A 207892-nucleotide genomic window follows, 5' to 3' on the forward strand; every position below is an offset into this window, starting at 1 on the left:
ACCTCTCATTTGCTTTTTGCACTTTCAGGTCTACTATTTATTGCATCCAGTGCAAATTGTAACTCAGCTCCAGTATTTTTTGTTTACCAGGGTCTCTTCCCATGAATTGCCCTTATTAAATAGAAGCTGTATTCTCTTGTACATTATATAGAGCCCAAGTCCAAATATTCTAATTTTGCCAGTAAAATCCATGGCTGAGGAAGGTTATACTCTTGAGTCACATATTCACTTAACATATTATTGAGCAGAATCTGTGTGGATCTTATGAGGTGCTAGAGCTACAGTTATCATAAGATGTAAGCCCTGCCTTCTCGTCCTCCTTTCTTTTTGGCTGTATATTTTTTCATAGGCCCACATTTTTCTCCTGGTGACTTCTCCTCTAATGAAGAGTTCTTTCTATGGTCCTTTTGTTGAATGCATGGATTGTCCCAGTTCCCACTTAGGACCCCCAGACCCAGGCAGAATCTTCCTCACAGATCTAAGGTGGAAGATGTGGGGTTATGTGGTAACCAGCCAAGCTCTGGCCAATATTCTCCATGGGCTGTTTCCCCTTCTGGGTGTGAGACCCAGTTCTAGTTCTCCAGGCAGCATGGTGCAGGAGCCTGTGGGTGGCTCTTCTTCATGGAGCTGGTTTCTGAGACCCACCCTGGTTGCCAGCAGTGTCCAAATCATTTTGAAGGAATCTCCACTGCTAAAGGCTCCCCAGCATTGCCCATCAGCATCAGAAGGACAGCTAAGGCTAAATCATAAAAACCCCACCCAGGAGGCCCAGCCCCACCAGCTCTTGGCTAATGGTGTCTCAGTCTGGGTCCTTGCTAGAGGCTGCTACAAGATCTGCCTCAAGCCCAGGCTTAGTTTCTTAAATTTATGCAGACATATTTCTATTTGCATGGAGGTCTTCACTGGATATTGGAAGGGAGAAGGGAAGCCATAGCATGTCCACTTTGATAGATAGAGGAAAGGATACAGGAGAAGGAAGAGGGAGGAGGTAGCAAGCCATGACCAGTGACAGGTGACATGAAAGGTCATGCTTACCTCTGGCATAGCCATCCCCTGAGCCACCACACCTGAAAACCTTTAGATGCTCCTCCAGAGAGGAGAGAGAAGCCCCGAGAGGGACAAAGATGTGACCAGCCCGACAACCTGTACAACAGTGCAATGCGCCAAGCCTGGCCCTCTGGGGTTCACATGTGGCGGGGGGGTGGGGGGGTGTCCGCTGACTTCTAGAAGCCCCGCCGAGCACAGGTGCCCCATGCTCCAGGTCACTTATGATCCCTCGACCAACACCCACTCTCTGAGAAGCCACCGTGCATCAGGCACCTGATCTGAGCACTGGGCAGACAGCAGTGCACGATGCAGGCAAGACCCTGCCTGTCGGTGGGAGAGACTGCTGACAGCAAAAAAATCAGGGAAACAGATGGAACATGCGGTGGCCACAGTTAAGCCTGCTGCTTGTCAGTATGCCTGCTCAGGGCCAGGGGCAAGGGCTTGGGGCGGGGCTAGCTGCGGAGCCCTTGCAGAGCAGCAACTTGGCATGCGAGGCCTCCCCTTCACCTGGGCAGGAGCAATTATCATCCTTGCACAGGCAGAAACTGCCCTCCAGAGTCCTGCTGCCTCACGGCCCCTCTCTGGAGTATACGTGCCCGCCAGCCTCCCAAGGCCTCACCTGAGGCCCTTCTGCAGCCGCCTGAAGGCCGAGGCCTCCCTCTGGTGGTCACACGATGCTGGGGGCCGAGGCTGTGCAGGTGGAGCAGGGTCGCAGGACTTCACCTGGGGTCCCGGTTAAGCTGGGCGAGGAGGCGGCACTGGACCAACAGGTGATCCCAAGAGGATGCGGGCAGAGCGCTTCAAATCCTGCTTCTTCCCTCTATTACCACTAACTGACCTCAGCCCGTTTTCCTCACCTGCAAAATGAGAATAAAGAGCCTGCCTCCCTGCTGCAACGACTAAAGAGGATGAAGACTGGAGTGTACTCAGCACAGTGCACACCCCACCCATACGCACACACACATAGTGACCAAAGGACCGTCAATAATACAAACCTCTTGTTAGTATCCAGCCCCCGTTTCTCAGTTAACTATTATTTATTGAGAGTCCCTTGGACAGCAAGGAGATCAAACCAGTCAGTCGTAAAGCAAATCAACTCTGAATATTCATTGGAAGACTGATGCTGATGCTGAAGCTGCAATACTTTGGCCACCTGATGCACAGAGCCAACTCTGGAAAAGACCCTGATGCTGGGAAAGATTGAGGGCTGGAGGAGAAGGGGGCGACAGAGGATGAGATGGTTGCATGGCATCACCGACTCCATGGACATGAGTTTGAGCAAGCTCCAGGAGACAGTGAGGGACTGGGAAGCCTGCAGTGATGCAGTCCATGGGATCGCAGAGTCGGACACGACTGAGCAACTGAACAACAACAACTATACGCAGATACCAGTATTTTAGACTCGCTCACCTTTAGGCCGCTTCTGGAGGTAGGGACTGAAAGGCACACTCCAGCAACGCCACAGCGCCGGCGCAGCTGTCCGGGGTGTGGAGCCAGAGCAGGGGTTTGCGTGCTGGGCTCCCAGGGGCGGGCCTGCAGCGCCACCTAGTGGCAATATGCGGCCTGCCAGGAGACGTGCTTTCTGCCTTCCTGGGCGCTCAGGATTGCAAATTAGTCTCTCTCCGAGGGCTCAGACTGTGGGAAACCAGGACCTGGGCACCAGAGCCATCAACCCCTTATTACTGCGCAGGTCCCAGGCTCCAGCGGGTGGTAGGCAGGGCAGGGGGCATGGAAGGAGCCAGGTTCTGGGGGTGCTGGTGAAGGCACTTTGTATACAATTTACTAGCCTGGCCTCAGTTTTCTCCGTCTGCAGAATAGGTAACCATAAAAATAAGTCTTTCCAGACACATGGCATCTGGTCCCATCACTTCATGGCAAATAGATGGGGAAACAATGGAAACAGTGACAGACTTTATTTTCTTGGGCTCCAAAATCACTGCAGATGGTAACAGCAGCCATGAAATTAAAAAGACACTTTGCTCCGTGGAAGAAAAGCTATGACCAACATAGACGGCATGTTAAAAAGCAGAGACACTACTTTGGCAACAAAGGTCCATCTAGTCAAAGCTATGATTTTTCCAGTAGTCATGTATGGATGTGAGAGTTGGGACTATAAAGAAAGCTGAGCGCCAAAAAACTGATGCTTTGAATTGTGGTGTTGGAGAAGACTCTTGAGAGTACCTTGGACTGCAAGGAGACCCAACCAGTCCATCCTAAATGAAATTAGTCCTGAATATTCATTGGAAGGACTGATGCTGAAGCTGAAACTCCAATACTTTGGCCGCCTGATGTGAAGAACTGACTCATTGGAAAAGCCCCTGATGCTGGGAAAGATTGAAGGCAAGAGGAGAGGGGTATGACAGAGGATGAGATGCTTGGATGGCATCACTGACTCTACGGACTTTAGTTTGAGTAAGCTTTGGGAGTTGGTGATGGACAGGGAAGCCTGGCGTGCTGCAGTCATGGGGTCGCAAAGAGTCAGACACGACTGAGTGATTGAACTGAACTGACCACACAGAATTGAAGTGAGACACTAAGAAAATGGGGAGAGGGAATATGGAAGGGTTGAGAGCTGGATCTTTCCGGTGAGTCCAGGGACCTGCTGATGGCAGCAAGGGTCAGGGATGAGGCCAGAATGGTAGGTAGGGTTTCCGATGCCAGGCTCACACGTGTTTTCAAATCCTGGCAGTGCCACTCACTAGATGGGGAACCCTAGACATGTTCCTCAACCCTTCTGACCCCAATCCCCCTTTCCATAGCATGGTTATTATACACCTTTATTACAGGTGAAGAGATGAGCACAGACTGGTGAATAACAAACATGAAAAAGAGGCAGTTGTTACTTAACTGACACTGCGTAGAGGGAAGTCACCCAAAGAAGGAGTCATTTTCTCAAAGATGGGGGGTGGGGGAAGGAAGGATAAATTAGGAGGTTGGGATTAACATACACACACTATTATATATAAAACATTTAATCAACAAGGACCTATTGTATAGCACAGGAAACTCTACCCAATAATTTTTGTAATAAACTGTAAGGGGAAAGGATCTGAAAAACAATATATTTATATTGTACTATATTATCAGATATATATGTGTAACTGTGCTGTATGCCTGAAACTAACACAATATTGTAAACCAACTGTGCTTCAGTTTATACACATACAGACAGAAAAGGAAATGCAAAATAAGCCCACGATGATTTACCATCTCACATCCATGAGAATGACCAAAATTTAAAAGACTGGCCATACCAAATACTGGCAAGGAGGTAGAGGAACTGTGACTCTACACTGTGGTGGGGATATAAAATCAAGCAATCACTTTGGACAATATTTTGGCAGTTTCCTATAAACCTACACATACACTTACCATATGATCTAGCTATTCCCCTTTGAGATATTTACCCAAGGGAAATGAAAATATATATGTATATGAAGACAGGTACATGAATGGTTATAGCAGCTTTTATTTGTATTAACAACAGACAAAAACTGGAAACAATACCAATGTCCATCAGTAGATGAATGGATAAGCTATGGCATATCCACACAAAGAAATACTACTCAGCAATATAAAGGAATGGACTACCGATTTATGCCACAAAATGGATAAAACTCAAAATAATTATGCTGAGCAAAAATAAAAGCAGACAAAAAGAAGAGTCTGTGCTGTATGAATCCATTATATAAAGTTTTTGAAAATATAAAATAGTTTATAAAGACAGAAAGTTGATGCAAAGTCGCCTGGAGATGGGACAGGAGGTGGTAAGGAGGGCTATAAGGAAAGTATCACCAAGGGCAAGAGGAGATTTTTCAGCATGACAGGTTTGTTCATTATCTTGATTGTGGTGATGGTTTCATTAGTGATATATTTGTCACTTGAAACATGTGTGGTTTATTTTAGGTTGAATATACCTCAATACACTGTTAAAAATAAGTTTGGAGAATATTGTATTTGCAATTTTTATACAAACCAAATCTTCCTTAATGCATTTTATTGTTTTTTCTTATAAATATATTACAACAACAAAGTCAAAAATCAAAGCCTACAAATCTCCCCCAGCTTCACGGATATTGCAGGCTGCATTAAGATCGTCATTTTGTCTGTGTGCCATGGTGAAGGAAAAGGACTCATTTTGAAGGTCATTCTTCAATTCTTGTGTGATGAGAGGTCAGGATGATGTTACTGCTTTGGAAGCATGAAGGATGCAAATCAGGGGCACCCCAACCACAGGACTGAAAAAGTCCTCTCTGCGGCTTCTGTCTGCTTTCTGGAGACGTGAGTGGCTGAGGTTTGGAAGAAAAAGAAGAGCTAAGTGTCCACAGCAGCTCAGCCACCTGTGGGCACCAATCTGTGATCCCTGATCCACAGAAGCAACAGTGGGAGCTGGGGGTGTTGGTGAGCAGTGGTGAAAAGAGGGAGAATGAGGTAACCAGAAGTTTACAAGTACCAGGGTAACGTGACTTTGGATAAGCAGACTCTGTGCTGTCCCAACCTCCCCAGTGCCTCTGCCATCTTGCTGTCCCCGAGGCAGCTGCCACCCCCTCTGAGCACAAAGAGAATCCTCGGAGAACAGCCACGAGGCCTCCAACCACAGAGTTTGGCCTGGTCTTGTGTGCACTGGTCAAAATGGGGACCAGGCAGAGACTGCAGCAGTGTCTGCGATCACCACCCCCTGGAGACAGCTGTAGTAGCAACTGTCACTGGTTTCTCATGCCTGGTACCACGTGTCCACACGAGGCAATGCAGGCAGTGGAACAGGGCGGCTGAGTGCAAGGGAGATTCCACCCAGGCTTACGTCACAGCTTTGACACTTACCAGCGTGTGCCTTGGGCAAGTTACTTAACCACAACATGCCTCAGTTTCTCCATCAATAAAATGGAGATAACAAGAATTACCACATATAGCTGTAAGGGTGAAAGGAGTTGGTATCTGTGTTTAGACAAGTTTCTGAGACAGAGTGTGCTCACTGATGTGCTTGTTATTATTCTATCCTTTTAAAAAAACAGCCCTCTTCTGCCCTTTCCCACATGTCAGACAATGCAGGCTTGTACATATGGCCACTATGTAAGTGCTGGGTGTGATGGGCAGTTCCCTTAACACTCTTAAACTGATTTCTTCAGGTTTGGGGCTCATGCTGTTTATTTCTATTGCTCTGGCTACTAAGAACCTCAGAGGAAATCTAGAACCCAGGTCTTGGGGCAGGAAGGCTTGGGCGGACGGATCCATGAAGGTCCTGCCGTCTCCAGCAGGGGGCGACCAGCACCCACCACCCTTTGCTAATGATGTGCAATGTCCAGCCCCACCCCAGGCCCTGGGAACAATGGGCTGTTTACAGCAGGAGAATCATTTTAGTTCCATAGCCCAGTGGCCACAGGCGGATTTGTGGGCACTGCTCCCTCCTGGACTCCTGACTTTCCTAGTTCCAATCTGTTCCACTTCCTGGAAGTGGAGACTCATGCCACGGTGGCCTGGCCTCAGTTTCCCAGTCTGTAAAACAGGTTGTCATCACTGCCTCTTTCCCTGAGGTCCCACAGTGAATTCTTAGCAGGAATGACAGGCAGGAGAGGCTCCATGCCCTGCCCACAAGCACAGCTGGGAAAAGCCATTTTCTGAAGCAGCAACACCAAAGGATGGGGGAAGTGTTTCCAAGCAGGGAGCAGGGGGCCTGGGTGATCCTCCCTCCTCCCAGCCTCAGTGTCTCCTACTGTCCCAAATCTTGGCCCCAGGATGGCCCCCCTTCAATCTTTGCACCAATGAGGGACTTCCAAGCCCAACCTGAGGTTTTCTTCACCCACCCTTGACCCAAACAGCACAAATGAAAAACCAGAAGAAAAAAAAAAAATCACATCTTTATTGTCTGATTAATGAACTGGCTTGGAGAGGGGAGACTGTAAGGGGGTGGGGAACATCCAGCTTTGATTAGTCGGAAAGTCCTATTAACTGTGTACAAAATGAATGTTACAAAAATCATGTAAAAAAACAGGTCAGCAAAGCAGCAGCCCTGGGGAGGGCTCAAGGCACCTGGGAGGCTGAGAAACAGGCCCACCTAGGCCTCAGGGGTGAGGCTGAAGGACAGGGGCCCGGGGACTGCACCCCTCCCCTCCTTCACCACGGGCACGTGTTTCTCCTCGCTCCCCGGTTACAAGTCAGTACAAAACTGCCTTCAAGGGCCCAAACCCCAAGGCCAAGGCACTACCAGAAATGAAGTGGGCCTGAAGCCCAGCACTGAGCTCCCCCTTCCCAGAGGCCAGAGCCTGGAGAAGGGGCGCCCGGTTCCCCACGCCCAGCAGGGTGGGCAGGCAGAGTCCCGCAGCTGGGGAGTGGCTCTGCCCCGCGACACGCAGCAGTCTGGGAGCCCTGAGCAGACACAGCCGGGGCTTTGGTCAGTGCTGAGAATGGAGAAGGAGCCACAGGCCTGTCCGGCCCCCCGCCCGCCCCCCGACGCGGCCTCAGCAGAGCCATCCTGTCGCAGTCCTTCTGGAGCTGATGCCCAGGCCGCGGCCCTAAATGGGGTAACACATGCAGCACCCCGTGCCTGCCGCCTCCGCACCGGGCTTGACGCCGGGCCCCAGGAGCCCATCGGTGACAGAGTGCTCCGTGATGATGTCCTCCACCCGGGTGATGTACAGGAATGTCAGCAGTACTCCCAGGAACTGAGGAGAAGGCGCGGGGTGGGTGTCACTCACTGTCTGGCCATTCGCCCTCTTTCCAGCCCCCCGGCCCTCACCATCTGAGCCCAGCGTACCCAAGCCCTCTTCACCCTAGCTTTGTCCCTGCTCTGCACTCTGTAATCGCCAAGCCACGCACCATCCCGGCCCGCAGCCTGCTCAGCCCACCCCTGCTCCCCTCCCCGGTGGAGGGGGGACCAGCCCACCTGGGGGAGCAGGATGCCCAGCAGGAGGCCCGCCATGATGGTGTAGTTGTCCGTGAACCAGATGAGCACAGCGTTGGTGCAGCCCCGCACGTAGATGATGTTATGCACGCTCAGGCGCTGCGGGGAGGAGCCTGGCTGAGCAGCGGCCTGGCAGCCCCAGTCCCAACTCTTGCCGCTCATCACAGGCCCAGGCAAATCCCTCAGCCTCTCCGGGCCTCAGTTTCTCATATGCAACCTGAGAAGTTGACTCTAAACCACAGGGTCTCAACAGAAAGTGAAAGTCGCTCAGTCGTGTCCGACTCTTTGCGACCCACCCTGTCCATGGGGTTCTCCAGGCCACAATACTGGAGTGAGTAGCTGTCCCCTTTTCCAAGGGATCTTCCCAACCCAGGGATCGAACCCAGGTCTCCCGCATTGTGGGCTAATTCTTTACCAGCTGAGCTACCAGGGAAGCCTTTCAATAGGCAGTACTGTTCCCTAGAGAGCCTGCTGACATTGTGGTGGCCCTTACGCTTCTCACAGAGATGGGGCGGGGGCTGAAGGACTCCAGAGCTCAGGGCACTCCTTCTCGAGGGACAGCCACCCAGACTACCTGCCTCTTAGATGTCCCCCAGGCATCTGGATGGGTGATAGCTCATCCATAATTATCTGAGCCCAAAGCCTAACTCCAGGGACATAAAAACCAGTGTTCTCTGCTTGGCTTTACTATACATTGAATTCTACAGAAATAGGTAAACTAAGGAATAATTATATTCGATTTTGTTCAGAACTTTATCAAGAATTGTTCACCATTTTAGAACCATGTCCATGGCAAAAAAATATGCCCATGCTATGCAAGTTGCCCACACAACACCCCTTCTAGGTAACAGAAGCCCCTGGCAGTGCAAACACCTGATCAACTTTGTTGTCTTCTGCTGTTTCTATCTAGGACCTAAGCGTGCACATGTTGAAATACAGTATATGGTTATAAATCATTTTATCTTATTTCTCCCTTTATCTCAAATCAGGGGCTTCCCTCATAGCTCAGTTGGTAAAGAATCCACCTGCAGTGCAGGAGACCCCAGTTCCATTCCTGGGTTGGGAAGATACACTAGAGAAGGGATAGGCTGCCCACTCCAGTATTCGTGGGCTTCCCTTGTGGCTCAGCCAGTAAAGAATCTGCCTGCAATGCGGGAGACCTGGGTTCGATCCCTGGGTTGGGAAGATCCCCTGGAGAAGGGAAAGGCTACCCACTTCCGTATTCTGGCCCAGAGAATTTCATGGACTGTATAGTGCATGGGGTCACAAAGAGTCGGAAAAGACTGAGCGACTTTCACTTTCACTTATCTCAAATCATTATGCCACTTGTTTTGGAATTAGGTGTATAGGTAGTAGGTAGGTTATATTACCTGTGAGTGTCATTTTGGAACAACAAATAACAATAGGGCATTGTGTATGCTAAGTCACCTCAGTGGTGCCTGACTCTGTGATCCCATGGACTGTAGCTCGCCAGGCTCCTCTGTCCATGGGATTCTCCAGGCAGGAATACTGGAGTGGGTTGCCATGCCCTCCTCCAGAGGATCTTCCTGACTCAGGGATCGAACTCGCATCTCTTACATCTCCTGAATTGGCAGGTGAGTTATTTATCACTAGTGCCACCTGGGAAGCCCAAATAGGGCATTACCAAGTGTTTATTATAAAAACTAGCCCTTGGGTCCCATGTTTGGAGAACCACTGCTGGTCTGTGGTTCAGCATCTCAGATATTTGTCAGAGTCACCCACTGGCCCCACCCCAAGAGTGCAGGTTTTTAACAAGCTCCTTGGGGCTGCTGTTGCTGCTGGTCTGGGAACCTCACTTTGAGAACCAATGGTCAGAGGCCATCTCAAGTCCTCATTATTTTTAGCTCCCTTCTCAGCACAACCCCATCTTCTCTCCAAGTCCAGGAGAAATGCCCAGGAAGCTGACCCAGGAGGTACCAGCCAAAGACTGTCTTCCGCCAGGGACTTCTGTGTCCCAGGCTGAGGGAGCCAGTGTGTATCTGCAAACTGGCAGCTCCAAGGGCAGAGGCAGGCTGGTGAACGCAGCTGGGCATGGGGACACACGGGGGCACTGACAAGGGCATGGTGGCCTCACACATTAGCTGCTCAATCAACTCTGGCAGCCCGCTTCTCCCAACCTGGAGGATTCCTGGCTCCCCAACTCCTTCTATGTCTGCTGCTGCTGCTGCTAAGTCGCTTCAGTCGTGTCCAACTCTGTGCGACCCCATAGACGGCAGCCCACCAGGCTCCCCCATCCCTGGGATTCTCCAGGCAAGAATACTGGATTGGGTTGCCATTTCCTTCTCCAATGCATGAAAGTGAAAAGTGAAAGTGAAGTCGCTCAGTCATGCCCGACTCTTAGCGACCCCATGGACTGCAGCCCACCAGGCTCCTCCGACCATGGGATTTCCCAGGCAAGAGTACAGGAGTGGGCTGCCTTCTGTGTCTAGATAGGGGCAAAAAACGTGGGCAGTCCCTGGCTCCTGTTCACAGCCAGGAATGTTGGGAGATCTCAACAGCCAGGAGCCTCATCCCTGGAAGCCCCTCTGATCACCCTGGGGATGGAACAGGAAGAGCAGCCTTTCTGGGGAAAAGAGATTTCAAAGATATTACCTCCTTGTCGATAGTTTTGTAGCCACACATGGTGTTGACAACTTCTGTCTGAAACAGAAATGTGTATTAGCTAACACTTAAATGGTGATTACTGCAGAAGACACTTATTTAGCAACCCCCCCACGCCCCCATTTTACAGATGAAAAAACTGAGGCATAGAGAGTTGCACCATCCAGTATGAATGGAGCTGAGATTCCCATCCCAGCTGCCTGGTTCAAGTCTGCATCTTCTTCTGGATCCAAGAAATGCCCAGAGAAAAAAGGTGGGAAGACCAGTTCTGTGGCTCTTGGGTGGGAGACCCACTGCTCCACCAGTGGCAGCCTAGGAGCCCAGAGGAAAGGGCACAGCCCCAGACTCTTCTGTTGCATTGCCAGAGCCTCACTTTGCTGAGATGGTCATGTGCTGAGGTCAGGACTGGGCTGCTCCCAGTCTGTTGGCTCTTGTGAAAGAAAATCCCAGACCACAGCCAGGCCCCTGGCTAGCTGGGGTTTACCTGAGGGCAAGGCCAGGCCTCTGACCACACTTCCTGGCCCCTGCAGACTGCCACCCGCCAGTAGGGCTGCTCAACCTCCTGCCCGGGAAGAGAGCTGCCTTCAGGAGCTTCCAGCTGCTGACTAATCTGGGCACAGTGGAAGTTGTGGTTGGCCCTGGGCTCATCAAATCTCTTCCCAGCTAACCTAGGTCACAGGGCTGGCAGGGGCCCTTCTCATCACAGCCTGAGCCCTTGTGGAGTCTCCTCTGCTTTCCAGAAGGTGAGAGAGAGCTCAGTGTCCCACCCGTCCACATCTAAATGACAGCTACTGTGGGATCAGAGTGCCACAGGAGCCAGCAGGGATGGAGGAGCGCTGGGTGGCCGGTGTGGGCTCTGGCATCACGTCGCCCAGTCCAGGCCCTGCTCTGCCACCTCGGAGCTCTGTGACCAACCTGAGGTGTGGCGCTGAGGGGCAGGCACATGGAGGCACTCAATAAGGATTTGTTGAATGAATGAATGAATGGGTTCCCTGGACTCTTCAATAAAGCAGTCATAATCTCTGAATGTACCCCATGGGGATGTTTTGAATATAAAGTGAGATATATACATAAAATGATTGTCCAAGGGCAGGGCACGCTGGCTGGACTGACCTTGAACCCAGACCCTGGAAGGCAAGGAGGGCTGTTACTCTTTCTAAAAGCATGGGTTGAACCTCAGACATCATCTAGATCAGTCTAAATGTTAAGGTTTGATGTGTGGGCAAAATAACCTCCTTCAGTCTAGGCTGTCCCCCAGGAACCCTCAGACTCCAAAACACCCAGGATCCACCTCACGTCAGTCAGCATCAGTGGCCCCTCCAGGCCATGAACATGACCCCAGGGGAGAAGGTCCAGCCTGGGTAGTAGATGTATGAGGGCACGATGGGATCAGGTGCTTCCTGCCTTATTTGTTCACTCATTCAATCATTACTGAACAGATATTGAGCATCAGTTATGTACCATTCTCTGTTCTAGGTGTTGGGAATACAAAAGAACAAAATAAGATCCTTGCCTTCATGGAACTTTTATTCTAGGAAGGGAGATAGGCAATGAACGTAATAAATAAGTAAACTGTATAATACATAAAAGGTGACAAGAATAACTTTACCCTTCATTGTGCTGCTTCCAGACCTGGAGGCAGAACCACAGCTCCTGCCCTTGGGGAACAGACATGCTATGGCAGAGGCCTCCCTTACACCTGGAGCCAAAAAACTCTTCTCTATGCCCCAGAGGTGGAGGGAAACTGACGTAGATATGTAGGCAAACATTATTCTGGGCATTTTTAAAAATGAAATTAACATTAAAATCAGTAGGCCGAGTAAAGCAGATCGCCCTCCCTAATGTGGGTGGGCCTCATCCAATCAGTTGAAGGCCTTAATAGAACAAAAAGGCTACCCTTCCCCCAAGTAAGGAAAAATTCTTCCTGTCTGATTTCAAACATGAACTGAAACATGAGCTCTTCCTGGGCCCTGAGGCTGCCAGCCTCAAACAGGAACTACATCATCAGCTCTCCTGGTTCTTAGGCCTGTGGACTCAGGCTGGAAGTAAACCATTGGCTTTCCTGGGGCTCTTGCTTGTTGACTAACTCTGCAGATCTTGGGACTTGCCTGTCTCCATAATTCTGTGAATCAATTTCTTATAATAAATCTCTTTACACACACACACACACACATCCTATTGATTCTGTTTTTCTGCTAAACAACTCAGCAAGTCCCTTCCTGGGTGAAACACTAAACTCATGTAATGCCTGCTGAATGTGGAGGTATGAAGGTCTGCCCATCTCACCCCAATATGGGACAACTCTGCAGGATCATCCCAGGACATGCCCGTGAATTCGGCTGAGGACCCCACTGAGACTGCATCATTGCTCAACCTCTCCCTCTGCCCAGCCCAGCTTCTATCCCCTCCCTTACAGGTGTCAATTCTGAGCACACCTCCTACTGAGCTTCCTGCTCACTAACCAGCATCTCAGAGCCCACTTTCCAGACAGCCTTGGCTGAGACACTGGGATCACTGCACTAGCCCCTAACCAGACTGCCCATGTCACCTCTGCCACCACAGCAGACAGGGTGGTGCTGGTGAAGCCTAAGGAAGATCTGCTACTCGTCCACTAAAGCCCTGTCACTTGACTTCTTGTCACTCAAGGGAACCAAAGGGTACCCATGACCTCTGACTTCATCTACAACTATCCTCCCCCAAGCTCACTCTGCTCCAGCCACACTGGAGCTGGTCTCTGTGCTGTTGCTTAAATTCACAAGGGCAGGTCCCACCTCAGGGCCTTTGCACTTGCTCTTCTCTCTGCCAGGAATTCCCATCCCCAGAGAGCATGGCTTACTCCCTCACTTCTTTCAGGGTTTTACTGAGAACCAACCTTCTCAGTATCTAAAATGCAACCAACCCTCCATGCCCCTACTTTATTTTTCTCCTTAGAATTTATCATCTCTTAGAATATTATCTCTTTTACTTATTTATTTTGCTTATTAGTTTTCTCCACTAGAAAGAATGTCAGCTCCATGTGGGCAGAGAGTTCTCTGTGTGTTTCCTGTATCCTTAGAACATAGAACTGCATCTGGCTGGTCCTCAGTAAATACCTGTTGAATGAATGAATGAATGAACGAATGCACGTTGGGCTTTCACATCGCAACTTGGACATTTCAGGTGCCACTGCCTTGGATGACGAAGTTCAGGGTCACCCCTGTCCCCCTCCTCAGGCCTCTCTGAAAACCCTGGGCTCCTCCTCAGCACTCCCCCTGCACAAAGAGCTACCCTAAAATGGCAGCTCCAACTTCCAAACAAACCTGCCCTCCTGGCCCAGCCTTTTTAGGGCTCATGCACTTGGCCCTGGCTCCCTGAGTCATGGGTGAGGCCCCCACCCCCACCAGCAGCTGCTCAGTTTACAGAATCCAACAGTGGGCACAGAGTGGTGGAGACGTCAGAAGAGAAATTTTCCATGACTCTTCAAGGCATGAGTAATTGCAAAACTCCCCGCCTCATTCCAAGCCAGAAACCAGGCAGCTTTTGGACACATTAGTCAAACACAGGATTGACCAAGCCTCTCATTTATTAGCAGTGACGGCTCGGGGCAGCCTCCCAAGTGGCCAAGCGGGTAACAGAGCTCAGAGGACCCCTCCGGGGAGAGGCAGAGGCTGGCATTTACATCACCAAGCCGCTTCCAAGCGCCTCATTGCTGATGGTCACCAGGACATCAAGCCCAAAGTCCACCAGCAACGTTCAAAGTGCAGGACCTGCCCTGGCCCCCAGCTATGGCTGCCAAGCCGGCCACCCTGCTCAGCCCCCCGGCCTGGACTCTCTCCCACTCTTCGCCTGGAGTGCACAGTAGTCCAGGGCTCGGCTCTGACAACAACTGCCTGAATTTCATCCTAGCTCTATCAACCTTGAGTCAAGAACCTCACCTTTTGGTGCCTCAGTTTTCTCATCTGTATAGTGGGTAAAACAACCATACCTACCTCACAGGGTTGTTGAAAGGACTTAATGAGTTAAAACAACTAAAGAACCTACAACAGGCCACCACGTGGTAAGTGCTCAATAGATATCAACAACCGTTACTAATAAGACAAGTCTTCCCCATCCCCTACCCCAGATTCACCCCATTCAGTAGCCCTTGAGGCTCAGGAAGCCTCGGCAAGGACCACCACCTCCTGCCTACCCCTCTACCCAGCCCCACCACCCCTGTCCTGAAAGGTGACAGAAGCGTTTGACCAGCCAGGAGGCCCCAGGAGCAGTGGGTACCGTGTTTCTGAAGCAGCAGGTGTAGGGCACCCCACAGGCCAGGGGTCCAGGGGCACTGCAGTCGTGGTACTGGTTTTTGCTCCAATCTCGGTAGTCTTCCCCGCCACAACACTTAAACTGAGGGAGGAAGCAAGTGGGGAAGAGAGCTGCCGTCACCACCAATGCCCCCGGGGCAGACAGCAGAGAGGGGCCCAGCCAGGGGATGACGTGATTTATGATGCGGATCACCCAGGTAGGGAGCATGATGGGGAGCCTGTGATGCATCGGTACAGGTCAGAGCTCAACAAAAGCAGAAGAGTGGCCCAGGAGGCAGTGAGCACCCCGTCACTGGGGAGGCATGCAAGCCAAGGCTGGGTAGCCTTTTGGTGGGATAGTGGGTGGTCCTTGCCAACCGGACTCCATCTTCACATCCCCAGTGCAGGTGCTCCCATCCCAGGACCTGGCCTTTAAAGCCCCAGAGACTAGGATTCTAGGGGAGCCCCTCAATCCAGGGGCCCCTGAACCACGCTGACCTCCTCACCACCCAGCTCTGCCTGTCCCACCCTTAGCAAAGGGGCACACACACACACACACCCTGGCCGGGGCTCAGGACTGAAATGATGGCACAGCTGGAGTCATCTTCCCCTTGGCCGAGCTCCGCCCTGCATGGCCCCCCGTACAGATGCCAGTGCCCGGGGGAAGCAGTTACTCCCCTGGGCTCTGCTGTGTGCTGGGCATTGGTCTGTGTGCCCGAAAACCAAAGGGGAGGGAGAGCGCCCCAGCCCTGAGGGAGATGGAGAGGAAGCATCACGTGAAAAGGGCATGAGGTAGAGCTGGGTACCAGGGATACGGCAAGCGGGGAAAGGAGGCAGGAGGTCGGGAAAGGCCTGAGGAGATCTCATTTAATCGGAAATACGAACAACAGCGAAAAAACAGTCAAGACACGCCAAGACCCCACACGGAGATGAGTTCATTGTATCGATATTTCAGCAGCAGGCGTACCTGGAGCAGAGTGAGCAAGAGCAGATGGGTTGAGGTCAGACCATGAAAGCTTTGTCAGCCAGAATAAGCAGGGAACAGGGATAGTATCCTTAGTGACAGGAAGTTACTGAAGGGTTTAACCAAGGGAGTGATATGGTCAGAGGTTCTAGTAGAAACAAAGTAGATGCCCTTCCAGAGTCTCAATAGAGCCTTTCAGGCTATCAGTCTAGGGGACCAGGAAGTGCCTCTGTGGGGTGCAATGCAAAGAGCATTTACTTTGCCATCCAACAGGCCAGCGTTCAAATCCTCATACCACCACTCCATGCTGTGTGACTCTGGGCAAGTCAATCAGCCTCTCTGGGCGTCAGAGGCTCAACTATAAAGCAGGAAGAGCAATGCCAGCCTTGCACAGCTGAGCTGAGAAGGACAAAGATAAGCCAAGCGGGAAGCACTCCGCACAGGACCTGGCCCCAAGCAGGTGCCCAGTGTGCATGAGTCATCCCGCCATTCCACCCTGGGAGAAATGAAATTCACAAGCCAGCCGAAGGTTGGTTCCAATAAAAACATCTCGCCCCACCCGATGGCCAGAGCTGGCAGGCGCATCCCTGGCAGAGAACGGCCTCCCAGAGGCTGCACCTGTTATGACTACAGAGAAGGCCTGAGCCAAGGGAGTGGCCACTACGGATGGCCCCGGGTGCAGGGAGATGTTGGTCCCCCAATGAGGGCTATCACGGGGATCAGGTCAGCTGACGCCCCCAAGGTCATGTCCCAAGAGGCGCTGCCAGGGCTGAGGAGGCCCTCAGCTCTAAAACTCCACTCATCCTCACCTAGGACAGACAGACAATGATCACCCCAGCTGACGCTGACTGAGTCTCACCACATGCCTGGCCCTGCTCTAACCACCTCTGAAATAAATCCAGGCAAATCTCACAGCGACACTAAGCAGAAGGGACCATCAGTATCCCGCTGGGGCAGGAGTGGAACCTGAGGCTCAGGACTAAGTGAGATGGGTGTGTAGAAGCCCCCGAGGGCAGCAGCAGGCACTGCTATTTCTGTTACACCCGCAGACTTGGGTGGACCGTGGGAAGGAGGGATGACAATCATCACATTCAAAGAAGTGCCGTCGGAGAAAAGGAGAAGACTTGCTCTGTTCCCCAGTGCAGGGGGAAATGGAACCCGGGAAGAGCTCTCTCCCCATCAGGGCTGTCCTTGATTTGGCAAGGGGGTGAGCTCCCTGTCCCTGAAGGGGCTCAGCAGAGGGAACTTTGAACTGGGTGGCTTGGAGGTCGCTCCCACCTCAAACAAGATTCTTTGCCCACTGAAGAGGGGCACGCTGAGACTCTGCCACGTGGTTTGTAGCTCCCTCTGACCTTGTTCTTTTTTTTTTTCCAGAAGGGGAGGGTTTGTGTAACTGGAAAGGAATAGGCAGGGCAAGTATATTCTGGGCCAGGCATGCCCTGGCATCCCCACCCTTGGTGGCTGTCCATGGCCCACCCTCAGCTCCCAGCTTGGCCAGCCACGTGGGGATGGATAAGCCACCTGACCCCTCACCCCCACCCTGTTGAGCAGGGTCCCAAGTTGGGGGGGCGGGCGGCAAGAGCAGAGCAAAGGACGTGGGAGGCCCAAGCACCTGACTCACCTCCTTCTGAACAAAATCCATGATGTTTTTGAAGTCCAGATCATCATAGTAGTTCTCAATTCCTCTTCGAATATTGTCATTCAGAAAGTCGATGGTCTATGTAGACAGAGAAATTATAAAGGAGGAAGAGCACACAACTCTAGGGTCCAACCCAAGATCTCCCAGAAGTCAGGATTGAACCAGAGAGTCCACCTGCCCAGGTAGCCTCCCCGCCACGACCTGCAGAACACCTCCATTCCCCCCACGACCTCCCTGCACAAGCACCCTCTCCATGTCCCCAGTGCCCATCAGAGGCAGGAATGACGCACTCCCTTCCTTTACAGATCAGACAACCCAGGCCCCAAGAGGGTGAGGCCCTGCCTGGGGGACACCGTTCCGAAGGAACCAGGCCAGGGCTGGGGCTTGGCTGCCCAGGTGCTCCTTCTACTGCTAAAGACAGGCCTGCACTGGAACCTCCCCTTTGCCCTCCAGCCCCCTCTCCACTCTTCTATCCTATATAAGCTTGTCTTTTACAGATGAGGCCCAGAGCGGGAGACTGACTCTTCCCGGGTCACCGAGCAGGGGTCAGCTCTGGTTGGGGCCCAGCCAGGACTGGAAACCCGGTGTCCTGACTTCCCTCCGGGTGTCTCTCTGTCACTGCAGTGCTCTGGCCCAGACGACAGGGCCCATCTCCCTCTCGGACTGGGACAATCCCCACTGGGAAGGGTGCTGGCAGGCCACCCTCTCCCAGTCACGCTGGGCCTTCGGGATCAACAGCCCGGCTGTTGTGCCGAGATCCAGGAGCACAAAAGGCCCCACAGCGGGAAGGGACGGGGCGGGAGTGTGGGCAGCCCGGCTCCACACTCACAGTGACAATCAGGGCTTTCAGAGCAGATCATCAGAGATTGTGCTGGCACAAAGGGTGCATTCTCAGCTCTGGAGCCAGACGATTCCCGGGGGAGGCGCCCTCAGGGTTCGTGGGGACAAGAGGGTCCTGAGTTCCAGGCCCCACCCTAGGACTGCAGGCCCCACCCTACCCCTCCACTCTCAGCTCCCCACTTGTGAATCAGTCATGCAGGATTCTGTCTTTAAGACACCTTCCAGCTCCAAAGATCAAAGACTAAGCTGCAAGGGGCTGTCAAGCCTCATGGTCAAGAATAGTCTTTGCACCCACAACTGCCTCAGGAACATCATTTAACTTCTGGGCCTCCAGTGGCTCAGACGGTAAAGGATATGCCTGCAATCCAGGAAACCTGGGTTTGAACCCTGGATCAGGAAGATCCCCTGGAGAAGGGAATGGAAACTCACTCCAGTATTCTTGCCTGGAGAATTCCATGGACAGAGGAGCCTGGCAGGCTACAGTTCATAGGGTTCCAAACAGTTGGACCTGACTGAGTGACTGACACTCTTCCTCCCCTACAGGGTGGGAGTGGGGATCCTCTGCCTTGGAGGAATTTGAGACTCAAACAAACTAGAGCAACGAAAGTGCTTAGCACGATGCCAGGCACATAGCAGGTGCTGGTACTGTATGATAGATTTTTCTCTTTTTCCAGGAGGTAGTATCACTTCATACCCATCATGTCATCAGTGGAAAATGGCTAATCCCAAAAGAAATCAAGACCCTAAGTCTTGTCCAAGAGCCACTCCTGATCTGGGACCCCTCCCAAACTCCCTGCAGCCCAAAGAGGTAATGTGACTTGTCTAAGGTCACCCCAATGATCACTGGCAGAGAGATGCTGGAATCAAGAGTCAAAATCGCAGCCTGATACACTTTAAGAAGCCAAGAACCCAAGGCTGAGTTCAGGGCCATCTCCCCAAACTATCTCCAGGATCAGGAAGAGAGGAACAAGGATGTGATAGCCACCTCCGTCCTGACATTCACACACTGCTCAAAGCCAAGGTGACAAAGCAGACTGGCTCAAGGAAACCAGTCTCCGTGGTCAGAAGGAAAACCCTCTGTTGATGATAACCAGCGCTTAGGAGCAGACCTGGGAGATGAGGAGGATCACACCAGCCTCGGGAGGCACCAGGTCAGCCCTCTTCCCCTGTAACAGGCTCTGCCATCACCAGCCGTCCGCCCTGCCCAGGTCTGGCTCTGGATCCTGGGGCAGGGGCTCAGTGGAAGAGCAGTGTGCTGGCCACCCGACCTGGGCAGAGCAGGGACCCGCCTGTTCTCAGGTCCACGCTTCCCAGAGGTCCCCAGGTCCTGCAGCCTCTCCAGTCTTGGGTGCCTGTTCCCTGGGGTGATGATGAAGGGAAAGGCCAGCCAGCTGGGGCATAGTTGGGGTGCCTAAGAAACAGGACACCAGGTGGATCAGTCTGTCCCCCAGGGAGTGAGCTCACAGGATGACATGGCATGCTGTAAGGGGCTCTTGGCAGGGGATGATGTCCAAGGTCAGGGATATGCCAAGGGCCACAGTCATGGCGGGCGAGGTGGCTTCCCTTCAGTCTCAAGGCACTGCAGGCCATCCTGGCCCTCCTATCCCAGCCCACTGGCCACCTCACAGTCCCTTTGCTGGCTCACCCCTCAGCCCTCCCACGGGGTCACACGCAGTTAGGAGCCCGGGTGGGGTGAGGGCAGGAGGCCCAGGGCAGGGAGGAAGACGAGCAGCAGAGCAGATACCCGGCAGCCCCACGGGGAAAAGCTCTCCCCCACTCTACAGCGAGCAGCCCTGACCTCTCTCCCTAGACCGTCTCAGTCTCTGGGTATTTTCCAAAGGCGCGGACTCTGAAAGAGGCCTTCTTTGTGCAAATCAGACCTTCCATCTGGTTAGCTGAGCTGGACCCTGCGGGGGAGGGAGGCCCTACTGGAGGCGTCTCTGGACGGACAGGAAGAACAGATGGGCCCAGACTTCACGGGCAGCAGCTGCCCCCGTTCCCACCAGGGAGCTCTCTGGCTTGTGCTGGCTCTTACACGTGTGTGCTGCCCTTGGCACCATGTCTGTGTGTGTGTGGTTGCATGCGTCCACACCAGGGAGACGTGTAGAATGTCTGGGTGGTTCCTGCAGGGGTGGGGTTGTATGGTTCATTAATTAACGATAATCAACTGTAAAGTGCATTGCTATGTTCCACAGTGTCCTAAGGGACTGGGGGAGCCACTCAGAGGACATGTCCTGTGGGCGCGCGGTAGGGAAAAGTGAGTTCTGGCTTCCTCTGCTGCCTCAGGGGCCAACGCACCCAGGGCCACCCCCACCCGGCTCTAAACCAGGTCACGCAGTGGGGCAGCTCCAGCGAGGACCTGAAAACCACCTTTCATGAATGGCTGGCGTGGCCTCAGAGGCATGTGGCCCCAGCCAAATCAAACAAAGAGTAAGCAATCATCAAAACCATGGGATTTTCACAGCACATTGTTAAAGCTACCAGACTCGAGCCACTGAGCACTGCCCTTTCTAGGTCTGTCTTTCAATCTAGTTTTAAAGATACCCGAAGCCTCTGCATCACTCCCCTCAGTGGAGGCACTCGGGACAGTTTGTTGATGAATGAGGAAGATAGCTCGGGGATGGCAGATTTCTTCTCAAAGCCTCGAAAATGTTCTCAAATCAACAGTGGTCATGGCTGCACATGTATGAATGAACACTTCAAATGAGTGACCTGTATGGTGTTCATGCTCGGTCGCTCGGTCGTGTCTGACTCTTGGCAACACCATGGACTGTAGCTCACCAGGCTCCTCTGTCCATGGGATTCTCCCAGGAAGAATACTGGAGTGGGTTGCCATTTCCTCCTCCAGGGGATCTTTCCAACCCAGGGATCGAAACCTCATCTCTTGCATCTCCCGCATTGGCAGGTGCATTCTTTACCACTAGTGCCACCTGGGAAAACGGAATTGTATGGTATGTGAATTATGCATCAATAAAGCCTTTTATAAGCCTGAAAAACAAATAAATAAGGCATTGGAGGGGGTGGGGGGCATGGGTGGAAGCTCCCCAGGATGGGAGGCTGAGGAATAGAAAAGGAGGAGTGGAAGAGCCAGCAGCTGGAGCCTCCCACCAGACCTCTGGGGATGGAGCTGCCCTAGTTTCCTGCAGGCTTCCAGCCGGCCTCCATCAATTCATGTCAGCTTCTGGGGCCCACTCTGGGGAGGTCCAGTAGCCGGCAGCTCAGCCAGAACCATCGCCAGCTCAGCTTTCACAATGCAAAGGTGGGTGATCAGCCTCGGACTTCCTTCCTCCTTGAGCACCTAGGCTGAGCCAGCATCCCTGGGCTCCCTTCAGTGTCCCCCAGAAGGTAAAGACATCCTCATTGCCTCCCCTGGGGCCTCTGCTCCAGCCCTGAGATGGGCCCCATCAGACAACCGAGGGTGGAGAGGAACCCAAACAGTGAGAAAGAAAGAGGTGTGAACACTGCAAGGTTCTCAGAAATATCTGCCAGTCCCTTCCTCAGACCTGGCTGGACTGTGTGTTAGCCCCGAGGTTGGGTCCGACTCTTTGAAACCCCGTGAACTCCTCTGTCCATGGGGTTTTCCAGGCAAGAATATTGGAGTGGGTTGCCATTTCCTTTTCCATGAGATCATCTCGACTCAGGGATCGAACCCAGGTCTTCTGCATGGCAAGCAGATGCTTCACCATGAGCCACCACGAGCAGATGACCACTAGGGAAGCCTATCACATCTGGCTGGTAGTCTCAGGGTTAATCCTTATGGTGGGGGAGGGTTATGCTTTGGTTTTCCAGGTGTTTGGAGCCCAGCTTTCACTTCCAAACGGCTGTCCACAGTGGGATGCACCAGCTGCGGGAGTCCGTCTACATCACTAGAACTTTCTCTACTTGTTCCAGGTGGGAAGGATATATATGCTCAGGTACTCAGACAAGCAGCCCACGCCGTCTCCTTTCTCCCGGCCCTGACCTCACGGTCACACGGAGAGCCAGCTGGTGACAGTGCCAAGATAAACAGGCTGGGTGCTGCCCATTGTTCCTTGGCTGATGTTGGGTGTGACCACGGCACCATCCAATCAAGGCCAGGAAAGAGGTCATTCCCCTACTTGTCCAGGAGGTAGAGGGAAGGAGGCCAGGGATGGATACAGACATACCAGCCACAGCCCAGTGTCTTCTGGGTGTCCCTGCTCAGCCCTGCCTCGCTGGGAACACATGGGCAGGAGCTGCCCACTTCCAACACCCCCAATATTCCTTCAGGGAGGCTCAGAACAAGCTGGGGTGATGTCAGGTCAAGAACAGTGAGACCCGGGGATTTCCCTGGCTGTCCAGTGCTTAAGACTCCATGCTTTCCTGATGCAGGTTTGATCCCTAGTCAGGGAAGTAAGATCCAGGCAAGAATACTGGAGTGGGTTGCCATCTCCTCCTCTAAGGGATCTTCCCAACCCAGGGATCGAACCCAGGTCTCCTGCACTGCAGACAGATTCTTTACCGTCTGAGCCACAGAGAAGCCCAAAGTGAAAGTGTTAGTCACTCAGTTGTGTCCGACTGTGACCCCAAGGCCTGTAGCCTGCCAGGCTCTGCCATCCACGGAATTATCCTGCCAAGAATACTGGAGTGGGTAGCCATTCCTTTCTCCAGGGGATCTTCCCGACCCAGGGATTGAACCTGGGTCTCCTGTATTGCAGGCAGATTCTTTACCAACTGAGCCATCAAGGAAGCCCTGCATGGCCAAAACATAAATTAATTAAAAAAAAATAAAGAGCAGTGAGACCCAGACACCTATGGAAGTCATCCAGGTTCTCCACCCACTGCTGGGTTCAGGGTGCTGCACTTCTCCTGCTTTTAATGCCCGGATCCTTGGGGCCACCAGCTCTGCACCAAGTTACCCATCACACGGCCACTCCACCCTGCATAAGCAGAGAAGCTGCTTCAATCCAACTCCTGGGTCATGCCTAGCAGCAGAAACTGTGCCCAGGGTCAGCAACTGATAGAGAATTTCTGCCTCACACCCGGCAGTTGTTTATCTTTCGCTGCCTGGAGGTGACCATGGTTGTACCTTCCTGAGAGCCCTGTGTGAAGTCATCAGCCTGATGATTTATCTTCGTCTGTCACCACAAGTGGATTCTTAGAGTTAAGAGGTAGCCTGCGGGGCTGGAGACTGAACTTGTTACACTGTGACTCAAAGAAATCTGACTTCCCCTCTTGGGGAAGGAAAACTGGGAACTCACCTGGAACCCGACCTTGACTGTGCCTCACCTCTTTCCCCACCATCAATGGCCAGGCTTCTCCTTTCCTATCCTCACCATTGGCCCATTTCTTGTTTTACGAAATCACATGGCATTACAGTTGGCAGGGACATTATTTTTCTTTATATGGTATTTTTCTTCTTGATTATAAAAAATGAAAAAGAAAATTTTGGAGCTAGGGAAAAAAAATATAAAGGAGGAAATAAAAATCACCCTAGTCCCATCCCTCAGGGAAAATATGAATTAATATGTTAATATTTCTATTTCCTTTCAGATTTTTCCAGGCCTTTTTTTTTTTTTTAAATTGTGGAGATCTTACTGCACTTACAGGGCTTTTCTTTTTCTTTCTCTCTTTTTCTTTTTTTTAGGCCACACCGTGCAGTATGTGGGATCTTAGTTCTCCGGATTGAACCCATGTCCCCTGCATTGGGAGCACAGAGTCTTAACCATTGGACTGCCAGAGAAGTCCCTACACTCACAGTTTTGTATCTCATTTTTAAGTTTTTGAATTATATATCACTGTCATATGAGAGCACAGCCCATCATAAGCCTCCAAAGAGCTGAGAGCCCTGACGATGAGGGTCCTTCCTGGACTGACATGGTCCCATGAGGGGACACGGTACCCAAGGGGAGGGAACACACTTCACGCTGTGGTGCCCCCGTGTTTGGGGATAATGTAAGCTCTCAGCCCTGACCTCAAGCCTATGGCATCCTCAGCTGTGAGGACTAAAGGTCCCTGGAGGTTTTGCCTTTACTTAGCTCCTCCCTGGAAAGGAGTGGTGTCACGGCCCCTGTTGAGCTACAGGCAAGTAAAATAAATCATCAATCTTTGTGAAAGCACCCTGTAAATGAGAACTGCTATTCACTTAGGAGATTGTTTATTAAACCACTGATGCTGCTGACCGTGGCCTGGACTTGGGCTCTAGTTAATAAAGTACTAACTCATAATTCTGGAAAGCTGTGGGCAGCCAGGAGCCCTGCTGGCTGCACAGAAAGGCATCCCCATGGGCAAATGGAATAAACATCTCTCCCTCCTCAAGGCTGCTGAAAAATGAACCAGTACCCTGGATCTGCCAGCCCAGAGCAGATGGTCTGAAAAGCAGAAAACAGGAAAAGGGAGGAACAAGTAGCAAAACTGAATTGGGAAGACAACCAATGGATCAAAGCAATCTATGGATTCAGTGCAATCCCCCTGTCAAAATTCAGATGGCATCTTTCAGAGATATAGGAAAAAATGCTCAAATTCATATGGAATCACACCAAACCCCAGTAGCCAAAGCAATCTTGAACAAGAGCAAAGCTGAAGGTATCACACTTCATGATTTCAATGTTACAAAGTTATGGTTTCCAAAACAGTATGGTTTTGACATAAAAATAGAAACATAGATCAATGGAACAGAAAAGGGAGTCTGGAAATAAACCCAACATAAATTCCCAACAAAGATGCCAACTCTCTTTAATAAATAGTGTTGAGAAAACTGGAAATCCACATGCTAAAGAATGAAATTGGATCCTTATCTTATACCATAGACAAAAATCAACTCAAAACGAGTCAAAGACTTAAATGAAAGACCTCAAGTAGTAGAACTAACTCCTAAAGGAAATATAGGAAAAAACTCCTTGACATTGGTCTTGGCAATGATTTCTTGGATCTGACATCAAATATATAGGCAATGTTCCTCACAGCAAAAAAAATAAGTGTGACTATGCCAAACTAAAGCATTTCTGCTAAAAAGTAAACTATGTAAAAAGTAAAAAGGTAAACTATAAAATGGGAGAAAATAATTGTAAACAATATATCTTATTCCAAAATATATATGGAACCCCTACAGTTGCAAAATAGCAAAAAAAAAAAAAAAATACAGTTGACCTTTGAACAATGCAGGGATTAGGGATGCCAACCCCCAGCACAGTTGAGAATCTGCATGCTGCTATCTCTGCCTCCAAACAAAGGAACTGATAAATAACTCACTGAAGGGCAGGAAGTGAAAACAGCTTAAATCGAATCAGGACTCAAACCCTAGTCCTTTTGACTCCACATATTGTGATCTCTAACTGAACATAAACTTTTCTCACACTTAGTTGATTCAAAGATGAAATATAGGTACTATATTTATTGAAAACTATCTGTGTATAAGTGGATATACACTGTTCAAACCCATGTTGTTCAAGCATCAGCTGTAATCTGATTAAAAAATGGGCAGAGGACCTGAATAGATAGTTTTTCAAAGAAGACATGCAAATGACCAACAGGTATATGAAAAAATGCTCAACATCTCTAAACATCAGGGAAATGCAAACTAAAACCACAATGAGATATAATCTCACTCCTGTTAGAATGTCTATTATCAAAAAATAGGAGATAAATGTGGATGAGGCAAAAAGGGAACCTTTGCACACTGTTGCTGGGAGTGTAAAATTGGTACAATCACTATGGAAAACTGTATGATGCTTTCTCAAAAAATTAAAAATAGAACTACCATATGTGGTACAATCCCACTCATGGGTATATAACCAAAGGAAATGAAATTACGATCTCAGAGAGTCATGTGCCATGAAAAGAACTCTCATGTTCATCGCAACATTACTCACAATTGCCAAGATATGGGAACAACCTAAGTGTCTGTTGCCAGATGAATGGATCAAGATGTGAGATAGATACAGATATTCCATTGTTTGTGTATATAGAATGTATATATATAAAGTGGAATATTATTCAGCCATAAAAAAATAAGGAAAACCTGCCACTTACAGCAACATGGGTGAATCTTGAGGGTATTGTGCTAAGAGAACTAAGTCAGAGAGAGAAAGACAAACACTTCCTATATGGTACCACTTATATTTGAAATCTAAAAAAAAGTCAAACTCATAGAACCAGAGAGTAGAAAAGTCATTGTCAGGGATTAGGAGGTAGGGGAAACAGGAAGATGTTGGTCAATGGTATAAATTTTCAGTTACAAGATGAATAAGTTCTGAGGATCTAATGAACAGTATGGTGACTATAGTTAATAATACAGTATTATATATTTGAAATTTGCTTAGAGAATAGATCTTAAATATTAAGATCTTACCCCCTCCCCCAAAGTTAACTATTCAAGGTGATAGATGTATTATTAACTTGATTATGATAATCCTTTCACAATGTATGCATATATCAAATCATCACATTATAGAGTTTAAACATAATTTTATTTGTCAATTATTTCTCAGTAAAGCTGGGGCAGAGGAGGAAAAAAGAAATGAAAAGAAATTGGAAAGCATCCCTGAGCTGCCTCCCTCTTGCTATGTACACTTAGGAGGGCTTCGTAACCTCTCTGTGCCTCAATGAGTCCACCAATATGATGGGACTCTCACCTCCCCTCTCCTGGTACTCACAAAACAGGAAGAAGACCCTTGGATTCCAAGGGTAAGACACGCCTGTGGTTAAGGCTCACCCCAGCTAGTTTCCCTACTGTCCACTCTCCATTCAGCAGCAAGTAAAATGTGAATCAGATCACATCACTTCCCAGCATAAAACTCTCCACAGGCTCCCACTGCCTTTAAAAAGCTTTCAAGGCCTTATGTGATCTGCCCTGGCCAGTCCTTCCAGCCTCACCTTCTACCCACTTCCCATCACTCACCTTCAGCCAAGCAGCTTCCACACTGTGCACAAACCCACCAAGCTCCCTTCTGCCTCAGCGGTCCCCTCTGCCTGGACCTCTGTTCCCCCTGCGCCTCAGCAGGATGGCTCTTTCCGTCAGCATCCTCCCCACCTCCACCCCAAGCACTCTGCCATCGGCCTGTTTTGTTCTCTTGATTTCTGGTCTACCTGTCCAGTGCCTGTCTACCCAGCCCAATAGACACATGAGAGATTATCTGTTTTGTTCTCTTGATTTCTGGTCTACCTGTCCAGTGCCTGTCTCCCCAGCCCAAGAGACACATGAGGGATTATCCGCCCCACTCTCCACTGCACTCCCAGTTTGCAAGCCAGGGCGCACACACAGCGGGTGCCCAGCATACACATGACTGGTAAATGTGCCAGAGGCCCACCTGGTTCCGGAAGATCAAGGCCACCACGCCACCAATGAGCTCAATTATGAGGCAAATCCCAAGGATGTACATGAACTGAAAAACAAAGTTCCGTGAGTCACCAAGAGTGGAGGGGAAGCGCTGTCTGCTCCAAGGTCAAGCACAGTAAGAAAAATCCTCTTTGTCAGAGCTCTTAAGGGCTCCTGGGCCTTTCACCCCTTCCTCCTGTGAGGACACAGGATGTGGACAGACATTCCCGGGAAAGCCTGTCGCTGGAGCCTGGATCAGGAAGAGTGACTCAGTTGTCCCAGCCAGACTGTTATCGAGGTTTGTCCCAGGAGTCCTCAGTGGGGTCTGGGTGAACAAACACAACCCCCTCCCCCAACCCCACACCTTGAGCAGCCTCTGGTCCTCCCCTGGCTGACCCAGAGGGGACAGGCCTGTCTTGACAGGCAGGTTAGAGCAGCCTGCAAAGTGACTTCCCAGACCCCAAGGGCAGTTGAGGGGATGTCTCAGGCTGAGTGGATATACCACCCTTTAGCACAGAAACAAGCATTGTCGAAACTAATGTCAACAACTTCCAGCCTCAGGGAGCATCACTGAGACCATGCTCATAGGGGCTTTTAGGGGCTTCCCGGGTGAGGGGAACAATGAGGTCAAACACACATGCGGGTACAGAGTAAATAGATCTCTTATCCAGCACCCCCTGTGTTGGGAAGCCATCCCTCACCCCACAGTAAGGGGGGCAGGGAGGCTGACCCTACCCCTGACCCCAGAGCAGGCACTTGGCCAAGCAGTCCCATCAAAGTCCTAGGATCTTGGCCAGAGTTACCAGGAAAGACTCCCCAGGACCCTGAGCTATAAGGACTGTTGGCCAAAGGCTGCTGGTGGCCATCGCAAAGAGAACCTGAGGACAACACCTGGCATCCAGCTGGGAGGTGGAAAGAGAGAGAGCCCAAGGGCGTCAGCTAAACCCCTGGACCTAGGGTGGGCTTGCTGGTTACATGAGCTAATGACCACCGACAACTTTTCTTGGTTTTACTTGCTCCCATCTGAGCATACCTTCTCCCACTCCCCACAGACAGTCCAGACCAACATGGGGTTTAAGAAGAACAGTCTTTGAATCAGCCTTTCTAAGCAGAAGTGGAGGATGAGCCCTCTTGGGCCAATATGACAGGCTGACCCACGAAACCCTCCAGGAGAGCTGCTTTGAGGCAAGGACTGATTAACTGGACTGCCCGAGGGCCTAGGGGTGGTCTCCCAGCTCTCCCAGGGACTCCAAGGATCACAGCCCCCTCCACCAGCTGACGGGTGCCTGGGGCTGACTCACCGCTTGAAGGAGACACAGGTTGTCGCGGAGGGAAGCCAGGACGCCGATGAAGGACACGATGAACATGACGACCCCCAGGAGGATGAGGATGATGGCCGGGGCCAGAAAGGCACTTTCCAGGGTTTTGTATTTCTGCCTCTCGACCTCTGCATAGATCCCCACAGACAGGACCAGGCCCCCGATCAGCTGCAGCAAGAAAAAAAGGAGTGAGAGAGGAGAAGGACTGCAGTCGCTTGATTCTCCTACGAAGGATTCAAGGGAGGGTTCTGGTACCTGCCGTTGGAGGGGTCATCCCAGGTCACCGGATGTGAGGCAACCTGTTATGGGCTGAACTGTGTTCCCCAAATTCACAAGCTGAAGTCCTAACTTCCAGAACCTCAGAATGGGACTGTACTTGGAAACTGAGGCTTAAAAGAGATAATGAAGTTAAAATGAGGTCTTATGACTAGGGCTGAATCTGCTATGAATGTTGTCCTTCTAAGAGAAGATTAGGACACAGAGAGAAGGCCATGTGAAGACACACAGAGAAGACAGCCACTGGCAAAGCCAAAGAGAGGGGCCTCAGAGAAAACCAAATCTGCCCACACCGTCACCTTGGACATCCAGCCTCCAGAACTGAGAGACAGTAAATCCCTGTTGCTTAAGCCGCCCAGTCTGTGGTACTCTGTTATGGCAGTCCTAGTAAATTAATACAGACCCTATTTGGAAATGCTGCTTTGGTGGGAAGTACTGGTGAGTCAAGGGAAATGCCACTGGCTAGAGGATCAGAGAACGTGGACCGCAGTCCCAGCTCTGCCACTTGCTAACCCTGGGCTTTGGACAAGCATTGGACCACATGAGTCTATGTGCTCATCTGAAAAATGGGTATGAAGACTATCATTTCTGCCCTGTTCACCCAAGGGTTTTTGCAAGGCTTTAGTGAGATAAGGACAGTGGAAACACTACGAACCTGAAAGCATGGGGCCTTGGGGTGTGTATTACACAGGCAGAACACCAAAGGAAATTTCAGGCCTGCCCAGGGGGATGGGCATTGTACTCAGCACCATACACGTGGGATTTATCTTCAGAATGATCATCAGGAAGACTGAAAGTTGGAGCAGGAGGGATTTTGAAGAGATTTTTAAGTCAAATTCCTCATCATCAATTTTCCTAACAGTGGGAAGGTGACCACTGTAACTCCCCATCAGGAAAAATGAGGCAAAAAAGTTCTTGGAGGACCCCTTCCTGCTCTCAGCCGGAAAAGTCTCATACTAAATCTTCAGGGACCCCCATCAGCGGACGTCACCCCGAACCCTCAGACATGTCTGAGACTGCATTGCCCCATCACCCTGGGATTCACAATAGTGTTCTAACTGGCCGCCTTCAGCCTGTTCTTCCTACCAGAGTGACCAAGCAAAATTTAATCAGGATAAGCTGGTTCTCTGTGCCCTGAGAGTAAAAGCCACAACCCTAATCGCAGTCCACACAGCCTGGCTGAGCTCACTTCTCACTCCCCCCACTTCCTCACTCTGCTTTAATTGCACTGGGCCCCTCACTGCCGGTCAAACACACGGAGTGTGCCAGCTCAGGGCCTTTGCACAGGCTGTTCCCACTGCCTGGAATGCTCTTTCTCCTGATCTCCAAGTGGCACTATGGCTCCCTTCCTCACCTCCTTCTCATCTTTGCTCACTTCTCACCTGCTCAGTGAGGCCTTTGGGGTCATCTTGTTTAAACACAGAAAATTCTCTCCCTGAAACTCTCAATCCCAATTTCCTGATTTATTTTTCCTTTGTACTGACAAGTATTAAACATACTACATTTTTTGTTTTCTTTTTTAACTGTTTGTCTTCCCCACAAGAACATGAGCTCCATTTCCTGGAGGAATTTTTCAACTGTTTAGGGCAGCCCCAGCACCAGAACAGCCTTGACATTTAGGAAGCATAACAGGCATTTACAATCAATGTCTGTTGAACAGATGCAAGCCAGGCTTCCCAATAGATCCCCGATTGGGTTTGAGTCCAACGCTGTCTACCCAGCATGCTGCCTGTCCAATGATTCTGGCATTCCAGGGCACATATTCCCAAGAGCAGATACACTGGACTTCACCACAGAGCGGGAGGCAGTGTGGGAGAGGAGTCAGAAGCCATGGTGCTGTCAGTGAAGGTCTGAGTAAAGGAAATGAGGGATAATACAGACAAGATATGGGCAAGATATGCCGTGGTGACTCCTCCAGTTACTCCTGGTCTACCTCCACCCTAAAATGGCTATTATACAATGTGGCCTCAAAGTAGATCTCAGTGGCCTTCTAAAGAGCGCCAAGACTGTTCTGGGTAAAGGGAAGTGTCTGCTTCCCCTAAGCTCTGCAAGTGGCAGGGATGCCAAAAGTCAAACAGACCAAGCTTCCTTGGAAACATCGGGTAACAGAGAGTTACCGGAAAGCCATCTCCTCCGGTCCAGGGCTCTGCTGTACGTCACTGCTAAGTGCCATTCCCCTTAGTTTGAAAGGGTAATCTGAGATTACTGATACCTACTCCCCAGGTCTAAAAGGAATGTCTTCCCAGCACACACAGGCCAAGAGGTGCTAAAGGCATTGACGCATTTGGCTGTGAACTGCTTATTAACAAGTTGGCCATGTTGGGAAAACCATGATTAAAATGATGTCATCCAAATCACTCAGTTGGGGAAATTTTTAAATTTAAAAAGTTAGGACACACACATACAAGGCCCTCTATAGGGAAATGAGGACCACAAGAAATAAAATCTACTTTTGATAGAAAAATATTAACCAAAGTTATTGGTTTGGTCAGTTCATGCTCCAAAACCCAGGACATGGTGAAATCATTGTTCAAGGCCAGCCTAAGCCCTGCGGGTCCTCTAAGAACAAGGGCAAGCAGTTTTAGAGAGCCAAGTCCTCCCCTTCCTTATTAGTGCACTTACAAGGAATTACTCAATTCTAGCCCTGAACCAGACACAGAACCCAGAGATCCTTCAGCCCTAGAGCCAGGGTTGACGATTAAAGAAGAACCCCACATCATCAGAGCCCAGGCAGGGTGAGGAATCAATATGCAAGGATGCGGTGTGCTTCAGGCAACAGAAGTGGCATTTTACCCTCTATCTTGGTGAAAACTGTAATTAGCATGTTGTTGCTGAACCAACAAGATAATACCTTAATATTTTCAAGATTGATTCCACATACTTTCAAGACTTCTGTGTTTCAGTTTTTTTGTTTGTTTGTTTAGATAAAAAAGCTCTTCTTGGGCAGGATGGACACAGAACCCGACATCTAACCACCATCCTAGGCTCTCCATGCCCCCCTCCTTCCCATCTGATGCTATGCTTCTGGGTTAAGGTACACTGCTTTGGAAACCATCCCCCAAACACCAAGCTGTTGTAGGCCTGCATTCTGAGCAGAATTGACCCCAGCCTTCTTCGTAAAGGCAGTCAGTGGCTTCTTCTATTTTTATAAGCTCCCCAGAGCCCCGGGACCCACTCCAGAACAGCCTTCCTGGCAGGAAATAAAACTTTCTTTGGTCTGATCTCCCTCCTGTTACAAAAGATCACATTTTCCTTGCTAGTCAGCCTTGCAACATTTCCAGACCACTAAAGCCATAGAAAGCTACTGCAGCAAATGCAGACCCCAACCTCTGGACTCCTGCACCACTGTGTACTGAGTCATCACAGGCTCATCTCTCCTGGTCCAGCCGGGGCTGCTGCCACCTCAGTTCTTCCAGAAGCCACTGGGTAACCCCTGAAGTCGCGCCACACACAGCACAAGCAGATCTAGGCTTCTTATTCAAGGGTTCCAGGAGCACCAGGCATGGGGAGAGGCTGACATACCCTTCCCAGGAACTTTGATTTCCAAATGATATTTACATCTCCGAGAACAGAAGTTTATGTTTCCCTGTGAGTATAAAATTAACTGTCAATGCTAGTGTGCAACCCCATCCCCTTTCTCTGCTAATTATAGTCTCTCTTTGGGCAGCCAGCCACTTAGCTCCAGCACAGGAAGCAAATGGCCCATTTGTCAAGCAGGACGGCTTCAGCTAAACTTGGCTGGGGGTGAGGGGCACAGGGCCATGCCCATTTGGGGCCAGAGAAGGAAAGAACATGCTGCTGGCAGCCCATGGGCCAGGCCCAGAGCCCCAGATTTTGCCACAAGCCACGCGGCATCTTCAATAGGCTGCCTGGGAGCCTGTCGCCCACTGTGAACCAGGCCTGAAGTCCCCTCTGAGCCCTGCAGCCTGGGGACCATCTTCCTCCTCTGCAAGCTGAGGCCCAGCTTCATGCTGCTGCTGGCAAGCATGTGAGGCATTCCAACACCTGCACTGCCTTCTCCTTCAGGAAGCATCTGGTTCCGGCTGGCTCACCCCCAGCTGGGGTAGGTCTGCACTCAGAGGGGACCCACAAGGCCTATTTTTACCCCCAAAGGCACATGCCAGGCACCTATTGTGTCCCAGACCCCGAGGGTCACAAGGGGTCACAAGACTATACATGGGCTAAGTCTGGGGGAAGACAGGTTGAAAGTCTTGAAAAGATCTCTATGGCCTGATGGATGGGATTCAGGGATCTCTGAACTGGGGATGGAGAAAAAAGTCAACCTTTACTATCATTATCCTTCAACTGAAATGTTCCTGGCACACAAAAAAAGAGGAAGAACCTCAGGTCTAGGGGAGGCATGCTGAATCTCTCCCACGGGGAAGACTCTGGGAATTTGAACAAAACTGAGGGGGTGAAAGGAAATGTCAGAAAATCAGGATGGGCTTCCTGGAGGAGCCAGTGTTTTCCTGAAATCTCCAATAACTGCTCCACATTGGAACCACCTAAGGGGCGCTCAAAGCCTGCAGGGCTCTATATGGCCCAAACAAAGCACTTTTCTGAGGTCTGAGCTTAAAAGGATAAACTCCAAGGCCTGAGAGAGATTTTAAATAAGGTGGGGCTAGCAGGGCCCTTGCATCCAGCCAGGAAGCCCTGGACCTCACCCCCACCAGCCCTTTAGTCCCAGACTGATCCTGCCTGGCCCAGAGCTGAGCTCCCCCTGCAGGAGTGTGCTCCTGCTCAGCACACTCTACCAGCTTCTCTCCTGCACAGATTGGGGCTGGATGGAGCAGCAGAGGTAAGAGAAGAGATGGGAGTTGGCATTCTGGGCCTTCATTTATTAGTTCGGCGCCTTTGGCCATGTCGCTTTGCCTCTCTGAGCCTCACTTTTCACTTGTAAAATAGTAATGCCCGCTGCCATGTACAGAGTGATTTCGCGGCACCAGCATCCTGCAAAGTGCCACACCAGCATCTCCCTGACCGCCACACACCCTGGCACGTCTAAGAAACAGCCAATTGCATTAAAGACCAGACTCAGTGAGGTTAAGTGACACAGAGCTTATAAGAGGCGGAGTCAGGATGCACAGCCAAAACCTGTCTGCCTGCCAGTAAATCTACCAGACGGGCCTTTCACTTTGATCTGGGAGAGAATGGGTCAGAAATGTCTCTGCAAAATACAAAGGTGCTGGTAGCAGAGCAGTGCTCCCAACAGAATCTTCTATGATGATGGTAACATCCAGCGTGGTTAGCCACTAGCCCTATGGAACTAGCAAGCTCTTGAAATGTGGCTTGTGTGCCTGGAAAGCTGAATTTTTCATTTTGTTGTTATTGTTTAGTTGCTAAGTCATGTCCAACTCTTTTGTGACCCTACAGACTGTAGCCTGCCAGGCTCCTCTGTCCATGAGATTTTTCAGGCAAGAATATTGCAGTGGGTTGCCATTTCCTTCTCCAGGAGATCTTCCCAACCCAGGGACTGAACCTGTGTCTCCTGCATTGGCAAGCAAATTCTTTACCACTGAGTCACCAGGGAAGCCTGAATTTTTCATTTTGCTTCATGTAAACTAGTTTAGATGTGACAGGGGTAGCTGGTGGTCACCGTACTGGACAGATCCAGAGCAGTTCTCCTTGGATGTTGCCCCTTACCATTCCCACCTTGCTCCTTTCTGATGGTAGAGACCATCCTTATCAAAGAGTCATGTGCCCTAATCATCCTACCACTAGCTAGAGGAAGCTTATATTCAAGACTTTCATCCAAGTGAAAGCAATCTCTTCTCTCACTTTCCCCAGGAAAGCTCAGCTCCTGCCATCCCACTTCTCTTGGCACTATGAAAAGCAGGACAGACCAGATCCAGAGCTCCCAACCCAAACTGATCTAAGGCTCATTCTGTCTCCCAAGAGGGTGCCAGACTCCAGAATGACAGGGACCCTGTCATTCTAAGCTCTGGGACCCTGGACTTGGTGCCATTGACCTGGCCCCAGCGCTAAGTTCAGGCAGCCTGTGCTGGAGGAATAGGGTTCCTCTCAAGCCCAAGACAAAGCCAGCCCTGGAGGAAGCAGCAGCAGACTGCATCCTACCGGCAGCAAAAGAGCCAGTCTCTGGTCTTTGTCACCGATACTCTGCAGTCAACTCTGCCTTGACCCTGAACTTCTTAAAAAACAAAACAAAAAAAACTTGACATCAATGCAGAGAACTTGGTTAACTGTAACCCTCGGTCCATGACATTCTCTGACAACCTGCTTTTGTTTAGAATGTAACAGGCACCACTTATTAACTAGTCCTTTTGTCCCCATGGATCTGCCAAAACCCTGATGTCACACACTGAGGTTCTACACATGCCTAGGTCTCTGGCTCCCAGTCTCTCCCATCAGTCAGTCTGTCTCTAAACAAACCTTCCTTGGGTAGTGACTACAGTTTTATAACACCATTGTGGCATCTGCAAGGCCACACCCCTCCTTCCTGCCTTCTTTGGAAGCGTCCTGGATATTCTTAGACCTTGACTCTTGTGTATGTATATTAGAATCATCTTATCAAGTTTCTTGAAAAAACCTGCTGAGGTTTGACTGGAATCACACTGAATCTACAGATCCCTTGGGAGAAAATCGACACGTTTACCAGGTTTTCCTGCCCATAGGCATGGTTTCTTCCTTTATTTACACCATGTTTATTATGACTTCTCTAATAACAGTGCTTTCCACCTCCCTCAAGCTTTCCCATGGCTGTCTATACAGATTTGGGGAGAAACTTCTGGAAGTATTTCCCAGGCTTGGCTCTCCAGCTCGGCCCGGGGTCGGAAACATGGCCTTCTCTCTAAGAAGCAAAGTGGACATAACACTCTGTTTTGCTACCCTTCTGTCACCAACAGTTACAAACGCTCATTCCTGCATGATAAATTAGGATCTGGGATTAACATATACACATTTGTGCATGTGTGCCCATGCCAAGTTACTTCAGTCATGTGCAACTCTGCAACTGTATGGATCGCAGCCCACCAGGCTCCTCTGTCCACGGGATTCTCCAGGCACTGGAGAATCTGGACACTGGAGTGGGCTGCCATGCCCTCCTTCAGGGGAGCTTCCTGACCCAGGAATCAAACCTGTGTCTCTCACGTCTCCTACACTGGCAGGAGGGTTCTTTACCAGAAGCGTCTGTGGGAAGCCTGCATATACATATTACTATACATAAAACAGATAATCACCATGGACCCACTATAGCACAGGGAACTCTATTCAATATTCTTAAATAACCTATAATGGAAAAGAATCTGAAAAAGAAATATCACTGAATCACTTTGTTGTACACCTGAAACTAACACAACACTGTAAATCAACTATACTCCGATATAAAATAAAAGTTAAATTAAAAAGATGAAAGACCCACACACATATCTGTTCTCTATATTGCGAAGTTTTTTTGGAGGTCTGCCTTGCCACTTTCTCTCTCTAAATGATCTTCCACATTCCTATAATAATAATAAGACTCCCACAAGCACGCAGCACATTCCAGGCTGTGAAAGAGCTATGCTGGGAGGTTTGCAAGCCCCAGCTACTCAACCCAGCAGGAGCAGAGTGGAATGTCTAATCACAAACAAATACAAACAAATGAAGCACTGGAGGCTAAGAACTGATGGAGCTCGGACTCTCTCTAAGAAGTGTTCAGGGGCAGGCAGATGGAGAATGGTATAACAAACAGCTGGGGAAAATATTCTGAAACAAGAGGCCTGGCAGTCTGTTCCCCCTGGGAAATCAGAGCAGGTCGATTGGATCTGAGCCTGCACAGGAGTTTGACTTCACACTACTGGACGCTCCACCAACACAGGGACCAGCCGACAAACCTATCGGGGGGATGAATCTGAGAAACGCTATTGCTTTAGATGCCTATAAACCCAAAGAAGAAACTAATGATCCCACTCCAGAGTACTCTGAGGCTTCAGGATAAAATGACTTACAGTCTTGAAAACTCGCATTAAAAATAGAACTGAGGTGCTCAGAAAGATAGGTGTCTTATGTTATCAAGCCCTGAGGCAGGTAAACCTAATTCATTACAGTGAATAAGAGGAGATTTCCCAGAGGAACCTCTATTTAAAAATAATACTAACAAGATGACTTATCTGGTTAATCTGAAAGCAGTAACAGCCAAGGGGCAAAGGAGAGCCAAGAACACATCACCTCTACCCAAGATAAACTTCTCCCTGGTTTTCTTTTTCCTTCCCTCTCTGGATCCCCCTCCTCTCCACCGTCCACAGGTCTGCACCAGGAAAGTCAGACCCCACCTCCCGGCACTGTATTACCATGGCACCTGGGTGATTATCTCCCCAGGTCTCAGCCCAGGTGCAGCGCCTCCTGCTGGGGTACACTCAGGAGTACCCTCTGCCAAACCACTGCTGGTCCCCATTCCTTTGTCCTCTGTCCCAGATGGCACAGGCTCCTCGCTTATAGCTGCAGGCCGCTGGCAGGAGTGTGTAAGATGGCCCAAGTTTCCCTTTCACTCAGACATTTTAAAAGCAGCCACAGGCTCACAGAGGTGACAAGTGGACTTTGTCCTCAACAATGGCCTCCAGTTCAGATCCCAGAGTCCACACCTGCCCACCAGGAACTGGGCCAGGCATTCCCCATTCTTCCCTGAGACAGCACAGGATTTACCCTTGGGGACCCAAAGGTCACCCACTCCAAAGGCTTATGACTTCAAAAAGGTCAAAGGGCAAAAGGGAAAAAGAGGCAGCATCATACATTACAAGGAGCGCTGAGGGTTGGGGGAGGGAGATGAGAGGGGAGCCCTGAAGTTTAATCCCAATTCTGTCACTAATTCCCACGTAACCTTGGGCAATTCCCTTCCCCTCTCTGGGCCTCAATTTCCCTGCTCAAAAAGGGAGATGTTTGGTCACAAGCCCTAGGATCCCTTCACTGCTCCGGGAGCCCATGAAAACCCATGCCCAGACAGCCCTCGCAAGAACCCCAGCCGTCAGCAGACCATGGTGGTCCAAAGTCTTTTCCACTACTGAGTCCTTCTCCATGGGTCTGCCCTTGCTTTCCCACCTGGCCAGGAGATGCCACACTTCGGCATGAGTAGGTCCTACAGGGAACAGAGATATCCTTCCCACTCCAGCCTGATCAAGGCACACGCCTCTGGCACTGCCTCCCACAGCAGCCTCGGAGAGGAGACCAGCTGTTTTTGGAAATAACAAAAATGAAAGGGGCTAACACCCATCCTCCAAAGTTCAGCTCAAAGACTCCTCCCCTGGGAAGACTTCCTGGATCACTCCAGCTATAGAGATCTCTCTCCACTTATGATCACCTATGAAACCACCAATGGGAAGCCCTCACTGTACTGATATTTCCAGTACTAACTATGCCCATTGAACAGATTATTCCAGCTATTTACTACCTACTGCATACAGGGCGTGGTAGCAGGACCCAGCAACACACCTACCACATCATCTTTGACTTCAACAACCTCACAGTCTGCATATATAATGCAAATGCATTAGTTCCGGAAGTCCACAGGAAGTTCAGTTTAGCTCCCAGACCATGTTATCCCCACAGAAGCCATATGAAAAGTGATCAGAGCCCAAGCCAGTTTACAGTGGCCTAATGAACCACAGTGCCCCTGAAACAAGATACCATGCAAAAGTTCCCAGCACCCAGTAGGTGCTCAGTAAATGTTACTTCTGAGTAAAGATGAAGTACTGTTGTCACCCTGACATTTCAAGACTCGAATCAGATGCCAGAAACCATGCCCCCTTTAGAGGCAATTTGGTCCAAGGATAAATCAGAAGAAAGGGAGTCCCTATTCTCAATTCCAAGACACCACTCACTGATTCAACACATATTTTAGAAAGTGCCTAGTATGTACCAGGTACTGGCCATAAAAAGGTAAGATCTAGTTTCTGCCCTCAAGAAACTCAGTATGGTTAAGATATATATGTACACCAACAAATGCAGCAGAAATAGGGAACAGTGAGGGAGAGGTCACTGAGAGTGCAGAAGAGCTAGAAAGGAGGAGACACTAAATCATGGGCAATACCAGTGAGATCAGGAAGGTGTCCTGGGAGATGTGAGTTTGAGTTGAGTTCCATCTGATGCATGTAATGGACAAGCAAGAATTTCTGAAATGGACAAGGAATTTTAGAACCCGTGAAGGTGCCACAAGGAAAGCAGGTCAGCATAGTTAGAACCGAGAACAGGCAGACAGGGGATGGGAGGAGGCCAGGGAAGAGCTCAGAAGTCAGACCACCATGGCAAAGTCTCTCAGCCTAAACCAAAAAGTTCATTCATTTCTTTGATCTCTCTTTACTGAGAGGTTGTGTAAGCCAGTGGTTCTACAAGTTTTTGGTCTCAGGATTCATTTTCAATCTTAAAAACTTCTGAGGACCCTAGAGTTTTTGTTTTGGGGGATTATATCTACTGATTATTTACTATATAAGACATTAAAAGAGATATTTTAAATATTTATTAACTAATGTAGAAATAACAATAATAGATTTACATGTTAACATAAATAGCATATTTTTTGTTAAAAACTTTTCCAAAAAATTGTGAGAGGAAGGGTGGCATGGGCTTTACAGTTTTGCAGATGTAAATATCTGGCTGATGAGAAGAGCTGGTAGATTCTTGAAGCTGCTCCTCACTCAATTTGCTGCCACATCACCATCACATGTCCCTGAAATTCCCCTGGGCAATCCTGAGAGGATGATAGCAGGAAAGCAAATAGCATCCTAGTATTACCAAGAAGATGATTTTGACTTCACAGAGCCCCTCAAAAGGCTCCACCCACCAAGGATCCCTGAAGCACCCTTTGGGAGCGGCTGCTAAGAGCAGGGTGCAGGGGGTTTCCCTGGTGGTCCAGTGGTTCAGACTTCACTTTCCAATGCAGGGGGTGTGGGCTCAAGCCCTGGATGAGGAGCTAAGGTCTCATATGCCTCTTGGCCAAAAAAACCAAAACACAAGACAGAAGCAATACTGTAACAAATTCAATAAGGACTTAAAAAATGCTCCACATTAGAAAAAAAAAAAAAGGAATGGGGTGCTGGATGGGGAGTTGGGCCCAGCTAGCAGTTAACCAACCAAATACAAAAGTCTCAGCTATGGGGGAGCTCACGTTCCAGTTGGGGAGAAACAAATAAATAAAAAAAGTATATGGTATGTCTTGGATATGAGGGCTATGAAGACAGAAACAGGAAAGGAGGCCAAGAAGGCTGATGGAGGGGGCTGGCAATTTCAATAGCACAGCCAGGGAGAGTGATTTTGGAGTGAAGACTTGAAGGGGTAGGGGGCTTTCTACCATCCACACGGATACACAAGACCTTGGAATGTGCCCATGCGTTCAGAGAATAGCTGCTACAGCCCCGATGGCAGGGAGAGCGGAGGGGAGGAGGTGAGAGGGCAGGGGCGTGGGCTGCAGAGCAGGCGGAACCTTTGAAGCTATTGAGAGGACTCTGACTTTTGCTCTGAGTGGGTGAGAGGCACTCCAAGTTTGCAGAGGAGTGATCTGATCTGACTTCGATTTTTAAATGAGTTACTCTGAAACTGCTGTGCTGAGAACTGGGGGATGGAGATATGGAATCGGAATGGTCAGGAATCTACTGCAGCAACCTAGATGCTAGGGGTGACGGTGGCCTGGACCAGGGTGGGCATGTGCAGGTAGCAAGAAGCAGGCAGACTGGATATATTCTGAAGTTGAAATTAGGAAAATCACTGACATAATTTAAGCAGGGAGTTCCATGCTCAGATTTGCTTTCAAAAGGTATTTGGTAGACAGAATATTCACACAGCCTCAGGTGTCACCCACAGCTTAGGCATTCATTATCATGGGGAAATGCACGCTTGCAATGGAGAGGGTCAAGCCTGGCATGGACAGCCGCCGAGTGGCCGAGCATCCCACCTCCTATTCCTCCCACAAACCCTGTGCAGCACTCAAACGGGAAATTTATGTTGTTGTTGTTCAGTCACTAAGTCATGTTCGACTCTTTGTGACCCCAGGGATTGCGGCACACCAGGCCTCCCTGTCCATCACCAACTCCTGGAGTTTACTCAAACTCATGTCCATTGAGTCAGTGATGCCATCCAACCATCTCATCTTCTGTTGCTCCTTTCCCCTCCTGCCCTCAGTCTTTCCCAGCATCAGGGTCTTTTCCACTGAGTCAGCTCTTCACATCAGGTGGCCAAAGTATTGGAGCTTCAGCTTCAGCATCAGTCCTTCCAAAGAATATTCAGGGTTGCTTTTCTTTAGGATTGACTGGTTTGATCTCCTTGCTACCCAGGGGACTCTCAAGAGTCTTCTCCAGCACCACAGTTCAAAATGTATGGCCTGAACCTAATCACCAGGAAATCATAAAGTAAATCCAGAAGGCTGATGTTCTACAGATCAAGGGCCTGGAGGCATCAAAGGAATCGAAAGCAATGAAGAGAGTCTAGGTTACGGGAGATGAAAGAGACACATCACAGCCGAAACATGTGGACCTAGATTGGGTAAAATATTCACTGCAAAAGACATTCGCAGAACAAGGAGGGAAATCTGGATACGGACGGCATAGATGTTCTATCTAATGGTAATTTGTTTTCAGATGGACAATGGCAGTATGTGAAAAAAATGCCCCTTTTGGAAAGCTGCTTGCTGGGGTATATAGGGGTGTGGTCACAAAAGCTGCAATCAAAAAAAAGTATTGAGAGAGAAGTGTTTGGAGGAAGAAAGATAGGGAGAGATATTAAAACAAGACGCAAATAATAACATACAGGTATTCTTTTAATTCCTCTTTCAAATTTTCTGTGGGTTTAAAATTTTTTTTTCAATTTCATTTCCCTGTCATGGCTAATTAGGCACTATTGATTTAGTGCTTTCCATCTTACACAAGGAGCTTCTCCCACTCCACCCCAACCAGACCCCAAGCAGCCAAGCCAAGGAACAAAGAAGCTCCACCCCACACATCCATACATGCTGGTTATCTGCAAACAGAGCATCTATGGGGTGTCCCTGCAGACTGTGGGCAGCCGGACCCAGGTCTCATAGCTCTTCAGAACATCGTCCCACAGCACCAGGCACAGGGCCCAGCATGTTCCACCAGTGATTGGGGCAGGGGTGAGCGGGTGGGACTCGGAGTCTGGTGTCTTGGCTCCAGCCACTGAGCAGTTCTCCTTCCGACAGGAAGAGGCAAGAAGAGGGCTCATGCAGCCAGGGCCGGCAGACCCACATGGATATCCAGCCCCAGCATGCCTCTCCCTCTCCACTTTCTTTCTTTAAAAAAAAAATATTTATTTATTTTATTTGGCTGCACCGGGTCTTAGTTGCGGCACTCAGGATCATTGATCTTCATTGCGTCGGGCAGGATCTTTAGGTGTGGCATTCAAACTCAGTTGCAGCATGTGGGATCGAGTTTCTTGACCAGGGATTGAACCCAGGCTCCCTGCTTTGGGAACTCGGAGTCTTAGCCACCAGATCACCAGGGAGGCCCCTCGTTCTCCACTTTCTGAATTTCCCTAAGCAAGGCCCTAGTAGTTCTTGGTGGATTAGGCAAATATGGGGAAGTAACACATGATTATCTTCCCTGGGACTCCAGAATCTGTATCATCCACGGCCTCAGAGATCACCCCTTGTGTTTCAGATGCACTGGGACCTTTTTTGTCAAAATGAGATCCAATGTAATGCTGGATCCTGATTATTTTTTCTAATGCACTGTGAGAAACATCTTGAGGACAACTGGCGAAGTTTTCACACGGACTTATTTTTTTATTAGGCATGATGATGGTGTTGTGGCTATATCCAAGGACACTTTTTTTTAAAGGAGATGCATCCTGGATATCTGGGGTGAACTGTCTGCAACTTATTTTGACATGGCCACATGTTAAAATGATTGATTCTGGCTAGTGGGCATATACAGCTTCCCTATACCTCAGCTGGTAAAAAATCTGCCTGCAATGCAGAAGACCTGGGTTCAATCCCTGGGTCAGGAAGATCCCCTGGAGAGGGAAATGGAAATGGCAACCCACTCCAGTATTCTTGCCCAGAGAATCCCATGGACAGAGGAGCCTGGCGGGCTGGTCCACAGGGCCCCAAAGAATCGGACACGACTGCGTGACTAAGCACAGCACAGCAAAGTGAGCAGATGGGTATTCACTATCATTCTTTCACCTTTTTTATGTTTGAATTTTTTTTTTTTACAATAAAAATATTGAAGCAGCAAGCAAGGTCCAAGTTCCATTTCTTCTAAGAGAAGATCTGTTCACAGTCTGAGTCTCCCTTTGGCCTGGGAGGTCTCAGTGGTCACAGCCAGGGGCCGGCAGCCTCCTCTGGCCTGGAATTAATGCCCTCACCAGATGTTCCACTAACTGCCAACCAGGACTGAATACTGGCTGTGGCGGGAACCTGCTTATTACCCATCCAGCAAGAACCAGGAAAACAGCACCCGGGGCTGTGGGACACGCTCTGACCTAGGCTTGGGGGGAAGCCTGGAGGAAGGGACAGAGGGGGTCCCTCGTCACCTTCAACTGCATCCTTCTCTGCTTTAAGGAAGTTAGGAGCAGAGAAGATGCACCTGGGAAACCAACAATATGAAGTCAGCCGGTGCCAGCCATGGGAGGAGGTAAAGGCCATGTGAACTGTGCTCCCTGAGGCTGGGCTGGTGGGAATGGCAAAGAGCATGTGCCAGCTGAGCCCACTTAGGAGCTGTGTGACCTCGGATAGACCACTTTCCTCTTGGAGGGTCGGCTGACTCTGCTGCTAAATAGGAATGATGGGTGTGTGTGCACACGCTGTCGTGTCTGACTCTTTGTGACCCCATGGACTGCAGCCCCCAGGCTCCTCTGTCCATGGGGGTTCTTCAGGCAAGAATACTGGAGTGCATTGTCATGCCCTCCTCCAGGAGATCTTCCCAACCCAGGGGTCAAACCCAGGTCTCCCACATTACAGATGGATTCTTTACCATCTGAGCCGCCAGGGAAGCCCAGGAATACTGGAATGGGTAGCTTATCCCTTCTCCAGGGGACCTTCCCCACCCAGGAATTGAACCAGGGCCTCCTGCATTGCAGGCAGATTCTTTACCAGCTGAGCTACCAGGGAAGCCCTCTTTACCACTAGTGCCACCCAAAAAGGAATGATAACACCTGCCTGATGGTCACTCAAAGGACCCAGTGAGAAGGCGAAGTTCCTTTGTAAAGTGCTGTAACACATAATCAGAATCTCCATTCTTTAAGGCTCAGCAGATACAAAGAATAGTAAGTGCCTACACCTGACCAGGAAATGTCACAATTTTTCTTTAAATTGACTGACTTTTTTTACTAAGATAAATACAGTCCTGACCTAACCTAATCAACATCTATGAAATCATAAATCTGAGGTATTAATTATTTTCTTTAATACACATTACACCTAATACACATGTATTAAATTTTTAAATGCCCCCCTCCCCGCCCCCGGAAGCACCTAAAATCACCTTGGCCCACCAGCACTTAGGAGATGGTGCTGTTCCGGTCCCCTTCTCTTATCTGGCAGATGGGCATCTGAGGCCCAGAGAGAAGCAGTCACTCCCACAAGGTCACACAGCCCATTAGCCTTCGGTCAGCAGCTGTGACCCAGGCCTCCAGACTCCTAAGGCCAGTGCTTTCTCCACGGCAAGTTGCCTTCTCTCATTGGGAACAAAGAGTTCTCACGCCCTGGCACATCCTCTCCTAAAAGAAAAATAAAAAAACCTGCTTCTGAAGGACAGGGAGGCAGGCCCCATTTCTCCCTTCCTGTAGCTCCAGAGAGCCTACAGCCTCAAGGGCACTGGCCCAGGTGCCCTGCGCCACGTCAGGGCTGCCCCTACGCTTTCTGCAGAGTGGGGCAGTCAGCTCATCTCCCTGAGGAGCCCAGGGTCCCTGCCCCAGAAAGTTGGTCCCCACTCCAGTGCCCTTGCTCCTCTAGCAGCACCTGAGGGAGAATCTGACGGCCCCTGTATGCCTGCATGCCTGTGTGCATGCTAAGTTGTCTCAGTCATGTCCGACTCTTTGCGACCCCATGGACTGTAGCCCACCAGGCTCCTCTGTCCATGGGATTCTCCAGGCAAGAATACTGGAATGGATTGCCATGCCTCCTCCAGGGGATCTTCCCGACCCAGGGGTCGAACCCACATCTCTTACACTGGCAGGCGGGTTTTTTACTACTAGCGGCACTTGAGAAGCCCCCAAGTATTTCCTGTATGCCTAGGAAATGTTAAATGAGTGACTAAAGCATAGAACCAAAGAACAAACAACTCATCCCCAAACAGCCCACCTCCCTTAAAAATGTTCTCCTCCCAAGGACAAATACCTGGGACAGGAAGGCATCGAGAAGTTTGCCAGAAGAGAGAGTAAGGCTTTGCATTTACTTGCAAGTTCCCTAACCTCTCTGAGCCTCTCTTTACCTCATTGTAGAATGGGGCAATAACCCTAAAACTGCTCTTAGGGTTGCTGGAGGATTAAAGGAGAGAATGTTTAGGAAACAACACAGTCTAGCTCACAGGAAGGGCTCATTCATTGTTAGCTTTAAAAAGACAAGAGTCTTCCCTGGCAATCCAGGGGTTAAGACTCCTCACTTCCACTGCAGGGGGCACGGGTTCAATCCCTGGTCACGGAACTTAAGATTCCACATGCCCAGTTAAAAGGTAAATTAATATTAGAAATGTAATTTACTATATGATAAATATAATTAACACTACTGTATGTCATACATGAAAGTTTTTAAAAAGTAAATCCTAAGCATTCTCATCACGGGGAAAAATTTTTCTTTTCTATTTCTTTAATTTTATACCTATTGATACATAAGATGATGGATGTTCACTAAAGTTACTGTGATAATCATTTCATGATTTAATTCAAACCATTATCAAATCATTATGTACACCTTAAACGTATACAGTCCTGTATGTCAATCATATCTCAATAAAGCTGGGAGAAAAATTAAAAAGAAAAAGAAGAGGATGCACAAGACACAACCAGGTCAGACAGAGGGCAGACAAGGGGTTTTCTAACTGCAAAGGGAAAGCTTAATTCTAAGTAAGGTGAGTATCAAAGGAGACTGCAGTGGAAAAGGAGGACAAAAACAGGGCCGCTCCTGTCTCAGGCCTGTGGGCCCCCGAAAAACTCCTGTCCTCCTCTTCTTTCTGCTCTGATGCTAAGCCCACCTCCTCTCCAGGATGGAAAGAGTCAAGTGGCTGCTTCCGCCCAGAACCCAAGCCTCCACTGCTGACTAAGCCTCCCCATCAGCCGGAGCCTCCTGGGAGCTGCTGACCGCCTCCACCCCAATCACAGAACGTCTGCCGCTGTCCTGAGCACACTGGTAGGACGCAGTGAGTGCCAGCCTCTCAAGGGACAGGGACACGACTGGATCATCTGTCCCCTGGCCCAGCACAGGGTCAGGCAAATACAGCTCCCTCGTCAAAGGCTGAAGAGAACCAGGTCAGAGGCATGTACCAGAGTTCCCGTTGCCTGAGTTCTTTCTGGCTCTGCAGAGAAGGCCAGTCTGTGACAGGTCACACATCAGGCCTCTGCAGCAGGTTCAGCAGCAGGCCCGTTTACAGGGGAGGACACCAATAATGCCAGCGAGAGAGGATGCCACTGGGGTGAAATCACTAAGCAGTTCCCATTGTCCCCCTGAATGGAGGTATTAGAACCAGAGGCACTTTCTGTGTGGTCTGGTCTCAGTTCCCTCTGCTCCGGAAGGAAGGTGTTGCTACACCAGATGCGCTCCATGGCCCTTCGAAGTTCGCCCAAACTGGAACTCCACCACATCCTAAATGCCCGAAAGGATGGGTGACACTCCTGTTCTGAGAGGTTGTAGGGGAATAGCAGATGTTTCACAGTCCCGCTCGGCAAGCAGCTTAGATTTAACTATTTTCACAATCGGGAAGTCCTTCCTGAGACCTAACTTGTACTCCCTTCCCAAGCTTTAACCTCTTTCTATCAGGCTTTCCTCATAGAGGAAAAACCCTTGAGAAATCAGTTGCAGAGCACAGCCTTCGGTCTGCGTGGGCAGACGCTGGAACGGGGCGGGGCCTGCGTGGCGCCCGGCCGCTTGAGGGGCGGAGCTTCGTGAGGGGCGGGGCCCCAGTGAGGGTGGGACTATAAGGCTTCCACCAAGCCAGCCAGGCTCCTCCCCCCGCCCCACCCCTTCTCCTCCGCATTCAGCACCTGCTGAAGGGAAAGGAATTTTAAAGGCCTTGCTCTACTGGGCCCCTCCCTAGCCAGGCAACCAGGTGAAGCAGAAAGGGCTTGCATTGGTTCTCTGGTCTACCATAGCAAATTACCACAAAGGGCTTAGAACAACAGAAATAGTTCTCTCAAAATTCTGGAGGCCAGAAGCCTTAAACCAAGGTGTGGCAGGGCCATGCCTCCTCCAGGGGCCGCTGGGGAATGTCCTCCCTCACCTCTTCCAGCTTCTGTGGGTGACCCCAGGCATTCCTTGGCCTCTGCATTCACACGGCTTTCCCCGCAGCGTGTCCGTCTTTTCTGCCTCAAAGCTCCCTCTGCCTTTCTCTTACAAGGATGCTTGTCATTTCAGTTTAAGCCATGTTCAGTCAATCCAGGGCGACTTCATCACAAGATTCTGAACCCAATTATATCTGCAAAGACCCTTTTCCCAAACAAGGCCCCATTCACAAGTTCTGCGACATGAACATATCTTTTACGTTGTTGTTGGGGGTTGGTGGGGGGGAACCATTCAACCCACTACACAACTCATGGTCAGAGTCAGAAGTCAAGTCCTCATCCTTCCACTAACTGGGCCATTACAGTGACCCTGAGCAGGTTCATCACACCCATCTGAAACTCTGCTTCCCCTCCTTGCCGCACCTCCCCTGTAGGGTCATTACTTTAGGTCACTGCTACTCGGTAGATCATAGTCAGCCTTCCAACACAATGCCGACAGATCAGCTGTTCTCAAACTGGAGACGTAATTGAAGGGGAGAAATGATCACAGCTCACCCTCTAAGTTCGTGAATCCCTGGCTCAAGAAACTTCAAGTCTGGTTCTATAGAAACATCTTCAAGTTACAAATTTAACTACAGAGAAGCATTGCCTTTAAAGCAGATAAAGGTATGTTGTAAAGATAACAAAAGGAAAACAGAATTCTAGAACAATGGATACCCACCCACAACCAGATACATCTAGATCCCCAGAGAAGCCCAGCCTCCACACAGTCACCCACATGCCAAGGCTGGTGGTCTCTACACACCTCCACCAGCCCCAACTGGGTGCTGCCAACACCCGCACACACACCCCCCACTTGTCCACGCCCACCTAGCATGCTTCCTCCACTTCCAGGATAGCTCCCTCCCAGCGAGCTTCCCCCAAACAGGCACACTGACTTCCCAGCCTACAGACACTGTCCAGATGGTCAGCAAGGTTGGGAAAACATTCAGCAAGTCAGTCAGGATTCAGCTAGTGAGAAAGTCGGCTTGGAAACCAGGCCACTCCATCAGAATTCCCTCACAGACACCACCATGAGCTGCAGTTTCTACTCCAGCAGCTCCTTAGAATCACCTGGGGAAGTTTAAACATTATAGCTGCCTGGGCCCCAACCCAGACCCATGGAATCAGCTGTGAAGATGGATCTTAGACAAATGTACTTGTGAAATCCACGAGACGGGCAGCCTCACAGATCCAATGGCCTAGAAGGTCCTGTCTTTTGACCTCAGGAAGTGACCCAGTCTCTAAATTCGTGCCAGCCTCAGAAGCCAGCACCCCACTCCACTCCAGCCGGGCACTTGGCCTGGGTCTGTGATGGGGCAGGCTGGAGACTGCCCTCCGCCCACCACCAAGCACAATGTGCCCTTCTCTGGGCCCAGTGCCCAGCTCTCAGTGGATGCAGAGGAACTGACCGCAGCCCCCTGCACCGAACCCAATTCAGCCCGTCTTCTGGTAGGGATGGCAAACAGCACAGGGAGCCCTGAGACTTGTCCAAGGGCCACGTGCCATCTGGGAGGGGCTCTCCCACAGGACGGGGAGGGCTCTGAGAACGGCCAGGCCAAGGCTGTTCTCCTTCTACCCTCTGGGCAAATATTTACTTCCCAGCAGACTAAGATGCAAAGATCTCCATTAGTGAGAAAGTCTCCTTTGCAAAGAATTAAACAAAACACAACAGGTACAGTTTCCACAGTGAAACAGCTCTGGTCTCAGGGATGGAGGCAAACAGTGGGGTGTGTCAGTCATGTCTCCCTCCCTAGGCCTCAGTCCCCTCAGCTGTAAAAGGGGACGAGTGTCCAGCTTACAGGGTTGTTCTGAGAACCCAGAGAAGTGAAGTGCAAGTTCAGCGATGTAAGTGCAAAGTGGAGGCTCCTCCCACCCTCCAGCCTCTCTGCCAACACCCAGCAAGCTGCCACCTGGCTCCCACCCAGTGATGCCACTTCTCCTGGCATCCATGCTGATGCTTATTACACAAGACACCCTGCTAAGAGCTCTGGAGGCATTGCCCCACCCAAGCCTGGTTCTGTTCAAAGTACAAGGGTTACCTCATTCCCACAGATAAGAAACTGAGGCACAGAGGTGCTCGTGATTTGTCCACGGTCACTCAATCAGACCTGATCCCCACCCATCAAACACGAAGCGCTCATTCTCCTAACTAGTTGCCTAGTAGAGCTGGGCCTCCAGGCCTAGTTCCCCCAGTGGGTGTTTCTGACCTCAACAACCAGGCCCAAGAAACATCCCATTCTGCAGTGACCACCCTCCCCTCCCGAAGCTCATCTCCACTCCTTTCAGCCTGGCCTCTGCGCCCCTCCAGCCCAGCTCCCGCTTCCTGGAAGTCTCCCCAGGGCTCCTCTGCAGTCACAGCCAGTCAGGCAGAAAACCACACACCATCTCCAGCTGGCCACTGCTGCCTGATTTCAGTTTCCATCTCCCTCGTGGACTGACCTCTTCATCTCCTCTTCTCCCAATCTGCTCCTTGGTCTCTCCTCCTCCTGGCCTAGGCAAGAAGGCCCAGCCTGGAGCTGAATAGTGCCCCTATTGACATCATCTGTCTGACATTCTCTGGCAAGGGCAGACCCTGCTACTGGGCTCCCAGAAGTGCTTCTTCCATCCGCCTTCTCCCATCGGGTTGCTCTCAAAGCCTTCTAGTTAGGCTAGACTCGCACACCCAGCATGTGGTGCAGAGCCTCTACTGGTGCACCATTAAAGCCAGGAACTAAAGAGTGGGAAGGACCCAGCTCTGAGAAGAAGCCACATGTTCTCCCAAGGGGTCAGACTTTTCCACCCAAGGGCAAAGCCACAGCCATCTGCTCTAAGCAGGCAGAGCATCCCCAGGAGAAAGTAACCTGCTCTGATAAGACAAGTTCCAGAAGTTATCACATCTAATGTCCCAGTTCCCTTGAGCTCTGTGAGGCTCCCCAGGTAAGTCTCCATCCCTCCGTGGACCAGGCCTACAGTGAGCTGGGAGCTTCTGCATCTCTCATCTTGCAGGATCCTCCCCACAGTATCCATAGATGAGTCATCTAGCAGACTCAGGGAGTCCGCTCTTTACCCAGAGTCACAGCAAAACCAGCATTTGATCCATGTCTCCAGATGGCACTGCCATAGAGTCCTGACAACGAAACCTCCCCCCAGGTCACTCAGGCCCCAGACTCCTCATATGACCAGACTCCCACCAGTCTCTCCTCCCATAATTTGGTCCTCTTAGGCATCCTCATGTGCTGCAACCATACTTGCCCACCTCAGGGCCTGTGCACTTACTGTTCCCTCCATCTGAGATGTTCTCTACAGGCCTTTTGTGTGGCTGGCTCCTTCTCAGTCTTTGCATGCATGGTCAGTTGCTCAGTCATGTCTGATTCTTTGCGACCCCATGGACTGTAGCCCGCCAGGCTCCTCTGTTCATGGGATTTTCCAGGCAAGAGTACTGGAGTGGGTTGCCATTTTCTCCTGCAGGGGATCTTCCCAGCTCATGGATCAAACCCATGTCTCCTGCATCTCCTGGGGATCTTCCCAGCTCATGGATCAAACCCATGTCTCCTGCATCTCCTGCACTGGCAGGCTGATTCTTTACCACTGAACCACCTGGGAAGCCTCTCAGTTTTTGAGCTCCTCATAAAGTCTTTCCGTGACCACCCCATTTAAAGTAGGAACTTCCACCTTTCCCCACTTCCTCCCTAATTTGCTTCTTAACACCTATCACAACTATGTGTATTTAGAGGTTTGTCTGTCTTCCAGACAAGTCTGTCTTGTTCACAGTTGTTTCCTGGTTAACTATCACTGTGCCTGTATACACAGTACGCATTAAATAACTATTGAACTGTTGACTGAATAAGCAAACAAATGGTCCCCACCTTGGAGGGAATGTTGTGTCAAGACCGGACTCTCCTGCCTTCTGTGAAGATGTCGATTCCAATCCACTCACAGCCAGAGATGCTCTCTGGGAAAGGTCTGTCTTTTCAGTCCCCCACGCCCGGGCTTACCCAGAAGACATCTTTCCCCTGTATTTGGAGCCAGCTGGTCCAGAAATTTCATTCTCAGTGCCTAGTCTGGCTGACTCTGAGTTCTACCCCAGGTTGGCATTGTGAGCCACCCAGAGAGAAGAGGCACTGGGCAGGGGGAAGAAGGGCAGGTTGTTACTCCTGCTTCTCAAGAACAACCAACCAAAGGTAGCAATGAGGTCCCACCCAGCCCTACAGCACAAAACAACCCTTCACTTACAGGAAAAGGCGGGTTTACCCACAGAAGCCTCGACTAAGCACAAAGAAACTTTCTTGGGGCCTTATTTGCTCATCTGGAAAATGAGGGCATTAGAAAATTCTCCAAACCCCTTCAGGAGGTGCCTTCTGGATTCTCTGGATTGTAAAGGTCCTGTGGCCTGGCTTGGGGAGGGGAGGGACCTCCCTGGGCCTGAGGCCTGAGCCCAGCCCCAGGCCATCTCTGGGCCCAGGAGGCACGGTGACCACCTCCACTATGAAGGCTGCCTCCCTCACTTTCTGCTTGAGTTTCACTATTTTCTCTATGAAATGCTTGCCTAGAACAAGAAGCAATTAGAACTTCCCAATCAAACACAGTAAAAAAAAAAAAATTAAATATCTACATATATGTATAAGGAACGGGCTTCCCAAGTGGTGCTAGTGGTAAAGATCCTGACTGCCAATGCAGGAGACATAAGAGATGTGGGTTCAATCCCTGGGTTGGGAAGATCCCCTGGAGGAGGGCATGGCAACCCACTCCAGTATTCTTGCCTGGAGAATCCCACGGACAGAGAAGTCTGGCAGGCTACAGTCCATGGGGTTGCAAAGAGTCAGACACAAGTGAAGTCACTTAGCATGCATGCACAAATGTGTAATGAGATGTTCAAATGAGTATTTACCCCAATAATGGGTCTTTTGGTGATAGAATCGAAAGTGACTTTTATTTTCATCTCTGTGCTTACCTGAATTGCTTGGAATTCTTTTTCAACTATGTGCCACATATTATTTTCACACAAACAAAGCTCTTTTCAAAACTTAAAAATTCCTGCTGTGCTCAAGAGGGAAGCTAGGTACCTCCTTCCAAAAATGCTGTTGTCCACTTACACCTGGAGCCCTGCCAAGTGGGGGGACCAACGGGGGAGGGGGGAGGGGGGTACCATTGCTGGTAAAGGTCACAGTGACCCCTTGAAGAAACTGAAGTCAGGCAGCTAAGTCCTGGTCTGGGTCTGTCACTAACTTGCTGTGGGTTCTCTGATCTTTGCCTCTCCTCTCCAGGCCTGTTTCCTTCTCAGTAAAATGAAAAGTTCACACCAGAGGTGCCTTCAAGGGGCCCTTCTAATTCTCAGTCTATGGCTCTTGAGCACCAAGAAGAATAGAAAGAAAGGCAGGGAAAGAATGGCTAACTCTTAAGTAGCTGGTATAGTGTTTATCATGTGGCAGGCATTGCTCTAAGCCCTTCCGATAACTGGTCTCAGCGACTCTCAGATAGGTTCTGGTATCACCCGTTTTTCAGATAAGACAACTGAGGCAGATGGAAGTTAACGCCTATGTCACTCTACCTGTAAGTGTCAGAGTCCGGATTTGAATCCAGATAGCTTGGTACAGAGTCCACACTCTTAACCATTAAACTTTGGGGAACTATAAAGCATCACAGGTCGAACTATGGTAATGAGGCCCATCCTTAAAGGGACAAGACTTAATATTGCCTCCAGAATTTATAACCTCCACCACCTATCCACACCCACTTCCTTCCCAATTATTCTTACCCAACCTAAAACCCTACCTCATTGTAAGGGGATAGGCTTGGTGCTTTCTAGACAGCCAGTGTCTCCATGATCAGTCCAGCCCACTTTGCAAATTCAAAGCATCAGCAAACTTGACCACTGCTGGCTACACACCCAGTTTGGCCTCTGATCCAGGCACCCATATCTCCAATCCCTGCTTCCGAGGTACAGGTCGGGACTCAGCCACCTTTCCAGAGCACCTACTGTGTGCCCAGCCCTGAGACCAGTATCTGGAAGAGGATATGAAAGAGCTACTCCCCTGACCTCCAGGAGCCCACAGTCCAGCAAGGAAAAAGTCATGTAAACAGATCTCTAGGATACCCTGTGGTCGGTGCTATAATTAGAGGTGTGTCCCCAGTGGGCTGAGGGCACATGTGTCAGAATGATTCACCCATGCAGTGGGAAGAGGAGGCTCCAAGAGCCTGTGGATGAGCTCATTTCTCACTGAACTGGAAATGAGGACACCTGGAGGCTAGTGCCAGCCGTGCTGAGTGACCTTGAGACATGCCCTGTCTGAGCCCCAAGGTCACCCTCTTCCTCTAAAAAAAATGAGAGGGCCCCCAAGAGCGGCACAAGAGATCTCGTAAGTGGTTCAAGGTTATGTTCATATTGACTCACAGACTAAGTGAAGTTTTCGTTGCTCACTTCCCTTCTGATCCTTCCAATCTCATCAAGGAGTAAATCTTGGCTTTGGTGTCAGTTTGTCTTTACACCTCTCAGAACATCTGCCAACTTGCCTTTGGAACAACCCAGCCAAGCCTCAGGTTCGCAGCCTATAGCACCCACTGTGTCTAGCTGGGATTTAATAATGGTATTTTGTTTTCCCTGCACTGTATTTACTGTCACTGTTACCAGCAGTTTTTGATGAGGAATTTTGGTTCCCCGTTGTGTGTATGTGTGTGTGCTCAGTCATATCTGACTCTTGTAACCCCATGGATTGTAGCCCATCAGGTTCCTCTGTCCATTGAATTTTCCGGGCAAGAATACTGGAGTGGGTTGCCATGTAGTCCTCCAAGGGATATTCCTGACTCAGGGCTCAAACCCGCGTCTCTTGTTTCTCCCGAATTGGCAGGCAGATTTTTCACCACTGCACCATTTAGGAAGCCTTCCCCATTGGAAGTAGTAACATAAAGCCTCCTTTTAAAAATAAATTAAAAAAAATTTTTTTTTTTTAATTTAAGTTTAGGGAATTCCCTGGCAACCCAGTGGTTAGAACTCCATGCTTTCACTGCCAAGGGCACAAGATCACTCCAGATGTTGGGGTACGAAGATCCTGCAAGTCACATGGGAAATAAATAAATTTAAGTTTAAAAAGTGAATCAGTTTAAAGTAATGTAATATTATACATAAATAATTTATAATACTTATAGCTTCTAGTATGGCTATTTTAACAACATTAATCAAAAACTTTAACGCACATAAAAAAGCAGGCAAAGCTGTTCTGTGCTATTAGACATCCCAATAGTGATTACTACTGGTGAGGAGTGGTAGCTACTGGCCAGTGGACACAAGGTGGGTTTCTGGCTCTGCTGACAGTTCTGTTGGTTGACCTGGGGGCTGATTATACAGTGATGTTCACTTTGTAAAAATTCATTAAGTTGTATACACTTAAGATGAGTGCATTCCCGTATGTATATCATGTATTCATATAGCCTTTAACCCAGCAATTCCACTTCTAGAAATCACCCTGCAGACATACACACACATGTGCAAAATGACACATTCAAAGATGCAGTATTTGCAGTAACTAAAGATTGGAAACAACCTGAGTCCCCCAGCTGGAGACTGATGAAATATATTTTGGCATAGCCTACAGTGCATTCTGGGCTTCCCAGACAGCGTTAGTGGTAAAGAACCTGTCTGCCAAAGCAGGAGACAAAAGAGATGCAGGTTCAATCCCTGGGTCAGGAAGATCCCCTGGAGAAGGGTATGGCAACCCGCTCCAGTATTCATGCCTGGAGAATCCCACGGACAGAGGAGCCTGGTGGTCTACAGTCCATGGGGTCACAAAGAGTCAGACACAAACTGAAGTGACTTAGCACTCACGCACAGTGAATTCTACATAGTCATCAAATAGAATGAGGCAGCCCCTATCAGAGCTCCAAAATTTACATGAAATTTACATTTCATTTAAATTTAAATGAAAAGGTAAGGGCAGAACTGTGTATAGCATGCTACTTTGTGTGTTCAGTCGTGTCTGACTCTTTGCAACCCCAAGGACTGTAGCCTGCCTAGCTCCTCTGTCCATGGGATTTTCCGGGCAAGAATACTGGAGTGGGTTGCCATTTCCTTCTCCTCAGGATCTTCCTGACCCAGGTATTGAACCCATGTCTATCAAGTCTCCTGCATTGGCAGTCAGATTCTTTACCACTAGTGTCACCTGGGAAGCCCCGAATGCCATTTTATGCAGGGGGAAAAAAAGAATATATAACACATCCACATGTTTGTGCCTAGGATAGTATTTCAGAAAAGAATCACAAGAAACTCCTAACAAAGACTTCCCTGGCAGTCCAGTGGTTAAGATTCCATGCTTCCAATCCAGGGGACATGATTTGATCTCTGGCTGGGGAAGAATAAAGAAACTCACAAAAGTTATGGACAGAGCATACCAGGAGAGAGGGATTGGAGGAATGCTTATAACTGATGATTACTCTTTCATACGTTTAAATTTTGTACAATGTCCTTGCATTTCCTATTTGATAATAAGTTTTAAAGCATAAAGTCCTACAGAAGATGCATAGCTATGGTAAAACTTTTAGCTCCTTAGACACTGAGATGAAAATGTTAGCACCTTTGGCTTACAAAGCAAGTAACCCTCGGCCCCACTCCTCCTCCCAAGGGATGGCACTGAGCTAATAAGCTTTCCTGTAATGGTTTCCAAATAACAACAAACCCAGTCTAGGACAAATTACTTAAACTGGGCCTCCACCCTGAAGTCAAATTCTGGCACCTGAAGTTGCCCTGGCAGGTGGCTGGGTTCTTGGCATGCGTAAGGAGATTATTAAGCACTAATACCTCCAGGGATGGGAAGTTAAAGATTTTTTAAGTCAGTCTCAGGTGGCTGAAAAGGGAGGATTCTGAGTTCTGAGTCCCACCCTGCTCCAGAAGAGACAGCGCAAGGGCCACAGAGTGGGATTTTCTTAAGGCTGCAGGGACAGTGGCAGGCAGGGCCTTGAAAATTCGAGTTTCGTTTTAACTGTGTGACTTTGTTTTTTATAGCACTTGGTTTGTCCACATGTCACTGTCTCCCCATATGGCTAACCCTAAAAACAATCCAGTGAGGTATAGGGCAGGATATCAATTATCCATTTTGTAGATGGAAAAATGGAGATGCAAAGAAATTAGGAGACAAAGCTATGGTCTTTTCAGTAGTCACGTATGGATGTGAGAGTTGGACCATAAAGAAGGCTGAGTGACAAAGGATTGATGCTTTCGAATTGTGGTGCTGGAAAAGACTCTTGAGAGTCTCTTGGACATCAAGGAGATCAAACCAGTCAATCTTAAGGGAAATCAACCTTGAATATTCTTTGGAAGGACTGATGCTGAAGCTGAAGCTCCAGTACTTTGGTCACCTGATGCAAACAGCCAACTCATTGGAAGACCCTGATGCTGGGAAAGATTAACGACAAAAGGAGAAGAGGGCGGCAGAGGATGAGACAGTTGGATGGCATCACTGATTCAATGGACATGAACTTGAGTGAATTCCAGGAGATGGTGAGGGGCAGGGAGGCCTGGCGTGCTGCAGTCCATGGGATCAAAAAGAGTCGGATACAACTTAGTGACTGAACAATGACAACGTTGAGAGAAGCGGTGAAGCCAAAAAAGTAACCCCCACCTTCTGACTCCTGGTCTTCTCCTATTTCCCCATCTCCCCACCCATCAGCTTTAGCCTTCTCCCTGCCAGCTCTGAACTACAGGGAAGGAGCTTCTGAGGCCAAAGAAGGAGCAGGCAAAAAAAAATCCCGAATCAAAATCAAGGGGCCCGTGAGACCATCTAGCTCAGCAGTTTTTAACATTTATTATACACTTACCTGGAGAGATTAAATAAGTTTAAATAAATATGTATGCCAGGGCCCAGGCATCTAGAGTGTTTTTAAAATTCTGAGTTGATTCCAGTGTAACTTTGAGAGAGAACTGCTGAGTGACAGCTCAGATCATCCCCATCCCAGTTTCACATGAAACTTTCTGCCCCTGGGACTTCCCTGGTGGTCTAGTGGCTAAGACTTCACACTCCCAATGGTTTGATCCCTGATTGAGGAACTAGATCCCACATGCTGCAACTAAGAGTTTGTATGCCGCAACTAAAGTTCCTGAGTGCCACAACTAAGACCCAGCACAGCCAAAATAAAAAATAATAAATATTAAAAAACAAAACAAAACACTTCTGCCTCCCTGGACCATCCATCAGTGAATCTGTGCTACCTCCTCCAGCCCCCATACATACTGCTCATCACTCTTGCTCATTACATAGAGTCAGAGAAATGAACTGGGAGCTGGGTGAGTCAATTCACAGCTCTGAGGCCCCAAACAGGGAAGTGACTTGCCTAAAATCTCCCATTGAGTCAGTAACAGAGCAAATCGAGAATCTGGATCTGGACACCAGGTAAGGTCACATCCACAGAGGGGTCACAAGGAAAGCCTGATGGCAGATCTAGCGGTTCCCACCAGAAGAAAAGATTCAATGAAGGTTGAGAAAGAGACCAGAGTGTGCATGTGTTTGCAGGGGATGGGTGTCGGGTACCTGGGCAAGTCTGCCCTGTGGCATACTGGGGACAGGGGAACTATTCTAGAGTGGCAGGGCTGGCACTGGCCTGTAGAAAGAAGTCCTCATTTCTAGGAGGGGGCCCAGCCCAGTCTGAAATCTCCATAGCGAAACCCAGTCTATTGGGTCAGCTTACCAGGAGGGCCAGTTCCCCTGTCCATAATAATAACAATGGCTGAGACTTTTTGAGCTCTTTGCTGGTCCCTGTTCTAAGCAATGGACTTGACCTGTTTCAGTTAATCCCCACAGCCATTCTGAAAGTTGAGTATCATCACTGTTTCTATTGTGATGTTTCTGTTGGCAGAGGAGGAAACCATGGCCTCAGGAGATGAAGTAACTTCCCCAGGATCACTCAGCTGGAAAGTGGTAGTGGCAGGATTCGAAGCTGGTTCATGTCCAACCACAACCATCCTGTCCCCCAACAGGAGAGAAGAGAAGGTGAAGTGTAGGGGCTTTTTTAAGTTCCGAGCACCTAAAAGCAGCTGCAGACCTCCCCAGACACATCTGGTGGAATCCTCCTGACCACACCTCCCGCAAGACATCCTCTTTCCACCCAAGAGGAAACCGCGGCACAGTGGGCAGGTATCCTCGGGGGCGTCGGCTGGGACAGGATAAGGAGTCCAGGTCTCCCGACCCCAGAACGCAAAGCCTGACCACTACTCCACAGACTGATGGGGAGGCGAACTCAGTAACACCCGGCAGGCGGGGCGGGAGCGGCCAAACGCGGTAACCACAGCCTACCGCACCAGCGCAGGCTGGTGGACCCGGAGAACCAAACTGCTGGTCAGGTGCACACAGGTGAGCCACGCGGAGTCCCTTCGTCGTAGCCCTTGCCAACGAGCTCTAAGGCTCCCCACCCGGAGGCTGAAATTCAGGCTGAGCTCGAGCAGCCAGAATTCCCTGGTTCCCAAGCAAAGTGGGACAAGAACCCAGTTGTGCGCTTCTGTCCGCTCCCTGGAGCAGACAAGTCGGCACCCAACCCAACCCCCATCCTCCCACCCCCGGCTCGTCGTGCGGGCGGACAAGGGAGTGCGTTCTCCCCCTCCCATCCCGGGGCCCGACTGGGGTCACTCACCCAGAACACTGTGGAGTAGATGACGAGCGAGAACTTGAGCCAGAGGTAGGAGAAGCGCGCGCAGTAGCGCACCTGCTCCGAGTCCCCGCGGGGCATCCTGGGGGGCTCCCGGGCTGGGTCCCTCGCTGCCAGTAGCCCCACCTGCGGCTGCCGGACCGGCTCCCGGCCCCGCCACCGGCGCTCGCTCGGGGACTGACACCGGCGAGCCGCAATCACAGCTCCGGCCCGGGACCAGCCAGCCCCAGCGGCCAATGGGCGCTCGGGGAGGGGGCGGGCCTGGGGCGGGGCGGAGGCCCTGGACCCAGAGGAGGCCAAGGCAGGGGCGGGGGCGAGGGTTGTGCAAACCAGGTCGCGGGCAAATCTGAAAGCGCCCGTGCTAAGGCGCGTTGGGGGGCGTGGAAGAGTGTGTGCAGAGGGTCGCTACAGATAGAGCTGGTGTGCTTCATTCGGGGCACATTAGAATGCCCGCTTTCTATTGCGGTCAAGAGGGAAGACCATAGGGAAAGAGCAGGAATTTATGGCTAAGGCGTTAAAAAGTGTGCAATTAAGTGTGCAAGGCATGAATGGAATAAGGAAATTCAGTCTAAGCGGGGCGGGAGGGTCGCATCTGGGAAGGCGCCGCAGACCAGGGTGGGGGCAGAGGGCCCTCATGGAAAGCCCCACAGTTCCTTTTGTAACAGTGGGAGGCTTTCCTCCAAGTCTCCGATCCTCTGCTTCACTGGGACTAGGCGAGACAGCAACCCTGCCCCGATGGCCTCCTCCTCCGAAAAGTCCTCACCCACTAGCCCCAACTCAGGGGCCTCAGCCCTTGCACACACACAGCTCAGGTCTGACCCAGCCTCTTTCCGCCCAGCCTTTCCTCTGGCTGGGGTCAAAGTCTGTCTTCCTGGCTGTGAGTCTGTCTCCCACGGCCCCTGCTTGACTCACTGCTGTTTTCCTTTTCCCGCAGGCCTAGCTCAGCTGGGGACTTGGGAACCAGGCAATCCATGTTTGTGGCATTCAGGAATTAAATATGTGAGTTCAAGGCAGGGCTGGGTAGGGTCCCTGGTGGCGACTTCGGGAATGGCACTCTTGTCCCATTCCTGAAGTCTGAATTCCCAAGCCTGCCAGACAGATAGAGACCGGGGGCCCAACCCCCATGGTTCTGCCGGTTTTACTGTAGAAGGAAGCAAGTAAGGTCTGGGTGGGGAGGGAAGCAATGCCATGCCCAGGGGTTGAAAGGAAGCCAGTTTCCTGGTACAAGGGAGCAAACCCTGCAAGGTTGGGTTGAGACATGGAACCAGGGACTGCTGAGGGTCACCTTCAAATGAATAACCTGGGGCTTCAAAGGCATCCTACCTCAAGGTTAGAAGTTGTCATTTCTGTCTTTTGAATGGTTTCATTCAGTCGTGTCTGACTCTTTGCAACCCCATGGACTATACAGTCCATGAAATTCTCCAGGCCAGAATACAGGAGTGGGTAGCCTTTCCCTTCTCAGCGGATCTTCCTGACCCAGGAATGGAACCGGGATCTCCTGCATTGCAGGCAGATTCTTTATCAACTGAGCTATCAGAGAAGCCCGTATTCTGTCCTTTAAGGAGGAAGAAACTAACTCTTTACCCCTCTTTACAGGACTAACTTTCCTCACCAGCTCTCACCTTACACCCACTCTTTGGGGTGCTCCATCCCCGGGAAGGCTGACTCAGCACCATGCCCTGGGAGGAGTTGTCTGTCTCCTTTTCCCTGGGGTTAGCCTCCTAGCCTCCTTCCCCACTGGGATTTTCTTTCAGTTGTCCCCGTCTTAGTCCTGGCCTTCTAGCTAGCTGCACTCTTTCCTCTACAAATCTTCCCCTAATGACATGCACACATCTGAGTGGCTCCTCCCAGCTCTCCCCAAGCCTCTCTACAATGATGCCTGAAGTGATGAGGCTGAGATACCCCTGCAGAGGAAGCCTGGAGCTCTTTGGGGCTAGCACAGCCTTTCCCCAGTTCCTGAGCAAGTTTATTATCCCTCCTGTCCCCGACCTGATCACAAGTGCTATGGGCAGCTCCTCAGTCACACTGGCAAACACTGAAATCTCAGAAGAGGTGACAATGTATTTTCAGTGTCTCCTTTTAAAAAAGAAAAATTATTTTTATTTATTTGGCTGCACTGGATCAAACTTAGTTGCAGCACGTGAATCTTTACTCTTCATTGTGGCAGGCAGGATGTTTAGTTGTGACACGTGAACTCTTGGTTGCAGCATGTGGGATCTAGTTCCCGACCAGGGATTGAACCTGGGGCCTGTGCATTGAGAGCTTGAAGTCTTAGCCACTGGACCACCAGGGAAGCACCAGTTTTTCTCTCCTTTTGCCAGAAACTCTTGGCTGCAGGTCAGCAGGTCTGATGCCAAGCCGGGTTTAGTCATGAACTTTGTTAGAATATGTGGCATAAATCGTATTCCCTAATATCTTACAGAAAAAAAAGTTTAATGAAATTTTTGGCCAACCCAATATGACATACAGGTGTGAGTGTGACCCTGGTTGCAGTTTATAATCACGTGGTGAGCTTTCAATGTTTCCTGATTTCCAAGTCCCACCCCAGTCCAGTCACGTCAGAACCTCCAGCAACAGGGACCTGCGTATCAGGTATCAGTATTGTTGTAAAAGTCCCAGGTAATTTCTAAAGAGCAGGCATGACTGAGCATTGCCGGTCTAGAGGTAGTCATGAGGGTGAGGTGGTCAGAGTTTTATCAGAAAGGTCACATTCCTGAGGACACTCAGCTATCCAGTGGTATGTAGGTCAATGTTAAATAACTAGCTCTCTGGTGGGGGGTGGGGAGGGGGACTCTGTTGCCACTTTCCATAGTGTAAATACTCCCACCATGTCTGAGATGTACACAGTCACACCCAATCAGCTCAACACAGCCCCACAGCTTTCCTTATCTCAATACTTATTAGCATAGAGAGCACCATAATGAATGCATCAGTGAAATTCATGGCTTATTAATTAGCACAAGTATTAGAAATGAGCTATCCTTTGATGAAGTTACTGCCATCGTACCTCAGAGAGATTTTAGGTTGGGGGTTCCAATATTGCAATAAAGTGAGTGACATGAATTTCTGTTTCTTAGTGCATATAAAAGATAGGTTTATACTATACCATTGTCTATTGAGTGTGCAATAGCATTATGTCTAAAAATGCAATGTCTATGCCTAATTTAAAAATACTTTATTGCTAAAGAATGCTAATCATCACCTGAACCTTCATCAAGTTGTAATCTTTTTGCAATAGTAACATCAAAGATCACTGATCACCATAACAAATAATGAAAAAATGTGAACTACTGTGACAATCACCACAGTCTGACACGGAGACACGTATGGAGCAAACGCTGTTGGACTTGACACAGGGCTCCCACCAGCCAGTCTGTAAAACATGCGTTATCTTCCAAGTGCAATAAAGGGAAGTGCAACAAAACAAGGTGTGCCTGTGGCATCTGACTTAAGGGTGATGCACTGGGCTAAATCCTTGAGGCATCCCAAATCCTGAGGGATTCTGGTCGCCTGATGTGACCCTCTACCTAACTGAATCCTGCCTCTAGAATATTGTATTTTTTTTAAGAGATTGAATCTTCTTTTACATTTTAAATTTTATTTATTTAGGCTGTACTGGGTCTTCATTGCGGCATGCCGGCTGTTTGTCGCAGGCTTCTCTTACTTGTGGTACGAGTGCTTAGTTGCAGCATGTGGGATCTAGTTCCCTGACCAGGGATCGAACCCAGGCCCCCTGCATTGGGAGCATGGAGTCTTAGCCACTGGACCACCAGAGAAGTCCCTGTTGTATCTGTCTTGAGTGGACCCTTGAGGCAAGAACACCTAAAAATACAGGGAGCTGGGGCTTGACTGACTTCACATAATGGATGAACTGGTTTTGCGGCTCCTTGCTAGTAAATGCTTGCTGTATAGGTGCTTACCTGGGTAGCAGGATTTGTTCTGATATCTAATTCATGATAACCTGGCAGGGAGATTGTAGGAGGAAATAACTAACCTCACCTTTAGTGGCTACTGCTGCCTATGAAAAAGAAACCTACCGATCATGCACAACCAACCTGGCTTGCATAAGTTGGCATCCATTCCTCTGTTTCCCCCTCTGTGAAACCATCAGTCTGGACTGTTTCTCTTCTAGTTCTAACAATCTTAGCTATAGTCCTCACAGACAAATCAGTCAGCAAATCAACACTGAGCTTCTCCTGTGACTCAGGCCCTGCCCAGGGCTCTGGGGATACAGCTGTAAAGAAGATAGACAAGACCGGCTATTCTCTTCTACTGGGGCATTGGAGGGGTGGGGGGGTGGGGATATGCAACATGTATGACCACTAATACAAGATAAAGATAATTTCAGGTACTGACAGTGCTAAAGATGCAGGAGAAGAGCTTCTGAGTGGAAGAAGCAACAGGTACAAAGGCCATGAGAGAAGCTGCAGCTTTGAGAGGGTCCATATGGCTTGTGCAAGGACCTCAGGAGAATATAATAGAATGGGGAGAGATCAGAGGCGTGGGAAGAAGCCTCACAACTTTTATAAACAGTTTAGATTTATTTCCAGGTTTAGTGAGGGCCACCGGTACTGTGTTAAGCAGGGACGTGATACTGAATCTGATTTAAGCTTTAGAAGGTTGCAGCTGGGACTTTCCTGGCAGTCCAGTGGTTGAACCTCCAAGTTTCCATTGCAGGGGGCACAGGTTTGATCCTTGGTCAGGGAACTAAGATCCCACATGCCACACAACCAAAAAAAATGAAGACAGTTTCAGCATAGAGGACAGACAGGAGGGGGCCAGGCCTGGGGGTGAGGAAGGCTGGTTAGGAAGCCTTTGCACAGGGTCAGTGTGAAAGGCTGTGGACTAGTGGTACACACTGGGAATGGTGACAGGTAGCTGCACTGGGGATGTATCTTGGAGACAGAGCCAGCAGGGTTTACGGACAGATTGGGTGTGGAATGTGAGGAAGAGAGAAATCAAGATACTCCCAAGTGTTTTTGCTTTGAGCAACCAGGTAAAGTTTGCTCCTATTTACAAATGTGAGGGATGTTATGAAGAATGCTGCTGGGGGGAAAGTGGGTCAAAAATCAATTACTTTGGCCATTTAATTTTTTTAGATACCTTTTCAAAACCCAGGTAGAGTTGTCCAGAGAACTCAAAAATGAGGTTTAAGTTAGATGATATAAGCTTGAGAGTCATCAGATCAATTTAAATCATTCCTCCAGTTCTTCCCCTAAAGTACTGCACATTTGAGTCTATTTATTTCTTCTGGAGGAGGGACTTTTGTTGTCCTTCAGGTTTTCCTTGACTCTTTTGGGGGCCATCTCATGGCTCAGAATTTAGGTCATTTCTCCTTCCCATCCCATCTTAACTCTCAAGGATCTCCATTTATTCCTGACCAGTTATTTATTAAGCATCAGGCCCTGAGCTGTGGGCTTTCACATAACTACCTCTTAATTTCTCACCACCTGTTATAGATATTGTTTCTCTCCAGGAAGAAAGAGGGGGATGCAGCTTTTCTCAGCTATACGTGACTGCACAACTCTATCTTCCCCCACACACCAGCAGTTAACATTTCAAACACTAGTATCTGTCAGTGGCTTATGGGACTTTTAAAACTGGGACAGTCCCAAGAAACCATAATAGTCCACCTGGGACTGGAGGGGTTTGGGTGCTAAAACTAGGAAGGACCAGTACAAAAGCAGGACAAGTGGTCATCCTATTTCTTTCCATCCTTTCCATCATCTCACAGATGTTCAGAGGGGTGTAGCCAGTGCGAGAGCTTCAGACTGTGCCCCCCAAAGTCAGAGAAGGAGGAAGGGAACGCTCAGGGGACAGGACCAGTGTCTTCAGGTTCTGAAGGCTGTCAAGAGAGGAAAGGGAAAAGTTCGTTCTAAGGGATCCCTTGGGATAGGGACCAAGGAGACATGCTGAGGGTGAGTCAAGCTCCCTGAAGCAGCACAGCTTTGAGAAAAACACTGTGATTCAGGATTAGGGGGTTGGGGGTGGGGGCAGCCCTACCACATGCCAATCAACTCTGAATGAGGCACTGGGAACCTGAGTTATCCTCTTAGGACACCAATGCCATCTGTGAAATGGGACCCTTCAAGGTAACCAAATGAAATTATCAAGCACTGTACTTAGAACAAAGCTGGTCCTAAAGAACTGAGTCAGATCTGCCCACAGCTGGCCCAGTCCACTGGGGACAAGTAGACATGGTGGGGGGATGGGACCGACTTCACAGACCAGAACCCCTTCCCTTCCCTCACTGCCCGGGTGCTGACCCTGTGCCTGGTGTTCATCCTCCCAGGGCATTTATCCTCTGGCTGGTTTTCTCCTTCAAATTTTTTGGCGCCACCTGCCAGCACCGGGAGGCAAGCTGATTCCGTGTTTGTGTGCCTGATTACAAATGAGAAAAGAGGGCAGTTAGGACATCAATCCCATCCCCACCCACCACAGAGGAAATTAGCAGCAAATCAAGTCTGACAGTCATGATTCAAGGAGTGGCCAAGCTGGGAGGATCTTCAGATATCATCCGGTCCACCCCCCTCATAAATGAACAGAGGAACTCAAGCTAAAACAAGCTAGCATCCTGCTCACAGTTGTCTATTTACATCTAATGCCCTTTTCTATGTGTGTTATATTGCACAATAAAAGAAAAATGTTTTTTGAAAAGAAAACAGTTTTTAAATTTGAATATCCCCTATGACTAGTGAAGTCAAGTGTATTTTTACATGTTGATCAGTCATTTGTTGTTTTACAAATTTTCTGATTTTATCCTCTGTACACTTTTTCTTTGGCTGCGCTGTGAAGCATGTGGGACCTCACTTCTCATACCAGGGATCCAACCCACGCCTCCTGCAATGGGAGCAGAGTCTTAATCACTGGACCACCAGGTAAGTCCCCTTTCCCCCTTTGTACATTTTAAAATTAAGTAATAGGTTCCTTTAAGTGGGCAACGCCAAGGGCTGACAGACTGGGGAAATGGCATTCCCACCTCTTCTTCCATAGGGGAGGGGCCCTTCTGGAGAAGACTCCAGGTTGGCCTCTCAGACAGAGGAAGGGTCTTGGAGCCGGCCACCTTCAGGGGCTGGCCTCACCGGGGCCCGGCTGGGCATTCTGGGAAAGCAGCCTGGGCACACTGGTGCTGGGCCAGGCCTGTGTGACTCACTGGGAGTGGCGGGCACCCGGGCATCAGGGCTGCAGCAGCGGTTCCACCTGTCATGCGGAAGAGCGGGGCAGCTGCTTCTGGAAGGCTGGGTGCTGCTGGGGGAGGGGAGCCTCAGAGGAGGTGGCTGGGCCTCCGGTGCAGTCAGAAGGTACCAAGACTGGGCCTTGGGGAACACAGAACTGGGGTCCGGACCTGATCCTGTAGCTACTGAGGAAGGGATGCAAGGCTTTTACACTCAGAAAACATTCATGGACCTGCTGATCTGTGTCAGGAAGGTTTACAAGCCACAGCATCCTGCCCTGTGCTGGTTGCTAGGGGACCCCCAGCAAGGGTAGACCACCCAGTTTACAGCTGACAAAGTGCTTTCACCCACATATTAGAGCCCTCACCACTCCTAGATTTACTTGGCTATTGCCTTCCTTCTGCACGGTTGTTGGCACCATGAAGCAAGGACCATCTCACCAACTGGTCTCTGAGGGCCTGGTGGGGTGTTGGGCACATAGCTGCTCATTAAACATGGCAGCCGCAGATTGACTGTCCCTGGTCACCCGAGCCGGCTCTGCCTGCAGCTTCATTCAGATTGCAGGTTCCATCCTCCCTTGGGGCTTCCACCAGAAACCTAGTCCCACAGACATTTGATGTAAAACTTGTCCGGGGAGGAGCCAGTTCCCTTCTCCCAGACTTGCCGACTCCTAAGGGCTACATTTCCCTGTAGGCCATTTCAACTTCCTCTTTCCTGTTTGCTAAGCAATTTGCATCAGCCACAGCTCCTACTCTCCGTCTTACATTCCCAAGTCCCTCTCTGTCTGGCTCAGAGAAAATAGAAGGCTTTCCATTAGCAAAATGCCATTTTCTGTTACAAACATGTGTTGACTGAGGGATTTTTTTTTTCTTTTCCATGGGTCATCAGAATAGCCTTGTGTGCGAAACTAGACAGGGAGGATAATTCTTGCTTTATTCATGAGCAGTGTGCACCCAAAGGCACCAGCCCTACAGGGTCCACGCAGGCTAGGGCTGGTTTCTGCCTCCTGCTCAGCCTCCTCAATCGTCCCCCCAAACACTGGAGCAAAGTGGGCTCCCTCTCTGCCCCCAGCAAATGACCCCAAACCTTCACAAGAACTGCAGAGGAAGCAGGCTAGTCTGACTTCTGGAGAGTCAAGTGGGGGCTGGGGAAAAAGAACACCGAGAATTTAGGCTGCTAAATACTAGTTAGTTCGTATGTCGTAGGAGCCTGTGTTTAAAATCAGCTGGGGTGGAGGGAGTCATGGAATTCTTCTAGTAAAGGATCTCATCCTCTTCTATTTTTATTTTCATGTGAAGCCAAAACAACTGCCCCTAGAACATCCTCCAATTCAACACCGCTTATAATTTTTTTGGGCCACACCCAGTGGCTTGTGGGATCTTAGTTCCCCAACCAGGGATTGAACTCCAACTGTGGCAGTGAAAGCACCGAGTCCTAATCACTGGACGGCCAGGGAATTCCCCTGCTTAAACAACTTTTTATAACATGATGCAGAGCCGTATTTTACGTTACAGTCCAGTGTACAAAACACACAACCCAGCAAAAGCTGTGTGAGACAAAGGAACATTTGCCACAGGATGCATTCCTATATTTTCTATGGTCTCCCTTTAAACAGTAGTCATCACCCACTGTTTGAAATCACTAATTCAAACTGCCGACCAAATGCCTACAGAGAAGCCCTACCAGGCCTGTTTCAGCAAACAGGTAAGTTACACCTGGATTTATTATAACATTTGTTTATACAGAGACTACCCTGGTATTAAGCAAAAGCAAAACCCTTACAAACTTGGCTCAAGTGAATCCTGAGATTGCCTTGATTGAGCACTGAGTGCATATCCTCTCCCCCTACCTGCCACTCACTCTCTGGGTGACATAACAGGAAGCCAGGGAAGAGCATCTAAGGCCACAGGGAGCCCCTACATCTCCAAGGACAAGAGAAGGTCTGGGGCCCTACCCTCCGGAGCCACAGTTCAAGGACCAGTGGTGGGAAAAAAGGCAGAGCTCCTTTTGGCACCATGTAGAAAGGAACTCCTGGTTCCCAGAGGTGAACCCCCCCACGGTGGAACCCTAACTCTTCTCAGGGAGGGGGCTGCTTCTGCCCTCCAGCTGTGTGTGGTCCTGGGGGCCTGCTCCACCCAGCTGACCACCATGGACCAAAGGGAACTGCACTGGAGGACTGATGGATCCCAGGTGGCCAGTGAACATCTGAGGATGCCTCGGGTGGAGAACGGTGAAGGAATGACTGTTTGCCAGACCCTTGCTTTGCCAAAGGCCCAGGAAAGCAGAAAGGGCTGTGTCTTCCACCACTTACTGGCTTGGCACCACTCTGGACATGTCGACAGCCCGACCCCTAGGGGGACCAAGGGGAAAAAAATATGAGCAAGTAAAGAAAAATCACACTTGCTTAAAAGGACTCAGTAACAAAGGCAGGAAGCCCTAGGTGAACATGTAAATTAGAACTAGCAGGACAGACAGAAGAGAACTTCAAAGAAAGAAAAAAGGGTCATGGAAAGATATAGTTGGAGCACACACAAAAAGATTCCTGCAAACTAAAAAGTGTGACTTTCAAATATAACAATCCAATAGAGACAGTCCATGCTGCAAATTGAGTCAGTGGTCTAAAAGACAAACAGAGAGAAATATCTCAGAATTCAGAGGAAAAACACAAAGAGGTGGATCAGAAGAAAAAGATAAGAGATGTGGAGGCCAGGTCCAGGATGAAATGTGGTAGATGCTGCTGCTGACTAATTCAACGCTGTTCCCAACCTCCTCCTTCCTACTCTGACTTCACTGTGGAGGCTAGATATGTGAAATATACTTATTACCAGCTTCCCTTGTTGGAGACTGTTCTGGTTCATGGGCCATAGACATCCAGAAAGATTGTTTGTCTTTTCTGATATAATTAGTGTCGCAGTTTTTTCTCCTTTCTTCCTACGTAGAATGCAAACACAATGCCTGGAGCTGCAGCAGCCATCTTGTAACCACAAAAAAGAGGCCAAGAGAACCGAGGAGATACCAGTCGAAACCCTGATGCTGTCCAACAACAGAACCCAAGTCAGCAGCTGCCTACGCAGAGCCCTGTGAAGTGAGGAAAATAAGTACCTATTTATTCAAGTCATTCTTTACTCAACTGTTCTGCTACATTCTTACATAATATGAGAAGAAATTAAGAAATTATAGAAGAAAATTTCCCTGTGAAGAAAAATTTCTTTTCAAACTGAAAGGGCTAAGTATCATATTTAAAACCAATACCCTTATACACCTGATATAAATTTGTCAATTTATACCTGGATTACACAGAAAAAAGAGAAAAAGCTACAGAGAGCAGCTTTCTTAAAAGAGAAACAAACATCAAACAAACATTAGAGTTTTCATTTTTAGCTCTTGAATCTGGACACCAGAGAAGCAATGTCAACAGATAATCGACAGGAAATAACAAATCAGTTTTAAATACAGGGTATTTTCCCCAGTCTCAAGTTCTCTGGGTAATTATTAGCCACAGCTGGGAATTTCAAATAGAAAACAGATAAAAACTGGCTTGAAGCCACCTAGGAAGCCCCCTTTATATCTATATTCAATTTAAAGAAGAAAATGGTTTTCTTCACGCTTCAAACACTGTAAACAGATAAACAGCAAAAATAAAAATCTGGGGCAATGTTCAAAATCATAAGGTGAATAAAACTTGCCTCTTGTTGTGACGATTAGTTGCATGCATGTTTCCACTCAGTGGGGAAGGAGGTGGTGGTAAGGGGGGTAAGGCAGACATTTGAAAAAGAAATAACAACACAGTGTGCTAAGTATCAACATTGGGAAGGAGCAGTTGCTTAGATCTGTGTGTGCAGGAAGGGTTCCAGGAGGCAGCAATGTTAAAGAGAGGCCTGCCAGATTAAGTGGATATTGCCCCAGTGAAAGGATGTGTAAGAGGGTCTCAGAACAAGGGGAGAGTGGTTCCCAAACTTGACTGCAAACTGGAACCACCTGGGGATCTCTAAAAACTACTGATGCCTGGCTCCCACCCCCATGCCCTCCCACCCCCCATGCTGTGCTTAGTCTCTCAGTCGTGTCAGACTCTTTGAGACTCCATGGACTATATAGCCCACCAGGCTCCTCTGTCCATGGGGATTCTCCAGGCAAGAATACTGGAGTATTCTGGGTTGCCATGCCCTCCTCCAGGGGATCTTCCCAACCCAGGAATCGAACCCAGGTCTCCTGCATTGTGGGCAGATTCTTTACTGTCTGAACCACCAGGGAAACCCAAGAATACTGGAGTGGGTAGCCCAGCCCTTCTCCAGGGGATCTCCCCAACCCAGAAGTTGAACTGGGATCTCCTGCATTGTAGGCAGATTCTTTACCAGCTGAGCTATCAGGGAGGCACCCATGCCCCCTATCTTCTGCCTTAACTTATCTGAGGTGTGATGTGGCAGCAAGCATTTTCAAAGCTCCCCAGGTGATTCTAATGAGCAGCAAAGTTTGGGAACCACAGGCCTACACCATGCTTGAGGCCAGAGCCTGTGGCTCTCTGTAGATGCAACAAGGAATTGGAGGCAGAGGACCAACAGTGGGAATGGAGAGAAGTGGATGGGTTAAGATTTAGGATGTAGAATGGACAGGAGTAAGTGATCCTGGGGAGGGAGCAAGTGAAGAAGCTGCTGACTGTGATGCCCAGGTTTCAGGCTTGGGTAACTGGGTGCATGTGGTCCATTTTCTCAGATGCAGAACAGCAGGAGAAAGGGGGTGCGTGCAGCAAGACCTTCTGATTAGAGGTGATGCATGCTTATTTCAAAGAGGTTTGGCTTAAAATATCTTAACCCTGGCCGTGTTTATCATCATCACCATCTTCCTCTTCATCTGAGTCTGAGAGGCTGCTTGAAGCCCTTGTGCTCACACGGATTAAAGTAATGATGTCGCCCTCTGGTGTCACTATCTGTGTATCAGTTGACACATGCAGGAGATGAACCCAGGACCTGGACCCAGGTAGGAACAGGGGCTGGAGGTGAGCAATCAGAGATGATCTCTTTTAGTGCTCAGGCCACAATCTCCCAGGGAGCCCCATGCTTGGCCCGACTTGAATAAGGTCTCCTTTGGATAAGCCGCTGTCCCTGCAAAGTGCTCACCTCATGGAAGGAGCCCTGAGCAGAGGAAAGACCACTGAATGGGGCGTTTGCTGGTGGGAGCTACAGGCACAGCTCGGCCAGTACTGGCTCTCCACCCTGCAGTGAGCGCCTTACCTGGGCATCAGTGTCCTTAACAGGACGAGGTGCTCCTGGAGGACTAACACTGTATCTGTGTCAATGATCACAACAGTGGGCAAGACTGACCTTCTCTGCCTCCAAGGAAGAGACAAGGGGCAGTTCTCACGTTCTCCAGAAAGGCTGCCACATGCCAGTGAGGAATAGAGAGCAAGTCTCCAGGCAGGCTTCTGGAAGAAGGTGGCATTCCATCTGGGCCCTGAAGTGTCTGTGGCCAGACACCCCACCCTTGGGACATTCAGGAGAAACTTGTCATCTCAGAGAAGGCCTGGGGTCGGAGAAGAAAGGGTATGGGCTCTGGAGTCAGACAGATCAGGCTTGACTGATGGTTCTCCCAGCTGCATGACCTTGGGCAAGTTCTTTAACCTTTCTGAGCATATAATCTCATGTATGAAATTGGGATATAATGAAATTGTTGTAGGAAGGGGGAGAGAAAGAGAAAAAAAGGGGTGGCCTTACAGACGTCTCCTGCCACCTGCAGACACCCAGGCGTTACGAGACTTTTCCCTGGGCTTCCAGAGAAGGGAGGACTGGAACTCGGCCCTACCAGAACCAGAATTCGAGTTCTCTGCCAAGAGGAGGTGATCAGTCTCCAATCCTCAGCTTAAGCTGAGGCCCTTCGACCAGATTCCTGCGTCCAGGACCGGGGGACTAGAAAAATAGGATAGGTTGAAAAGAGGGGTGAGAAAAGAGGGGTCAACAAAATCTCTTGTTCCTTACCCGGTTGGGGCACCCTGGCCAGTTGTCTGCGTCAGGAGGAGACCAGGGACAAACGAGTCCCAGTTGCGGCCGCTGGGTCAGATCCGTCGGCAGGCGAGCTGGTCCTGGAGTACCCCGAGCGGTCTGGATGTCAGCCCCAGTAGAAATGGGGGTGTCCCTTCGTGGTCGCCAGTTGTTGTAGGAAGGGGGACCCCCTTCCAGGGCCCGAAGTTGGGCTCTTGTCTAACACTCGGAAATGAATTGTCTGAGGAGACACATGCTGACAAAGCAAGAGATTTTATTGGAAAGGGCACCCGGGTGGAGAGCAGTAGGTAAGGGAACCCAGGAGAACTGCTCTGCCGCGTGGCTCGCAGTCTTGGGTTTTATGGTGATGGGATTAGTTTCCGGGTGGTCTTTGGCCAATCATTCTAATTCAGAGTCTTTCCTGGTGGCGCACGCATCGCTCAGCCAAGATGGATGCTAGCGAGAGGGATTCTGGGAAGTGGACGGACAGGTAGTGTCTCCTCTCGATCTTTCCCAAACTCTTCCGGCTGGTGGTGGCTTATTAGATCTGTATTCCTTATCAGGATCTCCTGCCATAAAACAACTCATGCAAATGGTTACTATGGTGCCTGGCCAGGGTGGGCGGTTTCAATCAGTGTGCTTCCCCTAACAAAATGACAACAGGAAACTCTTATTTAGCCCTGTGCGCCGGGTACTGTTCTAAGCACTTTGCAGGTATTAACTAATTTAATCCTCACAACAATCCTATGAGATAACTAGCCCCATCTGACAAACAAGGAGGAGGAGGCACAAGGAGCTTACTTATTTCACTGGTTCAGGCCCCAGGCACACAGGCACGTGGTTGGTGGACAGTTACTGCTGTGACCACAGCGATGATAATCAATGGATTTTACTGGAACAGGTAAGCTTGTTGGCAGAGTTCAGTCTCCTGGGTAGGTCAGTGTCTAGGAAAGAATTTCAAGAGACAGAAAGTGACATTCTCCAGCAAGCATTAAGCACAATGCATGATCCTTTTATTTGTGACCACATCCCTGGGACTTCCTGAATGGGGACCATTGGGTAAGGAAAGGCATGGGCTCTTAGATCTGGCTTCTTCCTACCAGCCTCAGTGAGCCCCACAGTACCAAAACCCAGCTGGGTCTTAAAAAAGGAAAACATTTCCTCTCCCAACTGCCCATGTAGTTAACAGTGGTCATGTGACCTTGTTCTGGTCACATTATATAAGGGACATCTGCTGGGAGGGTCCTGAATAAAGATTTCCCTCCCTAACAAAGGAGAAATACCTGGAAGGGGAATTCTTTTCCTTCCTGCTCCCTTCCTGGAATGGGAATGCTGTCATGTAAGAAACTGCTACTTGGAGATGCTGCAGCCATCTAACAGCCAAGAGGCAAAGGTCAAGAAAAAAAAAAAAATCCTAAAGAACTTTGAAACCGTTGCACTGTTTAGCATGGAATCACTGACCTCCAGACTTCCGGTTATGTGAGAAAATAAGCCCCCATTTGTTTAAGTCACTATTGCTTACAGCAAAAAGTTTTCTACTATTACACCCAAGCTGTTTCAATATATTCATTTGTTTGCCCAATAATTCAGTTATTTAACCAACAAATACCATCTAGCACACACTGTGTGTCAATCATAATGGAGGGAAAGGAAGATATGACCATAATCAAGACAGATGGGATTCCTGGCCTCATGATTTCTTAGCATGGGTCAGGGTATTAACAAGAAGGAAAGCACAGAAATGCTACTGGAGTGTAGAACAAAGATAGTCAACCTGTGTAACTATCAAGGAAATTCTTAAAGGATAGTGTATCATGAAGGGTTAAGTGCTGTAATAGAGCCTAACATGCAATGCCTTAAATAAGAGAGAAGTTTGTTTTGCTTTGTTTTTCTTTTTCATGCAACAACCCTGGGTTTTGCCAGCCATAACACAGGGCTGCCCTCTCTGGATTCAAAATGTCAGCTCCCGTTGTTACCATTTCCCATCCAGCAGGAAGAGGGGCGTGGAAGTGGAAAGCAGCCAACTGCTTCTCTAAAGATGAGAACTTCAGAATGGCCATCATCAAAAAGTCTACAAATAACAAATACTGGAGAGAGTATGGAGAAAAGGGAACCCTCCTAAACTGCTGGTGGGAATGTAAATTGGTGCAGTCACTATGGAAAATAGTATAGAGATTCTATTTAGAAAACTAAAAATTGAACTACCATATTATCCAGCAATCCTACTCCTGGGCATATATCCAGACAAAACTATAATTCAAAAAGATACATGCACTCCTATGTTCATAGCAGCACTATTCACAATAGCCAAGACATGAAAACAGCCTAAATGTCCATCAACAAATGAATGGATAAAGATGTTGTACAACATATAATGAAATACTACTCAGTCATAAAAAAGAATGAAATAATGCCATTTGCAGCAATATGGATGGACCTAGAGATGATCATACTAAGTGAAGTAAGGAAGACAGACAAATACCATATGACATCACTTCTAAGTAGAACCTAAAATATGACACAAATGAACCTATATATGAAAGAGAAATAGAATCAGGGACATAGAGAACAGACCAGTGGTTGGCAAGGCAGAGACAGGTGGGAGAGGGTTGGATTGGGAGTTTGGGATTAGCAGATGCAAACTAGTGTATATAGAATGAATAAATGACAGAAGTCTTATTGTACAGCACAGGGAATTAAATTAAATATCCTATGATAAACTGTAATATAAATATATGAAAAAGAATGTTCATATATGTATAATGAGTCACTTTGCAGTAGAGCAGTAATGAGCACAACATTGCAATTCAACTATACCTCAATAAAAAATAAATTAAAAAAAAAGATGAGGACTTACCTGGTGGTGCTATGGACAGAAATCTGCCTGCTAGTGCAGGGGGCACAGGTTTAATCACTGGTCCGGGAAGATTCCACATGCCCTGGAGTAACTAAGTCCATGGGCCCCAACCACTGAGCCTGTGGGCCACAGCTGTTGAAGCCCACCCACCTAGAGCCTGTGCTCTGCAACAAGAGAAGCCACGGCAGTGAGAAGCCCACATACCACAACTAGAGGAGCCTCCACTCGCCATAACTAGAGAAAGCCTGTACGCAGCACTGAAGGCCCAGGACAACCAAAAATTAATCAATTAATTAATTAAATTTTTTAAAAAGCGAGCTGTTTGTTTTAAAAAAAACAGGTGAGACTTTGAAGTTGTCTGTAGACACATATAAATTGCTCCTGCCACATCCTATTGGCCAGATCTTAATCATGTGACCACATCTGGCTTGGAAGGGAGGCTTGGAAATACAGTCATAAGCTGGGAAGCCAGGTTACAATAGGTAACAACAGGGGAGGCTTTATTGCTAAAAGAAGCAAGGGGAAAGTGGTCCTTCAAAAGAATTAGCAGTAAAGGAATGAGGCTATTTTCTTCAACCCAGAGAGCAATGGGAATTCATTGAGGGTTTCAAGCAGGAAGTGCATGGTTAGTGTTTTTAAGAGATCACTGTGGCAGAGGATGGAGTGGAGAGGGACAGATAATACAGGGGGTGGTAAGTTCTCTCTGCTCTTCCAGGATTTGGCTCTCCATCTTGGCTGAAAGCTTCATGAAGGTAGAGACATGACGCTTTCTCCTAACTCCGGGATGACTGCAGGGAGTTTCTCAACTCCCAGTCCAGTTGAGAGACCCCCTGCAGGGCCCAGGACTCAGGCTTTTCAGCAGAAACCCTGACCCTCTGTCCCCCCCTTTTCCTCACTCATTCCCCCCTTCCTCACCACAGCACAATTGCCAGCACCAGGGTAGACACCAAGTCCCCTCTGTCTACAACAGCCAGGCTGCCTCTGGGATGACCCCAATCATTGAACTAGCAACCGGGTGTTGGGGGGCCCCCTCCTAGGCAAGCCTCGCCCACTTCCTCCTCGGCCTGCCATAAATGGGCAGATTTTGCAGAAGCCTGATGTTGGGAAATGAACCCATTTGGTGTTAAGAGCTTCTGAGCTCTGTGTACACCAGCACCACGGCAGATGTAAACACTCACGGCCTCTCTTCTCTGGCTAGATAAACTTCAGGCTTTTAGGGGGAGGCACCACCCCATCACACTCACAGTGTTTAAAAAAGGTGTCAGCTGCAGCGCGTGCTCTTGGCAGACTGCAACTCTCCCTCTCCCAGCTGAAGTCCCAGATTCTGGGCCACTGATGCACAGGCCAGAGGGGTGGGGGGGCCAGAGTTCATCTTCTAAAGGGGCCAGTCTGGGACCCTCTGGTTTGTGGACAAGGCAGGGCGAACTGTGAGGAATAAATCCTGAGATGCTGTGGAAACCCTCAGCATCCTCCAAAAGCTCTGCCTGACCTACACAGGCATGTTTTTTTTAGTTTAAGCTTTAGATTCTGTGAAAATAAGAATGCTACTCCCATTATCCCTGACTGGGTTAAGTTCTAAACTTTATTCGTAATTTGTTATTCATGTATTCATCTGAGATTTATTGAGCACCTACTGTGTGCCAATGTGCCAGGTTTTACACTGCCCTGCCCACTCAAAGTTCCCTAAAATCCCATCACGGCCAATCCCATTAGTTAAAGGTTTTCACATCTACCTATATCTGTCAAGCATCTATCTCTCTATTAGATATGTATCTACTTATTATAGATAGATGCTTCCATGATGGCTCAGATGGTAAAGAATCTGCCTGCAATGTGGGACACTCGGGTTTGACATCTGAGTTGGGAAAATCCTCTGGAGAAGGGAGGGGAACTCACTCCAGTACTCTTGCCTGGAAAACTCTATGGACAGAGGAGCCTGGTAGGCTATAGTCCACAGGGTCACAAAGAGTCAGACACAACTCAGCCACCAAGCCACAGCATTATAGACAGATAGATAAACAGATGATATATGCAATATATACAATCTACCGTCCCTCACCTCTGAGTCATTTTAAATTTGATTCATCATTTTCATTCAGTCCACCTTTAGAGGGTACCTGTGATACGCTCGCTACTCTCCTGGACAAAAGACATAAACAAGACAAAGACACTACCCAGGCCCTGAGGAACGCCCCCGCCTGTGTGACAAGGAGGTGACCAAGAAGCGGCTTCGTGAGACCTGCGGCCGACAGGCCGGTGCAGACTGTGCGGGACGAGGGAAGCCATCAGGAAGTGGCCCCCTGCACAGGCCAGAGGACCCGGGGCCAGCCTCCTCCTCTCGGGGGCTCCCCCTCCTCTTCTCCAAAGGAGGAACTAGATCAGGGTTCCTGTGTCTTTGAATTTCATGGACCAATAAAGCATCAAAACACCTAATTGAAACAGCTCATCAGCATGGTATTCCACTGAGTAAGAAACATTAAAGGAAAAGAAAAATCACGGAGGCAACTACCATCTGCCATCACCATTATTTCATGAAACAAAGGATATTTTAACCCCCAAAGCAAGAAGCGCATAGTTTCAGAATGAAGGCTGATTTTTCAAATGGGATTCATTTACCCAAATAAACAACTCCCCGTGCTGTCCTCGACCTCGTTTTGCCCAGCCCAGGTGAACTTCGCGGTGACCAGATGACCTGCAGCCACATGTGACCTGCTGAAGCCATGACCAGGCGACATGGCATCTCTGGGATGCTGTTGAGGGGCACCTGGGCCACAGCGCTTCCTGGAACCCCTTTCTTTCTCCCGTCCCTTACCACTGCAGCAGCTCCCACCGTCGCCTCCAAACACCCTGATATACAACTCCTCTTCCATTCTAGTCTTCAGGACTCCAGCTTCAGAACCACAATAGCACAAACCGTGAGGGTGACTCTAATGGGTCCTTCTAGCTCACAGTGACCCAACCTGGGGCTGTCCAAGGCCACTGTCTCACCATCACTGCTCAGCCACCCTCTTTGCCCACACCCGCTCCTCTCCCCTCCCTTCCCCAGGGGTTGATCCCACGGGCTCCTTAATATGGAGCACTCTAAAGTCGGAACCAGAGTAGCCTCCCAGGAGTACCCAACCTGCGCCGCCACTCAGCCCATCCAAACAGAACCGGTGGGCAGCATTCTCCTCCACTTCCTGGTGGAGGGAACTTCCCATACAAATCCTCGAAGACCAAACTGGAGTCTGGACGTGTGCAGAGGAGCTAAAGGAATTCAGAATGTTTTCCTGTTTTGAGAAAGACCAGCCTTCATGTCCATTGTTTAGTGATGGACTTCACAGGCCAGCTCCGCACGCTCCTCTGTCCAGGGTGGCCCCACCCTCTCCTTCTACAAGGCACACCAGTACATAGTTGGAAAGCTACAAGAGCAGATGATTTAAGGGGGAAATAAAACTCTTAGATTTAACAGCTCCAAAACATAATCCTCGTGTAAATACTGGAGGTGGTGGGATGCTGGCGGGGAGGAGAAACGGGTACTATTTGGGGCTTCTCTGATGGGTGATACACTCTCTGGTGTCCTATCCTTGCACTCTGCCTGTACCTGAAACTCAAATTCTCACAGCCTGAAGGAGGAGGCAGAACCACCAACAGAGTAGGTTGCCCCAGCTTACATCCTTATTTCTACACATTCTGCCTCCAAAACCCTGGTCAGTGGAGCATGAGACAAATAAGCCCTGAAACTGGAGTGTCTGTTGCTCTCCCACCAAAAAACATCAGAGGCAGAGGTCATTCAGCAAAAGACAGTTGTCCAAACAGAGGCTGGTGGCCCAGTCCAGACAGGGAACAGGCCTCCCTCTGCCCCATGGCTTGGCCATGGGGTGGGAGCCATTGTGTCCTAAGCTGACTCTGGGAGGGCAGGAGGCCCAGGGTCCTACAGTATACACACCCACGGGAGGAGTAGGGGTCCCCGGAGGCTGGATGGAGTCCAAGGAGATGAAGCACACTTGAACCCTCCAGGCTTTAAGGAGGGACATGCCCTGCCCTTCTGAGGCTGCCGGGTCTTGATGGTCTACACCCCCACGGGTGTGCACAGGTACACAAATGTTCATGTGCTTACACATGCCTGTTACATACACGTATAGTCACTCAGACACAGCAGCTTCAGGCAGTGCCCGACACATCACACAGTCGGGGCGGAAGAGTGGAGTCTGCGGGCCGCCCCTCGGGGTTTTCTGGAGCTCACAGGAGAGGCAGTGAGCCCTGTCCTTGTCCTAAGACAGTGGTTCTCAAAGTGAGGCCCCTGGGCCAGCAGCATTAGCATCACCTGAGAACGCGTTGGACATGCTTTGCATTCCATCTTGGCCACAGAGCCCTGAGCAGGCCCCAAGGCTTCCCATGGGGCTGCGACTCCTTGTCACGCCTTTTATGCGTCAGCTCCCGTGCTAAACAGACTTAACATACACTATCTCATTTAAAACTCACCAATGCACTGTGAGATGCACACTGTATCGTTCCTATTTTTTTTTCAGGTGGGGAAACTGAAGTTCGAAAAGGCTTAGGAGTCCTTGCCTAGAGTCCCCGAGGCTCCCAAGCCTGTGCCCCTAGTCACATTCTAGATGTAGCTGCGGCCCTGCTGAATGTAAACACCCTACTGAGGACTGTGCCCTCCATGCCAGGCCCCACCTCTGCCACCCCCCACTTTCCCTGGGTCTCTCCCTGCCTCAGCAGCCAGTCCTAAATCTTTCCTAAGAGACGAAGCCGGGCCATCCACGCAGGAGGTGGGATGAAGGGTGGAGGCAAAGCCCCAGCTCGTGAGAAGACAGCACCTCTGCCAAGGCCCTTGCCGCCCCGCGCCGCACGGCCCCGCCCAGAGAGCAGCGGGAAGACCGCCCCGCCTGCACCCCAGCGCCTGGAGAGACCGCCTGCTGCACAACTGACCTGCCCGATCCAGACAGCTACTTTGAACACCTCTGAGCCCTAATGGTCCCTGAACCACATCAGGAGGGACCTGGGTTCGAGTTTATCACCAACTTACTACATGACCTGGGCTGGTCCCCACTTGGAAACTGTTTTTCCATTTCTGCAGTGAAGACACAGGCTGATGATTTATGAGGATGCTTCTTACTCTGAGACCACGTCTTGGATTCTAGATATCCACGTGACATTGGAGAAGGCTGGCCAGGACATGGGAATCTGAAGTGCCTAGGGCTCTGGACCCGGCTCTCTGCTCAGCCTAACTCATCTCTGTTTCAGACTTGGGAGTGACCCCCCGGCTCCCTGGACGCTCCTGGCTCGGCACCCACTCCTTCTGCTCCCTGCACTCAGAGAGGATTTGTGTGCTCCCACAGGGCACCAGGGCCTGGAGGGAGCCAAGGAGCCTTACCCCTTGTCCCCAGACCCAGAGGCAGCCATGGGGGCCTGTGTCGTGACGACCGATATCAATATCTCATCTGGCCTTGACAGCAACGCCACGGGCATCACAGCCTTCTCCATGCCCGGCTGGCAGCTGGCACTGTGGACCGCAGCCTACCTGGCCCTGGTGCTGGTGGCTGTGATGGGTAATGCCACAGTCATCTGGATCATTCTGGCCCATCAGAGGATGCGCACAGTCACCAACTACTTCATCGTCAACCTGGCCCTGGCCGACCTCTGCATGGCTGCCTTCAACGCTGCCTTCAACTTCGTCTATGCCAGCCACAACATCTGGTACTTTGGCCGTGCCTTCTGCTACTTCCAGAACCTCTTCCCCATCACAGCCATGTTCGTCAGTATCTACTCCATGACTGCCATTGCTGCTGACAGGCAAGAAGGGGCAGCGGGGCAGTGGGGCAGCTGGGGGGAGCCGGCTCACTGTGTTGGCTTCAGAGAGGGCTGATAACACACCCCAGTCACACAGCAAGTAAGGGTAGAACCCAGGGAATTAACTGCCTCCTAACCTGTTCATGATCCTAAGCTATGCACCTGGAATAGTCTCACAGAGGACTGCGCAACTGAGACGAGAAAGGGTAAGGTTAGACATGAGAAAGAACTTTGCCCTAGATGGCTGTTCAAGGCTATAGGGGAAAAGCAACAGTGTTTCAGGGACCTTCTGGAGTGATCTTCTCTGGAGTTGATTTTTGTTTTCGTTTCTTTCTTTTACAAGGAAATTGCTTATATTGTTTCCTATTCCTAGATAGCTTATATGAGGGGGGAAATTAAACACTGCATGCAGTTACCACATAATTACGATGGGGCCAATTACCTCCTGGGTGCTGATCTCTGGGGCTGCAGACTGAGCCTCTGCAGGGGATGGGGGCAGGAGGGTGGAGGAGTGATCAGTCGGCAGATCTTAAAGTCACCTAAGACTTTTTCATTCACCCGATAAGTATTTGAGGCACTGTTTCAGGCACTGGGGAACATACACCAGTGGGAAAAGCATAGTCTCATGGAACTTCCGCCTTAAAGGTCAGGTGGGGGGTGGGTAGTATGGACTGTAGAGGGCAGGATGGAAGCCAGAAGTCCAGACAGGCAGGAGGCGGTTGACTAGTAACTCAGGGGAAGGAAGAGGGCGGCTCAGGTCCGGATGGTAATAATGGAGACTCGTCCACTCATTTCTTCATTCATTCTTACTTTCAGTGCCCACTATATACAGATACTGTTCTGCACATTCAGGTAAAAACAGATAAAGATGCCTGCCCTGGTGAAAATTTAAATAGAAACACAAGACTAAATAAATTATATATTGTATTTTGAGGTCATGAGGGCTATGGGAAAATATTAGGAAGGGGATAGGGGATTTGAGGCGCTAGGGTTTGTGTTTCAGGATGGGGCAGATAGTATATCAGATATCGTATCAGGATCAGCTAAAGGGTGGGATTTGAGCATTGTCTTATTGTCCTGGCCATTTCTCAAGATTCAGCTTAATCCCAGGGAGGAAGACTCAGAGGCTCATCTAGGACCAAGGTCATTTCTGCATATGTAGAGCACTTCCTCCACTTCAGAGAGCTGGTGGGCAGCTGCTTTGGGCTTTGTGCAGAAGACCTTTGGGCTCTGTTAAAGTGTCTGAACAGAAGAGAGGCTGTGTTGCTGAGGAACTCAGCAGGGCAGAGCTGCAGGACAATGCCCCAGACGGACTTCTGGTGTGGGCACACTGCCCTCTTGTGGCCTTCCGAGAGCATGTCCACGCTCAGAAGGAGGTGACGTGGTGGACAGAGGTTTAGGGCACTAGTGTGCCACGTGTCTACAAGACAGTCACCAGCCCGGCAGCTCTCTGCAGGTCACCATCTGGGTGCGGGGAATAGGACTGGAGAGTGTGGGCCTGGAGTGGGAAGAGGAGATGCAGGCTGGTCTGATGGGAGTGCACCCCCCACTCACACCGCCCTCTGCTCACAGGTACATGGCCATCGTCCACCCCTTCCAGCCCCGGCTCTCAGCTCCTGGCACCAGAGCGGTCATTGCCGGCATCTGGCTGGTGGCCCTGGCGCTCGCCTTCCCCCAGTGCTTCTACTCCACCGTCACCACGGATGAGGGCGCCACCAAGTGCGTGGTGGCCTGGCCTGAAGACAGCGGTGGCAAGATGCTCCTTTTGTAAGGCCTGGGAGTGGGGGAACATGGTGTGTGTGCATGTGTCTGTGTGTGCATGCATGCACATTCATGGGGTACACATGTGCAGTGTGTGAGTGCACTGGTATCTGTGAGTGAACTGGGGGTAATGTGAGCACAGTATCAACTAAAAGTGACACTTAGCACTCAGTAAATGTCTGGTCTGGTCTAAGCACTTTACATACATGAACCCATTTAATTCTCATAACAGGATGGGGATGTGTTATTATTATTCCCATTTCTCAGATGAGGAAACCAAAGCACTAAAAAAACTAAGGGCCTGGACCACACAGCTGCTAAGTGGTAAATCAAGGATTTAAATCCAGGCAGCCCTGCTTCAGAGCCCAGTCTCAACACTCTTGCTTAAATAAGGGGCATATCAGGGTGGCAGAAACAAAGGGCAGATGGTGGAGTCTGGGATGTTTTCAGGAGGAGCCTGGAGACAGCCTTGAGTTGAGGCAGGCACCATGGGCTAGGGGATGGGGCAGAAAGCAGAAGTCAGACACGGTGCCACCGCTGTGTGACCCTGGGTAAGTCCTTTCCTTTTCTGGGCCTCAGTTCGCCTACTTTTCACGTGCCTCTGTCATCCCCACGCACCCTGGAAGTTCAAAATAGAGGATAAAGAATTGGTTGAGGTTCTGGGGACAGTATTTGGGTTGGAATCCTGCTCTGTCCCCTGCTGGCTCAAGGATCCTTTGAGTCACTTAACCTCTCTGAGCCTTTGGCTCTTTCTCTTTCCAAGGAGATTCGCAGGAGCATCGTACTCAGGGGTTGTTGTGAGGCACTTGGTACCAAGCCTGCAGCAGAACCTGCGCCCAGTATGTGGTCGTTTAAACGGGAACAAACGAAAACAAACCTGCCAGACTTAGTCCAAGAAAAGCCTGGCTGCCGCAAGCACAAGGCTGCGCAGGCTCTGAGCCCAGAGCCGCCGAATCACGGCGACAATTCAGGCCCCGCCCCGCCCCCCGTGACAGCCCTCTCCCCACGCCGGCCCCCACCGCTCCCCAGTCCCGAGCACCGGCCAGAAGGCGCCATTCCTCTGAGAAGCCTGTTCCTGGGGACTGTTGTGTTTCGAGGGCAGGCCCTGCCATGGGTCTTTGACTTCACCCTGTACCCCACGTTCTCGGGACTCAATGCTCCCTGGGCGGTGTCCATGTAGGGACGCGCCCCTCTTCCTGGTTCAGGGAAGGGATGGGAGCAGGACATTTCGAGACTGGCCACTGGGCGGCGATGTTTCTCCACCTCAACATGGAGCTTTTCTCCTGGACGCACGGAGTGGTGAGAATTCAGGGTACCACCCACCAGTTTTCTGGGGTTGGTGATTTCTGACCCTGATTCAGACAACGGCAGAAAGCAAGAGGGCAGAGGTGGGCTAGGAGGGTATACTTTGGTGATACTTCGAATTCTGAGAAGATTTGGACGAAAGTTTGGTTTCTTGTGTGTGAGAATTTCTTATTCATTCTTGGGTTAGGGAGCTTCTGAGATTTAGATTGGGGGCTCCATCCTTACAGGCTCACATTCTGTGTGTATGAATCTGATAAAATGACAGATGCCCTCTCCAGGAAAATGCGCATACACTTGCAAAATCAAAATGCAAAAAAAGGCAGTCTCAGCTGTGAGAGAAGCCATTCCTGATTCTGGCAGGCCCTAGAAGGTGGTCCCCAAAGCTCCTTGGCACTCCCTTCTGGTGGGAACTTAGCCCAGAGTGAATCCCTATCCTGCACCGACCCCAAAAAAAGAATGAGACAACAAAGGGGGATCACTCATACTTGGGAAGCATGGTGGAGATTATCTCCATGTTTTACAAACGGGGAAACTGAGACTGAAGGAGAGATCTGATTGCCCAAGGTCATGCTTTAAACTAGAGGTTGGACAAGAACCCAGGTCTTCTGACTCCACAGGGCTGATTCTCAGTGAAAGGGAAATCATTTAGGTGTTAAGTCTGTAGAGCTGTTTCACATGACACAGACTTCCTGTGCCTCTCTGAGCCTCGGTTCCTGGATCTGGACACTGAGGCAGATGGCTCAGCTGATCCTCAAGGTCTATCTGTGACCTCACAATCAAAGGTGACAGGGGCCTGGCATTCACTGCTCCTCCTCTCCTTACCTGCTCCACAGTAGGATAGATGGGGATCAGGGTGTCTAGGAGGCCCCAGACATTTTGTTATTAGAAAGTCAAATTCTAAACTCAGGTTTTAGGGGAGATATTTAGGGAAGAACCCACCTGCTCTCCTCCCTCCAGGCGGCAGCACCTCTTGAAAGGGGCCCAGAAAGGCTGGCACATGTGGAGGAGAGAGGTGGCTTGGGAACACCTCAGTTTTCCTAGAAGAAGGTCACATGACAGAGCCAGGGGTCTGGGGTCCATTCACCAAATGCTCCTGCCGGGGTCTTGTCAGAGCATGACTGCAGCATCACTCAGAAACCAGAAGGGGCAGCATGCATGTCCTTTACCCCAAAGGAAATAAAAGGACCTCAACACAGCCCCGGGTGTCCTCCATGGGGACTGGATGAGCACCATCAGTGGTGTTCCAGGCCACTTGCTCACAGCAGAAAGTGTGTCTGCTGATGTGAGCCACGTTCCCAACAATGCTCACGGACAGGAAGAAGTGATCCGATAGCTTGAACAGTGTGGCCCGTCTTCACTCCCCATTTCCTGGTAGGGATGCTGGTGCAGGATAGAAACATATCTACTCCAGGAAATCTATCTAGACAGACAGATGCAGATATAGACGATATACATAATCTATCTAATACATGTGTATATACACACATACAATGCATGATTCTGGAAGAAAATATTCCAAATCGTTAATAGCGGTGGGGGTGGGATATGTAATTTTACTTCCTCCTTTGTGCTTAATGGGGCTTCCCTGATAGCTCAGCTGGTGAAGAATCTGCCTGCAATGCAGGAGACTCCGGTTCGATTCCTGGGTTGGGAAGATCCCCTGGAGAAGGGAAATACTCCAGTATTCTAGGCTAGAGAATTCCATGGACTATACAGTCCATGGGGTCGCAAAGAGTCGGACACGACTGAGCCACTTTCACTTGTGCTTAATGTCATAAGTTTTTAACAAATGTATTGGTTAACTTTTTCATTCCTCTTTATTTCCTCATTTGATAACTTGTCTGCCACTTGGAAGGACTCAGAGCTTACACTGGTGTCCCCTTTGCGGAAGGGGAAGCCCTCACTGGGCACATATGCTAGTCGGTTTGCCTTAAATAAAAAAAAAAAAAAAAAAAAAATTAAACCAAGGTCTTGGGAGGTGGCCCCGGGGTAGCCTGCCAGGAAAACTCAGGGGCACCGCAAAGTCCTGGGAACTGAGCTCTGGCGGTCGCCAGGTGCCCAGGCCCTTGACTCTCCCTCCAGGTACCACCTCGTAGTGATCGCCCTCATTTACTTCCTGCCTCTCGTGGTGATGTTCGTCGCCTACAGCGTCATCGGGCTCACGCTTTGGAGACGCTCTGTCCCGGGGCACCAGGCTCATGGTGCCAACTTGCGCCACCTGCAGGCCAAGAAGAAGGTGAACTCCGGGGGCAGGGGACGGGGTCAGGGAGGGGTCGGAAGTCTGGCCCCGCTTCGGCATCGGCCGTTCCAGGCCCACCCCCGAAAGGGCGCCGCGGAGGATGGACTCCGCGTGTACCTTGCGTTTGTCCCAAGTCTCTGGCCAGAGCCTTCCTTCCTGCTTCCCCAGGCCGGTCGACTTGCCTTTGGTCTTTCTGTCGTGACAGGCACAGATTGCAGCGAGTGGGGGTCTTGCGGACCCATAGCTGGCAGGGTCTCTCCTAAGGATGGGGTTAGGAGCGAGAGCTCATCCACTCTCCAGGGAGGGGAGCTGCTTTGCTCAAAGAAGGATCCAGGACGCCTTTTTGAGAAGGTGGCCTTGAACTGGGCTTTGAGGAGTGAGGACTAAGAAGGAAAGACAGCAGTGTGAGCCTAGAGACCAGCCTGAGCAAAAGCCCTCAGGTAGAGGGCCCAGGAGTGCCTGGGTAGCAGGTGTTCTGGGGGTCTGAGGCTGTGGATGCAGAGGGGACCTGATTATTGAGGGCTTCTCAGGCTGGCATGAGGGGTGCCCCACCCCCATCCTCAGGAAGACTGGGGCTTGGGGCGTCCGGGCTGAGGAGTGACCCAAGTGTCTCCTGGACCAGTTCGTGAAGACCATGGTGCTGGTGGTGGTGACATTTGCTATCTGCTGGCTGCCCTACCACCTCTACTTCATCCTGGGCACCTTCCAGGAGGACATCTACTGCCACAAGTTCATCCAGCAGGTCTACCTGGCGCTCTTCTGGCTGGCCATGAGCTCCACCATGTACAATCCCATCATCTACTGCTGCCTCAACCACAGGTGAGCCCTCACCCCAGCCCCTCTCCTCAGCCTGGCTCCGTCTGGACCCCCCTGCACAGCTTCACCCACCCCCATGGGATTGCCATCCTCACAGGGATCCCCCAGCATAATCCTCCCTCTTGTCTGGGCCTCACTCGAGCCCCACCCCCTCCCCAAAGCTTTGCCCAATGCCCAGGCCACAGCTTTCACGTCTGCCTGCTCCTGCTCTTTCTTCTGGGGGCTGCACCTGGGACAAGGAGAAGAGAGAAGCGGGGAGAGAGAGATGGAGGGAGGGGCAGAGAGGCAAAAGGACAGTCAGAGAGGGAGGAAGGAAGGAGCCAGGTAAAGGAGGGAGGGACTTCGCTACTTCCCTAGTGGTCCAGTGGTTAAGACTTTGCCTACCAATGCAGGGGGTGTTGGTTTGATCCCTGGCTGGGGAGCTAAGATCACACGTGCCTATCAGCCAAAAAAACCAAAACGTAAAAAAACAATATTGTAAGAAATTCAATAAAGACAGAAAAAAAAACAAAAAACCAAGGAGGGAGGTACTGATGTTTTTAAGAGCTTTCTACATTGAGGACGCACTGAGGACTATCAGTGGGCGAGAACAGTGCCAGCCGCAGCAGAATGAAGCACTCAACCTGAGGCCTGGGGCCAAGGCTGGAGGGGAAACGGGTTGCTCCCTGGAAGATCACAGGAGGGGCTTTCAGGGGCGCTAGGAAATGACCTTGGCAGAGACTGCCAGGGAAGAAGGAGCCCAATTCTCACTCCCCGCCACTCTCGTACCTCTAGAGAAGTGGAGTCTCACTGAGGGACTGGCATTTGCTCTGGAGCACATGCACAGGTGGGAGATGCTGGGCCAAGCAGGAGCCTAGAACGGTGGGGCCAGGGAAGAGTCGGTGAGAGGTGAACACTGAGTCCTGGCCTTAACAGGGCAGTGATGTGAGTGACATTGACCCTGGGCCTTTTTTATTACCTCTCTGCACAGATATCCAGGTCATTCATAAGGCCAGTAGAGCCTTTGTTGCTCAGACATCCTACCCACCTGGGGCAGGCCAGAAGGAAGTGAGAGACTGACTTTTATCTTTTGAATGTTTAATAGGCATCAGAACCCTCCATTGTCTCCTGACAGGCAAGTATACCCCATGGACTGTAGCCCACCAGGCTCCTCTGTCCATGGAATTCTCCAGGCAAGAATACTGGAGTGGGTTGCCATTCCCTTCTCCAGGGAGAAACCTGCCTCTCCTGCATTGCAGGCAGATTCTTCACCATCTGAGCCACCAGGGCTACCCGTGTAATCAGATGGGGGTGTTATCCCCATTTTACAGGTAAAGAAACTGAGTCTCAGAAAGGAAGACTCTCCTAAACTCGTACACCAAGAATTCCATGTGTTTCCAAGGTCTGTAATCTCATCCCTACATCACACATTTTTCTCTAATGCAGTTGTAGAAGTGAGAACTTAGAGACAGGGACTGTCACATCAAGGAGGGCCCCCAGCCTTCTGTGTCTATGCACGGGTACCCAATGACACCGTCTGTGGGAGTCTGAACACGCCACGGCTCTATGAGTTGCTGAAACAACCTCTAATCGTTCAGTATTTGAAGACACCAGCCCTGCAGTAGGACTGTTCCTCCTGGTGCAATCTCCTCTTCTCCAGAAAATAATCTCCAGTGGCTGTGCGTGCCCAGGACTTTTCCAGGCCCTTTGGGATACCCTGGTGAACAAAAACAGTGATCCCTTTCCTCAGGGAGCTGACCTTCTAGGGGGAGCAGGTGGAAATAGACAATAAGAAAACCTAATGAGTCAATAAGTCACAGTGTGTATTAGGTGATAAATCCTATAGCAAAAAAAGAAAAACGAGAACTGGGTAAGGGAGGACAGGAAGTAATGGGGGAAGTAATGGGCATAAAGGTTGCAATTTTACAGGATGGTCAGGGTAGGCCTTACTGAGGGGCCTTTTGAGCAGACTTGAGGCCTGAGTGGGCCCTGGTAGCTATCTGGATAAGAGTTCCAGGCAGAGGGAACATGGCAAGGGGGAGAAGCAGGGAGAAGATTAGGCAGTTGCAGTAATCCCACCAGGCAAGAGATGGTGGGTTTAGATGCATGAGAAGTGGTCAGTCTGGAGATTGCTAAGGTAGAGTCAACAGAATTTGATGGAGAGGAAGTCAAGGATGACTCCAGGTTCTTGGTGGTCAGTTATCAGGAGCTGAGATGAGGATGACTGTCAGGGGCATGGGGGGAAGAGGATAGGGAGCTCAGGTTGGGACATGCTGAGTGCAGGTATAATGGACAATGGCCATGAAGCTCCCATAATAAAGGCATTTATTGGGCTGCACCATGGAATCTCTAGAGCTACAGGGGGGAGAACCAACGTCAGGTCCACGCTTCTGAAACACAGGACCTTGCATCTCCTGGGAACAGACCACTCAGTTGTTTGCCTCTGTCTGCACCACACAGGGCCTCATCTATTTCTGTTCCTGACAGGACAGTGTCTACCTTCTGCCAGCTCCATCTCACTTCTCCCACTCACTTTCTCCTTCCTCTGATCTCTCATTTACATGGGGACCCTCATGCTGCCATGGGGAAAGCTCACTTATTTTTTAAGCAAATGTCCCCAAACTTAGTAGTTCAATGTGCATATTTCCTTTCAAAGCAGTCCCCTTGGAGAGCATCCTCATTCCAGCCAACATTGCCAAAGCCCCAATTTCTTAAGATTCCTCTTTGCATACTCCTTTAGAAGCCAATTAACAAATCAAACAAGAAAATCTGTTGTGTTATAATTGTACTTGGTTTGTTTTTGTTTGTTTGTAATAACAAATGGTCTTGTCCAGCTTAATCACCCACTTCAAACTTGGACTTGGCTCCAGATTACTTCTGGCTGCTTCCAAAACCCCAGTCCTCTAAAGAACGTGTCTCTGAGCTTTTTTCTTTAATTTTTTATTTATTATTCTTTATTTATTTTGGCTGCCCTGGGTCTTTTTTGCTGCACACCAGCTTTTCTCTAGATGCGGTGAACAGGGACTGCTATCTAGTTGCGGTGCGCAGGTGTCTCATTTCAGTGGGTTCTCTTGTTGTGGAGCACAGGCTCTAGGGCGCTTGGGATTCAGTAGTTGTGGTCATGGGCTTAGCTGCACAGGCATGTGGGGTCTTAGTTCCCAGACCAGGGATCGAATCCTTGTCCCCTGCATCGGCAGGAGGCTTCTTAACCACTGGACCACCAGGGAAGTCCTCCAGAGACCCTGAACTCTTAGGAGTGAACTTCCGAAGCAACTTTCCTCCGAAGGGGAGATCGGCTCCTGGAGGTGGGGCAGCCACAGGGCAGTTTCCATACTGTTTCCCTCACTCCATTTCTCAAGATGACCCTCCACCCCTCAGGTTTCGCTCTGGATTCCGGCTTGCTTTCCGTTGCTGTCCATGGGTCACGCCAACCGAGGAGGACAAGATGGAGCTGACCCACACTCCATCCCTCTCCACGAGGGTCAACAGGTGTCACACTAAAGAGATTTTTTTCATGTCTGGGGATGTGGCCCCCTATGAGGCTGTCAACGGGCAGGCTGAAAGCCCCCAGGCTGGAGTGTCTACTGAACCGTAAAGCCTAGTGCCTGGCTGCAGGGGGAAGCTCGGCAACTTTGAGAAGTAGACAGTCGAAAGGACCACATCTGAAAGTTTGGCCCATGATTCATCCTTGAGTATATCAATGGAGAGACGAGATGGGGCCAGGAACTCTGCAGTGGGTACTACCTTTCCCAGCTAGCCCTTCAAACAGTGCTTCAGGGGATCCAATAATTCAAAGAAGACAGGGTGAGCTAACACTTGTCTAATCCAGGAGTTGCAAGGTCAAATGCCTTCCTGGGGCATACAACAAAATGAGTAAATTGAACCCAGTATAAAAGAAAAGTTGTAGATATATTGATAAAAGATAACTGACTTCCAATGGTGGGGCAATAGGGAATGGCGGGGACTGTGGCAAACTGGAGGGCATAGGAATCCAAAGGGGACAGTAGCTGATCAGTTCTGGGCAAATGCTGCCATGTGACTGATCCTCTACATCTTTCAAGAAAAGCCCGAAATCCAAATTTGTGAAACTTCCAGAATTGTTAAATTTGGCTCACATTTTTATAAATGTTGTGTGAACCAAACAAAACACACCCGTGGACAGTACTCAACCATGGCAGTGATTTATTATCAGGATAAAGACACAAGGAAAGAAGCTTCTGAATTTTGCAAAGCCCCTAACCTGTGAGCCAATTCAGGGCTTCTCTGCTTTAGCATCTAAGAACCCAGATCCACCCCAGGGGAGGTGGTGGTTAAGGGGTCAAAAGGAGGCTCAGCTGGGTGGTCTCAAGACAAAGACCTTCACATTGCCTTCTTCTTTCAGTTGCAAAACTACTTTGCAGGGAGGCTGTGAGGATGATGGGAGGGATGCCCATAAATCATCAAGTCCAATACATGTTAAGTGCTTCATAAACAGCGTGTGTGCTCAGTCACTATGTCACGTCCAACTCTTTGCGACCCCATGGACTGTAGCCCACCAGGCTCCTGTCTGTGGGATTCTCCAGGCAAGAATACTGGAGTGGGTTGCCGTGTCTTCCTCCAGGGGATCTTCCCGACCCAGGGACCAAACCTGTGTCTCCTGCATTGACAGGCAGATTCTTTACCACTGAGTCACCTGGGAAGCCCTCATAAACAGCAGCCGTGACTTTCATTACTACCATGGCAGCCGTCTGACATGAATGCCTCTGCAAGTCAGCAACACAGCCATCGCCCTTACTTCTGCTCGAGAAGCTGGCAGGCAGAGAACACCAACTGTCCTATCCCCTAGAAAGCTCCAGGCCCAGCCGGGTCCACACCTCACCCCGCCTGCTGACTCACCTTCCGTGCCTCGGGCCCTTCCAGAAGAACCACGTAATGCTGTAAACGCACACCTAGAGTTTGATGTTACCTGTGTTCGCCACAAAATCACTGTGCCGTAGGCGCTGGCAGTGCCAATAAAGGGACCCTGGTCTCACCAACCAAGTGAACATGCAGTCAGTCCTGGGGTGACCATGGTCATGCAGAGGGGTGACCATGGCCGGGGAGGCTCACACGGCAGTGCAGTCACAGGTACCAGAATGTGGACGGATGTGGGGTCCACTGACAGCTTGGGGGAGGAATCCAAAATGGCAGCCACAGAGTGGAACAGCACCCTCGAGGCTGAGGTGGGGCAGGGATGGAAGGGTTGGACAAGGGCCAGTTTCCCATAGAAGGAGTTAGTTTTCGATGGCTGGGGGGGCGGGGGGCGGCGGGGGGAGAGCACCACAACCCTGCTACCCAGGGCTGCTGCAAGGCTTCACCTACTCAGGGCAGGGGGTCTCTTCATCTGTTGGCCTGGAGTTGGCGGACAGGATGATGAAGGCAGGACTTGCTCGGGAACAGCGGGAGCAGTGGGGGCCAGTGTTGCCCCGTCCTCTCGGGAAACCCAAACAGCCCCTGCAAGCCAAGCTTCTACTTTGTTCCAGCTACGGGTGAGGAAGGCAGGCTGTTGGAAGACAGAGGCCTTTACCTTCTGAAAGGGGTCAAGGCGGGGGTGCAGGAATCCCTCCCCAAGGCAGGCCCCTGGGGCTGCAACAGGGAGCCTGGAGGGCAGGTGCTAGAAGACATGGGGAGAGCACACAAGTCCTTGAGCCAAGAGAAGGCTGTGGGCTAAAGAACACAGCCTTCCTTTCAAACTTCCGACCCAGAAGGCCACAAAACCCCCCAGGGTTTGGTTTTTGCCACATCCCCCAACATCCTCCCTGCTCCCCAGTCATTAAGCGTCACTTGGGTCTTTGAATTGGTACAAAGTTTACTAGGTCATACAACATGGCTCACAAAAGCGATGGGTAATTCCAATGAGCGTACTGTTTCTTGATTGGTTCCTTTTACCCGAATGGAGACAAGACACTTTCCCGCAGGACTGCCCACCTCCCCTCCCCAAGACAGACAGAAAGCAAGACTGTCACAACGTGGCTGTGACCAGTTCCACGGACACACAATTCGGTGGCACTGCCATGCCCAGATGGGACACCAGACAGCAGTGGGTGCGGGGCCGGGAGGAAGCGGCAGCCGCTGCACCCAGGGGAGGAGAAGTCCCGGCAGTGTCTGCTGGTGATAATACATTGCACATGGGGGATGGGTCCCCAGGGACGGGCAGCGGAGGCCCTTAAGGCCTGTCAGATGGTGTGACTTTTCATCTTGGGCCAATAAATAACTGTTGGACAAATGCATAAATTAGAAACGGACGCCACTAAACTTCACACGTGGGGAACATACGACGGGTTGAAATCAAATCATGCAGAGTGGCAGGGCAGGTGAGGAGAGACCTGGAGGGCAGGGAGATTATCAACAGCACACACTCTATTTTGTACCCTACGTTACGCGCCGTTAGTGGGCTTCTGGTTTCCTCCCTGCGGTGGTGCAGGCGGGCTCTGGCGCCGGCGTCTCCCAGCACAGCTCGCTGGGCAAAATAAGGGGTCGCTGCTTGAAGAGAGAAGTGCTGGAAGGGCAGCAGGCTGGGGGTCAGGACTCTTAGCTGCTCATTTCTTGCCGGAGCCGAACGCCCACCGCTGTGATGAGGGCAGCTCCCTTGCCGCTGCCGTCTTCAGATAAGAGGAAGGACACATTACACTTTGGTGACAGTTCCTTCACGGTTTGGTGCATGATTCTGGAGAAGCTGAAAAGGACAAAAAATAGAGATGGGTTGGTAGAGGAATAGGAGAGATGCCGGACCCACCTGAAGATGCTGAAGCAGCCAAAGGGAAGGAGGGAAGCGAGAAGGGAAGGAGGGAAGTGAGAGGGGTGGGGCTGCTCTGAAGCAGCGGAGACTTATTGAGAATGGCTAGGAGGAAAGCGGGTTTACGGCCAATCTGATTACAATTTGCAGCAGGGAGACAAGGAGAATCCAAAACGAGCTCCTCTGGACAGCTTCTGAGGGCAATGGCATGAGTAACACACCCAGACAGCTCCCATCCTCAGAGCCTGAGGATCCTAGAGGACCGAAATCCAAGAAGGGGGTGCAGAGACCTGGGCGTGGACCACTGAGGCGGGCCAGGCCGGGTCAGCTGTTCAGCTCAGCAGGCTTCATGGAAACAAACATCACCCATCCCTAGCTTGTAGCCCTCTGAGACCCCAGCCCATCAGCACCTGAAGCGGACGGGAGCCTTCCTTTCTGCCCCCAAGTGAAGCATAATCTCTAAATGAGAGGCGACTCTGGGTTCTTGCATTTTGTGCTGCAAATGAGATATGGCCAGGTGAGAAAGCTCAGGGCAGCGGGGCTCCTAGAGGTAATACTGCTTGCCCTCTGCTGAGTATCTGCTAGGTGTCCCACACTTTATATACCTAATGTCCAGTCTGCCAGTGGTTATTATCCCGCAAAGAAGAGGAGACTAGACAGAGATGAATCAGCTGAGCACAGCTTATAAAGGGTGCTGTCAGGATTAAACCCAAGCCTGTCCATGTTGGGCTCCAAAGACTAGCTCTAAATAAACACAGTGACAACAAGGACAGTGACGAAGGTGAAGAAACAGGTGGGGATGGAGCCGGACAGCCTGTTCCATCCCAAGCCACGGCCGTGAGGTAGGCAGGCAATGTCCATGCTGAGTTGGGTAGGCCTGCTTTCAAGTAGAGTAACATTATAGCTGGTTTACTTGGGAACAGTCCCAGTGTAATTGTTAGTAGCCCTCTTTCGACTGGCCAAAGTACCTCTGTTTCGACAATAATAAGGTCACTCCATTCATAAGAGCCCAGCTTTGAGACATGCGGCGGGTCAAAGAGCAGAAGGGCCCACCCCTTCTCCTCCAGCATGGGATGTGGGACTCCAGGCCAAAAGGAGGTTGATCCCACCCGCCTCCATGGTCCAAAAGCCCAGGGCCACGATTGCTTCTGCCTTCCAAGACTCTTGACAGAATCTGATGTAGCAGGTTAACAAGACAGTGGGTCCTTTCCCTTTCCTTCACTCCCTCTCCCCACTTCTAAAAAATTGCTTCTCCACCAGGCTGATGGGTAAGCCCGCGCCCACCCTTACCTGCTTTCCTGCTCCCCGCCCAGGATACAAGGGGCCGGAGAGGAGCAGCAAGCAGGAAATGTCAGGACCACAGGGTGAGCTGGCCAAGTTAAGCCACTTCTCTCTGCTGTCCCTTCCTCGTCCCAAACAAGCCCCGCCCTGACCACACAGCCTGCAGGCCGGCTGTGTTCCTGGTGAGGAATTTTACGGGGCGGTGGGAAGTCACATCCTGGTGTCCCAGAACCAAAAGGGGCCTCGCCCACGCGCCCACCCCAGTGGAAGCGCACTCACTGCGGATGAAGCTTGTAGAGCGTCCCGTCCACGCCCACAGTCACGTTGAGGCGGTCCAACCCCCTGTTTTCGCGGATCTTATCCACCACGGCGGCCATGCCTGCGCCACACAGCTGCGCCGCCCTCTTGGACACCACCCCGCACACGGTCTTCACGAGGATACTGTCATCGCACGTGCTATTCAGGCCCAGCTGCTGGAGGATGGCCCGGACCTGCAGCAGCGCTAATCGGTCGCTGTGGGGGACGAAAGCCAGGAGGCCAGATGAAAGGGAACCCGCCGGAGAGCAGCAGGGGCCAGCCCCAAATCACTGAGCTTATCCACGAAAAGGGTCAGGGGGTTTTCTCTTCCCTTCAAAATTATATTTTTTTAAATGACCCTCAAAGTATTACAAGTTGTTGAAAAACTGGCAACTCTAGAAAAGTTAAAATTGGAAAATTAAAACTATCTACAACCCCAACACTGGGGAGAACACTATTAAGGTTTAAATGTATTTCCTTCCAATCTATTTTTCTTGAATATCATTAAACTGCGTTTGTTCTGATATGTAAATAGGCTTGTCATTTATTTATGTTTAAATTTTTATTTTATACTAGAGTATAGTTGATTAATGGGCTTCCTTTGTGGCTCAGCTGGTAAAGAATCCACCCGCAATGCAGGAAACCTGGGTTCAATCCCTGGATTGGGAAGATCCTCTGGAGAAGGGAAAGGCTACCCACTCCAGCATTCTGGCCTGGAGAATTCCATGGACTGGATAGTCCATGGGGTCACAAAGGGTCAGACATGACTGAGCGGCTTTCACTTTCACATAGTTGATTAATAATGTTGTGGGCTTGCCCTTTATATATGGTTTTCTTTCTTGCTTTTTTCTTCGTGTATCTGAGGGAGTTCCTACCTCCTTATCCAAGACCAGGATTGAAAAAGGCTGCCATAATATTCCATTCTGGAAATGACCATAATTTATTTAGAGAAATTTAACGAAATTTTTTGCTACTATAAAGTAACACTCTGGTGACATTCCTCTTTATAAGTCTTTGTGTGCAACTCAGATTTTCCCTTTAGGATACATTTCTGGGTCAAAGGGCTTTTGACCCAGAAGGCAAGTGCCTTTCTGAAAGTTGACGCTTGGTCTCCTGGGATATTTGTCTCCTCATGAGATTGAAAGAGCTGACAGTGAAACAAGGATGATGACAACAACAGTGACAAGAGCAGTGAGCCTTTTTTGAGGACTCGCTATGTGACAGGTGTTTACATATATCACTTCATTCCTCTTCCTAACAGCCAACTGATCCACATTTGATTGTTCCCATTTTAAAGATGTGGCAATTGAGGCTGGAAGAGATTGAGTGACTCACCCAGAGTTCACAGCCAGTGACATAAAGCAGGTCTCAGGACCAAACTACCAAAGCTCTCACCCACCATGCCACGCTCTGTATCTTGTCATATAGAATGCAAATGTTTTCTTTGGTTTGCTGTTTTGTCTTTTAAGCTTGTTTGATATTGTTTTTAACTCACAGAAACCATGCAGCTAAAATTTGCAATTTTCTCTTTATTATTTCTCCCTTTGATATGACACTTGAAAAGACCTTCCCCAGCACTTCACACCCATCAGGATGGCTATTATTAAAAGAAAAATAAAAACAAATAGTGTTGGCGAGGATATAAAGTTGGAGCCCTTGTAAATACTGTTGGTGGGATGTAAAATGGTACAGCCACTGCGGAAGAGTATAGCAGTTCCTTCAAATAAATAAATAAAATAATTATGTGATCCAACAATTCCACTTCTGAGTATACACCCAAAAGAATCGCAAGCTGGGACATGATCGTGTATTTGCACACTCATGTTCATAGCAGCATTATGCACAACAGCCAAAAAGTGTAAGCAACCCAAGTGTCCATGAATGGATGAATGGATAAGCAAAATGTGGTGTATACAATACAAGGAATTATTCATATTCAGCCTTAAAAAAGGAAATTCTGACACATGCTACAACATGGATGAACCTTAAAGATACTGTGCTAAGTGCAGTAAGCCAGACGTGAAAGGACAGATGCTGTATGATTCCACTTACATGAAGTCACTAGAGAGGTCAAAGTCATACACAGAAGGTAGAACAGTGGTTGCCAGGGGCTGGGGGAGGGGGATATGGAGAGTTAGTATTTAATGGGTACGGAATTTCAGTTTGGGAAGATGAAAAAGTTCTGGAGATGGATGGTGCTGATGGTCGAACAACAAAGTGAATGTATTTAATGCCACTGAACTGTCCACCTCCAAAATGGTCACAATGATAAAGTTAACGTTATGTGTATCTACCACAATAAAAAGGGCTTCCCTTGTGTCTCAGCTGGTAGAGAATCTGCCTGCAATGCAGGAGACCTGGGTTTGATCCCTGGGTTGGGAAGATCCCCTGGAGAAGGGAACAGCTACCCACTCCAGTATTCTGGCCTGGAGAAGGCCATGGACGGATAGAAGTCGTAAAGAAGTCCATGGGGTCACTAAGAGTCAGACTCGACTGAGCGACTTTCACTTCACCATGATAGAAAAGTATTAACAAGAAATATTCACTGATATTTTCTTCTCCTTATCTGGCTGCTATTTTCCACGCTTGGCTCGTGGGTGAACTGCGAATGAAGAGAGAAGGAAGTGGGAAACTTGGTTCCCTATCAAGGCCCCTCCCTCCCCTGAGGCTGTGAAATGCCACCACTCTGGGTGCTCAAGACCTCCAAGGTCGGGGCCTCGGGGTGGCTGTCTACAGCAGTGAGCACTTTACTGCATGGGTTCTGGTGGGCAGTGGGTTTCACCTGCAGGTTACAGACCCAGGCTTGGGGGACAATGAGGAGCAAGCCCTGGCCCAGTGCCGCTATCATAACCATCCTAAAATGTAGGAGGCTTCTGCACAAGCGCTTTTGCTGAGCACTTTCCTACTTTCTCCCACAGTACACTGTGCAAGATGGAGATGGTAGAGATGAAACATTCACTCCATGTGAGAAAAACAGGAGGAAGACAGAAGCAGCTCGCTGGGACATTGTGGGTGGTGAGCCCTGCATCCCCAGCTGCCTTTCAGAGGAGAAGAGGGTGAGGTCAGACCAGTGGCGCTTGGCTCTTTTGGACTCGATGCTCCTTCAACTCAAATATCTGTGATGCACCTTTCCTATCCTGAAATGTAACCTACTTACACACAGGATGATTTCAAACAAATCAATATAATGCCCTAACATACAGAATTAATAAAAGGGAATGATTTACAGTAAAATTATGGAACTTCAACATGCAACTGCTCAGGTATACTACTCCAGAGAATAAGAAAACCCTCACAAACGGCCAAAATGTCCCCTAGATTGCCTACCAACCCCATCACAGCCCCAGGGCCAGGTCCACCTGTGACTTGAAGGCCCTGCCCACTCACCTCTCGATCTGAGAGAGATACTTGGTCTGAAAGAGGCCCCGGGTTTTCAGCGGCTCAGAGATCTGCCCCCGGAAGAGGAAGCCCCTCTTGGCGAAGTCGATCAAGATGTTGCGGACAATCTCACCCAAGTACATACCGCTGATCATCTTCTCATATCTGGAACGAGAGGAGGGAAGCTGGAGGATTTCTAGGAGGCCTCTGGACTCGCAGTAACCATGGGCACCTTCCTGTGCCTCACGGGCATCACCACCCCACGCACCCAGCCCTGTGCTCCCTGGCAGAGGCAAAGTGCAAGACCGGGAAGTGCTGAGGAATCCCCAACCCTCCCAGGATCAGACACGATACCTACCACCAGCCCTGTTTCATGCCTGGATCATCCTCTTCCTCACCCGACTCCCTGCCTTTGCCTGGTGAAATCCCACTCAAGCTCCTAGCTCTCAGTTCAACCATCACTGCTCCAAAGGGTCTGCCCTCCCCACGGTTCACCTGCCTGTCTCAGCTTCCAGGCACCCTCCCTTCTTTCCAACACACACGGGCCCTCCGCCTCTCGGCATCCCTGAAGTGAAAGCCTCGAGGGGACAGAGCGTGAGTATCTTGCTCAGGTTTGTGTCCCAGGGCCCAGCACAACACAGTGCTGCTCTCAGTCAAGCGCTCAACACCTAACTGGAGAACTAGCAAACAGCTTAAAGGGATAAGACAACACGGGGAATGTTTCCACTCGATTTTTGGAAGGTGTTGCCGCAACCCAGGGTGCTGGTCAAGCACCCACAGAGCGACAGAGCCACCCAGGCTGGGGGCCCCAGGCGGCCACCACACCCCTGGGGGCCACCTCTTCTTGGGGCTTTTAATTCCTGCCCTCTCCATGTCCAAGGGCCTCAAGAAATGACAAGGGGTTTAACTGCTTCCATGCACACACCCCATCTCAGGGTCCCTAAGCTGGGGAGGCTCCCCTGGAATCTGGGTACTCCAGAAGCTCTGGGGTACTCCACAGAAAAAACAACAACAAAAAAAACTAAGAAATAGCACACCTATCATCAATTCTCACCTAGTCTTTCTCAGTCCATCAAGGAGACATCTCCTTGGTGTGGAACATTTTGGTGCTGATATGGCTCTAACCCCTTCCAACCCCTACAGATCTCCCTTTTAACAAAGAGGGTCTTCCTGTAGAGCGTTTGGTGGGCACAGTAGGTAGGACTGAAATAACGCTCTTCTTCACTATATCCATTTGATGGTAATACTGGTTTTTTCCTCCCTCATTAAACTCAAGAATACAAGCTGATTTAAAGAAAAACATGCAGCATAGGTGGTATTTGGAGAAGACATAAATCTTGAGGTTAGCCGATCTGCCACTTAGGTTTGAGAGGTTCTACCCCAGCTCTTCGTTCTGCTCCTGGGGACGTGACTTAGACCACCCCATCTTGGCTGTGGCAGAGGATGGCCTGATCCCTGGGAGCCTGAGACAAGAGATCATTTGTCTCTTTGCTGGGAAGGGGGAACACTGCCATCTTGGGGAGGGTACCTGAAACCCAAGCTGCAAAGCTCCAAATAGCCACTAGGTGTTGCAAGAGGTCTGCTGTGGGAAGGCTAAACGGCAGCAGGCCTAAGCCTCACCCCTGACCTGGAGCCCCCCACTCCCATCCCCACCCCCACTGGCAACATCCTAACTTCCCTTGCCCATTAACAACTGCAAGTCAAGTGTGTTCTGCTTCCACTAAATAAGGGAACAGCCTGCTGACCAAGAGGTTTCTACTAGTCTCTGGGGAGGAAACAGAGCAACAGCAAGACCAGAATATTCCAGAATTAACATGGTCACTGAGAGGATGGTGTGACCACTGCCACCCTGTACCCAGAGGAGGCACCTGGACAGAACATCAACCCGGGCCGTCTCATACCACATGCTGCTGCCACCCCTAAGCTCTCTGTTCTCTTTGGGCCAAAAGAAAAGGTCAGGAGTTAACCTGAGGGACCACAGTCTCCAGGTTCTGTGCAAAGCCCCCTCCCACTAGAAACTTCTTCCACTGTAACAGGCAGGGGACTTCCCTGGCAGTCCAGTGGTCAGGACTCCACGCTTTTACTGCAGGGGGCCCAGGTTCAATCCCTAGTCAGAGAACTAAGATCCCACACGCTACATGACTCGGCCGAAAAAAAAACACAGGCAGAAACACAGCCACGTGCCCTGCCCACCGCCCCCCCACCCCCCACCACCGTCCTGTCTCCTCTGCCAGATGAAATTACCTTTGCTTCCCAGAGTTTAGAGAAAACTCATCCACCAGTTTGTCATAGATTGTTCTGATATCATCCAGACACCCGTTGTCCCCAAAGGCACCCCACTCCATGTTGATACACATTTGTCCCTGGTTTCCTTCTAGCGTCTCGACGTTTTTCATTTCCTCCATGTAGCAGGCATTGCTGCCAGTCCCTGAAATACATAAAGTGGGGAATGAATGGCCATGTCACCATGCTTAGTGGGGAGGGGGATTGCAACTAGGCCTGCGGCTCCACCAAGGCACACTTCTGAGATGAACATTTACTTTCCCTACGTCTTCCAGGAAAATCTCAAAATATAATGGGAAAGTTAGAATGAAAACTGCCCAGAGCATTTGATTAACTCACTTTATACCAAGGCACCAATACTAAGAGCCTCATATGTTCACCTGTCCAAGCAGGGCTGCTGCTGCTGCTAAGTCGCGTCAGTCGTGTCCGACTCTGTGCGACCAACCCCATAGACGGCACCCCACCAGGCTCCTCTGTCCCTGGGATTCTCCAGGCAAGAATACTGGAATAGGTTGCCATTTCCTTCCCCAATGCATGAAAGTGAAAAGTGAAAGTGAAGTCGTTCAGTCGTGCCCGACTCTTAGTGACCCCATGGACTACCCTACCAGGCTCCTCCGTCCATGGGATTTTCCAGGCAAGAGTACTGGAGTGGGTTGCCATTTCCTTCTCCACCAAGCAGGGCTATGCTTACTTTAATACAAGATGGTGTTAGAGCAAAGGGATGCATCTTAAAAGTGGTGGAGGTTTATGCAGCATTCAGATTGAAAGGGTATTTCTCCATTTCTCTTCCCCCACCCCCCCAACACACTGGCCACAGATACAAACACACACACACTATATATATAAATATAAAATTGGGCTTCCCAGGGGGTAAAGAACCTGCCTGCCAAAGCAGGAGTCAGTCAGGAAGATCCCCTGGAGGAAGGCATGGCAATCCACTCCAATATTCTTCCCCGGAGAATCCCTTGGGCAGAGAAGCCTGGCAGGCAACAGTCCACGGGGTCGCAAAGAGTAGGACACAACTGAAGCGACTTAGCACGCATGCATATATAAAATACTATTAATACATGGAGGGGTTGTCTACTATCTAGCCACATATATCCATATATCTTTTCTTATTAAACTTGGTCATGGACTCTGCCTGGATAAACTCTCCTGTGTGTTCTACAATGAGGCCTGTGGTTAGTTCACCGAAGGACAGCGTCCTGAGCATGTCCAGGGTGTATTTCTAAAGCAATGGTTCCTCACCATTTTGTTATCACAGATCTCTTTGAAATTCTGATGATTCTCCTGAGAAAGGAGCTTCCCTGGCGGTCCAGGGAGGCTAAGATTCTGTGCTCCCAGCGCAGGGGGCTGGGGTTCGATCCCTGGCCCGGGAACTGGTAGTACTAGTGGTAAAGAACCCTCCTGTCAACGCAGGAGACATAAAAGATACGGGTTTGATCTCTGGGTCAGGAAGATCTCCTGGAGGAGGAAATGGCAACCCATCCCAGTATTCTTGCCTGGAGAATCCCATGGACAGAGGAGCCTGGCAAAGAGTCGGACACAACTGAATCAACTTAGCACACACACACTCCTGAGAAAAGGGACATTTCCCCAGGTGTAACCACACACTGTATACACACAGTCTGACAAATGGATTCCAGGGAGTCAGGAGCCTCTGATTTCCATCCCTGATCACCCAGGGCAGGGCTACTCAGAGTGTGGCCCCTTAAAGACTAGGGTTGGAACCCAAACTGTTTGCTGTTCTCATCCAGGAGGATTTAGGTACAGATGCTGGGAGGAAGTGTTCTAAAACTTTCATAACAGTTTTAATCGCCAGATATCAAACTTGTGGTTGTTGGCTTTGTCTCAGTGAATGGATGGGAAATTTAAAAACCAACCAACCAACCAAGGAGTCCCTCACATAGATATTTTTCTATATACCGGAATCCCCTGAGGAGTTGTTAAGATGGATTTCCTGATTCAGGAGGTGAAGGGTGAGTCCCAAGACCCTGCATTTCTAATACGCTCTCAGGTGATGGTTATGTTGCTGGTCCATGGACCACAGGTAAGAGTCACAAGGCCCTAGAGCACCATGGACCCACCCTGGGTGGGATGCAGAGGTAGATGGATTTTCAACATCATTAAGGGACACAAAGACACCCCTACCAAGTAGACAAGTGGGCTCAGGTTGTTTTATGCCCTTTAAAGAAACTTAAGGAGAATTTGCAGATGCTTCTGTCTGTGTAACTATAAGCAGATAGGGTAGGCGTCCCCAGAAAAAGACAAACAGGCATGACTTTCTTGACATTAGTGAAGCCATTTTGACCTAATGAGTTTTGTGATTTAAGTTTGGCCACAATTCTTGCTCTTCAACAGGTCTCAGTAATAATGACCTTAAGGGACAAAAGAACAAACTATTATCAGGCAAGAGAAGTAACAATAGCAAAAATAATAAATGTTGTAAAGATTCCTAGTTCTGTTTCATGTTAAAGATTAGCCTGAAGCACTTTCCTGAGCTGTTTTGCAGACTTTAAACCCCCCTCAGGCACTTAACTGCCAGATCGTCATGTATGGATGAGAGAGTTGGATCATAAAGAAAGCTGAGCGCCAAAGAATTAATGCTTTTGAACTGTGCTGTTGGAGAAGACTTTTGAGAGTCCCTGGGACTGCAAGGAGATCAAACCAGTCAATCCTAAAGGAAATCAGTCCTAAGTATTCATTGGAGGGACTGATGCCGAAGCTGAAGCTCCAGTACTTTGGCCACCTGATGCAAAGAACTGACTCAGTAGAAAAGATCCTGATGCTGGGAAAGATTGAAGGCAGGAGGAGAAGGGGACAACAAAGGATGAGATGGCTGGATGGCATCCCCAACTTGATAGACATGAGTTTGAGCAATTTCCGAGAGAGAGATAGTGAAGGACAGGGAAGCCTGGTGTGCTGCAGTCCAAGGGGTCGCAAAGAGTTGGACACGACTGAGCAACTGAACTGACTGAAGGGATGATGATGTTGATCTTTCTGACCCTCAGGACTTAAATCAAATGAAGTCTGGACTCTGTCAACCTTTGCCCCAACTCTATACTGAATTCTCCTCTGCCCAAGCCCAAGGCATTTCATGAATATGCAAATACCCTTAGCTTAAAACTTCCCCAATTTTTCTGTCGTAGGAGACACTGCTTTGGGAAAGATCCCCAATGTTCTCCCACTGATCTTTGGTTTGGTTGTGTCTTTTGGCTTGATGCCCACCAAGAAGCCAACCCAGTTTTGGATTAACATCACTGGATTACTTTTGCTTTCTCAGTTCCCTTTTACTCAGAGGGTAAAATTGAGAGAAGAAGCCCTGAAATGGAAGGGGTACAAAGAAAACCAAAATATGCAAACCATACTTTTTGCTGGGGGAGTTCTGCTCAGAGATCAACTGATAGCAAAAGAGGGACTTTGAAGGCAGCAGAACCCCTTCTACACCTCCCCCACACCCCTGCCCCCACATCGGTGGGTCTGACTCAGGCCGGAAGCAGAGAAAGAGCTGAGTCACTCTAGCTTTGCATTTCACACCTAAGGCCATTCATAAGCAGACAGGGGAAGGGACCAGGAAGAGAAAGCAAGCTTTGCAAAAGAAAGAAAGAAACAAAGCACCCCAAAGTCAGGCCTCAACCAACCTTCCCCTGGAGCTGCTCCAGTCTTTTAAATCTCCACTGAAGCCAAAAGGGGATTAATAAAAGACAAGGTCTTCCTGGCACCAGGAAGGCAGCCTGCTTGGGCCTTCTCCCAATCGCCCAGGTCTATGCAGCAGGGTGCCAACCCTCTCTGCCCAGGGAGGGTCTGTAGGTGTTGACTAAGAAACTGGGCCTTTTCTCAGCATTCCTGAGACTAGGAGCAGGATCAGCTAGACAAATGGTTTTCTTGCAACCTAAACCAAGATGCTTCTGGAATTCTGTGCTCTCAAGGCCCAGACCCCTATTTGGATTATAAAGGAACAACCTGAAAAGCTAACCGATAATCCTTCTACCTATAACCAAGCAGGACCCCATGGGGCCTCCTGGACAGACCCTTACCCCACACTGTCTGCTTTAGCGCCTCTCTGAAGTGCCTAGATAATACGTCTGAAGGATGTTTCCTGAGTTGTTTTAACAGATGCTAAAACCCCTATCAAATGGAAGATACTAGCTACTTGCTGACCTTGGGCACACAGCCCACAGGCCTGCTGGAGCCTAAAGACTGATAATGTTAAGCCCTGTGACACCACCCTGCTGCCTCACCATCAACCAGTCAGAGAATTGTGCACGAGCTGATCACATTCTGGGACTCCCTACCTCACCTGGCCTTCTTTGGGACCCCATGAACTGTAGCCCACCAGGCTCATCTGTCCATGGGATTCTCCAGGCAAGAATCCTGGAGTGGGGTTGCCATGCCCTCCTTCAGAGGATCTTCCCAACCCAGGGATCAAACCCCCTTTAAAATGGCTTTGCTGAAACCAACTGGGAAGTTCAGACTTTTTGAGCACTGACTGTCCTGGATTCCTTGTATGGCGCCTTACAGTAAATACTGTACCTTTATCCTATGCTAATAAACTACCTCTTTTTCTATTAAAAAAAAAAAAAGTGGTTTTTCCTTCACCATATCCCAGTGTCAGTAGATTGGCTTTACTGGGTGGGTGGACCCGGGTTTTGGCTCAGTAACGTGCCTCCCTCTTCAGCAGCTGGCGGGCCACTGCTGCTAAAGACCAAATGGCATCCAGACTGCCCTCTGGCCCTTCTCTACAGTCAGGGAAAGAGCAGGCTCTGCTTCCTTCCCAGCCGTAGACCTGGCCCTGCAACACCTGCCCAGGTCCCTCCATACAAGCCCTCTGAGTTGCCCTGCTGACCAGGCCGGCTCCAGGCACTCCCACCCTGTCCACTGGGGCCATCAGAGCCACCAGGAGCCTCAGTCCCGGAAAGTTCAGTTTCTGACAATCTGCTCGTGGTCAGTTCACAGCCTCGTGGGTGGGTGTTAAGAGGGGAAACCTCTGGAGAGCCCTGCAGCCTCAGTCCACAAAGCAACTCCGGAGGTGTAAGGGGACAGTGCTAACAGACGTACGATGCCACCCACGGAGCACTGAGATGTTGACTCAGGCCCCACAAAACAGGAAAACCCAGCCTTCCCTGTCGCGGAAAAAGACCTTCCAGGACACCCACCTACGATGAGTCCAACCTCGCAGGTGGGCTCCTCGTAAGCACAGGTCATCATGGTGCCCACCGTGTCGTTGACCACAGCCACCACGTCCAGGTCAAATTCCTTTGAAAGAAAAAAACAGGTTTAGCTTTAGGGGAAGGACACGCACTGCCCAGCTTGAGGTCTGCAGGTTCACTCTGCTGCATGCCAGTCAGAAAGCCACTGGTGCGTCATCTGAAACTGTTTCCTTACCAGCCTGCAAAAGGTAATGAGATGCTCCTTCACTAAACATCTGCTATTAGAGGTGCATCTGAAGCTTGAACTCTGAAGAAAGGATGCATTCTACCCATTTCATAGATGGCATTGAGTACTAGGCAGCCCAGAGGGCAAGGTGGAACGGAGAAAAGCCAAGGGGTAATGGCCACGCAGCTCTTTGTCTTGGCAGGTAAAAATGATAGCTTTCAGAGGGCGTGATGGAAATACCAAATCCGTGTCTCAGAATCTGTCCAGACAAGCAAGTACACAAAGGCACATACAAGCGTATTTTCTCCGTGACTCAGGAGAGCCTGGAGAAACAACTGGAATGTAAATCAAAGGGGGCTATGGAAGACCCTATTCAGGAAAACCCTGGAATCCTGTGCAGCCAAGAAAGTGAGTGAGGTTGGGCTCGATGTAGTAACATGAAAGACTCCTGGTTTCATATTAAATGGAAAAAAAAAACCAGCTGTAATATAGTATATATGGAATGACTCCCATTTTTAAAATATGTGTATATTTGTATACACATGGAAAGTACATTGGAAGAACACTAAGATTTTGTGAAATGGGCAAAATGAGTCATCAGATTTCTTTTCAATGAAACATTAACTGTTGTCTAGCATATTCTTCTAGGAACAACCGGCTCCTCTTTGTGCCCATTCATTTCAGCCTTCCTAACTGCCTGTGTATTTTATCTGCTCTTCTGAACTGGAGAGACTTGAATGGATTTTTTTTTTTTAACTTCTTACTGATTCCCTCATTAACTAAGGAGCTAATTTTTCATTTTACATTTTGTCAATGTCCTCCAGCCAAAGACCACACCCACAGAAATGCACCCACAGTGGATAAAGCTGGGCTTCCTGGCTGGGTGGCTGCAACACAGGCAAACACATCCCATGGGGTGACTCAGAACGTGTTAGAAAGCACAAATATAGGATTTGAGCCTGTGCTGGTGGTTTTAGAGAGGATGCCAAGAAGTGGGGTTTGGCTCTGGACTGGGTGCTGTCAGGAGGCAGGGCCATCTCCGAGTGTCTGCCAAGTTCTGCTGTGATGATGGACTGCTTCCATCTCATCTGATTGCATCACTGTCGCAGGGGGGCTGTGATGGGGGCTGTGTCCCGTGACAGTGCCAGGCTGGGCCCCGCAGTCAGGAGCTGCTTTTCCCTTTTTCAAGCTAGAGGAGAGCCATTCCTTAAACTATCCCTTAATAACGTGAAACTGTTCTGATCTTTTATTGCCATCAGTTGGGAGGAACGTTAGTACCCTTGTCACATACTTCTGTATCGACTGAATTCTATACAACACACAAGTACAACCTTCCTTGTAAAGTGGCTGGTGGGATCTTAGTTCTGCAACCGGGTATCAAACCTGTGCCCCCTGCAGTGGAACTGTGGAGTCCTAACCACTGGGTCACCAGAGAATTCCTAAGAAAGTACAATTTTTATAATCTGAGGAAAGGAGCAGTTCAGTGGTTAAGACTGGCAGTTCAGTGGTTAAGACTCCGAGCTTCCAATGCAAGGGCCGAGGGTTCAATCCCTGCTTGGGGAAATAAGATCCCACATGCTATGTGGTGCAGCCAAAAAATCAAAACATAACCTGAAAAAAGTAGTCAAGATTTTTTAAAACATCGTTTTAACAGTTACCTCTCTCCTTTTTATCGCCTCCCTCAGTAAAGTTGCTACATCGTGCCCCACGCAGTCGGTTGCCTTAAAACCTTTGGTCCAGGTGATTAAGATACCCTGCAACAAGAAGGGCACCGCAGAGTCTTGTCATTAATCCTTCCAGGCAGAACACAAAATGCCACTCCCTCCTTCCAGAGTAAACACCTGCTAAGACAGCACAGTGAGATGATGCTGGAACATCTGAGGCACAGACAAGTAGAATATGAGGAGTCCTCCCAGGCCAGCCCCCTCTCACAGTTCTCACAGCGGTCTGGTTTATGAGCCCCACTTCACAAACGGAGAAACTGAGGCATAGAAAGTTAACAGTGCTGCCCGTGGTATAACCAACTAGTTGCCCTGAAGAACAGTTTGCAAAAACAGAAGTGGAGAAATGCAAACTTTTAGTAACTGTTACGACCTAAAGTCAGCTTTAGGCTTGACTGGACTGTAGTTTATATAACCTGCTAGCTGTGTACTCACTATGATGATGGTACAAGTGAACTGCTTTTAAATACCACCAGACCTTTAACAAATCACCCTTAAAAACTGCCAAAACAAAGTTTACATGGATCCACCTGTTGAGATCTCAAAGCCTTTAAGAGGGAAAAAGCCCCGAGTCAGCACTGTGACTGGATTAACTGGCTTCCAGAGGCAGGTGGCCCTACCCAGCTTCTCAACTGCCAATCATACGCTGCAAACCCTGGCCTAAGACCCATGTGATGTGATGCCAGCACCACGGCTTCCTCCCTGGCCATACCCCTACCTGGGAAAACGCAGGCACCCGCAACAACAGGACGGGTCCTGCCTGCATGACTCTGCACAGCAAGCTCCTTTCACATGGACTGTCCCCCTGCCCCACCAGGACCCCTAAGCGTGGCGCTGGAGCTGCTGGTCTAAGGGCCGGGATGCTCCACTAGACTGGGGCCTCCCTGGGGGCAGGAACTGCCTGCCCAGTTCTCAGTCCTCAGCAGGTGCTCAGGCCTTGACCTTGAACTCTGTGTCATTCCATTTACTGAATAAACATTTATTAAGCATCTTTTCTGCTAGCACACTGGGCTAGGGCCTGTGGGGAACACAGATCCTTGGCTCAAGGATCAAATGACATTGAAGAAAAGAAAGACACAGGAGAGCACTAAAAACTGTAAAAAGTGCTACAACCAGGCAACATTAGAAGAAACAGGGAATGCTGAGGAGGGTGAGATTCTTGTTGCCTGGAGGCCCAGAAGGCTTCCCAGAAGAGGTGAATGCTTTAAATGATAAAAGAAGAGTAGAGAAGAGTCTGAAGATGTTTTGGAGGGTATGGCGTAAGAGCTGGGTCAACCCTCTGTGACAGCTAAATTGTCCAGAATCGAGGGGTGACCCACTGTCTGGAGGAGGCTTCAAGAGCTGACTCACACTGGCCAGGAGTCGATCAGCACTGCCTGATGTCTGAGGCCTGGAAAAAAGACTCACCGCATCTAAGCTCGTCTGCTTGCAGGGAAACGAAAATGTGAAGCCCAGAGGCATTTTAGGGCCCTTGATGCCCATGTAGTCCAGGAAGTCAGAGATGCAGGAAACGATGTGGTCAAACAGCTTGAGAAGAAAAGAAGGGATTACTCATGCACCTCTGGTTTCACACCCTCAGTGCACACACACACACAATGACACAGGCAGAGCACTCCCTCGGATCTTCAGAGGGGCCTGAGCATCCTCAGCCCAGCATGGCTGAAGGTACCTGACACTTATGGGCTGCCCGGACCCAGCTGCACTGCGGCATGTATCACATGGAGGCTCTGGGGCTCAGCAATGCCACTGGCCAGGTGTGTGATGCACACATGCCTTGGCGAGGGAAAAGCAACACTATCTTACCTCCTCCCCAGTGCCCTGCATGATTTCAATGGGAATGGCATAGATCTTATTGTGCATTTCCACTGATCTCTTCTTCCCACTACGGATTTTCACCAGCAGGACACGGAAATTTGTTCCTCCAAGATCCAGGGCCAAGAAGTCACCGTTCTCTGTTGTAGTCAAGAACATCAAGCAGGTCAAGAAGAGTGAATTTCACCTCCTGGCAGCCAGAAACTTCAAACTTTCAAGGGAGGGAACCTCATATTAAACACAGGGGAGAAACTGTTAAGTCTTTTCTCAGCATACAGCTTAGGCTCAGAGAGGTGGGCACAAACTCATGACTACCACAGTCCCAAGTCACACTAGAAGACAAAAGGCCCCATGGATGAACCAATAGGACCAGCAAGGTCACAGTACAGGTTGGATGTGGAGCTCCAATGTGCCTGGATGTAAAACTCCCCAGGCCTCTGTGGACCTCTCACACGCTCCACCTAGGAAGCAGGCACTGTTTATTCTTCTTCTGCCTTACTGTGTTTCGCAAAGGACCTACAAGCAATCTCAGTGCTTCAGAATCCGCCCAGCTCTGTTCTTTAAGCAATACTTTCTAATTCGGAGTCAGGGCTGTGGTTTTAAAGACAGCGCCTGCCTGGGAGTCCGGACCAGGGGAGGTCAGCTGCCTTGAGAGTCTCACATGCAGTAAGCGAGTCAGTGGGAAAAATGGAAGAGAGGGACTTCACTGGTGGTCCAGTGGTTAAGACTTCACTTTCTAATGCAGGGGATGTGAGTTCGATCCCTGGTTGGGGAGCTAAGATTCCACATCCCTCATGGTCAAAAACACAAAACATAAAACAGAAGCAACATTGTAACAAATTCAATAAAGACTTTAAAAATGGCCCACATTTAAAAAAAAAAAAATCTTTGAGAGGTTTGAGTGAGTTTCTAACTCTTGCCAAAATCATGCCACCCATCCCAGTGTCAATGTGTCCCCTGGAGAAGCCAACCTCCCAGCAGCCCCACAGTGACTCGGCCGCTGGTATGAGAAGCAGGAGGCACGTGAGCCCCCAGCTCAGGTCCTCACCAGTCCCATCAGGAGTGCTCCGGACGAAGGAGGGCAACATCTTGACCACAGCCTTGTCATGCGTCTGCTTGCCCAGCCCCAGTTCCATCTCGGCCCGCATCCTCTTTTTCACCTCCAGCAGCATCTCCTTGGTGAGACTGAAGTGGGCCAGGGTCTCCTCTATCTGTCGGTGCTGCTCAGCCAGGCGGTAGGCCACGGCAGTCACCATGGCGGCCCCCTTGCCACTGCCGCTCTCGGAGAGGAGGAAACGCACGTCACAGTCGGGTACCAGGCGCCGCAGAGTCTTGTGGAAACGCCGAGAATACCTGGGGGGCGGGGTGCACAGTAGACAGACTGAGCCAAACTGGAGGGACCTCTAGGATCCCTTTCTTTTTCCACACTTTAATTCCATCTTCTACACTCACTTTCCTCGTCACTCAAGTCATACAACAAACACATCCACTGTAGACAAGTTAGCAAACACAGACAGGTAAATAAGGAAAACTGAAATCACCCATAGTCACACACACAAAGAGAGGGCTCTCCTTATTATACGAATATCGGGGGCCTTCTCTGGTGGTCTAATGGTTAGGACTCCATGATTCCAGTGCAGGGGGCACAGGTTTGATCCCTGATCAGGGAACTAGGATCCCACATACCGTGCAGCCAAAAAAAAAAAGAAAAGAGTAACGAGTACAGAAAATTCAGGGTTCAAAAATCTGTTGCCCACCATGACAAGGAGATAATAGAGGACACTGGTTAAGAAAGAGCCCAGTGTTTAAAAAGTCAGACCAGAAGGGACTTCCTTGAAGGTCCAGTGGTTAAGACTTTGCCTTCCAATGCAAGGGGTACAGGTTAGATCCCTTGTCAGGGAGCTAAGATTCCACATGCCTCAGGGCTAAAAACCAAAACATAAAACAGAAGCAGTGTTGGAGCAACTTCGATAAAGACTTTAAAAATGGTCCACATAAAAAAAATCGTAAAAAAAAAAAAAGTCCCCACTTTCACACCAGGAGACCTGGGCCTGTTACTTAATCCTGGAATCAGTGCAGATGACAGCATCCAGCTGACAATGATGAGGAAGGAACTCAAATGAGTTCATCAAATGCTTCAGTGAATAACTGGTGCTAAGCAGGGGCTCAATAAAGAATTGCTCTTGTTTTTCATTTTCACTTGGCCCTTTCTCTCAGTCCCCAAGAGCTGAGATATTTTTTAGTGGTTAGAAGACTTTTAGGACAAGACTCAATAAGACAGAATTTTCTCCAGGTTTGTGGTCTGTTGTAAGTATGGAAGGCTGCTTGCCAAAGGAAACTGGGAATCTAGAACCCCAAAATGATAACAGTGGTCAATTCCAGGGGATGGGATCAAAAATGACTTCTCTCTGACATTTTTTGAACTATTTGAAGTTTCTATACCAAAAATATGTTACTTTGTATTTTAATCTGTATTTAATCAGTTATTTTTTTAAAAATAATGTTGCAGATGAAGAGTTCAAGAGATTGCTGGTGGTGATGGCTACACAACAGTATGAATGAACTTAAATTTACTGACCTGTACGCTCAAAAAATGGTTGAGACGGTAAGTTTTGTATTATGTATATTTACCACAACTAGAAGATTATTTTAATGTGATGTAAATGCCTAAGCTTTCTCATCCAAAAACTAGCCAAGAAATTTTTTTTTTTAAATGGCTAATTGCATTATCAAGAATTGTACAAATACTCTGAGAATACAAAGCAATAAAATTGTGACCCTGGCAGATAACAACAGCTAACTAGCTCAAACCCTATCCCCTCAGTAACACTGAATTATCTCAGTTTAAGTCAATCTTCATTTAACTGTTTCGAGACCTAGTATGAAGGCACAGTATCTGCAAGGCCACTTCACAGGCACATTATATATACAATAGGAGAAATATCTGAGGTCATGTATTGAAAAAAAAAAAAAAACATCTTATAGACAGTCATTTTTTAAAACTCAATACCGGGACTTCCCTGGCAGTCCAGGGGTTAAGACTTCACCTTCCAGTGCAGGGGTGTGGGTTCAATCCCTGAATGGGGGTCTAAGATCCTACATGCTTCCTGGCCAAAAAAACAGAAGCAACATTGTAATAAATTCAATGAAGATGTTTAAAATGACCCACATCAAAAAAAACTTTAAAAAATTAATTAAAATAAATAAATAAAATTCAGTATATAAAGACTTAGAATTCACCTTTAGCCTTTTAAAAAAATACAAACCATGTTCTTAGTGGCCAGAGAAGGCTTCTGACACTAATGAGTACAACAGACAAGAAGGCAGCATCCAGGTGAGGACTACTGACAACCTAATCTCTCACTGGCTTGCAGATGCAAAGCGTCGACAAGCTGCCCATTTTTAAAAAGTACTATCCGAGTGTTTGGGGAGCTTTAGAAACTCACAGGAGCTTCTAACATAGGAATGTGGGCAGCACATGTATGTTCCAAACTACAGAGGATGACAGTCCCTGATTAAATGCAGACAAGTAAGAGAATTGAAGATACAGACACATTCCACCCAGTGCTCCTGGCAGTTAAAGAAGTCTCTAACAAGACTTATGAAATGAGGAGATGACAGAGCAGTGCAGAAGCAACACCAGTGGGAATCAGCTGAGAGCCAGATACTTCTCCAAGTGGGCAACTCTGATCCTTCCGTCCAACACTAGATATTGACTTGTCTGCCAAAAACTTTCACTGGGTGCAAAAGTCTGACCTCTGGAGACGGTCCTTCGCCAGGGCAGGTACTGAGCGCCAATGAGAGCAAAGGGGACTCACTGTGGGTGCGTCTTGTAAAGGGACCCGTCGACACCAACCGTGGTCCGCAGCCTGGCCGTGCCCTTGTTATCTCGGAGGCGGCTCAGGATGGCGCCCAGGGTCGCGGCCACCAGGTTGGCAGAGCGAAATGAGACGATGGTGCACACATGCTGAACCGAAACACAGTCATCATCGGATGGCTCCACTCCCAGGCGGGTCAGGATTTCTTTGGCATTGTGGAGGCCTTCCTTATTCCTGTGGGGTCAGAGGCCAGTACCCGTTAGTTAAGGACTACAGCAGGCGGTGCAGTGCTGTGAGCAGAGGGCGTGAAGGTCCTGGGGAGGTGAACTGATCATTCATCGTGTGTGTGTGGCAAGGGAAAAATCCCTGAGAAGAGGTCTCCTCCATAAGAGGTCGGAAAGCAGCAGGAGGAAGAACTGTTATGGTTAAGTTGTGTCAGGCACATGGAGAAGAGAGGCCAGGGCACATGGGCTCTCAGCAGGTGGAGGAATAGCTGCTTCCACCCCAAGGCTCAGTGCTTCAGAGAGGGGAGGGAGTCTGCTGGTCTTTGGGTGTGTCATATGCCCCTGGATTCTTACACATTCTTCCATGATTTTTTCAGTCAGAGTTTAATTTCCTGCATTTTTGTTGTTTAGTCGCTAAGTCATGTCCAACTCTTTTGCTACCCCATGGACTGTAACCCATCAGGCTTCTCTGCCCATGGGGTTTTCCCAGGCAAGAATGCTGGAGTGGGTTGCCATTTCCTTCTCCAGGGGATCTTCCTCACCCAGGGATCGAACCCACATCTCCTGCTTGGCAGGTGGATTCTTCACCACTGAGCCACCTGGGAAGTCCATAATTTGCTGCATACATGCTTTGTATAGCTTTTGTTGGATTTAAAGTATATCATGGAGGGTACAGCTTTATTACTATTGTAGATGCTGTCTTAAAAAAAAACAACACATATACACACGTATTTTAAATGTACCATATTAAAATGTTAACAATGGGAAACACTGGTTAAGAGATATATACTATCTTTGTAGTTTTTCTGTAATTCTAAAAATAGTCTAAAAGATTTTAAAATATGTACATATTTTAATTACTGTCAATACATAGAAATATAATTAACTTTTGTGTCTTATCTCCAGATATCATTCCTAACCTCTTCTGTTATTCTAATCACGTGTCTAGAATATTTTGGTATTCTATACAAATACATCTGCAATTAATGACAGTTTTACTTTCTCTTTTTTTGATTCTTATGCCTTTAATTTCTTTTCCTTTTTTCTTTCCTAAAAAACTATTGGCTAAGGCTCCAGGACAATGCTGAATAGAAACAGGTGATACTAACACAGGGCGCTTAACTCGGTGCTCTATGACAACCCAGAGGGGTGGGATGGGGTGGGAGAGAGGTTCAAGAGGGAGGGGACATATGCATACTCATGGGTGATTCATGTTGTTGTCTAGCAGAAACCAATACAACATTGTAAAGCAATTATCCTCCAATCAAAAAAAAAAAGAAAGAAAGAAACAGGTGATACTATCTTGATCCTGATTTTAAAGAGAATGCTTCCAACATATCTTCACCGGTAAGACGTTCTTAATAGGTTTTTTTTTTTTTTTTTGAGATAGGCTTTATTACAACACATATGCCTTCTTGAGCTAGTTGAAGTGGGTTTTGTTTCTTGGTAACCAAAGAGCCAACACCATAAACAGCCCCAGAGGAAGGCAGGCATTTCCTGACTTTGTCAATGATTCTGAGATAAGCCACAGGTCTCAGGCTCCCTCCCCTCCCAACAGCTGAGCAGGAGACCTGAGAAGGGGGATTGTTGGAAACTCAGTAGTGTGGCTCCCTACTGACTATAACGCTGCAGACCCTGAAGAAGAGGTTCTAGGACAAAGGCTGGGACTCAGAAAGAGTAGGTTCAGATAAACCCCTTTCCACTTATATCAGCATCTTCTCCCATAGCTAGAGCTATGATGCCACCGGCTCTGAATTTCCAGGACCACAGCATGGGCAGTGGGATGACCGCCTCATGCAGAAATGAAAGGGCATTTCTAGCATCAAGCTAACCCTATCTTTAAACAGGTGGCCTCATGTGGCTATGTGGAGTCTCCTGAACCAGGAATAGAACCTGGTGGCACACAGGACCAGCTACAGGACAGGTGCCCTTTAGACGTTGAGCTGCCTGGCTATATCAAGCTGCCTGGCATCAAGTCCACCCAAGGCCTGCAAATAACAGGCCTTGAGTGGACTTGAGACAGAGAAGTCTGGGTTTCTTACGTTGAGGTCAAAAGATAGAAGCCAGGTTGCTGGCTGGACTCTGTCCTTCTATGTCTATCTGTCCTATTTCATCTTTTAACCAATGTTTCTCAAACTTGTGCCAAGGACCATGTGTGGCTGTGAACAAGTGAAAGAATGGGGGGGTGGGAGACAGAGAGGGGAGTGGGGAGGGTGCTTCAGGCACAAGAGGATTTTGGGAAATGACCAGTTAACCAAAGTGAACTAGACTTTCTTTTATATGCTAATGAATACTTACACTTCTCTAAATATTTCCCAGTCCTAGAGGCCGCAAAACCCTTTCTTCGGGGAACACCTAATGATCCTGAGGTCAGTAGGGTTCCCTGGAACACTATCTGGAGAAGACCCTGATATCCCAAGGGGGAATTAACCTAGGCCTGAGCTCAATCAGTTCCTGTTCACTTCCAGAATCAGATGTAAGTGGGGTTGTGGGAGGGTGAAGGAGAAGGGGATGTTTTGGTAACCACACCATTCAAGAAGCATTTGCCTGACTGGTGCCACCAGGTGCCCATAGCGAGAGCAGCTCAGGGTGGGTCAGCTAAGTGAGAGGGGAGGCCAGCCCAGAAAGCCCTGACACTCCCAGCAAACCAGGACTCAAGCAGGTAACGAGAGACCCGTCCTTCTTCTCTGCCCCATGCCCCCCGGAAAGCCTCGAGGGGAGGCACCTACTTTTCGATGGCCGACACGTCACTGGTGTTAAACTTCCCTCTGGTGAGCAGCTCTGGGGTGATCCGCCCTTCAAATAAGAGGCCCTCCTTGGCCATCTTGACCAGGATCAGTCGGACCAGCTCGCCCATGTACATGCCACTGACCATCTTCTCAAACCTGCAGCAGAAAAGCACCAGGCACTTGTCAGTCCCTCCTACGTACTCACCACTATGGCAGCTCATGAGTGGTGGGAGAGATGTGAAAGGAGAGGAAGGCATGGCCTCAATTCTCACAAGCGCACAGTCTCACTGGCAGGCAAGACCATGCATCTGTGTGAGTAAACAATGAACAGACAGTGGGGAACAGGGGTTATCTAGACCCCATACCCATTCCCAGGGTAGGAAACAGGAGGAGAGCACCAAGGGGCAGGGGCAGTCAGGGAAGGCTGCCTGGAGGTGGAGGGAACATCAGGATTTAGATGGAGGGTAATAAGGAGGGACCTAGACAGGAATGAGTAGGATACGATCATCTCGTGCAAAAGTTTATGCCTTACTTTTTATTTTTATTATTTTGGGGCCATGTCACTTGGCTTAAAGAATCTTAGCTTGCATGGATCTTAGCTCTTCGACCAGGGATTGAACCTATGCCCTAGCAGTGTAAGCACTGAGTCCTAACCACTGGTCTGCCAGGGAATTCCAATTACTGTACTTTTTAAAGGGTTTTCATCTTCACCCCTCTATCAGGAATCTCTCCAATTCCTGTGGCAAGGTGGTCAGGAAGTATTCTCCCCATTTCCCAGCTCAGAAAGTGTAGACGTCTTCTCTGAAGGAAGATGACAGGGCTGAAATGCAGCCATTCCCCATGGGACCTCTGTCACTGGTCGCCTTCCTGGCACCCATGTTCTCCTTCTCCAACCAAGACAGACCAAGAAAAATGGTCTCCAAGAAAGTGCTTTGTGCAACTCACTCCTTCCCCACTGACCTGCCCTTACACTCCAGGAGAGGGCTCCCCGAGTAGCTGAAAACCAGCCAGCTCCTCCTACCACTCTGGCCACATTCAGCCACAGGCCAATCACAGTGGATCGGCCCTCCTGCCTCCCCTGGGAGGTGTGGTGGGCGGTGTGAGTGCTGTGACTGCAGCAGCCATATCGAGCCCAACACTGCAGGAGAGAGGCAGCCAGGAACTCGGGCTCGGAGCCGTATCTGAGCCGCAGCCGGGTCCTGAGTCCTGGCTGACGAGGGGCCAGGAGGAAGCCCAGAGCAAGGCAGATCAGAGGCAGGTCCACATCCAGGCGGCTGGCCTCTCCTCTGAGGGAGCCCAGCTGGCACACCCAGGGCTGGCTGTGACACAGCAAAACAGTCTGTTCCACTCAGAGCCGGGTGCAGGAGCCAGGGATGCTGCTGGGACCTGAGCGCGCGGCCCTCCCCGCTGCAAATCAAGGAGTGGGGAAACACTAGCTCTCATTGTTCAGACGGGACCAGACAGGCCTGCCCTGGCCACGGCTGTGATGAGGATCCCTGGCAGGAGAGCGCCCCGCTGAGTCCTAGCTGCCCCGCCCAGCCCCTGCCCCAAGCACCTGTGGGAACAGCTTCAGTGCCACCCAAACTGGAATCTCAGAGCAGACAGGAGCCAGACTGCCTGAACTGAACTCCAGCCCTGCCACTTTATTATGCTACTTACCTTTTGGGGCCTCAGTTTCTTTACCTGCCTAATGGGGATCACACAGGGCCCACCTATAAGGTTGCTGCACAAAAGACAGAGGTGGATATAGGTAAAACGCTCCAGGGCTTGACTAACACTGAGCCACGGCCCTTGCTATGTCTCCTACCTAATGAAGCACTTTATGTGTATTAACTTATTTCATCCTTATTATAAACCTTATGAGATAGACATTATCATTATCCCCATTCCACAGATGAGAAAACTGAGGCATAGAGAGGTTGTATAACTTGCCCACAGTCATAGGGCTGATGAGTAGCAAATCCATTATTTTCAATCCAGTTAAACCCAGCCTCAGATTCCATGCTCTAAGCACTGTGCTGTTCTGTCTCTCCCAAGGACAGTGTCATTAAAAGTCACCTGTATTACTGTCATGCTGGCAGCCACCAGCCCCAGCCCAACCCAGCCTCTGCTTGTCTACCTCCAGCTCACTCCTCTAGGCAGCCTGCACCTCCTACTGGGCAAGTATGACAACAGGAAGGTTCTTCCCCCTTAAGGTGAGCTACAGTCAGCTTGGGCACCTCCCTACCATTGCTGCTGCTGCTTCTTTTTAAAATTATTTTTGGCTGCGCCAGGTCTTCGTTGCTGTGCCCAGGCTTTCTCTAGTTGCGGGGAACAGGGGCTACTCTCTAGTTGTGGAGCAAGGGCTCTAGTGCTATTGGGGTTCAGCAGTGGGGCACAGGCTTCGTTGCCCCACAGCATGTGGGATCTTCCCAGACCAGGGATCAAACCACCCCCCCTGCATTGGCAGGTGGATTCCTAAACCACTAGACCACCAGGGAAGTCCTACCCATTGCTTCTTGCTCTGCCTTCTGGAGACACTCAGAATGACCTGCTCCCCTTTCTACACGATGGTCTCTTAGACACATAGACACTGCCATCCCCCTTTTCAGATAAAGGAAGCCTGAGGCCAAGAATCTGTCCTTTCCCAGTCCCTAGAGTCCCCACTGGAGCAGCAGAACAAGGAAACAGCACTTCTCACAAGCCTCCAGCGAAACCCAGCAAGTCGTGATCTGCTGCTCAGCAGTCAGATACCTACGACCACAGGCCAGTGGGTGGCACCATGGTGTTGCAGCCTCGCTGCATGCTGGTGGGCACAGGCAGTGCTGTGGCCCACAGGGCCTGGGGGAGGCTGGGAAAGGTGGGCAGGGGATTGGGTGACAAGGAGTGCCTTTGGCAGCCAGGGTCTGCTCCGACGGGCAGCCCAGGGACGGAGGAGGGTGAGGTCTGTGGGCACCTAAAGAGGATTAGAACTGCTGAGAGAGTCTATGGAGCAGGCAGAGCAACAGTAAGGAAGGTGTTTGGGGGATGACTTGAAAAGAGGTGCAATTACTCCACCACCATCCAGGCCAGACCTCCCTGCTGTCACGATCACTGGTGCTGCTGCTCTGCGGGGCTGTGTCTCCTTCACGCTGAAAGATGTGAGAGGGAATCACAGGGGAATGGGATTCAAAACTCCTAACAAAGCAGAAAATAAAAGAAAACCGAAGAGCAAAAGGCCTAAGAAGAAGAGGAGAAGGAAAATGAAAAATGAAAGAGGGTGGGGCTACATCTACAGTAGGAGACAGGTGTGGAACCAGGACAGAGGGCAACAGGGAGGAAGGAAGGCCATGTCTGATCTCTTTTATGGGAGAAACCTTCTAACCTGGGGGCTAGGGGAGGGGTCCTGAAGCAGCTGTCAGCAACGAAGGCAGGAGCCACAGAACCACTGTGCTGATACCCTTCCTGTCATCTGTATATGGTCAGTACTCAGTAAATGTAAACTTCAATCAAAACAAATGAGTGGATGCATAGTGGTCTAGAGCCCACCTGGGCACAGAGCCTTTAGACAGAGCTAACACACCTCTGTTTTTCAGCCCTGGTTAAAAACTGGAATCACTTGCAGGCTCTTGAAGACAGGCCTCAGCCCAGGCCAAGTAGAATTGGGAGGAAAGGCAGGTAGGGTGGGGAAATACCTAGGCAACAATATGTTTTTTAAAGGTCTCTAAGGAATTATTCTTTATTTTTTCTGGCCATGCCATGCAGCTTGTGGGATCTTAGGTCCCTGAGCAGGGATTGAACCTAGACTCTTGGCAGTGAAAGTGCAGAGTCCTAACCACTGGACCATCAGGGAATTCCCCTTTTTTAAAAAAAAAAAAAATGTTTTAACGTAATTCTAGTGAAAAACATTCCTCTAGGGGACTTCCTAGGGAATTCTTCTAGGGAATTAAGATCCCACATGCTGTGCGGCACAGCCAAAAAAAAGAAAAACATTCCTTTAGACCATTCATGATAATTTTTGCTCATAAATGATGAAATGCCTCTTAAGACATTCTGGAAGTTCACTATGAAAAACATGTACTTTCCAGCAGGACAGAAAACCACAAACCTAAGCCAAATTAAACCTCAAATTAGGCCAGCTTTGCTCTGTCCCAGTGTCCTAGGGCCTTAATTTCCCCATCAGTCAAATGGAGCAAACACCTTTCCCTGTTACAAGGAAAACAAAATGGCTTTGAAGAACTTGACATTGTATAGAAGACACAGGGAAGACCCCCAAAATCAGGCAGATGCCTAGGAGGCCAGCTACAGTAACTTTGGCAAAAAACCTTCTGACCAACAGCCTATTTCTAGCAACATATGATACAACTCAAGATCTGTCATTTTTTCAGAACTGTTCTTACCAAGACCTGACCTATGGTTCAGTCAGCAGGGAAGATGAAGATGGACCTTACCCCACCTGTCTCACTCTTTTATCCACATTCTTATTTCCCACCCATTTCCCAGCCACACTTCTTATCCAATACTCATCCTCCAACCCCCACCCATCCATCCATCCATCCATCCACTTATCCTTGCGTGTCCATCTTCTATCTGTCCACAATTTCAAATATGTTTATTGAAAGTCAACTGTGAGGCCAGTTCACATTTCAGCCTGAGGATACGGTTCAACTCTTTAGAGAAATTCAGAACTACATCAAAATGGATGACAGAAAATCCAGGTTTCCACCCAAGCCACGCAGGATCCCTACATTGAGGCCAAGGAAATAGCCAAGGCCCTGGGCCTTATCTGCTCAGTTATCGCAGGTAACTGCCCAACCTGCTCTGCTGAGAAGGGTGACTTCAGATTCAGTGATTGACAGTAACTACAGGTACATCATTTCTCATCTGAAACCCCTGGGTCACATTTGCTTGGGAAATGTGGACATTTGAGGATTTTAGAGATGTAATATGGTACACATGCCACATAGTACAGAATAGCCCCAGAGGTGCCTAAGGCAGGATTATAATCAAGCACAGATCTCCAGTGACACATATAAACATGCAAGTAAATAGCTTCAAGGCAGCTGGGGTCAGGTTTTAGAATTCAGGGTTAGGTCAATGGATTGAGGGGGAAAAACCTTTGGTTATCAGAGCTGGGGCTCTTTATTACCTAGCTGGTGTTTTGGCATGCAGAGCAGATGTTCAATGCTGGGTCTAAGAATTCAGGATTCTCCCAGTGAGAGACCTCATTTATTCACCACCACCACTCCCAGTGGAGGGAGGTTGGCCATTTATGCAATTCCATTAACTCAGGTGGAAAGCCCAATCAGCCAGCCTGGGGGATTGAGATCTTTTGGGTGACAGATTTCAAAATGACAAACTCCCTGACAGTGTCTCCCTGGCAAAGGATAAGGGCAATTAAGCTCACAGGGTCAATGAACATCTCCCAGCATGCTGACAGCACCCAACTCCAGAATAAGGCTACTGGGAGGTCAATCAAAGAGGGCAGCATGCTAGCATCACAGAGAAATGTGAATATGCACTTCAGGAAACAAGGAGCTCATAGGAAGCAATGCCCACACCAGCCTGAATGATATCACTCATACTTCTGTGGCCAGAGCTCTCCAAGGCCAAGACCAACTTGCCAGAGAAGACTGATGCTATGTTCTTTATCAGCTGTGACCCATCTGGCTTATACATGACATGGAAGAAGGTCTCCCCACAGTCTGCATGACTCACATGGCTCCCAACCACGCCCCTGCATGACAGGTATTTGCATATGTGACTTCCCTCCCCAGCTGAACCTTAAGTTCTGGAAGGGAAGGTGTTACTCTGTATCCCTGGAGCCTAGCACTGAGCTGGCACATCTCAGGTGCTCAAGAAGTGTGTGCAGAATGAATGGACACTCACTCACTCTGCCTGCTCACCAGACACCCCACATGCTGAGTGGCTTCTTCCACCCTCAGCAGCAAACCCTACTGAGGACATCATATGGAAATGTTTTTAAACCTTAGCTTCGGGCTAATACTTCTGTGCTTTTAATTTTTAAAACATTTACAAGGACACAATCACAGTGTAATTAAACAGAAATTGGGGTGGAGTGGGGGGGGTAAATTGGGAGATTGGGATTGATGCATACACGTTATTACTAAATATAAAACAGATAACTAATAAGAACCTACTGTATAGCACAGGGAACTCTACTCAATACACTGAATGACCTATATGGAAACAGAATCTGAAAAAGAGTGGATAAACGTATCAATATAAGCGATTTGCTTTGTTGTATAGCAGAAACTAACACAACATTGTAAATCAACTATACTTCAATAAAAATTAACAAGGAGAAAATAATTTAAAACATGCTTTCAATGATGCAGACACCACAGCTGCATGTGTCTCCAAAAAAGTTAGATAACATACACTTGATGGGTGATCCTTTTGTGATCACCTGGCTTCCTGCCCCTCTCACCTTCCACCCCAAATCTCCCCTTAAGTGTCCCGTAGGTCCTCTATATGAGTAGTAAGAAAGGGTGGGACTCACAGCTGCTTCCCGGGGTTGAGCGACCCCCGGTCTATCTCCCGGTCGAACTCAGTGCGGATGTCCTCCAGGGCCCCGTCGTCCCCGAAGGCCCCCCACTCAGTGTTGATGCACATCCTCCCCTCGTCGCCCTCCACCAGGTCGATGTGCCTGAGTTCCTCCATGTAGCACGCGTTGGTGCCGGTACCTTGGAGAGAGAGACGAGATCAGAAGCTGTGACCACGCCACGTCACGAGAGAGATGGCAGCGCCTGCTGGAAACGCCGGCTTCGGGAAGGGACAGGGACGGGGTGGGCGTTACCAATGATGAGGCCGACTTCACACTGCTGGTCGTCGTAGCCACAGGTCATCATGGTCCCCACCGTGTCGTTCACCACGGCCACAATGTTGGCGTCATAATCCTGGAGGCAGAGAAGAGGGGGTCACTGCCCACTCACACGTGGAGCAGAGATCACCAGCCTTTAAGACAGCCTGGCTGGAGGGCTCCCATTTCATAGCCTCCACTGCTGCTTTCATCACTGTGGGCAAATTCACCGGATTCAAGCCCAGTGATCACATTATGGAGACAAAAAGGTGCCCTTCGTTATTTGGTTTACAATTTTTTCAGTGTGGAGTTCACTCACAGAGCCACAGCCCTGTGTAAACCATCCCAATGCATCCGTGCACCTTCTGCATTTGCTGCAACCCCGGCATGCTGCACTCGATCACGCCAGCTCCCTGCACAGCTGCCCTCCTGTCAAAAGGAGGCCAACCCCTGCCCAAGAGCTTGGCTCTTTGGCAGCACCTCGGACGGCTCTGCTTTGAACCAGCCGCGACCTTCCAGACTGTGAGCCCTCACTGCTCACCTGCCTGGGTCTTCAAGGACCCGCACCCACCACACCACCACCACCATGTGATGCCTCAGGCCATGCACTACTGTCCCCCGAAAGAACCTTAGTCTCACAGCCTTCTCCCCACACTCCCCCACCGCTGGGTGGTCAAGGCAAGTGGCTAGTGAGAAGTTACCCCACGCTTTTTGATGGCTTTTTCAAGAAGCTTCACCACATCGGCTCCCTCCACGCCGCTCGCTTTAAATCTCTTTGTCCAGGTGATCAGGATGGCCTGCACAGGAGAGCACAGAGGGGTTGGAAGAGGGCTAGGAGGCCTCCACAACCTCCAGGTCCCTGGGGAGTCTGCTCAAGGACAGTGACTAAGCTGAGGCCCAGGGGGGGACACATCACATTGGGTAACAGACCCAGACTCTTCTCTCCTGTTTATCCACCCACACAATGCATTTCTCTGGGGGCTGCCACAGGAAAAAAAAACCCTGCAGCTCACACTCAAACACAGTCCGTGGCTGGCCAGTGCAGTGGTGTCTCACAGCATGCAGATCTAACTGGTGTCAACTGCACAGCCAGACTTCATTTAGAAAGAGAAACACTGTTATTACCTGATCACCTTTCTGTATTTTCAAACCAGATCTTGGTTTCCACGGCCCGAAGGAACTTTTGTCAGAGCCAAATTTCGAAGAGAAACAAAATGCTAAGATAATTCTTGGCTACTGTGCTTCTAAGAGCCAAGTCCTGAGCTTAAAGGGTAACACGAACTGTGATTCATGCCTCTTCCGCAAGTTTGGAATGTAACTCCCATTTGTAAGCAATGACTCTATGATACAGTATAATCCATTTCCGTGCGTATATTACTAGAGAAACACTAAGGACAGATACCCAGTGGTTATTCACTTCAGACTATAGAAGCATAGGAATTTTACGTTTTGCTTTACACCTTTATATTATTTCAATAGTTTTACATATTGCGTCTGTATCTTTTTCTTTAAATCAAGGATCCAAGAAAAGAATATTGTTCTATGTGACTATTCTCCAAGTGCAGGAAGTTATTATAAATGTGGCTTGGTTGGGAAGAGCTGCTATTTAGGCCCCATCGTCTCCACGGTGACATAGGGATGGGGAAATGTCCACATTGGGCTGCCCTGCACTCCGAAAGCCGGGTAGCCTCCATGCAGGATGCATCAGGAAGGGCGGGCAGCAGCCTGCAGCTGACAAGGCATTCCAAAAGCCCCCAGACACTATTATCACCCCTTCGACACTCAGGGCCCCCAAAGCCTTGGAAAACACGGTACTGTGGAAAGAACATGGGTTGGGAATCAGGACATCAATCCTATTCCCACCACTTCTGTCCATTTCCTCGTGGGCAGTCTTCCCAGCTCCTCTGAGGGTGACTCTGTTCATCTATCAAAAAAGGCAGCTGGTCTAGACACTCTTGAAGGTCTCAGGCAGCCTTGAGGAGTGGCCTCAAGGAGAGGCCTCCGGATGGGTAATTAGATCCTGGGATCCACTGGCTTCCTGGGGCAGGCAGCATGCCCAGCTGAGCAAGCCCTCCCCAGAGAAGGGTCAAGGCTGGCAGGTGGAGGCCACCCTTCTGGCTCTTTCTCTGCCGGGCACCATCTGCTCTGCTCTGCCCTGTGGGGCTCTTGTGCCCCCGAGGATGCTCCCCATCCACTTCTGCCACGCCTCCTTCCTTTGAAGACAGCACCTCTGCCAGACAGGCCATATCTGTGTGCAGCTTTATCCCAGGGCCTAGCCCAACCCACAAGGATGGCACTCGGTCCATGGCCACTGATGAATAAGCAAACAGCCAGCAGCCACTTCATTCCCAGCCCATCTCCTACCTCTTCCGGTGGGAGCAGGGATGTCTCAACCTGTCTTCTGCCCAGGGAGTGTGGCTATCAAGCCTCAGCTCTCAAAAGCCGGGGGAAACCAGTCCTGACAACAGTCCTCATGAAAGGCCACTAACCCTACTTTGTTTTCTTTCACTTGCTTGAGTTTAAGAAACGGTTTTCTCTACCAAATGGCCACAAATACCATGATTTGTCATGAAAAATACACATATAACTAAAGCAACTGAAAAATAAACATGCTTATCATGACCTTACATTCTTTTCTACGAATGCTTAAAAAAAAAAAAAAAATACAAGATACGCAGACCGTCCAGTAAGAGAAAGGAAAAGGGTTCCTTAGCATTTCCCCTCTGGGGTGTCTGGGAAGCCTGATAATCCCAGAACGTCTTACCTCGTCTATTCTGGATTGCCGACAAGGGAAAGAAAACGTGAATCCCACAGGTAATTTCTTGTCCTTGATTTTTTTTTTCTCCATGAAGTCTCCCAGGCACTCAGCGACATGATCAAAAAGCTGGAGGAAGCACAAGAGAGCAGTTGGGAGGGAGAAAGAGGACTGAGCATTTCAGGGAAAATGTGAGGGATTCTCTGCCTGGCTACCCTAGCTGCCCATCCCCAAGGCACCCGGTGGCCAGGTGAGGCTTTCCCTGGAGTTACAGTGGTTAAGACTCCCCATGCTTCCACTGCAGGTGGGCTCGATCCCTTGTTAAGGAACTAAGATCATGTGTGATGTGCAGCACAGTCAAAAAAAAAAAAAACAGGAAAAGAGAAGCCAAGAAGTGCATGACTGACAAAGAGTCCCTTGAAAATAGCCTGCCTCATGGGCCAGCATGGCTTAGGAAGCCTTTTTAAGCCTTCACGTGGCCTCTTGTGTATCACCTGGGTACTAAGATGTATCATCTGCGTACTTAGGAAATGTGAAAATAAGAGGAAAACAGTCCATGCCCCACAACACACAGGCCATGGACCGCCAGCAGCCACCCAGGCAGAGTGACCATCTGGCCCCTTCTCTCTAACTCCATCTCTCTCTCCCTCACTCTGTCAGTTCCAAAAGCTCTGTGAGGCAATTCCCCAGCCTCCAGGCCACTTGAGTGATTTCACAGTCTTCGAGTTATCCAATTTTTACTTTTGACTCAAGTTCCACATGCATGCAAAAAAAGTGCACACATCCTAAGTATAGGGTTCATCGAATTCTCACAATTTGCACCCACCTGTGTCAGCACCCAGACACCCTCCCATGCAGTCACTGCTACTGCCACCCAACCTCACAAGGCCAATCGCAAGTCACTCTGACTTCCAACACCCTTTGCATGGTTGTCTACTATGTATAAAAGGACAGCAGTATGCGCACTCCATGGCATCTGCCTTCATCTCCTCTACATTATGTGTGTGGGTCACGCACATAGTTGTGCGTCTCTACAGCAGTGAGATCCACGGCTGGTTCCCACTGCTGCACAGTATTCTATGGTGTGAATATACTACGATTTATTTAGTGAACTGCAATTTAAGTTCTACGACATGTTGTAGAACTTGCTGGCTCTACAACATGTTGCCAGGATATGCATATGTATCTTAGAATCCACTAGAAAGAAGTCAGAACACTGTTTCCCTAGCCTCTGTGTGAATACTGTCAATGACGGCAAGCTCATCACCTCTAAGGCAACTTTTTGGATTTCTCCAATACCTCCCTCTTTCTCTAAAGTATATCCAGAACTGAATATAATATTTCACATGTGTTCTGATTAAAAAAAAAAGCATAGCTGAATTAAGAACCTCCCTTTCTCTTAGCTCTCTACCTCTATTAATATAACCAAACCATATATATGCTCTTTTGGCAACTGTGCCACAGTCTAGGTAACCCCTCTTTTTTTTTCACATGGCTGTCATCTAACACTAGGCCTCCCATGTACATGGGATTGGCACAGCTAATCTTGAAGCTTCTTGAAGCCCAGAGAATGCAGCGTTTGCAGGACCGAACCACACAGTCACAGGAAGCAAGCTCAGCCAAGGCAAGGCCAACTCACTGAAGGCTTTCTCTGCAGGGTCCTTTCCCCCCATATTAAACTTATAGCTCTATTCAGGTTTGATTTTAACAAATGTGTCGAGGAGAGAGCCCACAGGAAAGGGTGGAGTCCATGGGGGTAGATCGCTCCCAAATGCCTGACGAGGGGGCAGGTCTCCTCCCCTCTCCTTCTCTTCCCTCCTCGCCTAAAGGTACTTGGGGAGGGCGCTGGTCCCCGGGCCGAGGGGGCAGTGTCGGGATAAAGGACCATGGAGGAACAAGAAACCAGACCAGGGAGGAGTGGGGGAATGGCCCAAGTGTTAGGGGAAGAACACTGATTGAAACCCCCCACCCTGGCCAGGCACCATAGTAACCATTTGCATGAGTTGTTTTATGGCAGGAGATCCTGATAAGGAATACAGATCTAATAGGCCACCACCAGCCGGAAGAGTTCGGGAAAGGTCGAGAGGAGACCCTGCCTGTCCGTCCACTTCCCAGAATCCCTCTTGCTAGCATCCATCTTGGCTGAGCGATGCGTGCGCCACCAGGAAAGACTCTGAATTAGAATGATTGGCCAAAGACCACCCGGAAACTAATCCCATCACCATAAAACCCGAGCCTGCGAGCCACGCGGCAGAGCAGTTCTCCTCGGTTCCCTTACCCTCCTGCTCTCCACCCGGGTGCCCTTTCCCAATAAAATCTCTTGCTTTGTCAGCACATGTGTCTCCTCGGACAATTCATTTCTGAGTGTTAGACAAGAGCCCAGTTTTGGGCTGGAAGGGTCCCCCTTCCTGCAACACAAGGACCATTAGACAGAAGCCACAACTTTCTGATTCCAGATTGAATTCACAGACAGAACACAACTAGACCACAAGCAGCACCCACTTCCTCTCCCCGCCAGGGCTGCAGTTCGAGGGGAGAAGAGACAGTTTCACCAAAACCACGGTCTACTCATGTTGGGCCACTCTGTCCGAGCTCCCTGACAGGTAGAGGGGACAGAGGAAACCAAAATAAAACGTCGGATAAATTATGTAGGAGGAACCCAGGAAGGGCCCAGCCAGAGCTGGGCCAGGCATCATGGCTGCCCCAACAGCCACTCTGTAGAGTCTCCTTGAGAGGAGGCTGGAAGTCAATATTCCCATCCCCATCTTTCCCCAGATGTCCCTGACCCAGCCCTGCAGTCTGATCATCCTGCCAAAGAAAGGAAAACTTGTCAGCTCTGACTTGGGAGCCTCTGTCCCTGAGTCCATGGTGACAGCGGCCACTCTGACCAAGGAGGCACGTGGCCACCCTCCCTGGGAGAACCCAGCTAAGTAAGCTTCCTGCGACCTACATATCTGAGCGACGTAAGCCCATTACTAAGGCCGACGGCTCGCCCCACGTCATCTGCGGAAGAAGCTCCAGGCTCCCCGTGGCCTTCAGGGGAGCTGGCTGGGCGGAAGGCAGGCAGGCTGCGGGCAGGAAGAGGCCGGGAAGTGAGTTAGTTACATAGGGCTGGGGCGCTGGAAGCAGCCTCTGGATTGAAGTCAAACACACCCACCCCTTTGCACTCTGCTAAAAAGGAAATGCCATTTGTGGAATGCTCCAACCCAGGGGTGACAAGCCTGCTCAGAACAGACAGGAAGCTTCCCCCAGGCTAACCTGTGTCTGTGACTAACCAGAAAGGGAAGTTACCCAGCTTCTCTGCACTCAAAATTTTACTGACTAAAAACCATTTTTTTTCTTTCCCGATAACATGCACATTTATTTTAAATAAATTTAAGTTATTTACTTAGTATTCAAAATTCCCCAAGCTAAATAAGTGATGTTTTAAGAAGGTCACATTCATGTTTCTGAAATTATTAAAGCTTAAAACTGCGCTGAAACTTTCAAGATACTTTGTGTTTCTGTGTGTTATGTGTGTGTGTGTAGAGCAAGAGAGAAAAAAGGGTAAAACAAATAGTTAATTGAGAAAACTGGATAAAGGATATAAAAAGCTCTTTGTGCTTATCTTAAAGTTTTTCTGAAAGTTTAAAATTATTTAGAGTAAAAGGTTTTAAAATCTATCAAAAATCCCTGCCTATGTTTGAAAATGAGATCACAGCCCCAAGAATTCAGCACAATTCACAGGCTGTGAGTTTGAGCTGCTTCATGGGCAAAATGGGGCCCTTTGTGGACTAGACTATTCTATAGGTCAATAAGAGATATCAGAAAAATGGGCCACCATTATTTATTGCTAACCTCACACCAAACTTCTAGCTGAGAGGTTGCCGTTTTATCCCTATTTTTCAACTGCCAACCCTCTCCTCCCTCAATCACTTGAAACTTCCTCCTTGCCCTCACATTTCTACATTATCAAAAGTTTTTAGTAAAACTACAAATTAATTTATTAATTAATTAAAAACAAAGACCCAGTCTAAGAGTGCCCTACATTGCTAAAACTGTCACATCCAGAGCCAGACTGCCCAGGTTCAAATCCCAGCTTTATCACTTATGTGCTATGTGACCCTAGGGGCTGATCACTTAACATCTGAACCTCAATTTTCTCATCTGTGAAACAGGAATAATAATATCTACCCACAGAGATGTAATGATAATTAAATGAGTTAATCTGTATAAAGGGCTTATACCAGTGACATACACAAAAAGTTCTATGCAAGTATTTGCTCTAATAATATAACATTATCATTATTCTCATCAACATCAGCATCTTTTCTTTGCAAACTGCTTGAAAGGGGCAGCTGCAGAAACAGCTGGAAACAAAGTAATCTTGGAGCTGGGAAGATGGGGAAGGAGGCTGGAATAGACAAGGTCCTGGGGGCAGCAATTAGAAGAGTCATTAGCTTTGGAACTTTGAAACAATAGACATTCATGATGTGTGAGAAAGTATGATACACAACTGCATGATCTTAATTACACAAAAATGGATGCTTAGTTGTGTAAATACACAAACGAGACCTAGAAGGACACATCAAATGGTAAACTGCCCATGATTTTGGAGGACTGTGTCTTCTGCTTCTTGTGTTTTTTGGTTTCCTAGTATGCACACGTTAACTTTTAAGAAATAAATGTTTTTCTAAAAATCTTTTTTAAAAAAGTCACTGCAGAAGTGATGCAGCAAGTGTGCACCTGAAGGAGGGCATCCCCTTAATTTACAAACCCTGCTCCTAAAAAGTCAAGGCAAGACTCACATGAATGCCCATGGGATGGGGGGGGGGGGGGGGAGCGGGGGGCAAGTCCCAAAGGTGAAGGCAGGAGGCAGAGGTGGCTCCTTCCAAGGGCCATGGGGAAAAGAGTGACTAATCAGTATTTGTTGGCAAATAGAAGGAGCAAGATGCCAACTGGAGGCTGCTGGCCACCTGCAGAAAGGAGCAATGTGGCGAGCACTGGGCGGGGTGAGGAGACCCACTGACTGGCAGCTTTCATGCACACACTGAATGAATGAGCCAATCTCTGCAGCCCTGTTATGGAGGGATAGCAGAGAGACCTCCAGGCACCGGCATCCGATGAGCAACGCACCCGTTTCAGCGGCTGATAAAAAGCGACCTAAGGACAGTGTCCCCATCAATGCTCAGAGTCTGAAAAGCTCTGAACACAACCCCCGCCCCTCCTCGGCAGCAGGTTAAAGACCAGGATTAGCCCTTTTCTCTGGTAGAAGGAAAAGGCAGAGTTTGCAGTAGGCCCAGCCATGGTAATTTAGCAACAAAGTGGAGTCAAGAGAAGGCACTGGGCTTCATCTCAAAGTCCAGCCCAGAGCCAGTAAGTTTTCTGCAGAACTTAGTCATGAACCTTGCTGTGAACACACCCTCCCTAAAACAAATATTTGGCAAGCTCTGAATAATACATATCCTGACAGCAGCCATGGCCTAGGAGGCGAGCTCTAAACGAAGGGGAGGGGTCAGAATATCTGCAGGAGACGGGGAGGAGCAGAACAGGACCAGAAATGACTGCAAGCCTGCCAAAGGCTGCCCGCAGCCTGATCACAGGGTTCTCAATGAGCCCACCACCCACCACAACCAGATGGGGAAGCAGGAGGGTGGACAGGCCCTTCTGAGCACACGCATGGCCTCAGCCAGCAAAGGAAGGCAGCCCTTCCGTTGGCCGGGGTTACAAGTGTGAGAGGAAGGGATGGTGACTTTCCAGGCAAGGCCCTGCCCTCGCTGCTTTCCACGCCAAGGTCTCGTAGGAGACTATTCAGTTGGGAAGCCAGGAGCCCTTTAGAATAGTCCTGGGGCTCTGAACTCAGATTCCTGCTGTCCCACAAGGTGACAGCCACAACCAACAAGGCTTAGGCCTTGGGGAACTGGGTGAGGAGGACAATGACTTGGAAGAAGGGCTTTCACCCAAGGGCTCTGCTCTCCCTCTGCTGGGGAACCACCCCAGGATCCTTAGGGAATGAATGCATTTACCCGCTGGGCCTCCTCTTTATACCCCTCACCTGAAAGGCCCAGTAGCCCCCTCCCATTCACCAGCTCATTCACACGGTGGGGATCTCTTCAGGCAGTCACACCCTTCCACCCAGGAGTCCTTCTCTATGTGTGCCTATGATGGACTCGTCCAGGGGCTTGGCCCACCACTGCTCTGGGGCTGGTTCCTGGGGATACCCTGGAGCCTGATGCTTAGGCCACAGGGGCTAGCCAGAAGGGAAGTAGAGACCTACCTGGCTTCCACTGCCATGCATGATGTTCTCTGGGGTGTCGTAAGCCTCAGACTCCATATGAACAGCCTGGTTCTGCTCGTGATTCACCTGCACCCGCAGAATTCGAAAGGAAGATCCGCCAAGATCCAGGGCGATGAAATCTCCCTTCTCTGTTAGGGAGACAATAACATCACATCAGATTCAAGTGCCCTGGGAAGGCCACACGCTTCACCCACTTCTCAACAGGGTCTGGCCCCACTGCACTGTGCTTTCGGCCACAAAACAGGAGTCATGTAGACCCCATCACTCTACAGCCCCACCTGGAAGAGTGGGCAAGAGAAGCCCTCTCCCAGCCGGGTGTCCCTAGGCAGACAGCTTTACACAGTCCCGCTCAGTCCCAACTGCAGGAGAACCAAAGTATGGACTTCATTAAAGTCCCAACCATCGTTCTCCAATTCTTTAACCCTTCTCACAAACGGCTATGTTATACATAAAGTAAAAATAAAAACAGCATTTCAACTCAGAGAAAACCCTACATCTGAGGTCTATTCCATGCCTTGAGTTCCTTCCCCATGAGACACCAATTCCAGCTAGCCCATAGCTCCACTGATTCCCCAGGGGATTTTTTTTAAATTGTAGTAAAATACACATAACATAAAATTTTCCACTGCAACCATTTCTCAGTGTACAACTCATTGACATTAAATATGTTTACAATGTCACACAACTACCACTACCATTCTCAAAAATTTTCATCATCCCAAACAGAACCTCTATAACCATTAAGCAGTAATTCCCCATTTCCCCTGTCCCCAGCCCCAGGCAAACACTATTCTACTTTTTATTTCTATGAATTTGCCTACTCCAGATATTTCTCATAAACAAAATTATACAGTATTTGTCCTTTAGTGTCTGGCTTATTTCACATTGTATCAAGTCTCAAGGGTTTATCTATGTTATAGCCTATATCAGTAGTTCACTCCTTTTTCAGGCTGGATGATATTTCATTGTATGTGTATCCATTCATCAGACACTGGACACTCGTGTTGTTTCTGCCCAGGGGATGTTTTTAACAGAAGACCCTCCTGGTCACACAAGAGTAAACTGGCTTGAACTGGTTTTATTCCTCACGACCAATGTGAGCGTGACTGGGGTGGACCTCAGTGGGTTAGAGAAATACAACAGGCCTGCGTGTCAAGACTACCATAGAGCACCGATGGAGGTGGCCGTGATGAGAAACCAAACCACTAAGCCACCATCTAACAGTCTTTATCCTAGGTACCCTCCAAAATCAATGAAAATCTGTTAATTTTGCTTCTGATGTTACATTATCACTGTCTCACTATCACCTTATTTTCTTGATGATGACTTTTGAAGCATAAGAGTTTATAATTTTGATGAAGTGCGACTTATCTTTTCTTCTGTGGTTAATGCTTTTGGTGTCATATCTAAAAATCCATTGCCAAATTCAAGGTCACAAAGATTTGTACCTATGTTTCCTTCTAAGAGTTTTATAGTTTTAGTTCTTACATTGAGGTATTTTATTCTTTTTGAGTTAACTTGTGTATATGGTCTGAAGTAGAGGTTCAGCTTCCTTCTTTGGCACGTGGATTGTTGTTGCTTTAGTTGCTGAGCAGTGTTTTTTGCGAGCCAATGGACTATAACCCACCAGGTTCCTCTGTCCATGGATTTCCCAGGCAAGAATACTAGAGTGGGTTGCCATTTCCTTCTCCAGAGGATCTTCCCAACCCAGGGATCGAACCCCTGTCTCCTATGTCTCCTGCACTCGCAGGCAGATTCTTTACCACTGAGCTACCAGGTAGCCACTGTCAAATAGCAACACCATTTGCTAAACAGACTATTCTTTCCCTCACTGAAAAGTCTTGACACCCTTGTCAAAAATCAAGTGACCATAAATGTATGGATTTCTGAACTCCCAATTCTCTTTTTCCCCCAGTTTTGAGATCTAATTGACATAATGAACGCTCAATTCTGATTCATTGGCCTGTATATCTACCCTAACAGCAGTACCACACTGACCTGACTGCTTTCGAAATTTGAAACACGGAAGTGAAAGTTCTTCTTTTGCAACATTGTTTTCACTATTTTGAGCCCCTTGATGTTTTTATTTTATTTTTTTTAAGTAATGGATTGTTGGGTTTTTTAAACTTCTTTTTTATAAACTGACACCCTCTTTGTATTTGATTCCAACAAACTTTAGGCTCTGACACACTGCTCTATTTCTGGAACTTAGAATGGTTGTTTGGCAGATATGAACACAACCAATATTGATACTTGAATTAATGAGGGTGGCAAAGGAATCGAGGAATAAACCAAAGACATCTACAACTGAATTTCTGTTCTTATCCTGTCAAGCTGTTTGAGGGAAAAACCACAACTTAGGATTCTTTACATCCGCCCTTGGTACCCAGGGTAGTTCAATAAATGCTTGGTAGCTGCTTGATCACAAGGGCTGGCGGCCCATTCATTCATTCAAGGAAGTTTGGCTTGTTGTTCATTAAACAGGAAGCAGTTATACCACTGATTAGTTGTTTGTTTTCTTAGTAACAGCTTTACTGAGAAATAATTAAAATATCACATTTGATTTTTTTTAATTTTTATTATTTGGCCATGCCACATGGCTCAAGAGGGCATGGGCATCAAACCCATGCCCCCTGCAATAAAAGAGTGAAGTCCTAACTGCATGACTGGACTACCAAGGAAGTCTCCATCTATCACATTTTAAAGTGTACAGTCTGGTAAGTTTTAGTATATTTACTTCACCACTATCTAATTACAGAAATTTTTCATCATCCACAAAAGAAACTCTATACCCATTAGCAGTCACTCCCCATTTCCTCCCAAACTGCCTCATCCACTAACAACCACTAATCTAGTGTCTGTCTCAAGAGATTTCCTTATTCTGGACATTTCATTACAATGGACACATACAATATGTGGTCCCCTGTGGCTGACTTCTTTCATGTACCATAATGTTTTCAAGGTTCACCTGCATTGAAGCATATACCAGTACCTCATTCCTTTCTGTGACGAGTTATATTCCACAGTATGGGTATACCACATGATGTTGCTGTTTTAAAACTGCTTCTGTGGTCACAACAAACTGTGGACAATTCTTAAAGAGATTGGAATATCAGACCACCTTACCTGCCTCCTGAGAAACCTGTATGCAAGTCAAGAAGCAACATCTAGAACCAGGCATGGAACAATGGACTGGTTCAAAATTGGGAAAGGAGTATGTCAAGGTTCCTTGTCACCCTGCTTATTTAACTTGAATGCAGAGTACATCAAGCAAAATGCCAGGTTGGATGAATCACAAGCTAGAAACAAGGTTGCCAGGAGAAATGTCAATAACCCCAGATATGCAGATGATACCATCCTAATGGCACAAAACAAAGAAGAACTATAAAGCCTCTTGATGAAGGTGAAAGGAGAGTGAAAAAGTTGGCTTAAAACTCAACGTTCAAAAAACTAAGATCACAGCATCCAGCCCCATCACTTCATGGCAAATAGATACAGAAAAAATGGAAACCATGACAGACTTTATTTTCTTGGGCTTCAAAATCACTGCAGACGGTGACTGCACCGATGAAATTAAGACACTAGCTCCTTGGAAGAAAAGCTATGACAAACCTAGACAGTATATTAAAAAGCAGAGACAACACTTTGCCAACAAAGGTCTGTATAGTCCAAGCTATGGTTTTTAGGGTAGTCATGTACAGACGTGAGAGCTGGACCATAAAGAAGGCTAAGCACCAAAGAATTGTTGCTTTCAAACTGTGGTGCTGGAGAAGACTCTTTGATCCCTTGGACATCAAGGAGATCAAGCCAGTCAGTACTAAAGGAAATCAACCCTGAATGTTCAGGAAGGACTGATGTTGAAGCTAAAGTACCAACACTTTGGCCACTTGATGTGAAGAGCCAACTCCCTGGAAAAGACCTGATGCTGGGAAAGACTGAGGGCAGGAGGAGAAGGGGGCGACAGAGGACAGATGGTTGGATGGCATCACTGACTCAATGACATGAGTTTGAGCAATCTCGGGGAGATAGTGAAGGACAGGGAAGTCCGGTGTGCTGCAGTCCATCGGATCACAGAGTTGAACACAGCTTAGCAACTGAACAACAATGATCCAAAGGAAAGAGACCAAGTGAGAATGCTAGGAAGAAGGCGTCTCAGCTTTGTGAGAAATTCTGACCCTGATGTTATAGGTCATTCAAATTAGTTTAGGGTTTTCCCTGAGTTCCCATCAGAATCCTAATTCCAATAGTGCTTACACTACTACTGGGTAAAAAAATAAATTTGGTATGAAAGGGTTCCTTCTCAGGAGAATGAATTACTAGAACATCAGAAACACTATCTTCACTATCATTCATTGAGCCTGTCTGTTCTCCAACTGCTAAGTACTTCTTATGCCTCATTTTAATTTTAACCCCTCTCCACTCTATGAAGTAGGTACTATTATGATCCCCATTCTGCAGATGAGCAAGTAAAGTCTAGGAGGGGTTAGGGAACTTGCCCAAGCGCACAGCCAGTAAGTGACAGAGCCAGAATTTGAATCCAAAGCCTGATTCATAGCCATTGGATACAACGGCCTCTTGGACAGACCTCAGGAACAAGGATCCCCAGGGACAGCATTAGAGTGAGATGTCAGCACGTCAGGAATGGCTACATCTCTCTATAAACCACTTGTATACAGGTAAACAGTACACACAAAAGCAAACACTGTGCTAGGATAAAAATATGGGTGCTTTTCCTTCCTAACATTTTTATTTAATTAATTTATTTACTGTTTTAACTTAAAAAATAAAGCCAGTTATTTATTTCACGTTTTGTACCGGCTTTCATCATAACTTAAAAAAATAGCTTGAGAAATCTTGATAAATCAGTCAGGTCAAAAGTCTCATCTTCAGTTGAATCAAGGGACTAATAAGTAAAAGCAGGTTCTTGTGCTCAAGTTCCACATGATGGTGGGGGATCTCTTGCTTATTGGTGTCATTGTCAACACACAACAGGTAAGAGTTTTAGCCCTTTGTGCAGGAAGGAATCCGGTTTCAGGCAGTACCTCTGAAGCCCCAGGTCTCAAGTTTTCAAGCAGGATAAGTTAAATGATCTCATCTGCCTCTAGGTCAGGGAAGAACCTGGCCTTAGGGTGCATGGAGCCGGCCCACACTTCTGCAGCTCTGTAAGACCCCTGCCCCATCCCAGCCTCCCACCAGTCTGTCCACCCCATTTCTCCTTTTTTTTTTTTTTTAAACAAACACAGGTCAATAGGGTTTCAGGGAATTAGGGGCAGAGAAGGAGACCAGAAAAGTTAGCCTTGAGATGATTTGTGAAGGGGCCTCTCCCTGAAGGCATTTTACAAGAGGTCACTGTTAAGCCCAATGCAGCCCCTGATCCTTTCCTGAGCAGTGACCCTGATTCCAGGGTGTGTCTGTGCTTGCTAAAAGAAATGGCAGTTGGCATCTCTTCTGTAAATCACATTTACAGCTCAGGAAATATGGGACAAATATTAACTCGCCTTCTCAACCTATGGATACAGTAGCTCCAACCAAACCTGCTGAATGACTTGCTCATGGTCACACCTGCGGCAAGGCCAGGGCCCTTCCCTTTCCTTAGTCACTCACATACTTCCAAATACTGGGATGCTCATTTACATGTATATATATATACACGTAAAAGTTTTACCTTCCTCATCTGGGTGATGAGCAATTTGAAGGCAAGGGCAATTTAGCATGCTTGCTTCCTTCTCCCCAGTACTGAGTCCCACATACAGTAGGCAAATCAGAAAATGTTTGCAGCTAATTCAGTTAGAACTCAAGTTTAGTTTAAGTCCCTCAGTCGTGTCCAACTCTTTGCGACCCCATGGACTATAGCCTACTAGGCTCCTCAGTCCATGGGATTTTCCAGGCAAGAACACTGGAGTGGGTTGCCATTTCCTTCTCCAGGGGATCTTCCCGACCCAGGGATCAAACCCGGGTCTCCCACATTGTAGGCAGATGCTTTACCATCTGAGCTACCAGGGAAGACCTACCTGGGTTAAATGCATGGTCTGTTCAGCCCTATCCCCTGCCAGGCAAAGGACACCAAGGAATGACTTCGGGCAAGGACAGCAAGGTTTCTGGAAAGCTTTGTTTGCTGTCTGGCGTCTCTTTAGATAACCACCCTTCCCATTTTTTCATATGAATTGGGGGTGGGGTTGACTGCCTAGTCCAGCTCCAGGGGAATCAACATGTGACCCAAGAGCAGTCCCCAACTTTGGCCAATGTGATTGGTTCAGGGTGGGCACATGACCCACATCAGCCAATCACCACCTTCTCTAAGACTACCCTGGAACCTCTAATTTGGAGATGAGGTGTCAGCTACAGCTGCTGGGGCTATCTCTGCCCCCATAAGGGAGAGGCAGCCTATGAATGAAGCCTTGATTAAGAGACAGATGAAGCCTTGGTTACAGGAGCCAACTTACAATTACATTTTCCATTATGTGAACCAAGAATTCCCTTTCTTGCTAGGCTGCTGGGTTCAATATTCTTTACTAGGCAATGGGCGCTCCAAATAGCAACTTGCCCTCCATAAAGGATGTATCCTCCCCTTTATCTGAGTTGGTCCCCCCAGTCAGAGCTATGGTGTTCAATCACCCAGCTGCAGAGGAACCAGAGTTGTAGTCTGTGGGCTCATCCACATTACGAGGGGTATTGGGGTGGGGGTGAGACAGCCTGCCTTCGCTTCCCCCCTTTTTTTGTCTCCTCCCTCCCATAACATCACAGGGATGCTGGCGAATTCTGAAAAGCTCTGACATTTTCCTCCAGGGCTAGACCGCTACATTTAGGTCTGAGGGGTAGGGGTCCTTTGACCACATCAGATGGGAAGGGCCTTCCAAAGTTGGGAAATTCTTTCAAAGAATTCTTTGTTGTTGTTCAGTCGCTAAGCTATCCCCGATTCTTTTGTGACCCCACAGACCCTGCCAGGCTCCTCTGTCCATGGGATTTCCCAGGCAAGAATACTGGAATGGGTTGTCATTTCCTTCTCCAGGGGATCTTCCTGACCCAGGGATTGAACCCACGTCTCCTGCATCGGCAGGCAGATTCTTTACCACTGAGCCAGCAGGGAAGCTCATAAAGAATCTTTAGAAAGTCAGTTATTAAGTTATAATGATGACCAGCAGAACAATGACTCTCGGTAACTCTCACGGTGGTTTGCAGTTTCCAAAGCACTTTGATCCTTTTGACAGCCTTGTGAGGCAGGCATAGCAGGACTGCCACACCCATTTTACAGATGAGGAAATGGAGGCTTAGAGCAGTTAAGTGACTTCTCCAAGGTCACACAGATAATAAGCAGCAGAGCCAGAGTTTATCCAGTGGTCTGAAACTCTATTTTTTCCTTCAGTTTCAAGTTTAGTCTCCTTGCAGCAGTTGGCTTTCCTCTAACTTCCTCTTCAAATCTTTGGCTTCAACCTTCCTGCCTGCCGCTGCCGAGACTTCATCCTACATTTCCCATTTCCACTGAAGCCAAGAAGAACTGCTCTTCTATAGAAGGCTCATTAAACAAAGCAACTGAAGGGCCCCTGGCAACTCTCCACTTTCTAATGACAGCCATTATTACCAGCAAATAATGGAAAACAAACACTGAAACAGATGTCTCTCTTGAGTCCAGACCTGTGCTGGAATACAGGGCAAACAAAAACTCAGCGTTCATGAAATGCCTCCCTTTGCCTGCTCCGTGAATTAATCCTGTACACGAGACACAAAGCCTCCCGTCTGCCATCCTGCTAGCCGATGAGAGTTTACACCTTCATCAGAAACCCAACTGGAACGCTAGGCATTTAGGAGGTTTCATCAAATGGGAGAATTTCTGAGATAATCCAACCATCTTCCCACATAAGGACAGAGAAAGGTAAGTCAACAGCCCAAATGCAGTGAGAAAAGGAAATGTTTTCCTTCCTTTGGCTGGAAAGCAGTATATCTTAAGCCCCACCAACTTAACTGTGAGTGTGCTAAGTCGCTCCAGTCATGTCTGACCCTTTGCAATCCTATGGACTATAGCCCGCCAGACTCCTCTGTCCATGAGGATTCTCCAGGCAAGAATACTAGAGTAGGTTGCCATGCCCTCCCTCCAGGGGATCTTCCTGACCCAGGGATCTTACATCTCCTGCATCGGCAGGTGTGTTCTTTACTGCTAGCGCCACCTGGGAAGTCCAGGAAGAAGTGTGTTAGTCGTCCAGTCGTGTCTGACTCTGCGACCCCATGGACTGTAGCCCGCCAGGCTCCTCTATCCATGGGATTTCCCAGGCAAGAATACTGGAGTGGGTTACCATTCCCTTCTCCAGGGGTTCTTCCCGACCAAGGGATCAAACCTGGGTCTCCCGTACTGCAGGCAGATTCTTTACCACCTGAGTCACCAGGGAAAGCCCAGGACCACACCGCAAATCAAACATTCTAAACTTATCCTTTGGGCGAGAGCACAATAAGGAACCACAAAGCAGAAACAAGGAAATCTTCAACTCAATTTACCCTCAAGGAGCTTACAATCTAATTGATACTTACAGTATCCTGAGTGATAAATGACAAGATGAGAAAAAAAGGGGAGGTTTCCCAAGTGAGAACCAAAGTCGGGCAGGCCTTCTGACAGAAGCTGTATACAGGTGGGCAGCTATCCCCAGAAACTGGGCACCTTTGAACAAGGGTTTCTGTTTAGCCAAGTCACCAGCTTAAAAAGGCTTCAGTATCTTCCTCCTTTATGTATTATTCATATCTCCCGTTGCAAAAAGGATATGCAGCAGCTAAAAGCCACTTTAGGGTTTTGTGTCTTTTTTTAACCTAATGTACAGATTACTTGAGAGCAATTAAAGAAAAAGCACTGCCCATTAAAATCGTCAAAAGGGGGGGAAATTAACAAAAATGGGCTGATAACATTTTCAAAAAAATCAATAGAGTTTCAAAAATCAACGATTTTCAGTAATCCAGTCATCAGGGTCAAGGTCAGCAGGAAAGGAAAGGTTGGTTTCTCCCTCTGACTTGGAAGTCACATCACCGTTTGAAGGGCAGGGCCACCTCTCCACTGCAGTGATTCCAATTTATCCTTTGGTGGTTTGGGATTACCACTAATTCTGTCACTGACTAATTATACAGGTGAAGCAGTAATTAACATCTCGAAAAGAGACTGGCATCATGGTTTACTACGAAGGAGACCTACATTCTGGCTCCTCCAAGGGACCTCGAGGTTGGAGGCACTTCCATCAGAAAGTGGCAGGGACTGGACTGGTGTCAGGTAGCCAAGGCCTTGGCATCAGTGTCAGTGTCTATGTGGGGCTGGAGGGACCATTCCAGGAGGAGTGTGGGCCCCTGGACACCTGACTTGAGCCCAGCCATGAATATTAGGAACAGTCATAGAGAGAAGAGCTATACAGTATATTACGGTTGCACGGTATCCACCCCCGCCCCCCCCCACCAAAAGGTATTTCTGTAGAAGTCCTAACCCTGGGTACCTGTAAACGTGGCCTTACTTGGAAAAACGTCTTTTTAGATGATGTAATCGGATGAAGAGGAGGTCATGAGTGTGGGTTCTAATCTGACCGGTATCCTTATTAGAGGAAAATGCCGCATGACGACAGAGGCTGAGAATGGAGAGATGCAGCTACACACCAAGGAAGGTCAGGGACTGACAGCCACCACCAGAAGCCAGGAAGAGGCAAGGAAAGACTTAATCCAGTGTCTCAGAAGGAGCACGGCCCCATGGACACCTTGATTTTGGACTTCAAGCTTCCAGAACTGTGAGACAATCACTCTCATGTAGAGCCACCCGGTTCACAGTACGTCATTACAGCAGCCTTGGAAGCTAGCACAGAGCAGAAGAAACAGTCACCAGGAAGGGCAGAGGGAGGCGGAGCTGGGGAAGGGCGAGCAGTGCAGGCGGGGGCCCAGGGCCTCAGGGTGGGTCCCTGGGGCTCAGGGCTTCGGCGTCTCCCCTTCCTCCTCCTCCTGCTCTCAGCACTGCTCTGCGCTGCCGAGAGGCCCTGAACATTTAGTCCCATTCACTTCACTTCACCCTGGACAAGAAGAGAGGCTCAGAAGGAGGCATGGGGCCCAGGCTGCTGGCTCCAGCTCCACAAACTCTAGGACAGCATTTCCCAACATGGGCGTAACCACCACCTACATCATCACATTTGAGACACCACTGATTGTGGACACACCGTTATTTTATGTAATGCGAAGAGAGTAAAAAGTGCTGCTCACAGTAATTTAAAGAGGCAACTACTGCACAATGCACTGCTAATTTCAGAGGACTCAACAAAAAAGACAAAAATAGGGTCTCAAAATAGATGAGATAGAGTAGTAAATATTGGGGAAAGAGCAAACAGGTTTGGGGAAAAGGCAGGTAGCCGGGTTTAACAGGTTTCCCTCCTCCAGGACTGCTCAGGGCCTTAGCACCCTGGTATCTGCTTCCGATTTCTTTTGTTTTCATTTTGATTTCTCCATGCCACGTAATATATGGGAACTTAGTTCCGACCAGGGATCAAATCCAGGCCCCCTGCACTGGACGCACAGGGTCCTAACCTCGGGACTACCAAGTCCCTGCTTTGAATCTCTAAGAGGGATCTTTGGAAATGTTGTTTTTCCCAAATAAGAATGCATTTGGAGCGCTGTTTTCAAATGGCTAGATTACTAGTGTATCTGGATCACACTTTGAGTCCCTCGGCCCTAAAAACAGTGTGTGAACGTACGAGGCAGGGCACCCCTGCTGACACATGGTCCATGGAAGGGAAGCTGGCTTGCAGGCAGCATTTAGGAGAGGGAAGGAGCCTCTCATGGGACATGCCAGCCAGGGGCCAGTCACACAGGATCAGGGGTCCCCCAAGCATCAGGCATCCTTCTGAGTTATCTAAGCAAAGCCAGAGCGGGGGCCCTGGGGGGCTGTCCCCCTATCTTACCCCCCTTTCCCCCCTCTCTCAGCTGACAGCATGCACAGCCACATCTCTCTTACAGAATTCAACTAACTCAGTAAAGACACAAATGCTTCTGGACATGGGTGCCATTCGGGGTTGGGAAAAGTAGGAGCAAACTACAAAGCCAGAGACATCAGAAGAAAATCCAGGGGACACTGTGGTCTGGTCACTCTGATGGCCAGAATCTCTTCGGTAGTCATAAAAGAGCCTAAACTGCTGGTAAGCAAGACCTCAAGGAAAACAAAAGGATAAAAGTGGAGTAGATTTTAAAAAGTCAAGAAACACGAGAGATACAAGGACCAGTGTGTGTGCTAAGCAAACCCCACCTGTGCCCACAGGGCACACAAAAGCACCCGCCCTTCCATGGTGTCCCAATCTTGCTCAGGATTTTAAAGGCCGGCTGCTGGCACAAGAGGACCTTCCCACTGCAGCCAGTCACTCCAACACGCAGTGCACCTGCCCATCTTTCATAAACATCAGCTGAAACAGCTGCAGTTTTCCTGATGTCCAGTTTGAAGGCTGCATATCAGATGCCTCAAATCACAGCTTTAAATGAGTCCCCAGAGCAGGGAAGAAATAGCAGGAAAGTGTAAGGGCCATACTCTCGGAGTGCATACTCAAAACCCCAAGAGAAACTTGACTTTCATAATCTCTCTCCCTCCCTTGCACACAGCAGGTGATCCCCAGCCTAGAGTACAGAACCCAGCTCAAGGCAGGATTCCTGGGCATGTGCTAAGCTGGGGTAGGCACAACACCCAACACTGGGTCAGCCAGACAGAACGACCTCCACTGAGCAAGCCAAGGCCAGGCTACACCCTCTCAGCTTCCACTCTGCCAAGTGGAGGGACTGAGGCCACTCCCCTAGGGCGGGGGCAATGACAATCCTCAGGAAGCCCCCAAATGCCCACTGTGGGACATGAGCCACCAGATGCAGACCAAGAGGATAATTTCCCTTTTCCAACCCTAGTCCCCTCACCATTTCTCTGCTTGAGGGGCTACCCTGACTTAGCGTCTATGAAATTTGTTCAAATGGGGACCTGAATCTCCCCTCTGGGTCTGAGACTCACTTGGCCACTAGGATTGCTGCTTATCTGGGATAGTACAGGGAGGCCCTGGTGCCCTGATGGAGAGATTCTCCTAACATGAACTCTTGGCTTGTTCTGGAACCTTCCATGTCCTGGAGATGTAAGAGTAATTCACACAGCATCTGGAAGATCCATGAACACTCTGCTTTCTTTCCACAAGTCACTAGACAAGTCAGGAAGATCAGGGGAAGTCAGCCTGGTCCAAACATGGTGTCCCCTATCACATGACAGAATCTCAACGGACATAAATTGGATGGATGGATGGATAGGTGAATGGATGGATGGAAGAACAGATGGATGGAACGGTGAATGGATGAATAACTGGATGAGTGAGCAAGTAAATGAACAAATGAATGAAAGTTGGAAGGATGGTTTCACAGAGCCTTCAGCCCTGAGAGCCCAATCTCTGGGTGAGAGACTCACCTGAGCCATCAGGAATGGACCTTACAAATGTTGGCAACATCTTGACTGTGGCTGTCGGATTAAAATCCCGGGAGAGGCCATTCTTCATCTCCTTTTTGAAACGATTCATGATATCTAACAGAGTTTCATCAGAGAGCCGCATGGCATAGAGATACTTGTCAATCTGGAGGAAGGATGAGAAGAAAAGAAAGTGAGGCCAAGGCTAAGGAAGGTCATTTCAGCTCCAGTCTGGCTGGAGGAGGACAGGGCGGGCAGGGTAAGGTACCCATCTGTCTAAGATAATACAGCTCCATGGCTCTGGAGCACCCATGCTGGTCCATCAATGAGCTGCCATCAACCATGCTGCTCTGAGCAGGTTTGAAAATGCTCTGAGCCCTGGTTCCTCTCCTGTAAAATGAACGACACACCTCCAAGGTCCCTACCAACCCTCGAATATTACATGGAAACTGTCCTTTGATCCCCAAGTACATGCCAGAGGCACCTTAAGCCTCCACGTGACTCCTTCCCTCTGGCTCATCCTCACATGGATGGCAGTGCCGCAGAACAAGGGCTCCCAAGCCATCACCTGGGGCTCAAATCCCAGCTCCACCACTTAACAGCTGTGTGAATTTCAGTTTCCTCAACTGAAAAACTGAGATGATAAACAGAATCTACTTCGCGGAATGTTAGAAGATCAAAGGAGACAGAGAAGCACGTAGAACACAGAAAGTGCTCAATAAACATCAGCTGTTACTAGGATCGTGAGGCAGTGGTGCTGGTGGGTTTCCTTGGGCATGACTTCTAGGTGAATGGAAACGGTGAGCAAAGGGCTGGAGCCCTTCAGAACATGGGGCTTCAGGCCCAGGGCACAGAGGCCTTAACCTCACTACCCCCAAAAGGTCTGGAACAGCCCAAGTTCCCATGCCTGTGTGCCCCTGTCATGGGGACACCTGTCATGGGGACAGCATCTGCTCCATTCACCTTGACCTCCCAGGGCCTCACAAGGAGCCTCACACATAGCAAGCTCCCAGTCAATGAAGAGACAGATTCGTGACTCAATGAGGCTGCTGAAAAGGCCTTTGATGCTGATTGGCTTCTGAGAATGGGAACTCATGCTTACATTTCGGGGTGGCTGGAAACATTCAACTCAAGGACACAGAGTAATTTCTGCATATCTTGCTCTCAGGCAGCCTTCTGGCTCTGGACTCCTGCCTCCTGCTGCTCCTGGCCCCGCCTGTCTCCTGTCTCCCAGACAAGGCAGGAGTCCTCCAGCGTCCTCTGCGGCCCGTGCCCTGCCCCCACCCCCATCGCTTCTATCACAACCACCTTTCCCTTTCCCCTCCACAATAAAGAGAAGGGCAATCAGAAACCGCCGAGAGCTGGAATAGAAATGGCCAGGACACAGCCCCAGGAGACGTGCTCTGTTCTACCGCCAAGGCTGGCAGTGCCCATCGGCAGCTCTTGCTGCAAGTCATGGCGACCAGGTGCTGGTCGGAAGAGGCAGTCGCGCGTGCATGAGCCACAGGAGTGCACAGGGCGGGGGTGGAGGGGTGGTAGGGCGGCTACTGAGTGCAAGAACGAATCAGGGCACAAGCAAGAACAAAGGCCAAAGACGAGGGAGGGAGGGTGGTCTGTGCGATGATGGAGCACATAGTGCAAGAAGGAAGCAACTGTCAGGAGCTAAGCCCTGTGCCGCCTGATAAGACAGGTGGACAAATTTAGACTCTAAATGTGATTCTACCAAGTATTCAACAGTGAGATGTGTCTCGGAAAGATCAAGCTGTGTGCTGGGGAGGGGATGGGTGAGCAGGAGCAGAGAAGAGACAGTCACGACGCTGCTCTGGCATCTGCACGTGTTTTCCCTACCACACTCTTCACCCTCCTTACGATCATCTGTGTACTGACATGCCTCTCTCCTCTGATAACTCAGGAGTTTCCCAGGGAAAGGAAACATGTTGAGGAGACCTTCGGAACTACCCGGTAGTCTGGAACAAAGGAGGAATTCAATGAATGCTGGGCGCAAGAATACTTTATATCAGGGTTTACAGTATATCAAGTGCTTTCGTATCCAATACGTCATTTTACCTTCAAAAGGACCCTGTCAGGGGGACATTCTTAATCCCCATTTTCCAGTTGTAGAAATTGAGGCTTCAAGAACCTAAGTGGAGCCTACCACCGTTCCCACCCCTTGGGGAGTGGGAAGGCCAGTCCCCTCTACTGTGCGGGGATCAGGCCCAAGCAAAGCTGCTGCGACTTTCTAGCTGGACAGGGAGAGACTTCTAGAAAGAGCAGGGCTCCACAGCCAGCCTGCCTCCTAACTCAAGGTGCAGCTCAGCACAGGGACAGTGATCTCAGAAGCCCAATGTCTTAGGACAGCCTGTCAAACCCAAACAGAGCCAAGAAGCTCATACAGTAAAGCAGGCTGGGGGAACAGATGACAACCTGGCCTTGAAGTGTTGAAGGAAGGGCCTTCCCCCTCTTGTTCATGTTCATGAATCATCACATGGTACAACTCCTCTCAGCAGAGATGTGGAAATCAGGGCCAGAAAAAGGGCACAGCCCAGGGCAGAGCTGAAACTGACTCTGAAGCCTCTAGGATCTCAGGTGGTACCTTCCTGGTCCTCAGATGCTCAGGAGGGGGTGTGAACAACAGCACAGATCCCGAGGCTGGCTGCAGTACCCCCCACACTGCCCAGCCAGGCAGGCAGCTGGTATGGGGCTCAGCAGACTCACATCATACGGACTGTGGCCCTTTAAGCAGCCCAGGAAGCACGGGAGCCACATCAAGACACACTTGCAGGATACTCCGTGGGAGCCAGAGTGCCCAGAACCTCACCAAACAAGGGGCCTCTTTCCTCCTGTTCATCAGATGAGCCCTGCCTGGCAGCTGGCTGGGCTGCCCTCTGTCTACCTGGGAAAGAAGCTGGGAATGGGCGGTGGGTGGAGGGAGGTAGAAAGGAAGTGGGTTCTCCTGCCTGTCTGCTCCAGAGCTCTGCAAGAACCCCAGTGTGAAAGCTGTTTTTCTTAGAGAAGGTGGGCCCAGAAGCCCAGGAGGGGAAAATGAGGGAGGGAAGCAGGGCCGGAGAAGGACAACTCCTGGCTTTGGGAGATTTGGCCAAAGTCATGGTCCTCTCAGCTTTTCTATTTCTGTTCCCTCTCCAAACAGCTCCAGATCTTTTCCTCCCCACTCTCTCTCCCTACCTCTCACATTTCCACAGTCCTTCCTCTTCCCTTAGGATACTGCCTCCAAACTCTGCTGCTCTGGCCAAACGCTGGCGTCCAACGCATCCCACATGTGCCTTCAGCTCCTAGCCCTACATCTTGGTGACAGGAGGGCACAGCACCTCTTCTGGTGGCTTCAAGCTGCAAGCCATCCGTCATAGGATGTCTATCACAGACACAGACAGAGGCTCCCAGGAGTCTGTGCTAGCAACTCCCTGGGCTCCGGAGAGTTCACGTTCACACTTGGTGTCTGACACAAGCATGCAGGACTCGGTCAGACTGGGAAGGAGATGGGGGCAGGGGTGCCAGGGTCCCAGACACCACACACTGGGCTGGATCCTGCAGACTCAGCTCAGAGGCAGGGGGAGATGCTGGAAGAGAACACAGCCTCACCAAGCCCCACTGAGCCATCCAGCCAGCAGAAGTACCCAGTGGCTCCACACTGGTCTAAACTCAAAAGTATCTGTGCCCGACGCCACCTCCTGCTCCCAACAGACATGCATAAAAAACAACTCAAGACTGGACATGCCCAAGTGAACAAGCCAGTTGTGGCAGGAGGCACCGTAACTACTGGTGATTCGGGCACTCTGACCCCTCATGGGAAGGGGCACAGCCATGGAAAATTTTCCACTCCCTCTCTCAGCAGAGCAACAGATGTGCCTGAAGTGGCTCAGCAGAGGCCTGTGAAGTGAACGTCCCAAGTGAGATGTTTTACTTGCAGAGGAAACTGGGGAACAGGCAGTAAAGGGTTAAGAAGGACTCTTGCTTAAGGGCAGAGCAGAGATTTCAACATCAGGTGCACTTCTCTTTCTTAAGGGGACTGACTCAGGAAAGAATGGGTTCAGGGTGATGAATATTATTTTAATGAGTGCTCACGTTTGCAGAGGATTCTGCCATTTATACACATGCCTTTCACATCTCATCCCATCTGGATGTCACAGAAAGGGAAGAAACGAGCCCATGGATGTCAGGTGGCTGGCATGAAGTGGGCGCTCAGTGTGGTAGTCCCCTTCTCCCAGCACAGTAAGTCAGTGAAGCAGGCAGGAAAGATATCATTATCTTCATTTTATAGCTAAGGAAACGGAGACCCATGACTCACACACAGTCACGTGGTTTGTAAGTGGCAGCTGGATCTAGACTCCAGGCCTTCCAACACCTCTTTTGGGGCTCCTCCTTATGGATTTCTATTCTTTCTCACATGTGGGAAGAACACAGGGCTGTGGATGAAGAGAACTGAGTTCAATACCTGCCATTTATTACTTGTGTGACTTTGGACAAGTTACTTAATCTCTCTGATTCTTGAGTTCCTCTTTCAAATGGGAATAATAATATTTTCGCTTCCCAGATGGCGCAGTGGTAAAGAATCCGCCTGCCGAGGCAGGAGACGTAAGAGACACAGGTTCGACCCCTGGGTTTCGAAGATCCCCTGGATTAGGAAACAGCAACCCACTCTGGTATTTTTGCCTGGAAAATTCCATGGACAGAGGAACATGGCAGACTACAGTCCATGGGACTGCAGAGTCGGACACGACTGAGCACACACGCAATACTTTCACCTCAGAAAGCTACTGGGAGGATTTTAATAATGTGTCAAAAACTCTTCCCAACCTTCCACTGAAATGACCAAAAGGGAATCCATCCCTCTCACTCGCCTGTCTAGCTCATAATCACACGTTCCTAATTCCCTTTATCTAAATATCTAGAGAAATGCATTGATTATCAGATATTACTAACCCATCGTGTAGAAAAGAAAATGAAAGGCAGGTGGTCATTTGCCTGAAATCATAGCAAATGAAAAGATTCTCACAAAAGTCCTCTGAAACGTTTGGATTGTTTTATTCTTTTCTTTTAAACTAACAGTAAGTTACATATACTTATTATTAAAAAACACAAACAATGCATAGAAGTGCTAAGAAAGAGTCTGAGTTCTTCCCTCAACCTCCCTAGAGAAGTTCCTTGCTAATACAGCTTTATGTTCTAGGGCAGTTTTCCTACTTAAACATCCACACATACAGAGCTTGGTTTTTTTATAAACACTTTCTCCCTTGAAACCTTAACTCCATCTCTGTTTCTTCTGGGAACTGCCTCTAAGACTCACACTAACAGCCAATTTAGATTTTTAGGACACTGCCTGGCTCACGGATACGGCATGGACTGAGCAGTGTAGACACCTACGTCAGACTCCAGCTTTGCCATCTTGTAGGCACCTCAGTCTTCCCATCTGTAATGTGGCTGTGTTCACCTGACCCTGACCTACGAAGGCCTTCTACTCTGCATGGTGCTTGTTCAAGTGCGGATTCTTAAGCTATCCTGTCCAGAGAAGCAGGGCAGGGGCCATCACATCCAATGCCCTCAGGAAAAATCAGAGTCTAGAGAGGCTGTTCAACTGGCCATGGTGACCACCTGGTGAGTCAGACGGTAAAGAATCTACCTGCAATGCAGGCGACCTGGGATCGATCCCTGAGTCGGGAAGATCCCCTGGAGAAGGGAATGGCTACCCACTCAGTATTCTTGCCTGGGGAATTCCACGGACAGAGGAGCCTGGAGGGCTACAGTCCATGAGGTCACAAAGAATCGGACACGACTGAGCGATGAACACTTTCGAGGTGATCACTGGTCAGCAAGAAAACTGGAGTGCACACCAAGTTCCTGGTTCTGTGTACCCTTCTTGCTCAGCCCAGGGCGAACCCAGCCCCAGGGTCAGAGAGCAGGGAGATGTGGGAAAACGGAGGCATTAATGCCACCACTCCATCCACTACAGAAGCAGTGTACAGGCTCCCTTGCCTCACCAAAAGCACACCCTCCAGCCTGATTATTCTGGAGGACTCGCTCACCCCCCAGCAGCCACCAGCGATCTGAACTCATTTCATTTTCCCTTTCACACCATCCGGGGAAAGATGCTCAAAGGCCATAGCAAACCCAAAGGTCCTGGCCTAATGGCACCCTCTGCCATGGTGGGTACCATCCCAAGTCCCGCTCTGGCAGGTCCAACCCCCTTCCTGCCTGCCCAGCCCCACCTCACCATTGAGGGTGGTGGCCCAGGAAACCTCCCTTTCTATCCTACTTTTGGCAGCTAGGCCCTGAGCAGGCAGGGCACTGGCCACAAAGAGAGACATTTCGGACGCCCTGGGTTCCCTACCAGAATCATCTGCCCCGGGCACCCTCCTGCCTTCTGCCCCACTGATGGGCCTTCCTGACAGATCCGCTTCCACTTGACTGCCTGGGCCCGTCAATGCCGCTCAATACCCCGCTCCTTTCTCCACACACACCTCCTCCAAAGGGCGGGGTGATCCACCCGCCTGGCACCAGTTGACACTCTTCTCAGCATCCCCTCGGCCCCTGTGCTCAGCGTGGAGGAAGCAACCTGCCCGGGGACAGCAGCAGTGAGTCCTCCCCGGGCACCGCAGCGACACGTGCATGGTGTGTGCCTCCCGTCAGACCGTGAGTGCCAGGGGTGCAGGGGCCACACTTCCAGGCCACTGGGGTCCCCACCCCCTCAGGAGGCTTCTCAGCTGGGCTGAATGGCTGCTCTCCTGGGTGAACAGGGGCCTCCAGTGACGCCTAACCCAGGAGGTCTTCTCGGAAGGGTTTGCTAGCTCAGATGAGGCAGGAGAGTCCTCCTCCCTGAATGACACAGCCCTTGTCCAGCACCAGCCCCTGACTCCAGCCTCACGGTGACTTGTGTGGAACCAACAGCCCCTCTGTGAGGGAGGGACTGCTCCAGGCGCTGTCCGATCCCCCCACCCCTCGCAACATCTGCACCCTGGGGTCCGGGGGCACACAAAAGCTCTACAGATAATCAGGAGTCTCCACTATTCAAGGTGGCCAGAGGCTGCTGAACACCTGAGAGAGGAAACGTGTTTAGGAAAATAAATTCCATTTTAGAGGCTTCTGAGTGAGAGCTGTGTGTGCAGACATCCCCAAAGCATCAGGGTCCCTTCGGCAGGTTCAAACACTGTCCTCAGAGGCTCCCCTTCCCAGGCCCTTGCCAAGGTTCAGATACAGCTCTCGGTCCTTTGTGCTTCTGAGCGGTTAGTTCCATTTCAGTGGGCATGGACTGAGCACCCACTAAGCACCAAGCACTGTTCATACAACACTTCTGTTTAATCACAACAAATCAGGAGGAAAATGGGATCCCCATTCTTGATTTGGAAACTGAGGTTCTGGGAACCGAGATAATAGTAAGCAGCACTGGAGGCCCTGCTGGACACTTCCACCTGCCCTGATCTAAGCAGCACACGTGCATGGTGGGCTCTGTCAGCCCCGTTTTACATGGGAGGGACTTGGGATCAAGCAGCCAAGGGGAAGGCCCGAACATCCAGCATCTAGGATCTAGGGCGGCTCTGGCTTCAGACCCCAACCTGGTGCTCCCCAGACTCCTCTTGCTAGGAGGACTGCAGGAGGCCAGAGGTCATGCCCAACGTCCTCCTGGTGACCTTGGCTCCTGCTATGAGGCACTTTCTGCTGGGCAGAGACCAAGCCCTTGCCCAGGATGAGAACACAGATGTCATACTGAACTAGCTAAAAATAAAGGAGGTACCCAGTCCCTGACCGTGAACAGAACAGCCCTGGAATGTGGCAGGGCAAGAACAACAGGCTTCATTCTGGGCCTTGTGGTCAATGGCTTGGGCTGGAGCCAGGCTCCAGACTCACAGTTTCCAACGTCTCAGGTGCCTCCAAGCAAGGGAAGAGAAGATCCGAAGTATAGACAGCTTTCCTTTACCAGGAGACATCCAGACCCTGGAGTCATAGTTCCAAAGCACTGCGGCGGGGGCGGGGGGGGAGGGGGTCGCAGAACAGTCTGGAAAGCTAAGGACCTCAAGGCCTCCTCCGGCTACACGGATTCCTCCTATAACCCTGGGCACATCACTTCCATCTGTGTTTTTCCTATCAGTAAAAGAGCATCATTGAAAACTACCCTCTCGTTGTCACATACAGTGGGCACCGGAGCTCCATGACACCATGGATTCCTCAGAATACAAGCTTTTCAGAATCCTATGGTGGCCAAGCAGAATGGCACCCAGGATTCCTGCCCAGCTCGGGGGTCTGGCCACCTACCCTCTGTTATCCAGGAAGCTGCACTCCTTCTGCAGGTGCCTACAGGTGTGCTCTGGATGAACAATGATAACACCTGGCATTTACGTAATTCAGGACACTTTCCAAGTGTTTCCATATCCATTCTCTGATTTAATAAATAGGCAGTGAGACACAAACCACCTCATCTGACAGATAAGGGAACTGAGACCCAAAGAGCTTGATGCCCACCTAACAATACTGCTTCAGCTACACGGATCCTTGAGAGAGAAAGGATTCCAGCCTCCTGGTTTTAAAGATGAGGAAATCAAGGCCCAAGGACCCCAGGAACCTACTGCTTTAAAAGAAGAGTGCCTCTGTCCAAACCTCTGAGCCATAAAATTCACTTCTAGCAGAGTGCTTCCAGCAGGAATATAATGCAAGGCACATATGTAATTTTAAATTTTCTAGTACCTACATTTTTTGAAAAGGTGACATTAATTCTAATAACATTTTATTTAACCCAATATATCCAAATTATTATTCCCACATGTAATTAATATCTTTTAAATTATCGATGAGCTATTTTATATATATTCTTTGTCATACAAAGTCTTCAAAACCCTGTATTTTATTTTCAACAGCACAGCTCAAACCAGACTTGCCACATTTTAAGTGCTCAATAGCCACACATGGCTAGTGGCTCTTGTTCTGGACAGCAGGGCTCTAGCACTCCAGTCACATCTCCATCATGGAGCCTTGAGTGACAATTTCTGCTGGGAGGCCACTGCCAAGCACGGCTGTGGAAGCCTAAAGCCCTGGACCAAAGTCCTGGATCTGCATGAGGAGTGAGAGCTACTCACTAGGGTCTGGCACACCTGTGCCCCATCCCAGCTCTGGCCAACAAAGATCATGTCAATTCCACTTCCTGAGGCTTCCCTGCCCCACATGGAAGAGGTAGGAAGAAATACGTACATTCAAGCTTGCCGGAAGGGCTCCACCAAATCAAGCATGTAAAATTATTTCGAAAATGAAACAGAACTTAGCAAATGTGAGGCAGTGTCTTTGTTACAATGATGGCCTGGAGTCTCCTACTTGATTCATCGCACCCACCCTGGCAGGGTCCTGGAAGGCACTGGGGGACATCAGAGAAATGAGGTCAGATTGAATAACAAGGCTGCAGACGAACCCCACGCATCAGTCAATCAAGGAAAGCAGCTGCTTACAGAAGGGCCAGGCAGACGTTGGGAGAGAAAGCAAGATTGATAACGCCTTACAGGGAGCATAGGGAGGTCTTGCAAGGTGAGCACTGGCTGCCCCAAATGTCCTCTTTTACATGCAAACAGGATGGAGGGAGAAGGACAAATGGACAAGGGGTACAGAGAGAAATTTGAAAACCAGAGAAAATCCCTAACATTCATTGTAAAAGACTTTATTGGGTCAATTTCCTTCCCAGGTGGAAGGAGTTGGTCAACACTGAGCAGCATGGGGGTGGAGGGGTGGGGCGTGGAGAGGTGAGGGGTGGAGGGTGGCGACGGGCAGGCACAAACCAGGGTGCTGGTGCTGGGGAGGATGGGGAGGAAGGGGAGACGGGAGTCAGGGGGATTTTGAGGAGTCTATGCCCAGCTCTGCCTTGTCCCCAGTTCTTTCCTCCTTTGAATCTGTTTCCCTCAATAGCAAAATGAGAGTTGGATGTGTTATGGTAGAAAGAACATGGGTTTCTGAGTTAGGGGAGCTGACAGTGTTTCTATCACTCACAAGCCATGCGGTCAGCAAGTCCCTCCACCACTTGGAGCCTCGGTTCCTTCATTTCCTTCCTCGGGGGGACAGAAGCAGGGTCTCTTCCAGCAAGTCCACTTTTATACACATACCCAAGAGATGAAAGTATGTCCACACAGGGAAAACTGCTCACAGCAGCATTACCATAACAGCCTCAAAGTGGAAACAACACAAACATCCTGACCTAACAAATGTGTAAACAAAATGTGGTATGTAAGCACAAATGAATATTACTCAGCAATAAAAAGAATTTAAGTACACGCACTTATGAGTACATATGTATGAATGAACCGTAAAAACATGCTAACTGAAAGAAACCACACACAAAGGTCACATTATTACATAATTCTGTTCATAAGAAATGTTCAGAAGAAGTAAACTCATTAAAAAAAGAAACAGATTAGTAGATACCAAGGCGTAGGGAGCAATGGGGAGTTACTGCTTAACAGGTACAGAGTTTCTCCTGGGGTTGATGAAAATGTTCTGCAATGAGATGGTGGTGACAGATGCACAAGTTCATGAATGTATTAGACACCACAGACTTGCACTCTTTACAATGTGAAGTTTTGTGAGATGTGAATTATATCTCAGGGTAAAAAAAAGCAGGGGTTCTGCCAGCAGACTTGATGGGTCTGCATGCTGACTCTTCTGTTTATACCTGAGCCTCAGGGTTCTCATCCAAAAGCAGTGATCATAAGCGATCCCCACTAACAGAGGAGCTGGGGGGATGTAATGCCTTTGGTGCAGCAAACAGGACAGGCATCACAAGTTGGCTTCGGTTAGTATTGTGACTATTGATGGTTAAATAAGAACCATTTTAGGAAAGACAGGCCGCTAGCAGGCATTCAATGCGACCTTCCCTCCAAGGTCTCCTCAACGCCTCGGCGCCTGCAAGCCAGTAACTAAGCGTGGAATTGGATGAACATGATCCGACATTTTCTGCCTCTCACAGGGCTCACAAGACCTGCTTCTATTTGCGAAGGGCTGGGCTGCAGACTTCACATTTGTTTCCCTGCCGCGGGGGACACAGCCACCCTCTCCTTTTAGGGAAGATAGTCTGAGTCTGCCAGCTTTGAGCGTTCTCTAACAGAGAAACGTTTAGGGGGCTGATAAGCCAGCCCTGCCCACCCAGATCCACCCAGGAAAAGACAGGACGCGCGGGCAAAAGCACACTTGTGTGTTTCAATTCCCAGGAAAGTTTACAAGATTCACGCTAGAGCACAAGGGGACACAGAGAGTCCTCACAAGCTTGTCCTTGCACCCTCCACCCCCTCCGCATGCATTGTGGAAACAGCCGAGGAGGCGGGCACTGCTCACAATGAGTTTTCAGCCTCAGTCAGTAATACTCTGGCAGCAAGGGCTCCCTTCGTAAGGCAAACTAGGAAATGGCTATTTTTAAACCAAGCTCAAATGCTGTCATGTGCGTGGAAATGTCTGGGAAGAAACAGTCTGTTTTAAAATTGTCTATTAAAAATTTTAAAGGTTTTACTGCACCAAGAATTGGCCGTGGAACCACAGGAATCTGTACAAAACTTTTTTTGTTTTGTTTTTTCTATTTTTTTAACTTTTTATTTTTTATAGGGGTATAGCCAATTAACAGTGTTGTGATAGTTTCAGGTGCTCAGCTATACACATACATGTTCTCCCACAAACTCCCCTCCCATCCAGGCTGCCACATAACATCGAGCAGAGCTCCTTGTGCTATACAGTAGGTCCTTGTTGGTTAGCCATTTTAAATATAGCAGTGCGTCCATGTCCAACTCTAAGTTCCCAGCTATCCCTTCCCCACTTCCTCCCCCTGGCAACCGTAAGTTCAGAACCTGTACAAAACTTCTAACTGGAAGCCTGATCACGAAGGCAACCTAGCAAAACATTAAAAATGGGAAGATATACACACTCTTCCGCCAAGCAATTTCAGCCCTAGAAACACAGCCTAGAGCAACTTCTTTGTGGACAGAGGATCCCTATGGCACTGCAATTTAAAAAATCAGAAATTCAAAAGCACACCAAAAGAACTGATAAACTAGTTTAGTGTGTTCACACAATGTAAGAGCAGTTTAAATTGATGAAACAGAGGTACATGGATCAACATGGAAGAGTCTCAAATATACAATGTTGAGCTTTTAAAGAAGGCCAGTTGCAGAAGGATACAAACAGAATAAATAACACCATTTACAAAAGGTTCAAGCCATATAAAGTAACAGTACACAGTGCTTAACAGATACATGATATGTAATAAAAAAATTAAACATGCAGGAAATGATAAACACAAAATTTAGGACAGAGGTCACCTCTGGGAGGAGAAATGAATGGGACTGAAGAAGGGCATAGAAGCAGTTTCAGTTGTATATCTGTAATAAAATTGCAATTGTGTCTGTTACTTTTCAAGCTATGCAATGGATACACAAGTGTTTGTTATATTAGCTTCAATATTTTTTATGCACCTTGAATATTTCAGAATAAAAAATTAACTCTTATGTACTGATTGGTGGGGGGAGAGAATTAAAATACAGATTCCAAGTTAAATCACTAAAAACAACAGCCCTCTGGACCCCATTCCAGGTTTTCTAAGACCTTGAGAAAGTTACTTATCTCCTCTGGGCCTCCAGCCAGTCCCTGTTTCTAAAAGGGGAATAAAATCTCTGCCTTCTGTCCACAGGCAGCAGGATGTGCAGGGAAGGAGCAGTGAGGGGGACGGAGCCGCCCTGGGACGCTCGGGGATAACACTTCCTGCCGTGACAACCTCACTGAGGTTTCTGAAAGATCAGATGAAAGCACACACATGCCTAAGTGGGTGTCAGTATGTCTGTGTGTACTGTTAGATACAGACAGACATATATATCTACACACACAATCGATATCTGATAGGGCTTCCCAGGTGGTGCTAGTGGTAAAGAACCTGCCAGTCAATGCAGATGTTAAGAGACAGGTTTGATCCCTGGGTTGGGAAGATCTCCTGGAGGAGGGCAGGACAACACACTCTAGTATTCTTGACTGGAGAATCCCATGAACAGAAGAGCCTGGCAGGCTACGGTTCACAGGGTCACAAAGAGTCGGACACAACTGAAGCGACTTAACACATATGCACGTGGCGCCCAGAAGGTGTTTTAAAAATAGAACCATTTAAAAAAAGAGAAGGCAAAACTACATTTTGGTAACTATCCATTTGACTCACTCTTAGGAAGTTTTTAAGTATAATATTCCCATTTGTACATTTAGAGTCTAGCTTCCCCGCCACACCACCCCCAACTCCCCCCCACCCCTGCTACAGCGCATGTGTAATCTTAGTTCCCTGACCAGGGATCAAACCAGGGCCCTTGGCAGTGAAAGTATGGAGTACTAATCACAAGACGGTCAGGGAATTCCCTAGAGCCTGACTTTAAGCAACTCCTAGGCTAGTGATTTCCCACCCAAAGATCTGACCATGGCCCCCAGAGTTCTCATAGCATTCTATGCTTTGCACTTATCATATGTCAGCAGATAATTATTTATACTCCATGAGAAAACAGGGACTATTTCTTCCAGGTTTATAGTCATCACTCCAGCCTAGCACAGTACTCTGCACATAATAAAGAACTCAAACATTTTCTGAGGAAATGACTGCACTCCCATGATCAGATTTGACTCTAAAGGTCCTCAAATCAATTAAGCAGATGCTGGCGGTCTAGCCAGGACTACTTCCTGGGCACAGAGGTGTATGTTGGCCTCTCCAGCATCTCCCCCAGGGCCTCCTCAGGCATGTTCAGAGCTGACTCCAGTCGCTAATTCTACCAGGCAGGAACCCCTGACTACAGGAACACAGTCCTTCTAGGAGAAAGCTGCCCATGCTTTCTCCAGAAAACAGGAGGAGTGTGGGAGGACGGCACGGCACGGCCAGATGTGAAAGTCCCTCATACCCACCCGCACTCCCAGTTTATTCCCTCACGACAATCCCAAACTGTCAAATCAAAGGAAGTGTTGGGGATTTTCTGGGTGGAGAACTCCAAGGAACTTCCGAAGGGTAGAGGGGACAGGGGCTGTGTAATGAAGATTCCCCAGGGAATGAGGCTCTTACTGGGTATTTGCATTAACACTAGATCAAAAGGTGCAAGTGATGGTTTTCTATCACTTCTCTCTCACTCCCCCCACCCCACCCCCAATCAAAAAGGAAACAGCCATTTTTTAACTGCTTGCTTTTGCCACTGGGACACTTGGGCCTCAGGGAACTAGAACTCGGCAGCCCGCTAACTGCTAAGCATACTCTCCTCCGTCTTTGCGAACCAAGCACTAGAGGACTTTGGACAAATCACACTTGTTGCTCATCTGCCTATGGGAATTCCGTCAGAGCATGGGGATCCCTCCCAGGGAAAATCCACTGGCATTTGTCACCATTCTGACAACCCTGGAGGTAAGGAAGTCTAGCCTTTCTTTAGAGGCCAAGTTCTAACCTTGCAGGGCCCATCTTCCTTTCCTGAAGGAATAGAGCCCTATGTAACCCTCCACCTTTCTTCAGGCTTTTAATGGCTAACCCAAGTGGAGGAAGCAGGCGAGAGGAGAGGTATGTTAAAAGCTGCTTGGAATTCAAAAGACACAGGCTCTAGCTGCAGAATTAACAGATGGCTAGAACTCTGATGGATGGAATGCACACAAGCATCCTTCTCCTCCCAAAAGCAACAGAAGAGTAAAAGGGATATCCACGTTTTGTACTTTTGTACATTAGACTGAAGTCAGTCTAATGCCAGGGCACACTTTTCACTGCACCCCATCATCTAACACTATGCATACGCAGTATGGAAAACAGCGATCCATGCTGGGAAGCCAGATGCTTGGAGCATTTCAACACAGAATGTATTTATGAGGTTGAATTACTGATGTCCCATAAGCAATGGGGAGAGAAAAGATACCCTTTCATGATCACTTTGGTATCCCAAGCAATCCCATAAACCTTCACTGGCACCATCTCCCCTTTCCCACCCCCAGGATAGAAGAGCAAGGAGATGGATGAGGATTTCTGGGGGATGCCAGAGCTGTCTCCAGTGCTCCAGAGGCCACCTAGGGCTGAATCATCATGGCTTGTCTTCACTGGGTCCTCATCCGGCTGCAAGTAGGGCCCAGCTCCACAGGAAGAACAGGGCTTGGAGTCCTGCAAGTGGAGGACTTACCTTGAACCCTACGGTAAGTGGTCTCTAATAATCCTGAGTCCCAGGAGAACAGACGCGCTCCCTTGTTGGAACTCCAAAGTCAGGTTGACTTTGCTGTCCAGCCCACCTTATCCCAGCAATAATGTCACTCACTTTGGGTGTGGGTCAGGAGCATCTGCCAGGCTCGGCAATGATAAAATGGGCGTCCTTCCCTACAGCTTAGGCTGTTTCTTAAAAACTTGGTGCCAAAGCTGGTAGAAGAGAGAGATACACCTTTCACACCTGCCAGCTGACAGTTTTTTATGTTAGAAGTCAGGGGAGGGAGATGTGTCCTTGTGCAAGAACACACACGCCACAAGCATACAAGTCAAGACCTCCATCCGACTCAAAAGAGCAGTTTCTTATTTGAGCTCCCTTGGGCTGGCTGGAAATTACAGCTTAAGAAAGCGGTCACGTAGAGGGATAAAAAAAAAAAAAAATTCCATTCAGACGTACCGCTCCAGACCTGAGGCCTATGAGCAAAGTTTCCGGTGGCCTCCGCGCCCCTCCCTGTTTCAGGAAGCCATGCGGGTCGCTCGGTCCTCAGATGAAGGGAGCAGCCGCAATAGCTGGGAGAGCTGGGGTGACAGTTTTCCCGGACCCCCGACGCCCTCCACCGGGAACCCCAAATAGAGGATGCCTGGCCTCCAGCCAGCACCCCCGCCTGCCGCGCACTCACCTCCCCAGCATCTCTGTGATCACTCCGCCCACGGCGCTAGGACCGTACCAAACAGGCCCTGCGGACCAGCCCACCAGTCCCCACATGGCCACCTCCCCGCATGGCCCGGGGGCCCATTTGACTTCCACAGCCCGTTTCAAGGACACTGCAGCAGGCAGCCCAGTCTCGAGGGTCTTTCCCCAACATATACACAGACGGCCCCAGGAAGAATCGAAGGGCGAAGACTTCCCCACCGCCCGACAATCCAACCAGTGCTGGCCTGAGGGAGGCTGGGCGCGGGAGGATGGAGGCGGCTGCGGCGGCGAGCGGATGCCGGAATGCAAGGCTGCGGGCAGAGCGCCGGACGGCGGCAGCGGCCCCGGCTCACCTTTTTGACTTGGTCATCCTTCAGTTCGGTGAAGTAATAAGCTAGGAGCTGCGCGGCGATCATGCTGGCGGTCGGGGGCTCGGGGCGACAGGCGGGCGGCCGGCGTCTGTCCTCCGCAGCCCGGGCGAACAGTGGTCCTCTGGCGGCTGCTCCGCGGCTCCTCCTCCTCCTCCGGCGGCTCCTCCCCCACGACCAGGAGCGCGGCTCCGGCTCACGCGCTCCCGGTCTGCGCGCTCCCGTCCGCGCGAGGGTGACAGTCGCCAGCCGGCCCACCTCCTCTGCGCCCATTGGCTGCCGCGCGCCTCGGCTGCGCCCGGCGGCGGCGGGCGGGCCAGGACCCGGGGGGCGCGGCGGCCGCTCCTCCCAGCGTCTGAAAGAGGGCGGGCGACGCTGCGAAATCCCCCACGGCCGGGCATCTCCCGGCACGTCCCCCACGTAGGGAGCCGGCGCAGGGGCGGGAGGTTTTGTCGCGCGGGCACCGCCACGCGTGGCGGCGTCCTGCTTGGGCGGGGCGCAGGCAGGGAGGCGGCACCGCCCGGCCCGGCTGGCTGGGGAACTTGGCAGCCTTGCGGGGTGGGGAGGCAGTCCCTTCCTCGGAAATTAGGATTCGCCCCTGTTAGTTCCAGGGAAGGGGAAACGCCCTAAGGGGACTCGAAGAAGTGGGCGTGAAAAGCCAGCGGGGCCTGGCTTGGGAGGCTTGGCGGTCCTCGCACCAGGGCCCCACGCCTGCCAGCGCTCGCGGGTCCAAGGGGCCGAGCGCGGAGCCCCACCTGGGTCCTCACAGACGGGGCATCACCCCACTCCACCTTGGCCCGCCCGTGCGGCAGCACCTCCAGGCCTGATCCTCCGGCTGGCGGATTGCATTGCTAAACCAAGAGCGACGCCCCGCAGCGTCCGCCCCTGAGTCACCGGTTCTTTCAGCCGTCTTCCCCAAGGGCGCACGCCGCACGCCGCTGGGCGGGACTTGAGCTGCAGGCACTGGCCCCAGCCCCTGGGCTCCTGAGCACCCAGGCTCGGTGGAGTGTGGGGGACCGTTTAGGCGCCCCTCTTAGATGCCACCTTTTTCACTTCCTGAAGGAAGTTAGCCGGGTTGGGAGAAATCCCCGGAAAACCATTCGGCTCTAAAACAGGGAAGGGAGGGGCGGAATCAGAGGTGTTTGCGTTGCTACTAGGGCTGATGGCAGCTATAGGATTCTTAGATTAATTGCTTCTGTGTGCCAGACACCACCAGGCGCTTTACTGCCTTACGCGAGGACGCGAACTGAACTCAAAATACAGAGAAGTGGTTACTGATTCAGCGGGTGAGCAAGTGGGGGCTCACTGAGGCCATGTGTCTTGCTATACAACCAGAAAGCTGTAGATCTAGGATTAGACTTTGAGTCTGTGTGTTTTCAAACCAGTGCTCACCCCTGGGTTTTGTGTCCTCGCGGTGGTAGGTAGCCTCTCTGCCTAAACAGGCCATGGTCCTGGAACCAAGGCAGCAAGATGGCCAGTGTCCAGCCCTATAACCTCTACCCGAGGCCTGGATCCTGGGAGCCCCTGGCCAGGCCTGAGAAAGGTACAGTGGAGTCAGGAGGGGATGGTTTAGGACCAGAACACTTCTCAGGAACCTCAGGGGCATGATTTTTGCCATCATCAACTGAAGAAGATCTCAGTTGTGGCCCTGGAGCCCAGAGCTGTCAGTCCAGAGCATAACCCTCACCCTCTTGCTTTATGGTTGTGGCATCCAAAGTCACCTCTCTGAGCCTGCTTCCTCGTCTATAACATGGAGATACTAATGGCACCTACCTCCCTTGGTTGCTGTGAAATACTACAAATAAAACACTTGCTTATAATATGCAATTAATAAATGGTGAGTATTGTAAGATTGACTTGGAAGCTGATGAGGTTTACACTTTGAGGCTTCTTGCTCACATTCCCCTGAGTCTAGGCCCTGAGAGGGCCTACAATTTTATTTTGTAATTTTGAATTATTTTCCAAAGAGGCTCCCCCAAATTGTTTAAGCTACAAACCTCACAAAACGTGGCTCTGCCTCCTAGATGTGTGCTCAGTTGCTCAGTCCTTTTTGACTCTTTGCGACTCTTTGGACTGTAATCCTCTGTCCATGGTATTCTCCAGGCAAGAATACTGGAGTGGATTGCCATTTCCTCCTCCAGGCGATCTTCCTGACTCAGGGATCAAACCCGCATCTCCTGTATCTCCTGCATTGCAGGCAGATTCTCTACCTGCTGAGCTATCAGGAAAGCCTCACCCCCTGGATAGTATTCTTGTAAGCCAGGAACAGAGAGGTCTCCTGGCAGCCACCAAACATTTACACCACCTGCAATTCCATAAAGCAAAATTGGGAGGATGAGAACAATTTGGTTGTTCTCAAGTGCCATTCAAGTCTTGCAAATGTGATTCTGCCAGACTCACAAGGACCAAGAATTGTGCTTTGTTAATTGCTCTGTCTCACACTCAGCCCAGGGCCTGGCACTCAAAGATGGAATGAGTCCAGGGCAGTGATCAGGAGCACACATACCCTTTTACCCAGGCCCGACCAGCATCATCACCGAGCCCCCATTACAACTGAGATGTTTATCTGAGCCGGAGCCAGGGAAAAACTAACCCTTCTACTGGCCAGGCTACCCTGAGATGTTCTGTTTGCAGGCAGGGAGGCTGCCAGTACTTTCTCTTCTCTGCCTTTGAGAGAGAATCTGTTTCTTAAGGGGACTCACTCCTCCCCATCCCCAGAATGCAGCCAGGTCCTAAGGCCTATCAAGGTTTCCTGAGAAATATCTCTAGGCCTGCCCCGCTGCTTCTTCCCAACCCTCAGTCCTCATCAGCCCATGCCAGAAATATTACAAGTCTTCTAGCTGCCCTTCCTGGCTCCTGGCTTCCTGCCATCCAAGTCATTCTGAGGTCTGAGCCACATTATTCCTGCTAAAAAGCAGCCTAATCACATCATAACCATGCCCTAAATCCCTTGATGGCCCCCTCCTTCCTGATGGAGCCAGTTCAAACATCTCTGCCTGGTGTCTGAGGCCTTACGTAATCTGACTCCACTGTTCCCCACATATCTTTTCTCCACCCAAAGGAGGCCACTTCCCCTGTCCTTGGCCCACACCAGGTCCATCTTGTTTGAGTCCCTGAACTATTACCTTGCTTGCTCAGCCTTCTCCACTCACCTCCACCTGACCAGTGTCCCTCTCGCCAGAAACCCAGCTCTCCCACCCTCCCCATAAAGCCTTCCCTGACCATGGCTACTCACTGCAGTTTCCCAGGCCTCAGCACTTCCACAGGGCAAACTCGGACTGTGGTCAGAGTCCATCTAGATCTAGACCAAGGCTCTTCTTTACAGAGTAAGAACGTGAGGAGCAGTAGGCGGTCCATCTTGCCCAGCGTCAGGTTGTGGTAGAGTTTGGAGCTGGGACTCAAACCCAGTCCGCATGCCCAGCCAGTGTCCTGTTCATCCTTTTGCACCACCTCACTGTGAGCCTGGCCCACAGATAAGTAACACTGAGTCATGACACTCTGCCTGATATTGGATGTCTTCTGGGGGCTGGGTGGCCTGGGGCTGGGCGGCCTTATCTGCCCCAATCAGACAGCTTCCTAAGGCCGGCGCCCATGCTGCTGTGTCCCATACTGGGCTCAGAATTTCCCCTTTATGTCATGCCATTTATCACCCCTTGTACGCCTTTATTATTCTGCCTCTTTTTTATTGCTGTCACAGATCTCTTGGACCCCAGTGAAGTCCTTTGCTAATTACTTTACAGACCCTGAGGAAGAGTAGCAAAGATCTGGATCATAGGAAGCCTAGTTCCATAGGTCTCCCCTCTAGATGGCCCCCCCTTTCCTGCAAGACTGCTGGGTTTCTCTGTTCAAGTTGGGGTGGGGGTAGAGGATCAGACTGCTGGATTACCAAGCCATGAAACACCCCTGCTGGTAAGAAAGTGAGGGCTGCAGCTAAGTCAGAATGAAACCATTTGCATCAACCCCATGGGCATTAGGAACTTTACTCCAGAAATTCTCTGCAGAGGATCAAAGCTGTACCCCAGCATCTGGCAGCACACTTGTAACAGCGATGCTTGCGTAATGTTGACAGTTTACAGAGTAGTTTCTCATTTATTGCCTCATTTCTCCTGATAACAGGCAGGTGAGGTTAGAAGGGCAAATATCATTATCCCCACTTAATCAATGAGGGTTATGGGGTTTATGGAACTTGTTTAAGTTCTCAAAGAGAAAGAGAAAGCGAAGAAAGAAAACCCACACTAGGGCAGCATCTTGGAATACTGACAGTGGGGGGCCTGTGATGCATGCACAACACATTCTGAAAAGCACCACCAGGAGGGGAGACTGACCCAGTGTTTCTGTTAGTTAGATCTGTGGTGTTCAACCTGGGTGCCTAAAAGAATCACCTGGAGGGACTTCCCTGGTGGTGAAAGCAGTTAGGACTCAACACTTTCACTACTGTGGGCCCTGGTTCGATCCCTGGTTGGGGAACTTAAGATCCCTCAAGCCAGGCAGTGCAGCAAAATAATAATAATAATCACCTGGAGGGTTTTTATAAATGCTAATGTCCAGGCCCTAATCCCAGAGATGATGGCTGAATTGATCTGGGGTGCAGTCCAAACAGCCTTTTAAAGGCTCCCTAGGTGAATGCCAGGGACTGTCAGGAATGAGAATGACTGATTTAGACCCTAACTTTCTCTTTTTTTTTTAATGAAAAAGGCAGCCCGGTGGCTTGCCGCCTCCGGGCTGGGCTGGGCGGCTGCCCGCGCCTAGACCCTAACTTTCTAAGGGGACATCTGAAGGAAATGTCTGAAATGAATTGATCGGTAATACTTTTAGCAGGCTCCCTCAGACACCGCCGGCCGTGGTTCCTCCAGGGTCCTAGTGATCCTGTTGATCTGAAGAACACTGGGATGAAAGTTCACTGTGACTTTCTCATCAACTTTGCACAGTTCTGCTTCTTGCATGAGAAGGGTAAGGAGTGGCTGGGGTCGTAAAATCACCTCAGCCTGCCTGCCTTCCTCCTTCATTTGCCTGAAGTGCTGCCTTCCAACAACCTCAAAACAGAAGTTACAAATTGGCAACTGCCAGGCTGAAACATCATATTGGACCTACCTAATGCTTTATGTGCTTCCCTGGTGGCGCAGTGGTAAAGAGTCTGCCTGCCAATGCAGGAGACACAGGTTTGATCCATGGGTCAACAAGATTCCCCAGAGAAGGAAATGGCAACCCATTCTGGTATTCTTGCTTGGGAAATTCTGTGGACAGAGGAGCCTGGTGGGCTACAGTCCAAGGGGTGCAAAGAGTCAGACATGACTGAGCACACATACACAATGTTTTATATGTATGGGTCAACCCTTGAAAATTAGGAGATGTCACCTTATTTTTTAAGTTGTTTTAGGCTGTACTGCCTGGCTTGCGGATCTTAATTCTCCCACAGGGGTTTGAACCCACATTCCCTATGTTGAAAGCATGGTCTGCCCACTGGACCGCCAGGGAAGTCCCAGATGTCACTTTAAAATCCAGGTTGCTGGCATCTAAAGTCTAGCCTCACAGAGCCCATGCTATTACTGGCAACAATCAGCGGGCACTGAGCACCACTGCCCCCTTCAGACAAGGCCGAGGTACTGCAGCTTGCCCCAGACCCCACCCAGTCCACCTGCTTTACTGGTACACACAGTTGACTGGCTCCAGTAGGCATTTCAACTTTCAACTGATAACTGGAATTTACAGACCCAAGGCCTCAGGTGTCAGAGCCGGGACTGAGGTCAGAGAGGCCTCGCACCCCACATGTGTGCATGCATGCTCAGTCGCTCTGTCATCTCCAGTTCTTTACTCTTAGCACCTCTTTTGCTTCACCCAAGTCCCAGCCCTCTCAGGTATCATCCAAGTCCCTGCATGCCTGCTTCTGTTCACCTCTGACTTGTTTACCTGGTTCAGAAAGGGCCTGAAACCACCCCCCACCTCTGAGATACCTTGTTCCACTTCTTTCCCCAAAGGCCTCTATTCTCCTTTAAGGATGACTCCCTCAGGGATGCCAAGGGAAGCCCAATCCAGTCTTGTCAATCCCTGGACATCCTATCCTCCTCCCACTACCTCTGAACCTGATGAGCCTCCTGTGCTTAAAGAATAATGGCCTGGAGGAAGAAGGGTTAACCAGGCTGCTGAGTCCTGCCTGGCCCCAGGCCTGCTCCTTATCTGAGGCCAGCTCCTTCCCCAAAGGACACCCATATCATGTTGGAACAGAGCAATCTTAAATCACCCTACTGGCTACCCTGAGTTTCCTGGGCTATTTCTCCCCAGTGCCCCCACACAAACCACCCTCATGGGTCCAAAAAAAGTTTCTCAATCCTGCCTCTTGGAATTAGCTCCAAAATATAGAGCGAAATGCTTACATGGGAGAGTCCATGTCAACACCTAGGCAGGGTTCCCAGCCTGTGCGATCACACAGGCCAGCCAATTAAACACAAACGAAACCTAGGCACTGGCTTTTTGTTTTGCTGAAAGATTTTTTTTTTTTCATTGTAATTTCCATCTCCTCTCACCATAATATCCTAAAGGAAAATATATTTTAGCCCAGAGAAGTAAAAATAAGGGCTGCTTTTTAAATCGAATACTTTGGTTTTATAATAATGTTTACTGTTGTTTAGTCATGAAATTGAGGCTTCCCCAGTGGCTCAGTTGGTAAAGAATCTGCCTGCAATGTGGGAGACCTGGGTTCAAACCCTGGGTCAGGAAGATCTCTGGAGAAGGGAATGGCAACCAACCCCAGTATTATTGCCTGGAAAACCCCATGGGCAGAGGAGCCTGATAGGCTACAGGCCATGGGGTCACAAAGAGTCAGACACAGCTGAGGGACCAACACACACACAGTTGCTAAGTTATGTCTGACTCTTTACAACCTGTGGACCGTAGCCCAGCAGGCTCCTCTGTACATGGGATTCTCCCAGGCAAGAATACTGGAGTGGGTTGCCATTTCCTTCTCCAGGGGATCTTCCCAACCCAGGAATCAAACCTGTATCTCCCACTTGGCAGGCAGATTCTTTACCACTAAACCACCTGGGAAGCCCCCTTTATAATAATAGTGTTTGGATAGGATTTACTACATACCAGGTATTGTTCTAAAATCTTTACATAAGTTAACATGCTTGATCCACAGAACAATCCAATGAGGTAAAAACCAATTTTATCCCCATTTTATAGGTGCAAACACCAAGTCACAGGGAGATTAAGTGACTTCTCCAAGGTTACAGGGCTACTGACGGAAGAGCTGGGATCCAAGCCCAGGCAGTCTGACTCAAGACCACCCTGCTGCTCTAAGAAGTTGTCCTTATTTCTCTTATTCCATCCAAGCCCAGTGATGGCTCAGTCACAGCTGGGTCCAAGCACTTGAGTTGGGGAGCCTGTCTCCCCTAGTGTACTAAGCCATTCTTGGTTAGATGTATAAAACATAGCACGTGGAGCCCGGCTCTGCAGAGCCATCTTATAAAGGGCATTTTCAGACCAAGTGCTGAGGCCGATCCAGTGACAGAGGGGCCTGTAAGGGGGGTAGGGAAGCAGCGGCCCCTCCCAGTGCGGTGGAGGTGGGGCATCTAGTTTGGTGAAAGGAGCTGAGTGTTCCCTGCTCTCTGAGTCTCCTATGGGTGCATCCCAGCCTGCCCTACCCAAAGAATCATTCTTGTTTGCCAAGAGCTGCAGCCTCCACCTCTCCTGAGCTCCAGATTCATATTTCCAACTGCCTGTAAATATCCAGTCCTAGCTCCCACAGGCACCTGAAACTCAATTCGTCTCCCATCACAGTCATTTCTTCTTAAATTTATTTTCTTCTCGGTTCCTCTCCTTGTCATTTATTCACTCAACAAATACTTGTGAAACACTTAAGGTGCCCTGTACTTCCTAGTTCACTGGAAATGTGTAGGTGAGCAAGACAGAGTCTCTGCCTACATTCTGTGGGGAGAGACAGTAAACAAATTACAAATTAAAGATACCTTATATCAGGTGGTAGGAGGAAAAATAAAGCAAAGTGTTGGCCACTCAACTACCTCCTACAATTTCTATTTCGCCTTGTCCCTGAGTCCCCCAAAACTGAGTTCCCCTGCCAAGTTTATCATTAACCTCTCTATGCAAAACTTTATTCCCTTTCTTCTCCCATCCCTGTTCCCCTCAGGCTTGAGGAATATCCAAGAAAAGGGGGTCTGAAACTGAATGGGACCCTGTAGGGTCTTCCCAGGCAGAAATCCCTCCATGCTCCCCACTCCTCATCCGCCTTGTTGTTTGGCCTTCTCTGGGCCCCAAAAAGTATTTCAGTTCAGTTCAGTCACTCAGTTGTGTCTGACTCTGTGACCCCATGGACTGCAGCACACCAGGCCTCCCTGTCCATCACCAGCTCCTGGAGTTAATGATTTGAACAATGGTTCCGGGCCTCCTGAAGGGACCAAGATAACATCTGAAGCATGTGTATATCTTTGAGTAGTTCTGCAGAAAGTAAGACCCCCACTCAGGAGGGGGGAACTAGGGGCTGATTGGAACTAGAAGCCTGATGAATAAGACTCCTGAAACATCTGTTAATTCACCACCAACCAATCAGAAGAATGTCTGCTAACCTATCACACACCCTGCTACCCTTACCCCTAATGCTCCCTTTTAAAAAGCCCTTGCCGGAAAAAAAAAAACAAACAAAAAACCCTTGCCTGAAAGTCTGCTGAGCACGAGCTGCCCCTTGGTGTCCCACAGTAAACATTGTACAGACGGTATTTGGCACTTTGTTCTCTACCACCCACCCGCTGTCTGTAGATTGGTTTTGCTGCACATCAGGCGGAAGGACCCAAGTTCCATCAGTAACAAAAGGAAAGTGAGAGCATCTCACGGAAGCTTCCCAGAGCCGTTCCTGACTGCACAGCTCCCCCTCTGCCATCCCGCCTCCTTCCCTCGTGCTGGCAGACAGACTGGCTGCAGATCCAGGAACTGTCTTGGATTAAGAGATAACCTTGAGAATGGCAGCCACCCAAAACAAAGCAACAAAATAAAATAGAAAGAGCTTGTTGCCCTCTCACCCAGGGATCCCATATCAGCCCCACACTGATGACCTCCAGATTTCCAGAACTTGAGAGAAAGAAACTAAATTACAATAGAAAACAATAGAGAATCTGAGTATCATTTTAGATAGGATGGATAAGGGAAGCCTCTCTGAGTATGTGACACTTGAGCAGAGACCAGAATAAAAGGAGGGAGTATGCCATGCCTGTGCTTTCTCTTCTCTCTTGGGAGAAGAATGTTCCAGACAGAACCAACTCCCTGTCACCCAAGCTGGAAACCTGAGCACCATCCTTGAGCCCTTTCCCCTCCCAAATGCCCCACATCTAATCTGTCACCAAACCCCATCAAGTCTACTTATACTTGGGTTCTTGAGAACAAATACAACACAAATCAAACCTACAGACTGTCTTGAATCCATCTTCTCCTTCTGATTCATTCTGCTGGAGCAGGACTGGAGTGGGTTGAATGGCACCCCCCTCCCCCCAAGGCATGCCCTGATCCCCAAAACCTGTGAATGTGACCTTATTTGGAAGAAAGGTCTTTGCATGTGTAATTAAATTAAAGATCTTAAGATTATCCTGGATTACTGATGGGCCCTAAATCCCATGACTGTCCTCATTAAGAGGCAGAAGACAAGACATAAGGAGGAGAAAGGAAAGTGCCATGTGAGGGCAGAGGCAGATGCCACGTGAAAACCAGCCAGAGGATGCCTAGAGCCCCCTGCAGTGGAAGAAGTTCCCTAGAGCCCGTGGTAGGAACCTGGCTCTGCTGACACCTTGATTTTGGTCTTCTGGCCCTCTAGAAGTGTAAGACAATATATTCCTGTTTTTTTAAGCCACCAAGATTGTGGCAATTTGTTCTTGTGGCCCTAGGAAATGAATACATTTTCTTTAGCACAATATCTACTCTCTCTTAGCTCCAGGCTCCATAACTTATCTGTTTAGAAATCCCTGTAGTAAAAACATTTTGATCATGTATCTCAATGTAATAAAAACGTTTTACAACTATTAGTGCATACTACTATACTAATAAGTATGTTGTAAAACATACGTAAATATCTATGCTAGATGTGAAAATGGATGAGACAGATGGGAGTGTAAAACGATACAGCCACTTTAGAACTGTTTGTTTGTTTCTGATAAAGTCTCATAGACACTGACCCCATGACCCAGCAATACCTTTTCTGGGGATTTACCCAAAAGAAATTAAGGTATATGTCCCTACAAAGATTTGTGTACAAATATTCATAACATTTTATCAGTAACAGCCAAAACTAGAAGCCCCAAATGTCCATGAGCAAGAGAGGGGATAAACAAATTGTAGTATATCCATACATTCTTTATACTTCTCAGGTATAAAAAACAAGTGCTTTTTTAGGGGTAACAATATTATTGAGATATAATTGACTACTGTATATGCACATTTAAAGTGTAAAATTCAATGATTTTTAATACAGTTGCAGAGTTGTGAGATCCTCACCACAATCAATTTTAGAACATTTTTGTCATCCCCTAAAGAAACCCTATATCCATTAGCTGTCCCTTCCCATCCAAACTCCATACTCCCCAGCCCCAAGCAGCCTCTAATCTGCTTTCTGTCTCTACAAATTTGCCTATTCTGGACACTTTGTACAAATGGAATCATAAAATCTTTGGTGACAACCAATCTATACTTGGATTAAGAGATAACCTTGAGATTGGCAGCCACACAAAACAAAGCAACAATTGAAATAGAAAGAGCTTGTTTGCCTCTCACCCAGGGATCCCATATCAGCCCCACACTGATGACCTCCAGATTTCCAGAACTTGAAAGAGAAAAACTAAATTACAATAGAAAACAATAGAGAATCTGAGTATCATTTTAGATAGGATGGATAAGGGAAGCCTCTCTGAGTATGTGACATTTGAGCAGAGAATAAATTTTGATTTAGAAATCCACTGATTTTTGTGTATGGATTTTCTATCCTTGCTGGATGTGTTTATTAATTCTAACAGTTTTGGTGTGTGTGTGTCTGTGTATCTTAAGATCTTCTATATACAAAATCATGTAGGAATGAATATATGCAGCAATATAAAAACAATAAAGCCAGGTACCAAAGAGCACATGTATATGATTATATTTACATGAGGTTCAAGAACAAGAACCCCAACTTATGGTGCTAGAAATCAAAACAAGGATAACTTCAGGACAGGGGATGGGGAAGCAGTGACTGGAAAGGGGCATGAGGAGATTTTGGGGAGTGATGGAAATGTTCTATATTTTGAACTGCATGATGGTTATATAGGTGCATATGAGTGTGAGTCATAGTCTCTCAGTCATGTCCAACTCTTTGTGACGACCCCATGAACTGTAGCCCACCAGACTCCTGTGTCCATGGGATTTCCCAGGTGAGAATACTGTAGTGAGTTGTCATTCCCTTCTCCAGGGGATTTTCCCTCTCTGGGGATCGAACCCGGGTCTCCTGCATTGCAGGCAGATTCTTTACCAGCTGAGCCACCTGGAAGCCCATGAGTGAGTAAGTGAAAGTTACTCAGTCGTGTCAGACTCTTTGCAACCCCATGGACTATACACTCCATGAAACTCTCCAGGCCAGAATATTGGAGTGGGTAGCCTTTCCCTTCTCCAGGGGATCTTCCCAACCCAGGGATCAAACCGGGGTCTCCTGCATTGCAGGTGGATTCTTCACCAACTGAGCTGTGAGGGAAGCACATACAGGTGCATACATGTGTTCAAACTTATTGATCTAACACTTAGGGTTTATGCATTTGACTGCTAGTCAATTATACTTTAATAAAAATAAAGAGATAAAGATGAAATAAACTATTTTAAAAGGCTGTGGCCTAATGTATCACTAGCTAATTATTTCAAGGCCTTCTATGTACATAGGGACTAGCTCATCATTAGTGATATATGAAGTAGAGACAGAATTCAAATAGCCTTGCTCACTTTAATTTTTTTGACTGATTACTTATTATATTTTGATCAGACCTTTTGTTTCTTTTAACCCCAAGGTGTGACTGATGAGTAGCTTGTATTAGAGACAGGAAAGTAATCAGCACTCTTATTTTCTCACTGTTCATTAGCTTTAATCCAGTTTCTATGTAGAAATCTTTCTCAGTCACTTGCTTGTTTTGTAAGGGTCAGTTCTAGTTAAAGCCAGATAATATCATGCATAAAACTTCAACTGGTTTAAGTTTGGAATTATATAAAAATAAAACATTACCCAGAAAACTGAAAAACAAAACATATGAAAAAAAACAAAAATAAAGAACAAAAAATCTTCAACCAAGCAGTTTGAAGATATAAAGCCTCATAAGACACTTAAAATGGTTCAGAAAACAAAGCAAGGGGCCGCTAACAACCACTTCTCATTGTGAGAGACCCTAGGTACAAGATGATACTACTAACCATCTGAAAATCTAACCAAGCAAGGTTACCATCAAGAAATTGGTTACAATGGAACTTGTAATATTTTCTTCCCACTCTGAGTGGATTATGTTGCCCACACACCTCTGGGGATCTCTCTAGACATATCCCCACATCCCCATGTCTGAGTTTCCTGGATGCCCAAGGCTCATGCTCCTTGCCACTACCAGATAGAATACAATGTAATCACATGATGCCTCAGCCTAAAGATCTTTTGGACCCAGTCACTAGAGATCCTTAACCAGACACCCAGTGCCCGTCCCACCCAGCTTCATCAGCCTCCCCTTGTGTCTTCCACACCAGTGTCACACCAGACAGCCTCTCCAGGCCCCTTTCCATCTGCTACAGGCTCGACTCTCTCTGCTGGGCATGTCTCTCCTGCCCTTACAAATTCCTTCCTCAACCAAGACCCTCTGCAAATCTCACCCCTTCTATCCAACCTTCCTTCTCTTCCCAAGACACAACTGATTCCTCCCTCATCTGGCTGTTAAGTCACATGTCACCCTATGTTATAACTTTTTTCTGTTGAGCTTCACTTCTCAACCATAAATCCTCAACACTGGAGACTCTTATTTATTTTGGAAAGGAGAAAAATAGAGCTGTACTATCAGTGGAATAGGGGTCAGGGCAGAAGTGCCTATGAATGCCAACCCAGCCTTGAGCCTCACCTAGGACCAGATAGTGGACCCAGATGCAGGAGAAATCGAGTTATTCTGCTTTTCTTCCAGCAAACTGGCTCTTTAGGACTCTAATTTACCAGCTTTGCATGAAGCAATCCACCTCAGATCTACTCTGTTGCAATTTTCTTTTCTTTTTTTTTGGCTGCACCAGCATGACTTGCAGCATCTCAGTTCCCCAACCAGGGAGTGAACCCAGGCCATGATGGTGAAAGCCCAGAATCATAACTACTAGGCCACCAGGGAACTCCCTGTTGCAATTTTAAAGGCACTGTAAAGTGCCAGCTTGTGGAATGAGAGGGGGGTGCCCACCTCAAATGGCACAGAACATTCTGTTTGGGGAGCACATGGGTGATGCCAGTAGGGAAGATCTGAGACCCGTCCATCCTCTGGGGTGGAGGAGTGGGCATCAGTTTCCTGACATACTGGAAGAGACAAGAGAGGCGCGAGACCCTTCTGTTCCATCTCCCAGGGTCTCCCACAGTCAGCATGCCACACAGCTCCAAGGCTGGAGAGCACCGTGTTTTGCTCTGATGCTTAGCATTTTGCTTCTAAGAAAGGGTGCAGATGTCATATATTAATGCATATATGTGGAATCTAGAAAAATGGTATAGATGGTCTTATTTGCAAAATGATAATAGAGACACAGACATAGAGAACAAATGTATGGACGCCAAGAGGGGAAGGGGGTGGGTGGGATGAATTAGAAGACTGGAGTTGACACATATACCCTCTTGATACTATGTATAAAATAGGTAACTACTGAGAACCTACTGTATAGTTCAGGGAGCCCTAATTCAGTGCTTTGTGGTGACCTAAATGGGAAGGAAATCCAAACAAGAGTGGATATATGTGTATGTATGTCTAACACAGCACTGTAAAGCAGCTATACTCCAGGAAAACCCAATAATATTTAAAAAAAAAAAAAAAGAAGAAAGAAAAAAAAAAGGGTTAAGAAGGGAGCCTAGGAACAAAGTCCTCTCCAAAAGCCTCTGCCTGGGGGAGTGGTCTGGGCCCTCACCCCAGAATCTATTGCAGGGCTTCTCAGTAAAACCATGATCAGAATTTCCAAAGGGAATTGCCATACACTAAGTCTCTTCTACAGAAAACATTACAGAAGGAAATGGAAATAACATTGAGGTCTCTTACCTTAGCTTCAGTAAGCGGAGGCCGGATTGAACTTTCAGTTTCTGTACCCTTAAAGACAGGACAAGATAAGGTGTTATAGAGGCATGCAACTTGCATTCACAACACATTGGTGCTTATAATTAACCAACTATGCTCAGAAAGTGAAAGTAATTATTCGTAACCTTGAAATACCTAAGCATATCCTATAGCGGCAAATGAGCCTCTGGATGAAATGCAGCCGAGTTCAGAAATCTTCGATTCCTGAATTCATTCACATCAGCCTTTATTAGGTATTTACAAATGTGCCAGGCACTGTGCTAGAAGGTGGAGATGCAAAGCTGAAAAACAACAGTGGCTCTGCCCTCAGGGAGCCACAGTCCACAAGAGAAGACAGACGTGCTCATTAGTAATGAAAGCACAGCTGGCTGAGCTAGCTGCTAGAGAGGTGGGGAGGGAAGCCACAGGAACACAGGAGTCTGTCTCTGCTGAGCCACTGGCCCCACCGCATCCCCAAGACTGCAGGGTGAGATGCTTCCCGGATCTCAGCCCTGCAGTTAGCACCCCGCCCTCCCATAACCCTCTAACAATTTCCCCTGCCAAACAGATTTGGGGAGCTGCTGCCAATCAAGTCCTTCATTGGAAGGACTGATGTTATAGCTGAAACTCCAATACTTTGGCCACCTGATGCAAAGAGCTGACTCATTGGAAAAGACCCTGTTGCTGGGAAAGATTGAGGGCAGGAGGAGAAGGGGATGACAGAGGATGAAATGGTTGGATGGCATCACTGACTCAATGGACATGAGTTGGGGTAAACTCTGGGAATTGGTGATGGACAGGGAGGCCTGGTATGCTGCGGTCCAAGGGGTCGCAAAGAGTCGGACACAACTGAGTGACTGAACTGAACTGCCAAACGAGACAGGCTCATGTGGATTTCTTCATCATGGCAGCTGCGGTGATAAGGAGGACATAAATAGTAAATTGTTTGCAAAAAAAAAAAAAAAACAGCCACAACAGTTGGCCTCTCTGTATCTATGCGCTAGTGTTGTCTCCTCCCACAGTGACTCTGAGACTGGCTGTGTGTCTTGCTTTGGTCAGTAGGACAGGGGAAACAGCATGCAAGCACTTGAAAAATGGCTTGTGCTGGGGCCTGCTCCCTCTTGCTGCTCTTGGGACTCTTGCAAACACCACTCTCAGTGGGTGAGAGGGAATGGAATCCAGAGTGACAGAGCACAAGAGGAAATCCTCCTTTCAAGGAAGGAGACCGAAATTTCTAGAAGGTTGCATGGCAGCCAGCAGACATGCAGCCAGTCCCTGTGAGAACCAGCAGGAAAATTTGCACCCCCCTGAAAGGCAACCCCTATCTTTTCAGCATTTCTTATCCTGCCTCAAGTAGAGAGTAGGTGCTCAATTAATGTTTGCGATTATAAATTGAGAAGCCACACCCTCTTCTAAGCAGACTCCAAACCAAAGAAGCCCTTATATAATGGTCCCTGGGACATCCCTGGTGGTCCAGTGGCTAAGATTCCATGCTCCCCGTGCAGGGGTCCTGGGTTCAATCCCAGGTCAGGAAACTAGATCCCTCAGGCCATAACTAAAAGATCCCTCATGCTACAACAAAGATCAAAGATCTTGTGAGCTGCAACGAAGACCAGGTGCAGCCAAATAAAATAAATAAAAAAATACTAAAAGAAAGAAATAAATCATGGTCCTAGGGAAGCTGGGAAAACAAGAAAAGCCATGACCAGGACAATCCAGGCATGTCTTCTGCATGCCCAAGACCCAAACAGTCTAGGCTTTACATTGATACTCCACGAGAGCAAGCTTTCCTGAAAGGACTCTCGTGAAATCTTGCAAATATCTTACAAATATTTGTAGGCCTAGAAAGAAGAGAGAGCGGTCAATAAAAAATATTGTCTGGGGCTTGGGATAGCCAGGGAACCAAAGAAAAAGAAACTGAATAAACCATATAATTTTTGGCCCTTTGTTAGATGAAGAGTAGGAATGCAATATTCCAAGCACAACATTCCTAAGCTTGAAACAACTGGAAATAGAACTGCCCTGAGGAAGTTATGGTTTGAGTGGCATGCCTTGCCCTGAGCCTTAAGTTTGATGTGAAGGAACAAAAAGCCCAGGTTTTGGGTCAGAGAGACCTGAAGTTATATCCTAGATCTGCCACTGACTAGCTGTGCAAAACTAGGCAAGTAATTTAACCTCTCCAAGCCTCAGTTTCTCCGTCTGTAAAATGGGACTAACACCTGCTTTATTGGGCCTTTGTGAAAATTAAAGGAATGAAAACTGAAGTGGCTGGCATGGGGTACTGCTCCTGAAATGGCAGCGGCTGTATGGATTTATGGATCATGGATTTATACAGAAGCACAGGGCAACAACACCAACTTACCCCAACTCACTCCGGGCTACTTGAGAGGTCAAAGCGGCCTCCAACTCGGCAGTTTTCAGCTTGTGTCTGAGACCCCAGAGCCCATGTTCCTCTCTCTGGGCCCCCAAGTACCATGGAGGACCAGTCCTAGACCCACAGATTGACCTCAAATTCCAAGCACCAATGGCCAAGCCTGCTGACTGCCACCTGGCACCTCTGACACTGGCTGCTTTGTGACCCTCTCCGAGGCTGGCCTGGCCTGCTTTAAACACTCAGTGGCATTCTGCCTGGAGCTGGCAAAACCAGGCAGGGGCACAGGAAAGGGACAGTGGGGACCAGGAGAGGTGGCAACGACACCCCAGACAAACCTTCCAGTTGGGAGGGCCTTCTCCTCTGAGCAGGCACAACTTGCCTCGTTCTGGTTGTGGAGTAAAGGAGAAAAGGGAAGGAAAAGAAGTTGAAGACCAGGGACTCACAGTCTCCGACTGTAACCAAACAGGTGCCTCAGATTCCACAGAAGACAGAGACTGAGCTTCCACTGGGGAGTCAGAAATGAGGTTAAATCCAATTCTCTCAACACCCTGCGACGTAGGAGAGATGTGTCTGGGCTACACTTTGCAAAGTCCATCTCAGAGATGATGAAGGGCACATTTTAAACCAGTCCTGCAGGACTGAGGGAAAGAGCCCCCACCTCACCCCACTCCTGTGTGCCCAAGCCCCTCACCTAGAGGCTAACGTAGCCCACAAGCTCGTACACCCTTCCCTACTTTCAAACACTATTTGGGAATTAATTTGACACACAGGAGTACTGGGGTCACAGGAGTGTTTAAGATGTAAGATGCTGGTGTGAGAAAGTTCTGTCCCCAAGACTTCAGCTCTGTGATTGTCTGACTGTCCGTTGGGCTTAAAACCCCGCAGCGCCTCTATTTCCATAACTTTAAAAAGGAGCAAGTGTGTCCTTGCCCAGAGGGGCCATCTGCAGCACAAGTTAATTTAAAATGAGACAGCCCACTCAGAACACTGTCCTGTAAACATCTTCCAGGATGTGTTTCAACATCCAGAGGAGCAGCAAAGTCTGTAAGAGGCAAGAATAGGCTTCAGCTTTTACATGGCAACAGAAAACAGCCCTGGAAGTCTTCTCTTAGAAAAAGTCACAGTCTTATTTACATCACGCATCTGTGACTTTGCAGATGACTATCTAGGAAGCAATTAAACAGAGGGGTTACATGAATAATCCTCTGGGCTCGCCTTAGGACATTTCTGGCTCAGATGAAAATTAAACTGCACAGAGAAAGGCTGGATCTGAGGGGCTCCTGACTTGTTCCATAACAAGTCCCTGCAGGGCTCTTGGTCTGGGGCTTCCATTGTAAAATGGATCCTAATGTAACTCCTTCCAGAGAGAGTGGGCTGAGCAGGAAGGGGCGCATGTGACCTTGTGAAGTCAGAGGAAAGCTAGAGGAACTCTTACCCATCCTCGCTGGCAGGTCTGCCCCATGGTGGGGAGGACACTTGCTGTCTGGAGGTCCTTTCCTCTCTTCCACTCTCAGCAGCAGGGGAGGTGACGCCTGGAGAAAAGCAAAGCCCAGAGGATGCAGCGTCAGGGGCTTGTCAACCTTGTTCCTGTCCTCACCAGCTGGGATGCTAAACAGGCAGATACTGAGGACTAGGGGCTGAATGTAGGCCCATGTCTCCAAAAGTAAACTGTCTGAAGGTTTCTGGCAGGTTATCATCCCAGAAGAAACTCCCAGGAACCTAGTCTGCAGGTGGTGTCTCATCCCAGCCTCTGCCTCCTCTGATTAGAAAGAGGTCTAGTCTTGGGTGCTCCTTTGGGGAAGGAACCAAGTAGGAACGGAAGTTAGCCAAGATAACTCCAATGTTTCAGAAGCGTGATCTTCATCACAGTATCATTCTTCTCCCATGTCTAAAATGGGGTAGGGACTTCCCTGGTGGTCCGATGGTTAAGACTTCACCTTCCAATGTAAGGGGTGCAGGTTCAATCCCTGGCTGGAGAGCTGAGATCCCACATGCCTAGTGGCCAAAAAACCAAAATATAAAACAGGAGCAGTGTTGTAACAAATTTAATAAAGACTTTAAAAATAGTCCATATAAAAAAAAGTCTTAAAAAAATAAACAAATAGGGTAAGGAATATCTCTGGGCTTCCCTGGTTGTTCAGCTGGTTAAGAATCTGCCTGCAACGCGGGAGACCTGGGTTTGACCCCTGGGTTGGGAAGATCTCCTGGAGAAGGGAGCAGTTACCCATTCCAGTGTTCTGGCCTGGAGAATTCCATGGACTGTACAGTCCATGGGGTCACAAAGAGTTGGACACGACTGAGCGACTTTCACAGGGAGTATCTCTGTGTAAAAAAATAATTTTCTAATTATAAAAGCAATGTACACTCATCACAACAAAAGTCAGAAAATACAGACAAGTAGTTTAAAATTTTAGATCAGCTTCATTCCTACAGAAACAAGCTCTATTAACATTGTGGTACCTGCCCTTTCCTCATATTTTTCTCCAGATAACTACATACCAATATGAATACAAAGATGGAATCATGCTATAATATACTTTTGAAATCTACTTTTTTCCATGGAATACTATGTTATGAAAATCTTTTCATGTCAATTAATCAAGATCTCAGTGGCTTCTCTGGTGACTCAGTGGTAAAGAATCTGCCTGCCAATGCAGGAGATGTGGGTTCGATTCCTGGGTCAGGAAGATTCCCCTGGAGAAGGAAGTGGCAACCCACTCCAATATTCTTGCCTGGGAAATTCCATAGACAGAAGAGCTTGCTGGACTACAGTCCATGGGGTTGCAAAAGAGTAGGACATGACTGAGCGACTAAACAACAACAACAACAATAATCAAGATCTCATCATTTTTTGTTGGTTACCCTGGGTAGAGATTTAGAATTTGTATACAGAAAGGCTAATTCAAGAATCCTTACTCAATAGCCTAAAGTCAAAATTCATAGCAATATTATTGTCTCTACATATCATGAAGAGCTTATAAACACAATGTGATTTGCCTAGCAATTAGGATCCTGCAGCAAATCCAAAGCCTCCCTACAATTTGAGGCCTTTTCAGTTCTCAGAGGGTAAGCCAAGAGTCCAAGCTTCTAAACACTGGCGTAAGCTGGGCATGCAGCCACTGAATCCCAACAGTTCAGGGTGTGTGAATCTGACAGAATTGGTCTTGGCAGGATATCTGGGGTACCCCTGACACCCCAAAGCCTCCCTGGCCCAGCTCAGAGGCATAAACAAAACTTGTGGGGTTGCTTTGTTATTTGTTTACTTAAACAAAGTTTGATTTCAAGTTCACACTTTATTCCTTTATCCCAAGAATTTCTGGAAGAGAAAAGACACGAACTTGGCTATCAAACATCCTTCAGAGAATTTAGAAATATCAGTACTTTGACACTTATTTGATAATTGCCCCCCCAACTCTTCCATCAGAGGATAAGCTCCCAAGATATGGGGACTTTGTAAATTCCCTGGTTCTAGGTACATAGTAGGTGTCGAACATAGTCTAGAGGTTGGGCTACTTGGTTTGGAGCCCTATTCAACCACATATTAGCCTTGACTCTGGAAAAGTTACTTGGCCTATCTGAGTCTCAGTTTCCTCAATTGTAAAATGGGGAGAATAATAATAGAGCCACATAGGAATGAGGTACATAAACTTAGAAGCTTGGTATCTAGTGCATATTCAAGATATGCTGGTTAACCATCATTCCTGTTGATTGATAAGCAAATTTACTGAAATTCAAAACAGCCATGAAAGCAGAAAGGGCTTTTATTGAGAGCCAGAAAAGACTTATAATTAGGGGCACAGCCTGTTCAGAGATGGTTTAAAGAAGTGAGTCCACAGGGAACACAAGACAGTTTGTTGGGGTGACTGAAAATGCTGTCAGGACGTTTATTTACAACTTTTTAAATCTCACCCTGTAACTTTTTTAGGCTAGTCTTTATAATGTGTACATTATTTTAGTACCTTACTAAATGTATATAATTTTTAAAAATTGAGATATAATTCACATACCAAAAGATTCACATTTCAAAGTGTGTGTACACTTCGGTGGTTTTAGTGTGGGCATAAGGTTGTGCAAACATCACCACTATCTAATTCCAGAATATTTTCATCACCCTCAAAGAAACCCGGTAGGGAATCCCCTGGCTGTCTAGTAGTTAGGACTCCCTGATTTCACTGCTGAGGGCACAGGTTCTACATCTGGTCAGGGAACCAAGATCCCAAGAGAAGAGTCAGTCACTCAGTTGTGTCTAACTCTTTGCAACCCCATGAATCACAGCACACCAGGCCTCCCTGTCCATCACCAACTCCTGGGGTCCACCCAAACCCATGTCCATTGAGTTGATGATGCCATCCAACCATCTCATCCTCTGTCGTCCCCTTCTCCTCCTGTCCTCAATCTTTCCCAGCATCAGGGTCTTTTCCAATAAGTCAGCTCTTCGCATCAGGTGACCAAAGTACTGGAGTTTCAGTTTCAACATCAGTGCTTCCAATAAACACTCAGGGTGGTGCAGCCAAAAAAAAGAAAGAAAGAAACCTTGTACCCATCAGCAGGTACTCCCCATTCACTCTCCCCACCTAGTCCCTAGCACCCACTAAGCTACTTTCTTCTCTGTGGATTTGCCTATTTTGAACATTCCACATATGTGGAATCATATGTGTATACAATCTCAAAATAATTAAAATACATGCATTTGGGAATATGCCTGCAAAAGTATCTTACCAATAGAGTGCATGACCAAAAAAGTTTGGAGACATCCAGCTGGGAGTGTAAAGCCAGCTTAGTTTTATGCCTGGTTCCTCTTAGTTTGCTCCACAGGCACTAACAAAAGGTAATAGGCACTATCAATCTAGCGCTAATGAAATTCCAATCTTTGGCACAGTCCAAAGAAAAGTATGACCTATGGGCAACAAACAGTTTGCTTTGTAATTTATTATTTAATTATATTTTTATAAAAAGAATGCTATGTAGACTAACAGAATAGCAATGCAGCCTAGGACCTGGGCTCAATCCTTGCTCTGCTACTTACTGAACTTCTCTATGTTTCCTTGCCTATAAAGTGGAGGTCATAGTAGGTGAGAATGAATGACCCTCCTCTACTTTCTTTCTTGGCTGCACCACATGGCTTGCAGAATCTCAGTTTTCTCATGCTTGCGTGTGTGCATGCTCAGTTGTGTCTGACTCTGCAGCCACATGAACTGTAGCCCGCCAGGTTCCTCTGCCCATGGAAATGTCCAGACAAGAATACTGTGGTGGGCTGCCATTTCCTCCTCCAGGGGATCTTCCCGACCCAGGAATCAAACCCAAGTGTCCTGCATCTCCTGCATTGGCAGGTGGATTATTTACCTGGGAAGCCCCTGAGCTCTCTCACCAGGGATTGAATTCAGACCGCAGCAGTGAATGCCTGAAATCCCAACCACTAAACCACCAGGGTACACTCCTATTTGCACTAGAACATGGCCTTAGTTAGTGCTCTAGCTCTGTTCCCCTACTTACCTGGTAAGGGTAGTATGTCAAATTTATTTCTAAGCAATATCTCCTAGGATAAAGATCATCCCTGATTGGTAGATTGCTCTTGGTTGGATGAACTATAAACACTAGATAGAATGCCATAGCTTTGGGCTTCCCTCAGAAAGGTGATTCTTGTCCTGTCCCCACAGGACCCGGGAAGATGTCCCCATGGAATTGTTACAAGAGAATTTGTCTCCTGTGGGGAAGGGGGATTTTAAGCTAAGAGGAATCCTGCACCTGCCTGATGAGATTTTGTCTCCTCCTATCTGGAACTGCGGCACAGACTCCTTCAGAAAAGAAGCGCTCGGACTTGTCCTGCAGGCAAGCTGTGGTTCCTGTCTTATAGTCTTGCCTGCAGAATGGGGCCAAGTGTGGCCTGTGGCAATCTTTGAATCTGGAGGTTTAGTAGCGTCTAGGAACTCTCCTGATGTGCATTGCAGATTAAGTAATGTGGAAAGCCTGGCATACATAAGTACTTAATAAGTGACAAGTATTAGTACTAAACAAATATGGCCATTATTATTATTAATGTTATATCTACACTTACCAACTCAGAGTGGGCAACAGATTATTCTAACCCAGAGAAGCCCAGGTGTGGGTATCAAGCTGCCAGATATAGCCCCGTTATGAAGCATGAGAGAACACCTGTCTGTAATTCTCAAAGCTGAAATTATAAAGATATCCATTCACTGGCTATTTATTTGTACTAGATGTTAGGAGCACCATAGTGAAAAAGATTGACACAGTCCCTGCCTTGCAGAGTTTGTAACAATTAAAGAGCAATGATAGTGTTAGGTAGTTAGAATAGGAAATAGGAGTCCAGAATGGTGGTGGCTAAAAGACAAAGGGAAAGGTCAGTGAAAATAGAACAAAGGAAGATCTGAGGACCGGATTGAGGACCTCAGGTAAAACAAACAGCCCTCCTGGCTAGCCCAGTTTGCATAGGGCAGGCTCAGGGGGAGGAGAACAAACATAAAAATAGGAGCCAAAATTGGGCTTCTCTTCTCTTCACATCTTTTGGGTCGTATTTTCCTTTGCTTGCCAAATAAAACTGAGCTGTAACACTGATTCATCCGTCACTTCAATTTTTTGCTGCGGTGAGACAGAACTGAGGAAATTACAAACTCCCCTGACATCTATGGTGCCGTTTCTCGGATTTAACCTGGCTGAAACAAGCTCAGCTTGGTTCCCACAAGGCAGAGGCCAAACACAGCAGAAGCCCAAATCAGCAAAAGCTCCTGCAGTGGAAGCTGAATGCAAAGAAACCTCAGCACAGTGGAAGTGACAAGAAGCCCAGCGTGCTGGAAACCGGGACAACAAAAACAAACTCAGCAGAAGCTCACGCAGCTCAGTCCCAGATTCCAGAAGCCCTCTGGTTGGAGTAGGAAGTCCTCGCCCCTATGGCTTGAAGGACATATGGCTAACAAAATCTTAATTCCTTTACAATCTCTTGTTTCTTGTCTCTTTGAACTCAGCCGCAAACAGGCGAGTGGCAGTGGGTGCAACTGAGGGACTCTGGAGAGGCTACTCCCCAGTGTATCCTGAAGGCTCCACTATCCTCTGCGCTCTTGTAGCTGTTGCCCAAGCGGGTGGGGGTTCTTCTGTCCTTAATCTTCTTTGTGCCAAGGATCAGGCCAATGAAAACTGTGAGCACAGGCCAGGTATTTAGTAGATTCTCCAGCAGGTTATGAAGGGGATTCCTCAGCACGTTTTTTCCCACTGCTTTTCCCTCCCATCCTTCAGGTCCTCTCTCCTGGGACTTGAGCCTGGCCAAAACCCATGGTGCCTGGTTTTAAGACCTAATGAAGCCCAGGCTTCTGATGGCTCATCGCAAAAAAATTCAGTGAGAGACACAGCGATAGGTGAGAGGTGGGTTTGTTCGGATTTAGAGAGAAGTATAGTCCACAGGATGTGGGCCATCAAAGAGGATGAGTGTGGTGGCCATGGAATGTGGTATGGTTAGTTTTTCCAAGCTGGGTGATTTCATATGCTAATGAGTGGGAGGACCATCCCAACAATTGGGGAACCACCGACTTCTTGGTCTTTAGACAGTGCCTTGGAACTGTCCTGGCACCTCTGGGTGTGTCATTTAGCTTGCAGATTGAGGATCAAGGTTTAGTTGAATTTGACTTGTCATCTTGAACCCATTTGATTTTAATCAGTTTATGTAATGCCCTTGGGCCATGTCATTCTTTCAAAAGTTGTGCCCTTCCCCCTCCTCTCCTGTTACATGCTCTTTTCCTGAGCCCACAATGTTGTCTGGGCTCACATTGTTGCCTCTACAATCTTCTGGATGGACCAACAGAAGATAGCTAGCCCTTGCAAGAGAAACACTGTGTAATATCCAATCTCTCTAGATATTCAGGCCTTCATCTTCCATGTTTCCTACAACATGTGCAACAACAGCATCTCTCAGTGAACCCGCTATGGTGGGTGACAGGCACACAATGCCTGCTAGAAGTCCATCTGTTGGTGCATCCCTTCAAGGGCAATTGGGCTTCAAGGGATAATGTCTGCCACTTTGGGAGTTAGCCCTGCAGGCTCTTTGGGCCCGGATCCTTACCATCCTTCTCCTAAAGTTACAAACATACCCCCAGATCAAATATCCACTCCACTTTTAAGGAACATCTGGTTTGTTGCCTCTTATCAATTTGTTCTTATGCCACTTAGTAACTCCTAAAACCAGGACCCTCCCCTCTTGTAGGTAACATTGCTCCATCCCGCTTACTATTAAAATACTCTTAATGCCTCTAACAGGACCAGATAACACACTCCTTTGTCATTACTTTTGTTATTACCTAGAGTGGGTCTATGACAATGAAATGTTTACCACTGAAAACACCCTAAACTGCTCTTATGGAAGACTAGGAGAGGAAATCAGTGATTTACATTCCCTCAGAGCAATAAGAGGACAATGCTTATGGCTGTTTCATCAGGTTCTCAGTCTCAGGGCACAGACTTGGATTGCTTTACATCATGGTATCTATTCCCATCCACAGTGGACAAAGCAGCAATGAGTTAAGATTACAACCCCTTAATTCTACCCAGCACTGGTCACGCTGGAGACCTTGGGGATGCCCAACTCCAGTCTGGGGTCCCCAGGAAGTCGACCTGCCTTGATCTGCCTAGGGGATCTGGTCCTCGGAAGGTTGTCATGCCTCAACCTACTTGGGGATCTGCCAGTTCACGGGTCCCAGGAGGTCAACATGCCTCAACCTGCCTGGGGATTAGATCTCCAGGAGGCTGTCAGGCCTCAGCCTACCTGGGGATGTGCACCCTGACCCGGGGATGCCTGGCTGTCAGGTTGCAACAATACTGGGTAGGATAAGCTTTAGAAAGACTCACCCCTAATGAAGTCCACCCATAAAAATAGAAGGAGGCCTATTAGTTTTTTTCTTTTCTTGCCTGTCATCACTGTCTTTCAGATGGGAAATAACCCATCCACTTCCCAACAGATGCCCTTGAGATGCATCCTTGATAACTGGAAGCTGTTCGATCCTCTAACCCCAAAGAGAAGTCACTTAAAATTCTTTTGTGCCACTGCATGGCCACAGTATCCTCTGAGGGACAAGGGACACTGGCCTGAGGATGAGAGCTTAAATTACAATACCATCCTGCAGCTAGACTTATTCTGCAAAAGACAAGGGAAATGGACGGAGATCCCCTATGTCCAAATTTTCTTCCAACTAAGAGACACGCAGGAACTCTGTCTTAAGTATGGGATTGTTGTATGCCCTAAAAGTGAGCCTACTAGGCAAATGGTGTGAGGCACAGAGAACCAAAAGAAGGAAGCTCCTCGTGAAGGCTCACCTCCCATGGCTCCCAAGTTGCCCGGCACACCCTCCTTGTATCCAAATGTGCCCCCATATCCAGGAGTACCCCCTCCATGAAAGCCAACACGAGTGTGTCCCTTAGTTGAAACTGGAGGAGAATTCAGACCAACCCAGGTCATAAGCCCTTCTCCCTCTTAGAACTAAGACAAATCAAACAAGACCAGGCAAATATATAGATACATTCCAACACATTCCCTTGGCCTTTGACTTGACCTGGAAGGATATCATGGTCATATTTAGTAAAACTTTATCTGAGCCTGAGCTTGCTAGGGTCTTAAAGGAAGCCCAAAGGTATGTTATGGGGCTTCACATGTCAAGAGATAAATACCCAGCCGGGGAAAATGCAGTACCCTTCTCAGATCCTAATTGGAATTATAATGACCCTGAGCACATCTGGGAAAGGGATCATTCTCTAATCTGTATAAAGGCAGGACTAAAAGCAGCCCAGCAGAAAGTAATCAGCTATGACCAGGGCTCAGCAATAACTCCAGAGCCCAATGCGAACCCCATTGCCTTTCTGGAAAGGCTAAAAGAGACCCTCCAGAAGTTTGCCAATCTGGACTTAGACTCTTATGACAGACAGGTGATTTTAAAGGACAAATTCCTGTCCCAGTGTTCATCAGATGTCAGGATAAAGTTATAACAGCTACAGTAGCAGGACTGTGCTGCCTCTTTAGATGAGATCATCCAGACAGCCACCAATACCTTTTACAACAGAGAACAGGAGAGAGAGGCCAAGGTCCAGGAAAGGGAGAAAAGGAAAGAGACAAAGCATGCTGGACGCCCTCCAGGGAAGCCCTATGGCAAACCCTGAGTCCTTAAAGGACAAAGCACAAGGCAAATGCCTAATCTGTACACAGGCAGGACATTGGGCCTAAGAGTGTCCAAACTGTGACAAGTCTCCTAAAACGTGCTACAAATGCCATCAGTTGGGACATTGGGAGGCACACTGCCCTCAGGACCCAAGAGCCTCAAGGTCAAGCGCCAAGCCTTCCCTCACAGTGGTTCAACAGGACTGAAGTGGCCCACACCAGCCAACCCGCCTCTCACAGGTAACCATCACGGGGCTGGAGCCAAGGGTGCAACAGGATGTGGCAGGCAGGTCCAAGAATTTCTTGATTGACACAGCGCCTACCTACTCTGTCCTGACCTCCTACTCTGGAGCCTTCTCCTCCTAAAGCTGTACCATTTTGGGTGCTACAGGAAAAACAGTTACGAAAAGATTCACCCAAGCACTTCTTCATTGCTGGGACGGACAAATATTTTCCCACCAGTTTCTGGTGGTCCCTGAGTGCCCTATTCCCTTATTGGGAAGAGATCTTTCTCTGCTTCAAAATCTTGCAGCTATTGCAGTCCTGTTAGAAGATGCTTTAAAACTCTCTCTTGTGGACAAACTATTTTTATCAGCCACCAAGTGAAACAACTCCTGAATGGAAGAGGCCATTTATGGATGTCTGATCAAATAATCCTCAGATATCAAGTAGTTCTGATGGAACATCCAGGCCTGACTATATCCCTTTGTGAGGTTCTTAACATAGCCACCGTCTTGCCTATCCCTGAGGGCTCTCTCCCCTTTCACTCTTGCCTAGAAACCTTGGACCACTGGACAAAACCCCGAAAGGAATTGTCAGAAGATCCTCTGAAGACCCTCTGATCTTGAGGAAATCTGGTACACTGATGGAAGCAGCTTTGTCTGGGATGGAAAAAGAGGAGCCGGGTATGCAGTAGTCTCCAATTTTGAGACCATAGAAGCTAAACCTCTGCCACCAGGTACTTCAGCCCAATTAGTTGAGCTCATAGCTCTGACTCGAGCTTTAGAGCTGGGAAAAGGAAAAAGAGTAGCCATTTACATTGACTCCAAGTATGCCTTTCTGGTGATACATGCACATGCTGCTATTTGGAAAGAAAGAGGCCACTTGACCACCTGAGGGCCCCCAATCAAATATGGTGATCAAATCCTTAGACTCTTGGAGGCAGTCCATCTGCCCACTGAGGTTTCAGTCTCCCACTGTAAAGGGCACCAAAACAGGAGCACGGAAGTGGCACGAGGGAACCAAGCAGCTGATCAGGCAGCTAAGAGAGCAGCTTTACAGAACAATGACCTAATAGGGGTTGCCACCTTAGTTCCACAGACTAATTTGCCAGAAACTCCTTCATATACTGAAGGTGAGACTCTTAAAGCTAAGAGTGAGGGTTTTCAAGAAGATCATATGGGGTGGTTCCACAAGGAGGGACTTCTTTTTCTGCCTGGGAACCTCCAATGGAGGTTGGTTAACTCCTTACATGCCACCACTCATTTAGGGGAAAAGGTCCTCCAAAGATTACTAGAAAGGTCCTTCAGAGGAACAGGCCTCCAAACAACTATGAGGCAAGTTGTCTCCTCTTGTCCCACTTGCCAATTAAACAACCCCCAAGGAGCTCGAAGACCCCAGCTGGTCCAGTCCATCCAATGACGTGGGACCTACCCAGGAGAGGACTGGCAGATGGACTTCACACAGATGCCAGTTTTTCAAGGATATAAACCCCTACTAGTTAGGATAGATACATTCACAGGATGGATTGAAGGCTTTCCCACCCACACTGAGAAGGCTGAGGAGGTGGTGAAAAAAAAAAAAAAAACTGCTCCATGCAATCATTCTGAGATTTGGTCTGCCCAGGTCATTACAAAGTAACAATGGGACATCATTTACTTCTAAGGTCACCCAAGGGATCTCTAAAGCATTGGGCATTACTTTTTATCTCCATTTTGCCTGGAGGCCTCAGTCTTCAGGAAAAGTAGAGAGAGTCAACAAATTCTTAAAATGAGTGGTAAGAAAAATAATCCAGGAGACCTCCCTGGGATGGAAGGAGGCTTACCAATAGCTCTCCTCCTCACCTGTATTGCCCCTAAGGAACAGGTTGGTCTTAGTCCTTATGAGATGCTATATGGGAGACCTTTTGTTTATGTCAATGACCTCTTCCTAGATCCAGAGGCTCAAACCCTCCAGTCTTTACCATGGCTATTGGGCAATTCCAACAAATATACACTTGTGGGGTGTCAACCAGGACCCAAAAGATTCTAAAGAGTCACCACTATACGCTCCAGGGACTCAAGTCCTAATTAAAGTCTGGAAAGATGGGTCCCCAAAGGCTTGAACTCCAGCTCACATGGAAGGGCTCCTACCCTGTAATACTTTCTACCCCCACAGCAGTTAAGGTACCAGGACATGACTCCTGGATTCACTACTCATGAGTCAAACCATGGAAGAAAACAGAAGAAGACACTCAATATACCTGTGAGCCCCTGGGAGCTCTCAGATACCTACTCAGGACTACAAATGAGTGTCATTCTAATGAACAACCCCCAAATTAAGTTTGTAGGGATAAGATTTCTCAGGACAGCTCTAAAGAGCCAACACAGCTTGGCAGGGGTTGTACTCCAAAATAGACAGGAGATGCATCACCAACGCAATGGACGTGAGTTTGAGTAGGCTCTGGGAGTTGGTGATGGACAGGGAAGCCTGGTGTGCTGCAACCCATCAAGTCACAAAGAGTTGGACATGACTGAGTGACTGAAGTGAGATCTCTTGATCCCCGAACAAGGAGAGACTTGAGACATCTTGAATGAGACGTGTTGTTTATGGGTAAATACTTATAACTAAGTTAAAGAAAGTCTCACAGTGCTCAAGAAAAACCTTCAGATCCTACAGGATCTCAAAGAACGAGCTGGAGAGTTTTTGGAGTGACTACAATCTCTCTTTGAGAGATCCTTCTCATGGCGAGAGGGAATTTGGAGTTGGCTAATGCCCCTACTAATCCTTATTATCACCATACTGATGCTGCTTATGATTGCCTCATGTATTATCAATTGTCTAACCCATTTTGTCTCTGCCCAGGTCAACAAGCTAAAACATGCAGTGCCAGTTCAACAAGGATATATAAAACTACACCCGATCACAGAAAATATCACTCACCCTTAGATGGACACTGCTATAAGGACTCTGAGGCTTGAGACTAGCAAGAGGAGGAGGCCCAATGCCCTTCGCCATCCCATCTCTGCAGGAAGTAGCCAGAGAGACTTTGATGCCTCAATTCCCAAAGAATTGGGCCTCCCATCTCTTGAGGGGGGAATGTTAGGTAGTTAGAATAAGGAAAAGGAGTCCCGAATGGTGATAGCTAAAAGACAAAGAAGGGAAAAGCCTGCAAAAATAGAACAAAGGAAGTTCTGAGGACTGACCTCAGTGAAACAAACAGCCCTCCTGGCTAGCCCAATTTACATAGGGCAGGCTCAGGCAGAGGAGGAAAAAACATATAAAAAGAGGAGCCAAAATTGGGCTTCTCTTCTCTTCACGTCTTTTGGGTCAGCCCACCGTCACGCCTTGAGGATGTATTTTCCTTTGCATGCCAAATAAAACTGAGCTGTAACACTGATCCATCTGTTGATTCAAATTTTTGCTGTGGCAAGACAGAACTGAAGAATTTACAAACTCCCCCAATCACACTACTCCCATCACAGTAGTGCACTGTGATGCGGAAGAATGAGGAACTATATTTTGAACTATATTTTAAGAATCCAAGGAGACTTCTCAGAGTAAGAACACCAGCCTCTGGCCCATGGCACAGACTCCTAGGTTGAATAAAAACTGGAGCCCTGGCACTCATCTTCTCCCTTTCATCACTGTACACATGTCAGAATGCTGCAACTGTGGATAGATTTCTTTGTATCCATGCCCTTGGGTAGTTCCCATACACAAAGACCCAGGTTTCACCAATGGCTTGCCTTGGGCAATTGGCCAACAGCAACTGTGCCACAGGAAGAGATTTGAAAAGTGCCTACACATAAGGGGCTTTCTCTTGTTGCCCTCGGGAGCCCTGCCACTGCTGTCATGGGAAGAATCCCCTGCTGGCCTACTGGCTAATGAGGAGCTACAATGGGGCAGAAACAACCATCCTAGTTGAGCATCTGTGGCTGGCCAGCGCCCAGCCAACCAGGGAGTTGACAGAAATGCAGGAGTGAGCCTGACCAAGACCAGCCACATGTGCCTCAGATCTGCAGTACCACTGTGACAATGTGATTTTCAATAAGAAATATACATTTGGTCTTTGTCTCTGTTCCTGGCACATAGTTCCTAAAACCCTTGTAATTTCCTAAGTGATAAAAACAATGGGAGACTCTTTTGTTACAATATTTGGTCTTTTGTCCTCAAATAGCTCCAATTCCAGAAACAATTCAAGTGATAAAGAGGAGTGCCTTATTATTCACAAGCCCCTTTCAAGTGTATGTTAATGAGGATGGGGCTGGTTGCCAGGGGGAACCAACCCTGTGATTTGAGGATTGGAATTTCAGGCCCCTCCCCTCCCCACTGCCATACCACCCATGAGGAAGGGACAGGGGCTAGAAGATGAATTAATATCAGTGATTTAATCAGTCATGTCTGTGTATTGAAGACTCCTTGAAAACCTAAAAGGATGGGGTTCAGATAGCTTCCAGGTTGATGAACACATGGAGGTTCTGTGAGGAAGGTGTACCCAGAGAGGGCATGGAAGCTGGATGCCCCTTCCCACCTACCCTGCCCTATGGATCTTTTCCATTTCGTTGTTCCTGAGTAATACTCTTATAAATTTTTTTCTTTTGGCCATGCCACACAGCTTGAGGGATCTTAGTTTCCTGACCAGGGATTGAACCTGCACCCTCAGCAGTGAAAGCATGGAGTCCTAACCACTGGACCACAAGGGTATTCCCAAGTTACATCCTTTTATAATAAACAGGTCATCTAATAAGTAAACTGTTTCCCTGAGTCCTGTGAGCTGCTCTAGCAACTTAAACTTGAAGAGAGGATTGTGGGAAATTCTGATCTACAGAGTCAATTGGTCAGAAGCACAGATGACAACCTGGATTTGTGACTAGTATTGATGTGGGGGTAGAGAGGTGGCCTTGTGAGATTGAGCCCTTAACCCATGGAGTTGGTAGATGGTGTCAGAATTAAGTTATAGGACAGTCTATAATTCTGGTGTCATGGAATTGTTTGGTTTGGGAGAGAAACCCCATCCACATGGTGACCAGAAGAGTTTGGAGTGAGTAGAAGATACAGAAATGAAATGGATCGTCCTTTTCAACCACCCAGCTCAGCCAAGCTTACATTGCTGTAACACAGAATCTCAAGTTTATTTTTGTAAGCCACAAAGTATGGTGTTTTTCTTTTTTAATTTCTTGGCCATGCCACATAACATGCAGGATCTTAGTTCCTTGACCAGGGATTGAACCTGTGCCCCTCTTCAGTGGAAGCATGGAGTCTTAACCACAGGACCTCCAGGGAAGTCCCTGGGGGTGTTTTTTTAACATCGCAATAAATAACTGAGCCCTCCAGGAGCATCTATAATAGGAGAGTGCTGAGCCAGGAGTCAGAGAGCTGCCTCCCTCTAGCCTGGTTCCACCAGCTGCTACCTAAATGGTCTCGGGGAAGATGCTTAACCCCTGCAAGCCTCCGAGTGTCACCTGATCACAACTGCTGTCCTGTCTACTTCAGTAGGTCATTGAGAAGATCTCATCCAACTACTTGTATCCCTCAAGGGAGCTATTAGCATGGCCTGAATGGCAGCTGGCCATAAAGAAACTTTGCCTTCCAATAATTAATAATGCTATAAGAAGAAACAGCATACATTTTTTCCTTTGATCCTGGTAACACCTTTGGAAGGGGGATAATATGACCGACACTCAGTTGTAAGAAGATGTGGACATTCAGAGAGGTGCTGTAACTTGTTCAAGGTCACACAGCAGGACATAGAGAAACAAGCATGGAGGCAGATCTCACAGACTCCCGAGACCTTGTCCCCCTCCACGAGCTGCCTGTCCTCCAGAGTCTCTGTCGTGTCATCCATGCCTCCTCATGCCTCATCCTCCTGAAGGCTGGAGTGGAGTGAATCACTCATTCCCCAGGTCCAGGCCCTCCCCGAGGAGAGTCTGCAGGAGCTGAGTTGCCCACTAGCATTCAAAGCAGTTCATCAACACATTCTACATGCACCCTTTCTGATACCCAGGCAGCTTCCCAAGTCTAGCTCAAACACTACCCTGGATCACCAAAGCAACCTAACAGAGAATAAATGTCCATCTTTCCCATTGGTATTTGTTTCTTAAAGACACTATGGGTCTGTCATATGACTGAGAAGATTATGCTCTCATCCTCTTCTTTGCTGGCTTCCTATCTGCTGTTACCCAGGAGATGGGAATGAGGGGAGAAAGAAACCCTCGGGACTGGCCCAGGGCACTCAGTGTGAAGGTCATTCAAGGCAGTGTTTCTTTTTTTCAAGAAACTGCTTTGGCCCAGAGCTCATGTGGAAATTGGTGGCATTTCCACTGGCCCACTGTGGTTCTATCAGCACACACACCCTCCTTCCTTCTAGGAGGTGGCATTACCCTGTAAGCCCATTAGTCCTCTTTCTGGGACTCACACAGTCTCTCTTCAACTCCCTCCTCAGAATTTAGAGCATCTGTGTAAACTGAGAGTTGCCCTTCCCAAAAAACCTGGCACAGTCAACATCTTAACACAGCTTCCAAACAGATGCTTCATTTCTTGAGTCATTTACCTGAATTTAAGTCATTAAATTTAAGTCAATTTAAGTCATTTACCTGAATTTAATAACAACAACAACAACAAAAAATCCACAATTCATTTGCACATACCAGTGATCGGATTCCTTGTTGGTTTCCAGAGATGCTTTCTTGGTATCATCTGAGACTTTATGAGAGAGCATGAATCCTCTAATCAATTGACTTCAAATCTTTCTCTTAAACAACTCAGTTGGAGGTGATTGTAACTAGCAGTTATTGAGAGCATATTATTTCTCAGGCACTGCTACAAATAAGTCAAGACACTAATTCACAAGAACATATAAGTAATATTATCCCATTTTACAGATGAAGAAACTGAGGTTCAAAGAGATCAAGTAACTTCCCAAGGTCACACAGCAAGTAAGTAGCAGAGCTGAGATTGGAGATCAGATTGGCTCCAGCTCCTGCACTTTTCACCTCTGTACTATATTCTCCCTCAACAGCAGAGCATCAGCTCAAACACTGACATTAATAAGGGCAAATGTTACTCAGGGGAGAGAGACCCTTTACAGTTTATTAAGCTATGATGAATACCAGTACAGATTTTACCTTAAAAAAAAAAAAATCACACCGTTAGTCCAGTTATTTAAAACCAAAAGACTTAACTGAAGTGAGTTTGGGTCCAGTTGAAAAATCACTGTGTAGGGCTTTCCTGGTGGTTCAGGAATTAAGAATCTGCCTACCAATGCAGGGGACATGGGTTCGATCCCTGGTCCAGGAAGATTCCACATGCTGTGGAACAGCTAAGCCCTTGTGGCACAACTACTGAGCCTATGTGCCACAACTGCTGAAGCCCACGCACCTAGAGCCCATACTCTGCAACGAGAGAAGCCACTGCTGTGAGAAATCCGTGCACTGCAACGAAGAGTAGCCCCTACTTGCTGCAACTAGAGAAAACCCTGCGCAAAGCAATGAAGACCCAGTCAGTGCAGTCAAAAATAAATAAATATATCACTGTGTAAACTTAGGAAAGTCCTTGTCCCTCTCTGGGCTTCTTATTCAAGTAAGTGAGTGTTAGTCGCTCAGTCGTGTCCAACTCTTTGCAACCCCATGGATTGTAGCCCGCCAGGCTCCTCTGTCCATGGCATTCTCCTGGCAAGAATACTGGAGTGGGTTGCCATTCTCTTCTCCAGGGGATCTTTCTGACCCAGGGATCGAACATGCGGCTCCTGCATTGCAGGCGAATTCTTGACTGAGCCACCAGGGAAGCCCTTAGTCAAGTAAGTGGGTTTGAGCTCCAGGATCTACCCTTTGAGATCATAGTATCTCTTTATTCATCCTGTTTTACACAGGACAGGAAGCTGTCTAATGCAAAGGTCAGGGAGGGCGTGGCTCCGGGTGGAGTGCGACCACCAGGGTTTGGCCGCCCACTCACTTGCCTTGGGATGACTTGAGACACCTCTGCTGGCTCTTCACTTGGTCTCACTTTCATTTTTCCAAAAGGACAACATATGCTGCCTGGCAACCCAACTGTAGATTCTTGGCACAAAGCAAGTGTGGGTGGGTGTTTGGTTCTTTTCTTCCTTGGGAACAATGCGCTGGGTAACAGTTCTTCAGTTGGTTAGTTGGAGTCCTGAGAACAGAAAGGGACAAGAGATGCATTTGTCGCTGTATCAAGGGTCACCAAAGTACTGGGAGAGGTAGAGGCTGCTCCAGCATCCTGAGGATGGAAGGACACAGGCCTTGTTTCCAACGCAGGGGATGTTACTATGGCCTTATGGGCAGGGGCTGGGGACCTTAGTGCCCTTGACGTTCAGAGGTCAAGGTTATGGTTGTGCTTTATGGCTATGCTTTATGGTTGTAAAGTTCTTTGTCCCACTGGGATCTCACAGAAGCCTTGGGTGGGGAGGACAGGAGTGGTGACCGTGGTGAAGAGGATGGTAATGACAGTGGAAGCCCATTGCACTGAGCCCTCACTTGTGCCAGGCTCTATGCTAAAGATTTCCAGAGGCTTCCCAACAGACTTAGGAAGTAGAAACCTTTTCCTTATGCCTAGGGAAGCTGAAGCTTAGAGATGCTGAGTCAGGTGCTCATGGAAACACAGCAGAAAAAGCAGAGCTGGCTTTTGAACTCAGATCTCTCCCATCCTGGGGCTTGACTTCTGCATTTTATGGGTGCAGTAGCTGAGGCTTAGAGCTAGCAAGTGGCTCAGAATTAGTAAAACCAACTCAGGTTTTTAAATCTGGGAAGAAATGAAATGCTCAGGTTGGTGGAAAAAACAGAGAAGGTAAACCTCATCTGGGCTTTCCTGGTGGCTCAGTGGTAAAGAATCTGCCTGCAATGCAGGAGCCACAGGAGATGCGGGTTTGATCCCTGGGTTGGGAAGACTCCCTGGAGAAGGGCATAACAACCCACTCCAGTATTTTTGCCTGGAGAATCCCATGGCCAGAAAAGCCTGGGGAACTACATGTCCATAGGGTTGCAAAGAGTCAGACACTACTGAAGCAACTTAGCAAGCACACACACACCAACCTCATCTGTTGGTGCCAGACTGAGCTGAGGTAGGCCTGAGCCAAAAGTCCTAGTTACTGTCCCAGGCCACCTCCTTCTTTCCTCCTTCCATCAACAGGCCCTTCTTTCAGGACAAAACCCCTGTTCTTCCACCTTCTTTCACAATCCTGGGAGTAATCTACTACTGTCCCTTCACCTCTTTCTTGCTTAAATCCTGCCCTCATGGAGCTTAGAATCTCTGGAAGAGAGAGAGATTAATTAAGAAATCACATGAAGGAATGCCCTGGCTCCAGTGGTTAGAACTCTGCACTTTCACTGCTGAAGGCAAGGATTCAATCCCTGGTTGGGGAACTGAGATCCCGCATGCCATACCGTAGGGCCAAAAAAAAAAAAGAAAATTAAAAAAATTTTTAAATGGCTTTCTCTGAATGGAGTATAGCCTTTCAAAATTGTACATCGCTATTTTGTACACCTGTAACATATAATATTATACATCAATAATACTTCAGTAGTATAACTCTAAAGAATAAATAATAAAGCAACTTAGAAAAGAAGTCAGAAATTTCCTAGCAATCCAGTGGTTACAACCTGGCGCTTTCAGTGATGGGGCGTGGATTCAGTCCCTGGTCAGAGAACTAAAATCTCGTAAACCGAGCAGCATGGCCAAAAATAAAAATAGAAAGTTTTTAAAAAGTCACACATTACAAACTTTGGATCTGGGACACATTGGTCTGGGTCAGAGTTTTCTTTAAAAAAAAAAAAAAGATTTTTTTGTTGTGGACCATTTTAAAATTCTTTACTGAATTTGATACAGTATTGCTTCTGTTTAACATTTTTATTTTTTGGTATGTAGGATCCTGTCTCTCTCAGGTATTGAACTCGAATCCCCTGCATTTGAGGGCGAAGTCTTAACCACCAGACCACAAGGGAAGTCCTCAGAGTTTTTTTCTGAGGCCTCTGAGCCAGAGAGAAGTGAGTCTTGATGAAAGAATAGGAGAGCAGGATGAAGGAGGAGGGTGTGCCCTAAAACTTATTATTAATCTATCCCTCCAGATTTGGGTCTTACTGAGAGTAGACTGGCTTGGGCCTCTAGGGTTCTCAAACGGTTCTCAAATTCTTCTCCCTGGGCCAGTGGTAGCAGCATTATCTGGGAACTTGTTTAAAATGTATGTTCTTAGGCCCTGTTGCAGAACTATCGAACTGAAAACTATGAGGACGGAGCCAACCATCTGTGTTCAACAAGACCTTGTGGCCATTCTGCAACCGATGAAGTGGAGAGCTATGTTCCAGATACCAACAGTGAAGTGGATTCACCCACTAAAATTATGATAGGTTCTGGTTCTCTCCCACTTTCTCATGTGTTCCCTATGGAAGAGGAATTCACAGATGATCTTCTGCGAGTAGGCCTGATAGGAATCTGCAGCTGTAGAGAGAAATGGGACAAGTGATTTGATGGTGTTGAGAATGGGGGATAAAATACGAACATTTTAGCAAATCAGATCCATTGCCCCAGACATGAGACTCCAGGAGGTAAAATCAGATTCTTTGAAAACTGGAAAGAACTTGGCAGATCATATTCTATTCCTAACCCCATTCAAGAAAAGATCTGGGTAGGTGATACCCCACCCTTTAAAGTAGCCTTTTCCATTGATGGCTAATCATGTCTGGGATGAAATCTGCCTCCTTTTCTTTTTTCTTTATAAAAAGAGATTTATTTTTATTTTTGGCTGTGTTGGATCTTTGTTGCTGTCTGCAAGTTTTCTCTAGTTGTGGCAAGTGGGGGCTACTCTTCACTGTGATGCGCAGATTTCTCCTTGTGGTGGGCTTCTCTTATTGCAGAGCTTGGGCTCCAGGCCACACATGAACTTCAGTAGTTGCAGCCCTCGAACTCTAGAGCTTGGGCTCAGAAGTTGCAGCACACAGGCCTAGCTGCCTCACGGCATGTGGGAACTTCCTAGAGCAGGGATCAAACCCATGCCCCCTGCATTGGCAGGCAGATTCTTAACCACTGGACTAGCAGGGAGGCCCCCAAATTTGCCTCCTTTTGACTTCCTTTCATCAACCTTAGTTCTCTGGATTCTTGCAAAGAAGTCTTCTTTCCTATGACCTCCCAAGGATGATAATCTTGTTTATCTAAGGTTCTTAGTGAAGACACAATAATTGATCAACTGAAATATAAGAGAAGATCCCAGACTTATAAATGCTTCTATTAAAGCAAGAGTGAACATGATAGAGACAACTACAAGTACACGTGCCTTTCAGCTGGGCTGATTGACATGAAGGTGGCTTTGCAGACTGCCTCACATTCTGGAGAATGTTCAACAAAGGTTACAAGGATCTGACTTCTAACTCTGGACCAAGCTTCCCATGACACCTAGCATGTGGTTTATTTCAAGTCCTGCATTCATGACTTGGCTGGCTAGGAAGAAGTTTTTGGACTATATATGTAAACTATCAATGCTTATGTGTATTAACTACATAACAGCCAGGATCTACTTAGTTTCTGGAATAAACATCCCTCAGAACATGTTTCTTGTGTCAGTCTGAGGTTCTCGATCACATTCTACCAATTGTATGTTCATTCACACATTCATTTAACCATTCTGCACTTCCAGTCCAGTCTAGAGTCCTCAATAAACTTGCATTTGGGCACTACCCAATTTCTTCTCCAAGCTGAGAAACCTAAGAGAACTCTAGGCAAGTTCTACTCCAAAGCTGATGCTAATGAAAGAGCTGGAGAAACAGAAATGTGACAGTGTGTGAAAGAGTAACTTAAATTCGCTTTTGAACCTGCATTTTCATGCTCTCCCAACTTCCTTCGCAACACGAGGAAGAGGGTAGAAAGATGATCAGTCCAGGGAGAGCCAGACAGAAACCTAGAATACAACACAGGGATCAGCCTCCCAGCCTGGTCATCCCACCACCACTCAGCACCTCCCAGGCCTGGGAAGGCTCTCCAAACACCACTTTCTGAAGATGATGTCAGTCCTTGAGTGATGATATGAAATTTATCTTCAACCAAAATAAAGCATCAAAAGAAACTTACTATGAAATGGGGCTCTGACATTTCTTGCATAAAGATGATCTTTGGAGAATCACATCGAGATAAAAGCTCCCTCCTCTGAGGCTGGAATCACAGCTTCTCCGTGCTCTTGACGATGCCGGACAAAAATGTGACCACATGCTCTTACGCTGGCTTTCCACCAAACGCCAAAGAGTCAGCTCATTTGCCCACCACCTTGTAATAACTGGAGCCAAATCTCTGTTTCATTTTTCCTAAAAAAAAGACTCTATCCCACCACAACAGTTCATTGAATTCAAGCCTCTACTCAGAGGAAGCAAAAGGCTTCGTAATCTCAAGCGAAAAATGCCAGCTATGTGCTCCCACAGGCTTCCAGTCCCCTGGAGGCGCAGGGCACCAGGGCTATCACAATAACCTCCCAGCCCATTCACAATTCAATTCTCTTTTGTACAAAACTCCAGACACTCTCCAACCATTCAGATCCAGGCTTCAGTCCCAGGACAGTCCACCCTGTGTTCCCCCTCAAAGCATTCCCCGGCTTCAGAAATCTAGATAGACGAGAATCTGGGGCCCAGAGACTGACCACTTTGCTCCAGCCTTCTCTGAGAGGATAGATGGATCTCCAATTTCAGCCAGTGCGTGCTGCCTTCTGTGTACCAGACACAAGAGGGGAAGGGCATGGGTGAGTGGTGGGGAGTGGGAGTGCAGAATAGACTCTGAGGCACTCGAAGAGCTGGTAGAACAGATTAAGCATGCACATATCTAAAAACGAGCCACGCAGCCACCGTGTGAGCAGTGAGCTTTGCACCAAGTGCTTTAGGTGTCAGAGGAACTGCTGGGTGGGTGCAAGAAGATAGATTTGACCTGGGACATGGGTCAAACATGTCAGTCTCTCTGGGAAATGTCAACCTCCTTTCCTCTGCTCCTGCAGATTTATTTCTGTGCCCAGCCCTGTGCCCTGTCCCTCCATAGTTCCCTGTAAAACATACTGTTTTTCATCAGCACTGAGGTAGCTGGTGAGTGTTATTTTATTTAAGCTTATAAGGAGCTATCAAAAAAAAAAAAAGACATAAATCATAATAGTTATCCATGATGTATTGTTAAGCCAAAAAAGCTAGATACAGGGTAATATGTAGGCTTGTTGTTCAGTCGCTCAGTCATGCCTGACTCTTTGCGACCCTGTGGATTGCAGTATGCCAGGCTTTCCTGTCCTTCACCATCTCACAGAGTTCGCTCAAACTCATGTCCATTGAGTCGGTGATACCATCCAACCATCTCATCCTCTGCCTCCTTTTCCTCCTGCCCTCATTCTTCCCCATCCCCCCCAAAAAACAAGAAATAAGTGTTGGAAAGAATATGGAGAAAAGGGAATCTTTGTGCATTGTTGATGGGAATATAAATCAGTTCAGCTACTAGGAAAAACAATATGGAGATTCCTCAAAAAATTGAAAATAGGAATGTTACATGAATCAGCCATTCTACTCCTGGGCAGTTATCTGAAGGAGATGAAATCACTATCTTGAAAAGATAATCTGCACTTTCATATTCATTGCAGCCTTATTTACAACAGTCAAGGCATAGAAATTAAGTACCCATCAGTTGATGAATGGATAAAGAAAATATGGTATTCATGTATACTGAATGGAATCTTATTCAGCCATAAAAAAGAAAGAAACCCTGCCATTTGTGATAACATGGATGGACCTTGAGGGCATTATGCTGAGCTAAGTAAATCAGATAGAGAGAGACAAATACCATATGACCTCAATTATGTGTAGAATCTTAAACACTCATAGATACCACCTTTGTGTGGTTACAAAACATGAGGCATAAGGGATGGGCAAAATAGGTAAAGGTGATCAAAAAGTACAAACTTCCAGTTATGAGATAAATAATTCCTGGGGATGAAATGTACAACATGATGACTATAGTTAAGAATATCATGGTGTATATTTGAAAGTTACAAAGACTAAATCTTTAAAGTTCTCATCACAAGAAAAAAATTGTTAACTATGTATGGTATAGAATTTTAACTAAACTTATTGTGGTAATCATTTTACAATATGTACATATATCAAGTCATGTTATACATCTGAAAGTAATACAACACTATTATGTCAATAAATTTTTTATAAATATCAATTTATGTTTCCATAAAGACATTCTAATATCACTACCCAATAAAACTAGAAATCAATATAAAAATAACAAAAAACATTTTCTCTTAACCCACCCTAATGATAATTTATTGTGCACTCCCCTTTTCAAGTCCTGTGATAAGCGTTTTTTTCACATAATATTTTGTAGAAAACAAAAAAAGAAAAAGAATGAAAGGAGGAAAGAAAGGAATGGAGAAAGGAGGAAAGGAAGAAAAAGAATTCATTGAGTAGGGTTAAGGCAAATTAGGTAAAATTTACAAAAGAAAACAGAAGGGCAAATCTTCTTGGCTTTGGGTTAGGAAGTGGTTTTCAAGACATAACACCAAAAGCAGAAACAGAAGAAATAATAAAATCATTTATGTTGTTTGCTTCAAAGGACACTATCAAGAATATGAAAAGATAACTCACCAAAATGAGAGAAATTATTTGTAAACCATACATCTGAATATAAAGAACACTTAAAACTCAACAATAAAGAGAGGAATAACTTTTTTTATTTTAAATAGGCTAAGGATTTTAGTAGACATGACTCCAAAGAAGATAGACAAATAGCCCAAGAGCACATAATAAGATGCTCAATATCATTAGTCACTAGGGAAACGAAAATCTAAGCCATGGTGAGATATTGTTTCACACCAACTGGGATGGCTGTAAACAAAAAGACTGATAGTAACAAGTGTTGGTGAGGATGTGGTGGTGTGATGACACACCACACACACACACATTGCTGTGGTGGGAATGTAAAATGATGCAGTCACTTAGGGAAACAATTTGAAAGTTCCTCAAAAAGTTAAAACACAGAATTATCATTTGGCCCAGCAATTGTACCCTAGATATATATCTGCGAGGTTCAAAATCATATGTTCACACAAGAACTTATTTTAAAATGTTCATAGTAGTATTATTTCCAATAGCCAAAGGTAGAAACAAGCATATGTCCATCAACTTATGAACAGATAAACAAAACTATTTAGCATTTAACAGAAATGGGTTCTGATACATGCTACAACATGGATAAATACCTTGAAAACATTATGTTGAGAGAAGTCAGACCCATGAGGGCACATATTGTATGATTCCATGATATGAAATTTTCAAAATAGGCAAATCCACAGAGAGTAGTTTTTAGGGTGATGGATATGTTCTGGGATTAGATAGTGGTGATGGTCTCACAACTTATTAATACTCTAAAAACCACTGAATTTTACACTTTACACTGGTGCCTTTTATGTCATATGAATTACACAAATCTAAAAAATTATGCAAATATACTTTAAAAAAATAAGACATAATGGATAATTCTTGGAAAAATATAATCTACAAACTTGATTCAAGAAAAAAATGGCAAGCCTAGATAGTCTGATTATTCAAAACAATTGCAGAAGTATTAAAATGGCTTTACAAGTGGGTTTCACAAAACTTTCAATTAACTCTTCCAGAAAATAAAAACCCTTTCTATGAGACTAGTATAACCTTACAAAAACAAGACAATGATAATACGAAAAAGAAAGATTATAAGCTCATTCCACTTGAAAAGATGCACGATTTCTAAATAAAATATTAGCAAATCAAATTCAATAGTTATAAAAAATGATAATAAACCATGACTAAGATGAGTCTATTCCAGTGTTGCAGGGATGGTTTAATATTATTAAATTAATAGGTGATACTCATTATTGTAAGTAATTGAGAAAAAATTTTAAGTACATCAATAGACATAGTAAAAATACAGGAGAAGGGGACGGTGGAGGACAAGATGGTTGGATGGCATCACCAACTCAATGGACATGCGTTTGGGCAAGCTCCAGGACATGATGAAGGACAGGGAAGTCTGGCGTGCTGCAGTCCATGTGGTCGCAAAGAGTCAGACATGACTGAGCAACTGAACAGCAACAACAAATGCTTCCATTTACATAAAATTATAGCAAATGCAGAAGAAATTATTTAAAAACAAAGCAAATCAGTAGTTACCCAAATATGGATGAGGAAGAGAGGGATAGGAAGGAGAGATTACAAAAGGTCACAAGGAAAGTTTTGTTGCTAATGGATAATGTTCATTGTCTTAATTTTAGTAATGAGGTCATCAGATTATATCAAATTATACACTTTAAATAGATGCAGTTTACTGTATGTCAAGAAAAAGTGCTTGTTGTAACTTGACTCTAAGAGAGCAGAATGATTTCCTTTTAGGGAGAAAATCCTTTTTATTCAAATACCTCAATGGGTCTTTTTGGTTGGGAAAGGTGAGGTTCCTTAGGCTGTCCTAGAAGTAGGTGGAGACCACAGGAGAAATCATTTACTCTGTTAAAAAAAAAAAAAGTTATAGAAAGTTTTCACTTTATGGAGGAGTCCAGAATTAAGAAAAGAGGAGAAAGAAGTCTCCAGGGAAAGTGGGAAGAATCCATAAAACATGTAGCCAGCAGAGCCTATGGAGAAAGATGGCTGGTGAGAAATTCTCTGGGGCAGAGATGGTGATAGAACTTTGATATTCATATTTAATTTTTTTTCCTGGGATTTCCTTGGTGGTCCTGTGGTTAGGTCTCAGTGCTCTTGCTGCCAGGGTCAGGGTTCAGTCCCTGGTCAGGGAACTAAGATCCTGCAAGCTGTGTGTTATAGCCAAATAATTAATTAATTAGTTCAGTTCAGTCCAGTCGCTCAGTTGTGTCCAACTCTTTGCGACCCCATGGATTGCAGCACGCCAGTCCTCCCTGTCCATCACCAACTTCCAGACTTTACTCAAACTCATGTCCATCGAGTCAGTGAGGTCATCCAACCATCTCATCCTCTGTCATCCCCTTCTCCTCCTGCCTTCAATCTTTTCCAGCATCAGGGTCTTTTCCAATGAGTCAGTTCTTTGAATCAGGGGGCCAAAGTACTGGAGTTTCAGCTTCAACATCAGTCCTTCCAACGAATAGTCAGGACTGATTTCCTTTAGGATTGAGTAGTTGGATCTCCTTGCAGTCCAAGGGACTCTCTCCAACACCACAGTTCAAATGCATCAATTCTTCAGTGCTCAGTTTTCTTTATAGTCCAACTCTCACATCCATACATGACTACTGGAAAAACCATAGCTTCGATTAGACGGACCTTTGTTGGGAAAGTAATGTCTCTGCTTTTTAATATTCTGTCTAGGTTGGTCATAACTTTTCTTCCAAGGAGCATGCATCTTTTAATTTCATGGCTGCAGTCACCATCTGCAGTAATTTTGGAGCCCAAAAGAAAAAAGTCTGTCACTGCTTCCATTATTTCCCCATCTATTTGCCATGAAGTGATGGGACCAGATGCCATGATCTTAGTTTTCTGAATGTTCAGTTTTAAGCCAATTTTTTCACTCTCCTCTTTCACTTTCTTCAAGAGGCTCTTTAGTTCTTCTTCACTTTCTGCCATAAGGGTGGTGTCATCTGCATATCTGAGATTATTGATTTTTCCCAGTGATCTTGATTCCATCTTGTGCTTCATCCAGTCTGGCATTTTGCATGATGTACTCTGCATATAAGTTAAATAAACAGGGTGACAATATACAACCTTGATGTACTCCTTTCCCGATTTGGAACCAGTCTGTTGTTCCATGTCCATTTCTAACTGTTGCTTCTTGACCTGCATACAGATTTCTCAGGAGGCAGGTTAGGTGGTCTGGTATTCCCATCTCTTTAAAAATTTTCCACAATTTGTTGTGATCCACACAGTCAAAGACTTTGGTATAGTCAATAAAGCAGAAGTCGATGTTTTTCTGGAACTCTCTTGCTTTTTCAATGATCCAGCAGATGTTGGCAACTTGATCTCTGGTTCCTCTGCCTTTTCTAAATCTAGCTTGAAGTTCAAGGTTCTGGAAGTTCATGGTTCACATACTATTGAAGCCTGGCTTGAAGAATTTTGAGCATCACTTAGCAAAGTGATGCTAGCAAGCATGTGAGATGAGTGCAATTGTATGGTAGTTTGAACATTCTTTTCTTGAAGAGATCTCTAGTCTTTCCAATTCTATTATTTTCCTCTCTTTCTTTGCACTGATCATTGAGGAAGGCTTTCTTATCTCTCCTTACTATTCTTTGGAACTCTGCATTCAAATGCATTCAAACTCTGTATTCTCCTTTGCCTTTAGCTTCTCTTCTTTCCTCAGCTATTTGTAACGCCTCCTCAGACAACCATTTTGCCTTTTTGCATTTCTTTTTCTTGGGGATGGTCTTGATCACTGCCTCCTGTATAATGTCACGAACCTCTGTCCATAGTTCTTCAGTCACTCTTTCTATCAGATCTAATCCCTTGAATCTATTTGTCACTTCCACTGTATAATCGTAAGGGATTTGACTTAGGTCATACCTGAATGGTCTAGTTGTTTTCCCTAGACCTAGTGGTTTTCTTCAATTTCAGTCTGAATTTGGCAATAAGGAGTTCATGTTCTGAGCCACAGTCAGCTCCTGGTCTTGTTTTTGCTGTCTGTATAGAGCTTCTCCAAAGAATATAATCAATCTGATTTTGGTATTGATCATCTGGTGATGTCCATGTGTAGAGTCTTCTCTTGTGTTGTTGGAGGGTGGTGTTTGCTATGACCAGTGCGTTCTCTTGGCAAAACTCTGTTAGCCTTTGACATTCTTTGTTTTGTACTCCAAGGCCAAATTTGCCTGTTACTCCAGGTAGCTCTTGACTTCCTACTTTTGCATTCCAGACCCCTAAAATGAAAACGACGTCATTTTTGGGTGTTAGTTCTAAAAGGTCTTGTAAGTCTTCATAGAACCATTCAACTTCAGCTTCTTCAGCATTACTGGTTGGGGCATAGACTTGGATTACTATGATATTGAATGGTTTGCCTTGGAAACAAACAGAGATCATTCTGTCATTTTTGAGATTGCATCCAAGTACTGCATTTTGGACTCCTTTGTTGACTATGATGGCTATCTAAGGGATTCTTGCCCATAGTTCAGTTCATTTGCTCAGTTGTGTCCAACTCTTTGCGACCCCATGGACTGCAGCAAACCAGGCCTCCCTGTCCATCACCAACTCCTGGGGTTTACTCAAACTCATGTGCATTGAGTTGGTGATGCCATCCAACCATCTCATCCTTTGTCATCCCCTTCTCCTCCTGCCCTCAATCTTTCCCAGCATCAGGGTCTTTTCAGATGAGTCCGCTATTCACATCAGGTGGCCAAAATTTTGGAGTTTGAGCTTCAACATCAGTCCCTCCAATGAACACCCAGGACTGATCTCCTTCAGAATGGACTGGTTGGATCTCCTTGCAGTCCAAGGGACTCACAAGTCTTCTCCAACACCACTGTTCAAAAGCATCAATTCTTCAGCACTCAGCTTTCTTTACAGTCCAACTTTCACATCCATACATGACTACTGGAAAACTGATAGTCTTGACTAGATGGACCTTTGTTGGCAAAGTAATGTCTCTGTTTTTTAGTATGCTGTCTAGGTTGGTCATAACTTTCCTTCCAAGGAGCAAGCGTCTTTTAATTTCATGCTGCAGTCACCATCTGCAGTGATTTTGGAGCCCCCCAAAATAAA

General features: G+C 48.4%; 3 protein-coding genes and 1 long non-coding RNA gene across 6 annotated transcripts; 1 reads left to right on the forward strand and 3 right to left on the reverse strand.

Moving 5' to 3' along the window:
* Nucleotides 1-6882: 6882 nt before the first annotated feature.
* On the reverse strand, nucleotides 6883-59353 carry TSPAN15 (tetraspanin 15). Its single transcript, XM_043476740.1, has 8 exons — nucleotides 59148-59353; nucleotides 28851-29036; nucleotides 27542-27616; nucleotides 17418-17513; nucleotides 14819-14935; nucleotides 10559-10606; nucleotides 7928-8044; nucleotides 6883-7706 (listed from the first exon to the last, which is right to left on the reverse strand). Exons 1-8 carry the CDS (start codon nucleotides 59241-59243, stop codon nucleotides 7557-7559), a joined length of 885 nt encoding a protein of 294 aa, XP_043332675.1. The 5' UTR covers nucleotides 59244-59353; the 3' UTR covers nucleotides 6883-7556.
* A 20561-nt stretch (nucleotides 59354-79914) lies between these two features.
* TACR2 (tachykinin receptor 2) lies at nucleotides 79915-92062 on the forward strand. Of its 3 annotated transcripts, none has more exons than XM_043476743.1 (6): nucleotides 79915-80950; nucleotides 82520-82714; nucleotides 86096-86249; nucleotides 86875-87071; nucleotides 90426-90536; nucleotides 91648-92062. In XM_043476743.1, exons 1-6 carry the CDS (start codon nucleotides 80559-80561, stop codon nucleotides 91712-91714), a joined length of 1116 nt encoding a protein of 371 aa, XP_043332678.1. In that variant the 5' UTR covers nucleotides 79915-80558; the 3' UTR covers nucleotides 91715-92062. The 3 variants fall into 3 exon arrangements, with proteins under 3 accessions (XP_043332678.1, XP_043332679.1, XP_043332677.1); XM_043476744.1 differs by having other exon boundaries at nucleotides 91696-92062; XM_043476742.1 differs by having other exon boundaries at nucleotides 90426-92062.
* On the reverse strand, nucleotides 85543-86619 carry LOC122446473. Its single transcript, XR_006270882.1, has 3 exons — nucleotides 86370-86619; nucleotides 86127-86231; nucleotides 85543-85942 (listed from the first exon to the last, which is right to left on the reverse strand). It is a non-coding gene; the product is annotated as an uncharacterized LOC122446473 (long non-coding RNA).
* A 794-nt stretch (nucleotides 92063-92856) lies between the features above and the next one.
* Nucleotides 92857-161350, reverse strand: HK1 (hexokinase 1). The gene is made up of 18 exons (XM_043476741.1): nucleotides 161159-161350; nucleotides 144961-145123; nucleotides 132513-132661; nucleotides 126266-126385; nucleotides 124203-124298; nucleotides 123499-123598; nucleotides 123202-123385; nucleotides 116721-116876; nucleotides 113768-114001; nucleotides 110998-111302; nucleotides 109941-110089; nucleotides 109545-109664; nucleotides 108075-108170; nucleotides 106197-106296; nucleotides 101002-101185; nucleotides 98767-98922; nucleotides 95362-95595; nucleotides 92857-93741 (listed from the first exon to the last, which is right to left on the reverse strand). Exons 1-18 carry the CDS (start codon nucleotides 161219-161221, stop codon nucleotides 93597-93599), a joined length of 2754 nt encoding a protein of 917 aa, XP_043332676.1. The 5' UTR covers nucleotides 161222-161350; the 3' UTR covers nucleotides 92857-93596.
* Nucleotides 161351-207892: the final 46542 nt, after the last annotated feature.

Source organism: Cervus canadensis, chromosome 8 (genome assembly GCF_019320065.1).
Source record: "Cervus canadensis isolate Bull #8, Minnesota chromosome 8, ASM1932006v1, whole genome shotgun sequence".
Taxonomy (NCBI): domain Eukaryota; kingdom Metazoa; phylum Chordata; class Mammalia; order Artiodactyla; family Cervidae; genus Cervus; species Cervus canadensis.

What these genes read in the sequence shown, in the direction of transcription:
- TACR2 (XM_043476742.1), top strand. Translation starts at nt 80,559, where the DNA reads ATGGGGGCCTGTGTCGTGACGACCGATATCAATATCTCATCTGGCCTT. An exon ending in ACTGCCATTGCTGCTGACAG is followed by an intron (nt 80,951 to 82,519) that starts GCAAGAAGGGGC and finishes CTCTGCTCACAG; the next exon opens with GTACATGGCCATCGTCCACC. An exon ending in GGTGGCAAGATGCTCCTTTT is followed by an intron (nt 82,715 to 86,095) that starts GTAAGGCCTGGG and finishes CTCTCCCTCCAG; the next exon opens with GTACCACCTCGTAGTGATCG.
- HK1 (XM_043476741.1), bottom strand. Translation starts at nt 161,221, where the DNA reads ATGATCGCCGCGCAGCTCCTAGCTTATTACTTCACCGAACTGAAGGAT. An exon ending in GTCCATTCCTGATGGCTCAG is followed by an intron (nt 132,662 to 144,960) that starts GTGAGTCTCTCA and finishes TCTCCCTAACAG; the next exon opens with AGAAGGGAGATTTCATCGCC. An exon ending in TGAAGTCGGCCTCATCATTG is followed by an intron (nt 123,386 to 123,498) that starts GTAACGCCCACC and finishes TCTCTCTCCAAG; the next exon opens with GTACCGGCACCAACGCGTGC.
- TSPAN15 (XM_043476740.1), bottom strand. Translation starts at nt 59,243, where the DNA reads ATGCCCCGCGGGGACTCGGAGCAGGTGCGCTACTGCGCGCGCTTCTCC. An exon ending in ACCTGTGTCTCCTTCAAGCG is followed by an intron (nt 27,617 to 28,850) that starts GTGAGTCAGCCC and finishes TTTGTTTTTCAG; the next exon opens with TTCATGTACATCCTTGGGAT. An exon ending in TGGGCATCCTGCTCCCCCAG is followed by an intron (nt 7,707 to 7,927) that starts GTGGGCTGGTCC and finishes CCTTCTCCTCAG; the next exon opens with TTCCTGGGAGTACTGCTGAC.